Source organism: Lissotriton helveticus, chromosome 7 (assembly GCF_964261635.1).
Source record: "Lissotriton helveticus chromosome 7, aLisHel1.1, whole genome shotgun sequence".
NCBI classification, from domain to species: Eukaryota; Metazoa; Chordata; class Amphibia; order Caudata; family Salamandridae; genus Lissotriton; species Lissotriton helveticus.
In genome coordinates, this window is record NC_136068.1 from 1954618323 (window position 1) to 1954889289 (window position 270967).

The following is a 270967-nucleotide window of genomic DNA, read 5'->3' on the forward strand; positions in this document are numbered from 1 at the left end:
CTTGTTTACGGTCCAGGGAAGACATGGCTTGGCAGTTCGGGCTGGACTGTTCCCATAAGGCACAGGGTCAGACTGATTTGCATATAGCCATGTCTGAACTGGGGTGGCTGAGTGAACTAAAGAAGGTGATGGATTAAACCCAGATCAGTTGACTGGGGGTGAGTGTTTGATTTATACAAACGCTCCGTCCATCATCCCCTTTTGTATCGCTTTGTTCGCCCTAAGTGTGGCAGGGTATGCTCAGACGTGAGTCCCTTGTTCACTTGGCCACTGGATTCAAGATAGCCTGGCTGATGAGGATTATGAATCCGAAACCGGTCCCAGGATGCTTGTTTCCGGTCCAGGGAAGACATGGCTTGGCAGTTCGGGCTGGACTGTTCCCATAAGGCACAGGGTCAGACTGATTTGCATATAGCCATGTCTGAACTGGGGTGGCTGAGTGAACTAAAGAATGGTGATGGATTAAACCCAGATCAGTTGACTGGGGGTGAGTGTTTGATTTATACAAACGCTCCGTCCATCATCCCCTTTTGTATCGCTTTACGCCCCCTGATGGCCTGCGGGCATGGTCGAGTTTTCTAGAGCGGCGTACGGGTGTTGCGCCTTCTCCCTCAGCAGAGTCTCCACGCGGAGTGCTCGGTTGGCCCGTTCGGGCGCAGCTTCAGTCCCTGCTGGCCGCGGAATGCCGCACGACGTCATGGCTCACCCAAACAACAGGCAGGCGCGCGTCGCCTTGATTATCTCATTCTGGGACTGAGGGCACGGCGGTGCATCCGCTACGCGGGGGGCCTTATCAGGCTTACTTATACTCCCGCTGACCTTCAAATGCCGTGCTGCCCTCGATAGCCTCGCTTCCCATTGCCAGGGTCTTCAGGCCTCATCTGCTTCATGATTATTGGTTTTACACGTGGCCTCGGGCAGGGCTGTTGCCTCTTATCCCGTGGCGCAGGGTTCGATCCCAGGTTCTCCGGGCCATGTTTTTTTCCGATTATCAAATGGTGATTAATATTTAAGTTTAATATTTCTCCTGGTGTACGTTTTATTATTTCTATTGGAATGCATTAGTGCGCTTGGTGGCGTTTTGGTTTCACCCACCGATACAACTTGCAGATCGCTCCTGCGGGAGTGGTGAGGTGGCTCTACTTATGCCAGCGACATTAATCCTCATGAGAGGCCTAGGCTCGGCCGCAAACTGAATCAAACGCTCCCTCTGGAGCTGAAATGCGGAGCTAGCGTTGCGCCATGATGAAATGGGTAACTGTGGTTTGTATCTAGAATTTTTGCTCCTAGATTAGGTTCCACCAATGCTGTTTCCACATTGCACAAGATTTTCCTGTCATTTTCATAGGGTTGTTTTAATTATTGTGCGATCTCGCGCTTTCTTCGCCACAGGCTTTCCCTAGTAGCCAAGTGCGGTTATGGAGTCATAACTCTCCGGTGTGCGTAACCCACTTGGGCTTAATTTTGGGCGCTTTGGCCTACGCACGTCGCACGCGTCCCCTGTTTTGTTTCGAGGTCCCAGTGCCTCCTGCTTTACATGTGTAAACAGAAACAATTCCCAACAGGTATCATGTAAAGGCAATTTAAGTAATGTATGCAATCTGCATTACAAAATTAACAAACAAGGAGTCACTGAAGTTTTTTTGAAAAAAGGCAGTATTATTCACCAATAGGCACAGGGAAAGGTCTTTCACATGGTAATACAGTTTAAACAGCACTGTACAGAACAGGTCATGTGACAACCCAGTGGCACTTGGTGCGTGGTGCTATATACAATTAGTGATTGTGAAGGTGCAAGTGCTAAAGTGAACAGCGTGATCGGCGCATAAAACCAAGTTTGTACATCAATAATGGCCCTGTGAAAAACAAGTTGTAATCACTTAAAACATGTTTGCATAAATTTGAACAGGAGCACAACGAGTGATATGCGTCATATAATTTATGCTGTGGAGTCGACGGCGTTTCGATCCCCGTTAGTCGGGATCGTCATCAGGACAGGGTTGTCGATGGAATCAGTGAGTGACACCCAATTGGGAAGGCGTGGGTGGCTGAGGCCCAAACGGTCGTTCAAGACTCGGGGGCTGATCGTGGAAAGAATCAGATCAGCAGACGGGACGTGCGGCACCTGTATGAATCAGGGCGGCAAAAGGCAATTGGGCTCCTGCATTCATTGCTAGCAGCCCGCATCCAGAAGAGCCCCAGAGTCCTGATGACGATCCCGACTAACGGGGATCGAAACGCCGTCGACTCCACAGCATAAATTATATGACGCATATCACAGATTTGACAGGCTGCAAATCAAGGTCGTAGTCAGCCACGATCGGCGATAGGCGTCGGTATGACATACATTCGTGGCTCTTAGTTTAGGTTCGAGGTTTATCTCAATCCTACGCGAATCAGTTGTTGTACGACCCAATCTACAATGCGAGGATGACTTTCTGATTGTATCAGTGCAAGAGTTTCCCTTCGTGTGAATGCCACAGTGGCGGTGCGTTGTGCACCGTCATTCAAACAGTTTTTCGGATCATTCAGTTATTTGGGCTCCTTATCGTGCACGCCTCTGGAGGCTTACTGTTCAGCATGCGCAATATCTCGACTGCGGGATCGATCAGCGGGTATGGGCAAGTAGGTCATCTTCTTAGTGGACTTGTTCCAGGACTCAGGCCATTCTGCCGGAACTTTCATATTTAGGTTGTTGCCGTATACCTCCTTAGCGTACATGACAGTAAAGGATTGTTCCATCCGGTTTCCTTGTATTTCCGGCGACTGGGTCGCGACTTTCGTGCAGGGTGGACTCCATTTTTGAAAATTCCAATGCTCCTTGGGTCGGCGAGGCCGGCTCGGTTTCCTGCCCTACCTTACAATTTTCCCTTTTCTCATGAAATAGCACTCATGTAGATCAAGGCGGATGCCTTTATGGTTCACCAGGGAGCGACGGCACGCAGATTCATCGTTGCCATTTAGTAAGCACGGGTCTGGGTTTGACACATGGTAAAGTTAGGGTATCTACAATACTTTCCAGGTTTTCGAACGCGCTGAGGGCGTTTTTGGTGGCGTAAATATCCAGAACCGGACTAATTCTCGTGATTTCCTTTTTATTAATAGACATATAATAGTATGTCGACTGGACATTAAATATTGTCAGGCTGTGTTACGAAGCATTCCACCTTCAGGTGTTCCTATGGCGAGGCAAGCCCGCGTTTTACAGGTACAGTATATACTCTAGGAAGTTGCTCTGTAAGCGTGGTCTGAACTGCATGTGATCAGGGCCTGGTCACGAATTTGAGATAATGCACTCTATGGGTGTTTCTTCACATGCCTCATGGCTTACAACGATGATTCTCGGATTTACTATCTGAGGTTTTCGCGTATATGTTCATATGATTGTTGATGATTATTGACATTTTATATGTGCGTACGAGGCTATTACAGCCGATGGTTGAGGGCCTTTTGCCAGAATGGGTGTTAGAACCAATTGTGAGACGCAGTTTGTTCTTGATGATTCCCATTGTTGAGCAAGTTTTTATTCTTGTGATTGAGTTTCTCAGACTCTATTTAAACAGCGTATTATGTACCGGTGGGAGATTTAAGACTGTAGTTGTGTTGATAAGCGTTAAACTAGCATAATCTGAAGCCTCCGGTCCTGTAATAGAATCAAAAATTAGCTAGCATTTGCGCCAAGAATTTTCAATTCTATTAAGGACATGGAGGCGAGGATTATCCCACCCGGTTTATTACAGTATTGGTAATAATTACCCACCCGCATGTACTTGATATTCTGTATCAGCAGAAGTTATGGGTTTTTCCTGTCTCATTCCTTTCAGTTTCGAGTAAAGAAGAAGGAGCAGGTGTTCTTCTGGCTTAGAAGACGTAATCTTTCCAGTTTGACGATGGTTCTTCCATGTGAAGGATGTTTATTGGAACTTATATTCCGTGGATTGGATTGGATTTATTAATGTGTGGACTATATATGTTTGAGCAAAGAAAGAGGAGGAGACACAGGATGGAGCAGCTATTATGGGGCTATACAGGATGTGATGTATGTACAAGCATCATGGGAAATGTAGTTTTATTTGCATACAAAACGTTTTTCATTGGCTGCTGTGAGTAGCAAATATAAGAAAGAGAAGCATAATCCTCGCCTCCGTGTCCTTAATAGAATTGAAAATTCTTGGCGCGAATGCTAATTTTTGATCCTACATTGCTTTTCTATTTATGGCGCCCGAAGCCAGAATGGAGCCTTTGGTGCTTCTCAGAGCGGTCGGGTCTTCACTTTTCAAGGTAGGATTGCGATCATTTGCTATTAACATTTGTTCATGTCCACATAAAGCCATTTGTACTCCCCTTTTAACATAACTTTTCAGTTTTTTTGAATATTTTATGTATCAGTCAGGTATCATTACACGAAGCTCTAAAGCACGTTTACCTGCTGTTTGTAGTATTATTCCTTTACTTGTACTTTGTTTTCTTTTGTAACCTGCACACACGTCACTGCTCCTCCTGTTTTGCGCCGTTTGATCCTCGTGTATTTTGTTTGCTCACAGTGGTCACTTTTGCCTCATGTAACTTAACGTTTCCTTTTGTAATTTCTCCTCTTGTTTCAGTTCTGTTCCTGCTGTGAAGCCTCTGACACCTTCGGGTAAAGTCCGCGCGAGAGAAAAACGCACAAAAAAATAAAGAAATAAATAATGTAGGAGGAACCAACCCGAAGTCTCCGGCCATGATAGGACGGGGATCGGTTAGAAAGTTGGACCCCGCTCCCCATGATAGGACGGGGATTGGTTGGAAATGTTAACCCCCCCCCCCCCATGATAGGCCGGCAATTCATTGGGATGTGGGGCCCGTCCATGATAGGACGGGATTGGTTTTATTGTTTGACTCCCCCTCCCCCCCCTCTGATAAGGCGGGGATTGGTTGGAATGTTGGACCTTCCCCCGTGATAGGGTGGGGATTCATTAGGAATCTGGCACCAGCCATGATCTGAAGGGGATTGGTCAGAATGTTGCGTAACCCCACCGCACGGCACAGGTAGTTGAGGATTGGATGGAATATTTGACCCCGCCCGCATGACTAGCCGGGATTGTTCCGAACGTTGGCTTTTTCACAGGTACCTGCGGATTGGATGGAATAATGGGCGCCGGCTGGGAATGATTGGTCAGAAGGGTTTTGTGTGGATCACGTGGCACGGAGTCCACTTCCGTAAAGAAACAGGTGTGAAAGTGAAAGTGAAAGCGCCGGCGTCATGGCGGCGGGGGGCCCCGTGCGCGGCCTGGAGCTGGAGGTGACGTGCTCCATCTGCCTGCAGTACTTCGAGGACCCGGTGCTGACCGACTGCGGCCACAACTTCTGCCGGCCCTGCATCACCTTACACTGGGAGGATGGCGGGGGCGCCCAGACCCTCTGCCCCGACTGCAGGGAGCTCTGCGCGCCCCAGAGCCTGCGGCCCAACCAGCGGCTGCGCAGCATCGTGGAGCTGGTGAGGGAGCTGCGCCTGCAGCCGCTGCGGGTGCGGGGCCTGTGCGAGGAGCACGACGAGCCGCTCAAGCTCTTCTGCCGCGGCGAGGAGGGGCTCATCTGCACCATCTGCAGCATGGGCGCCCCGCACCGGGCCCACGAGGTGCTGCCGCTGGGCGAGGCCTACGAGGAGTACATGGTGAGGGGCTAGGGTCTGTGAGAGGGGGGGTCTGTGAGAGGGGGGGTCTGTGAGAGGGGGGCCCTGGGGTCTGTGAGAGGGGGGGTCTGTGAGAGGGGGGCCCTGGGGTCTGTCAGAGGGGGGGTCTGTGAGAGGGGGGGGTCTGTGAGAGGGGGGCCCTGGGGTCTGTGAGAGGGGGGGTCTGTGAGAGGGGGGGGTCTGGGGTCTGTGAGAGGGGGGGTCTGTGAGAGGGGTGCCCTGGGGTCTGTGAGAGGGGGGGGTCTGTGAGAGGGGGGCCCTGGGGTCTGTGAGAGGGGGGGGTCTGTGAGAGGGGGGCCCTGGGGGGGTCTGTGAGAGGGGGGCCCTGGGGTCTGTGAGAGGGGGGGTCTGTGAGAGGGGGGGGTCTGTGAGAGGGGGGGGTCTGTGAGAGGGGGGCCCTGGGGTCTGTGAGAGGGGGGGTCTGTGAGAGGGGGGGGGGTCTGTGAGAGGGGGGCCATGGGGTCTGTGAGAGGGGGGGTCTGTGAGAGGGGGGCCCTGGGGTCTGTGAGAGGGGGGGGTCTGTGAGAGGGGGGCCCTGGGGTCTGTGAGAGGGGGGGGTCTGTGAGAGGGGGGCCCTGGGGTCTGTGAGAGGGGGGTCTGTGAGAGGGGGGGTCTGTGAGAGGGGGGCCCTGGGGTCTGTGAGAGGGGGGGGTCTGTGAGGGGGGGGGTCTGGGGTCTGTGAGAGGGGGGGTCTGTGAGAGGGGGGCCCTGGGGTCTGTGAGAGGGGGGGTCTGTGAGAGGGGGGCCCTGGGGTCTGTGAGAGGGGGGGTCTGTGAGAGGGGGGCCCTGGGGTCTGTGAGAGGGGGGGTCTGTGAGAGGGGGGGTCTGTGAGAGGGGGGCCCTGGGGTCTGTGAGAGGGGGGGTCTGTGAGAGGGGGGCCCTGGGGTCTGTGAGAGGGGGGGTCTGTGAGAGGGGGGTCTGTTAGAGGGGGGCCCTGGGGTCTGTGAGAGGGGGGGGTCTAGGGTCTGTGAGAGGGGGGGGTCTGTGAGAGGGGGGCCCTGGGGTCTGTGAGAGGGGGGGTCTGTGAGAGGGGGGCCCTGGGGTCTGTGAGAGGGGGGGTCTGTGAGAGGGGGGCCCTGGGGTCTGTGAGAGGGGGGGGTCTGTGAGAGGGGGGGTCTGTGAGAGGGGGGCCCTGGGGTCTGTGAGAGGGGGGGGTCTGTGAGAGGGGGGGTCTGGGGTCTGTGAGAGGGGGGGTCTGTGAGAGGGGGGCCCTGGGGTCTGTGAGAGGGGGGTCTGTGAGAGGGGGGCCCTGGGGTCTGTGAGAGGGGGGGGTCTGTGAGAGGGGGCCCTGGGGTCTGTGAGAGGGGGGTCTGTGAGAGGGGGGCCCTGGGGTCTGTGAGAGGGGGGGTCTGTGAGAGGGGGGTCTGTGAGAGGGGGGCCCTGGGGTCTGTGAGAGGGGGGGTCTGTGAGAGGGGGGGTCTGTGAGAGGGGGGCCCTGGGGTCTGTGAGAGGGGGGCCCTGGGGTCTGTGAGAGGGGGGGTCTGTGAGAGGGGGGCCCTGGGGTCTGTGAGAGGGGGGGTCTGAGAGGGGATCCCTGGGGTCTGTGAGAGGGGGGGTCTGTGAGAGGGGGGCCTGGGGTCTGTGAGAGGGGGGGTCTGTGAGAGGGGGGGTCTGTGAGAGGGGGGCCTGGGGTCTGTGAGAGGGAGGGTCTGTGAGAGGGGGGCCCTGGGGTCTGTGAGAGGGGGGGTCTGTGAGAGGGGGGCCCTGGGGTCTGTGAGAGGGGGGGTCTGTGAGAGGGGGGTCTGTGAGAGGGGGGGTCTGAGAGGGGATCCCTGGGGTCTGTGAGAGGGGGGGTCTGTGAGAGGGGGGCCTGGGGTCTGTGAGAGGGGGGGTCTGTGAGAGGGGGGGTCTGTGCGAGGGGGGCCCTGGGGTCTGTGAGAGGGGGGGGGTCTGTGAGAGGGGGGTCTGTGAGAGGGGGGCCCTGGGGTCTGTGAGAGGGGGGGTCTGTGAGAGGGGTCGACTGGAAGTCTTGGCTCCTGTTCTGGCCTCCCCCGCCGCCACGCTGGCGGGGGTGCCCCCGGCCGTTCTGTCCTGCTTCTCCTATCGGGGTGCGGGGTACCCGGGTGCTCACCCAGCGATGGGCCTCGATGGCGAGTTTCCGTGGCTCGGTCAGTTTACTGTCGAGGAGATGCTCCCTGAGCTCGACAAAGCAGTTGTTGGAGAGGTGCTCCCAAACGATGAGGTCGAACAGTTGCTCATAGGTGGACACTTTGCTGCCCTTTATCCATCCTTCCAGGGCCCTGCTATAAAAGTTCACGTACTCGACCCACGTGGTGCCGGGGATTTTCTTGCAGTCTCTGAATCTCTGCCGGTACATCTCGGGGGTGAGGCCATATCGGATGAGCAGGGCGTCCTTCATGTGGTCATAGGAGGACATCACCTCCTCGGCCAGATCTAGCAGGGTGTCTCTGCCTTCGCTGACAAACCTCCCCCATAAGCCGGCACCCCAGTCTTTTCGCGGGATGCGGTGCGCGGTCATGGCCACTTCATACGCCTTGAACCATTGCTGGATATCGTCATTCTTGTAGTATTCTTTGACGATATCCTTCGGGATGTGGACCTTCGGGTCGGCAGGAGGTGGAGCGTTCCGAGTGGCGGCAGCCTCTTCGATTTTGGCCTTGATCTCCAGTTCTTTGAGGCCCTGCTCGTGTTCATACGCAAGTTTTTTTCCTTCTAGTTCTCTTTGCCTTCGTCTTTCTTCCAGATCACCCTCTAAACGCCGTTGTTCCAGGGCCATCTTCTTTTCTGCTAATTGGAGTTCCCCGTCCAGCCGGAGTCGGGCGAGCTCTAGTTCATGTAGCCGACTCCTCTCTCGCTCCCGGGCGTCTTCATGGGAGAGGCCCGGTTCTCTCTAGACGGTGCTTTCTTCCACTGGAGTTGCGACTGTACTCACAGGTACCTCTATGACACTGTCCTCGTTTGTTTGGGGTGGGGTCGCTCCCGTCTCCACCCATGTTTGCAATGCTTCCTTAAAATCATCTTTTGTGTTCAGACCGGTGGTAGCGATACCCAAGGCTTTGCAGAATTGTTAGTTCCTTATGGGTGTATTCCTCTAGTCGCTCCTTCTGGAATTCTGTGGTCGCTCCGGCATCTTTAGTAGTCATCGTGGTTGTGGGTCTCTGTTAGCAGTGACGTGTTACTCGCTGTACGATTTGCGCGGGCTCGGATCCCGTCGCTTGCCACCAATGTTGGAAAGGCGACCCCAGGGGAGACAGAAGGTGTCTGACTGCCCGCCCCGGGACCCACCTCTCGCTATGGGATAGGCCGCGCGCCGTAGGGAGGCCTCCTCGGCGAGGCTCCTCTCCTACAATCGTACCAGCAGAGCAACCACGCTACTTGCAGATGGACACCACACAAGAGGAAAGTTCACACGATTCTTTATATAAGTAATTCAAGCAAGTTCTTGGCGGGCTTGGTAGATAAGGATCGAGGGATCCGTAAAGTCTTGGCTCAGGAAGAGGGGGGTAGCGGGATAGTCTTGGCACCAACGGGTGCGAGGATAGTTCTCCGTTGAGCAGGCCGCGACAGCGTCGGCAGGGCCGCTAGGGTGGTTCAGCTTGGCCAGGCCGCGACAGCGTCCGCAGGGCCTAGAAGATAGTTCAGCTTGGTCAGGCCGCGACAGCGTCAGCAGGGCCTCAAAGATGGTTCAGCTTGGTCAGGCCGCAACAGCGTCAGCAGGGCCTCGAAGATGGTTCAGCTTGGTCAGGCCGCGACAGCGTCAGCAGGGCCTCGAAGATGGTTCCAGGTACAAGAGTTCGGATCAGGATCAGCCGCGACGAGGTCAGCAGGGCTTCGACTCCCAGATACAACTCCCGTCCTGATCCAGGGCTGGCCCAGATATAGGACTGGAGTCCTTTGATGTCCGGACCCTCGCGCCTGGGGGTCAGAGGGGCCGGGATGAAGGTGTCCAGACACCCAGCAGGGGGGTGGAGCCAGCGCCCAGGGAGGCTGGAGGGCGATCGATACCAGGCGTCCGGGGACGGCTGGAGGGCCATCGAAACTTCCCGCCTCTCGGATCTGTCAAGTGGCCACTCGACCACCTGGGAGGATCTTGGTGCCCCGATGTCGGGGCTTCGCTGGGGCCGGGGCCAGGGTGGCTGCGGCCACGTGCTCGGGACGTGATGGGCCCAAGATGGAGTCGGGCCAGAGATGGGGGCCAGGCATGGTTGCCGGACCGGCGGCATTGGCGAGCAGGGCCCGCCGGGGTGCCAGGAAGGGGGAGAGCCGTAGGTTGCCAGGGGGCGGCTCTCCTTGCGGGTTCGGGAATGTTCGTGTCAGGGGGGTCGACAGCGGCCCGATGTCGTCCGGGGCCCGCCATGCGGGAGGGGTAGGCCCACGCCACGAGGCCGTGTCCAACAGGGGGGCCCCGGGGTCTGTGAGAGGGGGGCCCCGGGGTCTGTGAGGGGGGCCCCGGGGTCTGTGAGGGGGCGGCCCTGGGGTCTGTGAGGGGGCGGCCCTGGGGTCTGTGAGAGGGCGGCCCTGGGGTCTGTGAGAGGGGGTGAGGAAAATTGAATTTTGCCCTGTCATGTGTCCCTACGTGTTCCCCATTATATGTTATATGTGCATGATCGATATGCATATTTACCCCCTTGCCCGAATAAAGACGCAATTATAGTTGTGTCCAACGTTAGCATGTCAGTTATCCAGTCCCCCGTGAAAGCAACGAGTATTAGGCCTATGTTGCCAACATTTTACATTGTGCACGTTAAATCATTGAGTTGTCCCCGTTTCCAGGCCTCACAGGGCCCGGACACCAGATTCGAGTCTCAAGTCTCCTGAAACCACTCCGAGGAGCGATGCAGCCCCTCCCGCATCCCTGACCCTTCACTTACTTTCTGCCAAGCAGCGCGGTGCCCGGCCTGGCCTGCCTGCTTGTCTGCCAAGAATATGTTATGCCTCTAGTTATCAGTTCAGCTCCCCGGCTTCACATTCCTAGCTAACGAACCGCATAAACATCTTCATCTATAGTCTAGTCTTCCTGTCTCCATGCAAGAGAATTACTGAATTAATGTCCATAGAAGATTCATAGCACACGCAATACATTAGGAAATATATGCATGCACCAGCCTTAGTGACAAGTAGCCTTTGCCCTGATGACTTTTAGATTCTATCAACATGTTCTCCAAACACGAGATATCAGATATGCTATAGGTACATGTCGTCCTGACATCCCAGACTTTAGTCTCCTCTTCTAGTGCTAGAAGTCAGAGCCCCAGCTCTCCCCAGTTACACGTCATGGCTCGTTTGCGCGCACCAGTAGGTTAAAGGTTCCAGCTGCCCAGGTAGCCCCCTCCATGTATCCACCCATTTATGACACTTCTGTGACGTTCACATCACATGTCTCCGTGCACGCCTTCTTTTCACGCCCATATGTTCTTATCTTTCGTTTGTCACTTGTTACGCCTACTGTATTCAATACAATTGTACTGTTTTACTATATATACTGTATGATGTTAATAAGATATTAGACTGTCATTCCTGTCCCTTCCTGAACCTTTGCAGGTGATGGAACCCGATGGTCCATTGGCTCGAGCCATCTAATTAAAGCCAATATGACTCAGATACCCCGGATCCTGCCTCTTATTTATTGAGCTATCTGTTTCAGTTAATGCATAGAAAAATAGTACCGGTAATTAATTATTTATTTACCACATAATGGCGCCCGAATAGGGACGAGCCCCTTCCCCACGCGCCGGCGATGTAACGCAGGCCCCCTGACCCTTCTACAGCCGTGACGGACCCCTACCGTGCACGTGCAGATATTTCTGCTTCAAGTCTCCTTCAGGCCCATGGAGGAGACGGAGACTGCGGTCCGGCATCCAGACGAGGCGGTGAGGAAGGCGGATCGTCCCGACCAGAGCCCAAGCCAAGAGAGCAAGGTCCGAGGTATCCGGAGGCCCACCTGTTCCCGAAGCCCGAAGCCCGAGGCGCATGCGTAATGCGTAGCAGTAACCAGACGTCGTAACAGTCCAGTCCAGTCCGTGGCCTTCAGTTTTGCTTCCCGGTGAGTACCGTTGCTGGGAACGTATCTAGACGGGTTCATTAATTTGTGCCCGGTCCGACGGGTTTGGGTACACAGATCCGGTCCGACGTGTTCACCTAGGTGGATACGGTATGACGTGTCTCTTTAGGAGACCGGTATGTTCTGTACTGTTTTAGCAGTGCATCCAGTAATTCTAGTAAGTCTGTTCTCGAGAAATTCAAGTATTATGTTTTCAATGTATTAGGTAGTAACTGTTCGAACTGTTATTAATGTGTTTTTTTTATGTCGTGGTATGAGTGATTGTTGTGCTATTCATTACTGTGTTCATTGTGTATTGTGTTCAAGTTCAAGTACGGTTCAAATATGCCGCTGTTTTCTAAGTTACGTCAGATAAAAACCAGAAAAGGGTTACTCGAAGAATCAGTTCCTGTCCCTCCCAGGGACAGTCCTGGACATTTCATGTATCATAAACATGGCTTAGATGCCATACTGTATCTAGATTTATGGGTGGACTACACCAAAGATCTCGAAGAGAAATATAGATGGCCTGTTTCAGGAACATGGGATGCCGAGTGCATCATGAGAGTAGAAGAAGCATTATGGAAAAAGAAAGCCAGACAATCCCAGAAAGATGCCATAGAGTTATGGTGTAAAGAATCGCATAAAAGAACAGAAAAGGAATTCAGAAAAGCAGAACTAAGTAGGGAATCCTCCGAAAAAGCCCAAGAGAGGGAATTACTAGAAGAAGGTGAACGAGTTAGAGCAGAACAGTCAGACCGACAAAGAAATGCCCTTATTAAAGGTATGTATCCCCTTCTCGCCGAGGGTTTGCCGAAGGCGACCCCGGAAGCACCCTGTAATTTACCGCCACCATTGGTCCCGACTAAGCTACGTCATAAACCGACTGCAGCTGAAATTTTCCTTTCTTCCTATTTAGACGACACTGTCCCAGAATATGCTAATACGAATCCTACTCCGCCTGTTCAACTTCCACCTCCTGTTAATAACGTAATTACTGTGCCTCCAGCCGTGGGTCCCGGGAATCCGGTCCATATGCCAGTACCCCAGGACCAACCCACATTACGTACACCTACTTTACCAGTCACGTTACCAGCGGCCGCACATTCAGTATTAATTGACGATTCTAGTTCAGGAGGAGCAGGGGGGAGGTATTCCTATCACCCCGCCTCAAACAAAGCGCCTGACACTGAGAGACGCAGCATTACAGCGTACGCCAAAAGTGGCCACGTACGAAGCACTCAAAAAGTACCTTACTGATTGTAGATATGACCCAGTGCCAGGCGAAGATCACATGATATTATATTCCGTACGTTTACGACGAGTTGCAAACTTCTTGATCACCATATCAGATATGAAAGAACATTTAGACAGAATATATCATTTTATCCGAACAGGGGAGAAACCAGAAAGTATTCACGAAGCCATGGCACATAGGAAAGTCGAGACTCAAGGCATGATTTTGCAATTTCTAATAAATTGTTTAATAAGAGAACAGGATCGTCCTGATAAAGACAAAGAAGAGATGAAAGTCCTGACAAGATGGAGTGACAATATAGCAGACGGAAAACACAAGACACAGAATAGTATAGAAACCATGTACAGAAAGATTCGTAAAGAAATTATAGGCATACACGAGAGGGAGAAAGCAAGAATAGTAGCAGAGAAAGAGAATGACTCTTCAGACGAAGATGTAGACAATGAGAATCCTACCAGAATAGCGTATGTAGGTAGGACAAGACCTTCTGATAGACACACACGCCTAGACTACAAGAAAGTTTTTCTTCCTCCCGTACCAGAACAGTGTTCTCTTGAACAATTATTCCAGGCTACCGATAGAGTTCTGAAATTACGAATAGGTTACAGTGAGCTTAGTACCATGCATGAACAGGAACTAGCCCGATCAGCAGTCCGATGGACTAGTGATTCTACCACGTATTCAGACGAAGTGGTGGCTCAAATGTTTCTGAAACTGCCCCCAGCCGAGCAGCGACTGGTGGGTATGTACATGATCCAGCATCTCATTACACTGTACGAGAGTCAGCATTCTGATCCAGGTCCGTTATATAATGTATTGAACGAGTTACTACTAAACCGATGGAAAGGTTTAGGTACCGATTTAATTAGTGTCATTTTAGAACAACGCCACAAATACAGAACGTTCCTAACTCCGCATTTTGTTTCTGTTTCACCCCCATTCTACATAGACAGACAGAATCCGTTGCGAGAAGTGCATCCTGTTAAGGGAACGGGGGGTGAGCTCGAACGAGTATTTGTTTACACCCCTATAACGAAAATAGAACTACTAGAAATGAAAAAGTTAGTGCCCGGTCACGATAAAGATCCAGCAGGGTTCCACCGTGAATTAAAAGACATGCTCCGTATGTGAGAATACACTTATCCTGATATCATCAAAATGTTAAAGGTCCTGTTGCCTGCGGGCATATATGAAAAACTCAAAGAGAAAGAATGGGAGGTGGGAGAGAAAAAGATTGATTGGACCGCGTTAGAGAACGAAGATAACACACGAGTCCCAGGTACTGGTCTTGGGGATAAAGCCAAAGAATTGCCCGAGTTGTTAATACAAGTCTTGCCAAGATTATTAGCCACGAAAAAGGAAGACTGGGATGCCATCTCAGCCTGCAAACAGAAACAAGACGAAGACATTAGTGATTTTTATTCCAGATTTGAGAAATGTTTCATTATTAATAGCGGTTTGAAAACAAGTAGTGAGTCGTATCCACATCTTTTTGTTACCAAACTAGTTGAGAATTCTTTACCGCAAGTTAAAAATCGAGTATTAAAGGTCGAGAGTACATGGCAAGCTAATACCCCGTCCCAAATGCTACAGATGTTACAGTATCACCAGAACCGAATCAGGGAAGAGCAAGAACAGGAAAGGAGACGTATGAAAGACACGAAAATGAAAGTACTAGTTGCACAGTCTGTTCCAGCGGATAGTCAGAAGAGGGGTACGAATCAAACTACTCATTCTGCAGCTCCTGTTAAAGGGACATGCAATTACTGTAAACAGCCAGGTCATTACATAAACGAATGTGCAGTTCTGAAACACAACAAAGCTATAGGTAAGACGAAAGAGAGACCGCGTCCTCCTAGACAGGAACATGTTCCGCAAAATTCGCAACCACTGCAGAACGCACAACAGACAGTTACAGTACCGCAGCCTATAGCTGCCACACAACACGTTACACAGCAGATGTACCAGTACGCACAGTCAGATTATCCAGAATATCAGCAGTATTCATGAAACAGCCTAGAGAGGGAGGTTGGCTTGCCTCTCATCGAGGTTCCTGTAGATCAAGAGGGTCCCTATGTACACAGTCAAGTATTAGGGAAAGACAGAAAGTTTCTGATTGATACAGGGGCAAGTAGGACTACCATCAGTCATGACGAGGTTCCAGGGGCTCCACTCTCAGGCTCAAGAAATGTTTCCCTGGGATTTTCAGGAAAGCCGATTGTTAATGAAATATCGAAACCAGTTTCCCTAGAAGTTGGTCCATTGTCCCGAACTACAGACTTGTTACTTACGAAATCATGTCCTGAAAATTTACTTGGTATTAAAACATTGAAAGAATTAGGTGCAGTGATATGCTGTTTCCCGGAAGGAGTGAGATTGTTTTTACGTGATTTTAAAGGTCATTATGTGTTACGTGATTTTGATCCAAGATTACTGAATGTACCACAGCATTTATGGGCGCAAGGTCCAACTGATGTAGGTTGTATGCACATTACACCATATCGTGTCACTCTGAAACAAGGTGTTGTATTACCACGAATCCGACAGTACAAATTGCCACCTGAGGCTGTAGCAGCCTTATCGAAAATCATTGACGAGCTCATTGCTCAAGGAGTAGTTGTAGAAACTGACTCCAATGTATGTAATTCTCCTATCATTCCGATTCTTAAACGTACTGATCCAAATGCACCTCCAGTTTATCGATTAGTGATTGACCTTCGGGAACTCAATAAATGTATCATACCCCAGTACCCAGTGGTTCCAGATATCTCTTCCCTATTGACTGCCATTGATTCTGAAGCTACATTCTTTACTGTTATTGATCTCAAGAACGCATTCTTTAGTGTCCCCATTCATCCAGACAGCCAGTTCCTTTTCGGATTCTGTTTAAATGGAAGAAGCTATAAATTTACACGTGCTCCTCAAGGTTTCACAGAAAGTCCTAGTATTTACAGTCAAGCACTTAAGAGACAACTAGACAGTATTCGCATGCCAACTGACACTGCCCTGCTCCAGTATGTCGATGATCTATTGATCACAGCCCGTTCAGAACGTGACTGCGAACGTGCGTCACTGACAGTCTTGTATTTTCTGGCAGAGATGGGACACAAGGTGTCCCCTTCGAAACTGCAATTCTGTGTCCAGCAAGTGGTATACCTTGGACACTTGCTGTCCAAGAGGGGTAGACAGTTGACACCAGACCGTATCCAGTTAATAGCACATCTTCCACAGCCCCAGACACAGAAGGAGGTACGAGCTTTTATCGGCCTCACTTCTTACTGCAGACAATGGATTCCTCAGTATGCATATCTAGCCAAACCACTGATACAATTGACAACACAGGAGGCAGCCACATCGACTGTTCTCCCTTGGACCCAGGAACATACACTTGTTTTCAATGAGTTAAAGAAAGCTTTATGTAATGCACCTGTGTTAGCGACACCGAACTACAGTAAGCCTTTTACACTTTTTGTTACTGAACGTGATGGTACAGCATTATCTGTTCTCACACAAGATCAAGCAGGACAACACAAGCCTTGTGCTTATTTTTCTAGCACATTAGATCCAGTAGCCCAGGCTCTGCCTGCGTGCCTCAAGTCAGTTGCAGCCACAGCTCTAGCTATCAGACAAAGTGATTCCATAGTGTTAGGACATTCCCTGACAGTACAAGTTCCACACTCCGTGGAAGTTCTTTTAAACCGAACACAGACTCAGCATTTGACAATTGCACGTTTAACAGGATATGAACTGACACTGTTTCAGCCACACATAGAAATCAGACGCTGCAACATTTTAAATCCTGCTACACTGTTACCCTCGATTACATCAAATCCTGCCACACATGACTGTGTGGAAGTTATTAACACCATGACAAAGCCAAGACAAGACTTGACGGATATTGCATTACCTGACCCAGACCTGACACTTTACGTGGATGGTTCATGTATGAGAACTAGTACAGGAGAGTTAGTAGCAGCGTATGCAGTGACTACTGAAACTGAAGTTATAGAAACACATCGTATTGACACCTTGTCTGCTCAAGCAGCAGAGCTCATCGCTCTGACCCAAGCCTGCATACGAGCTGAGAACCTGAAAGTAAACATATATACAGATTCACGTTATGCATTCGGAGTCGTACACGACTTTGGAGTACTATGGCAAGAAAGAGGTTTCATGACCTCTCATGGAGCCAAGATTCAGCATGGCCCCCTCATTCAAACTCTGTTAGAAGCAATACATTTACCGAAAGCCATTGCCATTATGAAGTGCAAAGCACATTCGAAAGCCACTGACGCCATTTCCCAAGGTAACGATTTAGCAGATCGAACAGCCAAGCTTACAGCTCAGACTCCAGACATTCCAGTTAACACGACAAAGACAGACGTTCCAGTCCAGACTACTTGTATGACAGTTAAGGACCCTACACAAGATGTCATAGACCTACAGTTACATGCTACTCCCGATGAAATCAAGAAATGGTCCGAACAAGGAGGGGTCCAGACAGATCAGGGATGGTTGACGAAGGGAAAAGCCACATGGTTTCTCCCCGACTCTATGGTTCAAGTCATTATTAACACAGCACATAGTCCAGCACATTTAGGAGAAAAAGCCATGTTAGACAGCATCCAGAACCTCTGGTTTAACAAGCATTTACGAGCAGCAGCAAAGCAGAAAGTGCGTACCTGCATGATCTGTTGTCAATTCAATCCAGGTAAAGGTGTTCCGGTGGAACAAGGTGGATTCCATCCTCCTGACCACCCTTTTGAAGTCCTCCAGATGGATTATATTCAGATGGATCGATGTCGAGGTTTCAAGTATGTCCTCGTAGTTGTATGCGCTTTGTCCAGATGGACAGAAGCATATCCAGTCCCAGATTACACTGCTGCGACCACTGCCAGGCAGTTGGTTCGTGAGTATTTCCCACGCTATGGTTTGCCCAGGGTCGTGTATTCAGACAACGGCCAGCCATTCTCATCCGAACTCATGAAACAAGTATCTCTTCTGTTAGGGTACCAGTGGAAGTTCCACTGTGTACGACACCCCGAGGCAGCTGGCCTCGTCGAGAGACATAATCAGACTCTGAAAATCCGTATTGCGAAAGTCTGTGCCGAGAAAGGTGTAGATTGGATGGTAGCACTGCCAGTCGCCCTTTTTTATATGAGAATGGTCGCTCACTCCCGATCAGGTCTGTCACCGTATGAAGTTGTTTTCGGTCGTCCCCCAAACATGTGGGGTACACCTATGCCACGTAAAATTACTGATGTTGACAGTAATATGCTGACAGATTACCTAGCTTCCTTGATGTCTGCACTACTCTCTTGTCGTTCACAGGTTGCGGCTGCCTTTCCACCCAAGTGAAACCGCACGAGGTCATTCCAGGCGACCTCGTTCTAGTGAGGAATTTTGATCGTTCAAGTCCGCTGGAGCCCCGCTGGAAGGAGCCGAAACTTGTTCTGATGACCACAAGGACCGCTGTGAAGCTGGAGGGACGCAAGGGCTGGCTTCACTCCAGCCACATCAAGCGTTTTCATGGACTCCGTCCAAAGACTTTTTTCAAGGACTGCCCCGATACTGACTCTAAACTTCCCCTGTTAGAGAAAACTCCGCAGCAGGAGTATAAAATGAAATTGAGGTCTAGCAAGTCAGACAGTTTAATTGTTTAAGTCCCTCTCGGGTGAAGCGGTTAGACAGGTTCCTGACATGTATGAGATAGACCCCCATAGTGAGAGAGTTAGACAAAACTCCAAGAAAATACGTTATTTTAAGAATCTGCGCAGCAGATGTGTGATTACTTTATTGTTTGTGTTATTTCTGAGTCTTACGATCACATGTATAAGTTATGTTTTACATGTATTTTTCCCTCCTCTTGATTCGCATGTACATCTTTCCTCTAATGATACAGTAGAGCACACTTTTAGTGAACTACCTCCTCACGAGTTATCCTACCGACTTGCAATGCGCAACAATACTTTTATCCGTATGTTACACTATTCACACCAGACCAGCAATGCCACTAATTGTTGGGTGTGTGGTCGACTCCCCCCTTACCAGACACCGAAGGGAGTTCTGCCACTTTTTCCCTATCTGTTTTCACATAATGGTTCGTGTGGAGCATGGTTTATGTTAACATCATCCTCAGACGATAAGTCCCTTCTTAATAGAACATGTTTCCCAGACAAGGAAGGTCTTTCCCATAGGACAGGGCTAGATCTAGAAAATGAAGTATATGATCTAGGTAATTTCTCCTCCAATTTCATGGTTTTAAATGTTCAGTCCGAGACTACTCCAGATTTGCCTGCTATAACAGTTCTACCAGTGAAAGGCGAGTTATGTGTTAGAAAGAATGGTTCAGTACATATAGGACACAGTGATTGTACTACTGTGGTCGAGTATAGTGACAGTGGGAAATCTTCTTTCAAAGCCTCACGTCATTCATATTTTGTGTGTGGTCAGACCGCATATGTACGTCTGCCCCTAGATTGGGATGGAATATGTTACATTGCCTTCCTACTGCCACCAGTTTTCCTAGCCCCATCCGATTATCACAGAAATACACATCTAGTACACGTTAGACATAGGAGGGAGGTCGAGTCCCCAATTGTCGATCAGACTGAAACTGCATTAGAACAGTATACAGACTTCAATAAAGGTTTCTTTTTCTTCATAGGACCTATCCAGAATAGTAAGTTAATACGCAGGTTAACCAGAACCCTTGAAGCAGTAGTGAATGAGACTACTTCCGCCCTAGGTAACTTAACAGAAGAGCAATCTGCTATGAGATTTGTCGTTCTTCAAAACCGCCTTGTTCTTGACGTCATACTGGCCGATAGGGGCGGAGCTTGTAGAGTCATCGGATCTAGTTGTTGCATTTTCATTCCTAATAACGCACCGTCTGTATATTCAGCTATAACTAGACTTCATAAAATAGCCCATCAGCTACACCAGAATCCAGGCACCTGGACATGGTCCGGTTGGCTCTGGAGTATAATATCTGCCTGGGGATGGAAGGCAATGTCATTTCTAGGAATAGGAGTAATGATCATATTCAGTTGTTGTCTCTGTTTACAATGTGGCCCTGCGATTTGCGGCTTGTGCGCTACCTCTTGTATTCCAAGTCCAAAGTCCCATTCCCAGAAAATAAGAGACGAGCAAATGATGCTGTATGAACAGATAGATGGTATCATGAATATTGATGTTTCCTGAAGGAAACGTAGGGAACAAGGAGGGAATGAGGAAAATTGAATTTTGCCCTGTCATGTGTCCCTACGTGTTCCCCATTATATGTTATATGTGCATGATCGATATGCATATTTACCCCCTTGCCCGAATAAAGACGCAATTATAGTTGTGTCCAACGTTAGCATGTCAGTTATCCAGTCCCCCGTGAAAGCAACGAGTATTAGGCCTATGTTGCCAACATTTTACATTGTGCACGTTAAATCATCGAGTTGTCCCCGTTTCTAGGCCTCACAGGGCCCGGACACCAGATTCGAGTCTCAAGTCTCCTGAAACCACTCCGAGGAGCGATGCAGCCCCTCCCGCATCCCTGACCCTTCACTTACTTTCTGCCAAGCAGCGCGGTGCCCGGCCTGGCCTGCCTGCTTGTCTGCCAAGAATATGTTATGCCTCTAGTTATCAGTTCAGCTCCCCGGCTTCACATTCCTAGCTAACGAACCGCATAAACATCTTCATCTATAGTCTAGTCTTCCTGTCTCCATGCAAGAGAATTACTGAATTAATGTCCATAGAAGATTCATAGCACACGCAATACATTAGGAAATATATGCATGCACTAGCCTTAGTGACAAGTAGCCTTTGCCCTGATGACTTTTAGATTCTATCAACATGTTCTCCAAACACGAGATATCAGATATGCTATAGGTACATGTCGTCCTGACATCCCAGACTTTAGTCTCCTCTTCTAGTGCTAGAAGTCAGAGCCCCAGCTCTCCCCAGTTACACGTCATGGCTCGTTTGCGCGCACCAGTAGGTTAAAGGTTCCAGCTGCCCAGGTAGCCCCCTCCATGTATCCACCCATTTATGACACTTCTGTGACGTTCACATCACATGTCTCCGTGCACGCCCTGTGCACGCCTTCTTTTCACGCCCATATGTTCTTATCTTTCGTTTGTCACTTGTTACGCCTACTGTATTCAATACAATTGTACGGTTTTACTATATATACTGTATGATGTTAATAAGATATTAGACTGTCATTCCTGTCCCTTCCTGAACCTTTGCAGGTGATGGAACCCGATGGTCCATTGGCTCGAGCCATCTAATTAAAGCCAATATGACTCAGATACCCCGGATCCTGCCTCTTATTTATTGAGCTATCTGTTTCAGTTAATGCATAGAAAAATAGTACCGGTAATTAATTATTTATTTACCACAGGGGGCCCCGGGGTCTGTGAGAGGGGGGCCCCGGGGTCTGTGAGAGGGGGTCCTTGGGGTCTGTGAGAGGGGGGGGGGTCCCTGGGGTCTGTGAGAGGGGGGGGTCCCTGGGGTCTGTGAGAGGGGGGGTCCCTGGGGTCTGAGAGGGGGGGGTCCCTGGGGTCTGTGAGAGGGGGAGGTCCCTGAGGTCTGTGAGAGGGGGAGGTCCCTGGGGTCTGTGAGAGGGGGCGGTCCCTGGGGTCTGTGAGAGGGGGGGTCCCTGGGGTCTGTGAGAGGGGGGGTCTCTGGGGTCTGTGAGAGGGGGGGGTCCCTGGGGTCTGTGAGAGGGGGGGTCCCTGGGGTCTGTGAGAGGGGGGGTCCCTGGGGTCTGTGAGAGGGGGAGGTCCCTGGGGTCTGTGAGAGGGGGAGGTCCCTGGGGTCTGTGAGAGGGGGCGGTCCCTGGGGTCTATGAGAGGGGGGGTCCCTGGGGTCTGTGAGAGGGGGGGTCTCTGGGGTCTGTGAGAGGGGGGGTCTCTGGGGTCTGTGAGAGGGGGGGGTCCCTGGGGTCTGTGAGAGGGGGTCCCTGGGGTCTGTGAGAGGGGGCTCCCTGGGGTCTGTGAGAGGGGGGGGTCCCTGGGGTCTGTGAGAGGGGGGGGTCCCTGGGGTCTGTGAGAGGGGGGGTCCCTGGGGTCTGTGAGAGGGGGGCCCCGGGGTCTGTGAGAGGGGGTCCCTGGGGTCTGTGAGAGGGGGTCCCTGGGGTCTGTGAGAGGGGGGGGTCCCTGGAGTCTGTGAGAGGGGGGGTCTCTGGGGTCTGTGAGAGGGGGGGGTCCCTGGGGTCTTTGAGAGGGGGGGGTCCCTGGGGTCTGTGAGAGGGGGGGTCCCTGGGGTCTGTGAGAGGGGGGGGGCTCCCTGGGGTCTGTGAGAGGGGGGGTCCCTGGGGTCTGTGAGAGGGGGGGTCCCTGGGGTCTGTGAGAGGGGGGGGTCTCTGGGGTCTGTGAGAGGGGGGGGGTCCCTGGGGTCTGTGAGAGGGGGTCCCTGGGGTCTGTGAGAGGGGGCGGTCTCTGGGGTCTGTGAGAGGGGGGGGTCCCTGGGGTCTGTGAGAGGGGGTCCCTGGGGTCTGTGAGAGGGGGCTCCCTGGGGTCTGTGAGAGGGGGGGTCTCTGGGGTCTGTGAGAGGGGGGGTCCCTGGGGTCTGAGAGGGGGGGGGTCTCTGGGGTCTGTGAGAGGGGGGGGTCCCTGGGGTCTGTGAGAGGGGGGGGTCCCTGGGGTCTGTGAGAGGGGGCGGTCCCTGGGGTCTGTGAGAGGGGGGGGTCCCTGGGGTCTGTGAGAGGGGGGGGTCCCTGGGGTCTGTGAGAGGGGGGGTCCCTGGGGTCTGTGAGAGGGGGGGTCCCTGGGGTCTGTGAGAGGGGGAGGTCCCTGGGGTCTGTGAGAGGGGGGAGGTCCCTGGGGTCTGTGAGAGGGGGGTTCCCTGGGGTCTGTGAGAGGGGGGGGTCTGTGAGAGGGGGGGTCTCTGGGGTCTGTGAGAGGGGGGGGTCCCTGGGGTCTGTGAGAGGGGGAGGTCCCTGGGGTCTGTGAGAGGGGGGGGTCCCTGGGGTCTGTGAGAGGGGGGGTCTGTGAGAGGGGGGGGTCTCTGGGGTCTGTGAGAGGGGGGGGTCCCTGGGGTCTGTGAGAGGGGGCGGTCCCTGGGGTCTGTGAGAGGGGGGGTCCCTGCCTGGGGTCTGTGAGAGGGGGCGGTCCCTGGGGTCTGTGAGAGGGGGGGTCCCTGGGGTCTGTGAGAGGGGGAGGTCCCTGGGGTCTGTGAGAGGGGGCGGTCCCTGGGGTCTGTGAGAGGGGGTGGTCCCTGGGGTCTGTGAGAGGGGGGGGTCTCTGGGGTCTGTGAGAGGGGGGGTCCCTGGGGTCTGTGAGAGGGGGGGTCTCTGGGGTCTGTGAGAGGGGGGGGTCCCTGGGGTCTGTGAGAGGGGGGGTCCCTGGGGTCTGTGAGAGGGGGGGGTCCCTGGGGTCTGTGAGAGGGGGAGGTCCCTGGGGTCTGTGAGAGGGGGTCCCTGGGGTCTGTGAGAGGGGGCTCCCTGGGGTCTGTGAGAGGGGGGGGTCTTTGGGGTCTGTGAGAGGGGGGGGTCCCTGGGGTCTGTGAGAGGGGGGGTCCCTGGGGTCTGTGAGAGGGGGTCCCTGGGGTCTGTGAGAGGGGGGGTCCCTGGGGTCTGTGAGAGGGGGGGGTCCCTGGGGTCTGTGAGAGGGGGTCCCTGGGGTCTGTGAGAGGGGGTCCCTGGGGTCTGTGAGAGGGGGCTCCCTGGGGTCTGTGGGAGGGGGGGGTCCCTGGGGTCTGTGAGAGGGGGTCTCTGGGGTCTGTGAGAGGGGGGGTCCCTGGGGTCTGTGAGAGGGGGTCCCTGGGGTCTGTGAGAGGGGGCGGTCCCTGGGGTCTGTGAGAGGGGGGGGTCCCTGGGGTCTGTGAGAGGGGGGGTCCCTGGGGTCTGTGAGAGGGGGGGGTCTCTGGGGTCTGTGAGAGGGGGGGTCCCTGGGGTCTGTGAGAGGGGGGGGTCCCTGGGGTCTGTGAGAGGGGGCGGTCCCTGGGGTCTGTGAGAGGGGGGGGGTCCCTGGGGTCTGTGAGAGGGGGGGTCCCTGGGGTCTGTGAGAGGGGTGGGGTCCCTGGGGTCTGTGAGAGGGGGGGTCCCTGGGGTCTGTGAGAGGGGGGTCCCTGGGGTCTGTGAGAGGGGGGGGTCCCTGGGGTCTGTGAGAGGGGGGTCCCTGGGGTCTGTGAGAGGGGGGGGTCTCTGGGGTCTGTGAGAGGGGGCGGTCCCTGGGGTCTGTGAGAGGGGGGGGTCCCTGGGGTCTGTGAGAGGGGGTCCCTGGGGTCTGTGAGAGGGGGGGGTCCCTGGGGTCTGTGAGAGGGGGGGTCCCTGGGGTCTGTGAGAGGGGGTCCCTGGGGTCTGTGAGAGGGGGGGTCTCTGGGGTCTGTGAGAGGGGGGGGTCCCTGGGGTCTGTGAGAGGGGGGGTCCCTGGGGTCTGTGAGAGGGGGGGGGTCCCTGGGGTCTGTGAGAGGGGGGGGTCCCTGGGGTCTGTGAGAGAAGGTCCCTGGGGTCTGTGAGAGGGGGCTCCTGGGGTCTGTGAGAGGGGGCTCCCTTGGGTCTGTGAGAGGGGGGGGTCCCTGGGGTCTGTGAGAGGGGGTCTCTGGGGTCTGTGAGAGGGGGGGTCCCTGGGGTCTGTGAGAGGGGGTCCCTGGGGTCTGTGAGAGGGGGCGGTCCCTGGGGTCTGTGAGAGGGGGGGTCCCTGGGGTCTGTGAGAGGGGGGGGGTCTCTGGGGTCTGTGAGAGGGGGGGTCCCTGGGGTCTGTGAGAGGGGGTCCCTGGGGTCTGTGAGAGGGGGGGGTCCCTGGGGTCTGTGAGAGGGGGCGGTCCCTGGGGTCTGTGAGAGGGGGGGGTCCCTGGGGTCTGTGAGAGGGGGCGGTCCCTGGGGTCTGTGAGAGGGGGGGGTCCCTGGGGTCTGTGAGAGGGGGGGTCTCTGGGGTCTGTGAGAGGGGGGGGTCCCTGGGGTCTGTGAGAGGGGGGGTCTCTGGGGCTGTGAGAGGGGGCGGTCCCTGGGGTCTGTGAGAGGGGGGGGTCCCTGGGGTCTGTGAGAGGGGGGGTCTCTGGGGTCTGTGAGAGGGGGGGGTCCCTGGGGTCTGTGAGAGGGGGGGTCCCCGGGGTCTGTGAGAGGGGGTCCCTGGGGTCTGTGAGGGGGGGGGTCCCTGGGGTCTGTGAGAGGGGGGGTCTCTGGGGTCTGTGAGAGGGGGGGTCCCTGGGGTCTGTGAGAGGGGGGGTCCCTGGGGTCTGTGAGAGGGGGCTCCCTGGGGTCTGTGAGAGGGGGGGGTCCCTGGGGTCTGTGAGAGGGGGGGTCTCTGGGGTCTGTGAGAGGGGGGGTCCCTGGGGTCTGTGAGAGGGGGAGGTCCCTGGGGTCTGTGAGAGGGGGGTTCCCTGGGGTCTGTGAGAGGGGGGTTCCCTGGGGTCTGTGAGAGGGGGGGGTCCCTGGGGTCTGTGAGAGGGGGGGTCTCTGGGGTCTGTGAGAGGGGGGGGTCCCTGGGGTCTGTGAGAGGGGGAGGTCCCTGGGGTCTGTGAGAGGGGGGTTCCCTGGGGTCTGTGAGAGGGGGGGTCCCTGGGGTCTGTGAGAGGGGGGGTCTGTGAGAGGGGGGGGTCCCTGGGGTCTGTGAGAGGGGGGGTCCCTGGGGTCTGTGAGAGGGGGGGGTCCCTGGGGTCTGTGAGAGGGGGGGGTCTCTGGGGTCTGTGAGAGGGGGGGTCCCTGGGGTCTGTGAGAGGGGGGGGTCTCTGGGGTCTGTGAGAGGGGGGGTCTCTGGGGTCTGTGAGAGGGGGGGTCCCTGGGGTCTGTGAGAGGGGGGGGTCCCTGGGGTCTGTGAGAGGGGGGGGTCCCTGGGGTCTGTGAGAGGGGGCGGTCCCTGGGGTCTGTGAGAGGGGGCGGTCCCTGGGGTCTGTGAGAGGGGGGGTCTCTGGGGTCTGTGAGAGGGGGGGGTCCCTGGGGTCTGTGAGAGGGGGGGGTCTCTGGGGTCTGTGAGAGGGGGCGGTCCCTGGGGTCTGTGAGAGGGGGGGTCTCTGGGGTCTGTGAGGGGGGGGTCCCTGGGGTCTGTGAGAGGGGGGGTCTGTGAGAGGGGGGGTCTCTGGGGTCTGTGAGAGGGGGGGTCCCTGGGGTCTGTGAGAGGGGGCGGTCCCTGGGGTCTGTGAGAGGGGGGTCCCTGGGGTCTGTGAGAGGGGGAGGTCCCTGGGGTCTGTGAGAGGGGGCGGTCCCTGGGGTCTGTGAGAGGGGGGGTCTCTGGGGTCTGTGAGAGGGGGGGGTCCCTGGGGTCTGTGAGAGGGGGGGTCCCTGGGGTCTGTGAGAGGGGGGGTCCCTGGGGTCTGTGAGAGGGGGGGTGCCTGGGGTCTGTGAGAGGGGGGGGTCCCTGGGGTCTGTGAGAGGGGGGTTCCCTGGGGTCTGTGAGAGGGGGAGGTCCCTGGGGTCTGTGAGAGGGGGCGGTCCCTGGGGTCTGTGAGAGGGGGGGTCTCTGGGGTCTGTGAGAGGGGGGGGTCCCTGGGGTCTGTGAGAGGGGGGGGTCCCTGGGGTCTGTGAGAGGGGGGGTCCCTGGGGTCTGTGAGAGGGGGGGTGCCTGGGGTCTGTGAGAGGGGGGGTCCCTGGGGTCTGTGAGAGGGGGGGTCCCTGGGGTCTGTGAGAGGGGGGGTCCCTGGGGTCTGTGAGAGGGGGGGTCCCTGGGGTCTGTGAGAGGGGGGGGTCCCTGGGGTCTGTGAGAGGGGGGGGTCCCTGGGGTCTGTGAGAGGGGGGGCTCCCTGGGGTCTGTGAGGGGGGCCCCAGGGTGTGTGGGAGGGGCCCCAGGGTCTGGGTGAAGGGGTCCCACAACATGCTCCTGTGTGAGGTGTGCAGCCCCTAGGTCCCAGTATCGAAAGCAAACAAAAGTGAGAGGTAGCAAACCGTGTGTTACAAGAGAAAAGTGACGTGTGCAAGTTACAAAAGAGAACCAAACACAGGTAGAAGGATAATACTGCAATAAATGGCAGACACTCAAACACACATCAAACGAATCACCGGAAATCTTCTGAATAGTTGGTTCTTTATTTAAACCCCCAGCACTGGAGAATTAGGTGTACAGCAGTGAGGAGTTCTCTTCATGTAATTGCTACCAAAGGAATATTACACAAGTGCACACTTCTAGAACATAACTGTACTTAGACTTGTATCTTAAAGTGACATACTACACAACCCCCTTCTTAAAGCAAAACAAAATAAATAATAATTAATATAAACTATGAGTTTTTCTTTTTTAACTAAGTACAATCAAACATTTAGTTTTTTTTTAACAATTCTTCCACTTGAAGTCTTAACAATGCATTCATCAGGAACAACCTTAGCTGTACTAGGTAAAGCTTGCAAATTTTCTTTTACTTGCAAAGTACATTCAGGTGGAGAAATAATATCTGAAATTACTGAATCTTCATTCACACTCCTAGGATTCGAATCATGAGAAACATCAGGTGTATTATCACTGGAGAGTGAAGCTGTGGTGGCGCCGAGTGATGCCTTTTATGACCCTGAGTAATGCTGTGGTGACCCTGAGTGGTGCAGTTTTTGACCCTGAGTGATGCTGTGGTGGCCCTGATTAAGGCTGTGGTTGCCCTGATTAATGCTGAGATTAAGGAGAGTGCTATTGTTGTAGAAAGCTTTGAATCCAAAGTGGGAGCACACTGCTAATATTACCTTGGACTTTTATCTGAAAACAAGCAAACAAAACCAGGTTGCGTGTGGAGTGCGCTTGGAAATATTACCTTTTCTATTCACTCATGCAGGTCTATGTTTGGAATTTGTCTTAGTTACAAGCATTTGTCTTTGTCCTGTGCATCAACAAATACAAAAACTGACCCAATAGCGCTACATTTATAGTTAATTAGGCCGTAAAGAGCAATATAACACAAATAGCAATAAAAGGTGAAAAAAAAACGAGGCAATAATACGAACAATCCAAGACCACCAGAGAGAGCACAAGGTAATAATAAAAAAGCGATGTTAAAACAGTCACAGTAAAACCAAAACACAAATGAAATCATATCCGTGTGCATGTTACCCCAAAAAAAATCCCCTTACAATTTTTGTTAGATTTTGAATGCCTCCATTTTTGAGTTGTCCATTTAGCAGGCGTTCACCCATATGCCAAAATTACAGGACTTCAACAACACAGTGGTAAAGAGGATGGCTCTATCTGCCTTCTGCCACAATGGCGCCTCGTCTGTTTCCTTCTAACACTTCTTAGGGTGAACAACCGTTACAATGAAACTTTTACAACGCGGTCATTACAACGCAAACCATTACAACGCATTGCGCTGGGGGCCGCTCTAGGAAAGGGAATATATTTAATTTACTATCCAACACCTTCCCTACTATTTACGGGGACTGGAGTTGGAATAGTAAATTAAATAAATCACTATCCAGCGCCTAAAAGCAATATGCGTTGTAATGGTATGCGATGTAAAAACCGCGTTGTAAAGGCAGGCGTTGTAATAGCTTGCGTTGTAACATCATACATCCCTTCTTAGGGTAGCATTTGAATGTAAATGCTACCAAGCCGGGGTGTCTGCATTTTTTGAACTATAAACACTAAAGGGTTTCCGACCTTGCTGCAAGAACACAGGGTGGTAATGGGACAGTCTATAATTGTAAAACAAGCGCCTGCGGGGTGTATGCTGATGCGGCAGGGCTCTGAGCTTAGGTGGTAATGGGACAGTCTATAATTGTAAAAAAAGCCAGAGTTTGTAGCGCCCTCATGGCACTCTACGGAGCAGTGCTTGCTGAGGCAGATAAAGATCTGGACATGTCCCTGCATCATAGCAGCAGCTTCCATTAACTAGCGTTGCGAAGCCAGGGACTGTGGTCAGAGAGTGATACGTTTAAGCGGGGGGGGGCTGATGGCGCAAGCGCCTGTGGGGTGTATGCTGAGATGGCAGGGTTCTGAGCTTAGTTGGTAATGGGACAGTCTATAATTGTAACGAGTGAGGGCCATTTGAAGGGCTAGGGGCCCCAATGCGCTGTAGGGGACTGTATTACGCCACTTGTGTCTGGTCTGCAGAAGTACAAACTAAGAATTTGAAATGTACCACAGTGATTGGGCTTGACTATACTAATAATAATGTATTTGTACCCAAACAAACCCTTTTTAACCACAGTAGGATAAGGAAGCTCTGGGGGAAAATGACATAATGTTCTAACTTCTACCAAGCAGTTTGTATGCAGTGGTTTGATAACAGTTCATAGCTCACTGAACTATATTAGCATTGTAACTGCAAGTAACAAAGGGATCTCTGGGGCGGGGGAGCGGATCCCATTGAAGCATGGCCTCGCGGCTGTGAAAGAAGTGTGAACAGCAGGGATGTAATTAGGAGGGGGAGGAGAAGTGAGGCCGAGCACCCTGGGGGAAGCAACAGGTGGCTTTGATGTGGACGCGCGAGGCAGGTGGATGGAAAGTGCGTGCAGTAGGGGCAGAGCGGAGCGGAGCGGAGCGGATCGAAGTGAAGCTGCTGGTGGCAATGATGCGAGGCAGGCTGATGGAAGCTCTTGCACGGACACATGCACTCGTCGAAATCCGCCGCCTGGTTTAGCTTTCATGATCCAACCCTATAATTCTCCCCTATCCATTCCTTGCGGAATGGGATAGGCGGGAGCTAAAAAAAAAACGGTTTATATGGAAAATTAGAAACACAGTAATAGAGAAGTTTTGAAACGTAAAAGAATCAAGGAACTATTCTAATTTGTTTTTTATTACCTACTGGCGGTTGCCAGTAGGTAGTTATAGAGTTAGGACAGAGTTTCCATAGGAAGAACATTTTTTGTATTGCTTATAACTTTGGCGTTGTTTGATGAATCTTCAAATCCCAATTATTTGCTCATATCAGCTCCTATGTCGAAAGTTTAGGGGTGATTTGTCAAGGGGGGCTGAGATAAAAGGGGGTCTCGAAACGTGTTTTCTCCATGTTCATTTCCATAGGAAACTTTAGACAAGGCTACAGGTCGAACGGGTGAACGGAATTACCGCATATTTGGCAGGGAGAAGGGTTTTGGTCTAGAAAGCACACTTTTTTAAATTTATTTGGTGTAAATCCGTTCAGTAGTCTTTGAGAAATATCGAAATAAAGAGGGCAACTCCTCGTCGTAATGTTCATGTAGTATATTTATTCTTGTGATTAGATGGTCAAGTGCTGCATTCAAGTAGAAATGTAATCTGGTAAGAAACCCCACCGGGAGCAGATAACCTCCTGCTCAGCCTCCAGGTAACTGATAAATCCCTTTAACAGCAACCGGCATAATCATGGATGACATCAGAGACATGACATAGATAAGCAGACACTAACACTAAGTAGGGACAAAGAGGGAGGAAGAGCAGGATGTAACACACCTCCCCCAACTGAAAAGATGAAGATAAAACAGAAGATGGCAGAAGCAGAAAGGCAGAAGAAAGAACTGTTGTGAAGAAAGTAGACACTCTTCAATAAAAGGTTCCAGTTGTAGATTTATTTCCTGAGGATAGAAAGACAGCTTAACCACATAGGTCTGCCAGCTTCCCCAGTCAGCCTCCAACTGACTCCACAAAGAACACAGAATCATAGAACACACACAGAAAATTCTACAGCCTACATTTAACCATAATAAGGATACCACAAGAACATAAACGCACATGAAATAAACGCCCTCTTCATCATGGTGGAAAGAAGAGGTAACATCAAAGGGCGCAGGTACAAGGGTTGTAAATTGATGGGCTCTGGGCGCTGTAGGATACTAGCCGCTGTAGTATAAGTGTGTAAGTAGTGTTAGTATGCGTTTATAGTATATAGGTAGTGGGAAGCGAACTACTCACCCCTACTAGTGTGAAGTCTCTGTGATTAAACCGTGAGCCTAAATTGTGAGCTCATTGCTGTAAAGTGATGTGCTCTGGGCGCTGTAGCATAGCTGTGGAAGTAGTGTTTGCGTTTATACAATACAAGGAGCGGGAAGCAAACTACTCACCCCTACCGGTGTCAAGACTCGTGGATGAAACCATGAGCTCATTGCTGTAAAGTCATGTGCTCTGTAGTATTCCAATGTAAGTCATATTAGAATGTTAGTAGGTAATTCTACTAGAATCTAAGTATGTAATGTTAGAATGTAGGACGGTCATGAGGGGAAACTTGCGGAGTTTGTACACGGTGCTGGAGAAGACGGTTGCCGTGCTGTCTGCTCCTGTTGGTGGCTGTTTCAGGTGTCTTGTTTTCCTGTAATAAATCTACTTATTGGATCCACTGCTGTCTGCCTCTTCACTACTTAAATTTGGCGACGAGCGGGAGAAGGTAAAAAGAAGGCAGCACTCGCCAATATTTCATAATTGCTTGTGTTGTGCTGAAGACCTGTTTTCTTCGTGTAGATGTTTCTACTCATGCCAGGGTCGTCAGCTCATTGAACTATGTCATCCAACTTCTGGTAGGATTTATATTTTTAGATTTTGCGCTTCCTCTCCTTCTTCACTACATTCTGGTAGCTGTACTACACGTGTGTAAGTAGTGTTAGTATGCGTTTATACTAACAAATGCAGTCCCTGAAGCCTTGGTGGTCCTAGGCAGTGCCTTATTGGTTCTGTAATCGCACGGGCAGTACTCATGGTGTTATAAAGTGATACACTCATAGACCTCTTGCAGTTGTAGAATTACCCAGGCTTCATTTGTGTAATAGTCAGTTAGATTGTAATATTACAAAGGTTTGCCCTCATAATCTCCTATAAACAGATGATTTTCACAATAAACTATAGACCAGTGTTGTCAGAAAATAAAGACCTATACACAGTTATTTATTTCAAAAAAAGTAACCTTTATTAAAACACAAATAGAAACGAAAGTTTAATAGAACAAACAGTATAATATAAACAAGCATTTACAATACAATGGTCTCGGCATTATTAAAGGTAGAGCTATTGGCATAGCTCCTATATATATATTTTTTTAAATCTTAAATACATGGCATTGTCATTTACATTGCCAATAGCTTAATCGTTAAATAAATGGCATTGTCATTTACAATGCCAATATGTTAATCGCTCGCAAATGCATGCCCTATTGCATTTACACCCAAGAGCCACACACAAAGCCACCCACACAGAGCCCCACACACACACAGAGCCCCACACACACACAGAGCCCCACACACACACAGAGCCCCCCCCACACAGAGCCCCCCCCACACAGAGCCCCCCACACACACAGAGCCCCCCACACACAGAGCCCCCCACACACACAGAGCCCCCCACACACACAGAGCCCCCCACACACACAGAGCCCCCCACACACACAGAGCCCCCCCACACACAGAGCCCCCCACACACACAGAGCCCCCCACACACAGAGCCCCCCACACACACACAGAGCCCGACACACAGAGCCTGACACACAGAGCCCGACACACACACAGAGCCCCCCCCACACACAGAGCCCCCCACACACACACAGAGCCCGACACACAGAGCCTGACACACAGAGCCCGACACACACACAGAGCCCCCCACACACACAGAGCCCCCCACACACAGAGCCCCCCACACACACACACAGCCCGACACACAGAGCCCGACACACAGAGCCTGACACACACAGAGCCCCCCCACACACACAGAGCCCCCCCCACACACACAGAGCCCCCCCACACACACAGAGCCCCCCACACACAGAGCCCCCCCCACACACAGAGCCCCCCCACACACAGAGCCCCCCCACACACAGAGCCCCCCCACACACAGAGCCCCCCCACACACACAGAGCCCCCCACACACACAGAGCCCCCCCCCCACACACAGAGCCCCCCCACACACAGAGCCCCCCACACACACAGAGCCCCCCCACACACACAGAGCCCCCCCCACACACACAGAGCCCCCCCCACACACAGAGCCCCCCCCACACACAGAGCCCCCCCCACACACAGAGCCCCCCCCACACACAGAGCCCCCCCCACACACAGAGCCCACCCCCACACACAGAGCCCCCCCCACACACAGAGCCCCCCCCACACACAGAGCCCCCCACACACAGAGCCCCCCCCCACACACAGAGCCCCCCCCCACACACAGAGCCCCCCCCCACACACACAGAGCCCCCCCCACACACACAGAGCCCCCCCGCACACAGAGAGCCACACGCACACAGAGAGCCACACGTACCCAGAGCCCCCCACACGCGTGCAGAGAGCCACACACACACACAGGGCCACACACGCGGGCAGAGGGCCACACACACACACTGAGGCTCAGGGAAGCCAGCTCGGACCACAGGGTGTGCTCAGCCCCGCAGCCCCTCCATGCACCGGTACTCGCCTGCTGTGCCTACGATGTGTGCGTGTTTTACCTCAGCGCTGAGTGGCAATGGCTAGCATGAGGCAGGGGTGGAGTGGGTCCCTGGCATTTGCGAGGGGAGGCACGGACAGTGGGCGGGAGGGAGGGAGAAGGCACGGACAACGGGAGGGAGGGCGGGGGATAAACAAGGCACAACAACGGGAAGGGGAGGATAGAGAACATGGACAACAGGGAGGAGGCGGGAACAAATGGATCGCTGACAATGGGAGGAGGGCGGGAGGATGGAAAACGCAGACAATGAGGGGTGTAACTCACCTGCAATGGCAGCGGGGCTGTTATAGAAAACAACCCAAAAAACTAGACGATCCTCACCGGCAGACGCAGAGACTCTGGAGAGGCAGCAGGATCCACTCGTGCCAGCGTTCACCGAAAAAAAAAAATGGCGGCTGCAAAGCGCTGCAAATTTCGGATTCGGGGGCGTGTTCGGCGTTCTAAAAAGGGGCGTGGCTAAAAAGTGAAAAGAACAGCACGAACACGCCCCCGAATCCGAAAGAGACGGAGCTTCTTTCGAGGGACGCCTCTCTCCTCCAATGGCTGGCCTCCGTTTAGGAAGCCAGCCAATGTAGGAGATACGAGGAGAGAGGCGGGTTTAAGCACCCTACTGAAAGACATTAAATCTCCGACTTCGGTCCTCGACCTAAAAACGTGGGTTGGACTCCAGTGGAAGCAGCGTAGAAAACCTGCAAGAAAAAAGTGAAACTGAAGTATGTGTTATGTGGAAGAGGCAAAGAAAGGTAGTCCGAATGAAAGGACGATAGTGAGAATGGGAGGGAGGGGGAGTGGGTGGAAGGGAGAAGGGGAGGAGGAGACAGAGCGTCGGCCTACTGCTCCCCGCCCTCAGTGTTTACTGTCCCGTTAGTCTAGGACGCTGGGGTCCATGAGAGAGTGTGGTCCAGCAAGCCCTTAAAATGAAACATATGAAGCCAGAGATTAGGGGCCATATTATCAAGGAAATGCGATACCATTATCGCCGCTTTAGCGTCCGGAAACTGCCGCTAAAGCGGCAATAAGGGGCTTGATAGTATGCCCTTGTGAATTAAGCCGAGGTTCTGGTGTGAACCTGGGCTTCAATGGAAATTCACAAGGGCATATTATCAACCCCTTATCACCGATTTAGCGGCAGTTTGCTGCCGCTAAAGTGGCGATAATGTTATCGCCGTTCTTTGATAATATGGCCCTGCATTATTAGCTATGGGAAAATCGCTTGCATGTACCTGTGCACCCAGGGTGCTGCACCCCAACCCCTTCTTGAGCACTGTGCTCAATTGTAGCTCCTGCACACCGAGGTTTCACTGCTCACCTGTCACCACCGATGTGTCCCACGACGTATCGGTGCAAGCTCAGAGTACGGGGTACGTTTGTACAGTCTGGGACGGTGTCTTGATACCACGATGGAAAGCGTCCGAATGCCCAGGGCATCATCGCGAGGTGTGCTCCCGCTCCGCCCAGCTTGAGCCAATCAATTCAGTGTCTGAAAACCTACGCAGCCAGACTGATGCTTCCTACCCCCACCGCTGCACCATACTCAATTGGAGGCCCTGTGCACCCAGGCCGCTCTGCTCACCTGTTGTCCTTGTTGTGTGAACAAACACTACGGACAGCAGTGCTCACAATTCAGCTGTAGTGATGATTTCAGGATGGTGTACACCTCATGGATCCCTTTCGAAGACGACAGGCAGTAGGGTTCACAATTTAGAGCAGTCACTTATACTTGTAGTTACTCATCAATACAGGACTATAATATGCACTCATATATCTATACATCCAGTCACACTCTGCCACTCATCCATAGTTACTCACACCTAGTCAGTAACGCAAAGAATCCATCAAATACCCATTTAATCATGTATAGTTATTCACACACTAACTTCCTTATTTTTAGACATACCACATCACTTATTTATACAGATACGAACACATACTTACTGTCTTATACAATCACTGATAGAAGCAGACACTTATTTAAACACCCACTCTTCAAATAACTTAGTCTCACGCATACTCATTTATATACTCAAACATTGACATATAGTGGCCTGAAACATATGTATTTAGTCAGATATACCACTGAGACATTTATTCACTTCCCAACACACCCACAGACACACTAACTCACCCATACAGCCCTTCCCAGATGCACTTTTTAATCCATCCAACCAGTGAATCACCCACTCAGACATCTATGCAGAGACTCATACAACACACGCAGGGACCCATACAGATACTCAAGCAACAAATCAATAACCCATATAGACACTCATGTACCAATTCAGCAACTCATGCAGTTGCTCACACACCAATGGAGAGACTAATACAGACGCTCACACAGTTTAGTCACTAACCGATGCATTCAGTAAGATATGTTCAATCACTCACTTATACAGTCAGTCACGCACCTACGAAATAATTCCTTTAGGCACTTGTAAATGTATTCAGTCTTCAATACACCTTGAATATATATATATATATATATTAAACTTTACAGAAACGCACATTCACTGGATGATGTCATTCAGTGATGTCACTGACCATGTCATGAGTGATGTAATATGTGACCTCACCAGTGCATTGCTGGGGCGCGAATTATAGTTAGCTAAACTAACTATAACAGGCACATTTTTCTGGTTTTATGAGTTGTGCAACTAACTATAATGTCCCTGAAACCTGTGTTTTTTTAGTGAATATATATCTATATCCGTAGGAGGGCATAATCTGGAACTTGATAGCTCCAATGCAAGATGTCATTGACGGTGGGCAGGTTTCGACAGGGTTGCTCTTGTTTGGAGTGTGTAGTAATGTACACAATTGTAGGGCTATGTTTATCTTTCAGGTTTCTTCCATGTATATTTACCAGTGGCTGTTTTTCGACTCCTTCTATCCCCACAATTCCTTCTCCATTAAACTTCCTTGATTGTACAAAACCTCCTTTTGAAGATGCAGTCAAGACTCCACTAGTATGGAAATTCCAGCTCCTCCATTGACTATTACAACACCTCGAGGTGTGTCAAAGAACCTTGCCTTCAGATTTATGGCACAGTTGATATTCCTTGTGTGAAGCATGAATTTGGCGATACGTGAAACGGGTTCTTGTGCACGTCTAATTCACGGACTTCTCTCCAAGCAGGCTGACCTCCAGGAGTGGCTGCAGCTTATGAGAACAGAGGTACAAGACCTCCAGGAACCCAAACAGAAAGAAGAGGCTACATTTAGAAGCTTACGGGTGAGTGGGGGACTGCTCCCTGGCGGATGTTGGGGTGTGCTTTATTTGTCCTAATCTAGTGTATAAAGAGGCTCTGAATCGTGAGATCAAAACAGAGGGGAGTCTTCTCCAGGTGGTCGTGACTGCAACTCTGTGCTCTTTTGGCACATTTGAGGGAGATGCACAAGATCAATTTAACAAAATGAATATCACTGTACCTCGATGCACGTCCTGAGATGCTGAATGCTAAGTATCAGTGCACATTAATGCAACATGTTGTGCTAGTGGAGGAACAATTTTTTGTAGGGGGATTACATTGTTGAAGATGTTGAAAAGAGTACAGGCAATAGTTTTTTGTCAAGTACACTTGAAAGAACTTGGACAACAAGAAGAAAGAAAGATGGAGCACTATTCTTCCAGCAATTTCGAGAATGATTGTTGAGACTGCATTTACCCATGGGTGCCTTTGATGCTTTTTAGGTCTCTGCCTTCGCAAGACTGCGCACATGCGCAGTCGAGCTGGCGAGATTTAATGGGGTAGGGCAGTGGTTCCCAAACTTTTAACTCCTGAGGACCCCCACTGAATCACTACTGGAAGCCGGGGACACCCAAGCAATTTGTAAAATTTAAATTTCTTTTTAAAAACACCTTTTGAAGCAGAGGTAATTTCAAGAGGGAGACAGCCTGAATCGGGTCTATTGGCATGGACATGTATGCATACAGTAGTGCATTATTTAGTGGTACAAGTCTCCTGCTCTCAGCCATAGCAGCACCTCTACATTCTCATTCCAGAGCCTTGGAGTGGTGGCCCTTCCTTACAGCAACAGGTTGAATGTTTGTAAATTAGTAGCACTTTTACCTATTCACAGTTTAAGGTCTAAAATATTATACAATTATGAAGCATTTTATAATAGACGTGCCCCAAGGAGCGACGAATATTGTGAAAATTCTAACAAGATAGTGCACAAAGCCATGATTCCAGTGTACAGAGCAAATTCAAGGTCTATATTAGGAGTTCATCATGGAAGTGCAAGAGATGGCAGGAAGGTATCTGCACAGAAGGCATATTGTTTCAGCGAGATCATGGAACAATGCTATGCCAATTACCATAAACCCCTGTTAGACATAATCTTTAGTCACAGACCGCAGAACAGCATTTTACCACCAAGGGGTGAGCAGTGCAGTTAAGGCATATTTCAGAGAGGCCTCGCGTGGCACCTGACATGACCCTCTCTGGTTAGGATGCCCACTGCCCCGTCCCTTACCAACAACAAACTGCAAAGGCTACACAGAATAAGAGCTTGATATGCCTGAATATGAAAGCTTGACAGCGCACACAATTCACCCAGGGGCTTGTGGAAAGTGAGCAATTAGACAGCAGCACGAAAATCCTACTGCTGATCCTGACTGCATCTATTTTTACCTGCCTGCCAAGTAACGGTAACCTATACACATGTACCTTTCAACGCTTTATTGCTTTTATTGTATTGCCTGTATTTTCATTGTTTTGTTTGTGACTACTGTTGTCTGTCTTCCCCCGCTACCTGTATGTGGTCCGGTCCCCTTATTTTTCCCCTCTGTTCCCCTCGCAGTCCCCTTGCTCTCTCTGCCCGGTCTTTCCTTCTGTACCCCTGGCTGCCCCGTGTCTCTGCCTGGTTTTCCCTTTTGTTCCCCTCGCTGCCCCTGTGCCTCTCTGCCCGGTCTGCCTTCTGTTCTTAGCTGCCCCTGTATTCTGTATTTTGCCTCTGTGCCACTTGTTTTTTGTGCCTGTCTGCCCTCTGTGCCAATCGTTTTTCCCTCGTTTTTGTGCCTTTCTGCCCTCTGTTCCACTCGCTTTTCCCTGGTTTTTGTGCCCTTCTGCCCTCTGTTCCACTTTTTTGTGCCCTTTTGCCCTCTGTTCCACTCGTTTTTTGTGCCCTTTTGCCCTCTGTTCCACTTGTTTTTCCCTGGGTTTTGTGCCCATCTGCCCTCTCCCACGCGTTTTTTGTCCCATTCAATGTTCCCTCGTTTTTTGTGCCTTTCTGCCCTCTGTTCCACTCGTTTTTCCCTCGTTTTTGTGCCCTTCTGCCCTCTGTTCCACTCCTTTTTTGTGCATTTCTGGCCTCTGCCCACTAGTTTTTCCCTCGTTTTTGTGCCCTTCTGCCCTCTGTCCCACGTGATTTTTGTGCCTTTCTGCCTTCTGTGCCACTCGTTTCCCCAGCCGCTGTGCCCCCCTGCAGCCCCGCCCCCCTGACTGCCCACTCGCTGCCCCTGCCTCCCGATTGTATTGTTGTGGGCTTGCCGAACCTGCATCAACATTCACAGCTCTTGTGTGCTGTAAGGACGCATGGGCGTTTCATTTTTCACTACGATGACAGGCACTCGAGTCGTGCGGACCCCCTGGAAATGTCTCACGGACCCCTGGTGGTCCGCGGACCACAGTTTGGGAAACGCCGAGGGAGGGTATTTTCTACTAGCGAGGTTAAGCCCCTCCCCTCTTCTCCATTGGCTGGTGTCACCGTTCATGCAAAACGGTGGCCAGCCATTGGAGTAATGGTCCTAGTGATCTTTCTTTGTAGGCCCCGTTCTTTTCAGACGGGGTTCCTTGACTTACTGCTGGCGTAAAAGGTTTCTTATCTTTTTTTATGGGTCCAGATGGCCCCATAAAGAAGATGAGGAATCTTTTATGCCAGCAGAAAGTCATGCGCTGCTTGTGACTTCAGAGGCATGACATCAACTAGCGTGGACGCCGGGCGGAGTATAAGCAGTGAGCCTCGGTGAAGGGTTTGGTGACTGCGCCTTCGAAAAACAGTTAATGTTTTGTGATAAAGTACACATGTAAAATGAGTGTGCTGCCAAATAATCACTTGAACTTGTTTCGCCACGCTTTCGAATGTACTGCTTGCTTTTGGGGTATGTAAAAAAACAAAAACAGTGTATTTAGGAAATCATTTGCATTGATGTCCGTGTGCTTGCTTCGGAGCCTGCACGGTTAAAAAAAAAAACATCTGGCACCCGTCGGCTCTTCGCAACCTCTTTATATGCTAGGAGTTTTGCTGGTAGTGTTTTGAGAAAATCCACCATTGGCCGACATGCAACTATAAATTATATCGTGTGTGTTTCTATGTGTGTGTCTGTCTGTGTCTATGTATGTGTGTGTGTGTCTGTGTGTGTGTGTCTGTGTGTGTGTGTCTCTGTGTGTCTGTCTGTGTGTCTGTCTGTGTGTCTGTGTGTGTGTCTGTCTGTGTGTCTGTGTGTGTGTGTGTCTGTGTATGTGTCTGTGTCTGTGTGTCTGTGTCTGTGTGTGTCTATGTGTGTGTCTATGTCTGTGTGTGTGTGTGTGTCTGTGTGTGTGGCTGGCTGTGGCTCGCGTGTGTGACTCGCGCACGTGGCTGCGTGTGGCTCGCATGCGCCTGTGGGGGGCGGCTCGCATGCGCCTGTGGGGGGGCGTGTGCGGGGCGCGCGTGTGCAAATGCAATAGGTCTCGCATTTGCGAGAGAGTAAGCTACTGCCATTGTAAATGACTGCCATTTATTTTTGTTTTCAAAACCAACACATAAATACAAATTGTCATTTACAGTGCCAATAGCTCCAACTTTTGCAAAGGCGAGACCATTGCATTGTAAATGCTTGTTTGTTATGTAATGTGCAGAGTATGCTGTGTAGAGTCTTCTTAAAATGCTACTGAAATAATGCATTTAACAACCAGCATTCATTATGCACTTATTCCCTTTTGAGTCTCAGGAATGCTGTGTGTTCTGTGTTCATGCGATATCCTTTGACAAACAGAGCAAATCTAAGACTTTGTGACTATTCCCTAGGTGCTAGACTAGATCGTAAACGTTAAAGCAGTACTCTTCCCACACGAGACCTCCTCTGAAACCAATTCATGCCGCATACTGCAAAAAAAGATTTCGCCCCCGCGAAGACCCTTCGTTCTCACAAGCTTACAACATTTATATCAAAAGAAAACTGAGTGGGGGCTGCGAAAGAGGGAGTGTGCTGGGTCTGACCCCAGACGGGAATATTTACAGTCGCGGCTCGCCGGGGGTGGGGGGGGGAAGGGTTGGTGTTTGCGCGGGGGTGGGTGGCAGCCTGAAGGGAGTTAAATATAATATATACAAAGGACAAAACTTACCTCAGCCGGTTCACGCCACCTCTGCTGCTCCCCTTGGCGCCTTGTTCACGAACGGGCCTGGAGTGGAGTAGCAGCCTCTCCCAGCTAATCCTGGCGCTGCCAGCAGCGCCAGGCATGCAAAGGGCACGGCTAATTTTCGCCCGCAGCACGCCCATTAGGAGACCGACGGGCTCCTAATGGGCATGCGCAAACAAGGAAAAACACAAGTGTGCATGAGTGGGCACGGTGCGAAAATTCGCCCTCCGTCCCCACTCATGACGCCAGACCGCCCACCCCCTTCAGTCTCTGAAGGGGGTGGGCGGTCTGACGTCATGCTGACTGACATGATTGATTGTCAGACAGTTCTCCCTTGGCGTCGTCTTTCAGTTTACTTAAGTTCAAAAGACCAGGGAGCTGCGGGCGGGGGGGCTACGCCCCCACGCCCGAATGGATGCACCGCGGCTGGTCTACAACACACTCAAAATATCATAAACCTTCTCCATCAATTGGGATTTACAGTCAATGCACAAAAGTCCCATCTTCAACCCTCACAACTGCAACCATATCTGGGAATAACGTAAAACACTCGCACAGATCTAGCCTCTCCCAGTACAGCCACAATTCAAAATTTCTAACTTTATTACTACAGTTTCAAAACAACCAATACCCAACGGTGAAGAATTTCATGCAACAATTAGGAATGATGGCATCTTGCAGTGCAATAGTGCCTCACGCAAGATTACACATGCATCCTCCATAGGAATGCTTAGCACGTCAGTGGAATCAGTCACTGGGTCAATTAACAGATCTAGTGTTGGTAGATGGTCGCTCTCTGCAATGGTGGAACACACAAAACAAAAGGGCAGCCCTTCATCGACCTTATTCCACAAGTCGTAATAACAGCAGATGCATCTCTCACAGGTTGGGGTGCCCATCTCCAGCCTCTAACAATTCACGGTTTATGGGATAGCAAGCAAAAGAGTCTCCACATCAACGGGGAGACACACTCTGCAGTTGGACCGCAGCTCTCAGACCATTTAGCATTGGGCTAAATTCATCTTCTGGCAGAATATCTTCTAGGCATGCACAACCAATTTGCTGACCTCAGCAGGATACGACACGTACACAAAGGGGAACTTAACCTTCAGGTTCTCCTTCCATACTTCCAAAAATGGGGGTTTCCACAGATTGACCTCTTCGCCACAGCAGAGAACTCAAAATGTCCAATCTTCGCCTCCAGATTCCCACACCATCTATCCAAAAGCAATGCCCTATGGATGAGCTGGTCAGGGATATTTGCTTACGCTTTTCCACCTCCCCCTCTCCTGTCCTTTCTGATTCGGAAACTCAGACAGACCTCACTCTTCTGATTCTAGTGGCTCACACATGGGCTCGTCAAACATGGTTCACCACACTACTAGAACTGTCAGTGGTTCCACACCAAAAGCTGCACCTCACTTCCAACCTTCTCACACAGAGCCATGGAAAAATTGGACATCCAAACCCCAAGGAGCTCAACCTAGCGATCTGGTTCCTGAAGTCAGAGTTCAGATACCTATATCTACCACCAGATTATCTGACCATTCTTAAAGAAGCAAGAACACCTACCACTAGAGCATGTTATTCAGCAAAGTGGAAAAGGTTTGTTATATAATGTAATAGCAACACAATTGATGCGCTAGCTGCAGCTGTACAAAATATTATGTTCGAGGCATGTGAGCTGTATATCACATGCTGTGCATAGCTCACCGTCAAATGTTGGGTCCGGATGTTTGCCCTTTGTTTTTGTTCGAAGAAGTCTTTTCCAGTCACGAGGTAGGTGACTCCTCCTTTCGGTGATAGTGCGCCTGGGCATCGACTCCATTGTTTTTTTGTTTTTTTTGTTTTTTTTCGCCATCTGGTTTGGATGTGAATTGCTGCACTCTGGTTCGGCACTGTTTCTCTGGTTCCCTTCGTGCAATCCACTACCCTCAACGGTATTGTTTCCCTATTGCATTTCCTATTCTCCTCGTATCATTTCAAACCAAGAATTTTCGATTGGAAAACTCGTAGAGGGCTGTTGGGCCTACCTGTGCCAGGCTCGCTAGCAGTTGATGGAACGAGCTTTATTTAAGCTCTGTCCCTGGTGTCACACCAACTTTCTGCGCAGCGACCTGCACAAAGTGTGCAATCTGTTTGTCCCAGGAACACGAAGAGAAAGCCTGCGACACGTGCCAATTGTTTCGACCAAAGGAGATGTACCTTGTCGGTCGGGCTCAGGGTCACGAAATGCAACAGAGAAGATTCCGACCAAGAACACGCTCTAGGAGCCGAGGAAGAAGAGCATGTCTCCGTGTCTGAAGCCGACTCCGACATGGAAGAAGAGGAGCAAGTAATACCGGGTCAACGTGCCGTGAGTACAGAAACTCCCTTGCCCCAACAACCAAAACCTAAAAAGGCTTTGGTCCTTCCCCTGCCTGTAGGCCAAGGTAGGCACAGAGAGTTTTGAGCACCCCACCCACAGGCCTGGTGCCAAAACACAAAATAAATCTTCCGGTTCGGGATTGAGTCGGCACCCAAACGGCACTGAATCGAAATCCTTGGTGCTGAAAACCAAGCATGTCCATCCTCCATCTTTGTCCAAGCCTAAATCTTCGGTGGCGAAGAGTTCTGGGCTAAAACTTTCGACGCCAAAAATTACAACTAAAGAGAGAGACTCCAACAAAAGTTTTTCGATCCAATGTTCCACCTCCTGATCCGAAACAAAAAAAAATGGTTCTTTCACCCAGATATTGGACATACTTATGCCAAATTACCTGAAAAAAGGAAATTGGCAGATCAGGATGAGCATCATACCACCAAAGAAAAGGAATATGGGTACAAACCCATCACCACCGTATATTCCACCTCCTTCACCTACTCATTACCCCCACTAATTCAACACCACCACTACCCTCTGACTCACCGGATGAGAGGGATGGGGATGACAACAGGCCACAAGATGCTGATCCATGGGAGTATTGTTGGAAATGGGATCCCCGGCTGGCCAGGGCTTTCGCCAAAGTCAGTCAGAGACCACCACTCCCAAGTCAGGGCAAGGGAGTTACACGCCAAGATAACCCCTACTCACCCTCTAGGTAACGTGGCGCGAGCAGCAAGGCTAAACTTGGAGGCGATGTAGGTTAAGTATTTGCGCACGCACCCCAGCAACAACAACCAAAGGCCCACCACAAAGGAAACTCCACACAAGGTTATGTAAAAATAGCCTTTGTATTATAATAAATATACATCAGATAAAACACACATCTTGTTACACTGTGCCAACAGGCACGGGCGGAATTTACAAGGGATATTGCACAGGACAGGGCCACTTGGACCACTGTCAGGGGTATCAGCACTTTTAGAACTTAGCACTTGTAGAAAGAAAAATCAGTGTAGCACACAATATAAAAATAGAGCACACAACCAGTAATCACTGGTAACAGGACCTCACTAGCACCACCTGTACTAGGGAGAAAACAACCACCTACATATCATAATACCTGTAGGGGTGTAAGAACAAAACACATGATACATTAACATTCAGCGGTGTAGGGAAATAAAACACATGATGCATCAACAATACATTCAGAGGTGTAAGGCACATGACGCATAAAAACACATTCAGAGGTGCAGAACAATAACAATGGCGCCAACTCACAAGTCACCACCTGTGACTGTCTCTGTGTCCAAATGTCAGGGCCTAAACGTGGCAGCTGCCCACAAAGTGCTGGGCAGCTGAATCATCAATAATGGGCCAACGCTGGAGCCTCGCAGGCTCTGCCCAACTGACTGTCTCTCAAGAGCCTCACTGGGCTCTGAACATCAATTATGCCCCTGAGCCTCTCAGGGCTCGTGAAACAACATCTGGGCGGGGGAGCCTCTCAGGGCTCAAGAGCAACGGTGGGGCCAATGTGGGAGCCTCGCTGGGCTCTAGAGAAATTACTGTGGCACCCCAGAGCCTCTCTGGCTCTCAAAACGAATATGCCCCTTCGTTGGAGCCCCCCTCCTGGGGACTCGAAATACGCAGATTGCCCCAAGGAGCCTCTCTGGGCTCTTAACAAATGACTGGCCCCTTTGAGCCTCCTGGCTCGGAAAGAAGATGCCTCCTCTGAGCCTCTCAGGGCTCAACACCAAAATGCGCCGTCTCCAGAGCCTCTCCGGGCTCAACAACACCGGTGCCCCCGGGGCCCCCGTGGGCCTCGTACCACAACTAGGGCGCCTCGAGCCTCTCGTGGGCTCAGACAACAATGGGGGCGCTCTCGAGCCTCTCGTGGGCTCAGACAACAATCTTGGGCGGGGAGCCTCGCAAGGCTCAACAAATCTGCCCCCCAGGAGCCTCGGGCTCCAAAACACGCAATGCCCCTCTCGTCGGGGCGGCCCCCTAGCAACCGGGGCCGCTCTGGGGAGAAGGCACCACTGCTCCCGCACTCACCGGCTGTCTGGCGGCGGCTCTGGTGCCGCGGGCGGGCTCCTCTCCCTCTCCGGGGCTTCTTCCGATGCGGGGCTCTCTTCTCCTCACGGGAGCCCCGCGAGCAGCGCCACCCTTTCTCCCCTTCTCACAGTGCGGCGCCGGGGGCGGGACTTCCGGTCCTTCTCCCGGTCAGGCCGCGTAGGGATTGGCCGGCCGGCCCTTCACTTCCGGGTCACCGCGGGCAGCGCGGCGGCCCGATTCAGGCAGGCAGGCGGGGTGTAAGCAGACGATGATTCAACCAAGGGGTTGGCTCCCTCGAGTTGATCCACAACGGGGCGATCAATGCCGGGTGGGCACCGGCCGAAGCAATCAAGGCGGCGCCAGGCAAACCTAAAGCGCTCCAAGCGCTATATGTGGAAAATAAAGCGCTCCCTCGCTAGGACACCATTAAAGCGCTCACAGGCGCTTGCGGGGGCAAAATACAGCGCTCCCAGCGCTGGGACAAAATCAAGCGCTCCCAAGCGCTAGAGGACCAAAATAGAGCGCTCCCAGGCGCTATAAGTAAAATAAAGGTCCAGCAGAGTCCTTCAGCAAGGCAGGGGGCAAGGCTGGGCCCAGAGCCAGCACACTGGGTCTCCAGGCAGGGAGACACCCCAAGTGGCGGTCCTCTGGCCCAGCGGCAGCAACAGCCCCCTCAGGATCCTGGAAGAGAACAACTTCAGTGGGGACACAGCCCCATTTTTATACAGTATTTCCCTTTGTCTGAGATGCAGGGTGGGGGGAAAACCAGTTTCAGCTGGCTTTGGAGCACTCTTGATGGCCCAACCACCCATTTCTTTCACTGGGGAGGCTAGGGTCGTTAGACACACCACAGGGGGGCGGAGCCAGCATTGTGTGGGGAAAACCCAGCCCATCCAGGACACAGGTACACTCCTCCCACACATCACTCATGCTAATCTCCCACTCACCACCGGGCAAACCCATCCAGACTTCCTGGAGCCTGGCATGCCAGCCAGCTCCAGCCAATCACGCTCCATCACCCTCACAGCACATGCACACATATCTCAATGTCCAGAAGTAACACTTCCCTTCTAGACACATACATGCCGCAGACACCATCTCGCAGCATTCACTCTCACGAGTTTACACATACTAAACTCGAGCCTGCACTCCCCACGCATCAGGAACTACCAGGGACACACACATTCCCCATGCATTCCTATGGGAGGGCAGGCCAGCCATACTACACGCACGCACTTTCACTCTGGGACCCAGGGGAAAGTGCGCAGAGACCCAAAAATCACTGACACAGGGTCACACATAAGGCAAAAAGTTTAGGGGCGAACCTGCCCTGCGGGCCAAGTCCAACACAACCCCCTTCCAGCCAAAACGCAGGGGAGAACAATCACCACCGTGATGGACTTCCCTGCTTGGGGCGATAGAACACGGACGCAGGCCCGCCACTGCCGGGACACCCTCCTGTTCTATGCCACGGTGAACCCCTAGGGTTCCTTCTAAAGCTACCGTAAGGACCAGCTGGGCTACCCCACTGGTACTCCTCAGCTGTTTGCGGCCAGGACCAGGCCCTAGGCCACCCAGGTGCCACTGGTTCCTGCCTACTCACGAAGTGGGGGGTAGTAACCCCTGGCACATAGTAGCCATTCTCCACTCCTCCTGTCTGCAAGACAGGGCTAGACTGCCACTGGTTCTACAGCCTAGGGTCTACAACCTCAGGTGGACCAGGAGTCTCAGGGAAGGCTCTCCTCCCCTTACCTCTTCTTTTAGGGTTCCTCCTCCCCGTGCGAGGGGGACACCTAGAACGCCATTCCAACCCAGGGTTTAACCCCTCAGGTTGCACCGGGGTCAGAGGTGGGCTCTCCCACCCTCTGCACCCCCTTCCAGAGGTCTGCCCTCTCCCAACTGGAGAAGTTCCTCTGGAAGAAGAACCGGTCAGGACACTGATTACAGTCGTCCTACCCTTCAGATCAGGCTGATCCTGAACCTGGCCATCCAACCTCCGGTCTAAAACCTTTGGTGGAACAATTGCCTGGCACTCCAGGACTTCTGGGGATTCACACGCAATCCCCCTGAGGTTAACAACTGACACATCTGTTGTGTGACTGTCTGTCTGGCGCAGATCTCCCGCCCTCTGTCCACCTGACAGTGCGGGACGATCCCCCAGACCAGAAGTGGTGCCACCCGGGTCCCTCCAAGAAGATCTAGCCCAACTGGCTAGTCTCTGGTCCACTGGTGCATCCACTGGGAAACTCATCCCCCAATCACTCCTCACGCTGGACTCCTGTACCCTCCCTACCGGAGCGGTACTGCCAGCCTCTAGAACCACAGGAGCTCTGGTTACAGACGCTCCAGGTCCTCTACTCACTAGGAGATCCTCCTCAAATGGGCTAACAGGACAGCCTAGGTCCCCAACCTGGTGTTCCCTCAAGAAACCACCCAGGCTCTGAGACAGGGCTTCGGGCCTCTGGGGGCTCTCAGCCACCCACTGACTCCTGCTCCACTGAGCCAGGCAGTCAGCCCCTACACCCTTCTCACTATACTGGGACCTAGCTGGGCTACACTGAGCCCCTTCCACCACGCTGGGCTGGAAGATCCCTGACCCACTACTTTCGGAGTCACTCACCAATGACTCTACAGAACCTCTGGCCCTTTCCCAGCGCTCTGCTTCCTCAGCAAGCGTGTCTGGATCAGTCAACCCATAGTCCAACAGGTGTTGTCGCAACCCTGGCAAACAACTACTGAGCACCTGCTCTCTGAGAACCAGATCAAACAGTTTTACAAAATCACCTTCTGTGTGAACCGATGACCAATCAGACAGTGCATCTTGACATTCATCCACAAACTCTCCCCAAGACTGGTGAGACAGTTTCATACTGCCCCTGAATCTCAACCTATACTCCTCCTCTGGGGAAACAGGTACCAGACTGGGGGAGCTGGGACTGGGATTTCCTATACTGGAATCTAAATAGCTGCCACCACTGGACTCAACCCTCCCTGGGGGATCCAGAACATTATGACTGCGGTCAGGGGATAATCTACCCTCCCGAGCTACTCTCTCTCTGGCAAAGGCCCTCTCAGCCTCTGCAATCCGCTCATTCACACCCAACTGCGCCATCTCTCTGGCATGCTCTAACCTGAGCTTTTCCATGGCCAGCTGGTGCTCCCTCTCTTCTCTCCTATCCAACCACACCTCTGGGGACAGGGAAAGGGATGGGGTGCTACATCTGACACTGGACCCAGCAAGGGACTCCCTATCTAGGGGATACTCGCTCTCTGCTGGCGCCCACCCACTGTCAAACTCACTCTCCACATCAGACTCTTCAGGGCTCCCCTCAGGCCCACCACCCTCCTGGTGTGCGGCCCGGGCCCTCTCTCTCTCTCTGTGCTCACGCTCCCAGTCACTCTTCTGCCACAGGATCATGTTATCCCTAAGCTTGGACTGGGTGTCTGACTCACTCACTGGGATGTCTCTCTCCTTACATAACCGTACCAACTCATGCACACTGTACTTAAACAGGCCACAAAGGTTAAAAGGCGATTCCATCTTGACAGGATGCTCACAGACACGTGCAACACAAGGGACCTTGCAATCTGAAGTAGGAGTACACAATTCCAAAACTTCCACACTCTCCTTAAAAAAGAACTCACTCATGCGTCCAGGAAAACACACCATTCATCCACACACACCCTCCCCTCGGATCGGTAAGGCAGTTTCTACCACCCCTGACTTCTCAACCTGACCAAAAGCGACACAGGTACCAAACTCTGGAAGCAGGGCGGGGGACAAATGTACAGGACACAATTATCAAATGACACTCTTCAAGAGAAGAAACAATGGAATTTTACCAACAACAATAATCCCCAAAATGTGGTTATCTAAAATGCAGAGTTTTGTGGTGCAGCCAGCCGCTACTAAGGTACAAGGCAAACACAAATCCTTATCCCACCGCTTGCCGCCAATGTTGGAAATGGGATCCCCGGCTGGCCAGGGCTTTCGCCAAAGTCAGTCAGAGACCACCACTCCCAAGTCAGGGCAAGGGAGTTACACGCCAAGATAACCCCTACTCACCCTCTAGGTAACGTGGCGCGAGCAGCAAGGCTAAACTTGGAGGCGATGTAGGTTAAGTATTTGCGCACGCACCCCAGCAACAACAACCAAAGGCCCACCACAAAGGAAACTCCACACAAGGTTATGTAAAAATAGCCTTTGTATTATAATAAATATACATCAGATAAAACACACATCTTGTTACACTGTGCCAACAGGCACGGGCGGAATTTACAAGGGATATTGCACAGGACAGGGCCACTTGGACCACTGTCAGGGGTATCAGCACTTTTAGAACTTAGCACTTGTAGAAAGAAAAATCAGTGTAGCACACAATATAAAAATAGAGCACACAACCAGTAATCACTGGTAACAGGACCTCACTAGCACCACCTGTACTAGGGAGAAAACAACCACCTACATATCATAATACCTGTAGGGGTGTAAGAACAAAACACATGATACATTAACATTCAGCGGTGTAGGGAAATAAAACACATGATGCATCAACAATACATTCAGAGGTGTAAGGCACATGACGCATAAAAACACATTCAGAGGTGCAGAACAATAACAATGGCGCCAACTCACAAGTCACCACCTGTGACTGTCTCTGTGTCCAAATGTCAGGGCCTAAACGTGGCAGCTGCCCACAAAGTGCTGGGCAGCTGAATCATCAATAATGGGCCAACGCTGGAGCCTCGCAGGCTCTGCCCAACTGACTGTCTCTCAAGAGCCTCACTGGGCTCTGAACATCAATTATGCCCCTGAGCCTCTCAGGGCTCGTGAAACAACATCTGGGCGGGGGAGCCTCTCAGGGCTCAAGAGCAACGGTGGGGCCAATGTGGGAGCCTTGCTGGGCTCTAGAGAAATTACTGTGGCACCCCAGAGCCTCTCTGGCTCTCAAAACGAATATGCCCCTTCGTTGGAGCCCCCCTCCTGGGGACTCGAAATACGCAGATTGCCCCAAGGAGCCTCTCTGGGCTCTTAACAAATGACTGGCCCCTTTGAGCCTCCTGGCTCGGAAAGAAGATGCCTCCTCTGAGCCTCTCAGGGCTCAACACCAAAATGCGCCGTCTCCAGAGCCTCTCCGGGCTCAACAACACCGGTGCCCCCGGGGCCCCCGTGGGCCTCGTACCACAACTAGGGCGCCTCGAGCCTCTCGTGGGCTCAGACAACAATGGGGGCGCTCTCGAGCCTCTCGTGGGCTCAGACAACAATCTTGGGCGGGGAGCCTCGCAAGGCTCAACAAATCTGCCCCCCAGGAGCCTCGGGCTCCAAAACACGCAATGCCCCTCTCGTCGGGGTGGCCCCCTAGCAACCGGGGCCGCTCTGGGGAGAAGGCACCACTGCTCCCGCACTCACCGGCTGTCTGGCGGCGGCTCTGGTGCCGCGGGCGGGCTCCTCTCCCTCTCCGGGGCTTCTTCCGATGCGGGGCTCTCTTCTCCTCACGGGAGCCCCGCGAGCAGCGCCACCCTTTCTCCCCTTCTCACAGTGCGGCGCCGGGGGCGGGACTTCCGGTCCTTCTCCCGGTCAGGCCGCGTAGGGATTGGCCGGCCGGCCCTTCACTTCCGGGTCACCGCGGGCAGCGCGGCGGCCCGATTCAGGCAGGCAGGCGGGGTGTAAGCAGACGATGATTCAACCAAGGGGTTGGCTCCCTCGAGTTGATCCACAACGGGGCGATCAATGCCGGGTGGGCACCGGCCGAAGCAATCAAGGCGGCGCCAGGCAAACCTAAAGCGCTCCAAGCGCTATATGTGGAAAATAAAGCGCTCCCTCGCTAGGACACCATTAAAGCGCTCACAGGCGCTTGCGGGGGCAAAATACAGCGCTCCCAGCGCTGGGACAAAATCAAGCGCTCCCAAGCGCTAGAGGACCAAAATAGAGCGCTCCCAGGCGCTATAAGTAAAATAAAGGTCCAGCAGAGTCCTTCAGCAAGGCAGGGGGCAAGGCTGGGCCCAGAGCCAGCACACTGGGTCTCCAGGCAGGGAGACACCCCAAGTGGCGGTCCTCTGGCCCAGCGGCAGCAACAGCCCCCTCAGGATCCTGGAAGAGAACAACTTCAGTGGGGACACAGCCCCATTTTTATACAGTATTTCCCTTTGTCTGAGATGCAGGGTGGGGGGAAAACCAGTTTCAGCTGGCTTTGGAGCACTCTTGATGGCCCAACCACCCATTTCTTTCACTGGGGAGGCTAGGGTCGTTAGACACACCACAGGGGGGCGGAGCCAGCATTGTGTGGGGAAAACCCAGCCCATCCAGGACACAGGTACACTCCTCCCACACATCACTCATGCTAATCTCCCACTCACCACCGGGCAGACCCATCCAGACTTCCTGGAGCCTGGCATGCCAGCCAGCTCCAGCCAATCACGCTCCATCACCCTCACAGCACATGCACACATATCTCAATGTCCAGAAGTAACACTTCCCTTCTAGACACATACATGCCGCAGACACCATCTCGCAGCATTCACTCTCACGAGTTCACACATACTAAACCCGAGCCTGCACTCCCCACGCATCAGGAACTACCAGGGACACACACATTCCCCATGCATTCCTATGGGAGGGCAGGCCAGCCATACTACACGCACGCACTTTCACTCTGGGACCCAGGGGAAAGTGCGCAGAGACCCAAAAATCACTGACACAGGGTCACACATAAGGCAAAAAGTTTAGGGGCGAACCTGCCCTGCGGGCCAAGTCCAACAAGTATTATAATCCTGATCTACATACAGGCACTGACCCTGATTTGTATCCATCGAGGCCATCACCTCCCGATGACAATATAGGTTATATTGAGCTTAATAGGGCTGATCACTATCATGGGTTGGAATACATAAAGACTTTAGAGGAGGACTTCTTATTCGAGACCTTAAGCTCCACTCAAAAAACAACACACACTTTACCAATGCTTAAGGGGATGCTTAAGCATGCAGGTGAGGTTTTCAAAGACCCTGTCAGGGCAAGAATCATCAGGCCCAGGGTTGAGGCAAAAATGTAAACCGACACCTACTGACCCCCCTTACATCAAGGGTCAGCTGCCCTTAGACTCTTTGGTGGTCTCTAAAGCTCGTAAAGGGGAAATTCACAAACAGGCGAGGATCCTCCTCCTGATAAGAGTCCAAGTTATTTGATGCGTCTGGTCAAAGGATAGTTTCTCAGGCAGCTAATCACTGGCACATTGCCAATGCTCAGGCTTTGCTAGCCAGATATGATAGAGCTCATTACGATGAGTTGGAAAAACGTATCCATTACCTGCCTGATGAGCATAAATCTAAGGCAAATGATCTCCTACAAGAAAGAAAACTCATTACCAATACCTCCATCAAATGTGCATTAGAGTCAGCAGACACAGCAGCGCGCGCAGTAAACACCAGTGTGTTGCTACGCAGACACGCATGGTTAAGAATATCAGGTTTCAGACCTGCGGTACAGGCCTCCATTCTTAATCAACCTTTTGACAAGGAACTTCTCTTTGGTCCAGCAGTTGACCACTCACTGGAGAAAATGAAAGAGGACAGTGAGGTAGCAAAGTCCATGAGAGCTTTACAATTATCTGCTACTAGAGGTTCCTTTTGCCGCTCCTTTTACAGGGGTGGTTCCAAAACTGTTACCACAGAAAATCCCTCCTCTTACAAGGGCAACAACCGATCGCTCTCATCAAGAGTATTTTTAGAGGAGGTTTTAGAGGAAACAACAGTAAGGGAAGAGACAGAGGCAACTTCCCCCACTAATAACAAACAGTGACTTGCTTCCACTACACTCTGATCAATCCACTCCTGTCGGGGACCATCTCTCTCAATTTCTCCGTCTGGAACACCATCACCTCAGACAAATGGGTTCTACAAAATATCCAATAAGGTTACTGCCTAGAACTTATATATGTGAAATAACAATCCCAGGCATATATTAGAGCAACAACCAATAGATTAAACAAAACAAACTAGTACAGTTTTAGGACATATACATTTTTAATTTGATTAAAAAGGATTCAATAAAAAACTGTGCATTGATCAAAATTGATAAAAGATTCTATAATGATACATGTGTATTCACAAGAAAATTTAATTAAAAAGGAGGTCAGGTGGCATCCGGTCGACGCGTTTCGGCATAAACTATGCCTTCATCGGGACTTAAACCATCCAATTTCTGTAAAAAAGATTATAACAATAGTTTACTTATTACACCTTCTATCATTAAGTGATATAACTGAACTAGTTCTAGTTTGTTACAACATTCTATTGGTATAAACATTCGCAATAATGATATACCGCCTTATATACAAATATTTTACACCTATGCATATACAGATTTCCATACCCAAGCCACACTTTAATATGTACGGGCAAACACGGAGATGTGATACTCAGAGTTCAATTATTTGGCAAAATACAAAAGTTTACACATTTTGTCAAAGACATTCTTGTATATCATTCCTTTATCAAGCAATGCTGCCAGGTTAATCAGATCTAATGGTTCAATTGGTGGTTGTCATCCAATTGCCTAGTCCCTCTAAGCAGTTCAATAGCTTTGTGTTTGCTTAAGGCTTTTACTGAAACACGGTTCCTTATTATTTCTTAAGTACAAGGAGAATTATAAAATAGAGAAAATAGGAGAAAAAGATAGGAGAGGTTGGAAAATAGAGAAATTCCATATTTGTTACACTATTTCAGTTAGGATCCCTATTCTAGAAAATTGGTGTCTTAAATATAAGCACCAATTTACTATGATTTTATGGAGGCAACTATTCCTACGATTCAAATACATACGTATAAATTTCTTACCTAAACTTGTACTGGAGTACAAGAACAGTACTGTTCTCTAATTATTTAAGCTGCAGAGCGGCTGTATAGATGTTGTATCCTCGGATTCAAGGCTGGGTGATTTATTTACAGTTTTCTAAAAGGACCAAGATGACATGCGGGTGAGCCATGGGTCAATAACTTTTTTTCAGTTCCCTTGTTTAGAGCCTTTATTGTTACGCTAACAAGATTACACATAACTGCTCACCTTTTGTTTCTATTTAGTGTTCTTTAGGAGCTTCCATAGCCTGAGTTTTTTGTTAAAATACGAACAGATCACAGTATCCTATTAGTCAAAAAAACAATTACTTTAGTATGTACCCACAGTAGTGCTTATTTATTATTCAACAGAAACATATTACTGGTTCTCTTACCCTTAGAGGATTATTTTATGTCCTTCTACTGGGGTCTTTTTAGACGGTTATTGGTGACATGACGAGGCCTGCGGTGTGTTGAATGAGGTCCTAACAATATAACACACCAGCAAAGTAAGCCGGGATTCTGTAGTACTAATTTATAAAAAAATATACGGGTGATCAGTGTATAATTACCACTTACCTAAATATCTTTAAGTGATATTACTGTGTGGTGCCAATTCGTTCGCGTAGGTTGCGTTAAAACTTGTATAAGGCAAGGACGTCCTGTGTTCTTTTATATTCTGCTGATATAACTGATGTTGGCTCCTAATTAGAGAAAGGGCGAGCAGCCTGTTAATATGTCTCTTTAAACAATCACTATTTGCCGGTTCACTTATAAGGTCTCAGGCGTTTACCTCATCCTGATACAACACCGCAAACAAACAGACTACCGATTGCTCGCACCATTTAAAGTAGCACACATTTTTACATTCTAATGCTACCGCTTACCTAATTTTAAAGGGCCGCTAATTCATACATAGTGCGCTACCACACTCGTGATTCTGTTCTGAGTGTACGGCGGAGACGTCGTGATATTCCGCCTTGTTGGATCTCAAAATGCACGTAACTCCTAGTAAAAAAGGTGCAAGGTTTTAATTTTACCCGGATTAATGCAAGAGGCTAAATTCATGTCGGTTACACGCTGCATGGCATACGCGGTTTCCTACCTTGAGTTTACACGGGGGTGCCGACAAATCCGGATACACTGCCGATGGGTCAGGTTTTTCAAAGAGAACAGCCCCGATTTGCAATTTGGGAGTTCTTTTATAAGGACGGGTGTCATTGGTTAGTATAGAGCCTAGGTTCTTAAAGGGGAAGGCCCTATTTACACGCAGTATATATTTAGAGGGTTATTCTCGTATTATATATTTATAGCCATTTTCATAGAATTGCATTATGCCAAGGCAGCTCCTGATTAAGGCCATGACTAAAGGTCTTGAGAGAAAAAATCCAAAAGACTTCTCGTCTTTTTCTTATTTTCTCTCCTCCCTTAGTATTCGGTATTTGTACCTTTTCTAAAATGCGCCACCGTATTTCTGATGGGGCATGGTTAAAATCAGAGAAATGTGCAGCAAGTGGGGCAGCCAGTTTCTTGGTTTTGATTGCTGACCTATGTTCGGTTAGCCTAACTTTAATTGTTCTTGCAGTCTCGCCCACATATCCTAAGTTGCAAGGACACATGAGCAAATAAATAACATTGCTGGTGTTGCATGTCCACAATTCATTTGCTACAATGTTATATCCATTTAGTTGGAAAGTCTGCCCTGGTATGATACCATCACAAGAGTGGCAGGAGCCACATCTCGAAGTACCCTTTACTGGGTTTGCTCCCTGTATAGATTTTTGTACAAATGGGATTTTTTCAGAGGTACCAGCATGTCTTGATCTGACTACAAAGTCCTTTAAATTCTTATTCCTCCGATGTGCATACATCGGTTTTTGGAGTTTTGGGGCAGACGGTTCTAGATTCAATAGGTGCCAATTAGCATTAACTATCTGCCTGATCGTCTGCCTAGAACTTAGACACTCCCCACACATACTTCCAAGATCACATGCAATGACAGTGACCTCTCACCTTTTCAAAAAGAGGTTCAACCTCTGTTAGAACAAGCAATGACATAGCCAATAGGTCTTGCCTTTTGGACATTATAAGTGTCTAGCCATACAGTTGATGTTGCAACAAGTATATTGTGCTGCATAATTAAATACTTATAAGGTCCTAAAGGCGAGACCTATTGGCTATGCCAATTATTGTTTAGTATTTGTTTGGCATTTCACTAACTAGTTACAGCTTATTACGGTATTTATTAAATAAACCAATGGATACACGTTTACTTAAGGTTTAATATAAGCTATTGATATTAATATACATTCACAAAGTGGGATATGTTTCTAATCATAGAATGTCCCAAATATGCTTAAAAGTTGAAGCACAAGCCATTTGTCTCTGAGCCATGCAGTTTCTGTCATTAGCAGTTCTCCTGTTTTCCACAAGCAGTTCAAACATGAATTGCAAAATGTCCTAGTTTGCAAATATTTTCCACATTATAATGGCTTTTCTATATTAGACATATACATATAACACATTATCGCTGCATAATCTGAGGATTTAAACAAAAAAATTATTTGTTTCTTCAAAGGATTAAAAGTTTTTAAAAAATTGACTTGTGTTACTACTGCAAAGTGATGTGCAGTATGGTTTTAAAAAGAGCACATCCCTGAACACAGAGGTGCAGGAAACATTTATTTTTTATAAACCAGAAAAAGGAAAACCGCTAATAAGGATCACATGAAATCTTTTCCACTCCACACATCAGCCAAGTGCACTTGCTCTACCAGGGAGTTGGCTGCTGGTCATGTTGGCTAAAATGTAAAACATGCCCAAAACCGGATGAATGCAAAAACAATGTGAGCAAACCACTTGTGAGGTCTGTTGTTTTTAGAAATTATAGTCTTTCATCGAGCTGACAAAACAATAATGGCGGTGCAAACTGCAACACACAGAACACTTATATGAACAGCTCAGTTCAACAATTCAAATACCATTTTTTTCAAACGCCTTTATAACTTTCATGCTCAGAATCAAAAAATTGAGCTTGATTCGAAAGCGTCTCAATGTCACCGGTTCCTTCCAGCCTTCACTTTTAGTCTCTTTTTATTAGATCTGGCTGCAGTTACAATACCCTTTAAGCACCATAACTCAATTTTCCAATTGCAGGACACCCTCCGTATGCTAGCTAGCTACACGCTTGCTTAAAGGACTATAATTCCTGCAATAATTTAGTGCATCTCAGGTGTGTGACGTCAAAATAATGTGCGAAAAAAAGATTTCTAAATGAACTGAGTAAAAACAATTAAACACTCTAAGGCCTGTCTGCAAGAGGCGAACACCCAAGGAATCCAAGCAGCGAAGACCTGGCAGGACTGTAGGACAGGGTGAAGGGGTACCCGAACAGAGTTGCAGGTCTGGGATCGAAGGAACTACTGCCCCGGTCTAAGTCAAGGGACATCAGGAGAGCGAAGGCATCAGCCGGGCAGGAGCTGCAGCCCTGGACAGAGTAACCGAGCATCCGGGCAGAACTGTAGGACAGAGTAAAGGAGCTCCCGAACAGTTCTGCAGGTCTGGGATCGATGGAACTACTGCCCGGGACTAAGTCAAGGGACTCCAGGAGAACGAGGGAGGCAGACGGCCAGGACTGCAGGGCAGAGCTGCCTCCCTGGACAGGGTGACATAGCAGCTGGGCAGCGAGGGCTGGGCAGGACTATAGGACGGAGTGAAGGAGCACCCAGAGAGAGAGCTGCAGGTCAAGGACCGAAGGAACTACTGCCCCGGACTAAGTCAAGGGACATCAGGAGAGCGAAGGCATCGGCCAGGCAGGAGCGCATGGCAGGAGCTGCAGCCCTTGGTAGAGTGATGCAGCATCCAGGCAGCGAGGGCTGGGCAGGACTGTAGGACAGAGTAAAGGGGCACCCGGACAGAGAGCTGCAGGTCAAGTCAAGGGACTCCAGCAGAAAAATTGCACCAGTCGGGCAGGGCAGGAGATGCAGCCCTGGACAGAGAGAAGGGGCACCCAAGCAGAGATCTCTCCGAGAGCAGGACTGTGAACCAAGCAACTGCTGGCCGGGACAGAGTGAAGGGCCAAAGAGGAGCAAGGGCAGTGCTCCAGGGCTGAACTGCAGGTTTGGGGCTGCTGCCCCAGATGGCCGGGCAGAGAGGGCAGCCCCGGGCAGGACTGCGGGCTTGAGGCTGCTGCCACAGATAGCCATCACCACCTTTGGTTTTTCTTTGTTCGCCCTAAGTGTGGCAGGGTATGCTCAGACGTGAGTCCCTTGCTCACTTTGCCACTGGAGTCAAGCAAGCCGGGCTGAAGACGGCTGTAATGCCAGAAACCAGTCCTCGGAAGCTTGTTTCCGGTCCAGGGAAGACCTGGCTTGACAGTTCGGGCTGGACTGTTCCCATGAAGCACAGGGTCAGACTGATTTGCATATAGCCATGTCTGAACTGGGGTGGCAGAGTGGGCTAAAGAACGGTGATGGATTAAACCCAGATCTTTTGACTGGGTGTGAGTGTTTGATTGATTCAGATGCTCCGTCCATCACCACCCCCTTTTGTACCGCTTTTGGCCGCCCTAAGTGTGGCAGGTTATGCTCAGACGTTAGTCCCTTGCTCACTTTGCCACTGGAGTCAAGCAAGCCGGGCTGAAGACGGCTGTAATGCCAGAAACCAGTCCTCGGAAGCTTGTTTCCGGTCCAGGGAAGACCTGGCTTGACAGTTCGGGCTGGACTGTTCCCATGAAGCACAGGGTCAGACTGATTTGCATATAGCCATGTCTCAACTGGGGTGGCAGAGTGGGCTAAAGAACGGTGATGGATTAAACCCAGATCTTTTGACTGGGTGTGAGTGTTTGATTGATTCAGATGCTCCGTCCATCACCACCCCCTTTTGTACCGCTTTTGACCGCCATAAGTGTGGCAGGGTATGCTCAGATGTGAGTCCCTTGCTCACTTTGCTACTGGATTCAAGCAAGCCGGGCTGAAGACGGCTGGAATGCCAGAAACCGGTCCTCGGAAGCTTGTTTCCGGTCCAGGGAAGGCATGGCTTGACAGTTCTGGCTGGACTGTTCCCATGAGGCACAGGGTCAGACTGATTTGCATATGGCCATGTCTGAACTGGGGTGGCAGAGTGGGCTAAAGAACGGTGATGGATTAAACCCAGATCTTTTGACTGGGTGTGAGTGTTTGATTCAGATGCTCCGTCAATCACCACCCCCTTTTGTACCGCCACAGATAGCCGGGCAGGGACGGCAGTGCTACCGGACAGGAGTACCGGACTGAGGCTGCTTCCTCAGACGGCCAACCAGCGCCTCCCGCGGAGACAGATGGGCCGGGTGAGTCCGGGCTCCCCCGCTCTGTCCCGCACATGGTACTCACTTCTGCTGCTGTTCTTCGTACCCCCTGGGACCGTGACAACCCCGGGACGAGGTAAGAACCAACTCTATCCTGGGCTGGGGGCACTACCAGGCTAGGGCTGGGGTTGTCTCCTTTAGGGGGCACATACTCCCACAGGGGGCAGTCCTGCTACAATGAATATGAGGGATTCATTCCATGTGTGGATACATTATTTTTTGTATAGCGCTGCTTAGCGCACACTCCAAACTGAACCAGGCGCTACATGTGTTTGAGAGAGAAGGAAAGTGGGATTCGGGCGGTATCGTGGTATTGTCAAGGTCACACAGTGATGGCACATAGAGAAGCCAGGATTTCAGTGCCATGTTTGCGGTTTTCGAACATTGATTTAGTTGTAAACCAACAAGCACTGCGAGACCGCTCCTGCGCTAGAAGTGTGCTATACACATGCCGTCTCATACATGAGTTACTAGCTGCTGTTCCAAACGTGGCATCCGCGCACTGAAAGGGGTAGTGGGAAACTGCCCACATTGACTAAATAAGTAACTGGGCAGGACCCTGGATAGGGCAGAGCGGCAGAACCTCTCAGGGTGTCAGGACAGGAGAGTCAGGTGAAAGCCACCGCCCTTGGTACCTTCCCCAGGTAGATGCACACTCACTCCAATGGCAAGTATTTCATGTAGCGCTCTGGGTTGACTTTTCTACTAGCCCTTCCTCTAAGCGCTACTGGTGGCAGAGATGAAACTTCGGCATAGACAAAAGAAGCAGTTTGCCTGATTGAATTGCACTAAAACACAGCACATCGCATCAGCCCACAAAAGCGCACGCGGTAATAGTCTTCAGATGAAGGAACAAAAGAACCCAGTGCAGCCAATATTAATCACAAGCAGGCGTGCCTCGCGAGGAAGCCGGGGGAGAGAGGAGGGGGCCTGCGCGATTCCCTTGCGGGAGCGAGCTGCAAGGCGCAATAATTGATAACATATGGCTCCAGCTGCTCGCTCCCGCAGGTGAATCGCCAGACGTGCACGCGTTGCCATTGGAAGCTATGCAACGCGTGCACGTTTTTGCTGGGAAAGCTGTGCTGATTACTAAAGGTCTCTTTCCTATGCGCGCTGCGTAGGCGAGACCTAAAAAATGAGCAATATAACCAGTCCCATTAAAACATCAAGGAACCAGAGTATACTCTCTATACTTCTTAATTTCCAAGAACGACTGAATCCTCAGGCCTATACTGGACCTTTGAGAACTCAATCTATATATTCAGTCAGACCATATTCACCTGGTCACTCTACAACACGTACTTCCACTCCTTAAGCAAGGCGACTTTCTGTCCACTCTGGACTTGAAGGACGCCTATTTCCATATCCCAATACATCCTGCTCATTGCAAATACCTAAGGTTTGTAGTGGCAGGACAACATTATCAGTTCAAGGTGCACCTATTTAGATTAACAAATGCACCCCGAGTTTATCAAGTGCTTAGCTGTAGTTGCAGCTTCCCGTCGAAGACCACACATTCACGTCTTCCCATATTTGGACGATTTGCTCATAAAAGCCAACTCGCAAAAAAGCTCTGTCACACTCACAAAACAGTGCAGTTGCTCCACGGTTTTGTATTCACAGTGAACCTGTCCATATCCCATCTACAACCACACAGGTGTATCTGAGAGCCACAATAGACACACTAAAGGCTTTCGCCTTCCCTAATCAGCCCAGAATCCTCAACATTCAGACTCTAATCTTTCAGTTTCAGCCTCCTCACTCATTGCCAGCTTAAGTGTTCATGCAGTTACTAGGAATGATGGTGTTTTGCATACTAATAGTCTCTTACGCAAGACTCCAGATGCGTCCTGGTAAAAATATGGTTGCCAATTCTACGGGGGCTAGCATGGAGCAGAGCGGGCAGGCCAAACTCCTAAGGCCATGTGTGAAGGATCCACGCAGTACCCACAGACGACACACCAGGCACACCACAAAACAGACACAACACCACTTTGGATGAAAAGGAATAACTAGTATTGTTCTAAAGATGCGAACGTAAAACCCTGTAATCACAATGGGGCGCCCACGGGCGCTAGGACGATGTATACCAGGGGGATTATTTACAGTGAAAATGGGAAAAGCAAGAAAAGGTAAGTAAGTCCATTAGTTTTCAGGGCTGAAATAAAAACAAAGCGCTATCAAATGACGTGGAACAGCACTATCAATGTGAGGGAAAGAAACACTAGGCATCAGCCTTTGGGCAGATCAGGATGAGATAAAACATTAGGCAGGAAAGCACATCATGTCTGAACTCATTAGGCCGGTAACACTGTGCACATAGAAGTGGCATCAACAGCTTTAGCAACAGGAGGTACACCTAAAATATACCAGGCCTGAATCACATTTAACGGGGTCTCAACTTAACGTCTGGCAGGGGCCACAACCTCTTGAGCAGGCTTTATCTACAACATTAACATGTGGACACCACACTATAGGCAGACCCCAGAAGCATCATACCCCGACAGCCTTGCTGCACAAACCCATTAGCCCTGGGCATCAGCCATGGTAAGCCATTGCTGGTGGACGGGGTTCATCAAGGCAGCTCAACAGGGCCTCAATAACGACATTGGGTAGGACCACTAGCATTAGGCCTAGAGCCTCCTCCTGGGCTCAACATGACAAATGCCCACTGTTCAGCGGGGCGGCAGTGTCCGGTGGGGTCCCTCTCAGGTCTCTAGTTATGACACCGCCCCAGATGTGGCCAAAACTGTTGCAGCGGTCCGCACGGCGGCGGCGGCGCTGTGCCCGGGGGTGAGTGCAGGTCCTCCTGGGATGTTGGAGGCCTCAAGCACCGACAGTGTGCCTTGGCCGGCCCCTCCCACATGCATCCCCACTCACCGGCTGAGGCGGGTAGCTCTCTACGTCCATGCGGGCAGGGAAGGCACCGACAATGTGCCTCAGCAGTGCCTCTGTCCTTCCCTCTGCAATCTGGCGGCAGGAGCGGGGCTTCCCCTTCCCACACGGGAGCCCCGCTAGCGGCCACACCTTCCTGGCGGCTTCTTTCGACGGCGGGGACATGGGCCGGCGCGGTGGCCTCCCACTCCGGCTTCCCAGCTCTCCCGGGGCTCCCTCGTCACTACGGGAGCCCCGCAGCGTCGCTCCTGGCTTTCGGCTCCACCGTGGGTCTCAGGAGCAATCCGGCCCGGTCCTCTCGGGGCGCAACCGCCAATCATGGCGCGGCTTGCCGGGGCGTGGCGGCCGCAACCAATGGCTGCGCGGCGGGTGGAGGCGCGGCTGGTGACGTGGCCGGTGCCTCGGCCACGTGATGCTGCCATTCTCAGCCTCTCTAGGCCCAACGCGGGCCTCCCCAAGGTCATCGCGGTGCTCCCAGGTGCGGCGCTCCTTCAGACGGCCCTGGGGGCTGCGGCAGTGAGTGTTGCTTCGGCACCAGTGCGGGGTAGGCACCTGAAACGTTTAATTAGGCGAAAGTGCGGCTTCAGGGCCTAGCGCGGCCCACTCTTCACTCCGGCAGCCCTCTCCTGGATCCGGGGGTCGCTGCAACAATGCACTTCACAGCGGGGACCTCTCCAATCAAGCACCAGGCCGCGGCGGTGACAGCGGCAACCTAGTGACTTGGCTGCAGCGATGAAGCAGGTATGCGGCGCTTCAGGGGATATAGCGCCCAGGGTCCACAACAGCGCTCACAGCGCTCAGGCCAGCAACAGTTCCCAGGGCACAGTTCTAGGCTTGATAGCGCCTAGAGATCACGGCGCTTTGCAGGCAAGGCCCAGCCAATTCTTCAGTCCTTGTCAAAGTAGCGCTTGGAGCACAGCTTTAAGGGGCACAGCACTTCCAGGAGGACAGCGCAAGGGGGGGCGGACAGTCCCAGCAGCAGGCCCCAGGGTAACGCTTCTCACCTCCTGGGGGGCCAGTCCAAGGTGCTCCCTCCTTTCCAGGTGCTTTTAAGCGCAGCGCTTGTGTGGTGCCAGGTCCCAGTGGCCTCAGGGACCGAGGCTTGCCCTCATTACTTCTCCAGGGGCCAGGGAACAGAGCAGCAGGCACTACTGGGCCAGGTCAGCAGTTAGTGGGGACTCATCAAAAGAAGGCGGTAGGCTTTCACCATCCTCCACTGTAGCGTGGCCCTCCTCCTACACAGCAGCCTGAACTCCTGAAGTGGGGCTTCCACTAGCCCTGGGGACAGTAGAGGGGTTCTAGATAGGTGCAGGGTCCAGTGCACAGGCCCATGTGGCGGTATCCCCTGGCAGCAGGTCCCCTCATGTTCCTGTCCCTGCGCTGTCTCAGCACATGGTGGCACATCCCCCCTTATTTATATGCCCCTCACCTCACCTTCCAGGCAGTGCCAGAGCCTTCTAGAATTCTCAGGTGAACTAGTTCTAACTGGCTCAGGGGGGGGGGGGGAGTAGAGCACCCTGGGTGCCAGGCTTTCCCTCCAAATGCTTGGGTGGCTGAGTACCTAACATCTAGACCGCTAACCTACTGCAGTCAGGTGGCACAACGCACAGCCATGGCATCCATTTTGAATACAGCATTCCATCAGGGTACATTTCTATAATGGGGGGTTAATAACTGCACACCGTTGCATTGTCACATTAAACAGGGCATCTCAATACCACACATGGCCTATACAACTTTATCTACCATGGGGGAGACATTCTAAAATAGGGGGGTGAAGGTTAAAAATTTCGGGGGAAAAGGTGAAGTCCAACACGTCCCCTTCAGGAGTGCTTGGACACGTCAGTGGAACCAGGCTCAGGTTGAGTTATCAGATCTGGTGTTGGTGGACGACCGCACCCATCGGTCTCTGCAGTGGTAGAATACACAAAACCTTTCAAAAGGGCGGCCCTTCATCGACCTGGTTCCACAGATAGTGCTAACAGCGGATGCATTGCTCATCGGCTGGGTAGCTCATCACCAGACGCATATAATTGAGGACCTATGGAGCCTGCAGCAAAAGCCGCTCCACGTGAACCATCTAGAGCTGCTCGCAATTTTTCTAGAGCTCAAAGCATTTCAAGTTAATCTAGAGGGCAAAGCTGTCCTGATCCGTACAGACAACATGACAACTATGTACTACATACAGACACTAGGGGGACACTCTCCAGCTATGACAATTAGCACAGGCCATCTGGAGATGGGCCATACAGGACAGAATGTTTCTCCTGGCCGAACTCCTTCCATGAGTAAACAATCAGATTGCAGGTCTGCTCAGTCGTCAAAGACAACAGCTCCACGAATGGGACCTTCACCCTCAAGTTCTCCTCTCATTCTTTCAAATGTGAGGCCACCCAGAAATAGATTTGTTCGCCACACACCAAAACGCAAAATGCCTAAGCTTCACGTCCAGGTATTTACACCCATTGACCAGAGGCAATGCGCTATGGATCAACTGGTGAGGGATATTTGCCTATGCTTTCCCCCTCTCCCACTTATTCAATTAGTGGTTCGGAAGCTCAGAAAGGCGTCCCTGACATTAATCCTAGTTGCCCCCACATGAGCTCGACAACCCTGGTTCACAACCCTTTTGGAGCTCTCAGTTCCTCTCCAAAACTACTCTTCACTCCCAATATGCTCACTCAGAGCCTTGGAGAGATAAGACATCCAGATCCCAGCCATCTCAACCTTGCGATCTGGCACCTGAAATCTTAGTTTGGCTACCTTAATCTTTCGCCAGACGGTATAAATATTATCAAAGAGGCTAGACGCCCTACCACAAGAGCATGCTTCGCAGCAAAGTGGAAGCGATTTCTGATATACTGTAATAACAATCAAATCGATCCACCGAACCCTTCAGTTCAAAACATAATTTGCTCTTTACTGCATCTACAGCATTCCAATTTAGCGTACTCTTCCATATGCTTACATCTTGCTGCAATAGCTGCATACCTACAAAACAGACATCTGTCTCTTTTTAGAGTGCCTGTCATCAAAGCATTTATGGAGGGACTTAAGAGAATCATTCCTCCAATACTTCCACCTGCTCCAGTGTGGAATCTTAGCATTGTCCTCACCAGGGTAATGGGGCAAACCTTTGAGCCATTGCAAAGATGTGAAATACCATTTCTTACATGGAAGGTAGCTTTCCTCATTGCTATCACATCTCTGAGGAGAGTGGGTGAGCTTCAGGCACTAACCATAGAAGAACCATTTTTACAAATACACCAAAACAAAGTGGTTCTTCGGACCAACCCTAAATTTCTACCAAAGGTCATTTCTGCCTTTCATATCAACCAATCTGTAGAGTTGCCTGTGTTATTCCCTCAACCAGATTCTGTGGCAGAACGTGCTTTACACACTTAAGATGTGAAAAGAGCAATTCTTTGCTATATAGAAATGACAAAACCTTTCCGCAAAACAACTAATTGTCGCTTTTGCTCCACCACATGGTATTGCAAGGTGGATAGTCTAATGCATTCAGACATTCTATGCAAAAGCAAAAAGAACTTTAACAATCCCCCCACTATAGCACACTCCACTCTCAAACTGGGGGCTTCTATGGCATTTCTAGGAAACATACCCATAGATGATATCTGCAAAGCTGCAACATGGTCTGAACCTCACACATTCACAAAACTCTATTGTGTAGATGTGTTTGCAAGACAGCAAGCTAGTGTGGGCCAGGTAGTTTTATGTACATTATTTTGTACCACTGCAACAGCTACAGGTTAGCCACCGCTTTGGGAGATAACTGCTTTTTAGTGTGCACAGCATGTGAGCTACAGCTCACATGCCTCCAACGGAAAATGCTACTTACCACAGTATGCATCTGTTCTTGGCATGTAGAGCTGTAGAGCCATATGCGTCCACCCGCCTCCCCGGGTACCTTTAGCTGTTGCAGCTATATCTTACTTAGATGCATGCATTCATGGACCTCTCTTTTTACTACTCTTACTAACTCCAGTATCACCCTCTGCGAGAAACAATCTAACAATGCAGTCGATGGCCGTGCGCACTCACTGGTTAGTCACCGCTTTGGGAGAATACTGCTGTATAGTGTATGCAAAGCATGTGTCTACCGCACACATCCCTCACATAGATTGTTACTTACCCTGTAAGCATCTGTTCTTGGCATGTAGAGCTATAGATTCACATGTGCCCACCCTCCTCCACGGACACCTATGGTTGTTGCATTTCTTATTTACATTACATACGCATGGACATCTCTGTACAAAATATATTTACTCCATTTTCAACCTCTTGCGGGAAAACAATCTAACAATGGAGATGATGCACATGTGCACTATCACAGAAAGGAGGAGCCACCCCTTACCCTGTGACTGGGAAGACTTCTTGAAGAAAAACAACTTGCAAACATCCAGACCCACCACTAGATGGCAGGGGTATGCAAAGCATGTGAATTTACAGCGCTACTTGCCAAGAACAGGTGCTTACAGGGTAAGTAACATAATCCATCTGATTGATAAGAGACAGTTTTTTATTTTAATAACTGCACAAAGGGCTATATCCTAATAGCTTCGGACCTCCCCCGGATAATGCTAGTAAATGGAGGCGGCAGGAGATGAATGTAAGGTGCAGCAACTGCTTGATGCTGGGTTGTAAATGACCACATCTTTTTGTCTCCGCTGTAGACAAGAATCCAGATGTTGTAAATTCAGTAGAAGAATTGCAGACAATAGACTCGTTTAGAAATGTTTCTTTCAGTGAAAGAAGAGGTCTAGGGGGCACCTGCCTTTCACTTCATAGAAAAAAAAGAACATTCTATTCTTATCACCATGCAAGTTAGTAACCACAGGTGACCACTCCACTATTGCCTTCTTTAAAAGTCTCCTGTGCTGCTGAAAACCATGAAGGTTTCTCTGGGGGTTGAATCTGTTACTCAGCCGGCACAAACAATTCCGACTCAAGCAAAAGGTGATGTATTCTATGAACAGCTTCCCTTTTGCCATACTTCGTCTCTCACAATGAGGATGGTAAAAAGGTTGTCAGAAATGACCACATGTATCTATTTGAGACTAAATTTGCAATCTTGAGCGTTCCTGTGCACGTCTCCTATGAACAGTCAGTTGTCCCAAGTAAAAGAGAACTCTGAGGTTCTTGTGCCTGTCCCCCAAATTACACAGTGAATTTCAATGCTTGACCTAAAGCAGCTTGACCAGTGGCAGGAACTTCGAACCTCCAATCCATACAGCCAGCTTTACAACACAAGCATCCCATTCGAGATGCAACTAGTGTAGTGTTTGTTGCAAAAAATATATATATTTGAGTACATCATAGCAATGATCACATCATCTCGAGCTGGGCTCTAAGGAATTATTCAGTCTAAGACCTAGCTAATTCTTCCAGTTACAAGCTCTAGCTCAGTTGCCCCTCCCTCAACAAGAAAACAATCTTCCTGCCATGAAGACCGGTCATGAAGAAAGACCAATGTTGCAGCGAAGCGGGGCACCCACCCAACTCCAGGCCATCCTCTGCTAGTGCCCCTCAGATACTCCCATTCACGCACCAGGCCATTGGATCCGTGCCCACGCTTTGCGCCTGTGAGCAGCACACCACTGGCGAAACCGGCCATTTGACCAGCTCACTGCGCCATGTGTTCACATTGGGACCTCAGCTGGCTTTCCAATGCCACGTCATTTCCCACTTTGCGAGAACCGTAGCCAAATCAGGTAATCTATTAATGGCCTTACTTTTGGCCAGGCGTGAGAATCACTCCAGTAAACTTACTCGGGGAGCAGGTAACATTACGTGCGATGGGTAATGTCTTTGACGCATTCCGTCACACCGTCCCAGAACCCTAAAGGGTAGGACCGGCCCAGACCATGTGATAAATCTCAGCCCCAAGCTTGCCAGCTCTAGGGCATGCTACACCATAGTCCTTTAATATCTCAATCCTGCCAGGCATAAAATAAGCCCTGTGGAGAAAATTCAAGTTAATTAATGTGAGCCTGACGTTTCAAACCTTCTTCTTTGGAACGTGCTCCTGATTTTTTTGACCAGTCTGCCTCTGGAATCGGGGGCCCCTTAATTCACCATTATGTCCTGAAGCTCCTTGGGGGCAGGAGTAACAGTTTCTGCTCTAAGAGCCCTATGGATGTATGTAACCGCTCTGAGGCCCTGTGGAGGGGCAGATAAGGTGACCACTCTGATGCATCATGGTTTCAGCCACCCTGGCCCCGTGGCTTTTGACTGTCACTAGTACAGCCCTACGCAAGTAACATTTGCACCCTCTGACATCCAAACTCCAGCTGTAGGTCCTCCATTAGGAGCAGTCTGCCTGCCCGAAAGAGGCCACCCCCAGGTAATACCAGCGGCTGCCCACTGGAAGGCCCACGCCATTCACCGCCACGCTGCCCCAATCCCAGCCATTGTGAAGGTAAGTCAGGAGAGTGGGAATTGTGCACAAGCACTGCATCCAACCACGTCAAATAACAGTCCACTCCGAGGGCCTTCCTGGGGAGGACGCCGGGGATTCAAAAGCTGTAGAAATGACTCCTGTGAAGCAGGGTTCAAATGGCCCACTTCTCTCTTAGGAGTCTGCTGACCACATACCCACTGGGTGAACCCCCGCATCTGCTCCGCCAAATAATGAGGTCCAAAATCTAGTGCCGCAAGACGACCCGCCGCCTGCCAGACCCCCTACACCAGCTTAATCCGCAGCGATCCAGGGCCCTGGAATATTTGAGCTAGTTAAGTCATTCCGGAGTCGGATCCAAAACAAAATGGCCGTGTACCTTTTGATCCTTCACAAAAATTGTGCAGTCTGTAGTGTCTCATTTACTAGAAGTTGGAACATAGAGTGAAATGCATCAAACAGGCCGAGTCACAGTACATACTGCAGAAGCATGCAACATGTGGGGCAAACAGAAGTGATACCAATTGTAAAGTTTAGCTGTATTTATTGGTACATTGCGATATAAAACAATAGAACGCGTAGTATAGCAAGTATTTGCAATGCAATAGGTCTCGCATTTGTTAAAGTTAGAGCTGTTGGCATTGAAAATAACTGTTTTTACTTTTGTTGAGGAGGAGAACTGACTGTTGGTCTGTATTCCTTTTCGAGGTGCAGGACAGAAGTGCTGTTGCTGGAGCATTGTCGAGGGAGGAATCTCCCTTGTCCGCTGTCATGTAGAAAAAAACGAAACAACATGGTGTGCTTCCACTGCGCCCTCGCAATCTTTCAACTCAGAAAAGGAAAACTTAGGGCAGCTAGAAAAACATAAAAGGGGGTTGCAGCGCAGTGTGCTGCAGCTATGTCGATAAGTCATCTCTTCATGACATACAGAACGTTTGTTTGTCACAAAGAGATGCTGCAGAAAGGCTTCTACCCTATGCTGTTGGGAGGATCAAGTTAACATTAGTCACACATTAGCAGTGTTCAGAACTTTGCAACTTTGTAGGAAACGCTAATATTCTGTTTATATATGCATGCATGTATATGTCTGTGTATAATTTTTTTTCTTCTTAACAGGGCGAATTGGAAACTGAAAGGTTGAGAATTGTGGCAGAGTTTGTAAGACTTCACCAGCACCTGCACAATGCAGAAAAGAGTCTGCTCGATAAACTAAAGGAGCTGGATGAGAAACTTATGCAGGAAGAAAACACGAAGATAACAAAATTAACAAACCAAATGTCTTCTCTAAATGACCTGATCGCTGATCTTGAGATGAAGTGTCGGCTGCCGGCAGAGGAGCTCCTGAAGGTGATGTAAAATAGAAGACAGAGCTGCATAGTGTTCGGTGTCTGCTTCCTCGTGCATGGTTCTGTGTGCAGTGGTAACCACCCTCCCTGGACCAGAGTACCCCTTGCTTGTTCAGACGCCTTCTTAATGTATTAGCATGCACGTTTGCATGAATCCATACCCAAATACAAACCAGGGAATGCTTCTTGAGTGGACGCACCTACAGTATTGTAGATGGGACCTCCAGGCACTGTACAACTGCTGCAGTGTTGTTAGTGTGGGGCAACATCTTGTCGTTTGTTCCCCGGTCCTTCGGCTGCCCTCTTCCGCAGTGTTGAGGGTTGCTGGTTAGTCAGTCATGTATGACACTTGCTTCCTGTTCCTTCAGATGCCCCTTTAGACATAAGGGGGAAAGAGATGGAGAATTTTTATGTAGGGGATAATGTTTTGCTCCCTAATTAAATGAGACCTACCCTACTATTCCCTCGATCTAGACTCCTAAACCGAGCATCGCTTGTATCCTAAGGAGAGTGTAGAGTAACCTGCGGCTACATGTTGTGTATGATGCACGAGTGGGGTATTTCTATAGCTAGCGCAATCCGAGCCAAAAGGCAGCACAGATTAAACGAGTGAGAGGAGATGTGTCTGGTTTCTGCTCTGCTAATGCAGTGGTATGTAGCGTTCGTTAAAGAAGCGCGTCTTCAATTCTTTCCTAAACTGCGGCAGCATCCTGGTACCGGGGTGTTGTTCCAGATCTGGGGCGCATCAGTCCGATGGTATCCTGGCCGTGAGTGTGCAGAGAGCTACCAGAGGTGGTTAGCTTGTCTGCAACATGAGTGGGGTGCTAGTCGTGATGGCTTTTTAAATGGTGTGGGGCCAATGGAGTTCCATCCTGATGGGGGTGCCTGATGTAGTTTCTTGAGAGCTGACGCATGTAGGGTGCCTTCAAGGAGTGCTGGTGTGGAGTCTGGAAGGCCATGAAGTAGGGCATTACCAGCATCCAGATACAAAAGTAGAAAGACTTGAACGGCAGTTCTGAAGTCACTTTCTGGATAGAACTTTAACTTCCTAGAAGGGAGAGCTGGTACAAGGCCGTCTTTGTGGTTTTTAACAATGAGTTCCTTGAGCCCACATCGAATGGGGAACTTTGGTGATCTGGAGGTGCGACTAACTGGTGTCCTTTGGAAAGGTAGAATGAGATTCAGCTGTATCTTGATTTGAAGGCAATAGGTGTCGTATTTATAAGAGCATCTGTCCATCGCCCGCACAGTCTGGCATGCTTCAACCATGTGGAAGCTCCCCTTGTGGGACACAACAACTTTAGAGAGTGATCTCCTATGAGCTAGGAATTGCATGAGTTTCCGTTTGGTCTGTAGACTCCGTTCCTCCTGCTCCCAATGGTCTGTCCTTATTTCCCATATAGGTGCAACTAACTGTCCAGTGCTTTAATTCCGCTCTCGCCTACTAAAACTAATGTCCAAGGGCGAGTCTGTCACCCGTCACCCCATCGCAGCTTTGAAAATATATGGAGGGGGCATGTGGAGATGAGGCAGAATAGACTATGAAAGGATATACTCTGTCTCACAGGGGTTTCGGCTACTACTGCTCATGTCAGGGGGTTAATGAGAGAAATCTCTCTCGTATGGGTTACAGTAGCCATTTCTCTTAATACACTGCCCTCGCCTCTGCAGTGGTAAGCTGTCCTCTCTTCGGCTAGGAGAATTTATAGTATATACAGTGGTATCTGCATTTGTTAAAAATTGTATTTCTATTTTTTTTTTTACCGTCTGAGTGGAAACATATCTACCTCCAAACACACAAAAGTACAGTATTGCTCTGATTCTCACTTCTGTACAACATGTGGTACTTTTATTCGCAACATCCTTTAGGAACACCATCAATTCCACCGTCTCTTCTAGGTTTAGACTTCCTCCTCCTCATTCTTCCTTTCTGGAGTTTAGCCTTGTCTGAAGTCACTGGCGGCGCTCTGTGGCGTCACTGGCGGCGCTCTGTGGCGTCACTGGCGGCGCTCTGTGGCGTCACTGGCGGCGCTCTGTGGCGTCACTGGCGGCGCTCTGTGGCGTCACTGGCGGCGCTCTGTGGCAGCACTGGCGGCGCTCTGTGGCGTCACTGGCGGCTCTCTGTGGCGTCACTGGCGGCTCTCTGTGGCGTAACTGGTTGGTGCGTTGCTTGTAACCCAATCCGCGTTGCCTGTAACCCAATCCGGGTTGGCGCGTTGCCTGTAACCCAATCCGGGTTGGCGCGTTGCCTGTACCCCATTCCGGGTTGGCGCGTTGCCTGTACCCCATTCCGTGTTTGCGCTTTGCCAGTAACCCTCTCGGGGTTAGCGCTTTGCCAGTAACCCTCTTGGTGTTAGCGCGTTGCCAGTAACCCTCTCGGGGTTAGCGCTTTGCCAGTAACCCTCTTGGTGTTAGCGCGTTGCCAGTAACCCTCTTGGTGTTAGCGCGTTGCCAGTAACCCTCTTGGTGTTAGCGCGTTGCCAGTAACCCTCTTGGTGTTAGCGCGTTGCCAGTAACCCTCTTGGTGTTAGCGCGTTGCCAGTAACCCTCTTGGTGTTAGCGCGTTGCCAGTAACCCTCTTGGTGTTAGCGCGTTGCCAGTAACCCTCTTGGTGTTAGCGCGTTGCCAGTAACCCTCTTGGTGTTAGCGCGTTGCCAGTAACCCTCTTGGTGTTAGCGCGTTGCCAGTAACCCTCTTGGTGTTAGCGCGTTGCCAGTAACCCTCTTGGTGTTAGCGCGTTGCCAGTAACCCTCTTGGTGTTAGCGCGTTGCCAGTAACCCTCTTGGTGTTAGCGTGTTGCCAGTAACCCTCTTGGTGTTAGCGCGTTGCCAGTAACCCTCTTGGTGTTAGCGCGTTGGCAGTAACTCTCTTGGTGTTAGCGCGTTGCCAGTAACCCTCTTGGTGTTAGCGCGTTGCCAGTAACCCTCTTGGTGTTAGCGCGTTGCCAGTAACTCTCTTGGTGTTAGCGCGTTGCCAGTAACCCTCTTGGTGTTAGCGCGTTGCCAGTAACCCTCTTGGTGTTAGCGCGTTGCCAGTAACCCTCTTGGTGTTGGCGCGTTGCCAGTAACCCTCTTGGTGTTAGCGCGTTGCCAGTAACCCTCTTGGTGTTGGCGCGTTGCCAGTAACCCTCTTGGTGTTGGCGCGTTGCCAGTAACCCTCTTGGTTTTGGCGCGTTGCCAGTAACCCTCTTGGTGTTAGCGCGTTGCCAGTAACCCTCTTGGTGTTAGCGCGTTGCCAGTAACCCTCTTGGTGTTAGCGCGTTGCCAGTAACCCTCTTGGTGTTAGCGCGTTGCCAGTAACCCTCTTGGTGTTAGCGCGTTGCCAGTAACCCTCTTGGTGTTAGCGCGTTGCCAGTAACCCTCTTGGTGTTAGCGCGTTGCCAGTAACCCTCTTGGTGTTAGCGCGTTGCCAGTAACCCTCTTGGTGTTAGCGCGTTGCCAGTAACCCTCTTGGTGTTAGCGCGTTGCCAGTAACCCTCTTGGTGTTAGCGCGTTGCCAGTAACCCTCTTGGTGTTAGCGCGTTGCCAGTAACTCTCTTGGTGTTAGCGCGTTGGCAGTAACTCTCTTGGTGTTAGCGCGTTGCCAGTAACCCTCTTGGTGTTAGCGCGTTGCCAGTAACCCTCTTGGTGTTAGCGCGTTGCCAGTAACCCTCTTGGTGTTAGCGCGTTGCCAGTAACCCTCTTGGTGTTAGCGCGTTGCCAGTAACTCTCTTGGTGTTAGCGCGTTGCCAGTAACTCTCTTGGTGTTAGCGCGTTGCCAGTAACCCTCTTGGGGTTAGCGCGTTGCCAGTAACCCTCTCGGGGTTAGTGCGTTGCCAGTAATCTCCTCATGGTGTTAGCGCGTTGCCAGTAACCCTCTTGGTGTTAGCGCGTTGCCAGTAACCCTCTTGGTGTTAGCGCGTTGCCAGTAACCCTCTTGGTGTTAGCGCGTTGCCAGTAACCCTCTTGGTGTTAGCGCGTTGCCAGTAACTTTCTTGGTGTTAGCGCGTTGCCAGTAACCCTCTTGGTGTTAGCGCGTTGCCAGTAACCCTCTTGGTGTTAGCGCATTGCCAGTAACTCTCTCGGGGTTAGTGCGTTGCCAGTAACCCTCTTGGTGTTAGCGCGTTGCCAGTAACCCTCTTGGTGTTAGCGCGTTGCCAGTAACCCTCTTGGTGTTAGCGCGTTGCCAGTAACCCTCTTGGTGTTAGCGCGTTGCCAGTAACCCTCTTGGTGTTAGCGCGTTGCCAGTAACCCTCTTGGTGTTAGCGCGTTGCCAGTAACTCTCTTGGTGTTAGCGCGTTGCCAGTAACTCTCTTGGTGTTAGCGCGTTGCCAGTAACCCTCTTGGGGTTAGCGCGTTGCCAGTAACCCTCTCGGGGTTAGTGCGTTGCCAGTAATCTCCTCATGGTGTTAGCGCGTTGCCAGTAACCCTCTTGGTGTTAGCGCGTTGCCAGTAACCCTCTTGGTGTTAGCGCGTTGCCAGTAACCCTCTTGGTGTTAGCGCGTTGCCAGTAACCCTCTTGGTGTTAGCGCGTTGCCAGTAACTTTCTTGGTGTTAGCGCGTTGCCAGTAACCCTCTTGGTGTTAGCGCGTTGCCAGTAACCCTCTTGGTGTTAGCGCATTGCCAGTAACTCTCTCGGGGTTAGTGCGTTGCCAGTAACCCTCTTGGTGTTAGTGCGTTGCCAGTAACTCTCTTGGTGTTAGCGCGTTGCCAGTAACCCTCTCGGGGTTAGTGCGTTGCCAGTAACCCTCTCGGGGTTAGTGCGTTGCCAGTAACCCTCTCGGGGTTAGCGCGTTGCCAGTAACCCTCTCGGGGTTAGCGCGTTGCCAGTAACCCTCTCGGGGTTAGCGCGTTGCCAGTAACCCTCTCGGGGTTAGCGCGTTGCCAGTAACCCTCTTGGTGTTAGCGCGTTGCCAGTAACCCTCTTGGTGTTAGCGCGTTGCCAGTAACTCTCTCGGGGTTAGCGCGTTGCCAGTAACCCTCTTGGTGTTAGCGCGTTGCCAGTAACTCTCTTGGTGTTAGCGCGTTGCCAGTAACCCTCTCGGGGTTAGTGCGTTGCCAGTAACCCTCTTGGTGTTAGCGCGTTGCCAGTAACCCTCTTGGTGTTAGCGCGTTGCCAGTAACCCTCTTGGTGTTAGCGCGTTGCCAGTAACCCTCTCGGGGTTGGTGCGTTGCCAGTAATCTCCTCATGGCTAGGTTAGCACGTTTCCAGGGTTGGCATGTTGCAGTAACCCCCTCCATCCCTCAGGGTTCTCATGTCTGTGTAACTCCCCAACCCCTCAGGGTTGTCTCGCTCCTGTAAACCCCCACTCCCTCCACCCAGGGTTATCTCGTTCCTGTAACCACCCCTTTCCCCTCAATCCAGGCCCTCTCGTTCCCATCGGGGTAATCACGTTCCAGTAACCCCCCACAAAGCATCCGCGCACATGGCACTAAAAATCCCACTGGTGCAGGATTTCTTTGAGCCCTGAACAGCCGCTGGGGAGGGGCTTTCCCAGCTCCCATGTCTGTTCTGCAGGTTTGTGGAAAAAGACTATCAGTGTGCATGTTGCGCGGATGTCATTTCCCTAAAACTGAAATGCTGGGCTCATTTTTGTTTCACTTTCTACAGGCCCGTGAGGCTACACCAGCCCCCGAGCATGTAGCAAGACATGAGATGTATCATTGGAAAGTGGAGAATCTCCCCTTTTCAATCGTACCCTTCCCAGTGGGATCCACCACTAGACACCAGGGAGGGGAAAGCAGCCACTTGAGGAAGGGCCTTTGCTCCCCCAAATGTTTTTGGAGCAATTCAGTCTTTCGGCCCTCCGATGGGGTGGGGGGAGAAAGCCCGCCCCCTTCCAGAGCGGGTCGAGCAGCAATCTGCCAGGGCTGGTTGTTGTTCCCAGTCCAGCCCTTCTTGGCTGGCAGTGCGCGGGGATGATGCTTGGCTGGCAGAGTGCGTGGGTGGCATTTGGCTGGCGGTGTGCGTGGATGGCGCTTGGCTGGAGGTGTGTGGGGTGGCTTGCATGGATCCCCCAGCGTTTTCTTACCCAGAATGCTTGCAAACCTCTAATTTACAAAATCACATCTTCCACACATGTCTGTGTGGGTAGGTTGTAGGATCACCGTGCAGGCACAAACGTCCTCCTACCCAGCATTCCCCTTGGTCTCCCAAGAAAAACGATACCTCACTTGTACGAGTGCCCAAAGTAGCGTCAGCCCAAAATGTATTCAAAAACTGCCCTTTTTGACCTGCTTTGGGCCCCCCTCAATCTTTACACGTTTTTGTCCCTTGCATGTCATAGGCACTTGGCCCATCCACACAAGTAAGATATTATTTTTATTGGTAGACTGAGGGGAACGCTGAGTGATAGGAAATTAATGCAGTACAGTGAATCTACAACTTTCCCACTCCGATATTGGAGGAAAATGTGACTTTTTATCTAAATATGAAGTTTTTAGAGAATTCGTGGAAGGAAAATGTTGGGGATCAACGCAAGCCGCACCTCCCTGGACTCCCACGGGTGACTAGTTTTCAGAAATGTCTGTTCTTTAGGTTCCCCTAAATGTCTGCAAACCTGGGACCAAAAACGCAGGCGCCCACCTATCTTATCACAAAACTACCTAGTTTTTCAAGGTGGCACCTGCGTTTTTGGTCCCGGGCCCAGCGGGCATCTAGGGAAACCTACCAAACCCTCACATTTCTGTAAACTAGACACCCAGGGGAGTCTAGTGAGGTATGGCTTGTGTGGGTCCCCCAACGCTTTCTTACCCAGAATCCCCTGCAAAACTCAAATGTAGCTGACAAAATCACATTTTCTCACGTTTCTGTGTGGGATCACAATGCCATTACAAATGTACTACCACCCAGAATTCCCCTTGGTCTCCCGAGTAAATGATACCTCACTTTTGTGGGTGTTCAAGGCAGAGTAGGCTAAAAAAAAATTGTTTTTAAATGTACTACTTTAAATTTGCTGTGCTATACGTGTCGAGCAGTATAGCAGTATGTGCTATATGTGTTTTTGGCCCTTCCCTGTAACAGGCCTTTGCCCCACCCACACAAGCGAGGTTCGAGTTGAGCAGTCACAAAGTTTGAATGTTAGAAATTTGACTTTACTCGATAGTTCCCTTTCACCCAAGCTTTGTTTTTAGCATTATGTTTCACTCGCTCGAACGCCGTTGCTCCATTTCTGTAAAGAGGGATGAAAATCTTGTTGTTAATCTGGCCACAAATGTGGCAGCTGTGTCTCTATTCCCAGTGGTAATTCCTCATTCTTAGTCCTCTAGATAGTGCTGCGGCTGCTTCTGTGGACCCAGTGGTAATTCCTCATTCTAAGTCCTCTAGACAGTGCTACTAGCTGCTTCTCTGGTCCCGTCGATAATTCCTACATTCTAAATCCTCTAGACAGTTCTGCTAGCTGCGTCTCTAGTCCCAGTGGTAATTCCTCATTCTAAGTCCTCAAGGCCGTGCTGCAGCTGCGGCATCTGTTCCCGTCTGTAATTCCTCATCCTCAGTCCTCAAGGCAGAGCTGCAGCTGCGGCATCTCTGTTCCCGTCTGTAATTCCTCATTCTCAGTCCTCAAGGCACTAAGGTCTGTAAACTGAGCCCCTAGGGTTCTCTTTTCTCCCAAATGTTTATTGGTGTTGGGGTAAACAGGAGCCCCTGAATTGTTGGGGGCCCTCTGCCCCACAGGGCCCTGTGTTCTGCTCCTTCTTTAGGACACCGGTGTGAATGACCTGCCTCAACAGTGAAATGGGTCAAATGTTTGTTTCATTAGTGATTACTCTGCCTGCCTTCAACACCCGAGCATGACTCAATTACCTAAGAAATTGTATGCAACGGGTGATGTAATCACTAATAACGGGGCGTGGTGAGGGCGAACCAGCTACAATTGTGGGAAACAAAAGCTTTTTAAATGTATACATTTATCACCTATCCCTGTACAGACGTGTGTGTAGGGAAAGCCAAAAATAGTTTATTCTGCTAAGCGTTTGAGTCAATCACACCACATGCTTATTCTGTTTCTTAACTAGAAGAAAAGATGAGCTTCACTGCATTGGATGTTGTTCTACTCTGCCCTTATAGAGACAATACGGAACCTGGGCTGCTTTGGGAATTCACAAGGGTATATTATCAATCCCTTTATCACTGTTTTAGCGGCAGTTTCCTGTGGCTAAAGCGGCCTTAATTTTAACTCCGTTCTTGATAATATACCCCTGTGTTCTTTGAGACTATAACCCTGCAAATGGCAGAATACTAGCCTGGGAAGTGACGTGCAAGGAGCCCCTATCATTTGAACAAAGAGGAAGTGCAAGGCTGCAGAAGAGATGGGGATTGCTGGTTTGTAAAGATGGAAAGGAAAATGGAACTCTCCATGACCGCGCTCGCCCAAGTGATTTCATTTTAGGGTACTAGAATGAAGGCAAAATGTCCTTGCAGCTGCACTATCGGCTGTCTGTTAATTAAAATTTCGGGTTGCTTTTCAGATTCTGTGCTTTGAATAAGGATAGCTACCCCGTGTGAGAAGTTGGCCTGATATATAATGCTCACTAGTTCTAGTGATCACCTTGTACCATGCCAAGCAACCCTTATGATGATGGTTGTAAGTCAACCTTATAGACAAGCTATCCTAGGGGTAGCATGGACTAAGCAGTCTTAGGCTAAACTCTGTAAAGGCATGTGAAGCAAGCTGTTTTACCATACACAATCCCCTTGAATACCAAATGAAAGGACACCACACAGATATATATTGAAAATATATATAGATTTATTTCTACAAATATCCCCTATACTCTTTATGAGCACAGAAGCAAATGCGTTAAAACAAAACACAGTTTAAATATACAAAAGTTGCACAATATGGATGAGCCCTAGGGGCCACCTAAACCATATACTAAAATAGTGGTATAAGAACCACTATGGGGAAAGTGAAGAGGCCTAGGGCCTGGGGAATCGCTGGAGCTGTTCGAGACTAGCAGTGATGAAGTCGGGAAAGGCCCGCAGGACTCTGGTGCAGCGCTTAAAGTGCACGCATGCACCAATGTTAAGTCAATGGTGCGTAAAAGTTACAAAGTTAGTGTTTTAGGAACCTTCCGATGGACCTACAAGGATAAAACTTTAGACACAGGCACTAGAGGTGTGTACCAGTGTGGGAACACCGGCGTTGCTGAGTTACCTCACCCACAGGAAGCGGGTGCACAGGTGCGAAGTAGTGTCGGGTTTCGTCACGCAGGTCGATGGTGCTTGGAGCTGAAGATGCTGCAGGCGGGTCGTCGAGGAGAGTTCCGGTGGATCCAAGGGTGGATCTGAAGAGGTGAAGACCTGAAAGCAGAGGGGACAATGTTCAAAGTCACTAGCCAGTGACTACCGTGGAACCAGGATGGAACCAGGCAATGTCGGGTGCAAACAGGTGATGAAGTGAAGATTGTCTCTGCAGCCACGTGGACACGAAGAGGTCCAGGACGTCCAGGAGTCGATCACGAGCTGTCCCACGTAGGCTCTCGCTGATGGCGGTGTCGGCAACTTGATTGGAGCAAACAGGCCTTGGCTAAAGCAAGCCACGCAGGAATCTATGCAAGCTTCTTACTCGGACCAGCAAGGTAAGAGCGGGTGCTCCTTTTCAGGGGAGCAAGGGCCAGTCAGGTGCAACCAGACCAGCGGTGTAAGTTGTAGTTTTCGTCGCCAAGATGGCCGCTAGCCACGTGGCAAGTGGCCGGGATGGCGCGTCGAGTGGCAAAGTGCAAAAGGGCCCCACGCAGATCGTGGAGATGCTGGGGGGCTGATCTTCGGTGCAAATGCTGCTCGGTGTCGGGGCTTCTCAAACCCCAAAGCACAGCGTTGAGGGTGCCTCGGGTGCTGCGCATTCAGCTCTTCGGGGGTCTTCCAAGATGTCCGGTCCCACGTCTCTCGGTGCCTCCACGGGTCTCTTCTTTTCAGGGACTGTGGATCGGGCTCTGAGATGTCTGGGAGTCTGGGTCTTGTCAGGCTCTGGGCTCGGGCTGCGGCGGCAAAGCAGACGTCGAGTTGCTGGTTGGTGCCTGTATTCACAGGGTGGTCACTCTTTGGCCACAAGGGAGATTCTCTTCAGTCTTCTGTGCAGCAGAATGTCGAAGTCCAGTTTTCTTCTTATTTTCAAGTCGAGTTCAGGATGATCTGAAGTCTTGGGACACAGCTCCTACTCTTATTCGAATTCTAGGGGCCGGATTACCTGCTAGGTCCCTCCTCTGGGTGGGACCAGGAAGGGGGGTGGTTACACCCCCTTTCCTTTGTCCAGTTTCGCGCCAGGACTGGGGCTGGAGAGCGCCAGGACTGGGGCTGGAGAGCCCCAGGGCCAGTTTGAACTGGCCTATGCACAGGGACACCTTGTGTGCCCCAGGCATGTCTGATTCTATTCAGCCCTGTCCTATCCAATACACAAAACCCTGTCTGGGGTGGTGCTAGCACCTCCCAAGGCAGGAAACCCTTTGTCCAAGCCTCCCTCGCTGGAAGGACTCCCAGCAGCAGGAGGTCAGACTTGTGTCTGTGGTGGCACCATCCATCTTGTGAAGCTGAGGCTCTGTTTAACTTTAACCAGGGTTCAGGTTAGGTACATGTCGTATCCCTCTAGAAGGGTGGAATGCTACCCCCGTCGCCAGAACTGGCGAGGGGGTAGTATTCCAAATCGTATGACACCTTACTCGACCTGTTTTGATAAAGCCAAACCAAAGATAGCATTTAACCGCGAGGTTCATAATGCATTTAAGAGTATATGGTATGGCAGTATCATGAAACGGCTAAAGGACACAAGTCTGAAAGCTGCAGACAGGCTCAGCTCATGCCAGAGCACCATCTCACATATTTCCAAGCACTCTGCCTCCAGGATTGATGAGGCCTTCCATAGGAGTGGCTGATAGGAACATATGTGTCCATTTTGGGTTGGGTATAGGCATACTACACCTAAGTAAGGGGTGGTTACACCGACTTACCCCAGCTGAGTGATCAGCCAGTTGTGTCAAATATGGAGGCCAGGCCAGGGGTGGCACAATACGTGCTGCAGCCCCTGGTAGGCCTTGGAACCACCTATGCACTGGGTACCTAGGGTACACTGTTACAGGGGCAAATAAGGTGAACCCGTTCCAATTGGTAATGTACCTAAGGTACATGGAGTCCATTTTAAGGAGAGAGCAATCAGCCTGGGGCCCTGAATAGCAGGATCCCAGGCCAACTAAGTCAAGAACCAGCTAAACACTAGGCAAAAAGTTTGGGGGTAACCATAGTCGGATATCCACCTTTCTACACCCCGCTCTTCCCCGCACACTTCCTACAGCGCAGGACCAAACAATATAAAAGGAGGAGGGCTGCGGCTGGCCGGTCTGTGGAAGTGCTCGCAGCTGCAGAGAGCAGACATAGGCAACATGAAGGCCAGAGCCGGCTGGTGCCCGCTGGCAAAGCTGCCCGCTCCTCCCTCATGCCTCCAATGCCTGCTGTCCAAGGCATGAGACCATTAAAAATGCAATAGGTCTTGCCTTTGATTAAGTTAAAGCCATTTGCTTTGCTATACAATACCATTAGCAAAGCAAATAGCTTTAACTTAATCAAAGGCGAGACCTATTGCATCTTCAATGCACTTTTTAACACTAAATAATAAGGAATCAGCACCCATCCAAGAAGTGTTTTCTTAGTAATTTCAAATGTCCACAGTACATATAAGAGTACAAGGTCTTGTGACAAATAAGTCCGGACTTTGGTAAGATTTTCTATTCAAGATTCTTTATTGTGGTGATGCAAGACAGGAAAAAATCCAAGAGCACATATGGATTTCCTTCTTAGCCGACGCGTTTCGTCTCAAACATTGAGACTTCTTCAGGGCTCAAATATTGAATAATAGTCAATAGTCAGTACATCTCGGTAAGGTTTCTTGAAAGCAGCAAAATAAACTAATTTCTCTTTATCTTGATGAAATGAGTTCTACAGAAATGTAACTCGTGCAGGTTCAGGAGTCCCTGTCTATAGCCTGCTTGTGCTGCTGTTCTTGCCGTGCTCAATCTTGTTATGCAGGAAGAGGCATGGTAGCCAGCAAAAGTAACACATCACAGGTAGGGCAGCATCTCCAGCCACAGGTGAAAGCAGGTGCATTATTTCTTTGCCTCAACCCTTGCCTTTTTGTGTAATTCACTTTTTAACACTGTCTGGGTACAGATTTCACCTCATTTGTAGCAGTTTAATGCTGAAACACAGAAAAGGGGAGAGGTGACCAGTCAACCATGCGAATGGCTTTTCACTGCCCAGCAACATGTGTCTTATGTTATGTTAAGTTAAGATACTCTTGTATAGCGCTCGAATCATCCTGGGGCATCTCGGCGCTGTCTAGAGTTGCACCTAGCAGGCATGTCCGCTGAGTTGTCAAATTAGTACAGAAAGGCTTTTAGATGCTTCCTAAATGAAGTGTACAGTGGGATTTCCCTGAGGAATTTGTGGAGACTGTTCCAATATTTAGGGACAAGGTAGGAAAAGGCCATACCGCCCGTACGTTTAAGACAGATACTTGGGATCTGTAACAGTCTCGCCGTGCCTGATCTCAGCAGGCGACCTGGGATATATCTTTTTAATTTATTTTGTAGGTATTTTGGGCCTCGGCCGTTTAGAGCGTTAAAAGACAAACTGCAGATTTTAAAAATGGAGCCTTTTTTTTCCGGCAGCAAGTGCAAAGATTTTAACAGGGGCAGTGATGGTGAGCCAGCCGGCATGTTTAGGATCATTCTTACCGCGGTGTTTTGGATAACCTGTAGCTTATTTAGAAGTGTGGGCCCAACCTCAGCTAGGAGGGTATTTCCATAATCCAAACGGCTGATAACCATTGCTTGGATTAGTGTTCTGCGGTGGTCATTAGGGATATATGGGAACATTTTCCGAAGTAGGCGGAGGCTGTGATGGCAGGAGCCCACAGTGGCTGCTACATGATCCCTCATAGTCAGTGAGTGGTCTAATTTCATCCCCAGGTTCTTTACATGCTGTTTTGGTACAGGGGGGGCACCCAGTTGTGGCGGCCACCATTCGTTATTCCAGATGTTTACGGCCTTACCCAGTAGCATCACCTCAGTTTTTCCCGGATTCAACTGGAGAAAGTTGTCGGTCATCCAGTTTGATATAGCAAGCATGCCTTTGGTAAAACGGAGCCTGTCTGCCTCTGGGTTCGAGCCGATGGTGAATAACAGCTGGGTAACATCAGCGTAGGAGACCGTTTTGAAGCCCAGTGCTTCTACTTCTTTAGCCAAGGGAGCCGAATAAATGTTAAAAAGGGTAGGACTAAGGCAGGAGCCCTGTGGAACACCCTTGTCCAATGTGGTTTTATCTGAGTGGAATGGACCCAGAGTGACTATCTGGGCTCGGTCCGTTAGGAAGTTTTTTTAGCCATTTTAGGGCTTGGCCATGTATGCCATAAGACATTAACCTCTCCGCAAGCCGAGCATGGGAAACGGTATCAAAAGCCGCGGAGAGGTCAAGGAGGATCAAAATAGCCGATCCCCCAGCATCCACGGTTAACCTCAGTGAGTCGGTGACGGCTAACAGGGCGGTTTCTGTACTAAAACCTGGGCGAAACCCTGATTGCGGGGGGTCCAGAATGTCATTGGCCTCCATATAACTGCTTAGTTGTCTATTTATAATACTTTCAAGTATTTTCACCAACAGAGGGAGCAGTGAGATGGGGCGTTAATTACTGAGCTCCTGCGGGTTTGCCAGGGTTTTTTTAGAATGGGTCTAACAAACGCCTCCTTCCAGGAGGTAGGGATTGACCCTGATTAATTGGAACAGTTAAAAAAAAAATTGAATAGTAGGTGCACAGCACTGGGATAGAAGAGACATTATTTTTGGGGGACATGGGTCAGCCAGTTGGCCTGATGGTAGGGCTTTTTGGGCCAGGAAGGTTTAAAGGGGTAGGTTTTTCAGGTGGAGAAAAATTGAAATAGATCGTCGCGATCTTTTCCTGAAAATAAGTGGATAAGGAATTACAAAGTTCCTGAGATTCTACAGGTGATTGTTTACAGACTTCAGGCGAGGTAAAATCTCTGACAATGCCAAAAAGGGCTTTCGAGGAGTTGCTGGCATTCTCAATTTGGTTCAGGATGTATAGGCGTCTGGCCGTCTTTAAATTTCGGTGATAGTCGGTTAAGGCTAGTTTAAACTTGTGCCTGCTTTGAGGACACTTTGAGACTCGCCATTGTGTCTCTAAGTGTTTGCAGGATGATTTTTGCTGTCGTAGCTCTAGGGAATACCATTGAGCTGAACTTCGAATAGGGATAGATCTGAGATGTTTACTTATCAGAATGGTATTGTCGAAAGAATTTTCAAGGGCTTTGTTAAAAGATGACTGCATGTCTGATACCTCTAGGTTGTGAGATTGTATTTGTTGCTCGGCCTGAAAAGTGATGTTAAAAGCCGAGGTCGTAAGTTTATGCCAGGGTCTATAGAGTACTGATTTTCTAGCCACCAATTGGTTAGAGATGCAGGGCAGTGTTTGTCATTACAAACTTGATCATGTAATGGTCGGTCCACGTGAGAGGCCACGGTGGGTCGCATTTAAGCAGATCAGTATTTGAGAAAATTAGGTCCAAGTGTGGCCTGCCTGATGTGTGGGGCCTACTACTCTTTGTGTGAGTCCGAACTGTTCAAGATCAATGAGAAAATTACTAGTTTCTTGAGTTGAAGTAGCCTCACAATGGAGATTAAAATCTCCCAACATCAGAAATTTGTTTGATGCAAGGACATGGATGGCTATGTAGTCTATTAAGGTGTCTACAAAGTTTGTTTTTGGACCCGGTGGACGATAGACTAACGATCCCATCCAACTTTCCGTGGGGGATTTGGAGACCTTAAAAATGCCAATTTCTAGGTTCTCATTTGTCATGGTGGAGACCCAGGATATGTTAAGATGGTATTTGAAAGCAATGGCAATTCCGCCGCCTACTTTCCCTGTGTGATCTAAATGTATACATTTATAGTTCTCTGGGATGGCAATATTTATAGTAGGGTAATTTGCAGAATTCAACCAGGTTTCTGTGAAAAAACAAACCTCTGGTGAATGCGAGGTAATCATATCCCAGATTTCATAAGGGTGTTTGGCTAGAGAACGTACGTTACATAGAATAAAAGAGGTGCCCTCGGGCGAAAAGTATCTTTGAAGTCTGGCTAATGGAACGGGGTGTAGGTATAAGTTTCTCTGGAAGGAGCAGTATCTGCAGGCAACTGGACGTTCCAGTATAGCGGGAAAGGTATTAGTGCAGCTAGCATTGGGGCGGTGAGTAAGGGTTTGTGAGACTCTAATGGTATGTAAAAACTCAGACGAATATGAGACCCTAGGTGGGGAGAGTAATGTTACCTGTTTTTGGGCTTCTGGGCTAGTGTGGGCGCAGACGGGCTTTCCTTTGGCGCTCCTTCGGTGCGCCGTGGGCGCGCCCGCTGCTCGCATCCGCTGCGCGAAGGCATGCCCGTCTGCTTTTAAGCTGACGCAGAGCGCGTCAGAACAACTATACCGCCACCCAGCGTACCTGCCCCAAGATGGCCGCTGTATTAGTCCGGCAGCCTCCGGGTGCGTGTGCCAAGCTCAGCGCCTAATCGGCTGAGGGGTGATTGCGGCGAGAATTGTTTAAAAGGTCAGCAAATTGCTAAATAAAAATATATTTAAAAGTACACAGTATAATTTCGGCGAACACAGCTCCCGGCTTTCCGCCTCAGGAGTAGCTCTAAGACTGCGCTTTTAGTAACATTTGACCCAAAAACAAAGTTTTTTTTTTGGTTACAATCTGCATATTATGCAGTTGATGGATTACGTGACCGTTTCGCAGAACCATAATTATTCGAAAAATGCCTCAGCCGTACAACCGCATAATTCCAGTAGCTGTCAGTATAAACTTACTAATGAGCAGGGCCATTTTCAGTTCCTGGCTCGTCCAAACACAGGCCGTAAAACCCAAGAAAGTGAACGCTTCTGCAGTGCGTTGTCATTGCCCTCCCCTCCACTAAGCCTCCACTTCCCTCAAGGCTCGTAACCCAAGCCTGCTGGATAAATCCGGACTTCAATCGGTGTGAGAGTGCCATCTTTCTTGCATGGTATGCCCCCACGTTTTGTTGAATTGCTGATGTGCTTTGACTGAGTGTGCCCTGGGCTCCTGCCAAGCAGATGCCCAGGGCCTGTGTTCCGTCCCTAAAACTGCAATGAAACCAAAACCCAACTGGCATCTCTGATCACCTTCCAGTCCCTGGTAAATGGTACCCAGGGCATGGTGACCAGAGAAGACTCCCTAAGGGCTTCAGCACTTATTGTGCCAGCCTTAGAGGCCCTGTGCCCTCACACCCACACACTGCCTTTGCAGGCTGAGTGTCTAGGTGCAGAATTAACCAGAGTCAACATGGCACACATCACTGTGTGCCATGCCGACCAGCTCACTGCCCCGGCATCCAACAGTCACCCCTCTAGCTGGGTGCCCCATGCCAGTGGTGTGGGCACAGGCGCATGAACCCTGTGCCCCTACAGTACCCAGGACCATTCCTGAGCACTGTAAGTGCAGTGCTGCCATTAAGAGTATATGGTGCTGGGAGTTTGTCATTACGAACTCCACAGCACCATAATGGCTTCACTGAAGACTGACAAGTTTGGTATCAAACTTCTCAGCACATTAAACCCACACTGATGCCAGTGTGGGATTTAATGCACGACAGAGGGCAACTTGGAGCTGCCCCCTGAACATAACCTACAATCCACGTCTTGTCTGAGGGGCTGCCTATGCTGCCACACAGCAGACATGTTGCTGGACCCATGGGTAGAGAGCCATCTGCTCTCATGGGCCTGCAACAATGCACATCCTGGGCGAGGTGCTAGGTCTCTGCCCCCAGGAGGGGCAGGGGTAGCTTCAAAGACATGCCGCCTTTGTGAGCTTCTCCAGGCCACTTGCTTTACTCAGCAACTGGCCCCCACCAGTTCTGACCCCCACTCTGGTGGGAAGACTGGCGGGAAACCCTACGTGAGGAAAGGGGTTGTGCCAGCCTGTGCCAACTCCACCCCTCAGGTGGGAGAGGCGAGGTGAAGCACAACTCCGGGCTCCGGCCATCTTGGAGATGGGGAGCCCTGCCCAATGAGAGAGAGGCTCCTGCCCCCCTCCCACAGGAGGAGCAGGATAGGGGTTTGTAATGAAGTATGCAGCAGTCTAGTGGTTGGGGGGTGGAGCTGTAGGAGGAAGAGTAACCGGAGGAGTCGAGGGAAGCTAAATAAGGGCAGAATAGAGTAGGCATAGAGGAGGAAGGGTCGCATTAAGTAAAGCTCCTCAAATGAAGAACCGGCGTCTCTCATCATTGTGGGGACGACGTGACGACTGGCGACGAGGAATGGGATGGATTGCGCTGTGCCATTGCGCTAATCCCTGAAGCTGTGCGACCCTGTACCCGTGTGGCGCGTGTCTGGAGTCGCCGTCGCGACAAACGTGCCCCCTCGAGTGAGTGCCGCGACGGGGGCCTGAGCCAACGGCATCGCATCACCTGAACCGAAGCTCCGTGGCCTGGAAGCCGCGTGGAGCGTATTTTCATGAGCGCGATAGTGCGCTGAAGACTGGGTGCCCACCCCAGATGCGTGTGGTGTATGCGCCAAGGTAGTGACGTCGGGAGCCCACTCCGGTCCTACCTGCTGTTTGGAGTCCCCTGCCGAGCAGAGACTGGAAGCCATGTGGAAGTCTCGGCATCCAGAGTGGTGCTCACATGCCCGGTGAGTGCCTGACTGCCTGCAATACAACTGGAGAATGTGAAAGAGAGCCAAATCTCAAGAAGGAGATCTCGCGGACGGCGGCCATTTTGGAGTCAGGCGTCCTCGGCCAATCCCCTGTCAGGGATTATCGGTGGCCATTTTTGGGTCAGGCAGAGAGCCCGGAAGCATACAAGCATTGGTAAATGCAAGGAGACAAAGAAACAAGCACTGGTGAGTGCAAGGAAACAAACAAGCATTGGCAGATACAATGTGACCAGTAAACAAGCATTGGCGAGCACAAAGGGAAAAGCATACAAGCATTGGTAAATGCAAGGAGACAAAGAAACAAGCACTGGCGAGTACAAGAAAAACAAACAACAAACTTTGGCGGATGCCATGTGACAAGTAAACAAGCATTGGCAAATTAAAAAAATATGTAGTCCAACAATATAAACAAATACCGGTGGAGTTTGCAATCGAGGGACATTGGAACATATACTGTAAGACAAAATTATGTATATAAGTAGTGGCAAGTCCAACCAAGGGAATCAACAGGAGAGTCGTCAGTGCGTGACTGACAACAACTATATGCAAGATCTCTACCGGAGAGGGCCAACAAATAATACCCAAAATATAGTGAGCAGTCCTGTGGCATTATCATACTAGCACATTCCACCATCATGTCGGTGAAAAAAGAAACACAAAAATCTAACCCCTGCATTGGAGTGCCACCCCCAGTGACACCGACCGGCACCCAGAGTTTCGGTCCCAAATGGAACCGGTGGTTGGAGTCACTAGATGAATTTCTTGCAACAACCGGTGAGCGAAGAGATGGAAAACGTCTGCTACTACTTCAGCTGGTGGGTCATGAAGGCCGACGCCTAATCAGAACATTCTCAACAAAGGACACAGACATATGAAAAACTAAAAGAAACATTACGTGCCCACTTCAACATGAAAGACGTGGATCGTGAACGCATCATTTTCAACGCAGCGCGGCAGGATCCAGGTGAATCATTAACCAATTTCATTACAAGGGTACAAAGTCTGGTACAATACTGCCACTTCAATACCTTCACAAATGAGGAAGCAATTCGACTCCGGATAATTGAGGGCTGTTCAATCCCAGACACGAAGCGCAAGATCCTTCAAAAGCAGCTCTCGCTAAAGGAAATCATCAGGAGGGCCGAAGCTGGAGAGCGGGCCGAAGCAAGAGAATTGCACCTCAATGCAAGAAAGGAAGACGAGAAATAAGATGGTTCTCATATCAGTGAGTAAAGCACAAGAAACTAAACAAAACAGAAAGAGTGAGGGCAAAGACAGACGAGAGACAAGATATCATGGGAGACAAAGTGACATGAAATACTCAGATTCATTGATACCAAAGGCAGTGGAGGATGGCAAACAAAAGACCAGGACAATCTGGGATTGTGACAGCCAAACTGATATAACCTCAAGGAGTCATTCAACAAATTTTCCAGAGTATTCTGAAGAAGCATCAAGCAGTGGGACAGTTCACACAAATGGAACAGATGACCGCATGCCCAATGAGCGTGAAGAAAAAACAAACGACAGAAGATTGGGCAATTCACACCAACTCTGGAAACCGGTATACAAACACACCAGAGCAATCCACTGTTCATCAAACTTCTTAGACTTCTCTGAAGAAGCATCAAGCAGTGCGATATATCACACCCATGGCACAGACGTCAGTGGTTTTTTACTCTACCAAGGACCCCATATAAATAAAAGTACCCCAGACTGGATGCCCTTAGGTATTTTTAATTCACTAGCACGCACTTCTTCACTTATAAAGAAACCCTCCCATCTACAATGCCCCCACACCTGCATACACTATACGGCTTTTTCTCTTTAAAAGATCTCCGCCAAAGACACCCTTCGGGGGCCCCTCAGACATTGCAGCGCCGGTCTGACGAGGAGCACAAAAAAGCCCGATGATGAAGCATGAGATCCTTCGGGGTGTGTGAGGGCGAAAGAGAGGCAAGACTTGATTTTCCCCTTCGGGAGTGTATCCTTGAAATCGGGGAATAGCATCTACCTCTTTTCACCCTTATTTCCTCCTCTGCTCTACCATCTACCTCTTCTCTTCCTGGATCTGTCCTGTGGGCGACATACACGCGCCCACTTGTCACAGAACTTTGTCCTCTTTTGGTACAACAGACGTCAGTGCGCCCAACAAGCGAGCAGAAGAAACAAACCACATAGGACTGGGCAATGCACTCAGACACCGGAAATGGGTATGCAAATGCACTCAAGACACCCATGACGATAAGGAAAAAATTGAGAGGAGACAAGTAACATCACATGAGAGGAGCAGAGACAAAATGCCCTGGGGCCAAACAAAAGAAATAAACACTTGGCTATCAAATATTCCCTCCATTGCAAGAGCACATAAGACACGTCGAGAGATGTACCCAAGGAAACGTCCTAAAGATAGCTCCGACTCAAGGAGCAGTTCATCACAGTCCACCAGCTCAAGAGATTCGCCAGTCAAAACACCCAAAGGAACGTACTCAAAGGAAATCAGTAGAAGATTCATCCGATTCAGAAAGCATGTCAGCACAATCACTCGGGTCAACAGAATCGATATCAAGAAAACGCACACGGCGTCAATCACCCGAGTGCACAATGGAATCAGAGAATGCTCTCCCCATCCAGAGCGAAATATCACATGACAATGACTCGGAACATTCACTTTTGCAGCGTGAATCTTTCTGGATTCACTATGCTGTGCATATTCCGCAATCTGGTGGTTGGGTCCGGAATCGTAGTCTTTTTTTCTCTTTTTTTTTTTTTTTTTGTCGTAGCCCAGGTGGGCGTCGACGTCCCACCATTTGGTGTCCTTTCGGTGACGTCGGCGTGCTTCCGGCGGAAGCTACCACCCTTGGGCGCCATCTTCAGATTCTTTTTTCCGCCGTTGGGTCTGGATCGTCGCGTGAAGCTCCAGAAGTTTTGGAGGAGGAAAGAAGAAAATACAGCAAAAACTCACAGGGGAAGACCTGAGAACATCGACAGAAGAGTACCTTTAGCGAGGAGACGACGAAGAAAGGAGAGAACTTCGAAATCTTCGACGCCCTTGAAGGAATGCGCACACAGGGGGCCCCTGAGCGCAGGGATGTACAAGACGCCGTTTAAATTCTGCAAGAACTGCCACCACAAGTTCGCACAGAAGGACCAGCACCCAGTCTGCAACCTCTGCCTGCCAATCGACCACGAGAGCAGAGACTGCAACGCCTGCTCCGTCTTCAAGCTGAAGACACTCCGAATTCGAGAAGAACAGAGGACGGCTCACCACACGATGCAGGGCAAAGGCCAAGCCCCGACGCTTTATGAACTTGGCCTCTCCACCGACGATGAGGACAACCTCGCCGAAGGACCAGATGACTTCACGGTCGTTGAGACCGATAAGAATACGCCTGATAAGGTAGGAGAGTCTACGACCCCGAAAACTCCCACAGGGCCTCGAAAGCCTGAGGCAGACTCTCGAAAGTCAGAGCACAGAGCCTCGGAAGGAGCACCGGCGCCGAGCAAATCGACGACCGAAGCTGCATCCTCCGAAAAAGAGCCCAGCGGATCCTCCGAGAAGGACTCCCGGAGGCAGAAGACCAGCGAAAAGCAAAGGTCATCGAAGCAAGCCCCCGAAAAAGGGCCTTCGGCTTCGACGCCGCCGCCGAAAAGGGCGGCCGAAACGCTCGACGACCAACAGGCCGCAGAAATGCAGAGAAAAAAGAGAAGGCTCGAGGCCGAAATGGAGAACATCCTTCAGAGAAGGAAGGACTTCGACGAAAAAATGAAAAGTTACAAGATTCCCCCGAAACCGGCAGTGACCGTCGCTGAGGTACAGGCGATCGAAGAGTTCGACATCGAAGGGCCGCGGAAAACTCCGGAACCTTCGGAGCACGAAGAGGAGGAGGACCTCTACTACACAGAGGGGGATTACAGGGAACAGCAGTCGAGCTACGGTTCAGGTTCCTCGACGGCCCAAGACCAGGAATGGCAGGACATCGAGGCCGAAAACCCAGAGGAGGCGGTAGAAACATACCCCTCGAGGCCTTCGCCACCGGATGACATTGGGGCATACAATGAGGTGGTAAGAAAGGCGGCAACAGCTTATGGAATTAAGCTGGAAGAGGAGAAGCCAGAAGCAGACTTCCTACTCGAGACACTGCTCCCCATACAGACAAGGAGCCAGTTCCTGCCCATGCTCAAGTGTATCACGGCCCAGGGAAAGGAGGCCTTCAAGGACCCGGCTACATGCAGATCTGTAACGCCGAGGACCGAGAAGAAGTACAAATTCTCCTCCGAAGACCCAGCTTACATCAAGGGTTCCGTCACAGCGGATTCTATCATCGCTGCAACGGCCAGGAAAAGGGCAAACGTCCCAACAACGTCCGGACCCCCACCTGACAAAGAAAGCAGGAGGATGGACCTAACGGGCAGGAAGATTGAGAGGAACGCTGCGACGCACTGGCGGATGGCGAATTCCAACGCCCTCCTGAATAGGCATCAATACCAGCACTGGGAGGAGATGGGACAGTTGCTCAAACACCTCCCGGAACAATACCGTGACAGAGGTGCACACCTGGTAGAGGAAGGGAAGAGCATCGCCACCTCATGCCTGAAGACAGCCTTGGACGGGGCAGAAACATCCAGCAGACTGATGGCTATAGGCATCACTGAAAGAAGGCAAGCATGGCACAGGATCTCCGGATTCAAGGCTGAAGTCCAGAACAACATCCTTAACACACCCTTCAGCGGTGAAACATTGTTCGGAGCCCCAGTTGATGATAAGCTCACCCAACTGAAGGACAACGAGACGGCAAGGTCCATGGGAGCCCTGCAGTTCAGAGGGATGAGAAGGGGCACTCCGTCGCGGAGGCCGAACGGCAGAGGTGGAAGCCAGCGAGGAGATTCTCACCAGAGTTTCCACCAGGGGCAATAGAGTGACAGCCAAGGCCACCAGGGGCAGCAGAGGCAAAACTGGAACTACCAAGGCAGGGGCCAGTCCTTTCGATCGAGAGGAAATGGACGGGGCCAGAGAAGAGGCGGCGAACAGCCCCCCCTCTAAGTGACTTCACACGAGAGAAGGTGCTCTACCTCCCACACTCTCCGGGGGAGGAGCACGGGAAAACAAAGAGGAGAGGGCTACACGGACAAGACACAAAGGAACATGCAACTCCGGTAGGAGGAAGATTGAGATTTTTTCTCCAGGAGTGGAGAAAAATAAGACAAGTGGATACTCAATATTATGCAGTTCGGGTACTGCATAGAGTTGGAAAAAAGGCCACCAAACAGAAAACCAAGGAAAAGACATCACTCAGGAAGAGAGCTGCAACTACTGCAAGAGGAAGCCCAAGAACTCCTCCTCAAAGCGGCCATAGAACGGGTCCCCTTCAAAGAACGGAACATGGGAGTGTACTCAAACTACTTCCTAGTACCAAAGGTGGAAGAAAGCCTAAGACCCATACTGGACCTACGGTTCCTGAACAAATACGTCAAAACTCAAAAATTCAAAATGACGTCCCTACAAGAGGTCATTCCTCAGATAAAAGCAGGGGACTTCTTGTCTACCATAGACCTCAAAGATGCATACCTGCACATCCCCATGAACAAGCAGCACAAGCACATGCTAAGGTTCACTGTAAACAAGGATCACTACCAATTCACGACCCTAGCTTTCGGCCTAAAGTCCGCACCAAGGGTGTTCACCAAATGCCTTGCGGCAGTGGCCGCACACCTAAGGAGAAGGGGGATACACGTGTACCCCTACCTCGACGACTGGCTGGTGAAGGCAAACTGCTACAGGACATGCAAAGAGCATGCAGAACAGGTGACAAGAACGCTAGCAAACCTGGGTTTCTCCATACACTGGGGCAAAAGCTCAATGGAACCAGAGCAGGTGAAGATCTTCCTGGGAGCCCAGATCGACACCGTCCAATGCAGAGTCTTACCGAGCGAAAAGAGAACGCTCAGCCTACTGAGGGTGAAACGTCACTACCAGAAGGGGCGATCTCTGACAGCGAGGACTGTGAGCAAGATCTTGGGGATGATGGCATCATGCATCCACCTGGTCCCCAATGTACGCCTACAAATGAGACCACTCCAAGAGTGGCTGCAACAACAATGGTCACAAGCTACAGGAAGTTGGGAGGATCTAGTGGTTGTAACGCACAGGGTGCAGGAAGAGATAAGGTGGTGGACCAAGGAGAGAATAACAGAAGGTAAACCTCTAACACCACCGGACCCAACAGTGACCATCACCACAGACGCATCCCAGAAGGGGTGGGGCGCACACATGAACAGGCTCAGAGTGAGGGGTCTGTGGAGCCCTACAGATGCAGTCAGGCACATCAACTACCTGGAACTGAAAACTGTGTTGCTAGCCCTCAAGGCTTTTCAGAAACACCTACACAACCGGAAGGTGCTGATACAAACCGACAACACCACAACGATGTTTTACATAAACAAACAGGCGGGGAACTCGATCGTTTCCGCTTTCAAACTTGGCACAAGAGATCTGGAAATGGGCCATACCACTAAAAATAGACCTGCTAGCCATACACCTGCCAGGGAAGGACAATGTGGAAGCGGATTGGCTCAGCAGGCAGACTTCAGCATCCCACGAGTGGGAACTCAACAGTCAGGAAACAGAGAGTCTATTCAGGAAGTGGGGCACCCCAACAATAGACCTATTTGCAACACACCGGAATGCAAAATGCCAATACTTTGCATCCAGGCAACCAGAGGCACGGTCCCAGGGGAATGCCCTATGGATAAGCTGGTCAAAAACATTTGCCTACGCTTTTCCCCCGATACCACTGATCCCCAGGGTGCTCAACAAATGCATGAAGAGCAACATGACGCTCATCCTGGTGGCACCACAATGGGCCAGACAGACGTGGTATTCTCAGATAATGGAGATGGCGCAGGGGCCTCCCCACAAGTTCTCAAAAAGAAGAGACCTACTCTCCATGGAAAACGGAGGAATCCTACACCCAGAGCCAGAGAGCCTCAACCTCTCAGCCTGGCTCCTGAGGACTTAGAATTTGCACACCTGAAACTACCAGAGAGCACCCTGCGGGTGCTGCGAGAGGCAAGAAGGCCCAGCACACGCAAGTGCTATGGGGAAAAGTGGAAAAGATTCACTCAATGGTGTTGCAAAAAACAACTCCAAAGGAGACTGACCAAGGAGTCCACGGTGCTAAGGTACCTCACACACCTAATCAAGGCAAAGCTAAGCTCATCCTCACTGAGAGTGCACCTAGCAGCGATTGTGGCATACACAAGAGGAGAAACAGGGAGAAGCTTCTTCACATCTCAAGTCGTGAAAAGATTCCTGGAAGGGGCTAAAAGAATAGCGCCGCCAAAGAGAATGCAGCCACCGGCCTGGAACTTAAACGTGGTACTGACGGAGCTCATGAAAGCACCCTTCGAACCCATCCACAAAGCATCACTGCAAACGTTGACAATGAAGACGGCCTTCCTGGTGGCGATCACCTCACTACGAAGGGTGAGCGAACTGCAGGCACTCACACTGCAGGAACCCTACATCCAGATACACAGTGACAGGGTCGTGATGAGAACTGACCCACACTTCATGCCAAAGGTGGTGTCAAGGTTCCACATGAATCAGAGTATTCAGATCCCTAGCTTCTTCCAAAACCCCACTACAAGCGCTGAGAGGTCGCTCCACACCCTAGACGCAAGAAGGGCTGTGATGCACTACATTGAAAGAACGAAGGACCACAGGAAGACGAAACAGTTCTTTGTGTCCTTCGCTAACAGTTACATGGGCAAACCAGTTACGAAAAACACCATAGCCCGATGGATCGCACAGACAATTCAGTTCTGCCACAAGCAAGCTGGCCAGGAGCTAACGGGAGGGGCACGAGCCCCTCCACCAGGAAGAAAGGAGCAACAATTGCCTTCCTGGCCAACACACCGATTCAGGATATATGCCTGGCGGCAACATGGGCTTCAGTACACACTTTCACGAAGCACTACTGCGTGGATGTACAGATGAACAAGGAAGCACAAGTAGGACAAAAAGTGCTTCAACATATTTTTAGCAACCAACGCTCATCTTCCACCCAACCGCCACAAAAGTAACGAAAACCGCTACAAAATCTATGCACAGCATAGTGAATCCAGAAAGATTCACGCTGCAAAACGAATAGTTTTGCAGCGTGAATCTTTCTGGATTCACTATGCTGTGCATTATTCCGCGGTCTTGTGGTTGGGTCCGGATTCGTAGTCTTTTTTTTTTTTTTTTTCTCTTAGCCCAGGTGGGCGTCGGCGTCACACCCCCATGGGTGTATTTCCGGTGACGTCGGCATGCTTCCTGCGGAAGCTCCCACTCTTGGGCGCCATCTTCAGATTCTTTTTTTCCGCGGTCGGGTCTGGATCGTTCCCGTTTGGGCTCCAGACATTTTTGGAGAAAGAAGACAGAAAATACAGAAAAGACGAGGAGAAGTCATCTGAAGACTCCAGGGGACTTCACGGACGAAAAACAAGCAAGGATAAGGCGTTTTCCATCGAGATCTTCGACGACCGTCGACGAACACGCGACCAGAGAGGCCCTGGACGCTCGAGGATGGACAACACGCCGTTCAAGTTCTGCCGTAACTGCCACCACAAGTACGCGCAGAAGGACCAGCACCCGGTATGCAACCTTTGCCTACCGGTGGACCACGAAAGCGGAGACTGCAACGCCTGTTCCGCCTTCACCCCGAAGACCCTTCGTGTGAGAGAGAGAGGCAGAGGGTAGCACACGCCGCCCTGCAGGGGAAGGCCCCGACTCCGTCACTCTACGAGCTGGGGATGTCCTCCGAGGAAGAAGACAACGCTGCCGCCGAAGACGACAGCTACACGGTCGTAGAGACCGATTACACGAAGACTTCTGACAAGGTAGGAGACTCTTCGGCCCCCAAGAACCCAAGAGACTCTGAGTCTAGAAAAATCGAGGGCAAGACCCCGAAAGCGCCGACGCCAAAAAAGGCGGCGTCCGCGACTACTCCCAGGCCCAGCGGATCCTCCGAGAAGGAGTCCCCGGCGCCGAGAGCTGCTGATCAGCAGAAAACGTCGAAAATCGTCCCCGAAAAGGATCGATCGACGAGGGAGAAAGACCCGAAACTGACGACGACGACCAGAGACCCGAAATCCGGTTCGACGTCGAAAACTTCGACTCCGAGAGGCACGGCGACGAGCCATCCGTCGAAGAGAGCGGCCGACCCATCCGACGCGGAACACGCGGCCGAGATGGAAAAGAAAAGAAGGCGCCTCGAGGCAGAAATGGAGAACATCATGCAGCGGAAGAAAGATTTCGACGCAAAGAGGAAAGCCTTCACGATCCCTCACTAGACCAAGCCACCAGTGATGGAGGCGGTCGAGGAGGAAGAAGAGGTCGCCGAAGTCACCGAGCAAGACCAGGACGTCGAGGTGATCGACGACCAGGAGGAGTACGAGAATCCCTACGAAAGTTACAGCTATGGGGAGGAAGATGAGGGCAGGACAGACACAGAGTCGGCACCCTCTGACCTTCAGGAGGTAGATTACATCGATGTCGACACCGACAGCCCGGAGGAGGTGGTCGACACCTACCCCTCGAGGCCCTCGCCGCCGGACGACATCGGGGCCTACAACTCGGTGATACAATCTGCCGCAGCAGCTTTCAAGCTCAAGCTCGACGAAGAGAAGCAGAAAGCAGACTTCCTTCTAGAAACATTACTCCCAACACAAACGAGGAGCCAGTTCCTTCCAATGCTCGAGAGCGTCTTGGCTCAGGGGAAGGAAGCTTTCAGGGAGCCCGCAACATGCAAGGCAGTAACTCCCAGAACTGAGAAGAAGTACAAGCATGCCACAAAGGACCCGGCCTACATTCAGGGCACGGTCTCCGCAGACTCCATTATCATGGCCACAGCAAGGAGGAGGGCTAACGTACCCACTACCTCGGGCCCACCACCGGATAAGGAGAGCAAAAGGATGGATCTGGTGGGCAGAAGGATCGAACGGAATGCCGCGACCCACTGGCGCATGGCTAATTCCAACGCCCTGATAAACAGGCACATGTACCAAATCATGGAGGGCCTGGGGCAGTTGGTGAAGGACTTGCCCCAGGATGCCAGGCAGAAAGCCGAAAAGCTGATTGAAGAGGGGAAGAATGCGGCAAATTCTTGCCTTAAGACGGCCCTGGATGGGGCAGACACCGCCAGCAGGCTCATGATGATGGGCGTCACGGAAAGGAGGCACGCCTGGCTCAGGATATCCGGTTTCAAACCGGAGGTGCAACACAGCATCCTGAACACACCGTTCAACGGCAGCACGCTTTTCGGACCAACAGTTGATGAACAACTCAGCCAACTGAAGAAAGATAACGAAACAGCAAGATCCATGGGGGCATTGCAGTTCAGAGGGAACAAGAGGGGCACCCCGTCACGGAGGCCCGGCGGGAGAGGCGGAAACCAGCCAGGTACATCACACCAGGCTTTCCAGCAAACGCACCAGGCAGACTCGCAGACTCAGCAGGGTCATCAGAAGCAGCCCTGGCAGTACCAACAAAGAGGCCAGTCCTTTCGAGGGAGAAATGGACGGGGGCAAAATAGAAGAGGGGGCCAGCAGCCCACCTCCAAGTGACTTCAAAAAACTCCGTGTGCCCGCCCGCAAAAAAGAACCCAGGGGGCAGCACGTACAGATGGGTCAAGACAAACTAGACACCTACGACCACAGGACACCAGTGGGAGGAAGATTAAGATACCACCTCCAGGAGTGGAGAGAAATCACATCAGACAAATGGATCCTCAACATTATCCAATTCGGATACTGCATAGAGTTGGAGGGGAGGCCAACAAGCAGAAAACCAAAAAGAAAGCCACTAGCAGGCAAGCAGCTACAGTGCCTTCAGGAAGAAGCAAAAGAACTCCTGCAGAAGCAGGCCATAGAACGGGTACCCTTCAAGGAAAGAAACACAGGAGTATACTCAACGTACTTCCTGGTACCAAAAGTAGACGAGACAATGAGACCCATTCTGGACTTAAGGTTCATGAACAAATTCATAAGAACGCAAAAATTCAAAATGACCTCCCTGCAAGAGGTGCTCCCACAATTGCAGATCGGGGACTTCATGGTCACTATAGACCTCAAAGATGCATACCTGCACATCCCAATGAACAGAAAGCACAAACACATGCTCAGGTTCACCGTCGGAGAAAGCCACTACCAGTTCACGACACTGGCCTTCGGTCTGAAATCGGCACCAAGAGTTTTCACAAAGTGCCTCGCAGCAGTCGCAGCGCACCTAAGAAGGCAAGGGATACACGTATACCCTTACCTGGACGACTGGCTGGTGAAAGCAAACTCATACCAGAAATGCAAGCTGCACGCACATAGTGACCAGCACGCTCATAAACCTGGGGTTCTCCATCCATTGGAAGAAATCATCAATGGAGCCAGAACAAGTGAAGATCTTCCTGGGAGCACAGATCAACACCTTACAGGGCAAGGTGTTCCCCAGCGAGAAGAGGGCGAGGGCGCTGGTGAAGGAAACTCGCCTCTACCGGAAGGGACAAGCTCGGACAGTGAGGACTGCGAGCAAGATCATGGGGATGATGGCATCATGCATCCACCTGGTACCGAATGTACGACTCCACATGAGACCCATTCAAGAATGGCTACAGGAGCAATGGTCACATGCTACAGGCAGTTGGGAGGATCTAGTGGTTGTAACGCACGCAGTGCAGAAGGAGATGACATGGTGGACCATGGAGAACATAGCAAGGGGAAAGACTCTAACGCCCCCAACGCCAACAGTGACCATCACCACAGACGCATCCCTGAAGGGATGGGGCGCTCACATGGAGGAGCTCAAGGTGAGAGGACTGTGGACACCGACGGATGCCACAAAACACATCAATTACTTAGAATTGAAGACAATCTTCCTTGCACTGAAAGCCTTCCAGACAAGACTGTACAATCACAAGGTGTTGATACAAACAGACAATACCACTGCGATGTTCTACATCAACAAGCAGGGGGGCACCCAGTCAGCCCCGCTTTCAACGCTAGCACAGGAGATATGGAGGTGGGCAATCCCTCTCAAGATAGACCTGCTGGCCATACACCTGCCAGGGAAGGACAACATACAAGCAGATTGGCTCAGCAGGCAGACTTCAGCATCCCACGAGTGGGAGCTCAATGCTCAGGAGACAAGGCACCTATTCGACAGATGGGGAACTCCATCGGTGGACCTGTTTGCCACACGCCAGAATGCAAAACGCCGAAACTTCGCATCCAGGCAGCCCGAGGAGGGGTCACTGGGGAATGCCCTATGGATAGATTGGTCAGGGACATTTGCCTACGCCTTTCCCCCGATACCACTGATGCACAGAGTACTGAGCAAGTGCAGAGCGAGCAACATGACACTGATACTGGTCGCACCACAGTGGGCGAGGCAGACATGGTACTCGCAGATCATGGAGATGACACAGTGTGCACCCCACAGATTCAGCAGGAGGAAAGACTTACTCTCCATGCAGAACGGAGAGGTGCTGCACCCAGAGCCAGAGAGCATGAGCCTAGTAGCGTGGCTCCTGAGGACATAGAGTTCGCACATTTAAGATTGCCAGAAAGTACACTGAAGGTCCTGCGGGAGGCAAGAAGGCCTAGCACTCGGAAGTGCTATGTTGCGAAATGGAAGAGGTTCACAATATGGTGTAGACAAGAAAGACTTCACAATAAGATGAAGAGGGACTCCACAGTGCTAAAGTACCTGACGCACTTGCTGGAGAAGAACCTTAGCTCATCCTCCTTGAGGGTTCACTTAGCAGCAATAGTCGCCTACACAAGGGGTGAAACGTGCAGGAGTTTCTTCACATCACAGGTGGTGAAGAGATTCCTAGAAGGGGCGAAAAGGATCGCACCGCCCAAGCGGGTGCCGCCACCTGCATGGAACTTGAACATAGTCCTAACGGAACTCATGAAAGAGCCCTTTGAACCGCTCCACAAGGCGTCCTTAAAGATGCTGACTATGAAAACAGCTTTTCTGGTTGCAATAACGTCCCTACGCAGAGTAAGCGAGCTTCAGGCTCTGACGCTACAAGAACCCTACATACAAATACACAATGACAGGGTTGTGATGAGGACTGACCCAAACTTCATGCCGAAGGTGGTATCTAAATTCCACATGAACCAGTCTATACAGATACCGAGTTTTTTCCAAAAACCAACAACTGCCGCTGAGCGAGCTCTGCACACCCTGGACGCCAGAAGGGCAGTCATGCACTACATCGAAAGGACGAAGGGACACAGGAAAACAAAACAGTTCTTTGTGTCATTTGCCAACAGTTACATGGGAAAAGCAGTAACCAAAAGACAATTGCACGATGGATCGCACAGACAATCCAACTCTGCCACAAGCGTGCAGGACAAGAGCTAGCAGAGGGGACACGTGCCCACTCCACTAGGAAAAAGGGCGCTACAATAGCCTTCCTGGCTAACACACCCATACAAGACATATGCCTTGCGGCAACATGGGCTTCGGTGCACACGTTCACGAAGCACTACTGTGTGGACATACAGATGAACAAGGAAGCTCAAGTTGGTCAGAAGGTGCTACAGCACATATTCAATACCCAACGCTCATCTTCCACCCAACCGCCACAGAAATGAGAAACCGCTACGAAATCTATGCACAGCATAGTGAATCCAGAAAGATTCACGCTGCAAAACGAATAGTTTTCTTACCTGTCGGTGTAGTTTTGCAGCTTGAAGATCTTTCTGGATTCACTAGCGAACCCACCCACCTCCGCCAGAAAGATGAGGCTGGAGAGAGAAGAGGTGGTTAACAAAAGAAAGGTTTTTAAAAAAGTACAAAGCGGTAAAATACCAACTAAATAGAACATTGCCATTACTTCGGAAACGAAAAGAAACACGGAAAAAAAGAACCCGAAGATGGCGCCCAAGAGTGGGAGCTTCCGCAGGAAGCATGCCGACGTCACCGGAAATACACCCATGGGGGTGTGACGCTGACGCCCACCTGGGCTAAGAGAAAAAAAAAAAAAAACAAAGAAAAGACTACGAATCCGGACCCAACCACAAGACCGCGGAATAATGCACAGCATAGTGAATCCAGAAAGATCTTCAAGCTGCAAAACTACACCGACAGGTAAGAAAACTATTCGTTTCTTACCTGTCGGTGTAGTTTTGCAGCTTGAAGATCTTTCTGGATTCACTAGCGAACCCACCCGCCTCCGCCAGAAAGATGAGGCTGGAAAAGAGGGTGGAACAACATGAGAAAAAAAAAAAGCAAGTTGGAACAATTACAAAATACGTGGAAACACTAACGTTGAAAAAACAATTAACATACATAGCCATGGATTCACTACAAAGACAAACCAGGAAAAGAGACAGAAAAAAGAATCCGAAGATGGCGCCCAAGGGTGGTAGCTTCCGCCGGAAGCACGCCGACGTCACCGAAAGGACACCAAATGGTGGGACGTCGACTCCCACCTGGGCTACGACAAAAAAAGAGAAAAGAGAAAAAAGACTACGATTCCGGACCCAACCACCAGATTGCGGAATATGCACAGCATAGTGAATCCAGAAAGCTCTTCAAGCTGCAAAACTACACCGACCGGTAAGAAACTATTCGTTACCCCACCACGCAACATGTCATGTCAATTATATTACCCTCAAGATATGAATAATATACCTTCACCTCTGAAGTGGTCAGCTAGGCTGAGTCAAAGAACGTGCAGAATGAGAACGAATGTATGGGACATTACAGACAAATGTTGGGAAAAGGCTGTCTCATCACTCTGTAAGAAAGGCAAAAATGTGTTGACAGAGACATGCCATTCTCAAGGAAAGGGGGATGAGAAAGGAGCATGCACATGCCCGGATGGTCAAAGGCTTCAACATCCCCAAACGCAAGTGGGAGTGGGTGAGGCAAACGGAGCAAGTAAATGGGTCCCAGAGCCGACAGCTGTTCTCGGGAAGCTTCGAAACAACAAAACCCCCTCTCAACAGAAACCCCATTCTACATCCACAGAACTAACAAACCAATCAAGGATGCTCACCTCAACAACGAACACTCCCAGCAATAGACTTCACCCGCAATATCTGCAGAACCACTCTGATGTCATGTCTCCTCTGGACAGGTTAAAGAAGGAAAAGATGAAAGGAGATGCGGACAAACGCCAGAAAGCCTCTCACGTTGAAATTCGTGAAGGAGACTGGGTGCTGGTACGGCAAGAGCAGCAGAGAAAGACTGAGTGCAAGTATCGGGAGACCCCACTGAAGGTTCTGAAACAGAAAGGAACCATGATCACAGCGGAAACGGATGGAAGAAGAGTCACCAGGAATGTGACACAATTTAAGAAGTGCAGCCCTAGCATAAAAGAACTATTGACTGAACCAACCTCGGAGGACAATGATTCTGAGGCACCGGGCCGCAGCAGTCGGATATTGATACAGACTCCTGATGAACCTGAGAGAGGGACGTATGACGTTACAACGCATACTTTTACAACGCCTACCTTTACATCGCAAGTTTTACAACGCATACCATTACAACGCATAATGCTTTTGGGCGCTCGATAGTGAATAGTTTAATTTACTATTCCAACTCCAGTCCCCGTGGATAGTAGGGAAGGTGTTGGATAGTACATTAAACCTATTCCCTATCCTAGAGCGCCCCCAAGCGCTATGCGTTGTAATGGTTTGCGTTGTAAAAGTTGCGTTGTAATGGTAGTTCGTTGTAAAAGTTTCGTTGTAAAGGCTGTCTACCCTGAGAGAGGTACTCCTGATCCTCAGTTGCGCCCCGATGGACCATCCGCAGACCTGTGCGGTTGATTGAGGAACTGCAAGCATTTATAATTCAATTCTGTTTTATTAAGAAAGGGGGAGATGTAATGAAGTATGCAGCAGTCTAGTGGTTGGGGGGTGGAGCCGTAGGAGGAAGAGGAACAGGAACAGGAGGAGTCGAGGGAAGCTGAATAAGGGCAGAATAGAGTAGGGATAGAGGAGGAAGGGTTGCATTAAATAAAGCTCCTCAAATGAAGAACCGGCGTCTGTCTCATCATTGTGGTGACGACGTGGCAGGGGTGTACTCACCCCAGGACAGGGACCTATTGGTCCCTGCCCTCGCCCTACCTGTAATGCCCCTAAAGTTAGTATTCAGGGGCATCCTGAACCTTCCCTACTCCGATCCAGATTCCAAAACAAGAAAGAAGACCCAGGACCAAGAACACCTGCCCAGCAGCTGCTAAAAAGAGGAAGACACCAACTGATTTGGCACCGGCCCTACCGGCCTGTTGACCCTCGAATCTGCCCCTGCTAAACCCCGCTGTCTCCAGCCACCTCAAAAACCCCGGAGGACCCGACTGCCTTGTGACTCGGACTACCTGGGTCTCCCACGAGCAGTGGTACTGCTCAAAGCAAGTAACATGCCCCGGCATCAGCCCGGAATTGCGAACCCTGCAGACTCTGCACCCACCAAACCTGGCCTGTGCTGGAGTGAATCAAGACCACGAGGATGTCCCCCCGGCGACTGGGACCCGAAGTCCAGTGCCCAAAGACCCTCCTTGATGAACCAGATGACGCCTGCAGCCTCAGAACCAGGGACCCCTCCAACCGCGACCAGCTGAGGGTAAGATTTCCCGATTAAAAAAAAAAAAAAAATTAAAAAAAAGACACCCTTGCACCAGGCGCTCCACGGCCCCCTGTGCTCAACTCCTGGGTGCCTACCTAACCTCCAAGATCTCAACTTACCCCTTGAAGTGTTGGTCGCTCCTGAAGATCCTCCGTCCGCGAGCCTGCAGCCTTTGTTCACTTTTAACAATCTCCATTGTATAACATTGAGCGCCCGACGGCTCAAAAGCACCCTGCACCCAGCTGCCCGAGTGCCTCTGGCAGTGCAACCTTTGTCCTATCCTACTTCCCATTTGCCCTGAGCAAGTGACCAGGAGCCCAGCTCCCGCAGCTGTGTGGCCTGCTAGCCAGCAGCCACCAACCGAAGGCCCCCTGCCTCGCATTGGATATTATTGGGCCTAACTACCTCTGCACCTGGCTGCCCCTGTGCTGCTGAGGGTGAACCAACTGTACCTACCCGACCCTGGGAGATCCCTGAGTCTATGCCCAGAACCTTAACTCTGCCAGTCGAGTACTTACCTAAAAGCTGATAACTCACTTGTCTTCCATAGGCTAGCATTGACTGGTTTCACTTGGAAATTCTTCTAAGTGTGGAGTTTTGGACCTTTATAATATTCCTCTAAAATCAGCCGAACTACAAGTTCCGATTTACTCGCCTGTTATCAGGGGAGACCTCAGTGGTGTATCTTGCAGCCCAGTACTGACCCTGAAAAGTAAGTTTAACTGTACTTACCAGTAACCTGAATTTTCTTCCTTGGGAACCATTGACTGTTTTTCTGTGAAATTTCTTCCAAGTGTCGATTATTGCAAAATGCAAATATTCTTTAAAAATCGTACCAACTACCACACCGCGGTCTACCATAAAGGTGCCTGGAAATACTCAAGGAGGCTAGGAAGGAAGTAACATTTAAATGCTTAGAACCAAGTGGAAGAGGTTCATCCGCTGGTGTAAGAATAACACAAACGTGCTGACTGGGGATCTTACTATTGTCAAATACCGAACACTCCTGCTAGAGGTAGGTCTTGTATACACATCATCAAAGCTATACCTGGCAGCTGTAGTGGCTTTCACCTGGGGCACTGTAAGAAAACGTTACAGGAACGTTTTAATAGATATGTTGTAAAGGAAGTGGGACAGTGGGTCGCACCATCAAAGACCACTCCCACCTTCAATGTGGAATCTTAATCTAGTGCTAACGCATTTAATGGCAGCACCTTTGGACCCTGTACACAAGACAGTTCTCTGATTTCTAACCCTGAAGACAGCTTTCCTGATTTCCATCACTTCACTGCGAAGAGTTGCAAGCTCCCAGTGCAGGAACCATGCCTACAAACACAAACTGGGTAGTTACAAAGGCAAACTCACACTGCTTATCCAAGGTCCTAACACATTTCCACATGCACCAAGTAGTAGATCTACCATCTTTCTTCCAATGGCCAAGCGCATAGGCTGAACGACCCGTGTACACACTATGTAAGAAGGGCACTCCTGTGTTGCTTACAGGGTACAAGAAAATGATGCAGGAAGCAGAAACAATTCTTTGTGTGCTATGTGACTACCAGCCCTTTGTTGCCAGGTGCAAAGACACAATTTTCAGGGTGGATAGCCCAGGTAATGGGGAGAAGAGTTGGCCTAATGGCTAGGGCGGTTGACCTTGAATCTGGGAAACCGGGTTCGAGTCTCTGCAATGACGCTGAACATCCTGTGATTCTGGGCAAATCACTTAATCTCCCTGTTCCTAAAAAAAATGAATGCGTTCTCATGTAAAGCGCTCTGAAACCAGATACCTTCTGGTCGAGTTGGTGCTATATCGAGCTCTGTAAAAAAAAAAAAATTTTAAATCTGCTGCTCAAAATCGTGGGATTAATTGGAGAAAAACCTAGGACCTGAAAAAAGGGAGCCGCAAGTAGCGTTCATAGCCAATGTGTCCTTGAATGACAGCAGCATGGGGGCAACTTGATCACGCTTGCACATCTTTGCAAAACACCTCCACATTGAATTAGAGGCTAAAAAGAAGCCTGGGTAGGACAGAAGGTACTGAAACACTTCTGCATTGATACAGAGGCTAGTAAAGAAGCACGGGTAGGACAGAAGGTACTGAAACACTTCTGCATTGATAGAGAGATCAGCAAAGAAGCATGGGTGGTACAGAAGGTACTGAAACACTTCTGCATTGATACAGAGGCTAGTAAAGAAGCACGGGTGGTACAGAAGGTACTGAAACACTTCTGCATTGATACAGAGGCTAGTAAAGAAGCACGGGTGGTACAGAAGGTACTGAAACACTTCTGCATTGATACAGAGGCTAGTAAAGAAGCACGGGTGGTACAGAAGGTACTGAAACACTTCTGCATTGATACAGAGGCTAGTAAAGAAGCACGGGTGGTACAAAAGGTACTGAAACACTTCTGCATTGATACAGAGGCTAGTAAAGAAGCACGGGTGGTACAGAAGGTACTGACACACTTCTGCATTGATACAGAGGCTAGTAAAGAAGCACGGGTGGTACAGAAGGTACTGAAACACTTCTGCATTGATACAGAGGCTAGTAAAGAAGCACGGGTGGTACAGAAGGTACTGAAACACTTCTGCATTGATACAGAGGCTAGTAAAGAAGCCTGGGTAGGACAGAAGGTACTGAAACACTTCTGCATTGATACAGAGGCTAGTAAAGAAGCACGGGTAGGACAGAAGGTACTGAAACACTTCTGCATTGATAGAGAGATCAGCAAAGAAGCATGGGTGGTACAGAAGGTACTGAAACACTTCTGCATTGATACAGAGGCTAGTAAAGAAGCACGGGTGGTACAGAAGGTACTGAAACACTTCTGCATTGATACAGAGGCTAGTAAAGAAGCACGGGTGGTACAGAAGGTACTGAAACACTTCTGCATTGATACAGAGGCTAGTAAAGAAGCACGGGTGGTACAGAAGGTACTGAAACACTTCTGCATTGATACAGAGGCTAGTAAAGAAGCACGGGTAGGACAGAAGGTACTGAAACACTTCTGCATTGATACAGAGGCTAGTAAAGAAGCACGGGTGGTACAGAAGGTACTGACACACTTCTGCATTGATACAGAGGCTAGTAAAGAAGCACGGGTGGTACAGAAGGTACTGAAACACTTCTGCATTGATACAGAGGCTAGTAAAGAAGCACGGGTGGTACAGAAGGTACTGAAACACTTCTGCATTGATACAGAGGCTAGTAAAGAAGCCTGGGTAGGACAGAAGGTACTGAAACACTTCTGCATTGATACAGAGGCTAGTAAAGAAGCACGGGTGGTACAAAAGGTACTGAAACACTTCTGCATTGATACAGAGGCTAGTAAAGAAGCACGGGTGGTACAGAAGGTACTGACACACTTCTGCATTGATACAGAGGCTAGTAAAGAAGCACGGGTAGGACAGAAGGTACTGAAACACTTCTGCATTGATACAGAGGCTAGTAAAGAAGCACGGGTGGTACAGAAGGTACTGAAACACTTTTGCATTGATACAGAGGCTAGTAAAGAAGCACGGGTGGTACAGAAGGTACTGAAACACTTCTGCATTGATACAGAGGCTAGTAAAGAAGCACGGGTGGTACAGAAGGTACTGAAACACTTCTGCATTGATACAGAGGCTAGTAAAGAAGCACGGGTGGTACAAAAGGTACTGAAACACTTCTGCATTGATACAGAGGCTAGTAAAGAAGCACGGGTGGTACAGAAGGTACTGAAACACTTCTGCATTGATACAGAGGCTAGTAAAGAAGCACGGGTGGTACAAAAGGTACTGAAACACTTCTGCATTGATACAGGGGCTAGTAAAGAAGCACGGGTGGTACAAAAGGTACTGAAACACTTCTGCATTGATACAGAGGCTAGTAAAGAGGCACGGGTGGTACAGAAGGTACTGAAACACTTCTGCATTGATACAGAGGCTAGTAAAGAAGCACGGGTGGTACAGAAGGTACTGAAACACTTCTGCATTGATACATAGGCTAGTAAAGAAGCACAGGTGGTACAGAAGGTACTGAAACACTTCTGCATTGATACAGAGGCTAGTAAAGAAGCACGGGTGGTACAAAAGGTACTGAAACACTTCTGCATTGATACAGAGGCTAGTAAAGAAGCACGGGTGGTACAGAAGGTACTGAAACACTTCTGCATTGATACAGAGGCTAGTAAAGAAGCACGGGTGGTACAAAAGGTACTGAAACACTTCTGCATTGATACAGAGGCTAGTAAAGAAGCACGGGTGGTACAGAAGGTACTGAAACACTTCTGCATTAATACAGAGGCTAGTAAAGAAGCACGGGTGGTACAGAAGGTACTGAAACACTTCTGCATTGATACAGAGGCTAGTAAAGAAGCCTGGGTAGGACAGAAGGTACTGAAACACTTCTGCATTGATACAGAGGCTAGTAAAGAAGCACGGGTAGGACAGAAGGTACTGAAACACTTCTGCATTGATAGAGAGATCAGCAAAGAAGCACGGGTGGTACAGAAGGTACTGAAACACTTCTGCATTGATACAGAGGCTAGTAAAGAAGCACGGGTGGTACAGAAGGTACTGAAACACTTCTGCATTGATACAGAGGCTAGTAAAGAAGCACGGGTGGTACAGAAGGTACTGAAACACTTCTGCATTGATACAGAGGCTAGTAAAGAAGCATGGGTGGTACAGAAGGTACTGAAACACTTCTGCATTGATACAGAGGCTAGTAAAGAAGCACGGGTGGTACAAAAGGTACTGAAACACTTCTGCATTGATACAGAGGCTAGTAAAGAAGCACGGGTGGTACAAAAGGTACTGAAACACTTCTGCATTGATACAGAGGCTAGTAAAGAAGCACGGGTGGTACAGAAGGTACTGACACACTTCTGCATTGATACAGAGGCTAGTAAAGAAGCACGGGTGGTACAGAAGGTACTGAAACACTTCTGCATTGATACAGAGGCTAGTAAAGAAGCACGGGTGGTACAGAAGGTACTGACACACTTCTGCATTGATACAGAGGCTAGTAAAGAAGCACGGGTGGTACAGAAGGTACTGAAACACTTCTGCATTGATACAGAGGCTAGTAAAGAAGTCTGGGTAGGACAGAAGGTACTGAAACACTTCTGCATTGATACAGAGGCTAGTAAAGAAGCACGGGTGGTACAGAAGGTACTGAAACACTTCTGCATTGATACAGAGGCTAGTAAAGAAGCACGGGTGGTACAGAAGGTACTGAAACACTTCTGCATTGATACAGAGGCTAGTAAAGAAGCACGGGTGGTACAAAAGGTACTGAAACACTTCTGCATTGATACAGAGGCTAGTAAAGAAGCACGGGTGGTACAGAAGGTACTGACACACTTCTGCATTGATACAGAGGCTAGTAAAGAAGCACGGGTGGTACAGAAGGTACTGAAACACTTCTGCATTGATACAGAGGCTAGTAAAGAAGCACGGGTGGTACAGAAGGTACTGACACACTTCTGCATTGATACAGAGGCTAGTAAAGAAGCACGGGTGGTACAGAAGGTACTGAAACACTTCTGCATTGATACAGAGGCTAGTAAAGAAGCCTGGGTAGGACAGAAGGTACTGAAACACTTCTGCATTGATACAGAGGCTAGTAAAGAAGCACGGGTGGTACAGAAGGTACTGAAACACTTCTGCATTGATACAGAGGCTAGTAAAGAAGCCTGGGTAGGACAGAAGGTACTGAAACACTTCTGCATTGATACAGAGGCTAGTAAAGAAGCACGGGTGGTACAAAAGGTACTGAAACACTTCTGCATTGATACAGAGGCTAGTAAAGAAGCACGGGTGGTACAGAAGGTACTGACACACTTCTGCATTGATACAGAGGCTAGTAAAGAAGCACGGGTAGGACAGAAGGTACTGAAACACTTCTGCATTGATACAGAGGCTAGTAAAGAAGCACGGGTAGGACAGAAGGTACTGAAACACTTCTGCATTGATACAGAGGCTAGTAAAGAAGCACGGGTGGTACAGAAGGTACTGACACACTTCTGCATTGATACAGAGGCTAGTAAAGAAGCACGGGTGGTACAGAAGGTACTGAAACACTTCTGCATTGATACAGAGGCTAGTAAAGAAGCACGGGTGGTACAGAAGGTACTGACACACTTCTGCATTGATACAGAGGCTAGTAAAGAAGCACGGGTGGTACAGAAGGTACTGAAACACTTCTGCATTGATACAGAGGCTAGTAAAGAAGCCTGGGTAGGACAGAAGGTACTGAAACACTTCTGCATTGATACAGAGGCTAGTAAAGAAGCACGGGTGGTACAGAAGGTACTGAAACACTTCTGCATTGATACAGAGGCTAGTAAAGAAGCCTGGGTAGGACAGAAGGTACTGAAACACTTCTGCATTGATACAGAGGCTAGTAAAGAAGCACGGGTGGTACAAAAGGTACTGAAACACTTCTGCATTGATACAGAGGCTAGTAAAGAAGCACGGGTGGTACAGAAGGTACTGAAACACTTCTGCATTGATACAGAGGCTAGTAAAGAAGCACGGGTGGTACAGAAGGTACTGAAACACTTCTGCATTGATACAGAGGCTAGTAAAGAAGCACGGGTGGTACAGAAGGTACTGAAACACTTCTGCATTGATACAGAGGCTAGTAAAGAAGCACGGGTGGTACAGAAGGTACTGAAACACTTCTGCATTGATACAGAGGCTAGTAAAGAAGCACGGGTGGTACAAAAGGTACTGAAACACTTCTGCATTGATACAGAGGCTAGTAAAGAAGCACGGGTGGTACAGAAGGTACTGAAACACTTCTGCATTGATACAGAGGCTAGTAAAGAGGCACGGGTGGTACAGAAGGTACTGAAACACTTCTGCATTGATACAGAGGCTAGTAAAGAAGCACGGGTGGTACAGAAGGTACTGAAACACTTCTGCATTGATACATAGGCTAGTAAAGAAGCACGGGTGGTACAGAAGGTACTGAAACACTTCTGCATTGATACAGAGGCTAGTAAAGAAGCACGGGTGGTACAAAAGGTACTGAAACACTTCTGCATTGATACAGAGGCTAGTAAAGAAGCACGGGTGGTACAGAAGGTACTGAAACACTTCTGCATTGATACAGAGGCTAGTAAAGAAGCACGGGTGGTACAGAAGGTACTGAAACACTTCTGCATTGATACAGAGGCTAGTAAAGAAGCACGGGTGGTACAGAAGGTACTGAAACACTTCTGCATTGATACAGAGGCTAGTAAAGAAGCACGGGTGGTACAGAAGGTACTGAAACACTTCTGCATTGATACAGAGGCTAGTAAAGAAGCACGGGTGGTACAGAAGGTACTGAAACACTTCTGCATTGATACAGAGGCTAGTAAAGAAGCACGGGTGGTACAGAAGGTACTGAAACACTTCTGCATTGATACAGAGGCTAGTAAAGAAGCACGGGTAGGACAGAAGGTACTGAAACACTTCTGCATTGATAGAGAGATCAGCAAAGAAGCATGGGTGGTACAGAAGGTACTGAAACACTTCTGCATTGATACAGAGGCTAGTAAAGAAGCACGGGTGGTACAGAAGGTACTGAAACACTTCTGCATTGATACAGAGGCTAGTAAAGAAGCACGGGTGGTACAGAAGGTACTGAAACACTTCTGCATTGATACAGAGGCTAGTAAAGAAGCACGGGTGGTACAGAAGGTACTGAAACACTTCTGCATTGATACAGAGGCTAGTAAAGAAGCACGGGTGGTACAGAAGGTACTGAAACACTTCTGCATTGATACAGAGGCTAGTAAAGAAGCACGGGTGGTACAGAAGGTACTGACACACTTCTGCATTGATACAGAGGCTAGTAAAGAAGCACGGGTGGTACAGAAGGTACTGAAACACTTCTGCATTGATACAGAGGCTAGTAAAGAAGCACGGGTGGTACAGAAGGTACTGACACACTTCTGCATTGATACAGAGGCTAGTAAAGAAGCACGGGTGGTACAGAAGGTACTGAAACACTTCTGCATTGATACAGAGGCTAGTAAAGAAGCCTGGGTAGGACAGAAGGTACTGAAACACTTCTGCATTGATACAGAGGCTAGTAAAGAAGCACGGGTGGTACAGAAGGTACTGAAACACTTCTGCATTGATACAGAGGCTAGTAAAGAAGCACGGGTGGTACAGAAGGTACTGAAACACTTCTGCATTGATACAGAGGCTAGTAAAGAAGCACGGGTGGTACAAAAGGTACTGAAACACTTCTGCATTGATACAGAGGCTAGTAAAGAAGCACGGGTGGTACAGAAGGTACTGACACACTTCTGCATTGATACAGAGGCTAGTAAAGAAGCACGGGTGGTACAGAAGGTACTGAAACACTTCTGCATTGATACAGAGGCTAGTAAAGAAGCACGGGTGGTACAGAAGGTACTGACACACTTCTGCATTGATACAGAGGCTAGTAAAGAAGCACGGGTGGTACAGAAGGTACTGAAACACTTCTGCATTGATACAGAGGCTAGTAAAGAAGCCTGGGTAGGACAGAAGGTACTGAAACACTTCTGCATTGATACAGAGGCTAGTAAAGAAGCACGGGTGGTACAGAAGGTACTGAAACACTTCTGCATTGATACAGAGGCTAGTAAAGAAGCCTGGGTAGGACAGAAGGTACTGAAACACTTCTGCATTGATACAGAGGCTAGTAAAGAAGCACGGGTGGTACAAAAGGTACTGAAACACTTCTGCATTGATACAGAGGCTAGTAAAGAAGCACGGGTGGTACAGAAGGTACTGACACACTTCTGCATTGATACAGAGGCTAGTAAAGAAGCACGGGTAGGACAGAAGGTACTGAAACACTTCTGCATTGATACAGAGGCTAGTAAAGAAGCACGGGTGGTACAGAAGGTACTGAAACACTTCTGCATTGATACAGAGGCTAGTAAAGAAGCACGGGTGGTACAGAAGGTACTGACACACTTCTGCATTGATACAGAGGCTAGTAAAGAAGCACGGGTGGTACAGAAGGTACTGAAACACTTCTGCATTGATACAGAGGCTAGTAAAGAAGCACGGGTGGTACAGAAGGTACTGACACACTTCTGCATTGATACAGAGGCTAGTAAAGAAGCACGGGTGGTACAGAAGGTACTGAAACACTTCTGCATTGATACAGAGGCTAGTAAAGAAGCCTGGGTAGGACAGAAGGTACTGAAACACTTCTGCATTGATACAGAGGCTAGTAAAGAAGCACGGGTGGTACAGAAGGTACTGAAACACTTCTGCATTGATACAGAGGCTAGTAAAGAAGCCTGGGTAGGACAGAAGGTACTGAAACACTTCTGCATTGATACAGAGGCTAGTAAAGAAGCACGGGTGGTACAAAAGGTACTGAAACACTTCTGCATTGATACAGAGGCTAGTAAAGAAGCACAGGTGGTACAGAAGGTACTGACACACTTCTGCATTGATACAGAGGCTAGTAAAGAAGCACGGGTAGGACAGAAGGTACTGAAACACTTCTGCATTGATACAGAGGCTAGTAAAGAAGCACGGGTGGTACAGAAGGTACTGAAACACTTCTGCATTGATACAGAGGCTAGTAAAGAAGCACGGGTGGTACAGAAGGTACTGAAACACTTCTGCATTGATACAGAGGCTAGTAAAGAAGCACGGGTGGTACAGAAGGTACTGAAACACTTCTGCATTGATACAGAGGCTAGTAAAGAAGCACGGGTGGTACAAAAGGTACTGAAACACTTCTGCATCGATACAGAGGCTAGTAAAGAAGCACGGGTGGTACAGAAGGTACTGAAACACTTCTGCATCGATACAGAGGCTAGTAAAGAAGCACGGGTGGTACAAAAGGTACTGAAACACTTCTGCATTGATACAGAGGCTAGTAAAGAAGCACGGGTGGTACAAAAGGTACTGAAACACTTCTGCATTGATACAGAGGCTAGTAAAGAGGCACGGGTGGTACAGAAGGTACTGAAACACTTCTGCATTGATACAGAGGCTAGTAAAGAAGCACGGGTGGTACAGAAGGTACTGAAACACTTCTGCATTGATACATAGGCTAGTAAAGAAGCACAGGTGGTACAGAAGGTACTGAAACACTTCTGCATTGATACAGAGGCTAGTAAAGAAGCACGGGTGGTACAGAAGGTACTGACACACTTCTGCATTGATACAGAGGCTAGTAAAGAAGCACGGGTGGTACAGAAGGTACTGAAACACTTCTGCATTGATACAGAGGCTAGTAAAGAAGCACGGGTGGTACAGAAGGTACTGACACACTTCTGCATTGATACAGAGGCTAGTAAAGAAGCACGGGTGGTACAGAAGGTACTGAAACACTTCTGCATTGATACAGAGGCTAGTAAAGAAGCCTGGGTAGGACAGAAGGTACTGAAACACTTCTGCATTGATACAGAGGCTAGTAAAGAAGCACGGGTGGTACAGAAGGTACTGAAACACTTCTGCATTGATACAGAGGCTAGTAAAGAAGCCTGGGTAGGACAGAAGGTACTGAAACACTTCTGCATTGATACAGAGGCTAGTAAAGAAGCACGGGTGGTACAAAAGGTACTGAAACACTTCTGCATTGATACAGAGGCTAGTAAAGAAGCACGGGTGGTACAGAAGGTACTGAAACACTTCTGCATTGATACAGAGGCTAGTAAAGAAGCACGGGTGGTACAGAAGGTACTGAAACACTTCTGCATTGATACAGAGGCTAGTAAAGAAGCACGGGTGGTACAGAAGGTACTGAAACACTTCTGCATTGATACAGAGGCTAGTAAAGAAGCACGGGTGGTACAGAAGGTACTGAAACACTTCTGCATTGATACAGAGGCTAGTAAAGAAGCACGGGTGGTACAAAAGGTACTGAAACACTTCTGCATTGATACAGAGGCTAGTAAAGAAGCACGGGTGGTACAAAAGGTACTGAAACACTTCTGCATTGATACAGAGGCTAGTAAAGAAGCACGGGTGGTACAGAAGGTACTGAAACACTTCTGCATTGATACAGAGGCTAGTAAAGAAGCACGGGTGGTACAGAAGGTACTGAAACACTTCTGCATTGATACAGAGGCTAGTAAAGAAGCACGGGTGGTACAAAAGGTACTGAAACACTTCTGCATTGATACAGAGGCTAGTAAAGAAGCACGGGTGGTACAGAAGGTACTGAAACACTTCTGCATTGATACAGAGGCTAGTAAAGAAGCACGGGTGGTACAGAAGGTACTGAAACACTTCTGCATTGATACAGAGGCTAGTAAAGAAGCACGGGTGGTACAGAAGGTACTGAAACACTTCTGCATTGATACAGAGGCTAGTAAAGAAGCACGGGTGGTACAAAAGGTACTGAAACACTTCTGCATTGATACAGAGACTAGTAAAGAAGCACGGGTGGTACAGAAGGTACTGACACACTTCTGCATTGAAACAGAGGCTAGTAAAGAAGCACGGGTGGTACAGAAGGTACTGAAACACTTCTGCATTGATACAGAGGCTAGTAAAGAAGCACGGGTGGTACAGAAGGTACTGAAACACTTCTGCATTGATACAGAGGCTAGTAAAGAAGCACGGGTGGTACAAAAGGTACTGAAACACTTCTGCATTGATACAGAGGCTAGTAAAGAAGCACGGGTGGTACAGAAGGTACTGAAACACTTCTGCATTGATACAGAGGCTAGTAAAGAAGCACGGGTGGTACAAAAGGTACTGAAACACTTCTGCATTGATACAGAGGCTAGTAAAGAAGCACGGGTGGAACAGAAGGTACTGAAACACTTCTGCATTGATACAGAGGCTAGTAAAGAAGCACGGGTGGTACAAAAGGTACTGAAACACTTCTGCATTGATACAGAGGCTAGTAAAGAAGCACGGGTGGTACAGAAGGTACTGACACTTCTGCATTGATACAGAGGCTAGTAAAGAAGCACGGGTGGTACAGAAGGTACTGAAACACTTCTGCATTGATACAGAGGCTAGTAAAGAAGCACGGGTGGTACAGAAGGTACTGACACACTTCTGCATTGATACAGAGGCTAGTAAAGAAGCACGGGTGGTACAGAAGGTACTGAAACACTTCTGCATTGATACAGAGGCTAGTAAAGAAGCACGGGTGGTACAAAAGGTACTGAAACACTTCTGCATTGATACAGAGGCTAGTAAAGAAGCACGGGTGGTACAGAAGGTACTGACACACTTCTGCATTGATACAGAGGCTAGTAAAGAAGCACGGGTGGTACAGAAGGTACTGAAACACTTCTGCATTGATACAGAGGCTAGTAAAGAAGCCTGGGTAGGACAGAAGGTACTGAAACACTTCTGCATTGATACAGAGGCTAGTAAAGAAGCACGGGTGGTACAAAAGGTACTGAAACACTTCTGCATTGATACAGAGGCTAGTAAAGAAGCACGGGTGGTACAGAAGGTACTGACACACTTCTGCATTGATACAGAGGCTAGTAAAGAAGCACGGGTGGTACAGAAGGTACTGAAACACTTCTGCATTGATACAGAGGCTAGTAAAGAAGCACGGGTGGTACAAAAGGTACTGACACACTTCTGCATTGATACAGAGGCTAGTAAAGAAGCACGGGTGGTACAAAAGGTACTGAAACACTTCTGCATTGATACAGAGGCTAGTAAAGAAGCACGGGTGGTACAGAAGGTACTGACACACTTCTGCATTGATACAGAGGCTAGTAAAGAAGCACGGGTGGTACAGAAGGTACTGAAACACTTCTGCATTGATACAGAGGCTAGTAAAGAAGCACGGGTGGTACAGAAGGTACTGACACACTTCTGCATTGATACAGAGGCTAGTAAAGCAGCACGGGTGGTACAAAAGGTACTGAAACACTTCTGCATTGATACAGAGGCTAGTAAAGAAGCACGGGTGGTACAGAAGGTACTGAAACACTTCTGCATTGATACAGAGGCTAGTAAAGAAGCACGGGTGGTACAGAAGGTACTAAAACACTTCTGCATTGATACAGAGGCTATTAAAGAAGCACGGGAGGTACAAAAGGTACTGAAACACTTCTGCATTGATACAGAGGCTAGTAAAGAAGCACGGGTGGTACAGAAGGTACTGAAACACTTCTGCATTGATACAGAGGCTAGTAAAGAGGCACGGGTGGTACAGAAGGTACTGAAACACTTCTGCATTGATACAGAGGCTAGTAAAGAAGCACGGGTGGTACAGAAGGTACTGACACACTTCTGCATTGATACAGAGGCTAGTAAAGAAGCACGGGTGGTACAGAAGGTACTGACACACTTCTGCATTGATACAGAGGCTAGTAAAGAAGCACGGGTGGTACAGAAGGTACTGACACACTTCTGCATTGATACAGAGGCTAGTAAAGAAGCACGGGTGGTACAGAAGGTACTGAAACACTTCTGCATTGATACAGAGGCTAGTAAAGAAGCACGGGTGGTACAGAAGGTACTGAAACACTTCTGCATTGATACAGAGGCTAGTAAAGAGGCACGGGTGGTACAGAAGGTACTGAAACACTTCTGCATTGATACAGAGGCTAGTAAAGAGGCACGGGTGGTACAGAAGGTACTGAAACACTTCTGCATTGATACAGAGGCTAGTAAAGAGGCACGGGTGGTACAGAAGGTACTGAAACACTTCTGCATTGATACAGAGGCTAGTAAAGAAGCACGGGTGGTACAGAAGGTACTGAAACACTTCTGCATTGATACAGAGGCTAGTAAAGAAGCACGGGTGGTACAGAAGGTACTGAAACACTTCTGCATTGATACAGAGGCTAGTAAAGAAGCACGGGTGGTACAGAAGGTACTGAAACACTTCTGCATTGATACAGAGGCTATTAAAGAAGCACGGGTGGTACAGAAGGTACTGAAACACTTCTGCATTGATACAGAGGCTAGTAAAGAAGCACGGGTGGTACAGAAGGTACTGAAACACTTCTGCATTGATACAGAGGCTATTAAAGAAGCACGGGTGGTACAGAAGGTACTGAAACACTTCTGCATTGATACTGAGGCTAGTAAAGAAGCACGGGTGGTACAGAACGTACTGAAACACTGCTGCATTGATACTGAGGCTATTAACCCCTTTACCTTGGCTAAAAGTATGCTGCGCTTTTGAAGAGTGGGCGAGGCCGCGGCGGCCAACGGATGTGCACAGCAATACGAAGGTTGTGCTTGCGACGGCCGACAGAAGCAGCAAACACATTAAAGAAGCACAGGTGCTACAGAAGGTACGGAAACACTTCTGCTTTGATAGAGAGGCTAGTAAAAGAAGCACAGGTGGTACAGAGGTACTAAAACACTTCTGCACTGATACAGAGGCTATTAAAGAAGCACGGGTGGTACAAAAGGTACTGAAACACTTCTGCATTGATAGAGAGATCAGCAAAGAAGCACGGGTGGTACAGATGGTACTGAAACACTTCTGCATTGATACAGTGGTTAGTGAAGAAGCACGGGTGCAAGAGTCATTCAAGACTTCACCCCGGGACAGGCGTTTTATAGGCTTCTTCGCATTGACTGATCCAAGGGTCGCTGCTCCAGGAGCTGTGGAGGTCCTAAACCCCCTCAGTGCGCATGTGCCTGTGTGTTTTAAAGGCGTGCACCAATGTTGGGGGTTATATGTATGTAATTGTAAAGGTGTACCTTTGTTTACCAATGTTCAGTTTACTATGATCAAGGGAAGTGTATGACCATGCAGCATTCAGCCTGTAGGTTCCATCCATGGTAAACTCTCCTTGTACCCTTCTCTGTGTGAAGGTGCAGCGGGGTTACCTGAATGTTCTCCTGTGTGCACCTCTCTTGCAAGGTTCAGGATTGCAGCTCATTTATTGCAGATCTGCTGTGCTACACTCCTGAGGAGAATGTAATTCCTTTTCTTTTCTCTTCTCTCTTGTAGGATGTCAAAAACACTGTGGCCAGGTAAGTCTGGGATCTTTTGTTGGTAGCCCTGGTGAAGAGAAGGGTGCGAAAACAGACTGTGTGTGAAAGATCACAATGAGCTGTAGATCTTTGAAGATGAATTATTCAACAGCAGAGAGAATGGACTCTTTTACTTCAGCCTCTTACCTCGTGGACTGTGCAGTCAAAAGCCTCTCTTTACTCCTGCTACAGACCTTTTCTACCTCTGCCAGTGGTGTGCAGTGTGTGTCTGTGTTCCAGGGGGTTGTCTATTTGCCTCTGTTGTAACCGGTCCAACTTGATCCAGGGTTGTTCATTGTCAGGCACCTTGATTCAGTTGTTACACTGCCCGTTGTTTAAAGTAGTTACTGAAGTTGTCCAACTTGTCCTCCGACACTTTCTTCCAATGTTGGCCATGTGCTGCCAAATGAGGCTCTAGAATGTAGCATCTCATTGCTTGAAAAGCCTGGACTGTCAGAAGTATTTTAGTAAATGTCATTGATGTGCTTGTGTTGTGATTGTGGACTGCTCTGTCGACTGCTGGACCTATTTTATAAGTTTATGGTAATCGCTGTTGTTTTTCAGATGCGGAAATGTGTCCCGTCTGTTACCGGAACGGTTAGGCAAGAAGTATAAAGGTAAAATTTATGCTTTGCGACTTATTTAATTTTTATGAGGAATAAGTATATTACTCTTAGTGTAGCAGTATGCAGTTTTTGTTTTCGGCATTTGGTTATTCAGGAAATCTGAACTTGCATGCCTTTCACACTGTTAGATTCTCTCTGTATACAACTGTTGTGCTGCACTACTTGGACTTTCCCCATCTGTTTACTTACTCCAGTCTCTTCCTGTCAGGGTGCTTGACTGACAGGCCTTGTGCTATGGCCTTAGGTGGACTGGGGTAAGCTCACGGCTACCATGACCTGCACACCATGCTTATGAGGGACTGGTAACCCACACTCCACCAATTAACCTGTTGCTTTTCTTCTCAGTCCTAGGGATTAGAGGCAAGGCAGTAATGTGGGAGTAGAACAAGGCTACTTTGAAGATAGACTGCTGGTGTTTACACATGATGTGGTACTATTCAGGGTGAATATGCAGACACTGTCTGCCCCCAACCCACCTACAAACACAAAACACAGCCAGTCGGAGCAGACAAGAGTCACTAAGAGATCCAGTGTGACTCTGTAACCACAGGGAAAAGAACTACTAAGATGAATGCAGTGATCTGGCCTCTGTATCTGTGGTGGTGGGCGTCAGCAAGGCCCACCGGTTCTAGGGGTTCGCCCTTCTCTGCACAAGTCCTTAGACCAATAGGATAGAAGTTGGCACGGAAACTGTAATATAAAATACAAAAATTATTAACCTCATGAGGTGGAACTACATTCACAAAACACCCTTCGGTAGTGTATGAAGTAGCACCCTAAACAGAAGGAGCATGGTCCTTTTATACCCACACAGGGGCTCAAAAGAAGGCAGTACAAGAAGAAGGTTTTAGGTACATATAAGGTCATACAGAAAATGTACAGTGAACAAGTGGGAGGAGCGAACAGTTGCTTATTCTAGTAAACACATCCTGACAGTTACAAACTAAAGGCAGCTGCATGGACAGCTGCAAGCTCAACTGAGCATGTGCGAAGGTGGAAGATGCTAAATATAGTTTGTTCCTAGGCAGAATACAAGAGCAAACCACAGTAAGGAAGGACAGAGCACATGGTGAGCACATGGCAGCACATGGCAGACAAGATAGGTGCCAAAATACATTGATGTTCATTTCAGTGACCTCTTTATTTAACAAATGTTGTGCTTTCATTTCTGCAACATTTCTTTTAGCAGGTGTACAAGCAGTGATGCAAATGGAGCAAAGCATGGGGCCACATTGAATACATACACAGCATGTAAATATTATCACCAATAGTATACATAGGATAGTCCGTAGCTTCCAGCCCCAAGTGACAGTGTTCACATTCAGCTTGAAAAAGTCCATGTACCAGTCCCTGGGTGAATCTCTGCAGCAATCTTATGCAGTTTAAAGATTGCATTAAACACTGAAGGTGAGTGATCCGGGATGTAAACCCAACAGCTGCTGCCGATGATGCGACAAGCACCACAGCGTTCAGCCAATATCACATCAAGAACCATACAATTTTGGAGTGCTACAATCATCACTACTTGCAGCTCTTCTGTAATGTTCCCAAGTGCCATAGCTGTCTGATTGGTAACAGCTTCTACAACACGAGTCAATCGTCTTATCTTTCTGCTGTTAAATGCAGCACCCACAAAGAAAAACAAGCCGAAATTGAAATCAACATATTGTTGCAAAGCGTTGTCAGTCTGGTCAACCTCATCAATACTTATTGTCCTCTTATTTCTGTTGTTGGAAATATCGTTATACAACTGGAAGTCTCTGATACGATGCAGGTGTCCGAAACACAGGGGGCAACAGAAAGGACATATAACATACTCCTGACTATCCAACAGGTAGTTGGTAATATCCCTTGTTACCGCAGACAAAATAGGTTTATGTGAGGATGTGAAACTGCTGTTATTGGCACCTTCAATAGTCAAAACCACAGTACACTCACTTCTCCCCTCTGGAATTCTCCCAATGCTACTTATACACAAGTCTGCTTTAGCTCGGGTAACAGAAATCACAAAAGGTCCATTTTTCTTTATAGTTCTCGTATTTGTGAAAACATGGTGCAGAAATATTGTCAGGTTGGTACTCCTCCCATTCCCATTTAATCCCTTTAGCTTGAGGATAACCATTTTCATCGGGATAACACACTTTATTGAGGTGATAATTAATCCGTCCTACTGTCATCCTTGTGAAATTAGCCCTTTCAGAAGCAAACAAAAGCGCAAACCAGTGTTGGCAAGAACCATTATGCGAGAAAGGAAGAGGAATAAAAGGTGTTCCTCCATTCTTCTGGTGTGCAGGTATCATCCCACACTCCCAACAGTCGGTAGTATTTGTGGCATTGAGTGTGATGCAGCATCTGAATGAACGTGTTGTTCAGGTAGGATTGTCGATGCTTCTGCTCATGGTAGGGAAGCGTAAAGTAATGATGCTCAACTGGTACTGGAGTAGTGGCGATCAAAAGCTGTCGAGCAGGAGCCACTTTCTCAACAAACCAGGTTATTACTGCTCTAGCCACCATAGCAACAACCAATCCTACAGCACAAATGGTCTTATTGCAGCTCTTAGCAACAGTTGATCTCTCTGCAGACATGATCACTTCGTCGTTAAAACAATCGTTGGAGCTCTTTGCCCTGGGCAGCAGATTTCTTCACCGAGGGTCAAGACAGGTGTCACTAAGCAAGACTGATCCCCCCTCTTGCCACATCGGCACTCCATTTCACCAACCCAGGACGGTAGCTCAACCAGTCTTTTTCAACAAAGCAGACTCTTTCCTCGGTCTCAGTTGGTATCGGGATGTTCCAGCGATCGTGTTGTCCGGAAAGACTCCCTCAGATTCGTCAGGTGAGATAGCGTGGCCTTTCTCCGTTTCCAGAATCTCTTGATGGTCGGTCAGCACAGCAGGTTCCACCAAGGTAGAGGACACTTGCATACAGTTAGTGCTATGGACCCAGTTCTTCCTGTTAGTCACTCGAACCTCTGTCCTTGTCGCTAGGAGCGCTTGCTCCGGTCCTCGCCTCCAAACTGTTCGACCTCTCAAATATTTTTACCATCACATGGTCACCGGGCCAGAGTTTGTGGGCCTCACCAGTAGATCTGTCAGGAAGAGCTTCTCGAACCTGTTGATGGATAGAGCTCAAACTGTCGGTGAACTGTGCCAAATAATCATTCATCAGAACACATGGTACATCATGTATGGGGCATGGTTTAGGAACTCCCCAAATGTTCATCGGTCTACCAAATACCACTTCATATGGTGTAAGCCCAGATCGTGAATGTGGCACCGATCTTATGGACCACAATACCAAAGGTGTCCTAAGCTGTCTAAAAATGCAGACCTGCACAGACACTTAAGAGAGAATTTAAAGACATATAATGCAGCCTATATCCACAGGCTACACTGTCTAGTACTTCAACCAGACATTCCACCAAAACCACAAACAGCACAGCTTGACAAGTTTTCCTCATAGATAAAAACTTCCCCTTTTACTAACAAAAGCCTCTGGAATGATAGAGAGGAAGGGGGGGGGGGACAGACAAGCCCCATAGGCTGCCATTATGTGGCTCAAAAAGGGATACCGTGCCTTTAAGAAAACTTTCTCAGTATCCCAGAATGCCCAGCAGGTCCCATTTACTTCCAGTTCTTTTTTCCGGCTCCTGCTAGCAGGACCCTGGAGCATTGAGCTCTCCCTTTTTTGGGTTTATTGTAAGAATTTTGCACTTTTAAAGTGTGTGTTTACACTCGACGTGTTTTGGTGCCCTCTTCCTTTTCTAGTGTTCTGAGCACTTCCTTTTTTGTCAAAAATGCCAGCATTGTTTGATAAATGCCCGGAATGCTTCCCGGAAGAAGGCCAAGTCGGACCCACACCCTGTGTGTATCCTGTGCATCCCTTCTACTCATTTACCTGAGAAGTGTGAGATTTGCCAGACCATCATCTCCAGGACCCTGAGAGACTGAAAGAAGATCAGGCTGCAAGGACTGGAGGAAAGAAGGCTGCAAGGTGGGTCTGGGCATGCTGGATCTACTTCCTCTCCCCGTGCTGAGGCCTCTGGGGGGCTCCCCAGCGCCAGGAAGGCCAAAAAGCGTCGCCGTTCTCCGTCGACGGCATCGACTACGGCATCGAGAGGCATGACGGCGATCTGCTCCCCGTCTCCCCAGGGCTCTGGGTCGAGTCGACCTTCGGCGTCGAGGGGACTGTCGACGTCGACACTTCGTCGTGAGGATTCCAGACGGCGTCGGCGCTCGCCGTCTAGGCGAAACCGCCGCTCAACGTCGACTCGGCGATCGGAGTCGAAGGACACATTCGACGTCAAGGCGCAGGTCTTCAGCGTTGAGGCGGCGAAGCCTGCCGTCGAGACATAGGTCGTCGACATCGAGACAACGTTTGTCGATGTCGAGGAGGCGTTCTTCGACGCCAAAGAGGCGCTCGGCGCCTAAGAGGAAGTGATCGGCCTCCAGGAGGCGTTCTGGAGCCAGGAGTCCTTCCAGATCCTCCAGGGCGCGACGTCGGTCACCGACAGAGGGCGCTGCCTCTCAATCGCCTACGCCGAGCAAGAAGATGACTGAGTCACCGGGCTCGGTGTACTCGCCACCCAAGCCGAAGTTACCTACTCCTCCTCCTCCACTGCCGAAGGAGCCGCCGCCGCTCACTCCTTCGCCACCACCTCCTCCTGTTCCTCCACATGGTCCGCCACGGGCTCCGAGGTCGGTCTCGCTGACGCACCTCCCTACGCCGCCTAAGGGGGCACCTCGGCCGAGGTCCCCGGTCAGGCCGCAGGCTCCGCCGCAGGCACCCGCAAGACCGCAGGCACCCTATCCCCCCTTCTTTTCAATATTTATATTGAACCATTCGCACAATCTCTTAGGGAGGACCCAAGAATTGCCTCATTTGAATATGGAGGTTGGAAAAAAAGGGTTGAGCTCTATGCTGATGACATAGTAATCTATACTAGTGACCCAGCAACTGCCTTTCCCATAGTGGTAGAAATGGCCAAAGAATTTGGACATATATCGGGCTATGACATTAACGCTGAGAAGACAGAGCTTATGACATGGAATATTATCAATCCAAGCGTTGTGGTGATACCCTCAATTCGTTACCTTGGGGTTAAAATCACGCAAGATATAGACACCTTGGCTAAGGCTAATCTAGAACTGGTCTTCCAAGATTGTAGGGCCTTATTGAAATCCTGGGCGGGTCTTCGACTGTCAATTTTTGGGAAAGTTAATATCGTGAAAATGTCTATCCTCCCGAAACTGACTTTTATTTTTAATTCCATTCCTCTGGCATTCGATTCCAAGCAACTCCACAAATGTCAGCAGGAAATCAATTCCTTCATCTGGGGCAATAAGGCTGCAAGGCTGGCCTGGAAAAAATTAAGGAGGAGGAGGGAAAAAGGAGGGCTTGCTCTGCCAGACCTACAGTACTACGTGTGGGCATTCCAACTGTCCCACACAAGAATGCTTCTGAAGTCACCAGATACATCTTCAAATGGGAGATTGTTCAAGGCAATGCTGGTGGGGGCAGGCCTTCCGTTAGACGGGTTTCTATTTAAGTTCGGTGATCGAAAGTTTTTTAAAAAGGTGAGGCTTAAGACTCTTTTAACAATATTGAAGTCCTGGGTGCAAATTAAACTTAAGAGTGGGGCTGGCATATTTCTCTAACTATGCTCAGATATGGGACTGTCCTGGGCTCCCGCTGTGTTTACAAGATTGCTTGGCAGCCACCCTTATCGATGCTGGGCTCTCAAGATGGGGTGAACTGATATTCGGAGGCCTCCTGATAGAGTGGGAGGAGCTTAAGGAGAAAGTAGGGCCAACCTTGTCAAGATTTAAGTACATCCAAATCAGCAGTTGGGCCAGAGAACTAATTAGGAAAAATTCAAATATTGGGAGACCTAGCCCCTTAGAACAGCACTTAGTCGAGAAACAAACAGGAGGCAAGGAAGTTGCTTTTTGGTATTGGTCCATCTTGGAGGAAATAGATGGAGACTTCAATTTGCCAATGGAGCTATGGGGAAGTGAAATTGTGTTACTGGATGAGGATTTGTGGATAAAATATTTTTCTCTTTTGTATAGACTGGTTAAACCCGCCTTGTTGAGACTAAACCATTTGTTCACTCTACACCGAGCATACCTCTCCCCTTTACGTCTATCTAAATATCAGGAAGGGAAATGCTGTAATAAAGGCCAACTCCCAGCAGCTTCAGATATCCACATGTTTTGGGAATGCCCCCACATCAATGCTTACTGGAAAGAGGTTAAAGTTACCCTGGACTCAATTCTTAAGACCAACATTCCTCTTACGCTACCATTAGTCATATTCGGTTTTGATCAGAACATCACCGGGGTTGCGCGGTCTCTCCTATTCTATGCTATCCTTCTGGCAAGACGGATGATATGCATACACTGGGTAGATACCACCCCTCCCGCTCACTCCGCCTGGCTAACGTCTCTCTATGAAACATCCAAGACAGATTTGGCTAGATCCTGCAGTACCCGGTGCCTCACCTTTTGGAAACTCTTGATAGACTGGAAGTGAATCCTTTATTTTTTTTTTCTCGGTTCGATTGGGTTTTGTTTTGTTTTTTTTTCCCCCAAAGGTCCGATGATTATGCCCACCTACTCCATGGCTCAGTCTAGTGGTCTGCCCCGACTCCGATATTTGTTTACTGGCCTAACAGGCAGGAAGTTGCCTAGAGGAGTATCAACAAGGTGCACACATCTCCCGCCAATCCGCAATACGTTCTGCCTAGCTCGCGAAGTGGCTCAATTATCAGGGCCTTGCTCCCGAAGGCAGAGAGGTGGTTGGTGTGTTTCCGTCTTCTTTGCATCTTGGAACTTGTGTCGGGCAGATGAGGATTAAAAAAAATAAATAAATAAAAAGACTGCAGGCACCGCCGCTAGCACCCGCGGAACGCCCAAGGCCTAGAAGACCTAGATCTCGCTCCGGACGGAGAGGGAGATCCAGGAGTCGCCATCGCTCATCGACGAGATCCAGACGACACCGTAGGAGGGGGTCGGTCTAGGTACAGCACGGATTCGTCCAGAGCAAGGGACTATTCCCCAACTCTATCGGATTCCCCTCGGACGAGGGTATCCCCTGTGGACGACGTGGTCTCCTTTCAGGAAGTCTTGTTGAGGGGTGCGAGCAAGCTGGGCATCCAACTGACTGTGCCCACGCCTACGACCTCTGTAATATGTGAGACTCTCCACAAGAAACACCTATCTAGGTCTCTGTTGCCCTTGGTGCCTGGATTGGTGGAACCTGCCATGGAGCTCTTCCTCACTCCGGCGGTGGCGAAAGCAGCCCCCTCCAGGCTGCAAAAGAAATACAAGGCTCCTGATGCGGACCCTGCTTTCCTACGCTTGGATCCAGCGCCGGATTCCGTGATTGTGACGGCGGCGAGGAAGCAACACGCCACCACCCCGTCCTCGAATATACCGCCGGACAAGGAGAGTCGCTGGTTGGACTCCGCAGGCAGGAAGGTGTGCGGGATGGCCGCTACATCCATGAAGGCGGCTAGTGCATTTGCGCTGTTGGGGCGCTATGGGAGTCCCTCCAACAGTTCGCCGACCTCCTCCCGCGGGAGGAGGATTTTATGGAGATCCTGAATGAGGGATTACTGGTGTCGAACCAGCTGATAAGCCCTCCTGCTGACTCGTCGCTCCTGGCAGCCCACGGGTACTGCCATGGAATTAATCAGAGGTGCCACGCTTGGCTCAGATTGACGTCCCTGAAGCCCAGCAGAGGGTGGCCAACCTGCCCTTCTCAGGTGAGACCCTATTCGGGAAACACGCCGATGATGAGATGGCCCGCATGAAGGCGGAGGCTGAGACTCTGACGGCTGTGGGCTTGGAGAAGCCCAAGAACCAGAAGAAGACCTACCGCCTGTTCCAGAGACGGTACGGGGTACAGGGCAGGGGACGAGGTCAACAGTCTGGACAGCCTCAGTAGCCGCAGTTCCAGAGGAAGCCCTTCTAGAAACGTCAGAGGGGCAGGGGTGGTCAGCAGTCTGCCACCGCGGCCAAAAGCCCGGCCGGGTCTAGGCCCTGAGCGTTTACTTCCCCGTCATCCGTTACCCACTCCGGTGGGGGGAAGCGTTCAATATTTTCTGGCAGAGTGGAGAAAAATTACTCAGGACAAGTGGGTGCTAAATATTGTTTGCAATGGATACAGTCTTCGGTTCACTAGCCCGCCTCCAGCAATTCCACCGGTCTGCTTGCAGTTTCAGCTGCGCGAGCTCCAGGCGGAGGCCGATACCCTGTTAAGGAAAAGGGCGATAGAAGACGTATCTCTGTCTCAAAGGGGAAGAAGTCTGTACTCCCGGTTCTTTCTAGTCCGCAAAAAGGACAAGAATGAGTTCAGGCCTATTCTGGATTTACGGCAAGCAAATAAGTGGATTCGCAGAGAAAAGTTTTGCATGCTGTCTTTGCACCAGATTTACCCTCAACTGCAAAGGGGAGACTGGTTGTGCGCAATAGACCTACAGGATGCGTACTTCCATGTGCCCATTGCACAGAAACACTGGAAGTTCCTGCGATTCCAAGTCGGCGCCAATCACTATCAATACACAGTGTTGCCGTTCGGGCTGAAGTCTGCCCCCAGGACTTTTTCCAAATGCATGGCAGTGGTAGCCGCGCACCTGAGAAAAAACAAGGTGTTTGTCTACCCGTACCTGGACGATTGGTTGATCAAGGCATCCTTCTCAGAAGCTCAAGCGCACTTCCAGAAGACGTCCGTTCTTTTGAACAAGCTGGGGTTGCACATCAACATGTCTAAGTCTGTCCCGACTCCGGTCCAGTGCCTACAGTACTTGGGAGCCTCCATCAATACGCTGTCAGCAAGCGTGTCTCCTTCGGAGGAAAGACGTTTATCACTCCTTCGGAAGGCTCGGGCTTTTATGACCGCTCCATCTACGACAGTGAGGACGGTGTCTTCTCTACTGGGGTCGATGGCCTCTTGTATCTTCCTCACGTCACATGCACGTCTACACATGAGACTGCTGCATGAGTGTCTGGAGGATCAGTGGGACCAGAGGAGAGGAAACTTGGACGACAAGATATGACTGTCACAGCATGCTCTGCAGTCTCTGAAGTGGTGGTGTTCAGTGGAGAATCTCCTCAAGGGGGTTCCATTCCACAAGGACATTCCTACTCACACTATCGTGATGGATGCCTCTCTCCACGGCTGGGGAGCGCATTCCGGGGAGTTGCAGATCCAGGGAACGTGGTCTCAGACGGAGTCCACGTATCACATCAATTTTCTGGAACTCAGAGCTGTTCACTTGGCACTGAAGGCCTTTCATCCGTCCTTCCAGACCAACTCTCTGCTTGTACAGACGGACAATACGACCACGATGTATTACCTCAACAAGCAGGGGGGCTAGAGATCACGCACACTGTCACAGGAGATCTGGCACTGGCTTCTTGCCAGAGGACTGACGACAACGGCTAAAGATGTATGAGATGTATGAGATAGATGAGATGTAAAGCACAAACAAGTTTGTGCTTTACATCTCATCTATCACCCGCCTGGTGACAACCTCATATTCACCCAACAACTCATGGACATGATCACATCCAATGCCGGTCGGCAGACCACCCAAGTCTACCTGGGTGACTTCAATCTCCACTGGAACGATCAGATAGACACAGTGGTGAATAGTCTCAAAACTTTCCTTAATGCGCTTGACCTCACCCAAATATGCGATAGACCAACACACGACAAAGGCTCGATACTCGACCTCATCATCGCCAAAGAGAACTCTACCCAACTGGAGGCAATCCAACCCTGCGATTGGTCAGATCACCACATTATCACCTTCTTTGTCAACGAAAAAGTTAAACCTAACCCGGCTCAACCAACCAAATCCAAAACATGGAAAAGGGACTTGAAGAATCTCAACCCCTCTACCCTGCCTCCCCACATCGGCAATCTCCTCCTTTCCCCCTTCAGGTGCCTCGGATGTTCAATCACTGACCGACCACTACCTTGACTCTATGAATACAATAGTCAATGAAGTCGCCCCATTGCAACTGAAGAGTCTCCACCAAAATTTCGAACCCCTGGTATGACGATAGACTCAATGACGACAGGCTTTCTATGCGAATGGCAGAGCGCACCTGGAGATCTGACCCTTCATCACTGCATCTCAAAAGGCTTAAGAACAAGAGAAATGCCTACTTCAGGAAGATAAAGCGCACAAAGTCAGACTTCTTTAGCCGCCAGTTGGACCAAGCAAAAAACAGGCCAAGAAAGCTGTTCGAACTAATAAAGACTCAAACAAAGACACAACCCTTACAATCAAACAGCACAACAAGCGACACCCCACCCTGTGAAGCCTTCTCTGCTTTCTTTAAGCTAAAGACCGACAACATAAGAAATGACCTCATCATGGATGTAAGCCGATTCCCCAACCACACCAGAATGTCTAACACTCAACCTAAAAACAAGGCATCATGGCTGCACTTCGATACCTACTCGGAAGAAGCAATACACAAACTGCTCCGCACCTTGAAGCCCTCTAATCACCTCACAGACCCTCTACCTGCTAATGCGGTAAAAGACTTCATCCCCTTGCTCCTCCCTCTTTGGACCAAAATCATCAACAGCTCTTTGCAACAAGGCCACATTCCAGACTCCCTTAAGGTGGGGCAAGTCACGCCTATACTCAAGAAACCTACAGCTGATCCGTCTGACCTGAACAACTACCGGCCTATCACCAATATCCCCACCCTGGCCAAACTGCTGGAGAAATGTGTCCAACTCCAACTAACAAAACACATTGACCAATTTGACCTCCTCAAGCGAAACATAGCACGGAAACAGCTATGACACACATAATTGATGACGCCCTCCAAATCCTTGATCGCAATGAGTCTTGCCTCCTCATCCTTCTTGACCTCTCTTCAGCATTTGACACGGTCAAACATGAGAACTTGCTGGAGCTGCTAAGCACTAGAATGGGTCTATCGGGAACTGTTCTCAAATGGTTTTCGTCCGTCCTTCATCACCGGTCTCAGAAGTTCAAGATCGACAATGTGCTATCTACACCTGTGCCTGCAGATCTAGGTGTTCCACAAGGATCCTCCCTCTCCCCCACACTGTTCAACCTCGTCATGGAACCGCTCGCCACCTTGCTCCAAGCATCCAATGTTCAATTCCATATGTACGCCGACGACACACAACTTTACCTAAAGCTACAATCCCCGGAAGATATCAAACATCTGAATTCCACACTTATTAACACTCAATCTTGGCTGGCCGATAATCACCTCAAACTAAATGCTCTGAAAACTGAGTTCCTACTCATCTCACCCCCGGCGAAAATTTCCACCACCCAAACCTGGCTCAATAACCTAACAGCATTCAATGTCCAACCTACCATCGTGGATTCGACGAAATCCCTTGGCATCACACTCGACGCCAAGCTCAACATGCAGCAGCACGTTAGCAAAGCCACAAAAGGAGCTAATTTCCAAATCAATACACTGAGGAAACTTAAACCCTTCCTCCCTGCCAAAGACTTCCAAACTGCTGTACAAGCTTTAGTCATCCCTCGAATAGACTACGGAATTGTGGCCCTCAGCGGACTCCCGCTATCCACAACAGCACCCCTAAGAGCCTCCTTGAACGCTGCCGCGAGACTCATTACTGGCTCAAGAAAACATTTGCATATATCCCCAGACTTAAAGTCTCTAAAATGGCTGCCTTTTGAAGCCAGAATACAGCTAAAAATTGCAGTTATGCCACACGCGGCCGTGCACCACAATGCACCCAACTACCTCGCTCAAAAGTTGTCTATATCAGGAGGTTCGATATCCAATAGAAGTACAAAAAATCTACTCCTGAAACCCCGTAGATTCCGGAAAGAGAAAACATACAAGCGCTCCTTCTCAGGAATGGCACCCAGGATCTGGAATGCGCTCCCTCCTGAAACCAGGCTTATCTCCTCCACTGCACTCTTCAAGAAAGAGGTGAAAACCATCCTTCTGGCCAAGATCTCCTGAACTTTATAGGTGCTGGATCAGAGACTCTGCATCGCTTTGTAACACTGTTCACCTGTCCTTTGGCACTATACTCCTACTTGATGGTGACACTACTACGCTACTCTCTTACTACCGACCAATATATGATACACTTTGGTTGATTGAATCACCCTCCCGATGCCCCCACCCAGTGTTCTCTCTATCCTAAGAAATTGGTATAAGCCATCCACACATCCAAGGTTTACCTGAACCCTTCTGTAGTGGGAAATGACTTGTGCCGTCTTATATTACTTGTTTACCTGATTGTATATTGATATGTTTTCTGTACGGTATTATTATCCTACTATGTTAGTGACTATTATACTGCTCCCATTATCTCTGTTCATTCCTGCTGCCCCTACCCCTGTCTCTGTGAAGCGCTCTGATATCTGTAAGGATCTTGTTCGCGCTATATAAAACTTTGAATAAATAAATATAAATCATCTGCCAGGTGTGCAGAATGTTCAGGCAGACGCACTGAGCAGACTGATTCAGGAAAACCACGAATGGGTCATAAACGACGAAGTGCTCGGAGACGTCTTCGACCGGTGGGGCACTCCAGATGTGGATCTGTTCGCCACCGCCGAAAACAGCAAATGCCGAAACTTCGCATCCAGTTACTACCAGCAGGGAACGCTGGGGAATGCGTTATGGATCAACTGGTCGAACAGCTTTCTGTACGCTTTTCCACCCATTCCCCTGATTCCGGCGGTACTCATCAAGCTGGCCCAGTCCATGGCGCGGATGATTGATTGCCCCGGAATGGCCCAGGCAGTGGTGGTTCACGGACCTGCTTCACCGGTCTCTCCTTCCTCACATTCGGCTGCCGTGCCGGCAGGACCTTCTCACGAAGTTCGGGGGGCAGATGGTGCACCCCAATCTCTCGTTTTTGAGTTTGGCGGCATGGCTCCTGAGATAGTGCAATATGGCCATTTGAATCTCCCTGCAGATTGTATGGACATACTGAAGGAAGCCAAAAGACCTTCCACTAGGACTTCTTATGTGTACAAGTGGAAGAGATTTTGCATCTGGTGCAAGTCCAAGAACTATGATCCAACGACATGTAAGGAAGATGTCATCCTTCCGTACCTTTTACATTTGGCGCAGTCTGGCCTCAATATGCATTCAATTAAGGTTCATCTAGCTGCGCTGACTGCCTACAGGAAATGCCCTTCACAGACCTCCTTCTTCCAGATCCCTGTGATCAAAGATTTTTTGGAAGGTTTGAAGAAAGTGTTCCCTCCTGTCAGGCTTCCTTCGCCTTCATGGGAACTGAATGTGGTGCTGTCCAGGTTGATGAAGGAACCTTTTGAACCTATTCATAAGGCTTCGTTGCAGCACCTGTCCTGGAAGGCGGCGTTCCTCGTGGCCATTACATCGGCCCGCAGGGTGAGTGAAATTCAGCCGTTGTGTTGCCAAGAACCTTGTACTGTATTTCATGCTGCTAAGGTTGTTATGCGTACTCACCCTAAATTTCTTCCTAAGGTTATTTCTGATTTCCATGTTAACCAGACCATAACTTTACCTACGTTTTTTCAGAATTCTTCCTCTCCAGCTGAAAGGTCCCTGCATTCCCTGGATGTTAGGAGGGTGTTGAAATTTTATCTGGATAAAACCAAGGATATTCGTAGGTCAGACCAATTCTTTATCAGTTATGCGTCAGTCAGGACAGGTCTTGCTACCTCAAAACAGTCCATCTCTAGGTAGATTGTGTCCTGCATACAATTGTGTTATCCAAAGGCTAATAAGACCTTAGGGGGTAAACCTAAGGCTCATTCCACCAGGGCAAAGCTGCCACGACTTCTTTGTTACGTAATGTTCCCATTGCAGAAATCTGCAGGGCGGCCACTTGGAAGTCGGTCCATACCTTTGCTAAGCACTACTGTCTGGACACTGATTGCAGGGCAGACGCTCAGGTTGGGCAGGCTTTGCTGCGAAATCTGTTCGCACAGTAGTGGTGTAGAACTTGTTTTCTCTCCACCGCCGCTTTGGTGTTGGGGGATGGGCTTGCCAATCTATTCACTAGATTATGACTATACACAGAGATCCCCTACTACAGAAGGAGTAGTTTATGTCCTGTAACTCCAGTTCTGTAGTAGGGGTGTCTCTGTTATAGTCATAAGCGCCCGCCCTCCTCCCCGGTGGAGACAGATGTTTATGTTCGGAATGCATACAAAAACAATGGAGAGAGCAAGGGTTATGTTCACCAGAGTGAACAGGGAGTACTCCTGTACCCCTGGATACAATAGTAGAAAAAACAAAATGGAGGAGTACCACCAGTGAGAATTCACAAGTCGCTGTATCGGTGGACGGTTTTCACAAAGTAGAGGAAAACTCTTTTTCTTAAAAACCCCTCACTCATCACCTAGTGATGACATGCTTCATCATCGGGGTCCACCCTAATGACCTAGCGTCATCAGGGTGTGCTTCAACACCTGATTACAGTGGAGCAGGTTGTGAGTGGTGGTGCGTGAAAAATGACAAAAATCAGTGTGTTAAAAATTGTCCTGGTTTGAACTTGTAAAATAAAGATTTTTTATTGGCAAGCAACTGTCCGTATTTTCTTTTACAGGTGTTTTGATTTTTTTAGCTCACCCAGTGTGGAGCGAGCTAATACCACGGGCACATTTTCGCCATCCAGTGGTCCCATGTGGTAGGATTGGGTGCGTCTTTTAGGGGACGCAGACCGTCCACCTACTTGGTTTTGAGGTCCTGACGAAAACCTGGTTAACTATAACCGCTAAGGTTGAAACATGTAGACCTAACACATAGACCCTATTATTCACAGAGATACACGGGCTCATCGTTGCCCTATTTTATCTCGCCACGATTTTAATATTGTCCAGTTGCTTGCCAATAAAAAATCTTTATTTTACAAGTTCAAACCAGGACAATTTTTAACACACTGATTTTTTTCATTTTTCACGCACCACCACTCACAACCTGCTCCACTGTAATCAGGTGTTGAAGCACACCCTGATGACACTAGGTCATTAGGGTGGACCCCGATGATGAAGCATGTCATCACTAGGTGATGAGTGAGGGGTTTTTAAGAAAAAGAGTTTTCCTCTACTTTGTGAAAACCGTCCACCGATACAGCGACTTGTGAATTCTCACTGGTGGTACTCCTCCATTTTGTTTTTTCTATGTTCGGAATGCTACAGGTCTAGCGTTATACGCCTTCAAAAAGAACTGAAAGTAAGAGGGACCTGCGGTGCATTCTGGGATACTGAGAAAGTTCTAGAAAGTTTTCTTAAAGGCACGGTATCCCTTTTTGACCCACATAATGGCAGCCTATGGGGCTTGTCTGTCCCCCCCCCCCCTCCCCCCCTTCCTCTCTATCATTCCTGAGGCTTTTGTTGGTAAAAGGGGAAGTTTTTCCTCTATGAGGAAAACTTGGCAAGCTGTGTTTGTGGTTTTGGTGGAATGTCTGGTTGAAGTACTGGACAGTGTAGCCTGTGGATACAGGCTGCATTATATGTCTTTAAATTCTCTCTTGAGTGTCTGTGCAGGTCTGCATTTTTAGACAGCTTAAGAGATTATTTTTGATTGCTCCGGGGTCCACGCTCATGAGCGGGACTATTCACTAGATTATGACTATAACAGAGATACCCCTACTACAGAACTGGAGTTACAGGACAGAAACTACTCCTTCCATTGTCACTCCACAAAAGTTTGCAAACACCATATCTAGGGAAAAACTCCTTCAGAAGCACCTTTGCTGTAGTAAGAGCTGTATTATCCTTTGTAGGGTACGCCTCTATCCATTTACTGAAGGCACATACCACCACTAGAACATACTTTAAGTTGTTACATCGTTCAAGTTGGATATAATCCTTTTGCAAAACTTCAAAAGGTGCAGTTGGTGTAGCAAACCCTCCTGTAGGAGTCGGTGTCCCTTTTCCAGGATTGTACTGCCAACAGATCAAACAGGACTGTACTACTCTTAGCTGTGCTGGCAATTTCTGGATGCTCCCAAACTTGCGTAAGCGCTTATCGCTAGAGCTCCAACATGTGCCAGCCCATGTGCCATTTGAACCATAGGCTGTAAATAGGCTATATGCAGTTTCCACTTATCCAGCTCTTTGTTTCGCCAACAGCCCTCATCGTCCAGCATTCCCGCTTTAGACCATTGCTCAAGCTCTTTCACAGAGGCAGATCTCTGTATATCTAATACATCTTGTCTAGCATCATGCCAACGCTCAGCTTGTGACTTCACTACGTACATAGATGTAGTGCTTTGTTGCAGTGCAGTCTCACGAGCTACTCGACCTGCAAAGGCATTGCCTGGTCCTGCCTTATCAGTCACTTTCTTGTGTGCGCTACACTTCACAATAGCTATTGTCTTTGGATAGGTCAGTGCAGTCAAAAGGTTATGCACTAATTCTCTGTGCGTTATCTGTATCCCGTGGGACGTAAGAAAGCCTCTTTCCTTCCAAAGTAGGCCAAAATCATGGGCCACTCCAAAAGCATAGCGGCTATCTGTATAGATGTTCACACATAAGTAAGTGCTAAGTTCACATGCTCATGTTAAAGCTATTCGCTCTGCTGCTTGAGCCGACTTCTGTGGTATACGAGCTGTCTCCACTACTGTCTCAAGTGTCGTGATTGCATATGCAGCTGAAGTCGTGCCATCTGGTAACTTCAAACAGGACCCATCAACCCAGAGTTCCCCATCTACATCTGAAAGGGGCGTATCTTGCAAATCGACGCAACCCTTTGTCTGTTCATCAGTAAGGAATATACAATTGTGACACTCCTGTGACTGAGGCTGAGTCGCTGGATATGGCAACAAAGTAGCTGGGTTTAGAGTCGCACATCTTTTCAAGGTAATGTGAGGGGCTAACAGTGACTATTCGTATCCTGTCAAACGAGCACTAGTTAAGTGTTGCGTTTTCGTCTAATTCAAAAGGGCATCGACCGCATGGGGTACTAGCACCAACAGTTTGTGACAAAACTATCCCTTCACTCTGACATATGGACACAGCTGTTGCTGCAACTGAACAGAAGCACCCAGGCAATGCAGGAGCAACAGGATCAAGAACCGCTGAAAAATATGCACAGGGGGCGCTGCTTGTCACCGTGTTTCTGTACTAAAACTGACAATGCACACCCATCTTTCTCGTGTACATGGAGTGTAAAAGCCTTCGTGTAATCTGGAGTGCCTAACACTGGTGCAGAACAAAGAGCTTGTCTTAACTGACGAAAAGCATCCTGGCATTCAGTCGTCCAAGGAAAGGCATGGGAGTATCTTTAGTCAAAAGTACTAGCAGGGGTTTAACAATGTGTGATAAACCTAATATTCATTGCCTACAAAACGAAGTCAGACCAATGAATGCACAGACATCTTTCGGACTAAAAGGTACTGGTGTGTCTAAAATTGCTTGAATGCGATATGGTGTAAGTGCACGTCCCTCCTTGGACAGAAGGTGACCTAAGTAGGTAACCTTCGGTCTACAATATTGCAATTTCTTTCGTGACACTTTATGGTGGTGTGTAGCAAGAAAGAAAAGCAAAGACAAAGTACATTTTTCACACTGTTCAGGCGTATCGGCTGCCAACAAGATATCACCGACATATTGTATGAGAGCCACTCCTTTAGGCAAAGTGAAAGAATCAAATTGTCTTTTCAATGCTTGACTGTAAATGCTAGGACTCCGTGTTCCCTTGAGGAATTCTACAAAATCTGCACGATCGATTATTCAAAGTGAAACCGAACAAATATCGACTATCAGGATGAATAGGATTCGAAAAGAAGGCATTCTTCAGGTTGATCACAGAAAAGGTAGTTGCTGTCGGAGGAACTAAGGTAAGAAGTGTTATGTCAGAAACCAAAGGGTATTGCGGTACTACAATCTTGTTAACTACTTGCAAATCAATGATAAATCTGTAAATCCTAGTGTCAATTTCTTTTTCCCAAAATAGGAAGAATAGGACTGTTGCAAACATAAGGAACTACTTCCACAACTCCCACTTTAATCAAATCATGGACAATGCGTATAAGTTCTTCTTCGCCTTCTTGAGAAATTTTATATTGAGGCAAGCGTGGCAATAAAGCACCCTCCTTGACACTAATATGCACTGGTGGGATAACCATCTGCCTTACATCAGTGTCTGAAGTAGCCCACAAAGTTCTAGGGAGTGAAGCTAATGCAGTGTCCTATTTAACAAGACATAATCTCTCAATCACTGGGTAGTTGTCACTTAATATAACACGTACTCCTTCCGGAGAACATCTTACCGTAGCTCTGAAATGTTTGAGCATGTCAAGACCCACAATATTGTCTGGTGTGTTTGGAGAAAGCAAAAATGGACATGGAGCAGTACATTTATCAACATGGTACAGGGGAAGATCCACGCCACTCGAGTTTAATGCATATCTTTATGAACATTGCTGCTTTGCTTGTGGTGTAAATTAACTAATCTCTAGTGTGCAGGAGACTGGTCCAGGTCTGTGCAGTGCATTGAGGTACAGACTGTGCCACACTGTGTGCGATTCGTTGCTAGAACCAATATCTAAATATGTGGATTGCTTTCTGAAACAGTTTTTACCTGAAGTCAAATCATATCTCCAGGACACAACTGATTTTATTACTAAAATCAAGGAAGTCTAATTTACAAGAGATAAAGACCTATTGGTAACATTAGACGTCCCCTCGTTGTACACGCAGATCCCCCAAGATGAGGCCCTTGCTGTACTAACATATTTTCTTGACAGTTGAGAAAAACCATGTAGAGTACCAACTAGATTTATTGTGAATTTAGCGGCTTTTGCCCTAAAAAAGAATTACTTCTCTTTTGCCAACAATTTCTTTTTTTCAAACAAAGGGTGTGGCAATGGGGTGTCCCTTTGCCCCAGAATTGGCCGTCCTCTTCATGTCTATGTACGAAGAGACATTTGTTCATAATAACAATCCCTATTCAGAGGACATCGCAACCTGGCTAAGGTTTATAGATTACATTTTTCTGCTTTGGACCGGAGGTGAAGAAAAACTACAAGCTTTTTTCAATTGGCTGAATCAAAGGACACCTGATATACAATTTAGTATATCCCAATCGAACTGCAGGATCCCCTTTTTGGATGTAGAAGTATACAGTGAGAATGGAGGACTTTGTACAACACTATACAAGAAACCCACAGACAGAAATAAATCTTTGCTTTTCACTAGTAACCACCCGAGGAGTCTACGCGAGAATTTACCTTATGGGCAGTTTTTAAGAATACGCCGTAACTGCACACATAAAGAAGAATATTTTAAACATGCCGCTAATCTAGCTGAGAAATTGAAAGAACGAGGATATCCAAGAAAAATGAATATAGGGGCTATGGAGCGGGCATGGTGGACCCCGAGGGAGACTTTGCTGGAAAGAAAAATGAAGAAAACTTTGTCTAGACAAGTCTGTGTAACAACATTCTGCCCAGACTCTTGTGGTAAATAAATAAATAATACCCTATTTTTGACTAGGCATATATCATAACAGATAGCTCAATAAATAAGAGTCAAGATTCGAGGTAGTAGGAGTTTTGCAGGTTTATTACAGCATAAAGGACAGGGGCAGGACAACCTGCATAGGAACAGAATGACAGGGCTAGCGTGGCCCGGCAGCTGCCGGGGCTGGGTCTGGGATGAGCGCGCTAACTTTTAATAACAATACATGAACTTATATACATAACGCAAACACATAGCATTACATTGCAGTAGGCGTAGCAGTAGGCGTGACGCGTAGCAGTCGCGAAAGATAACAGTAAAAGTAGGTGTAACTGGGCGTATACATAGACATGTGGTGCAAACGTAACAGAATATGTCATGAATGGGGCGGAAACCATGGAGGGGGCTACCTAAGGAGCCGGGACCTCTAACCTAATGGTGCGCGTAAACTGGCAATGACGTATTACTAGGAGAAGCTGGGGGCTATGAACTCTGTGCTAGGAGCAGAGACTAAAGTCTGGAGGGTCGGAGCGACATGTACCTAAACCCTATCTAGTATCTGATGTTTAGGGAACATGTTGATATAAACTAAAAGTCATGAGGGGAAAAGCTAACTTGATTCCAAGACTGGACCATGCATTATTCTACATGTAGTGCGTGATGAAGAACATTAAATGACCATTAAATACAGTATTTCTCTTAACATGGAGACGCATAGGCTAGACAATGACGGACCTCTATTGATGCAGTTCAGTAGCTTAGGAATGCAGAGAAGGAGGACTGAACTGATAACTGGAACTATAACATACTTTTGGCAGACTCAGAGGCAGAGCCAAGCTGCACCGGGCACTGCGAGGCAGGAAGTGAGTGAAAGGTCGAGGATACAGGTGGGGGCTGTATCGCTCCTCAGCGAGGCTTCAGGAGACAGGAGCTGAATCTGATGTCCAGGCCCTGTTGAGGCCTAGAAACGGGGACTTTTCAATGAAATAACGTGCACACTGGGAAACGTGGCAATGTAGCTTTACATAGGCCTGATATTCGTAGTATTCACGAGGACTGGAAACTGGCATACTAGAGGTGGACACAACTGTAATTGCGTCATAAATCGGACATGGGGAGTACATATGCATATTGGTCATGCACACATAACATATGATGGATGAGGCGTAGGGACACAGAACATGGCAAAATTTACTTTTCCACATTCCCTCCTTGTCACTACGTTTCCATCAGGAAACATCAATTTTCATGATACCATCTATCATTTCATACAGTATCATTTGCTCGTCTCGAATTGTCTTGGAACGGGATTTAGAACGGGGCTTGGGATTAGAAATACAAGAGGTAGCACAAATGCCGCACATCGCAGGGCCACATTGTATACAGAGGCAGCAGCTAAATATGATCGCTACTGCTATACCTAGAAAGGACAGGACTTTCCATCCCCAGGCAGAAATTATATTCCAGAACCAACCGGACCATGTCCAGGTGCCTGGATCTTGGTGTAACAGATGGGCAATTTTATGGAGTCTGGTTATAGCTGAATAAACGCGTTATTTGGAATGAAAATGCAGCAACTAGATCCGAGGACTCTACAGGCCCCGCCCCTATCGGCCAGTATGACGTCAAGGACGAGACGATTCTGTAAAACGACAATTCTCATAAAGGATTGCTCTTCAGTTAAGTTACCTAGAGCGGAGGCAGTCTCATCTACTACTGCTTCAAGGGTTCTTGTTAACCTACGAATTAGCTTACTATTTACAACTGTACCTAAATAAGGGAAAACACCTTTATCAATATCAATGAATTGTTCTGCAGCGGTTTCAGTATAATCAACAATCGGGAGGTTTCTCTTGTGTCTAGTATGTACTAGGAAGGAATTCCTATGGTAGTCAGGTGGGGCTAGGAAAACAGGTGGCAGTAGGAAGGCAATGTAACAGGTTCCCTCCCAATCGAGGGGCAGACGAACATATGCGGTTTGACCACAGACAAAATATGAATGACGTGAAGCTTTAAAAATAGATTTCCCACTGTCACTATACTTGACAATAGTAGTACAATCACTATGTCCTACGTGTACAGAACCATAACTACGGACACATAATTCGCCTTTGACTGGTAGTACTGAAATAGCAGGTGAGTCTGGAGTAGTATCAGACTGAACATTCAGGACCATGAAATTCGACGAATAATTACCTAAATTATACACTTCGTTTTCTAGATCTAAACCTGTTCTGTGGGGGAAACCTTGCTTGTCTGGGAAACATGTACTGTTAAGAAAAGACATATCTGTTGAGGATGACGTTAACGTGGACCATGCTCCACACGAACCATTATGTGAAAATGGATAAGGAAAGAGTGGCAGAACTCCCTTCGGTGTCTGGAAAGGGGGGAGTCGACCACACACCCAACAATTAGTGGCATTGCTGGTCTGGTGTGAATAATGTAACATACGGATAAATGAATTGTTACGCATAGCGAGGCGGTATGAATATTCGTGAGGGGGCAGATCACTAAACGTGTGCTCTACTGTAGCATTAGCAGACTTATTTACATGAGAAACTGGAAAATACAGGTAAAATGCATAACTGGTGCAGGAAATCATAATGCTGATGAATAATATGAAACTTAGAAAAACGATACATTGGTTTGAGTTTTGACTGACTCTCTCACTATGGGGGTCTATTTTATACATGTCAGAAACAGTCTAACCGTTTCACCTAGGGGAGGACTTATACAATCAAACTGACTGACTTATTTTACTAGACCGGAGTTTTTGCTTATACTCCTGCTGCGGAGTTTTCTCTAACAGGGAAGGGGTTGTAACAATGTCTTTTGCGGGACAGTCCTTAGGAACAATGTTTTGGCAGTCCTTAAAATCCTGGGAATCCTTGGAAATGTTTTTAGGTTTTAGTCCGTGAAATGTTTTAACATGAGACAGGTGGACCCACCCCTTCCTGCCTTCCAGCTTGACGGCAGTACGGGTGGCCAAGAGGACGAGCTTCGGCTCCTTCCAACGAGGCTCCAGCGGACTTGATCTGTCAAAGTTTCGGACCATCACCATGGAACCTGGAACGATTTCATGCGGTGCCACCTCGGTATTGTCTGGAAATGCGGCGGCAACCTGTGAACGACATGAGTTGAGGGCAGACATCAAGGAAGCTAGGTAATCTGTCAGCATATTACATGAAACATCAGTAATACTTCGGGGTCTAGGAGTTCCCCACATATTTGGGGGGCGGCCGAATACGACCTCATACGGGGACAGACCTGATCTGGAATGTGCGACCATGCGCATATAAAACAAAGCAACTGGCAGAGCTACTAGCCAGTCCACACCTTTGTCTTTGCATACTTTGGAAATGCGGATTTTCAGAGTCTGATTATGTCTCTCGACTAGACCGGCTGCTTCAGGATGGCGTACACAATGAAACTTCCACTGGTACCCTAACAACAGGGAAACATGCTTCATGAGTTCAGATGAGAATGGCTGACCGTTATCAGAATATATGACTCTAGGAAGTCCATATCGAGGGAAAAACTCACGAACCAACTGCTTGGCAGTGGTCGCGGCTGTGTAATCTGGGACTGGATATGCTTCTGTCCATCTGGACAAAGCGCATACAACTACAAGGACATACTTGAAACCTCGACATCGCTCCATCTGAATATAATCCATCTGGAGGACCTCAAAAGGGTGGTCAGGAGGCTGGAAACCACCTTGTTCCACCGGGACACTTTTACCTGGATTAAACTGACAACATATCATACAGGTACGGACTTTCTGCTTGGCTGCAGCTCGTAAATGCTTGTTAAACCAAATGTTCTGGATACTGTCTAACATTGCTTTTTCTCCTAAATGTGCTGGACTATGTGCGGTATTAATAATGACTTGAACCATAGAGTCGGGGAGAAACCATGTGGCTCTACCCTTCGTTAACCATCCTTGATCTGTCTGGACCCCTCCTTGTTCAGACCATTTCTTGATTTCATCGGGAGTAGCATGTAACTGGATATCTATGACATCTTGAGTAGGGTCCTTAACTATCATACATGTAATCAGATCTGGAGTGTGTGTCAAGTTAACTGGACTGTCTAGAGTTTGTGCTGTAAGCTTGGCTGTGCGATCTGCTAGATCATTACCTTGAGAAATAATGTCAGTAACTTTCGTATGTGCTTTGCACTTCATGATAGCAATAGATGTCGGTAAATGTATGGCATCTAGCAGAGCTTGAATAAGGAGACCATGCTGAATCTTGGTTCCATGAGAAGTCATGAAACCTCTCTCCTGCCAGAGCACTCCGAAGTCGTGTACAACTCCGAATGCATAACGTGAATCTGTGTAAACATTAACTTTCTGGTTCTTGGCGTGTATACAGGCTTGTGTCAGAGCAACTAGCTCTGCTGCTTGAGCGGACAGGGTATCAATACGGTGTGTCTTAATAACTTCAATGTCAGTAGTCACTGCATACGCGGCGACTAGGTCTCCTGTACTAGTTCTCATACATGAACCATCCACATAAAGTGTCAGGTCAGGATCTGGTAACGGAATGTCTGTCAGATCTTGTCTTGGCTTTGTCGTAATGTTAACTACTTCCACACAGTCATGTGGGTCTGGATTTGAATTAACTGATGGTAACAGTGTAGCAGGATTCAGGACGTTGCAGCGTCCGATTTCTATGTGTGGCTGGAACAGTGTCAATTCATAACCTGTTAAACGTGCAATTGTCAAGTGCTGAGTTTGTGTTCGGTTTAAAAGAACTTCTACGGAGTGTGGAACTTGTACTGTCAGGGAGTGTCCTAAAACTATGGAATCACTTTGTCTGATAGCTAGTGCTGTGGCTGCAACTGACTTGAGGCACGCAGGCAACGCCTGGGCGACTGGATCTAATGTGCTAGAAAAATAAGCACAGGGCTTGTATTGTCCTGCTTGATCTTGTGTGAGAACAGATAATGCTGTACCTTCACGTTCTGTAACGAAAAGTGTAAAAGGCTTACTGTAGTTCGGTGTAGCTAGAACTGGAGCGTGACATAAAGCTTTCTTTAACTCGTTGAAACTAAGTGTATGTTCAGATGTCCAAGGGAGGACAGTCGATGCGGCTGCCTCCTGTGTCGTTAACTGTATCAGTGGCTTGGCTAGAAATGCATACTGGGGAATCCATTGTCTGCAATAAGAAGTAAGGCCAATGAAGGCACGTACCTCCTTCTGGGTTCTGGGCTGGGGAAGACTCGCTATTAACTGGATACGGTCTGGTGTCAACTGCCTACCCCTCTTGGACAGTAAGTGTCCTAAGTAGATCACTTGCTGGACACAGAATTGAAGCTTCGAAGGGGACACCTTGTGCCCCATCTCGGCTAGGAAATACAGAACCGTCAGTGACGCTCGCTCGCAGTCACGTTCAGAACGGGCTGTGATCAGTAGATCATCGACATACTGGAGCAGGGCAGTGTCAGTTGGCATATGAATGTTGTCTAGTTGTCTCTTAAGTGCTTGACTGTAAATACTAGGACTTTCTGTGAAACCTTGAGGAGCGCGTGTAAACATATAGCTCCTTCCATTTAAACAAAATCCGAAAAGAAACTGGCTGTCTGGATGAATAGGAACACTAAAAAATGCGTTCTTGAGGTCTATGACAGTGAAGAACGTGGCTTCGGAATCAATGGCTGTCAATAGGGAAGAGATATCTGGGACAACTGGGTACTGCGGAATAATACATTTGTTAAGTTCTCGTAAATCAATAACTAATCGATATACTGGAGGTGCATTTGGATCAGTACGTTTCATGACTGGAATGATCGGAGAATTACATACATTGGAGTCGGTTTCTACAACTACTCCTTGAGCCATGAGCTCGTCAATAATTTTGGATAAGGCTGCTACAGCCTCAGGTGGCAATCTGTACTGTCTGATTCGTGGTAACACTACACCTGGCTTGAGAGTCACACGATAGGGTGTGATTTGCATATAACCTACATCAGTTGGACCTTGCGCCCATAGATGCTGCGGAACTTTAGACAGTCTTGGATCAAAATCTCGTAATACATAGTGACCCTTAAAGTCACGTAGGAACAGACGTATTCCCTCTGGGGAACAGCAAATAACTGCACCTAATTCTTTCAGTGTCTTAATGCCTAATAGATTTTCTGGACATGACTTGGTAAGTAACAGATCAGTAGTGCGGGACAATGGACCTACTTCTAGAGTAACTGGCTTTGAAATTTCATTTATAATGGGTTTTCCTGAAAATCCAAGGGAAACATTTCTTGAGCCTGAGAGCGGAGCCCCTGGAACTTCGGCATGACTAATTGTGGTCCTACTTGCCCCTGTATCAATCAAAAACTTTCTGTCTTTCCCTAATACTTGACTGTGAACATAGGGACCTTCTTGATCTACAGGTATCTCGATGAGAGGCAAGCCTACCTCCCTCTCTAGGCTGTTTCATGAATATGGCTGGTATTCTGGATACTCGGACTGTGCATACTGGTACATCTGCGATGTAACGTGCTGTGTTGCAGCAAGAGGCTGCGGTACTGTAACTGTCTGTTGTGCATTCTGTGGCTGAGGAGTCTGTGAAACTTGTTCTTGTCTAGGCGGACGTGGTCTTTCTTTAGTCTTACCAGTAGCTATGTTGTGTTTCAGAACTGCACACTCATTTATAAAATGACCTGGCTGTTTACAATAATTGCAGTTCCCTTTAACGGGAGCTGCAGGATGACTGGCTTGATTCGGACCCCTCTTCTGACTGTCTTGAGGAACAGATTGTGCAACTAGCACTTTCATTTTCGTGTCTTTCATACGTTTTCTTTCGTGTTCTTGCTCTTCCCTGATTCTATTCTGGTGATACTGGAGCATCTGGAGCATCTGGGACGGAGTATTTGCTTGCCAGGTGCTTTCGACTTTCAGAACTCGATTTTTAATTGGTGGACTTGAATTCTCGACTAATTTGGTAACAAACAGGTGAGGGTATGACTCACTACTTGTCTTGAGACCACTGTTGATACTGAAACATTTTTCAAATCTAGAATAAAAATCACTAATATCTTCGTCTTGTTTCTGTTTACAGGCTGAGATTGCATCCCAGTCTTCTTTTCTCGTTGTCAATAATCTGGGTAAAACTTGAATTAATAATTCTGGTAATTCTCTACATTTATCTCCAAGACCGGTACCTGGTACACGTACCTTGTCTTCTGCTTCTAGAACTGCCCAATCTATCTTTTTCTCTCCCACCTCCCATTCCTTTTCCTTTAGCTTTTCATACACCCCTGCGGGCAACAGGACCTTTAACATTTTAATGATATCTGGGTAAGTGTATTCTCCCATACGGAGCATGTCTTTTAATTCTCTATGGAACCCTGCTGGATCTTTGTCATGACAGGGAATTAATTTCTTCATCTCGAGTAGTTCCATCTTTGTGATTGGAGTGTATACAAACACTCGTTGCATTTCGCCACCCGTTCCTTTAACTGGGTGGACTTCTCGTAACGGGTTCTGTCTGTCTATGTAGAATGGTTTACTTTCTGGGGGTGAGACATGAACAAAATGCGGGTTCAGAAACGTTCTATATTTGTGACGCTGTTCTAGAATGACACTAATTAAATCGGTACCTAGACCTCTCCATTTATACTGGAGTAACTCGTTCAGGACATCATGTAACGGACCTGGATCAGAATGTTGACCCTCATACAGAGTAATGAGGTGCTGGATCATATACATACCCACCAGTCGTTGCTCGGCTGGGGGCAATTTCAGAAACATTTGTGCCACTATTTCGTCTGGAAAAGTGGTAGAATCAGTAATCCATCGGACTGCTGATCGGGCTAGTTCTTGTTCATGCATAGTACTCAACTCACTATAACCGATTCGTGATTTCAGAATATGATCGGTAGCTTGGAATACTTGTTCTAGAGAACCTTGTTCTGGTGCTGGATGATGGAAAGTAGACTTGGGTTCTAGACGTAAATGGCGATCTGGAAATCTAGATTTTCCTACATACGCTATTCTGGCGGGATTCTCGTTCTCTTCCTCTTCAGGATCAGAGATACTTTCTTTCTCGCTTACTTGTACTGCCTTACGCTGTTCGTGTATCTTTATTATTTCTTTACGGACTTTCTTGTACATACTCTCCATAGCACCGACGGTCTTGTGCTTACCCTCGGCTATATTATCACTCCACCTTGTCAGGATTTTCATTTCGGCGGGATCTTTAGACGGGTAATCTTGTTCTCTTATTAGACAATTTATCAGAAACTTTAATATCATGAGCTGGATCTCGACTTTCCTTTGAGACATGGCCTCGCTAATACTTTCTGGATCATCCCCTGTACGGATGAAACGATATATTCTGTCTAGATCTTCTTTCATATTCGGTAAGGTGACTAGATACTCGGCCACCTTACGCGGAATGAATATAAAACCATATTATCCTCGCCTGGAACTGAATCATAGCAACATTCGGCAAGGGATTTTCTTATTTCTGCTACAGACTGATATCTGGGCGTACGCTGTAACGCTTGTGCATGTAATTCGGCTAACGTTAAACGCTTGTGTGGCGGCGGGGTTTGAGGAGGACCTCCTCCTGCGGCCCCTAGACTGGAGTCGTCTACTGACATTCTTCGTGGCGGAGCGGGAAGGTGAAATGCTGGCTGGACCGGGGGTACCGTAGCAGGTACTCCATGGGGTGCCCCGGTGTCTGGAGGAGCGGGAAGTGCCTGATTTACAGGGACTGGCGGAGCAGGAACAGGATTTGCATATTCGGGGACTGTGTCGTCCAAATAGGACGAAATAAAAATATCAGCTGCGGTCGGTTTGTGACGTAGCTTGGTCGGAACTAATGGTGGCGGGAAATTACTGGATGCCTCTGGGGTCGCTTTTGGCAAGCCCTCGGCAAGAAGAGGATACATACCCTTAATAAGGGCATGCCTCTGTCTGTCTGACTGTTCGGCTTTGACTCGTTCACCTATCTCGATTAATTCTCTTTCTTGGGCTCGTTCTTGGGATTCTCTACTTACTTCTGACTTTCTGATTTCTTTTTCGGTTCTTTTATGAGCTTCTTTGCGCCATAACTCGATGGCATCTTTCTGTGACTGTCTGGCTTTCTTTTTCCATAATGCCTCTTCTACTCGCATGATACATTCGGCATCCCATGTACCTGATACGGGCCATCTATACTTTTCTTCTAACTGTTTGGTATAATCTACCCATAAATCTAGATATAATATGGCGCTTATGCCATGCTTCTGATACATAAAATGACCTGGACTGTCCCTAGGCGGGACAGGAACTGCTTCTTCTAATAAACCCTTTCTAGTTTTTAACTGACGTAATCTCGAAAAGAGAGACATTGTAAACTTGAATCGGAACACAATACAATACACGATAAACAATAACAATTGGGAAAACAATTCAGGCATACCACGACATTGGAAATACATTGAACAACATCATAACATAACAGTTCGGACGGAATATTACCTGGAATACTGAGAACAGAAAACACAAGAATTTCTCGAGAACGGAACAGACTAGAGTTACTGGATGCACTGCTGTAACAGTACGGAACATACCGGTCCCATAAAGAGACGCATCAAGACCCGTATCCACCTAGGTGAACACTTCGTTTGTGAGTCTGGGTACCACCAACCCACGGACCAGGAGTCAATTTAGACTGACCCTGTCTAGATACTACCCCAGTAATGGTACTCACCGGGCAGCAAGAACGGGAGGCCTCGGACTGGACTGGACTGCTACGACGATGACGACGAACTTCGGACTTCAGTTACGGGTGGGCCTCCGGATACCTCGGACCTTGGACTCTCGGCTTGGGCTCTGGTCGGGACTCGCCGCGTTCCTCCACCGTCTCGTTCGGATGCTGGACCGCCTCCTCCGTCTCCTCCGTGGGCCTGAGGGATACTTGAGCAGAAATATCTGCCACTGCGCAGAAGAGTTCCGTCACGACTGCAGAGGGTCAGGGGGTCGGCGTGGCTTCACCGACGCGTGGGGAAAGGGCAAGTCCCTATTCGGGCGCCATTATGTGGTAAATAAATAAATAATACCCTATTTTTGACTAGGCATATATCATAACAGATAGCTCAATAAATAAGAGTCAAGATTCGAGGTAGTAGGAGTTTTGCAGGTTTATTACAGCATAAAGGACAGGGGCAGGACAACCTGCATAGGAACAGAATGACAGGGCTAGCGTGGCCCGGCAGCTGCCGGGGCTGGGTCTGGGATGAGCGCGCTAACTTTTAATAACAATACATGAACTTATATACATAACGCAAACACATAGCATTACATTGCAGTAGGCGTAGCAGTAGGCGTGACGCGTAGCAGTCGCGAAAGATAACAGTAAAAGTAGGTGTAACTGGGCGTATACATAGACATGTGGTGCAAACGTAACAGAATATGTCATGAATGGGGCGGAAACCATGGAGGGGGCTACCTAAGGAGCCGGGACCTCTAACCTAATGGTGCGCGTAAACTGGCAATGACGTATTACTAGGAGAAGCTGGGGGCTATGAACTCTGTGCTAGGAGCAGAGACTAAAGTCTGGAGGGTCGGAGCGACATGTACCTAAACCCTATCTAGTATCTGATGTTTAGGGAACATGTTGATATAAACTAAAAGTCATGAGGGGAAAAGCTAACTTGATTCCAAGACTGGACCATGCATTATTCTACATGTAGTGCGTGATGAAGAACATTAAATGACCATTAAATACAGTATTTCTCTTAACATGGAGACGCATAGGCTAGACAATGACGGACCTCTATTGATGCAGTTCAGTAGCTTAGGAATGCAGAGAAGGAGGACTGAACTGATAACTGGAACTATAACATACTTTTGGCAGACTCAGAGGCAGAGCCAAGCTGCACCGGGCACTGCGAGGCAGGAAGTGAGTGAAAGGTCGAGGATACAGGTGGGGGCTGTATCGCTCCTCAGCGAGGCTTCAGGAGACAGGAGCTGAATCTGATGTCCAGGCCCTGTTGAGGCCTAGAAACGGGGACTTTTCAATGAAATAACGTGCACACTGGGAAACGTGGCAATGTAGCTTTACATAGGCCTGATATTCGTAGTATTCACGAGGACTGGAAACTGGCATACTAGAGGTGGACACAACTGTAATTGCGTCATAAATCGGACATGGGGAGTACATATGCATATTGGTCATGCACACATAACATATGATGGATGAGGCGTAGGGACACAGAACATGGCAAAATTTACTTTTCCACACTCTAACATGTTGAAAAAAACGATTGCCCAAAATTGGCATCTTGTTAAACCCCTTGATGAAAGCTTCAAAACAGTACCGCTGTTTGCATTTAAGGAGAACAGCATCTCCAACTACATAGTGAGGGCGGTTGTGAAAGTAGAACCCAAGGCCACATTGCGACAAATGATGGGGTTGCCCCCCATCCTAGGCCACCATAAATGTGGAACATGCACGTGCTGTGAAAGTACGATGGAAGGTGCCCTCTTCACCCACAATGGAATACACTGGAAACATAATATCTTTTCCAACTGTAAAACCAAGTTTGTTGTCTATGGTATCACTTGCCCTTGTGGAATGCTCTACATAGGTAAAACCAGCTAGGAGATACGACAAAGAATAACACAACATAAGTCACGAATTCGGAAAAAAGTAGACACTGCTCCGTTAGTGAATCACTGGACCAGAAAACTGCACAAAGAAAGTGATTTAAAATGGACTGTAATCGCAAACATAGAGATGGACCCACGGGGAGGAGATAGGGAACAAAAATTGTCTAAAAAGGAAGCATTCCTTATAGTCAAATTCGACTCGGCAATTTCTGGTCTTAACGAGATCTCGAAATTATACAAACTGTGAGATTCCAACAGGTCAAGGGAGATGCATTGGCAGTACGAATTCTATGCAGAACGATCTGACATAGAAGAATGCAGCCTTTATCATTGTTAATAAAGCTCGTCCAATTCAATTAGGAGGGACCACACATCCCATCAGTCAAAGCGGCGACAGTCGTCGCTCTCACATCGTGTGACTACACGAGTGCGGCGAAACAAGCTAGCCCTGGAACTACATATCCCATCAGTCTAAGCGGCGACAGCCGTCGCCCTCAACAATCATGTGACCACACTAGCGTGGTGAAATAATCTAGCCCCGGACCCCGCTCCATCACGCTCATCTATTGGTCATTTGGAATTTGGATGTGAGACGGATTCTGCACACAACTCTACAGGTAGGCGCAACAACAGATTTTGCCCCCTTAACTTTGTAGCATTCGATTTCAAATCACATGGATCCTCAACCCTGTCTGTGTTCCTTCCTCTTTCACCTTTCAGAAATCAACAGAGCTTGAGACGGCGTTCACCACGAACAAAGGTAACCGCGCCGTGTTATCTCTCCTGAAACTAACGTCAATGTCTGTTAAACGCTGCTTATTTACACTGGCACATTCTTCATTTTTTAGAAATCATCGACCGAACGATTTAACCGGTCCTGGGTGCCTTCATTGTGTGTCCTGTAAGTTTCCGACCCCGGCCCTTCAGCCCATTTCACCTCCCCTCCAACTCAAGAGGTGTCACTCGAATTACACAATGATACTATTCCCCCCCCTTCCTTTTCTCTCTCCTTTCAGAACTATAAACTCCACACTGTTTGCAAGTTGTCGTTAAGAACCTCATGGAGGTAAGCAGGAGATGGCATCGGTCTTGGTGTAGCTTTAGATATTTACATAGTTTTCTTTCTTTTCTCTTCAGTGAGGCTTTGGTCCTGACGAGAACCCCCGTACTGGGTGGGGTTCAAAATGCGTAGACCTTCAGATAAAACCAAACTGACATTTTTCATGCACAAAATGACAATTGCTTAAGTTCTATGATCCATGCAAATTGATAAAGTTGATTTGAATGTTTATAAATTTGTATATATTTGCATTTGATGTAGGAAAGTCCTCCTTGTTGATGAATTATATGTTTGGTTTACTGTATGTGTTGTAATATAGTAGTATATGTATGAATGCAGTTTGTTTGACCAGAATGCCTGATGTGTGTGTGTCGGAATGTCTAGTATTTTGTACAGATAAATGTGGGCGTTTTATGATATTTTGTGTACATATGTAAAAACAGATACAATGCTTGTTTTCTAAAAAATTGAAATATTTCTGCATAATAAAAAGCAATTTATGAGCTTCATGGTATAGTGATAATACATTCTTATACCAGACAGGACATAGTAGTGAAATTAGTAGCAGTATTGGCAAATTGTTTTTGGTTGCAGTAGACACTGTGACCGTAGCACTGATGTGGTGCAGATGCACAGTTTTACCTCTGAGCAGAGACTTCAGAAGATTCTAGAGACCTTCGACAATGGCACTCGAAAATCAAACTCCAGGGGTCTGGTGAGTGGAGGGAAGGTCTTGGTGGCTTTCCTGTTGTGAGGTCAAACCGGTCAGTCTGCTACATCCAAGCAGCAATGTAGACTGGCTCAGCCTTGTGGTCGAAGTTTATCCATCACTTGGTTATAAAGACCTTTCTCCTATGATTCATCAGCAGCAAGATGGTGACGGTCACTTTCATCCTGGTGTTTTCTAGAGTTTGATTCCCTGAAGAGCAAACAACGGTTGCAATACACGCTTGACAACAGTGTGATAGTGGGCTGTATAAACCTATGTATTCGATCAATTGAATAATCTCTTGGTTTTTTTTTCCCCCACTGGCTTCAATGGTGTGTACGTTAATAAAAGTATTTTAATCTCTAATCGCAGCGATATTTACTTATATTTTTTTCATTCAACACCGGTTCTTGAGTCAAGTGATACACCGTGTGACTGTCTGACGCCATTTATGGGGCTTCTACGGTCCCTCGGCTGTAGATGTTGAGCTAATTTGTTCTGATGTCCCCGGTATGCCCTACTTGGCCTCTGCATAACTGGGTCAAACACTTCAACTCTTGGCTCTCAATAGTAGCATTGGCGAGCAGTCATGGGCTTCCTAGGGAGAGTTTGGGGGTGTTTGATTTCAGTGCTCAACGTGCACATTAGTGTGATCAATGACTGTTCCAGTCCTTTACTTTTAAGAAGAAATTTATGTTCGAGGCATATGAGCTGCAGAGTGTGCACTTAGCATTAGATCGCCACCTGGTGTTGGGCTCGGATGATTGCAGGTTGTTGTCTTCTTGGAAGAAGTCTTTGTAGTCACGAGATAGGTGACTCCTCCCTTGGACAATACCGCGCATGGTCATCGACTCCATCCTCATATTTTTTTCCGCCACTGGGTTCGGATGAAAGTTCTCCGCTCCGGCTAGAAAAACTTTTCCAGCAACTTCGAAGCGTAAAACTTTATACAACCAATATCGACATCGAATAGACTACTTTCGACACCATCAGCTACGTTCCGGTGCGTCGACGCGGGCCGTTGGGCCTATCGGCGCCGTGCGGCCTACGCCTCATGGACAGAACTCCATTCAAGAGATGCCCGGTATGTCGAGCAAAATTCCTTCATAGCAATCATCACGAGGTCTGCAACCTCTGTCTATCGCCGGAACACGACAAGTCGACCTGCACACCTTGTGCATCCTTCCGATCGAAGAAGACCATTCGGGATCAGTTGCCCGTCGACACAAGATGAGAACGACCCCAGCACCGGAGGCCATCTTCGAGGAGGAGATCTTTGAGGAGGGCATCTCCGAGGACGAGGTTCCACTCGCCACCGAAGAAGATTCGCCTGATCTCCAGATCGTGTCAGAGGTAGAGGACTCGGATGACTCGATTTCATCTCGTCAACCCGTGAGTACTCTTGCCCCTGCATCACAGACACGGCCCAAGCCAAAGGCAACGGTCAGCACTCCGCCCATGGGGCCCAGTCGAGACCGAAATATTCCCTCAGACGCCCCGCCTTTGGGCTCGGCTCCGAGAAAAACGACTACGCCTTCCGGTGCCTCGGCACCGACCAAGCCACACGTGCCAGTTCCACCTCTTCCATCGGCACCAAAGCACACACATCCTTCGACACAGAAGGATTCTTCGACACTGAAGCCAAAACACCCTTCGGTGCCAAAAGACAAAGATCCTTCAGCACCCAAACCTAAAGATGCACCTGTGACGAAGCCAAAAACTGTACCGGATCCGCAAAATGCTCCGGCTCCGAAACCTTCCGCTTCCAAAAATAAAGATGGAAAGCCAGCGTCCGACGCCTCATAGCCGACAAGACCTACTTCCACTCCAAAGACTCCACCCTCGGTACCGAAGACTGCAAGGCCTGTTTCAGAGGCCTAACAAGCCTACCAAGCCAAAACCACCTTCGGCACCGAAAAATTTGCCACGGGACTCTGTAACGCCTCCTACAGCAAAAGACACAAGAAGACCCCTATCGGCACCGAAAAAATCGATGCGGAAGAAGGTTGTAGAGGAAGAACTGTTTAGACCAGATCCTAAACAAAAGAAGGTCTATATCAACCCAAAAACTGGACATGTGGAAGCTATTCCTCACAAGAAGAGACCAGCAGACAGACCACTTCTACCTGTGGTTCCTGACAAAAAGGACTGTGCAACTTCTCCAATACACCCTTCCTCTCCTTTACCTTCTTCCTCTCCTATCCCTCCTTACTTTTCACCTAGAGTTTCTCCTGTTCAATCTCCTGCATCATCACACCACACTGATGATGAGTATGACATAGGTGGGGGAATGACACACCATACCCACAGACATACCCTGTAGATGAAGGTATCAACCCAGATACATATCCTACAGATGAAGATATATACGAGTACCCACCAAATAATGTGCCTGACATTCCTGATCCTCTGTCCTACCCAAGGAAACCGTCCCCTCCAGAAGATAGCATTGGGTTTAATCACCTCTTAAATAGAGCTGCCCTTTACCACGGGGTTACAATGCACTCTGATGCCATTGAGGAGAATTTTTTACTGGACACATTTGAGCAGTCACAAAGGTCTACACAAATACTACCCATGATCAAAGGAGTCATTAAACATGCTCCAGAAATGTTTAAAGACCCTGTACGCTGTAGAGTGTTAAATCCAAGAATAGAAAAGACATATAGACCAGTACCATCTGATCCAGTCTATATTAAGGGACATCTGCCACTAGACTCTCTAGTAGTGTCCAGTGCACGGAAAAGAGCTAATTCCCAGACTTCTGGTGACACACCCCCACCTGACAAAGAATCCAAGGTTATTGATGCGTCAGGTAAATGTATTGCTGCGCAAGCTACAAATATATGGCGCATAGCAAATACACAAGCCCTGCTCTCACGCTATGACAGGGCCCACTACGATCAATTAGGAGAAACTGCTAGAGGACCTCCCAGATCAATACAAAGATCAGGCAATAGAACTCATACAAGAAGGCAAATTAATATCTAATACCTCAATAAAATGTGCACTAGATGTAGCTGACACAGCATCCAGAGCAGTCAATACTAGTGTCGTACTCAGATGAAATGCGTGGTTACACATTTCCGGGTTTAAGACGGAGGTGCATACTACCATCTTGAACCAGCCCTTCAATCAAAACCAATTGTTTGGCCCGGAAGTAGACACTACACTAGAACAAATGAAAAAGGACACAGACACAGCTAAGTCTATGGGTGCATTACAATCCGCACAGACTAGAAGTTCTTTTCGCCGCTCCTTTTATAGAGGAGGCTCTAAGCAAACCGGTGCAGATACAACATCATCTTTCAAGACTCACACACAGACCTCCTCAAACAAAGGCTACTTTAGAGGAGGATACAGAGGCAATATTAATAAGGGAAGAGGTAGAGGTAAAAACAACAACCGCTTCTCTGCCACTCCCAAACAGTGACTTCCCTCTGCTTCCCCTACAGCATTCCACTCCTGTGGGGGGCAGATTATCACAGTTCCTACCTGCATGGAATTCCATCACTACAGACAGGTGGGTAAAACAGATTATCCAACATGGCTACTGCCTAGAACTCACAGCAACACCCCCCCACCCCCAAACATACCACCCAGGCAGCATCCGATGTCTACAGACCATATGACTCTGCTTCAACAGGAAGTTCTAGCGCTTCTACAAAAGGATGCTATTCAAGTAGTCCCATTAGAAGAACAAGGAACAGGAGTTTACTCCCTGTACTTTCTAATCCCCAAGGACGGTACACTACGGCCAATTCTCGACCTCAGGCCCCTCAACCATTACATACAATCAGATCATTTTCACATGATCATTCTGCAACAAGTACTCCCGCTACTACAACAAGGCGATTTTCTTTCAACACTAGACCTCAAGGACGCCTATTTTCACATTCCTATACATCCTGCTCACAGGAAGTATTTAAGGTTTGTCATACAGGGACAGCACTATCAGTTCAAAGTCCTTCCATTCGGGGGTCACAACAGCACCACAAGTGTTCACAAAGTGCTTAGCAGTAGTAGCGGCACATCTCAGAAGATGACAGATACATGTCTTCCCTTACCTCGACGATTGGCTCATAAAAGCAAAATCATTCAGTCAATGTGTCCATCACACAAAGCAAACAATTCAGACACTGCACAACTTGGGGTTCACAATAAACTACACCAAGTCGCACCTCCAGCCTTTGCATGTGCATCAGTACCTAGGAGCCTCCATAAACACATCTACAGCTCTAGCGTATCCCACTCCAGCCAGGATACAGAGCATTCAGGCCTTAGTCTCCACTTTCCAACACCAACAGTCTCTCCAAGCCAGAGTGTTTGAGACTAATAGGTATGATGGCATCTTGCATCTTCATAGTTCCACATGCAAGACTGCAAATGCGTCCATTACAAGAATGTCTGGCACAACAGTGGAATCAGGCTCAGGGTCAGCTCACAGACCTGGTGTTGGTGGACAGCCGTACATATCGCTCTCTGCAATGGTGGAACACCAAAAACTTGACAAGAGGACGGCCGTTCCTTGAGCCTGTTCCACAGATAGTGCTCACGACAGACGCATCCCTCACAGGATGGGGAGCCCATCTCTTACATTATACCACACAAGGCCAATGGCACAATCAACAAAAACTGTTCCATATCAACCATCTAGAACTGCTAGCAATGTTCCTAGCATTCAAAACATTTCAATTGCAAGTACAAAACAAAGCTGTCTTAATCCAGACGGACAATATGACAGCCATGTACTATATACAAAAACAGGGGGGGACACACTCTCTGCAACTGTCCCAGCTTGCACAGAACATTTGGAGATGGGCCATTCCTCAAAACATACATCTGACAGTAGAACACCTTCCAGGAATTCACAATCGGATAGCAGATCTATTGAGTCGGCAGTCACAACAGATTCACAAATGGGAAATACATCCACAAGTTCTTCAGCCATTCTTCCAAATGTGGGGGCATCCACAGATAGATCTGTTTGCCACCCACGAAAATGCAAAATGCCCAACCTTCGCCGCCAGGTTTCCACACCCACGGTCCGAAGGGAATGCGATATGGATGAACTGGTCAGGCAGATTTGCGTACGCTTTTCCGCCTCTCCCACTCATTCCACTAGTAGTACGCAAGCTCAAACAACAATCCCTCAAGCTCATACTGGTAGCTCCCACATGGACACGCCAACCGTGGTTCACCACACTACTAGATCTCTCGCTGGTTCTGCATCAAAGGTTACAGCTCACACCATTCCTGTTAACACAGAACCATGGAGAAATAGGACACCCAGAACCAAGCCAACTGAATTTGGCGATCTGGCTCCTTAAGTCTTAGAGTTTGGTTACTTAAACCTACCACCAGACTGTATGAACATTATTAAAGAAGCTAGAAAACCCACTACCAGAGCGTGTTATGCTGCTAAGTGGAAATGATTTGCAATATATTGTAACAATAATGACATTGATCTACTGGATGATTCCATCCAAAATATCATTTGTTACCTTTTTACATCTACAAAGGTCCAATTTGGCTTATTCTTCCATACGACTGCATCTTACAGCAATTGCAGCCTATTTACAGAATAGGCAACATCTATCTCTCTTCAGAGTACCTGCAATCAAAGCATTCATGGAAGGATTAAAACGAATAATCCCACCTAGGTTACCACCTGCTCCTGTATGGAACCTGAACATTGTCCTTACAAGACTTATGGGACCCCCTTTTGAGCCTTTACACAAATGTGAATTGCAATTTCTAACATGGAAAACTGTTTTTCTTGTTGCCATCACCTCTCTCAGAAGAGTTAGTGAAATACAAGCATTCACAATACAAATAAACAGGATTGTCACGCTGTTGCTGCTGTTCTAGAACCTCTGCTGCCTGCTAACAGTTTTAGGAGCATTTTGCTCGTTTTTTAAAAAAAATTCGTTTTTAACATTAATTGTGTTTTTGTGACATATTGTATGCTGGGATAACCTACAATTGTGCCCCTCGCTCCCCCTATGCTTGTACTGCTCAGAAATTGATAAGACCTGACAGGACTCACTATTTAGGGTAAACTCGGCGCCGCCTCACTCCCGACCGCCATTTTGGGTGTGGGCTCAGAAGTGCTTCAGGGGCTAGCGCTCTAGTGTTTGCAAGTGCCTTTTTGGCAAACACTATTTAGGGGACCAGTCAGCCTCGCGCGGACAAATAAACAGGATTGTCACGCTGTTGCTGCTGTTCTAGAACCTCTGCTGCCTGCTAACAGTTTTAGGAGCATTTTGCTCGTTTTTTAAAAAAAAATTCGTTTTTAACATTAATTGTGTTTTTGTGACATATTGTATGCTGGGATAACCTACAATTGTGCCCCTCGCTCCCCCTATGCTTGTACTGCTCAGAAATTGATAAGACCTGACAGGACTCACTATTTAGGGTAAACTCGGCGCCGCCTCACTCCCGACCGCCATTTTGGGTGTGGGCTCAGAAGTGCTTCAGGGGCTAGCGCTCTAGTGTTTGCAAGTACCTTTCTGCCACACACTATTTAAAGATCAGTATGCTAACGCGCAGCGCTCGCGCGCAGCGTTGCGCCGGAGGAGCGCCAGAGGAAAGCCCGTCTGTGCCCGTCCGTGTCAAGGACGGGCGTAGGGCTAAGTCCGCTGTTGGTTGTAGGTACTCCAAGGACGAGCTATTGGCCATAGGTAAGAGGATAGAGGAGACATCTCAAAATGCCCTAACACAGCCCCCTGTACTGTTGGATTGTGGGCTGATCAATAGCAGATCCCTGGTGAAACATCACCAGGAAGTATTTGAGCTGCTAAATGATATGGACCTAGATGCCCTATTCATCACGGAGACGTGGACCAGTGTGGACACCTCTGTAGAGATGGGTTTTTCGTGCCCGGAAGGGTATAAGCTATTCCACAAACCTAGGCCAGTAGGAAGAGGTGGGGGGCTTGGAGTGATTCATAAAGACAAATGGGACTTTTCCACCCTGCAGATCGATGAGGTGGCAGGGGTGGAACTACTGGGGTTCTCTTTGCAAGAACCTAAAGGTAGGATCCTGACTGGATTGATATGTTATAGACCACCCAGTGCGGACACACAATACCAGGCACTGTTTGACACCATTGCTGCACTTGCCCTGACCCACTCCAGACTGCTGATTCTGGGAGATTTTAACCTATGGGACAATGGGTCCCTGGGGAGTCATCTGAGGGATCTGAAGGACATATGTGGAAACTGGGGTTTGGATCAGCTGGTACAGAAACCAACTCACTCAGGGGGACACATTCTTGATATGGTCTTCGCCAAACAGACTGAGACTAAGATGATTGAAATCTTACCTCAGTGCTGGACTGACCACTCCTTAATCCACTTTCAGATCTTCCTACCCATGGAGGGCAATGGAAGTGAGTGCCCGGTGACTTATAGGAAGGGACGGATTTGGTCTAAATTACCAAAGGATAAAACAAAGCCTACTTTTACTGGCAACATTTCCTATGATCCAGTGGAATCTGTTGACGTGAACTATCACAAGTATTGTAATCACATCACAAACACCCTGGATAGATTTGCCCCTTTGACAAATATAAAGAATAAAAGGAAACCATCAGCCCCCTGGTTTAATGAGGAGCTGAAATCCCTACGTAATGCACGCCGGGAGGCAGAAAGGAAATGGCGTAGAGGCTATTTAGAGCCGGATAAAATATCACTTAAAGTGGAACAGGCAAAATATAAAGGAGCCATTGCCAAAGCTAAGGCACTCTTCTATGCCACTACTATTCTTCAGTCCCCTAACAGCACTAAAACCCTTTTTAATATCATAAGGGATCTCTCGCATCCCACCTGTATGGGTAATAAGGTGGTTGCAACTCAAGAACTATGCGATGAGATTGCGATCTATTTTGAGGAAAAGATTGCCAAAATTGTGGGGGGGCTGAAGGAGGAAAGGACCAGCTGTAAAGATGTAGTGGCGCAGACAGAAGAAGAGGAATCGTTACCAATATCGTCATCATTGGAAGATTTCACCCCTCTTACAGAGGAGCTCTTTTATAGTCTGGCCCACAATGTGGCTTCAGGGTCGCCTCTAGACCCCCTCCCGCACAGGATCTGGAAGGATTATGGGCCAGAGTTGTTTCCTTGGATGTATCGGATCTGTCGCCAATCACTTGAGGAAGGCATAGTGCCAGAAGCATGGAAGCAGGCAGTGGTTACCCCCCTGCTTAAAAAGCCTTCGTTGGACCCTACTATTCCGGCGCACTTTAGGCCTATATCCCTCCTGCCCTACCCAATAAAAATAGTGGAAAAGGTGGTCAGTAAGTCCCTGTCAGGATATCTGGAAGACAATGGCTTATTGGACAGGGACCAATTCGGCTTCCGCCCAGGCCACGGAACAGAAACTGCATTGGCAACCATGCTGGATACCCTTCGAATGCGAGCCGACAATGGCAATTCCTCAGTCCTGGTGCTGTTGGATATGTCGGCCGCATTCGATACGGTTAGCCATGCGGTTCTGTTAAGTAGATTGGAAAAACTGGGCGTGAAGGGCAAGGCCCTGAGGTGGATACAATCTTACCTAACAGACAGACAACAGGTGGTGACCTTAGCACCCTTCTCATCTCCCAAGTCCAAGGTCTGTAATGGAGTTCCTCAGGGCTCCTCGATCAGCCCTATTCTTTTTAATCTTTATTTGCAGCCTCTGATCCCCATGATCAAATCCTATGGAATTGATTTAATAAACTACGCCGATGACACCCAATTGGTGTTCTCCCTAGAAGGAAAACAGGCGGTGACCATGGAGACCTTTCAGGACTGCATGAGTAGGGTCTCCAGGTGGCTGAAAATAAACTCCCTCCAATTTAACGAAGGGAAGACGGAGGTGGTTTATTGTTCGTCAGCCAAACTGAGTCACCAACCTTCTTGCGAGATCAGGCTTGCGCCGGGAGCTGATCCTTGCATCCCAGTGAAGACTGTGCGTAACTTAGGGGTACTGTTTGATGCAGATCTCCAAATGACCTCCCAGACCAATAAAACCATCAGTGTCTGTTTTGGATTGTTGAAAGCACTCAGACAGATTCTGCCCCTTTTGCCTGATGAGTCTAGACCGCTAGTGGTCAGGAGTGTGATCCTGGCCAGACTGGACTATTGTAACTCTCTATATCTAGGGGCCCCCTTATACATCTTACAGGGGCTCCAGAGGGTCCAGTCTATAGCGGCTAAGCTGGCTCTCAAAAGACCTCGTAGCTCTTCCACTACGTTGGCGCTTAGAGATTTACATTGGCTGCCAATCGGGAGCAGAATCGCATTTAAGTCCCTATGTATTGTGTATAGAGCCCTGCACAACATGGGACCTATTCCCTTACAGGAAAGGCTCACCTGGTATAAGCCTACAAGGTCCCTGCGCTCCTCCAGCTTGGGTCTGGCAGCAACTACCAGGATTAGGAGATCAAGGATGGGAGGCAGAGCTTTCTGCACTTCTGCATCTAGGCTGTGGAATGAGCTCCCCCAGAATATCAGGCAAATGGACACCTTGCTGGGGTTCAGAAAGAGCCTGAAAACATGGCTGTTCGTCAAAGTTTGATTTTTTCCTGAGCCTATCTAACAGTCCAGGCGGTTTGTTTTTGTAGGACATGACAGCCAGTGTATTGTTTGTTTCCATCTGACTACTTCCTGTTGGCGCCAGGATACCCGTAGGGTGACAGTTGCGCGTTACAAATAATAAATACAATACAATACAATACAAGAACCATTTTTTCAAATACATCCCAATAAAGTGGTTCTTAGGTCTAATCCTAAATTTCTTCCAAAGGTTATCACTCCTTTTCATCTTAACCAATCTTTAGAGCTACCTATGTTTTTCCAAAACCCAGACTCTGTTGCAGAAAGTGCCTTACACACCTTAGATGTTAAAAGAGCTCTGTTATACTATACAGATAGGACTAAATCCTTTAGAAAGACAAAACAATTATTTGTATCATTCTCTCCTACATTGTTTCAAACTACTGCAACGGATACAAGCGACCACCGCTAGGGGAGACACTGCTGCAAAATCGATGCTAAGTGTACACTCTGCAGCTCATATGCCTCGAACGGAAAATGCTACTTACCAGTATGCATCTGTTCTTGGCATGTAGAGCTGCAGTCGTACGCGCCCTCCCGCCTCCCCGGGACTTGTATCCATTCCGCATGGACATCCTTTCTCTTTACTTTTACTAACTCCATCATTTCCCATCATATCGAAAAACAATCGGAGGATGGAGTCGATGCCCATGCGCAGTATTGTCCAAGGGAGGAGTCACCTATCTCGTGACTACAAGGACTTCTTCCAAGAAGACAACAACCTGCAATCATCTGAGCCCAACACCAGGTGGCGATCTAATGCTAAGTGTACGACTCTGCAGCTCTACATGCCAAGAACAGATGCATACTGGTAAGTAGCATTTTCCTTTTGTGCCTACTAGAACAAATTGCCACTCATGTGAATTGCACCAGATGGAATTTAGTGTCTTGGGCATTCGAGAGAGTCTGCCCAAGTCTCCCACTATTAGCCCTGGGCCGCTCTCCCTCCACCCCCTCCTTTATGTTGGAGTCCTGGCTGTCCCCTCTCTGGGTCAGTGCCGGGTGGAATGGACTCTGGAGCAGATTACCCCCAGTGGTCATGTAATGCGCTCAGGCTTTGAGGCATGTCGTCAGTGATATAGGGCACGTCAGCGGTTGGGGAAGAGGGGAACATTGGATACCAACTCTTTCTCCTCTCTGCAGTGATGGGGTCTGTAATTTGGAAAGGGATTTGCCAGAGATCACACCATGATTTACTGTCTTGCCACTGTTGTGCTGGTAGCTGTGAGTTGTAGAATGACGTACGGTCTCAGAGTGTCATTAAATCTCTTTTTCTCTCTGTATTGCAAGTCTTTGTTGGACGATGATTTGCCTGAGGTCACACAGTGTCATGAACTCTCTCTGGTCCTCTCTCTGCAGTGCCAGTCACTCTGGATCCAGAAACTGCTCACCGCCACCTGACCATCTCGGAGAACGAGAGACGCGTGAAGTGGACACTGAGTAAGCAGACCCTCCTGGAGAGTCCGAAGAGATTCACTCTGGCTCGCTGTGTGCTTGGGAAAGAAGGGTTCACCTCAGGGAGATATTACTGGGAGGTGGAGCTCCTGCAGACCGGCCTAGACTGGTCTGTGGGGGTCGCAGCGGAGTGTGTGAGCAGGACGGATGACGTCACGCAGACCTCTCAGAGGGGGGTCTGGGCTGCTGCGCGACGGGTCAGTGATGACCACTCCAGACAAGCTCCCTGTCTCCCCACCCACCAGCGTCCCCTGAAACTGGGGGTGTACCTGGACTACGAGGGGGGGCGGGTGTCAATTTACAATGCCGACACCTGGGAGCAGCTCAACACCTTCAGTGACACCTTCATTGGGGGGCTCCACCCTTACTTCTGGGTAGGGGGAGACCTGCGTCTGGTGTAAAAGCTGTATTAAAAATAAAAACTTGTACTTCCCATAGTTAGCCCCTGATCCCCTACCATGGCCTTTAACCCTGACACCGCATAGTCAGTGTGCTGAAACCTAAAATGTGTCACTCATTCTTTCGTGTCGGTATATCAGGCCAGATTTATTCGCTCCTTTTGTCCTTGAATCAGATTTAATCTCCAGACTGATCGAGCTATCGATCAAAACACTGGGCGTGGGCAGTTCGAATCCATCCTTCATGGGACTTGAGCCCTTCCGACAAATTATGCTTATTAGTCATATTAATTCTGTAAATTTATATATACATACACTTAATCTACTGCAAAATGCAATTTCTGTTGGTGTGTATTTTTACATGCTCACAAGGTCTCTTAATTGTCCTGATGATGACACAGGAACACCCCGCCGCGAGGGTTGAAACACTTTTTCAAGTGGACCAGTGAGCAACTGATAACTAAGGGAGCTTCTGACAGAAATTAGAGAATGGCTTCCTGGCTTGTAGATTTCTTTTTCTTTCTGCTTTAAATTCATTGTATCTTCTTGCACGAGCACTGTGCTGCCTTTTCAAAACTCCTGCAGAGTTTGTATGAATAAAAGCAACACAGACGTTCTTACCCGAGACCGGCTCAAGCGTCTTGATTTATCAATTGTAACAGATTTGTTGGAATAGTTAACTGTACATGTAGTAATATAGACGCAGAGTCTTTCAGTGTGCACATAGGCCTTTCATATTGTTTTTTTAGGACATTTTTTCTAGGGGGAACAGTTGTTTATTTAAACTGGTGCGCCTAGCTTCACCTCTGGTTAAAAGAGAGACCCTGGAAGGTCCCTGCACTTCTACCCACTGGTTCATTACTAATAATGGGAGAGTCCCAGCACTTCCCAGTGCATTTAAAAGTCCTAACCCTCATCCAAAGCCAACAGGATGCTGTGGGCACTGGCCACTACAAGGATGGTGCCATGGTCTTTCACAGCAAACCCTTCAAGTAACCTACTGACTACTGGCAGAAGTGAGATGAGGTGGTAAGGACCGGCCACCAGAGGGGGCAGCGGTGAGGGAGTTTACCAATAGCTGTGACAGGCTGCTTTAGTATTTGGTGCGCACTATTGTAAGTGAAGCACCTTGCACTAATCCAGACAACCCTTATGGTGATGATTTTAGAAGTCTTAGACAACCTTAGCTCTCCAAGTGGTAGCTGTGGAGAGCAGCCTTCAGCCTTGGTCCAGAAGGAGTGTAAATCAGCTTGTTTTACCAATACTTAATCCTATGGTATAGGTTAGGTGAAAAAGAAGAGTTCGAGGCATGTGGGCTGCTAAATTCATATCTTTTGCATAGATCGCCGCCTAGTGTTGGGTCCGGATGATCGCACATTGTTGTCCTGGAAGAGTCTTCGAAGTATCCTGAGATAGGTGGCTCCTCCCCTGGACTACAGTGCGCATGGGCATCGGCTCCATCCCCAGATTGTTTTTTTCCGCCATTGGGTTCGGATGCGGTCTCGACGTCTCTCTGTCGGAACCGAGAAAAAACCTTCTACTTTAAGGCCAAAAGGCCTTCGTTACGTCGGTATTGTTTTGCGTACGGTCTTGAGTTTCTCCCGTCTCTTTGAGTCGGAATCTGCGGAGTCGATTTTACTCTTCGGACATCGAGGCCTTCTCATCGCAGCAAGACCACGACTTTTCAACATGGACCGGAGCCCGTTTAAATACTGTCCCGTCTGTGGGTCCAAATACCCACATATCGACGTGCACCCGGTCTGTAATAAATGCCTCTCGCCCGACCACAACGAGGAGAACTGCATGGCCTGCTCCAAGTTCAGGTCGAAGAAGACGCTCAAGCTTCGGCGCGCGGTGCGCCTTGAGGCCCAGCGAGCGGCCCCAGCCCCCGACAACATCTTCAACGACCAGGAAGAGGAGAGCCTACGCCATCCTCTTCAAATCTCACCACCCGCGTCGGAGGTCGGAGCAGATCCCGAAGAGGGCGACGGGGTATTGGACCAAGACCTTGAATACGTCGAGGAGGTAGGGGACGACGAAGAAGTTTATGGGGCCGCGGAAGATAGCTCAGGGGATGAGCTATGCCCCGAGAGTTACACGGATCAGGCTCAGGTCACGGGATCGCCACTCGGCCTTACCCAAGACCCTGCACCGCAAGCCACGGCCCCGCCTTCAGGCCCGGCCACGGACATATCTGCGGCGGCTACGAAGCCCGTATCGAAACCGAAACTGAAACCTTCGGTATCCACGGCACCTAAAATGGCCGACGCCAAATCGAAACCAAAACTACCGGATTCGAGTGCACCTAAGATGGCGGACGTTCCATCCAAAGCGCAGAAGCCTACTACATCATCGGCTCCGTTGACCTCCGGGCAACAGAAGTCAAAGAAGACTGTCGACTCGACAGTGCCGAAGTCATCGGCGGGGGACGCGACCTCTAAGAAGGTCATCCGTCAGGGGTCGACCGGGTCGGCACCAGCGAAGTCCACTAAAGTCGTCGACAAACATCCGGTGCCGACAGGGGCACCGTCAGAGGGACGCATGGTCGAGGCGGAGTCTACAAAGTCCCTCGCATCCAAGAGCGGAGGTTCTACTCATAAGTCCAAGGACTCCGTGTCTAAGACGGCATCGACGTCTAAGCCTCCTAAGGAACCACAGAACGTCGGAGGCCAAGAACCATTGGCGGCCTCCTCGTCGGCGCCAGGTGCCTTAGTGAGTGGCGCATCTCACATCGCAGGTTCACTGCAGAGAATTCGTGAGAAGGCCATGGCGCCGTCGACTCCCGCGCCGGCGCCCAAGAAGCCGATGGACATACCTGCAAAGCCTGCTGCCAAGCTTCTATACATTCTGCCACCAAAGGAGGCACCCAAAGCCTTCGCACCAAGGACGGCGCCGAAGACATCGGAATCTTCAACGTCGGGTGTAATATTAGGTCGACAACACGACTCAGGGGACGAATCTGAGCGTTACATCGACGCGGACACGGGCAAGTTGACCCTTTATAAGCGGAAAATCACTTCCCAACCAGTGGATTCCTATATTATTCCGCTTAAGAAGAAAAGGCTTGCACAGGACATTCCTGCCCTAGTTGAACCTCTCCTGCCTCCGCCTAGGAGGAGTCCAACACCTTCCCCTGACCAGTCTGGGGGAGAGGAGGGGGAACAAGATGACCAGTACAATTTCCCCATCAATGACCCTGATGCACAACAGGATTCATATGATGACACAAGTGACCAGGGAGACCAGCAAGTGGGGCAAGACCCACAGCTTTTCAGTGCACGTGCATCCCCAACAGAGGATGCTGCAGGATTTCATGCACTAATTGAACGGGCAGCTGCTAATCATAACGTGGACATGCATTCTGACCCAGTGGAGGAAGATTTTCTATTTGACACTTTTTCTGTCTCTGAAAGAACAGTCAAAACACTTCCTATGCTCAAGGGTGTCCTTAAACATGCTGCGGAAATCTTTAAGGAGCCAACTAGAGCGAGAGTGGTCAACCCACGCATCGAGAAGAAATACAGACCGGCACCTGCAGACCCAGCATACATTCGGGGACAGTTGCCTCTTGACTCTCTTGTTGTCGCAAATACCCGCAAGCGAGCGAACTCACAGACGACGGGTGAAGCTCCTCCCCCAGACAAGGAGTCTAAAGTGCTTGAGGCAGGGGGCAAGAGAGTAGCTGCGCAAGCTGCCAATTTCTGGCGTATAGTAAACACACAGGCGCTATTGGCACGTTATGACAGGGCGCATTACGACACCCTAGAGCAACTTGTTCAACACCTGCCTACGCAGTTTCAAGAGGGTACCAAACTGCTCATAGAAGAGGGAAAACTCATCTCCAACGCAGCAATAAAGTGTGCACTTGATGCCGCAGACACGGCAGCTAGGGCAGTTAACACTAGTGTTATGCTAAGGCGACAAGCGTGGCTACGCATATCAGGGTTTAAACCAGACATTCAAACGACCATACTCAACCAGCCCGTCAATCCTGATAGATTGTTTGGTCCTGATGTTGACACCACCCTCAAAGATTAAAAAAGACAACGAAACAGCAAAGTCTATGGGGGCCCTTCAGTCACAACAGTTCCGGGGGAACACTTTTCGTCGCTCAGGTGCAGTTGGTGTTACCCGAGGACAGATGGGTCAACAATCACAGTTCACTAAAAGTGGAGCACAGTCCTCGTACCCCAAGCAGAATAAAGGGGGTTATCGAGGAAACAGCACCAGGGGACGTGGCAGAGGAAACAACAACTCCCGTTCCTCTGCTCCAAACAAACAGTGACTCTCTGTCACTGCCCCCCGACCATTTAACACCTGTCGGGGGGAGACTCCAGCAGTTCCTGCCAGTCTGGACAAACATCACCACAGACAGGTGGGTGCGACAACTTATCCAGTATGGTTATTGTCTAGAGTTAACGTCCACTCCACCCAACATTCCACCAAGGCAACGTCCTATGTCCGCAGAGCACTTGCACTTATTGCAGCAAGAAGTAGTGGTGATGCTGCAAAAAGGCGCAATCGAGCTCGTGCCTGTGGAGGAGGAAGGCACAGGAGTCTATTCCCTGTACTTCCTTATTCCAAAGAAGGACGGATCCCTCAGACCCATTCTGGATCTGCGCCCCCTCAACCTGTATATTCTGTCAGAACATTTCCATATGCTTACACTGCAACAGATTCTTCCCTTGCTGAACCGAGGGGACTTCCTAGCAACCTTAGACCTCAAGGATGCTTATTTCCACATACCACTACACCCGTCACACAGAAAGTATCTCAGGTTCACCATCCAAGGCAGGCATTATCAGTTCAAAGTCCTACCCTTCGGAGTAACCACCGCCCCCAGAGTGTTTACCAAGTGTCTGGCGACGCACCTCAGGAGGCAGAACATACATGTCTACCCCTACCTGGACGACTGGCTCGTTCAAGCGAAGTCGGAACAACAGTGCGCCGCGGACATGTCGACCACCATTCACCTCCTTCACAGTCTGGGCTTCTCGTTGAACTACCCAAAATCGCACCTTCAACCAGCACATGTGCGGCAGTTTCTAGGTGCGACAATCAATACCCTGACTGCTATGGCTCAGCCAAACAAGGTCAGGATAGACAGCATCCAGTCTCTGATCCAAAAGTTCAGACCGCAACACTCCCTTCCAGCGAGAGTGTTCATGCAGTTGATAGGCATGATGGCCTCCTGCATCTTCATAGTCCCTCACGCAAGGTTGCACATGCGTCCGCTCCAAGAATGTTTAGCAAATCAGTGGACACAGGCTCGAGGACAACTGACAGACCTAGTGTTGGTTACCGGTCGGGCATACAACTCTCTGCATTGGTGGAATCCACACAACCTTTGCAAGGGCCGACCGTTCCAGGAGCCAGTGCCACAGATTATCTTGACAACGGACGCATCTCTCCACGGATGGGGAGCTCAGGTGCTCAATTACACAGTGCAGGGACTATGGACGACGCAGCAACAGAAGATGCACATCAACTATCTAGAACTGATGGCAATCTTCATGGCGCTCAAGTCCTTCAATGTACATCTGTGCAACAAGGTAGTGTTAGTCCGGACGGACAACATGACAGCGATGTACTACATTCAAAAGCAGGGAGGCACCCACTCGCCGCAGCTGTCTCATCTGGCTCAGAGCATGTGGAAGTGGGCCATTCAAAGGAACATCTTCCTCATGGCAGAACACCTCCCGGGCAAGGACAATCAGATGGCGGATCTGCTCAGCAGATACAGCCATCAAATGCACGAGTGGGAGTTACATCCATCAGTACTCCGCCCGTACTTCCAGCAGTGGGGGCATCCAGAGATAGACCTGTTTGCCACAAGGGAAAACGCAAAATGCCAACACTTTGCCGCCAGGTTCCCTCACCCACAGTCGCAGGGGAATGCGATATGGATGAACTGGTCAGGCAAATTTGCGTACGCTTTTCCCCCAGCACCGCTCATCCCGCTGGTGGCAAGAAAGCTAAGGCAGCACTCGATGACACTCATCCTAGTTGCTCCAACGTGGGCACGCCAACCATGGTACACCACGTTTCTGGAACTCTCAGTGGTGCCGCATCAAAGGCTGCGATTAACACCCAGGCTCTTGACGCAGAACCATGGCGACATTCAGCATCCAGATCCGCAACAGCTCAACCTGGCGATCTGGCTCCTGAGGTCCTAGAGTTTGGCTACCTTCACTTACCTCCAGAATGCATGGACATCATCAAAGAGGCAAGAAAGCCCACTACCAGAGCATGCTATGCCGCAAAATGGAAGCGTTTCGTCATTCACTGTACAGCCAATAACATAAACCCGCTAGATGCATCTATCCCTAACATCATTTGCTATCTGTTACATCTTTACAAGTGCAATCTAGCGTACACTTCCATTCGGATACATCTATCCGCCATAGCGGCTTATCTTCAGAACAGGCAGCATCTCTCTGTCTTCAGGGTGCCTGCCATTAAAGCCTTCCTAGAGGGTCTGAAACGAGTCATTCCCCCAAGAACACCACCAGCTCCGGTGTGGAACCTCAATGTGGTCCTCACCAGGCTGATGGGCCCACCTTTTGAGCCACTGCACTCGTGTGAACTACAGTTCCTCACATGGAAAGTGGCTTTTCTTATTGCTATTACATCACTGAGACGTGTCAGTGAGCTGCAAGCGCTCACAATCCAAGAGCCATTCATACAGATTCATCCAAATAGGGTAGTACTACGCACTAACCCCAAATTCCTTCCGAAGGTGGTGTCACAGTTTCATCTCAACCAAACTATTGACCTGCCCGCATTCTTTCAAAACCCACAAACAGTGGCGGAAAGAATGCTCCATACATTGGATGTTAGGAGAGCGTTGATGTACTATATTGACAGAACACAACACTTTAGGAAAACAAAACAACTTTTTGTTGCCTTCTCACCACAGCACAAAGGCAACCCTATTTCAAAAGCAGGAATAGCCAGGTGGATTGTTAGATGCATTCAAATCTGTTATCAAAAAGTTAAGCGTACTTTAACAATACCCCCAAGAGCGCACTCCACACGCAAATTGGGGGCATCCATGGCTTTCCTGGGGAACATTCCTTTAGAAGACATTTGCAGAGCAGCCACGTGGGTTACACCACATACCTTTACAAAACACTACTGTGTTGATGTGCATTCCAAGCAGCAAGCTGCTGTAGGACAGGCTGTTCTCAAGACACTCTTTCAGGTTTCTGCAGCTGGCACGGGCAACCGCCGCTAATGGAGGGACTGCTATGTATTCTATGCAAAAGATATGAATTTAGCAGCCCACATGCCTCGAACTGAATATGCTACTTACCAGTATGCATCTGTTCTTGGCATGTAGGGCTGCTAACATTCATATCGCCCACCCTCCTCCCCGGTGCCTGTCGCAGCTGCAGATATAATCTTGTATTCAATCATTAGCATGGACATCCTTTACACTTTTCACTCCATCTGCCACAATGGCTAAAAACAATCTGGGGATGGAGCCGATGCCCATGCGCACTGTAGTCCAGGGGAGGAGCCACCTATCTCAGGATACTTCGAAGACTCTTCCAGGACAACAATGTGCGATCATCCGGACCCAACACTAGGCGGCGATCTATGCAAAAGATATGAATGTTAGCAGCCCTACATGCCAAGAACAGATGCATACTGGTAAGTAGCATATTCAATCTCACAATGTAGTTATAAAATATGTATGTTCGAGGCATATGAGCTGTAGATCATATGCTTGTGAATAAATTGCCATCTAGTGTTGGATCCGGATGTTTGCACTTTGTTTTTCTTCGAAGAAGTCTTTGCAGGTGACTCGTACTCGTGCAAATCCTTGCCACCAGAGGTGTACTCATGCCAATCCTTGCCACCAGAGGTGTACCTGTGCCACTCCTTGCCACCAGAGGTGTACTTGTGCCAATCCTTGCCATCAGAGGTGTACTCGTGCCAAAGGTGTACTCGTGCCAATCCTTGCCACCAGAGGTGTACTCGTGCCAATCCTTGTCACCAGAGGTGTACTCGTGCCAATCCTTGCCACCAGAGGTGTACTCATGCCAATCCTTGCCACCAGAGATGTCCTCGTGCCATTCCTTGCCACCAAGGGTGTACTCGTGCCAATACTTGCCACCAAAGGTGTACCCGTGCCACTCCTTGCCACCAGAGGTGTACTTGTGTCAATCCTTGCCATCAGAGGTGTACTCGTGCCAATCCTTGTCACCAAAGGTGTACTCGTGCCAATCCTTGCCACCAGAGATGTACTCGTGCCAATCCTTGCCAGAGGTGTACTCGTGCCAATCCTTGTCACCAAAGGTGTACTCGTGCCAATCCTTGCCACCAGAGATGTACTCGTGCCAATCCTTGCCAGAGGTGTACTCATGCCAATCCTTGTCACCAGAGGTGTACCTGTGCCAATCCTTGCCACCAGAGGTGTACCCGTGCCACTCCTTGCCACCAGAGGTGTACTTGTGTCAATCCTTGCCATCAGAGGTGTACTCGTGCCAATCCTTGTCACCAAAGGTGTACTCGTGCCAATCCTTGCCACCAGAGATGTACTCGTGCCAATCCTTGCCAGAGGTGTACTCATGCCAATCCTTGTCACCAGAGGTGTACCTGTGCCAATCCTTGTCACCAGAGGTGTACCCGTGCCAATCCTTGTCACCAGAGGTGTACCCGTGCCAATAATTGCCACCAGAGGTGTACTCGTGCCAATCCTTGTCACCAGAGGTGTACTCATGCCAATCCTTGTCACCAGAGGTGTACTCATGCCAATCCTTGTCACCAGAGGTGTACTCGTGCCAATCCTTGTCACCAGAGGTGTACTCATGCCAATCCTTGCCACCAGAGGTGTACCCGTGCCACTCCTTGCCACCAGAGGTGTACTCATGCCAATCCTTGCCACCAGAGGTGTACCTGTGCCACTCCTTGCCACCAGAGGTGTACTTGTGCCAATCCTTGCCATCAGAGGTGTACTCGTGCCAAAGGTGTACTCGTGCCAATCCTTGCCACCAGAGGTGTACTCGTGCCAATCCTTGTCACCAGAGGTGTACTCGTGCCAATCCTTGCCACCAGAGGTGTACTCATGCCAATCCTTGCCACCAGAGATGTCCTCGTGCCATTCCTTGCCACCAAGGGTGTACTCGTGCCAATACTTGCCACCAAAGGTGTACCCGTGCCACTCCTTGCCACCAGAGGTGTACTTGTGTCAATCCTTGCCATCAGAGGTGTACTCGTGCCAATCCTTGTCACCAAAGGTGTACTCGTGCCAATCCTTGCCACCAGAGATGTACTCGTGCCAATCCTTGCCAGAGGTGTACTCGTGCCAATCCTTGTCACCAAAGGTGTACTCGTGCCAATCCTTGCCACCAGAGATGTACTCGTGCCAATCCTTGCCAGAGGTGTACTCATGCCAATCCTTGTCACCAGAGGTGTACCTGTGCCAATCCTTGCCACCAGAGGTGTACCCGTGCCACTCCTTGCCACCAGAGGTGTACTTGTGTCAATCCTTGCCATCAGAGGTGTACTCGTGCCAATCCTTGTCACCAAAGGTGTACTCGTGCCAATCCTTGCCACCAGAGATGTACTCATGCCAATCCTTGCCAGAGGTGTACTCATGCCAATCCTTGTCACCAGAGGTGTACCTGTGCCAATCCTTGTCACCAGAGGTGTACCCGTGCCAATCCTTGTCACCAGAGGTGTACCCGTGCCAATAATTGCCACCAGAGGTGTACTCGTGCCAATCCTTGTCACCAGAGGTGTACTCATGCCAATCCTTGTCACCAGAGGTGTACTCATGCCAATCCTTGTCACCAGAGGTGTACTCGTGCCAATCCTTGTCACCAGAGGTGTACTCATGCCAATCCTTGCCACCAGAGGTGTACCCGTGCCACTCCTTGCCACCAGAGGTGTACCCATGCCAATCCTTGCCATCAGAGGTTTACCCGTGCCAAGCCTTGCCACCAGAGGTGTACTCCTGCTAATCCTTGCCACCAGAGATGTCCTCGTGCCATTCCTTGCCACCAAGGGTGTACTCGTGCCAATACTTGCCACCAGAGGTGTCCTCTTGCCAATCCTTGCCACCGGAGGTGTCCTCGTGCCAATCCTCCTCAACAGAGGTGTCCTCGTGCCAATTCTCCTCACCAGAGGTGTACTCAGGCAATCCTTGTCGCCAGTGGGGTACTCATGCCAATCCCGGTCACCAGAGGTGTACTCGTGCCAATTCTTGTCACCAAAGGTTAGCTTCTACCAATCTCTAACCCATGTGCATGTATAGGACCCAACATCAGTCAACATTTGATATGCAGTTTAGCCCTCTCAATGACTCTTCTGTCCTTCCGTAGCAGGTATGCTGGTAGTTTGTCTTTTCCAAGACAACACCCAATATTTCCACTCATAATAATTTTAAAAACTGCACAAAATAAGTAACCAAATAAGAACCAATTCTAGCATGGCAAAGCCAAATGTGAACGCATCACAGAGCAACTGACAACAAGTAACCAATAGCAGCACAACTCTGTGATTACGTCTCAGCAATCCCAGCGTGACTCTTCGGCTGACTAACCAATAACAGCCCTTCTCCAGTATTGGGGTGTCTTTCATAGATTCACATGCCTGAATCATTCCCCGTCGTTGGAGTGGGAGTCCCACGGTACATAAAAAAAGAAATAATTATGCACATAATAACCATAGCATAGGTATCATAAAACCAGGACGTAAAGTAGCCAGAAAGTAAAAGGAAAAAACTTCCACATTTGACTTGTCCAAGTCATTATATACAGTCCAAACTGCAGCCAATCAGGCGACAGCACCCTCCAGAATGTTCTCCTCAGAGGTTTAGGCTCTCAGATTTTCTACCGCACGTTGTGTGAAGGGAGTCTCCCTGAGCTCTCCTCAGTACTTTTCTATTTCTTCAGGAATTCTTCATTTCATGATGTCTTCATCTAAGAAATCTCTTGCCTGAGTCTTGTGGCAAGCTCTGGCTGTTTTCTGAGGACCCCCACAAGAAGTGCATTTATTGCCTGTATCCGGATCACCAGGTGAGAGACTGCAAGTTCTGTAGGACCTTCCCTCAAAAAACACTCAGAGACAGAGGAGGACTTCTACTTCTGTGGCTACAGAATATTAAAGATTAAGACAACCCCTCATCTGATGTGGGGAGTGTTGCGCCTGGCACAACTATGTCCTCTAGGAAGAGGATTGCTGAGGAGGATTTCTCTTCTCCTGGGGCTAAGGTGTTGAAAAAACAGCACACCTCTAAGGGTGCTGAATTGCCTTCCACCTCAAAAAAGGCTCCTTCACCTTCTAAAAGTAAGCCTCTGCCTACTACGCCCCCGAGAAAAACTGCGAAGTGTCTGGCTTCAAAATGAGTTTCTGAGAAGGATTTACCTCAGAAAGGGGTTCCGACATAAACAACGTCGACTGACACCTTCTCGTTGCTGAGACCACAGATGATCATGTCGGCATCATCGCAGTCGCGCTGGTATTCGCCTCCATGAAGCCAATCTTGTCGACGAAGGAAATTAAATCTACCGTTGACGTCCCGTCGATGACGAAGATTAGAGAGGTCTCGTCGACGGCCGCCTCATCGTCTAAGACCACCTCGTCGTCGAAGACCGCTCGTCAACTATTACCTCATTGACACCAGCTTCATTGACGACTCCGTCGACAGCTCCCTCGTCAACGCTACGATTGTCTACATGCACAGCATTGCAGGTTTGGTCAGCATCTACGGCCACGGCATCCTCTGCACCGTCTACGACGTCTGCACACTTGCCTTCATTGACAACAGCATCTTCCTTGCTGCACAGGCGTGGATCTTCATTGGAGGCCCTCTCTCCACTGCATATTTTCCCGACTAAGGTACCTCTATGTTATGTTATGTTATGTTATGTTATGTTAAGCTGTTTTATAGCGCGCACAATTACTACCGGAGTATCCTGGCGCGGAAGAAGGAAAACAAGGGAAGTATAGCAGCCGAGCCCTGAAGTAACATAACAATTTACACAGTTAATCTAAACAAATGGGTTTTTAGTGCTTTCTTAAAAACCGTGAAATCCACCGTGCTGCGCAAAGAGACTGGGAGCACATTCCATGCTCGCGCAGCTCTCACTGTCACCGAGTGCCCACCCAGCCGGGTGCGCCGGAAGCGCGGTACTTGCAAGAGGTGTTGAGATGCTGAGCGCAGATCTCGATTGGGAGTGTACCGCAGGAATCGTTTCATCAGATAGGCGGGGCCACGCCCATTGATGGCTTTATGGGCCAAAGTCAAGATTTTGAAGGTAATTCGATGCTGCACCGGAAGCCAATGCAAGCTCTCCAGGTAACTCCTAACGCTGATCCGCTTGGAGATATTCCCCAACAATCTAGCGGTGGCGTTCTGAATAACCTGGAGCCGCCCTATCAAGTAAGCCGGAGAGCCACTAAACAGAGCATTCGCGTAGTCCAGGCGCGAGAGAATTAAAGCTCTCGCGACTGACTCGCGGGCAGAGGCCGGCAGAAGCGGAAAAAACCTTCTAAGAGACTTCAGGGTCCCAAAGCAGCTTCCAGTGAGCCTCTTAATGTGCCCCTCGAAACGGAGGTCCTCCCCGAACCAGACCCCGAGGTTCTTGGCCAAGGTGTTTGAGGCACCTGGAATGGGGAAGCCATCTGGCCACAATAGTGACCTAAAGTCAGGGGGAAACTGGCCATAGAGCAAGATTTCCGTCTTGTCCTCATTACACTTCAATTGTGATGACGCTAGCCAATTGAAGACTGAGGACAGACAATTTTGGATCTGCTTTGTATCCAGTGCCTCGCCTGGCCAAGTGAACAACAACTGCGTGTCGTCCGCGTATGCAATAATTTTGGCTCCCCAATGTTCGGCTAGTTCAATCAGGGGGGTCAGATATATATTAAAGAGCAAGGGGCTCAATGTCGAGCCCTGCGGGACCCCTGTGCGGAGTGGTCTAGCCGAAGATGAAAACGGAGGGAGCCAAACCTGTTGAGATCTAGCCAACAGAAATGAACTCAGCCAGTCCAAGGCAAGATCACAAATACCGATGTCGGCAAGCCTGGACAGGAGGCGTTGGTGGGGAACAGTGTCAAACGCGGCAGAGAGGTCCAATAAAATTAGAGCCGCTCTGCCGCCCCCATCCAAACATTCCCTGACCGCCTCAGAGACTTCCACCAGGGCCGACTCCGTACTGTGGGCAGTGCGGAACCCGGATTGAGCCTCGTGCAGAGCTCCAGATCCTTCCACAAACTCATTAAGCTGTTGGAAGGCCAACCTCTCACCGATTTTAGCCAAGGCAGGAAGCAGCGATATAGGCCGATAATTGGTCAGTACCGCCGGATCAGCGCCGGCCTTTTTCAGCAGAGGTAGGAGCTTAGCTTGTTTCCACTCTGCAGGCAGTCTAGAGTTACCTGAACCGTTGCTGGATTATGGGGAGGATGAAGAGGAATCCGAAGAGGGTGAAAGATTTCGCACTGCCAGGAGCCCTTCATAATTATTCATCAAATGTCACGAGGAGGCATGGAGATTCCTGCCGCAGTGGTGGAATAAGAATTGCTGGAGCTCTTTACGTTGTGTGCATCACCGTGAGTAACGCCTGGCAAAAAGTCTTTTTTTTTTTTTTTTTTTTTTTGGGCGTAACAGAAAGAATCATTCAAGGAGGGCTAACATTTGCCCACTCTGCAGCCAATAATGGGCAAGCTTCAAAAGGAGGGAGAGGAGTTTATAAAGTCCAGTAAAGTCGAGTCGGCTGCCCGCCAGAAAGCGAGATCTCGCTTAGCCTTAGCCAGAAAGGCCTCACGAAAAGCAGCCAAGGAAAATGACAAAAATAAAGATAAAACTGGGGCAGAGAGCTCGGCTGGGGATACGTTGCCCGAGTACTCAGATGATGAATTACCTCTTCCTCCTACTCTTTTGCAAGTCAAGGAGCCAAAGAAGGCTGCTATGGGTTGTCAAGACATCTTTAATACAACAATACAATCCGAACCAGAACTAGAAGCAGAGGTGCCAGCTGGCACCTTGGAACCAGTCTTAGAAACACCGCCTCAAGCAGGAGAGGGCAAAAATAAAAGTGACAATGGAGGAAAAGAGTTAAAGGAGTATCCACTCTTTGCAAAGAAAACCACTCCAAAGACTCTGTATAATCCCCAACAACCTCAACTCTGGCCGCCTCACCAGCTTTACCAGCCCCACTAGCTAATATTGTACGACCTGACGTCCCTGGCCCGACAAAAACATCTAAGTCTCATTGCCACGAAAAGACACCTGAACCTCTTCTTTTACATACTTCACAATCTCCCAGAAACTCCACAGAAGAGGTGATGGACGAAGGGGGTTGTGCCCAAGACTGTTCCCCATCTCCGGATATACAAAGCGAAGTATTGGGAGCTGCATGTCGAGAGGGTGATGAGGTACTGCCGTGCCTCAATAAGAGTAATTCGGGTTCCAACATAAATCTTTTGGCAGGAAAAGATAACTTTCCGGGATCAGAGGAGAGATCAGAGGTGAGATATCAGCTAGACATCCGCGAAATGTTGAACTTAATCCTTGACGAGATCCGAGAAATAAAACATAACCAGCAAGTGTTATCTCGAACATGCCGGCTCTGCATTCTCTGCCCTGAATCCTATAAAGTTATCTGCTTGCAAATTATCTTCGCGGCATGGCGGTCCTTTCACTCTTCTCACTCTCCATTACCTAAAATGGCGGGGGCCATATACCGGAGCCATAAATCGCCTCCACTGCCCACCAGATGACCATGAGGCTACATACCAACGTGGTCACAGGTCATCAAAACAGAGATACGTCTCTCTCCTCGCCTCCAAGCAGCATAGAATCTAATCTCTCTCCTCCCCACCAAACAACACAGAAGATGGACTAACTCGACCTGCCCCAGAGCAGAAAGGGAAACTCTCTCTAAGGCACATCAACAACAGAGAAAGGACTACTACTCTTGTCTCCCTATATGCTATCCTGGTGGCCATCTTTGACTAGTCCTCCACTGGGGTGACCATCTTAGACTAGTCATCCTCACCAACTGCCCATACCTAAGACTACTTAGGCTTACAGCCCTGCAACCTCACACACTCGCCCACGTACACCCACCCCTCTTCTACCTACGCCTCTTCCACCATGGAACGCACGGGCGAGCACACATACAAAATCAACTACCCACCCGAGCTCTAAAAAAAAAAACGCCAAACGCTACAAACACAACTTCCTGAAGGCACACCCTGAAACCCTGTTTGTGGACACCTACTTTTCACTGATCAATGGAGCCATGAGCACCGATATCATCTTCTACACTCTGCGTAGAGCACAATGGAGGAAAGCGCTCCTCTCCATTCTCACTATCTCCACCACCAGTAAATCCGCTCATGGCCTAACGCTTTCTATCACACCATCCCAAGTTTTCCCAGGCAGAGCCACCATCACCATCTACAACAACGGGACCATACTATTCCAAGCCACTGATAGGAACCTCGACCGACTCGACAACCTGTTCCCTACCTTCTTAGAACACATCGCCAAACGGCGGACCTCCACTCCGAACACATCAAGCTGCACAACACCCTCCAACTCCAATCCTCAATCTAACCTGCTGTACCCGTCGCAACAGCGGAATGACACACCTCTCCCATCCCCCCAGCGCTATAGTTAGTCACACACCCGACGTAACCCCTCCTCACCCCTCATTCACTAGCGAAGATCATTCCCCCTCATACATCACTCATACCCCCACCCTCCCTTCCCCCCACCTCACACCTCCTACGAGTCTCGCTGAACCCACCGGAGCATATCTCTCTCGCCCCCCCCCCGCGGCAGATCCTTCTCCCACCCTATCTCCCTCCCCACTTCCCCACCCTCCCAACTAGACCCTCAGAACACACCACCTCCCGTACCTTAACATCCCCCCTCTATCCCCCCCATACTCAGCCCCCACTACCTTCCTGCCACCCCTATTGTCTTCAGCCTTCACTCATCCCTCAACTCACCGGCGCCGCCTCCCACCGACGTCCCCACCTATACCTCCCACCCTCCCCCTACCTCACCCACACCCCTCGCCCACAAATTCTCTCACCCATCGAATGCCACCCCACTCACTATTACCGCAGAGCCCTCCACTAACGCTAGCATATCCCCCCCCTCCGTCCCCAGTTCGCTTTCCAGCGCCCTACTCAACCACTCGCCCACGGCCCTCATCACCAACACCATCCCCAATCCACCTCTGGACTTGATTTTATCCACCCTCCTACAAGTCAAAGACGAGCTCCACACCATCAAAGAACTTCTTTACACACACCCCAGACAACTCCGACCTACCACCACCACTTCCTTATCCAACAAACCCCCCACCCTCCCCACAGGCCCTCGCATTCAACTCTCCCCGCGTTGGCCCACTATCCCCGCTCGCAATAACATCCACCGCCCCCGTCGCGCCCTCAACTCCCTGTCGGACCATGACTAATGCACCCTCCTTCGCTCTTTTGGCCCAGGTCCTGTAAAACACAACCATCACACACCTCCCCATACCCACAATTCTCACAAATCCCCTTAGGCACCCAACTCTAAGCAACAGAAGCTCCGTCCCCAACAATCTCAGAAAAGTCCCCCTCTCTCTAGAACACTCGACCACCCTTCTCATCCCCAGACTCAAATGCATCCTACTCAACTGCAGATCGGCCCAGAGACACTCCCCCGACATCGCAGATCTCGTCACAACAATGGATCTTGACCTAGCCATTCTGACTGAAACGTGGCTAACTGAAGCTTCTACACCTATTATGGACATACTAGTCCCCCCCCAATTACCACATCATTAGACTCGACAGGCCCGGCAAGACGGGCGGGGGAATCGCATGCATTTTTAGGAGCAACCTCTCCGTTACTAAAGTCACCTCCCCCTCCCTCACTTCCTGTGAACTCTTCTGCCTCGATATCTCCAGCGAGGGCAAACCAGTATGTGCTTTACATCTCATCTATCACCCGCCTGGGGACAACCTCACCTTCACCCAACAACTCATGGACACGATCACATCCAACGCCGGTCGGCAGATCACTCAAATCTACCTGGGTGACTTTAATCTCCACTGGAACGATCAGAAAGACGCAGTGGTGAATAGTCTCAAAACTTTCCTTAATGCGCTTGACCTCACCCAAATATGCAACAGCCCAACACACGACAAAGGCTCGATACTTGATCTCCTCATCGCCAAAGAGGACTCTACCCAACTGGGGGCAATCCAACCCTGTGCCTGGTCAGACCACCACATTATCACCTTCTTTATCAACGAAAAAGTTAAACCTACCCCGGCTTAACCCACCAAATCCAAGATCTGGAAAAGGGACATGAAGAATCTTAACCCCAACTCCCTGCCTCCCCACACCTGCAGTCTCCTCCTTCCCCCTTCGGGCGCCTCTGATGTTCAATCACTGACCGACCTCTACCTCGACTCTATGGACTCAATAATCAACGAAGCCGCCCCACTGCAACTAAAGAGAGTCTCCACCAAGAACTCGAACCCTTGGTATGACGGCAGACTCAATGAAGACAGGCGTGCTATGCGAATGGCAGACCGCACTTGGAGATCTGACCCCTCATCACTGCATCGCAAAACGCTTAAGAACAAGAGAAATGCCTACTTTAGGAAAATCAAGCGTGCGAAATCTGACTTCTTTAGCCTCCAGCTCGCCCAAGCAAAAAAACGACCAAGAAAACTGTTCGAACTAGTCAAGACGCAACCCTTACAATCAAACAGCACAACAAGCGATATCCCACACTGTGAAGTCTTTTCTGCTTTCTTTAAGCTAAAGACCGACAACATAAGAAGTGACCTCCTCAATGATGTAAGCCGATACCTCAGCCACATCAGAATGTCTAACACTCAACCTAAAAATAACGCATCATGGACGTCCTTCGACACCTACTCGGAAGAAGCCATACACAAACTGCTCGGCACCTTGAAGCCCTCTAATCACCTCACAGACCCCCTACCTGCTAATGCTGTAAAAGACTTCACCCCCTTGCTCCTCCCACTCTGGACTAAAATCATTAACAGCTCCCTTCAACAAGGTCTCATCCCAGACTCCCTCAAGGTGGGGCAAGTCACGCCTATACTCAAGAAACCTACAGCTGACCCGTCTGACCTAAACAATTACTGCCCTATCACAAATATCCCCACCTTGGCCAAACTGCTGGAAAAATGTGTACAACTCCAACTAACAAAACACATGGACCAGTTTGACCTCCTCAACCCTCATCAATCAGGCTTCCGAGCGAAACATAGCACGGAAACGGCTATGACGCACATAATTGATGACGCCCTCCAAATCCTTGATCGCAATGATTCCTGCCTCCTCATCCTTCTTGACCTCTCCTCAGCATTTGACACGGTCAAACATGAGAACCTACTGAAGCTGCTAAACACTAGAATGGGTTTATCCGGGACTGTTCTCAAATGGTTCACTTCCTTCCTACATAACCGGTCTCAGAAGTTCAAGATCAACAATGTGCTGTCCTCACCTGTGCCAGTAGATTTAGGCGTCCCACAAGGATCTTCCCTTTCCCCCACACTGTTCAACCTCGTCATGGAACCACTCGCCACCTTGCTCCAAGCATCCAATGTACACTTCCATATGTACGCCGATGACACTCAACTTTACCTAAAGGTACAATCCCCGGAAGATATCAAACTTCTGAACTCCACACTTAGAAACACCCAATCGTGGTTGGCCGATAATCACCTCAAACTAAATGCTCTGAAAACTGAGTTCCTTCTGATCTCACCTCCTGCGAAAAATACCACCACCCAAATCTGGCTCAATCACCTAACAGCACTCAATGTCCGACCCACCATCGTGGATTCTGCTAAATCCTTAGGCATCACACTTGACGCCAAGCTCAACATGCAACAGCACATTAGCAAAGCAACGAAAGGAGCTAATTTCCAAATCAACACATTGAGGAAACTTAAACCCTTCTTCCCAGCCAAGGACTTCCAAACTGCTGTACAAGCCCTAGTCATCCCCCGCATAGACTATGGAATTGTGGCCCTCAGCGGACTCCCTCTATCAACAACCGCACCCCTAAGAGCCTCCTTGAACGCTGCCGCGAGACTCATTACTGGCTCAAGAAAACACTCACATATATCCCCTGACTTGAAATCCCTGAAATGGCTGCCCTTTGAAGCCAGAATACAGCTGAAAATTGCCGTTATGACACACTCGGCCGTACACCACAAGGCACCCAACTACCTCACTCAAATGTTGACTATATCAGGAGGTTCGAGATCCCATAGAAGTACAAAAAGTCTACTCCTGAAACCTCGCAGATTCCGGAAGGAAAAAACTTACAAACGCTCCTTCTCAGGAATGGCACCCAGGATCTGGAATGCACTCCCTCCTGAAACCAGGCTTATCTCCTCCACTGCATTCTTCAAGAAAGAGGTGAAAGCCATCCTTATGGCCAAGTTCACCTGAACTTTATTGTTGTTGGATCAGAGACTTTGCACCGCTTTTGTATCATTGGTTACCTGATTGTCTAATGGTATTATATTCTTACATGATTGCGATCCTATTATGCTACTCACTTACTACCTACTACTATGTACACATTAGTTTGTTGAATCACCCTCTTGATGTCCCTACCCCTTGTTCTCTGTAATTCTAAGAAAGTGGTATAAGCCATCCCTATAGCCTAAGCTCTCCTGAACTCTATTGTAGCTGGATCAAAGACTTTGTACCGTCTTATATTACTGTTTACCTGATTGTTTATTGGTATTTTATCAGTACATGACTGCTATCCTATTATGCTATTGACTATTATACTGTACCCAATAGTATGTACCCTCCTGTTGCCCCCACCCCCTGTTTCTGTGAAGCGCTCTGATATCTGCAAAGATCTTGTTCGCGCTATATAAAACTTTGAATAAAAGTGGAGATAGCTGCCTTACATTCAAGAATGGCTAAATTTGAGGAATCAATGCTGGTGATCCCGAATAGACTTCAGGAGGCAGAGGCTAGGATTACTACCCTCGAAGATCAAATGAACCTGGTTTCGGGGGAAGCAAGGGAGGCAATCAAGAAGAAAAGCTTTCTTGAAACAAGCTTGAGGAGCTTGAAAATCACTCCAGAAGGTCAAATCTAAGGATTGTAGGGGTTCCGGAGGGAATAGAAGGTTCCGATACCATCCAGTGGGCCAATTCTTTTATTCAGCGCACAGTTCTACCTGCATTTGAGGGGGACTTGACAATAACAAGGGCTCATCGGGTCCCGGCCCAGCGCTTTCCAAATTCAACATTTCCAAGAACTATCCTTTTGAACTTTGCTGATTACAGGATTAAGGAGAGGATTCTTTCTAGAGCTTTCCTACAACGTCAGTTTTCAGTATCAGAAACAGTAAAATGTAGGATCTTTTCGGATATGTCTGCAGTAGCTGCAAAAAAGAGGAAAAGAATTTGTAAAAATTCTACATTTATTTAAAGCAAATGGTGCTCTGTTTGGGGCAGATTTAAAGCATCAGCACGCGCCCAGATCATCGCGTACACCAGCGCTAAGGCGAATGAAAGGAAGCTAAAGATATCCAAGCTTCAGTCAGCCGTAGAGAGGGAATATGCTTTGCAGCTCCAACAACATTCGAGCGGGCTAAAACTCTTCTACAAGATTTTTTTATTGCGGAAGAGATTAATAGCTCAAAAGCCTTCCAACAAAAAGTCTACGAAGACAGCCAGTTGGTGGGAAAATTATTGGCTAACTCTACAAGAAAGAGGCAGGAGTCATCACTGATAGTGAAAATCCGTGATCCTCAGAGTGGGCTGGAGGAGGAGGATAGAGACAAGATCTCTAGGATTTTCCCGGATCATTTTGAAAAAATCTACTCTACGGAATACCAGGTAGAGGAAGCAATGATCCAGGACTACTTCGCAAATCTAGAAATCCCCAAAATCTCTGAAAATCGGGTCAATCAAATCAGTCTTGAAATAAGTTCCTCAGAAATACAAGATTGTATAAAGGCAACCTCAGGGGGAAAGGCTTCCGGCCAGGATGGATTCCTAATTGAGTTTTAGAAGTTTTTTTTTTTAAAGAATTAGTAACTCCCTTGAAAAAGTTATATAATTTTGTTAGGTTAGGTGGGCACGTCCCCGTTGAGTTTAAGAAATCTACAATTATATGTTTTATTAACAAAGACAAAAATCAAAATTACGTCAACTCATATAGGCCAATTAGCCTATTAAATTTGGATTATAAAATCCTCATGAAAATATGGGCTGAAAGATTTGTGTTCGCAGCCCAGGAGGTTATCCACCAAGATCAGTCTGGGTTTATCGCAGGACGTTATATGGCAGCAAACACCGAGTTCTTAATCCAGGCATTGGACTATTTTAATATAAATCTGACTCCAGCCTGTATTTTAATGATGGACGCAGAAAAAGCGTTTGACTTGGTTAACTGGACAGCATTGTTCTACTCTCTCGGACAATTTGAATTCCCGGCCTCAATTAATAAGATGCTTCATAACATCTACAAGGGAGCTACGCCCAAGTAATAATCAATGCAAAACAGGCTGGTAAGATCAGGGTAAATCGGGGTACAAGGCAGGGCTGCCCGTGGTCCCCGCTGCTCTTTACTTTTTTTTATCGAGCCTCTAGTAGTAAAGATCAGGGACAATGTGGCCATTCAGCCCCCTATCATCGGTATGTCTAAATTAAAGTTGTTTGCCGATGACATATTTTATTTAATACCTAAAAATGAAAATATTGAAAACTTAATGAGAGAGTTCAAGAACTATGAAAAGATAGGGGGACATAAAGTAAATCCCCAAAAAACTGAGATTCTTGCTTTAAACACTGATCTTCTTTTTCTCCCTGTTGATTTGCAGGCCCAAGCTGCAAGGAGTGACCCAATTAGATACCTGGGCATTTTTGTGACCACCGAATATGATATGCTTTTTTCTACGAATTACATTAGAATGAAGAATAAAATCCAGAACCTTTTAGATCAATGGCTCCTTCTCCCATTATCAGTTATAGGCAGGGTATCATTGATTAAAATGTCGGTGCTACCCTTGCTCATATTTCTGTTCAGTAACGTTGCCATTAAAATTAATTTAGGTTTCTTTAAAGAGCTTGAAACAATGCTGAGAGGTTTTATATGGGGCAATAAAGCTTCGAGAGTTAAACTTCCAGTGCTACAACTTTCAGTTGATCAAGGAGGTTTGGCCCTACCCCATTTAAGGACCTATTACGAAGCTGCTCTTTTTTGATATATTGACAGGATTATTAAGGATTAATCGGAGAAGAGATCATTTTTTTCTTACAAAGATGCTACAAGAGGTGGGTTCCCAAATTCCAGGTTTTTTTAAATTGCAAAGCTCCCAAAGAGGTCAAGATATAAGACGCTAAGAGAATATGGAGAAGTGTGGCTCAATGGTTAGAAGCAGCAGACCTTGATGCGACGCTCTGGCCCAGGACCAGGGTTCGATTCCCGCCTCGGCGGGTCTTGGGCTCAAAAACTCCTTGGACCTGATATTCTCGCCTCAGTGCCTATTCTAATCATGGGTCCCTCGCTGCGACTCTGGGCAATAGCTTGCTTAATCTCCACGTCGGCCCCAGCAGCGCAGGGGATGCCTGGCTTCACCTTGGGGGTGCCCAGGAGTGGACACTTCACATGGAAAGCCAGGAAGGGTTCCTCTGCGGTATGAATACAGCGCTACGAGGCCTGAGGGTAGAAGTGCGCTATATAAATACAATTCATTTAATTCATTTCATTTCATTTCATATGCCTCAAGACTGTCGCTCCTTTTCAAAAAACATGGTACCGATGGCTCTCATTATTTAAGTTTAATTGAATGTGCTCAAATAGGCCTACCAGTAAGTTTGAATCATATTAAAAACTGGGAACTTCGCGGGTTCCGCGAGTTGAGACATCTGGTAATCCAAAATAGCGTAATTAGTTGGCAGGAGGTAGTTGCTAGAACTAATGGTCCCTTGCGACCGACCTTGTTTGAATATATGCAGATCTTCTATTTCATCAGAAATGAGATAAGTGGCCTGCTTAAGGCTCCTAATGCTATACTAACAGCCCTCTATGGTGGAAAGAGCAAAGGTATCGGATATTGGTACAAGATGCTTCATTGCTCAGGTCAAAATGTATTAGTAGATAGACATCTTGAGAAAATAAGTCTCTCAACTCAATGCAACTTTTCCACAAAGGATTGGGAGGTCCTATGCCAGTTGGGAAATAAATCTTTACGTGCTGCCAATTATAAAAGGATGTCCTTTCTATCTCGCTGGTTAGCATATTATACACCGGAGGCTTTGGAAAAGATGTATCCTGAAGTTGAGAATAAATGCTTCAGATGTATGGCTAGTAGCCAGGGAGGATGGCATCATATTTTCTTCACTTGCCCGCAGTTAGAAACTTTCTGGAAGGGGATATTTGCCGATATCGAACAGGCTATTGGGAAATCTTTTCTGCCAGCAGCAGAAGTAGCCCTGTTCGGTATATGCAAGGATAGGAGCAGGCTTAATAAAGCTGAAGAAGTATTTATATTTATATCTTGTGCAGTTGCTCGTTCTTTAATACTTCAAAGCTGGAAATCCAGGGAGCTCCCATCACATATAAAATGGTTTAATAAAATGAGGAGAACCTGTTTTTTTTTTTTAAAAGGCTTATGCTGGCAGAGTGGGTGCCACTGGGAGATTTGAAAGGAACTGGAAATATTTTGGGAATCTAGAACAAATGAAGGGAGGTTGATTCGGGAAGAAAATCGAGAGTAGATGAATATTACTAACAGCCTTTTCATCTATGAATGTAATAGTTCTGTTTTTTTCTAGGACATTTGCACTTTATTAGCACTTTCTTCCTACATTAGATTGCACTAAGCACTTTTTAAGATTGTACTTTTCTGTACTTTGCACTTTGGAGTAGCACTTTTTTGCAGTTTTGCACATTTTTGCAGATGCACTTTATAAATTGCATATTTTGTACATAATGTCCTGAAAATTTTAATGATGTCTTAGGCTGTTTTTTCTATCTCGATGAATCTCCCTTTTATCTTTTTATCTATTGTCTGATATTTTAGAAATTTATTGGAAATGTATTGATATCGAAATTTAAAGTGTAACATGTTTTGTACCTTGGTTATCTATTGCTCTATTCAATAAAAAAAAAGAGAAAAAAAAATGTCACAAGGAGGATCAGGATGATAATCCTTCTCCAGAGTGTTGCTCCGGATCCAGATGCGATCCCTACGGCAGAAATGCCTTTGGCTCTGTTAAATAATCTACAATTCATGTTGGATGATTATTATCGCCATTTCCCTCCATCTGAATCGGCTTAGTCTATTCCACCGACACCTGTTCCTCAAACTTCCTCTTCTGCATGGAGGTCGCCCAGACCACCTTCTCCAGTGCCTTCTCATCATTTCCATGATGCTCACACCTCTGACAACGATAGGGAGGAAGGAAAATTGGACGACAGATCGCTTCTTACGGAGTGGGACGATTACCAGATACAAACTCCGTCTCCTACAACTCCGGCTCCCATCGATTCTCCTCTATTTGACATCAGAGGTTTTCATCTTATGGAAATGGCAACACAAAGGTTCCTCCTGCCTATGGAAGCAAAGAAGGATGAGTGTTTCCTATACGACTTTAAAGATCAGCTGAGGAGGCAGGTACGGACTATTCCAATCATTGACTTCATTTGGCAAGAGGGATTAAAGGTCCTAAAAGGTCCTGCTTCTGTTCCTGCGGTCCTGCCTCGCCTCGACAAAAAATATAAGGCACCAGATAATTTGCCTGCATTCCTCATAGTTCTACCAAAAGCGGACTCTGTTATTGCCCAAGCAGCACAACGACGAGCAAGAAACCCCACCTCTTCGGTTACAGCTTCTCAGGATCGGGATGGCAGACGATTGGACGCTGTTGGAAGAAAGGTTTCCACCATGGCAGCGACTACCGTCCGTGCTGCTAATTCACTGTCCATTTTAGGCCGGTACGACAGACCGATGTGGCCGGACATCTCTCCCTACATCGACATGTTGCTTGAGCCATCTAAATCGGAAGCATTAAAGATCCTGCAAGAAGAACGTATCTCTGCTGAAATCATAGATTCGGCAGTGGATGTTGCATCTACAGGCTTTAGACAACTAGCAGGTGCCGCAGTACTACGGCGGCAAGGCTGGCTAAAATCTACCTCTTTTCGCCAGGAGGTTCAGACAAAGATAATTGATATGCCGTTTGATGGCAAATCTGTTTGGCCAACATGTGGATGAGAAAGATACCGAGACAGCAAGATCTCTCTGTACTCTCCAGTTTCAGAAGCCTCCCTTTTGTGGCGCTAAGGGCCGTGTATACTTTTCTGCTTGAGGAGGTTATAACCAACAAAGGTCACACCAGCCCTTTCAAAGTAATCAACGATACCAGTCTCAACGCCATACCTCCTATTTACAGAATAAGAGAAAGCCCTCCTATCGCGGACGGAATATTTATTCTATTTTTATTTATTTTAAAAGTTTTATACAGCGCTGGCTAGACCCGGAGGTATCAGAGCGCTTTACATGAGCATCAGATCATAGTTACAGGTTACATTGTTACAAAAGTTACATAGTTCTTAGAGCATGGCAACATAGTTACTAGTAAGGTCGATATAAACAATAAGCACAAATACATAAGGGGAAAAGAAGGCAAGGTGAGAGATTCAGGGGGGTTGGAGTAGGGGAGATAGACAGATAATGAAGGTGGGAAGGAGGAGGGGAGGGTGAGAGTCACAGCATGGGGAGAAGAGGGGAAGGGTGACGGGGACACAAACCGGTAGACGAGTCAAGGCAACGTCCTAAGTCCAGTAAGCTGTGATCCCAGGGGAAGTGGTATCCCTTTCCTATCTCTATTGCGAGAGACTCCCTTTATGCAGTGGACTCTCTCAGAGGTCTCTGAGATTCCAAGGCCTACATACTGGATCCTTCCCCAGAAAGGGGAGAGGGAGTGCTTTGGCAAGGGGTGCCATACCATACCTCAAGTGTGAGTGGCTCCCTTGGCGCAGTGGACTCACTCAGCGGGTTCGCTGAGATTCCAGAGTATAAATATTGGATCTTTCCCCAGCAAGGGGAGAAGGAGTGCTTAGTCAAAGGGCACAAAGGACAGGAGGTAGGCAGAGTAGCAGGCAAGGGGAGATATTCAGGGGAGAGAGGATAGGACCTAGGGAAGAGACAATAAGGAGAGATGAAAAAGAAGTCTGCCTAAAGACCGACTGGGTAGGTGACAACCAAGGAGGGAGTCCAAGGCCTATCTCCCCTATAGCTAAACCAAGTAGCTCCATCGGGCATCAGACTAAATAGTTCAGTCTCAAAACATTGAGAGAGGAGGGAGGGAGGGAGAGACATAAATAGAGGGAGGGTGCGGTAGGAGACAATAGGAGAGACGACAGGAAGTGCAACTTTTCCTAATAAACAGACCAGACTTAAGGCATCTAACATAACCTGTAACACAATGTGATGGTAAGTCAGTGTTAAAGGCTCACTGGTGTTAAATTATTTTCAGGTTGATTTAGATTCTCATGCAAATTAGTTCAGGCTGGATGTGGACCAATACTTTTTAAAGATTATACGATGTATGGGGTACATCTCTGGTGAGAAGACTTTAATTTTATAATGGATTGGATGGTCTGTAGTTTTGCATGTTCATATTCCTTTTGTGAGTTTTTGATTTGGTATTACATGGCTGTGGGAAAACTGATCACCAAAGATCAAGTTAGTGAAGTCTGTTATGTGGCAAGTTGAGGTAGTGCATTCATATAGAATAAAGAGTTTCATTGAGAAAGATGCAAGTCCTGGATATGGAATATGTCTAAAAAACGGTGCACCTGCCACCTATTCTACCGCCTACCCCTTTAAAAGTTGGAGGGAGAATCTCTCAGTTTTACTCCAATTGGCCCACTATAACATCAGACAAGTGGGTCCTGGACATTGTGGCCAGAGGACATGTTCTAGAATTCATAAAGATTCCTCCAAACTCTCCTCCCAAAGTCCCACCTCCAGCTCATCTCAAGGAGGTTTTTTCCCAAATAAATTTGATGCTACGAAAAGGAGCGATCAAAATGGTTCCTCAATTGCAAAGAGGAACCAGGTTTTATTCAAGATTTTTCCTGATAAAGAAAAAAAATCGGTAAAATGGTGCCCCATACTAGATCTTCTCTCCCTCAACAAATACTTTAAAAGGTTATCCTTCCGGATGTTGACGCTTCAAGAAATCCTTCAACTCCTCTCTGCGGGGGGATCACAAGGCCACCCTCGACCTCCAAGACACTTATTTCCATATACCAATTCTGCCCAGACACAGAAAATTCCTGCGGTTCAGAGTGGCTGACAGGGACTTCCAGTTCAAAGTCCTTCCTTTCGGACTACGTTCTGCACCCCGTGTGTTTACCAAGGTTCTAGCACCGGGCAGCACACCTTCGTCTAGAGGGGATCCTAATTTTTCCGTATCTAGACGACTGCCTTATCAAGGCAAATTCTTACACAGTCGCAAGCACCCATATTCAGAGATGTTTGTCCCTCTTGCAATCTCTAAGGCCTCTCCATCAATTTTGACAAGTCTCATCACGTCCCATCGCAAAAAAAGACGTTCTTAGGAGCCACGTTAGACACTCAACTGACACAAGCATTTGTCTCAAACTAAAGGCACCCAAAAATGTGCAGACTTGCCCACCTATTGCGATCAAAAAGGTGCGTTTCAGTCTAGCAGTTCGTCATTTCTAGGAATGCTTTCTTCCTGCATTCCTTTAGTGCCCAACTGCCATCTCAGAATGAGACCCCTGCAAGAAGAGCTCAACGACAAATGGATACAGGTTTTGGGGTCCTTCGACGATCTCATTCACATCACTCCCCGGATGCGAGAAGGCGTACATTGGTGGATTCGCAAAAATAACGTTGGAACAGGCTGTGCATTCCTAGTGGAAGCTCCAAGTTTCGTCATCACCACGGACGCATCCCTCAAAGGGTGGGGAGCACACCTTCAAGGACTGACTGTCACCGGCAAGTGGAACGTCCAGCAACGGATGTGGCATATCAATCTTCTAGAATTGCTAGCCATCTTCCTCACCCTAAAGTCTTTTCGCACTTTCATTCTGGGGTCTTCAGTATTAATCCAGACGGACAACACGTATGCACTACTTGAACAAACAATGAGGAACAAGGTCCACCCTGCTCTCTCAACAAGTCCAACAAATTTGGGATTGGGCGATACAACATCGGATCAGCATATCAGCGGTCCATGTTCCAGGAGTGTGAGAAAGTGGCTCTATATATACTGGACTAGAAGGTAGTACAGCGTGTATTGAGTCCACCAACCCCAGAGGTATAACAGAGTGTGAGAAGTTGGCCTGATGTGCAGTGCTCACTATTCTAGTGATCACTATATATCAGTCCAAACAACCCTTATTGATGATTGGTTGTAAGTCAACCTTTTAGACCAGCTATCCTAGTAGCATGGATACGAGCAGTCTAAGGCTAAGACTCTAGAGGGCGTGTTAAGCCAGCTGTTTTACCATCACATTACCCCTTGAACACCCAGTGAAAGGACACCACACAAGTTGTTATGAAAATAAACAGTGTATTTATTTATAACAAGACTACCCTGAACTCTTTATGAGTCAGGGAGCTAAGCACACAACAAAACTCTTACGAAAATACTTAAGTTAGCACAGTATATACAAATGCCCGAGGGGCACGGAAAACCATATACTCTGAAAGTGGAATGCGAAATTACTAGCAGGTAAGTACAGTACTAATAGGCTTTGGAATCGCTAGGACTTGACTATAGAATCGTTAGATTACTTCTAGGAGGCCCAGGGGACTCGGGTGCAGAGTGTGCACTCTCACGCGGGATGCGGGACAAAGTCTATGATAGCTAGTAAAGTTAAAGTTAGTGTTCACGGGCGAACCCGACCTGGTAGGGAGAAAACGAAAGTGGATCCTGACCCTTGGATAGTGAGGCTATGCTGGGGCACCAAAATGCCGAAGTTACCTAGCCCAGGGGCTGCAGCTGCATATGTCTCAAAAGACGTCGGGAATCCTCGTTGACGAACCAGGAGCCTGGAAGAAAGATGCTGGCAGGCGACCAGTGAAGAGAGTTCGAAGTGATCCAAGCCTGGATCTGGAAGATGGATGACACCTGAAAGCAGAGGGGACCAAGTTCGTGACTACTAGCCAGTAGTCAGGTGGCACCAGGAGGGCACCGGATGGTAGTCACCTCGACTAGGTGAGTGGGCGACGCTGTGCTCTGCAGATCTCACGGACCAGGAGGCGTTGTCGGCGACCAGGATGGAGGGGCGAGCTGTCCCACGATGGATGAAGCTGTCGGCGTCGAAGGACCCAGGATTGGGCAACAAAGCCTTGGCTAATTCAAGCCCACGCGGTGGACTCAAAATGGCGTCTTGAGTGGACCAGGAGGGTCCGGGGTGCTCCTCTTCTGGAAGGGAGCAAGAGCCAGTCTGGAGCAACCAGACCAGCAGCAGTGATGTCGTCGGGCGTCGTTCAGAAGGCCACAAGCCAGCGGGCTAGTAGCCAAACAACACGGTGAGCAGCAAAAAGCAGAAGGGCCCCACGCCGATCGTGGAGATGCTGGGGGGCTGCTCTTCGGTGCTGGAGCTGCTCAGGGTCGGGGCTTCTCGGACCCCAAAGCACTCGCCAGTAGATTACTCGGCGGGCTTGCTGTGAAGAAGTCGTGCAGTCTTGGCAATAGTCGGTCCCTTGAGGTCTCGTCGCACTCACGGTTCTCAGCTTGGCTGTAGAGGTGAGTAGAGGTCGGAGGTGCCAGGGAAGCCGGGTCTTGTCGAGCTGGGCAGTCGGATTCCGGAGGAAGGACGTGCAGCAGACCGCAGTGTTCTTAAGATGGTGCCTGCGGATGCAGGGTGACTACTCCTTAGCCACAAGGGAGAATCTTGAAGAAGAAATCTTGAAGTCCTTTCGCAGAAAGTCGTGTCTTGATTCCAAAGATGATCTAATTTGGAAGGGGGCCTGCTCCTACCTTTATCTGGAAAAAGGGGGCTGGCACGCGACTAAGTCCTGCCCTATGGGTGGGACCAGGAGGGGGGTGGTTACACCCCTCTCCTTTGGCGGGCTTTCCCCAGGCCAGGGGCTGGAGTGCCCCTGGAACTGGTTTCAGCCGGCCTATGCACAGTGAGCACCGGGGTGCCACTTGCAGTCACCTTCCTCTGAAGCCCTGCCTACCTAGGATACACAAAATCCTGTCTGGGACGGTGCTGGCACCGCCCCTGGCAGGAAACCCTTTGTCCTTATCTCCTGCTCTGGGAGGACTCCCAGCAGCAGGAGGGCAGACTTGTGTCTCGGTGGCAGCATCCATTTTGTGGAGCTGAGGCTCTGTTTGACTTTAACCGGGGTTATAGGTTACATACATGTCGTGTCCCTCTAGAAGGGTGGAATGCTAACCCCGTCGCCAGAATTGGCGAGGGGTTAGTATTCCAATTCGTATGACACCTTACTCGACATGTTTTGATAAAGCGATACCAGAGTTGGCATATAACCGCGAGGATTATAATGCACTTAAGAGTATATGGTATGCGATATCATGGAAACGGCTAAGGGATGGATCCCGAAAGCCGCAGACAGGCTCAGCTCATGCCAGAGCACCATCTCACACGATTCCAAGCACTCTGCCTTCAGGATTGTTAAGGCCTGCCATAGGAGTGACTGATAGGAGATCTGTGTGTCCATTTTGGGGTTAGATATAGGTATACTATATCTAAAGCAAAGGGTGAGTACACCACCTTGCCCCAGCTGTCGTGCAGCCAGTTGTGTCAGTTTAGTTAGTCAGTCCAGGGGTGGCACAATACATGCTTCAGCCCCTGGGAGACTTCTGGGTGCACCTCAGCCCTGGGTACAGGGACTTGGAGAGGGCCCAGTGCCAATTCAGTACCTGAGTACAATTTGGATAGAGAGAACAGCTAGGCTGTGGGTCTGATTAGCCGGCCCACAGCCAGGGAAAGTCGTAAACCAGTGCAGCAAAAAGCAAAAATCTGGGTGATCATAGGATTGCAGACCCTACTCTCCTACATGACCCCCCCCAAACTTTGGGACAATAAACTAACCTTGACAAGGTGAGTCTTCTTGCTCTAAGTGGAAATACCTGGAGAGCCCATCAGCATTGCTGTGATCAGTACCAGGTCTATGCTCCACTGTAAAATCCATCCCCTGTAGGGAAATGGACCACCTAAGCAGTTTGGGGTTTTCACCCTTCATCTGATTTAGCCACAAGAGGGGCTTATGGTCGGTCTGAATGGTGAAGTGAGTGCCAAACAAGTAGGCCCTCAGCTTCTTCAGGGCCCAAACCACAGCAAAGGCCTCCCTCTCAATAGCTGACCAATTTTTCTCTCTGGGGGTCAGCCTCCTACTAATGAAAGCAATAGGCTGATCATTACCATCAAAATTCAGCTGAGACAGAACAGCTCCCACACCCAACTCAGAAGCCTCTGTTTGGACAATGAATGGCTTGGAGTAATCTGGACTCTTTAGGATAGGTGCTGTGCACATGGCCTGCTTTAGGTCATTGAATGCTTTCTGACAGCTTGCTGTCCACTGAACTTTCTTTGGCATCTTTTTGCTTGTCAGGTCATTAAGAGGGGTCACTATGGACCCATAATTTCTGACAAACTTCCTATAGTACCCAGTCAGGCCCAAGAAAGCTCGAACCTGAGTCTGGGTGATTGGAGGAGTCCAGTCCTTGATGGCCTGTATCTTACTCTCCAGTGGCTGAACCTGGCCTCCACCTACAAGGTGGCCCAGGTATACAACCTGTGTCTGCCCTATCTGGCACTTAGTGGCCTTGATAGTGAGGCCTGCCTTTTGCAGAGCCTCTAACACTTTCCTCAGGGGGACCAGGTGATCCTCCCAGGTGGAGCTAAAGACAGCAATATCGTCAAGATATGCTGCACAGAAGTCATCCAGCCCAGTGAGGACTTGATTCACCAACCTTTGGAAGGTGGCAGGTGCATTTTTCAGACCAAAGGGCATTACCACAAACTGATAATGCCCACCAGGGGTAGAAAATGCTGTCTTGGGTTTGGCCTCCTCAGCTAACCTGATTTGCCAATACCCAGCTGTCAAATCAAATGTACTTAAGAAGTTGGCAGAAGCCAATTTATCTATAAGTTCATCTGCTCTTGGTATTGGGTGGGCATCAGTCTTAGTGACTGCATTGAGGCCTCTGTAGTCTACGCAAAACCTCATCTCTTTCTTACCACCCTGGGTGTGAGGCTTTGGCACTAGAACTACTGGGCTAGCCCAAGGGCTATCTGAGGGCTCAATGACTCCCAGCTCCAACATTTTCTGCACTTCTGTTTTGATGCAGTCTCTAACATGATCAGGCTGTCTGTAGATTTTACTCTTGACAGGCAGACTGTCTCCAGTGTCAACATCATGGGTACACCAATCAGTTTGGCTGGGTGTCAGAGAGAACATATGTCTGAAGGATTGCAGAACTTGCCTGCAATCCTGTTGCTGATGTTCAGTGAGGCTGCCACAAAAGACAACACCATCTACTGATCCATCATCAGGATTCTGAGTGAGCAGGTCTGGGAGAGGGTCACTCTCTTCCTCCTGTCCCTCATCTGTGGCCATGAGCAAGGCAAGCTCATGTCCTTCCTGTCAACATATGCCTTGAGCCTGTTTACATGGAGCACTCTGAGAGGGCTCCTGGGAGTTCCAAGGTCCACCAAGTAGGTAACCTCTCCCTTTTGCTCAATGATGGTGTGGGGCCCAGACCATTTGTCTTTCAGAGCTGCTGGGGCCACTGGCTCCAGCACCCACACCTTCTGTCCTGGCTGGTACACAGTCAGAACAGCCTTTTGGTCATGCCAAGCTTTTTGAAGTTCTTGGCTGGCCTCCAGGTTTTTAGATGCCTTTTCCATATACTCAGCCATCCTGGAGCGGAGACCAAGTACATAGTCCACTATGTTGGTTGCAGGCTTTTTGGGAGGTCTCTCCCATCCTTCCTTCACCAAACACAGGGGTCCTCTTACAGGATGCCCATACAGAAGCTCAAAAGGGCTGTAGCCAACCCCCTTCTGTGGGACCTCTCTGTAAGCAAACAAGAGGCAGGGGATCAGGACATCCCATCTTCTCCTAAGAGTTTCAGGTAGCCCATGAATCATCCCTTTGAGGGTCCTGTTGAATCTCTCAACAAGCCCATTGCATTGTGGGTGATAGGGTGTGGTGAACTTGTAGTTTACACCACACTCCTTCCACATTGCAGTCAGATATCCTGACATGAAGTTCGTACCCCTGTCAGAAACAACCTCCTTAGGGAAGCCCACTCTGGAGAACACTCCAACTAGGGCCCTTGCCACTACAGGTGCTGTAGTGGTCCTAAGTGGAATAGCTTCAGGATACCTGGTGGCATGATCCACCACCACCAGTATAAACTTGTGCCCTGATGCTGTCTGGGGTTCCATTGGACCAACAATGTCAATCCCCACTCTTTCAAAGGGGACCCCCACCACAGGTAGTGGTATGAGGGGGGCCTTTGTTGTGCCACCTGACTTACCACTGGCTTGGCAAGTGACACAGGAGCGACAAAACTCCTTGGTATTCTCATTCATATGGGGCCAGTGAAAGTGTGAGCCAAGCCTGTCCCAAGTCTTTGTCTGACCTAAATGACCTGCAAGGGGAATCTCATGGGCCAAGGTGAGAAGGAAACCTCTCAGAGACAAGGGGATGACCAGCCTCCTGGTTGCACCAGGCTTGGGGTCTCTTGACTCAGAGTACAGGAGTCCATCTTCCCAGTATACCCTGTGGGCACCTGTGGCATTCCCTGCAGCCTCAGCAGCAGCCTGCTGTCTGAGGGGTTCAAGGGAAGGGCAGTCTAACTGTGCCTTCCCCAGGTCTGCTCTGGAGGGTCCCCCTGAGCCCAGAAACTCAACTTGATCAAGTTCAAGCTCTTTAGGCTCAGTTTCCCTCAGTTCTCTCAGATCAGCCTCCTCAGAGACTTGATCCTCAACCTGGGGCAAGGGGGAAGGCAAAGCCTTAACCCTACTGCTCTTCTTCTTGGAAGGTGTCTGGTCCATCATTTCAGGATCCAGCACCTGTTCAGTGGGGCATCTTCTGGCCTGTGACCTAGTCACAGCAAGCACATGTGCTGGCAAGCCTAACATTTCCATGTGAGTCCTTTGCTCCACTTCTGACCATAGTGATGACTCCAAATCATTGCCCAACAAACAATCAACTGGGAGGTCTGAACTGACTACAACTTTCTTTTGACCCTTCACTCCACCCCAGGAGAAAGCTACAATCGCCATACTATGACTGGTAGTGACGTTGCTGGCATTGGTCACCAGGAAATCTGTACCTGGCATGATCTGTCCAGGGTCCACAAAGTTAGGTGTCACCATGGTGACACTGGCACAAGTGTCCCTATAGGCCTGAGCCATCTTGCCATTAATAAAAGGTGTCTGCCTGTATTTGCCCAAAGTATTGGGACTTATATCAGGGGATAGATCTATATCCCCTGTACAGACAAGGACAGCCTGAGTGAGTGTGCCAACTAAGTTGTCAGACCCCTCAGTTCCCAAGGTTAACCCAACTAATGCCTTGGGAGGTACACTACCACTACTGACTGTACTAGGGGGTGCAGTTGCCTTAGGGGCTGTAGTGGCAGGAGTTTGTCCTCCTCTTTTGGTGCACTCACTAAACCAGTGAGACTTACTTTTACAGTACTGGCACCACCTCTTTGACTGGCCTTCTTGAGTCTTCTTCTTCTGGGAAGCCTGACCCCCACCCTCTTTGGTTTGTTGGGGACCTGGTGAAGACTTTTGGTCATTTTGTTCACTCTTAACATTACCCTTCTGGTCTGCTTTCTTCTGACCACCCTGGTTCTGGTTCTGGTTCTGCTTGATCCTTGTCCTGACCCATTTGTCTGCCTTCTTTCCCAATTCTTGGGGAGAGGTCAGATCTGAATCAACAAGGTGCTGGTGCAACAACTGGTTCTGACAATTGTTTAAAATGTGTTCTCTCATCATAAGATTATACAATCCTGTGTAATCTGTAACCTTGCTACCCAGCAACCAGCCCTCCAAAGCCTTAGTGGCACAATCCACAAAGTCAGACCAGTCCTGAGACTGAGTTTTCTGGGTGTCTCTGAACAGCAACCTGTACTGCTCAGTGGTTAAACCAAACCCATCAACCAGTGTATTCTTCAGGACCTGGTAATCATTAGCATCCTCCACTCTTGTAGTGAGGAGCTTATCTCTACCTTTACCATCAAAGGAGAGCCACAGTATAGCTGCCCACTGACTTCGGGGAATGCACTGCACAGTGCAGGCCCTCTCCAAAGCAGCCATCCATTTCTGGATATCATCCCCTTGTTTAAAGGGGGGCACTATCTTAGTCAGGTGTTTAGTATCTAAACCCTTCTCTCTATCTCTTGGGAGATTGCTGCCACCAGTGGGAGCTATCCCACTCATCTGCTGCTCTCTAGCAAAGGCAAGCTTTTCTTTGGCCAGGGCAAGTTCTTCCCTTTCAATCCTCAGAGCAGCCTGTCTCATTCTAGCTTCATGCTCTATTCTCTGAGGGGAAGTCACTCTCCTCTGTGGAGAGTTCCTCCTCCTCTGGGAAGAGGCATTAGAGTGCAGAGATCTATTGGAGTCCCTAGAAAGAGATCTATCTCTCCTAACTCCAAGGTTAGGCCCACTTCGGGTTAGTACTGGGGGTCCCCAAGATCCTAGCCCAAGTAAGTCTAAGTTGGCCCTAGTTAGCCTTCTGACTACCTCAAGACCTTTGTCTACCTCATCCCCAGAGAGTTCCTCTTGATCCTCCTCCTCAACTGCATTGGCAGTGTTGGGGAGGTCTGGATCCCCAGAGGTTCCCTCTAAGGCTGGCATATTCTCATGTAACTGAGAAATCTTTCTGGCATCATATGTCTCTAAGAGACCTATCAGAAAGGGAATGGTGGGGTTAGACCCCTGCTTCAGTTTCCTGGAGGTACAGACTTGTCTCATCTCCTGGAAACTGAGAGCTGCATATCTTGAAGTGACCTGTGGAGGGTCAACGCTCACCAGGGGAGCCTCAGTGGACTCTCCATGGTTAGACATGCTTTTCTAGTGAGGTGTAAGTGGTGCACTTACCTACACTATATGTTTGCCTACTGATCCCTTGCTAGAGTTGTAGTTTAGGGTGTGCTAGGCCCTAGGAGCTACAGCAGCTGGTTCAGTAGAACTCAGAGTATTCTAAGCTAAGTTATATGTACCTTTAGTACTTATGTGATCTTTCACAAGATATTCTTAGGATATGTGTGGTAAAACAACAGCAAGCTCAAATCCCAACCGCTGCTCACCAATGTGAGAAGTTGGCCTGATGTGCAGTGCTCACTATTCTAGTGATCACTATATATCAGTCCAAACAACCCTTATTGATGATTGGTTGTAAGTCAACCTTATAGACCAGCTATCCTAGTAGCATGGATACGAGCAGTCTAAGGCTAAGACTCTAGAGGGCGTGTTAAGCCAGCTGTTTTACCATCACATTACCCCTTGAACACCCAGTGAAAGGACACCACACAAGTTGTTATGAAAATAAACAGTGTATTTATTTATAACAAGACTACCCTGAACTCTTTATGAGTCAGGGAGCTAAGCACACAACAAAACTCTTACGAAAATACTTAAGTTAGCACAGTATATACAAATGCCCGAGGGGCACGGAAAACCATATACTCTGAAAGTGGAATGCGAAATTACTAGCAGGTAAGTACAGTACTAATAGGCTTTGGAATCGCTAGGACTTGACTATAGAATCGTTAGATTACTTCTAGGAGGCCCAGGGGACTCGGGTGCAGAGTGTGCACTCTCACGCGGGATGCGGGACAAAGTCTATGATAGCTAGTAAAGTTAAAGTTAGTGTTCACGGGCGAACCCGACCTGGTAGGGAGAAAACGAAAGTGGATCCTGACCCTTGGATAGTGAGGCTATGCTGGGGCACCAAAATGCCGAAGTTACCTAGCCCAGGGGCTGCAGCTGCATATGTCTCAAAAGACGTCGGGAATCCTCGTTGACGAACCAGGAGCCTGGAAGAAAGATGCTGGCAGGCGACCAGTGAAGAGAGTTCGAAGTGATCCAAGCCTGGATCTGGAAGATGGATGACACCTGAAAGCAGAGGGGACCAAGTTCGTGACTACTAGCCAGTAGTCAGGTGGCACCAGGAGGGCACCGGATGGTAGTCACCTCGACTAGGTGAGTGGGCGACGCTGTGCTCTGCAGATCTCACGGACCAGCAGGCGTTGTCGGCGACCAGGATGGAGGGGCGAGCTGTCCCACGATGGATGAAGCTGTCGGCGTCGAAGGACCCAGGATTGGGCAACAAAGCCTTGGCTAATTCAAGCCCACGCGGTGGACTCAAAATGGCGTCTTGAGTGGACCAGGAGGGTCCGGGGTGCTCCTCTTCTGGAAGGGAGCAAGAGCCAGTCTGGAGCAACCAGACCAGCAGCAGTGATGTCGTCGGGCGTCGTTCAGAAGGCCACAAGCCAGCGGGCTAGTAGCCAAGCAACGCGGTGAGCAGCAAAAAGCAGAAGGGCCCCACGCCGATCGTGGAGATGCTGGGGGGCTGCTCTTAAGTGCTGGAGCTGCTCAGGGTCGGGGCTTCTCGGACCCCAAAGCACTCGCCAGTAGATTACTCGGCGGGCTTGCTGTGAAGAAGTCGTGCAGTCCTGGCAATAGTCGGTCCCTTGAGGTCTCGTCGCACTCACGGTTCTCAGCTTGGCTGTAGAGGTCGGAGGTGCCAGGGAAGCCGGGTCTTGTCGAGCTGGGCAGTCGGATTCCGGAGGAAGGACGTGCAGCAGACCGCAGTGTTCTTAAGATGGTGCCTGCGGATGCAGGGTGACTACTCCTTAGCCACAAGGGAGAATCTTGAAGAAGAAATCTTGAAGTTCTTTCGCAGAAAGTCGTGTCTTGATTCCAAAGATGATCTAATTTGGAAGGGGGCCTGCTCCTAACTTTATCTGGAAAAAGGGGGCTGGCACGCGACTAAGTCCTGCCCTATGGGTGGGACCAGGAGGGGGGTGGTTACACCCCTCTCCTTTGGCGGGCTTTCCCCAGGCCAGGGGCTGGAGTGCCCCTGGAACTGGTTTCAGCCGGCCTATGCACAGTGAGCACCGGGGTGCCACTTGCAGTCACCTTCCTCTGAAGCCCTGCCTACCTAGGATACACAAAATCCTGTCTGGGACGGTGCTGGCACCGCCCCTGGCAGGAAACCCTTTGTCCTTATCTCCTGCTCTGGGAGGACTCCCAGCAGCAGGAGGGCAGACTTGTGTCTCGGTGGCAGCATCCATTTTGTGGAGCTGAGGCTCTGTTTGACTTTAACCGGGGTTATAGGTTACATACATGTCGTGTCCCTCTAGAAGGGTGGAATGCTAACCCCGTCGCCAGAATTGGCGAGGGGTTAGTATTCCAATTCGTATGACACCTTACTCGACATGTTTTGATAAAGCGATACCAGAGTTGGCATATAACCGCGAGGATTATAATGCACTTGAGAGTATATGGTATGCGATATCATGGAAACGGCTAAGGGATGGATCCCGAAAGCCGCAGACAGGCTCAGCTCATGCCAGAGCACCATCTTACACGATTCCAAGCACTCTGCCTTCAGGATTGTTAAGGCCTGCCATAGGAGTGACTGATAGGCGATCTGTGTGTCCATTTTGGGGTTAGATATAGGTATACTATATCTAAAGCAAAGGGTGAGTAGTACACCACCTTGCCCCAGCTGTCGTGCAGCCAGTTGTGTCAGTTTAGTTAGTCAGTCCAGATGTGGCACAATACATGCTTCAGCCCCTGGGAGACTTCTGGGTGCACCTCAGCCCTGGGTACAGGGACTTGGAGAGGGCCCAGTGCCAATTCAGTACCTGAGTACAATTTGGATAGAGAGAACAGCTAGGCTGTGGGTCTGATTAGCCGGCCCACAGCCAGGGAAAGTCGTAAACCAGTGCAGCAAAAAGCAAAAATCTGGGTGATCATAGGATTGCAGACCCTACTCTCCTACACAGAGGTTAAAGTCAGAACTGACCTTACTCTCCAAAGTGTTAGCTTGGTCAAGCAGTAAGGCAGTACCAGAGGACAGTGTAAAGCATTTGATGTACCCACTCAGTCAGCAAAAGGTTTCACACACTCGAGGACTGAACTCCAGGCCAATTGGTTGTATATCCAAAGATATGCTTCTTTTATTTTTAGAACCAACAGTTATAAAAATATACTTTTCACAATACGAGTACTCTCATGTAAATACTTTGCAGAGGAGCAACAAGTTTGTACACACAATACTCAGGTTAGCTAATAGCAATACAGTTCTGAAACACACTCTAGCATTGAGCTCAAGTTGTTTTCATAGGAACGTACAGTTGATTACTTTATGGATTACTTTGGTAGTTCCAGGACTAGATCTTGGATTCAGTCCTGGGGGCTAAGCTGAAACCAGATTAGCAAAAACATTTTAGTTACAGTGATGATTTTTCCTGAATATAAAGCTGTTTTAAAAGTTCACACTTAGAAACTTTTCGAGGTGATTCTCACAATGTTATTAAAATGGAGGAAATTCAGGTTACAGGTGAAGTACGATCGCGTTACTTTGGTAAACATCCTTTGTAGGAGAGTAGGGTCTGCAATCCTATGATCACCCCAGATTTTTGCTTTTTGCTTCACTGGTTTACGACTTTCCCTGGCTGTGGGCCTGCTAATCAGACCCACAGCCTAGCTGTTCTCTCTATTCCAAATTGTACCCAGGTACTGAATTGGCACTGGGCCCTCTCTTGTGTCCCTGTAACCAGGGCAGAGGTGTACCCAGAGGTCTCCCAGGGGCTGCTGCATGTATTATGCCACCCCTGGGCTGACTAACTAAAACAGACACAACTGGCTGCTTGACAGCTGGGGCAAGGTGGTGTACACACCCTTTGCTTTAGATATAGTATTCCTATGTCTAACCCTAAAATGGACACATATATTCCTATCAGTCACTCCTATGGCAGGCCTTATCAATCCTGAAGGCAGAGTGCTTGGAATAATGTGAAATGGTGCTCTGGCATGAGCTGAGCCCATCTGCAGCTTGCGGAACCAAGTCCTAATAGCTGTTCCATGATAACGCTATACCATATACTCTTAAGTGCATTATGTACCTCGCGGTCAAATGCTAACTTTGGTATAACATTATCAAAACATGTCGAGTAAGGTGTCATACGAATTGGAATACTAACCCCTCGCCAATTGTGGCGACGGGGTTAGCATTCCACCCTTCTAGAGGGACACGACATGTATGTAACTGTGAACCCCGGTTAAAGTTAACTCAAGCCTCAGCTCCACAAAATGGATGCTGCCACAGAGACACAAGTTGAGGTTCCGTAAAAATCGTTACGACGTTTTGGGCATGAATGAATATGGGCAAGTAAGGTATCTATGAACCGTAAATGACGTGTTCAGCAAGTGTACGCGTTTTCGCTACACTACCTGGCATGGTTCGCCTTATTTACGTGTTTCTACATCTGAACCCTTGGGTTCCATTTTAGATACGGCATCCATTTTGTTTCTTGCCCTCACGTAGTCAGCGAACAGGCAACTGTCCGCATCGTGACCTTTTAGTTCCCAAGCTTCACGGAAGAAGCATATGCGTCTTTTATGAGTAGGGGGAGGACACTGCTAAAGCAGTTGCCTCCGCTCGGAGGTGATCCTGCCGTGCCCGTCTATTGTTTCAGCCTCGCACGTGCTGGGATCAAGTCCTTTTAAGCTACGATTACGCATCCAATATTATCCTCACACTCCCTCTTCACCCGTTGTCTGACTTCCTTGCAGCTGTTCTTGTCTCTTTCTTCTGTTTTTATTTACAACTCAAGTGGAATGTACCTAATGGTGGGAAGATGTGCTTTTACAGTTGGAACTGGTGATGTTAATGTAATTATGTTCCGGTGCTCTGAATACATGAAAGCGATCCTTTGAATTTTACTGTGGGAAATGAGTTGTAACCTTTTGCTTACATATTGTGCAATGACAAAATCCTGTATAAAAGAGAGCGACCCACATATGCAAGTTGAAGCAGACTCTCAGAACCTACACTCAGTTGTACTTCTTGTGACTTTTGCCTCCCTGCAGTAATAAACGCTGATCTTTGACGCCGAAGGAAGTCTCCCATGTCTCTGTCTTTAGTGCGTCAGAACAGGTATCCCACAAAGGTTTTAGGTGTTGTTCCCTGGCACCACTGGGCCTTAAATAGCCCAGTCCTTCAGTTGGCGCCCAACGTGGGGCGACATCGGCGGTACCGGTCCAAAGCCTGACGATTGTGAGGAACTTCGTGTGAAATCTCCGAGGAAAAGGTGCACCCCGCTTCATCGATCCTGTTGTCGAAATAAGTGGTCCGAAGATTTTTCCCGCAAAGATTCCCGCCTCCTGACGGCTGCGACGGACCGATGCCCTGACTGTCGACCTGTTTTTGACGCCTGGCGTAGACCTTTCGTACAAGCGAGACGATAGACGGGCCTTCCGGGTGACGCCATTATATTTTCAGTTAAGTATTTGTGGGTCGCTCCCAGTCCTTAGTGGTTGTTGCAGCTTATTGAAGCTTTGTTGTATTGCATGGTTCCATTGCATTTGTGGTTCTTAGTTGTTGGTCCTTAGTTGTTATTTGACAGTTGCAATTGCCAAAAACCGAGGGTTTTGTCTTTCATGAAGAATTAGTGCTTCGGTAACCCTTGAAGTTTGATACTAGGTTAGTGTGCACGATGCCTAGCCATAGTGGTTTTCTTGGTTTCCTTAAATGTTGCAACAAGGATTCCCGGTTGGAGGACTCGTGTCCGATACCTCCAGTTGGAACTCCGATATATGAGCTCTATAGTCGACATGGTGTGGGTCCTATTATATATAATAAATATTGGGTCCGTTACACGAAAAAAGATGGTGTCCTTAGGTGGCCACCACATGGAAGTTTTGAACTTACGATTTTAGATAATCTAGAAGCTAAATTATTTAAAAAGAAAGCTAGGCCAGCTATGTTTGATTCTTTTCGGTTGTGGCGTAAAGAGGCCAAGCAGAAAGAAATAAAACAGCTTAAAAAGGATCGAAGAGAAGGTATCGTTCCGATAATGCAAGTTGTACAACAATGTCAGCGAGATAAAGAAGAAAAAGAAATAGAAGTTTCTACAAGATTACATCACATGAGGATAGACAAATGTTATCCGGTTTTACCAACTAGTCCTGATAAGAAAGAGGAGGATCCGAAGGAGGATCCCCTGTTAACGTATTTCATGAACTCGCCACCTCCTTATGCACAGGGTGCTACAGCCCCTGTAGTTCCTCCTGTGGTACCGCCTGTAATTCCTCCTGTTGTCCCTCCTGTTACTCCAGCGGCTGCGGGTCAGCCCGTTGTTGGTCCTACGTTTGTCCCACCACCTGTCTCTATTCCTACTGCTCCTGTGCCTGTACCTCCTCAGCCTCTTATCCCTGCTACCCCGACTACCTTGCCTGCTTCTACTACGCCTACCTTCACTTCTAATGTTGTTGCTCCTGTTCTTCTTTCTTCTTCTCCTTCTGTTCGTAATCGTATCCCTAATGCTGTTGCTACCCTTTATTCACCGCTTACTGGTCAGTTATTTCCACTTGATCTTTCTGAAACTCCCCAGAGACGGAGTCAGATCCCTAGTGGAAGGGAAAAAGAGACGTTAGTAACAATGGCACGTAGGTGGATAAGACACCCTGCCAACTACCCTCCACGCATGGTTTTCGAGACGTTTTCTCAGTTTAATGAGCCTACGCAGAGATCCGTGTTTGAAGAAATGTGTAACTTTTTGAGGGAAGAATGGTATAATGATGATTTAGATAATGTACCGCCCGATGTGACTGAACTTCAGAGTCAATTCTCGAACGGTATGGTTGTGGGTGGAGATGTACGGCGTGCACTAGAGCGACTGTTAGCCTATAGATCTTCAGTGCCTTCTCGTGTATTATTTAATGATGACACCGACAAAACGAAAACGAACGCTGGTCAGTATCCTATGCGAGAGGTTCCGCCACTTTGGGTGCCAGGTGATCCACAAGCTCACCCTCCGGTTTTACCGCATTTCCGAAGAGTTTGGATACACCTCCCATGGAAACGATCCGAAGTTTTGCAAGTGAAGCAATCTTTGCCTGATCCGCGTAAGAATCCGGCTGGTTACTATAAGGAGTTATCCCAATTGGTGGACGCTTCTGTTATGAACCTTGCCGACATCGACATGCAGTTTGGTAATGTCGTACCGCAACCGGTTTGGGCGAAAATTCGCCAAGCAAATCATGCAAACGAGTTAGGTGGTGATTGGGCTGCACTATTAGCGGCTGATGGATTACAAGTTGGTGGGGCTAAGCCTGATCAGTTAATTTTAGATTTACCTCAGAAAATCATTACACTTATGAAAACTCTCATGCCGGCGATGAAGGTGAACTGGGATAAATTATCAGCCTGTAAGCAAAAGAAAGACGAGAGTGTCTCGGATTTCTTTACAAGGTTTGAGGAAGCGTTTGTCGACCACAGTGGTCAGGACATGGGCTCCGAGGGAGGTTAGCGGTTATTTGTCGATAAGTTTGTGTTGAATTTGTTGCCTGAACTATGCAACAAATTGAAGAATTCAGAAAGTGCATGGGCTGTTTCAACCACAGCACAGATATTAGCGACGGCTCAATACTATGAGAATAGGGAAAAGGAAGAAAGTGATCGTGCAGATAAGAAAACGAAGGAGCTCAAAACGAAGGTTTTGTTGCAGCAAGCGTATCCTCCACGATCAAATCAAAATGATTCACAACAGCAGTATCGACCACGAGCACAGCCCAATAGGATGCAGCCGCGCTCTGACAACTTTGACTATAGATCTTCACTTGGGTATAATCAGTGCGCATATTGTAGGCGAGAGGGTCATATCAAGTATGATTGTCCTGCTCTACGTGACCGCCTTAATGGTGTGTCGACTAGAGGGGGTCATGGTGGCCCCCAACAGTCATCTCGAGGTAGAGGCCGTGGTATCGCTCAAAGTCAGATCGAGCGCCCTAATACGTCCTCGGACCCGAATAATTGTTTTGACCAGCGAAATGTAAGATCCGATAAATCAGCGCAGTATTACGCGGACGACTATTACGTTGAACATGAGACTGTTGTAAACGACCGATACTAGGACAGCCACCGACAGAGAGAGGGAGTAGTATCAGTTCCGGTTGATCAGAGTGGGCCTTACGTCGCAGTTGCTACATCTGGCGTAGTTGAGCCTTTTCTGTTAGACACTGGTGCGACGAAAAGTTCCATCATGCATTCGAAACTCCCTGGCGCACCTTTGTCTGGCTTAACAAATGTTTCCATTGGATTCTCTGGCGCCCCGGTTAGCAATCCTGTCTCTAGCCCTTTGCCCCTTACTATTGGCCCTCGTGAGCTGGAGGCTCCATTGATTCTATCTACTGGTTGTGGTGAGAATCTTTTGGGTCTGGATTTGCTAAAACGGTTATATGCGACTTTGTATTGCTCTCCTGAAGGAGTGGAGCTTACATTTGGTCGGAGAGTAATCTCTCCTATGTACTTGTCGATCGATAAATTCCCACCGGAATTGAGCTCCCTTCCTGTGTCTCTATGGGCCACAGGTCCCAATGACGTGGGTCTCTTGGACATCCCACCTTATGTAATCAAGCTGAAGCCAAATGTGCGATTGCCACGTATACCACAGTATCGTATCTCCATTGAGGGAGAGCGGGCGCTATTAGCGATTGTATACGACCTGATCAAAAAGGATGTCGTTGAAGAAACTCGAGGAAATGTGTGTAATAGTCCTGTACTACCAATTTTAAAACGCACTGATCCATCTAAACCTCCTGTGTATCGTTTCATAATTGATTTGAGAGAAGTGAAAAAAATCGTGATCCCACAGTTTCCCGTGGTCCCTGATAGAACGGCTTTGTTGACCCTGATTCCAGCTTCTGCCTCCTGGTTCACGGTGATCGATCTAAAGAATGCTTTCTTTAGTATCCCGATTGCTGAGGAAAGCAGAGATCTATTCGGATTCTCATTAGGTGGTCGCAGTTTTAGACTGAAACGCGCACCACAGGGCTATTGTGAGAGTCCGTCGATCTACAGTCAAGCCCTTAAAACTCAACTTGATTCATTTATATTACCGGCAGGCGCAGCCTTGATTCAGTACGTTGATGACCTGTTGGTCGCCGCTGATACCGAAGATATTTGTAGAACTGCTACAGTATCATTGTTGCGGCATTTATGTGACTTACATCACAAGGTGTCACCTTCCAAGCTGCAATATTGTTGCCAAGAAGTAACCTACTTAGGTCACTTATTATCAAAAGAAGGGAGAAGGTTGACCCCAGAGAGAATTGCAGCGATTACTCGAATGACTGTGCCAAAAACTCAGAGAGATGTACGTGCCTTTCTAGGTATCACGTCATACTGCAGACAATGGATCCCAAATTTTTCTCTATTGGCGAAACCATTGTTAGCTCTCACGTGCAAGGATGTTCCGACTCCTCTGCCATGGACTGAAGAGTATCAGAAAAGTTTCTCTGAATTACGTGATGCGTTGTGTTCAGCTCCTGTGTTAGGTACTCCTGATTACAGTAAGCCGTTTACACTGTACGTTCACGAGAGGGATGGTTGTGCGTTGAGTGTTCTGGCACAACAATTCGGCGACAAACAGCGTCCATGCGCATATTTTTCTTCGACCTTAGACCCAGTAGCTAGAGCTTTGCCGAGTTGTTTAAGAGCAACAGCGGCAGCTGCGGCGTCCATTCGACAGTCCGCAGGTCTGGTCATGGATAATATGCTTACGGTGATGGTTCCGCATGCAGTTGACACTCTCTTGAACCGAACTCCAGCGCATCCAAAACGCGTCAGCTAGACTCATACTAGACATCCCGCGCCAGGATCACATCACCGGACATCTAAAAGACCTCCACTGGCTTCCCGTCAGCAAAATAATTACATTCCGCCTTCTCACCCACGCACACAAGGCCCTCTACAATCTAGGTCCCGAATGCCTCAACACTCGACTGTCCTTCTACAAACCCACCCGTCATCTAAGATCGTCCAATCAAGCCCTTGCCGTAGTCCCGCGCATCCGGAAATCCACCATGGGCGGCAGATCCTTCTCCTTCTTGGCTGCCAAGACCTGGAACTCACTCCCCACCCACCTCCGCCTTACTCAGAACCACATCTCCTTCAGAAAGGAGCTCAAGACCTGGCTATTCGACAAATAATGTACTCCCCCCCCCCCCCCCCCCCTAGCGCCTTGAGACCCTCTGGGTGAGTAGTGCGCTATACAAATGACCGAACTTGAACTTGAACTTCTATCTCAGCTGAATTTTGATGGTAACGACCAGCCCATTGCTTTTATTAGCAGAAGGCTGACCCCCAGAGAGAAAAATTGGTCAGCTATGGAGAGGGAGGCCTTTGCTGTGGTCTGGGCCCTGAAGAAATTGAGGTCATACTTGTTTGGCACTCACTTCAAGGTTCAGACCGACCATAAGCCCCTCTTGTGGCTAAATCAGATGAAGGGTGAAAACCCCAAACTACTTAGGTGGTCCATTTCCCTACAGGGGATGGATTTTACAGTGGAGCACAGACCTGGCACTGATCATGGCAATGCAGATGGGCTCTCCAGGTATTTCCACTTAGAGCAAGAAGACTCACCTGTTCAAGGTTAGTTTATTGTCCCAAAGTTTGGGGGGGGGGGGGTCATGTAGGAGAGTAGGGTCTGCAATCCTATGATCACCCCAGATTTTTGCTTTTTGCTTCACTGGTTTACGACTTTCCCTGGCTGTGGGCCTGCTAATCAGACCCACAGCCTAGCTGTTCTCTCTATTCCAAATTGTACCCAGGTACTGAATTGGACTGAATATACTTTTAAACTGATTGTTTTAACAAGATGTACTTTTGTATCCTGTCTGATCAGTATATTGTGGATATAGCGGTATTAATCTATGTGCTTGTTGTATTATATTATTAGTTCTGGGGAATTACCAGTGAACTTTTTATTGTGAATGGTTTGTATGTTGTCTTTTATGAATCTTTTATTCGAAATAAAGACCAAATGAACTGAATTGGCACTGGGCCCTCTCGTGTGTCCCTGTAACCAGAGCAGAGGTGTACCCAGAAGTCTCCCAGGGGCTGCAGCATGTATTATGCCACCCCTGGGTTGACTAACTAAAACAGACACAACTGGCTGCTTGACAGCTGGGGCAAGGTGGTGTACACACCCTTTGCTTTAGATATAGTATTCCTATGTCTAACCCTAAAATGGACACATATATTCCTATCAGTCACTCCTATGGCAGGCCTTATCAATCCTGAAGGCAGAGTGCTTGGAATAATGTGAAATGGTGCTCTGGCATGAGCTGAGCCCGTTTGCAGCTTGCGGAACCAAGTCCTAATAGCTGTTCCATGATAACGCTATACCATATACTCTTAAGTGCATTATGTACCTCGCGGTCATATGCTAACTTTGGTATAACATTATCAAAACATGTCGAGTAAGGTGTCATACGAATTGGAATACTAACCCCTCGCCAATTCTGGCGACGGGGTTAGCATTCCACCCTTCTAGAGGGACACGACATGTATGTAACTGTGAACCCCGGTTAAAGTTAACTCAAGCCTCAGCTCCACAAAATGGATGCTGCCACCGAGACACAAGTCTGCCCTCCTGCTGCTGGGAGTCCTTCCAGCAACGGAGGCCTGGACAAAGGGTTTCCTGTCAGGGGCGGTGCCAGCACCATCCCAGACAGGATTTTGTGTATCCCAGGTAGGCAGGGCTTTAGAGGAAGGTGACTGCAAGTGGCACCCCGGTGCTCACTGTGCATAGGCCGGCTCAAACCAGTTCTGGGGGCACACCAGCCCCTGAGCTGGGGAGAGACCGGACAAAGGAGAGGGGTGTAACTACCCCCCTCCTAGTCCCACCCATAGGGCAGGACTTAGTCGCTTGCCAGCCCCTTTTCTCAGGATAAAGGTAGGAGCAGGCCCCCTTCCAAATTAGATGATCTTTGAATCCTGAAACTACTTTCTACGAAAGGAACTCAAGACTTCTTCCTAAGATTTCTCCCTTGTGACTAAGGAGTAGTCACCCTGCACCCGCAGGCACCATCCAAGCATCGCGGTTTGCTGTAAGTCTCTCCTCCGGATCAAGACTGCCCAGCTCGACGAGAACCGGCTTCCCTGGCACCTCTGACCTCTACCTGCATCATCAGCCCAGCTGAGATTCGTGGGTGTGACGAGACCTCGAGGGACCGGCCATCTTCAGGACTGCACGACGCTTGCCCAGCACGACCGCCAAGGGATCCTCGAGTGAGTGCTTTAGGGGTTGAGAAGCCCCGACCCTGAGCAGCACCAGCACCGAAGTCCAGCCCCCCAGCATCCACGAGATCTGCGTGGGGCCCTTCTGCTCTTTGCTGCTCACCGCGTTGTCTGGCTACTTGCCTGCTGGCTTGTGGCCCTCTTGACGACGCACCACGACGACAACACCGCTGGTCTGGTTGCTCCAGACTGGCCCTTGCTCCCCTCCAACAGAGGAGCACCCCGGACCCTCCACGCCCACTCCACACGCCATTTTGAGTCCACCGCGTGGGCTTGCATTTGCCAAGAGTTGTTGCCCCAATCCTGGGTCCAGCGACGTCGACAGCAGATACCTTCGTGGGACAGCTCGCACCTCCATCCTGGTCGCCGACAACGGCTCCTGGTCCGAGAGACTGCAGAGCCCAGCGTCGCCCACTCACCTGGTCGAGGTGACTTCCCCCGGTGCCATCCTGGTGCCCACCTTATCACTGGCTAGTGATTAAGAACTCGGTCTCCTCTGCTTACAGGTATCCTTCTTCACCGATCCAGGCTTGGATCCCTCCGAATCTCTTCACTGGTCGCCTGCCAGAAACTTCTTCTTTCAGGCTCCATAGACTGCAACGAGGATTCCCGACGTCTTTTCAGACCTATGCAGCCGCAGCCCCTGGGCTAGGTAACCTGAGCATTTCGGTGCTCCAGCATAGCTTAACTATCTAAGTGTCCAGATCCTTTTTCGTTTCAGCTCTATCTAGTCGGATTCGTCCGATAACACTAACTTTACGAAATCTAGCATCCATAGACTTCGTTCCGCATCCCGCGTGAGAGTGCACACTCTGCACCCGATCCCCCTAGGCCTCCTGCTAGTAATCTGAAGGTTCAGTAGTACAGTCCTAGCGATCCCAAAGCCTCTGAGATTAGTTACTTACCTGCTAGTATTTCGCATTCCACTTGTGTAGTATATGGTTTTTCGTGCCCCTCGGGCATTTGCGTAAATTGTGCAACTTAAAGTATTTTCGTAAGAGTTTTGTTGTGTGCTTAGCACCCTGTCCTCATAAAGAGTCCGTTGTTTTTTGTGTTATAAATAAATATCCTTTTATTTTCATAACAACTTGTGTGGTGTCCTTTCACTTGGTGTTCAAGGGGTAAATGTGATGGTAAAACAGCTGGCTTAACACGCCCTCTAGAATTTAGCCTAAAGACTGCTCTTGTCCATGCTACTAGGATAGCTGGTCTATCAGGTTGACTTACAACCAATCATCAATAAGGGTCGTTTGGTATGATACATAGTGATCACTAGAATAGTGAGCATTGCATATCAGGCCAACTTCTCACATTGGTGAGCAGCGGTTGGGATTTGAGCTTGCTGTTGTTTTACCACACGTATCCTAAGAATATCATTTGAAAGATCACATAAGTACCCAGGTACATATAACTTAACTTCGAATACTCTGAGTTCTACTGAACCAGCTGTTGTAGTTCATTAGGGCTTAGCACACCCTAAACTACAACTCTAGCAAGGGATCAGTAGGTAAACCCATAGTGTAGGTAGGTGCATCACTTACACCTCACTAGAAGCAGGTCTACCCATGGAGAGTCCACTGAGACTCCCCTGGTCAGTGTTGACCCTCCACAGGTCATCTCAAGATATGCAGCTCTCAGTTTCCAGGAGATGAGACAAGTGTGTACCTCCAGGAAACTGAAACAGGGGTCTAACCCCACCATTCCCTTTCTGATAGGTCTCTTAGAGACATATGATGCTAGGAAAGCTTCTCATGCAGATGGGAATATGCCAGCCTTAGAGGGTACCGTGGTGATCCAGACCTCCTTGACACTGAAAATGCAGTTGAGGAGGAGGAAGAAGAGGAACTCTCTGTGGATGAGGCAGACAATAGGCCTGAGCTAGTCAGCAGACTTACTAGGGCCAACTTAGACCTACTTAGGGAAGGATCTGGGGGACCCCCAGTACTGGCCCTAATGAGGCCTAACCTTGGAGTTAGACGAGATAGATCTCCTTCTAGGGACTCCAATAGATCTCTGCACTCTAATGCCTCCTCTCAGAGGATAAGGATTTCTCCCCAGAGGAGATTGACTTCCCCTCAGAGAAGAGAACATGAAGCAAGGATGAAACAGGCTAATCTAAGGATTGAAAGGGAAGAACTTGCCCTGGCCAAAGAGAAGCTTGCCTTTGCTAGAGAGCAGCAGATGAGTGGGACAGTTCCCACTGGTGGCAGCAATCTCCCTAGAGATAAAGAAAGGAGTTTAGACACTAAACACCTGAGTAAGATAGTGCCCCCCTTTAAACAAGGGGATGACATCCACAAATGGATGGCTGCTTTGGAGAGGGCCTGCACTGTCCAGTGCATCCCCCAAAGTCAGTGGGCAGCTATACTGTGGCTCTCCTTTGAAGGCAACGGTAGAGATAAGCTCCTCACTACTAGAGTAGAGGATGCTAACAATTACCAAGTCCTGAAGAATACACTGGTTGATGGGTTTGGCTTAACCACTGAGCAGTACAGGTTGCTGTTCAGGGATACCCAGAAAATTCAGTCTAAGGATTGGTCTGACTTTGTGGATTGTGCCACTAAGGCTTTGGAAGGCTGGTTGCTGGGCAGTAAGGTTACTGATTATACAGGGTTGTACAATCTGATCATGAGAGAGCAGATTTTAAATAACTGTCAGAACCAGTTGTTGCATCAGCACCTTGTTGACTCAGATCTGACCTCTCCCCAATAATTGGGAAAGAAGGCAGACAGATGGGTCAGAACAAGGGTCAAGCAGAACCAGACTCAGAACCAGGGTGGTCAGAAGAAAGCAGACCAAAAGGGTAGTAACAAGAGTGAACAAAATGACCAGAAGTCTTCAACAGGTCCCCAACAAACCAAAGAGGGTGGGGGTCAGGCCTCACAGCAGAAAAAGAAGACTCAAGAAGGCCAGTCAAAAAGGTGGTGCCAGTACTGTAAAAGTAAGTCTCACTGGTTTAGTGAGTGCACCAAGAGAGGAGGGCAAACTCCTACCACTACAGCCCCTAAGGCAACTGCACCCCCTAGTACAGCCAGTAGTGGTAGTGCACCTCCCAAGGGAATAGTTGGGTTAACCTTGGGAACTGAGGGGTCTGACAACTTAGTTGGCACACTCACTCAGGCTGTCCTTGTCTGTACAGGGGATGTGGATATATCCTCTGATGCCCGTCCCAATACTTTGGGCAAATACAGGCAGACACCTTTAATAAATGGCAAAATGGCTCAGGCCTACAGGGACACTTGTGCCAGTGTCACAATGGTGACACCTAACTTTGTGTTCCCTGGACAGATCATGCCAGGTGCAGATTACCTGGTGACCAATGCCAGCAACGTCACTACCAGTCATAGTATGGCGATTATTGCTTTCTCCTGGGGAGGGGTAAGTGGCCCAAAGAAGGTTGTGGTTAGTTCAGACCTCCCAGTAGAATGTCTGTTGGGCAATGATTTGGAAACATCCCTATGGTCAGAAGTGGAGCAGAGGACTCACATGGAAATGTTAGGCTTGCCAGCACATGTCCTTGCTGTGACTAGGTCACAGGCCAAAAGATGCCCCACTGAACAGGTGCTGGATCCTGGGACAATGGACCAGACACCTCCCAAGAAGAGGAGCAGTAGGGTTAAGGCATTGCCTTCCCCCAGGTTGTGGATCAAGTCTCTGAGGAGGCTGATCTCACAGAACTGAGGGAAACTGAGCCTAAAGAGCTTGAACCTGATCAGGTTGAGTTTCTGGGCTCAGGGGGACCCTCTGAAGGACTGGGCTATTTAAGGCCCAGCGGTGCCAGGGACAACACCTGAAACCTTCGTGGGTTACCTGTTCTGGCGTACGAAATGACAGAGACCATGTCAATTCCTTCGGCGTCAAAGATCAGCGTTTATTACTGCAGGGATACAGAAATCGCTAGAAGTACAACAAAGTGTAGGTTCTGAGAGTCTGCTTCAAATTGCATATGTGAATCGCTCCTTTTATACACATTTTCTTCATTGCACAACGTAACGAACAAAAGTTTACAACTCCGTTCCCACAGTAAACTTCAAAAGGATTTCATTCATGGTTTCAGAAGCCCGGAACATGATTACAGTAACATTGCCGGTTCCCAACTGTGAAAGCACATCATCTCTCCGCTAGACACATTCCACTCTAGTTGTAAACAGGCAAAAGAAAGAGACAGGAACAGGTGCAAGGAAGACAGACAGCAATAGCAAAAGAGTGGGGGGGTAATATCGGAAGCGTAATCACAGGATCAAAGGATTCGAGCCTAACGCATGCAAGGCTGAAACAACAGGCCGGCACGGCAAGATTACCCTCGAGCGGAGCCATCTGCCTTTGCAGTGTCATCCCCCTCGCCATAAAAGACGCACAAAAGGGATATGCATCTTCCGTAAGGCTTGGGAACTCAGGGTCATGAAGCGGACATTTGCCTGTTCGCTGACTACGTGAGGGCAGAAAAACAAAATGGATGCCGTATCTAAAATGGAACCCAAGGGTTCAGATGGAAAAACCCGTAAATGAGACGAACCCTTCCAAGTCGTGTAGCGAAAACGAGAACACCTACTAATCTCGTCATTTACGGTTCATAGATACCAAACTTATCCATATCAGGACATACCCAAAACATTGTTTCGATTCTCACGGAACCTCAGACGCTCCTTTTGCCCTCATGTAGGCAAGAACTAGTCGAAATCAGAATCAATTTCGATATTCATCAGATCATTCAGGTGTTGCTGGAACATCATCCTATCCATCAATGTCTCTTTGGTAACAGATGGCCTTCTTATACACGTTGTAGCGCAAAGGCCACATAAGACAGGACCACACTGCACGCAAAGACAACACGTGAACAGAAACATCACAACAACCCCTATAATCATCAGAAGCTTCCAACCCCAAGTAGACATCAGACCCCAAAACCATCCTAGAAGCGTCCAATCTCCCTCGTCCACGTGTATGGACTCTGAGATTTTATGCAACTTTGAGATGGCTTGATAAACAGTTGGAGCATTATCAGGTATGAAAATGCAGCAGCTCGAATGGATCACCTTACACACACCACCTCTATCTGCAAGTACAACATCTAGAACCATACGGTTCTGCAGCGTCATAAGTCTATCCACTTGAAGCTCTGCTGTCAGGTTACCAAGGGCGCTTGCAGTGATATTAGCAGTCGATTCCACCACACGAGTCAACTGTCTCAAGTTCCTACTATTAACCATAGGACCCCAAAACGGTAGGAAACCCTTAAAGAAGTCTCCTGCCTCTTGACTGGCAGTATCCTCTTTACTAATAACTCCTCTCACAACTCTGGTCTTGTGATAGTCTGAGGCAACCGTGAAAGTTGGTGGTAAAAGATTTGCGATATAGCAGGTGCCCGAAAAGTCACGAGGCAACCACGTATAAGCACGATCGTAACACACAAAATAAGTACCCTTGGCAGTCAGGAAAACAGGGGAAGAGAGCATCGGTAAAACATACGTCTCAGTACAAGCACTCTTCCCAAGTTGAGCTCTCGGATTTCGACCAAGACCTTGCAGACAGAAATGACCGAGATGAGGTACGATCCAGATCGGAGACGAGCTCTTAAGCTGTCTATCACTTAATGACATACTATACTCAACCTCACTCAGATCCTTGTAAGCTCGCACCTCTTCTTCTGGAATGATTGTTGCATCAAAAATATCTTTATCTAAATCAGCAATAGCCATCGCCAGAGGCTTGTGGTACGGGCCAAGACCAAGGTCTGTGGAGCGAGGCTCTCGATGGGGGTAGAAATCTAGTGCACTATGGAACATAATTTGGAATGCTCGAGCTGACCCCTGGGAGCTGTAAGGAAGAACCAAATACGGAATACCCTTATCCATGGTATGTGGCATTAACCCACACACCCAACAATTGGTAGTATTCATTACCAACTGATGCTGACGCAGGAGTTGGACAAAGGAATTGTTCATAAATTCCGCACGTCTGACCTGCTCATGTTGGGGCAAAAGATGAAAGGAATGTGGCGAAATAGTGGAGACAGAATTCAGATCAAAGGAAGGAGGAGTAGGTGAAGTGGAAGGCAATAATGACTGAATCCCAAAGTACACCCCACCCACCAGTAGCATAGAAACAGTTAGGAACAACATAAAAACCTGAAACAAAAAACATTTTGTTCGAATCATCTTATGCAATTTGGATCTTTGCACCGTCATTTTCTCTATTTCCGACAGCTTAGAAAACTCCATCCTCTAAAAACCGTCCGTGGCGTTCTTGACGCACTTCGTTCTGAGTAGCGATTATCAATTCCCAGGAGTTCCCAGAAATCGACAAAAGGTAATCGACCTAGTGTCAGAAACCTGCTAAACAGAAGGAGGTACCCGCACGGCCCTACGGCCAACCCAGATGGTAGGTTTTAATCAATTGAGCATTCTGTTTAATATAAGTCTCCTAGCTATACGGAAAAAAAAGGTACACACACAATATAAAAAGGTCCACAACATTTATGGCAACAGTAAGAGGTAATGTGAAGTCAAAAATAAAAATAAAAATGTATTAGTCTTTATCGCGCGGTCGAAGAAAATATCGACATTTTCCAGGTCGAGTCTGCTCTTCAAACAACGGTTCAGATGGCAAAACAGTGTTCGATTGTTCAGGTAACAGTTCAGAACTTGAATTTTCAAATGCTGATGACGAAGGTATGTTTTCAGATGATTCAACAGGGATGTCTGATTGAACTGAATCGTTCCCTACAGGCTGAGCATCACTAAATGGCACATAGCGCAAAGGGGTATCGGTCTCAGTCGAGGCGACTCCTTTCTTTATCCACGTATGTACTGGCAAAGGAAGCGGAACCTTCTTGGTGTGGGTGGCATGCACCCAATGCTTTCTGCCTTCCAGCCGAACTGCAGTCCTCGTTGCCAGCAAAACTTGATAGGGTCCCACGAATCTTGGCTCAAGGTTGCGTTTTCGTCCAAAATTTCGGGTTACGACCCAATCTCCAGGTTGGAGCCAATGACCAGGACCTTCTGTTTGTGCCGGTAGAGCCTCGTAAACCTGTTGATGAATCAAACTCAATTTAGCAGTCAGATCATGAAGATAGTCAATCAACATTGGATATTCAAGTCTGTTAAACTCCTTAGGCCTCGGAACTCCCCAAATGTTCGCAGGACGGCCGAACACAATCTCATATGGGCTAAGCCCTACTCGAGAGTGCACAGTCGCCCTGGTCGATAAGAGAGCTAGAGGCAAAGCATCAGGCCATGATAAACCAGTCGTTGCCTGGATTTTGGCAAGTTTCAGTTTCAGGGTACCATTGTATGCTTCCACTAAACCCGCCGACTGAGGATGGTTGGCACTATGGAATTTTTGACATATACCCAAACCACTACACACACTCTTCATTACACTTCCCACAAACTCACTTGCGTTATCCGACCATACAATCCGTGGCATGCCATACCTAGGGAAATATTCCTTGAGCAGAACTTTTGCTGTGGACAGGGCAATATTATCCTTAAGAGGGTAAGCCTCAATCCATCTAGAGAACGCACAAACTACAACCAAGACATACTTCAAGTTATTGCATCTCTCCATATGGATGAAGTCTAACTGAATAGTTTCAAAGGGACATGTAGGAGGAGCAAAGTGACCAGGTGGAGTGGGGGTGCCCTTACCAGGATTATACATCAAACATACCATGCAGTTCTTAACCACTCTCTCCGCACACTTAGTAATCCCATCATTCTTCCATACGGGAGACAACAACTTACATATACCTTTCGCGCTAATATGTGATGTGCCGTGAGCCATAGTAACAACGGCAAGCACATATGCATCCGGTAACATCCATCTCTGTTTTCCTGACAAATCAACCCAACATCCATTCCCGTCTAACTTCCCCGTGCTTTCTTTCCACTGAGTCTTTTCCATCTCGGTAGCCTCATTCTGTATCTCCTTCACACTCTCAACTGTGTCCTCACACATACCAGTCTCCGCTGGCCATCTTACTGAACTCGTAACATACATCCGATTTGTCAGATCTCTGGCTGTCTCCTTAGCAATCTCATCCGCAAATGCATTACCGCGGCCAACATCATCTGTCACTTTCCGATGCGCGCTGCATTTAATTATTGCCACCTGCTTAGGCAATGTAAGTGCATCCAAAAGGTCATTCACGAGCTGTCCATGTTGGATCTTCGTGCCATGCGACGTAAAAAACCCTCTTTCTCTCCACAATCGACCAAAACTATGCGCTACTGTGGAAAAGTAAATTTTGCCATGTTCTGTGTCCCTACGAGTCCTCCATCATATGTTATCTGTGCATGATTAATATGCATATGTATTCCCTATGTTTGATTAAAGACGCAATTACAGTTGTGTCCACCTCTAGTATGTCAGTTTCCAGTTCTCGTGAATACTACGAATATCAGGCCTATGTAAAGCTACGTTGCCACGTTTCTCAGTGTGCACGTTATTCCATTGTAAAGTCCCCGTTTCTAGGCCTCAAAAGGGCCCGGACACCAGATTCAGCTCCTGTCTCCTGAAGCCTCGCTGAGGAGCGATACAGCCCCCACCTGTATCCTCGACCCTTCACTTACTTCCTGCCTCGCAGTGCCCGGTTCAGCCTGGCTCTGCCTCTGAGTCTGCCAAGAGTATGTTATGATTCCAGTTATCAGTTCAGTCCTCCTTCTCTGCATTCCTAAAGCTACTGAACTGCATCAATAGTTTCCGTCATTGTCTAGCCTTTACGTCTCCGCGTAAGAGAAATACTGCATTTAATGGTCATTTAATATTCTTCATCACGCACTACATGTAGAATAATGCATGCTCCAGTCTTAGAGTCCGTTAGCCTCTCCCCTCCTGACTCTTAGTTCATATCAACATGTTCTCTAAACATCAGATACTAGATACTGCTTAGGTACATGTCGCCCTGACTCTCCAGACTTCAGTCTCTGCTCCTAGCACAGAGTTCGAAGCCCCCAGCTTCTCCTAGTAACACGTCATTGCCAGTTTGCGCGCACCATTAGGTCAGAGGTCCCGGCTCCTTAGGTAGCCCCCTCCATGTCTCCGCCCCATTCATGACATATTCTGTTACGTTTGCATCACATGTCTATGTATACGCCTCTGTTACACCTACTTTCACCCTTATCTTTCGCGACTGCTATTGGCCACACCCACTGCTCCGCCTATCATATGTATTGTAATGCAACTGTTTTAGTATATATGATCATGTCTTGTTATTTAATGTTACGCCGATCCTGATTCTGCCCCAGGCAGCGCTGCCATCCTATTCCTGTGCAGGTTGTCCTGTTCCTGTCCTTTATGCTGTAATAAACCTGCAAACTCCTACTACCTCGAATCTTGACTCTTATTTTATTGAGCTATCTGTTATTGCTAAGTCCAGACAAACCTAGATCCGGTATTATTTATTTATATACCACATAATGGCGCCCGAACAGGGACTTGCCCTTTCCCCACGCGTCGGTGAAGCCACGCCGACCCCCTGACCCTCTGCAGTCGTGACGGAACTCTTCTGCGCACCGGCAGATATTTCTGCTTCAAGTATCCCTCAGGCCCACGGAGGAGACGGAGGAGGCGGTCCAGCATCCAGACGAGACGGTGGAGGAACGCGGCGAGTCCCGACCAGAGCCCAAGCCGAGAGTCCAAGGTCCGAGGTATCCGGAGGCCCACCCGTAACAGAAGTCCGAAGTTCGTCCGTCCGGCGTCGAAACAGTCCAGTCCAGTCCGAGGCCTTCCGTTCTTACTGCCCGGTGAGTACCATTACTGGGGTAGTATCTAGACAGGGTCAATCTAATTGACTCTGGTCCGTGGGTTGGTGGTACACAGACCCACAAACGAAGTGTCCACTTCGGTGGATGCGGGTCCTGACGTGTCTCTGTATGAGACCGGTAAGTTTCGTACTGTTTCAGCAGTGCATCTAGTTTCTGTTCCAGTCAGTTCTGTTCTCGAGAAAATTCATGTATTCTGTTTTCCGTATTCCAGGTAGTATTCTGTTCGAACTGTTATTCTGAATGTTATTCATGTATTTTAATGTCGTGGTATGAGTGCGAAGTGATTATCGTGTTTATTGTGTATTGTATTGTGTCCAGATTATAGTTCAGTCATGCCACTCTTCTCAAAACTGCGTCAGTTAAAAACCAGAAAAGGTCTGTTAGAAGCAGCAGTTCCTGTCCCGCCTAGGGACAGTCCAGGTCATTTTATGTATCAGAAGCATGGCATAAGCGCCATATTGTATCTAGATTTATGGGTAGAGTACACCAAACAGTTAGAAGAAAAGTATAGATGGCCTGTATCAGGCACATGGGATGCCGAATGCATCATGCGAGTAGAAGAAGCATTATGGAAAAAGAAAGCCAGACAGTCACAGAAAGATGCCATTGAGTTATGGCGCAAAGAATCTCATAAAAGAACCGAAAAAGAAATCAGAAAGTCAGAATTAAGTAGAGAATCCTTGGAACGAGCCCAAGAAAGGGAATTAATCGAGATAGGTGAACGAGTCAAAACCGAACAGTCAGACAGACAGAGGCATGCCCTTATTAAGGGTATGTATCCTCTTCTTGCCGAGGGCTTGCCAAAAGCGACCCCGGAGGCATCCAGTAATTTCCCGCCACCATTAGTTCCGACCAAGCTACGTCACAAACCGACCGCAGCTGATATTTTCATTTCGTCCTATTTGGACGACACAGTCCCAGAATATGCAAATCCTGTTCCTACTCCGCCAGTCCCTGTAAATCAGGCACTTCCCGCTCCTCCAGACACCGGAGTACCTGTTACGGTACCCCCGGTCCAGCCCGCCATACAAGTCCAGCCTACATTTCCATTTCCCACTCTGCCAGGACGAAGAGCATCAGTAGACGACTCTAGTTTAGGGGCCGCAGGGGGAGGTACTCCTCAAACCCCGCCGCCACACAAGCGTTTAACGTTAGCCGAATTACATGCACAAGCGTCACAGCGTACGCCCAGGTATCAGTCTGTTGCAGAAATAAGAAAAGCCCTTACCGAATGTGGCTATGATCCAGTCCCAGGCGAGGATAGTATGGTTTTATATTCATTACGTGTAAGAAAGGTGACCGAGTATCTAGTCACCCTACCAGATATGAAAGAAGATCTAGACAGAATATATCGTTTCATCCGTACCGGGAATGATCCAGAAAGTATTAGTGATGTCATGTGCCAAAGAAAAGCTGAAGTCCAGCTCATGCTATTAAAGTTTCTGATTAATTGTCTAATACGAGAACAAGATTATCCGACCAAAGATCAAGCCGAAATGAGAACCCTGACAAGGTGGAGTGATAATATAGCCGAGGGTAAGCACAGAACCATCAGTAGTATAGAGAGTATGTACAAGAAAATCCGTAAAGAAATAATAAGGGTACACGAACAACGCAAAGCAGCACAAGTAAGCGAGAAAGAAAGTAACTCTGATACTGAAGAGGTAGAGGACGAGAATCCCGACAGAATAGCGTATGTAGGAAAATCTAGATTTCCAGATCGCCATTTGCGCCTAGAACACAAGCCAGTTTTTCACCATCCAGCACCAGAACAAGGTTCTCTAGAACAAGTATTCCAAGCTACCGATCACATTCTGAAATTACGAATCGGTTATAGCGAGTTAAGTACTATGCATGAACAAGAACTAGTCCGATCAGCAGTCCGATGGATTACTGATTCTACCACTTTTCCAGACGAAATAGTGGCACAAATGTTTCTGAAAATGCCCCCAGCCGAGCAACGACTGGCGGGTATGTATATGATCCAGCACCTCATTACATTGTATGAGGGTCAACATTCTGATCCAGGTCCGTTACACGATGTCCTGAATGAGTTACTCCAGTATAAATGGAAAGGTTTAGGTACCGATTTAATTAGTGTCATTCTAGAACAGCGCCACAAATATAGAACGTTTTTGAACCCGCATTTTGTTCATGTCTCACCCCCAGAAAGTAAACCCTTTTACATAGACAGACAGAATCCGTTAAGAGAAGTACATCCAGTTAAGACAGACGGTGGTGAAATGCAACGAGTGTTTGTTTACACCCCTATCACAAAGATGGAACTCTTAGAGATGAAAAAGTTAATTCCCTGTCATGATAAAGATCCAGCAGGGTTCCACCGAGAATTAAAAGACATGCTCCGTATGGGAGAATACACGTATCCAGATATCATTAAAATGTTAAAAGTCCTGTTGCCCGCAGGGGTATATGAGAAACTCAAAGAAAAAGAATGGGAGGTGGGAGAGAAAAAGATCGATTGGGCAGTTCTAGAAGCTGAAGACAAGGCACGAGTACCAGGTACCGGTCTTGGAGATAAATGCAAAGAATTACCAGAACTGTTAATACAAGTTTTACCCAGATTATTGACAACTAGAAAGGAAGACTGGGATGCAATCTCAGCCTGTAAACAGAAACAAGACGAAGATATTAGTGATTATTATTCCAGATTTGAGAAATGTTTTAGCATCAACAGTGGCCTCAAGACAAGTAGTGAGTCATACCCTCATCTTTTTGTTACTAAATTAGTCGAGAATTCAAGCCCACAAATTAAAAACCGAGTTTTGAAAGTCGAAAGTACCTGGCAAGCTAATACCCCGTCCCAGATGTTACAGATGCTCCAATATCACCAGAATAGAATCAGAGAAGAACAAGAACATGAAAGGAAACGTATGAAAGACACGAAAATGAAAGTACTAGTTGCACAATCTGTTCCTCAAGACAGTCAGAAGAGGGGTCCGAATCAAGCCAGTCATCCTGCAGCTCCCGTTAAAGGGAACTGCAATTATTGTAAACAGCCAGGTCATTTTATAAACGAGTGTGCAGTTCTGAAACACAACATAGCTACCGGTAAAACTAAAGAAAGACCACGTCCGCCGAGACAAGAACAAGTTACACAGACTCTTCAGTCACAGAATGCACCACAGACAGTTACAGCACCGCAGCCTATCGCTGCAACGCAGCATGTTACACAGCAGATGTACCAGTATGCACAGTCCGAGTATCCAGAGTATCAGCCATATTCATGAAACAGCCTAGAGAGGGAGGTAGGCTTGCCTCTCATCGAGATACCTGTAGATCAAGAAGGTCCCTATGTTCATAGTCAAGTATTAGGGAAAGACAGAAAGTTTTTGATTGATACAGGGGCAAGTAGGACCACTATAAGTCACGCCGAAGTTCCAGGGGCTCCGCTCTCAGGCTCTAGAAATGTTTCCCTTGGATTTTCAGGAAAACCTATTGTAAATGAAATATCAAAGCCAGTTACTCTAGAAGTAGGTCCATTGTCCCGCACTACTGATCTGTTACTTACTAAGTCATGTCCAGAAAATCTGTTAGGCATTAAAACACTGAAAGAATTAGGTGCAGTTATATGCTGTTCCCCAGAGGGAATACGATTGTTCCTACGTGACTTCAAGAGTCACTATGTATTATGAGATTTTGATCCGAGATTGTCTAATGTTCCGCAGCATCTATGGGCGCAAGGTCCAACTGATGTTGGCTTTATGCAAATCACACCCCATCGTGTGACTCTCAAGCCAGGTGTAGTCCTGCCACGAATCAGACAGTACAGATTGCCACCTGAGGCTGTAGCAGCCTTATCCAAAATTATTGACGAGCTCATGGCTCAAGGAGTAGTTGTAGAAACTGACTCCAATGTATGTAATTCTCCGATCATTCCTGTCATGAAACGTACTGATCCGAATGCACCTCCAGTATATCGTTTAGTGATTGATCTCCGAGAACTTAATAAATGTATTATTCCCCAGTACCCAGTTGTCCCAGATATCTCTTCCCTGTTGACAGCCATTGATTCCGAAGCCTCATTTTTTACAGTCATAGACCTCAAGAACGCGTTTTTTAGTGTCCCCATTCATCCAGACAGCCAGTTTCTTTTCGGATTCTGTTTAAATGGAAGGAGCTATATGTTTACACGAGCTCCTCAAGGTTTCACAGAAAGTCCTAGTATTTATAGTCAAGCGCTCAAGAGACAACTAGACAACATTCACATGCCAACTGACACTGCCCTGCTCCAGTATGTCGATGATCTCCTGATCACAGCCCGTTCTGAACGTGCTTGCGAGCGAGCATCCCTTACAGTCTTATTTCCTAGCCGAGATGGGACACAAGGTGTCCCCTTCGAAGCTTCAATTCTGTGTCCAGCAAGTGGTCTACTTAGGACACTTACTGTCCAAGAGGGGTAGGCAGTTGACACCAGACCGTATCCAGTTAATAGCGAGTCTTCCTCAGCCCAAGACCCAGAAGGAGGTACGTGCTTTTATCGGCCTTACTTCTTATTGCAGACAATGGATTCCTCAGTATGCATTTCTGGCCAAGCCACTGATACAGTTAACGACACAGGAGGCAGCCGTATCGACTGTCCTCCCTTGGACATCTGGACATACACTTAGTTTCAATGAGTTAAAGAAAGCCCTATGCCAAGCTCCAGTTCTAGCTACACCGAACTACAGTAAGTCTTTTACACTTTTCGTCACTGAACGTGAAGGTACAGCATTATCTGTTCTCACACAAGATCAAGCAGGACAATACAAGCCCTGTGCTTATTTTTCGAGCACATTAGATCCTGTAGCCCAGGCTCTGCCTGCGTGCCTCAAGTCAGTTGCAGCCACAGCACTAGCTATCAGACAAAGTGATTCCATAGTATTAGGACATTCCCTGACAGTACAAGTTCCACACTCCGTGGAAGTTCTTTTAAACCGAACACAAACTCAGCACCTGACAATTGCACGTTTAACAGGTTATGAATTGACACTGTTCCAGCCACACATAGAAATCAGACGCTGCAACGTTTTAAATCCTGCTACATTGTTACCATCAGTTACTTCGAATTCTGCCACACACGACTGTGTGGAAGTAGTTAACATCATGACAAAGCCAAGACAAGATCTGACAGATATTCCATTACCAGATCCAGACCTGACACTTTATGTGGATGGTTCATGTATGAGAACAAGTACAGGAGAACTAGTCGCCGCGTATGCAGTGACTACCGACACCGACGTTATAGAGACACACCGTATTGACACCCTGTCTGCTCAAGCAGCAGAGCTAGTTGCTCTGACTCAAGCCTGCATTCACGCCAAGAACCTGAAAGTTAATGTTTACACAGATTCACGTTACGCATTTGGAGTTGTACACGACTTCGGAGTGCTCTGGCAAGAGAGAGGTTTCATGACTTCTCATGGAACCAAGATTCAGCATGGTCTCCTTATTCAAGCTCTGTTAGATGCAATACATTTACCGACATCTATCGCTATCATGAAGTGCAAAGCACATACGAAAGTTACTGACATTATTTCCCAGGGTAATGATCTAGCAGATCGCACAGCCAAGCTTACAGCTCAGACACCAGACATTCCAGTAAACAAGACACCGACACACACTCCAGATCCGACTACATGTATGACAGTTAAGGACCCTACTCAAGATGTCATAGATATCCAGTTATATGCTACTCCCGATGAAATCAAGAGATGGTCTGAACAAGGAGGGGTCCAGACAGATCAGGGATGGGTAACAAAGGGTAGAACCACATGGTTTCTCCCCGACTCTATGGTTCAAGTCATTATTAATACCGCACATAGTCCAGCACATTTAGGAGAAAAAGCCATGTTAGACAGTATCCAGAACATTTGGTTCAACAAGCATTTACGAGCTGCAGCCAAGCAGAAAGTCCGTACCTGTATGATATGTTGTCAGTTCAATCCAGGTAAAAGTGTCCCGGTGGAACAAGGTGGATTCCAGCCCCCTGACCACCCTTTTGAAGTCCTCCAGATGGATTACATTCAGATGGAGCGATGTCGAGGTTTCAAGTATGTCCTTGTAGTTGTATGCGCTTTGTCCAGGTGGACGGAGGCATATCCAGTTCCAGATTACACAGCCGCGACCACTGCCAAGCAGTTGGTTCGTGAGTTCTTCCCCCGTTATGGACTCCCTAGAGTCGTATATTCTGATAACGGCCAGCCATTCTCATCTGAACTCATGAAACATGTGTCCCTTTTGTTAGGGTACCAGTGGAAGTTCCATTGTGTACGCCATCCTGAAGCAGCCGGTCTCGTAGAGAGACATAACCAGACTTTGAAAATCCGTATCGCAAAAGTTTGTCAAGAGAAAGGTGTAGACTGGCTAGTAGCTCTGCCAGTTGCTCTGTTCTATATGCGCATGGTCGCACATTCCAGATCAGGTCTGTCCCCGTATGAGGTCGTATTCGGCCGCCCCCCTAACATGTGGGGTACACCTAGACCCCGAAGTATTACCGATGTTTCAAGTAATATGCTGACAGATTACCTAGCTTCCTTGATGTCTGCCCTCAACTCTTGTCGTTCACAGGTTGCTGCCGCATTTCCAGACAATACCGAGGTGGCACCGCATGAAATCGTTCCTGGATCCATGGTTCTTGTCCGGAATTTCGACCGCTCAAGTCCGCTGGAGCCTCGCTGGAAGGAGTCCCGACAGGTCCTCCTGGCCACCCGTACAGCCGTAAAGTTGGAGGGACGCAAAGGCTGGGTGCATCTTTCGCATATAAAGAAATTTTATGGATTGAAGCCAGTCTCAAAGAACATTTCCCAGGATTCAAAGGACTGCCAAAGTACTATTCTTAAGAACTGTCCCGCAAAAGACATTGCTACGAACCCTTCCCTGTTAGAGAAAACTCCGCAACAGGAGTATAAACTCAAGTTAAGGTCTAGTAAAATAAGTCAGCCAGTTTGATTGTCTAAGTCCTCCCCTAGGTGAAACGGTTAGACCGGTTTCTGACATGTATAAAATAGACCCCCATAGTGAGAGAGTTAGTCAAAACTCAATCCGATGTATCGTTTTTCTATGTTTCATATTATTTCTCAGTATTATGATTTCCTGCACCAGTTATGCATTCTACTTGTATTTTCCAGTTTCTCATGTAAATAAGTCTTCCAATGCTACGGTAGAGCACACGTTTAGTGATCTACCTCCTCATGAACTCTCTTACCGCCTCGCTATGCGTAATAATTCTTTCATCCGCATGTTACATTATTCACACCAGACCAGCAATGCCACTAATTGTTGGGTGTGTGGTCGACTCCCCCCTTTCCAGACCCCGAAGGGAGTTCTGCCACTCTTTCCTTATCCATTTTCACATAATGGTTCGTGTGGAGCATGGTCCACGTTAACGTCATCCTCAACAGATATGTCTTTTCTTAACAGTACATGTTTCCCAGACAAGCAAGGTCTTCCCCACAGAACAGGGTTAGATCTAGAAAATGAAGTTTACAATTTAGGTAATTATTCTTCGAATTTCATGGTCCTGAATGTTCAGTCTGATTCCACTCCAGACTTACCTGCTATTTCAGTGCTACCAGTCAAAGGCGAATTATGTGTTAGAAATAATGGTTCCGTACATGTAGGACATAGTGATTGTACTACTATTATCAAGTATAGTGACAGTGGGAAATCTATTTTCAAAGCTTCACGTCATTCTTATTTTATTTGTGGTCAGACCGCATATGTTCGTCTGCCCCTCGATTGGGAGGGAACCTGTTACATTGCCTTCCTACTGCCACCTGTTTTCCTAGCCCCATCTGATTATCATAGAAACACACATCTAGTACACCTTAGACATAGAAGGGAGTCCCCCATTGTCGATTATACTGAAACTGCTCTAGAACAGTATACAGATTTCAATAGAGGTTTCTTTTTCTTTATAGGACCTATCCAGAATAGTAAGCTAATCCGTAGGTTAACCAGAACCCTTGAAGTAGTAGTCAATGAGACTGCCTCTGCTCTAGGTAACTTAACCGAAGAGCAATCTGCTATGAGATTTGTCGTTTTACAGAATCGTCTCGTCCTTGACGTCATATTGGCCGATAGGGGCGGGGCCTGTAGAGTCATCGGATCTAGTTGCTGCATTTTCATTCCAAATAACGCGCCGTCTGTTTATTCAGCTATAACCAGACTCCATAAAATTGCCCATCTGCTACACCAAGATCCAGGCACCTGGACGTGGTCCGGTTGGTTCTGGAACATAGTTTCCGCTTGGGGATGGAAAGTCTTGTCCTTTCTAGGTATTGCAGTAGCGATCATATTCAGCTGCTGCCTCTGTATACAATGTGGCCCTGCGATTTGCGGCATTTGTGCTACCTCTTGTATTCCTAGTCCCAAGCCCCGTTCTAAATCCCGTTCCAGGATAATTCGAGACGAGCAAATGATACTGTATGAAGTGATAGATGGTATCATGAATATTGATGTTTCCTGATGGAAACGTAGTGACAAGGAGGGAATGTGGAAAAGTAAATTTTGCCATGTTCTGTGTCCCTACGCGTCCTCCATCATATGTTATCTGTGCATGATTAATATGCATATGTATTCCCTATGTTCGATTAAAGACGCAATTACAGTTGTGTCCACCTCTAGTATGTCAGTTTCCAGTTCTCGTGAATACTACGAATATCAGGCCTATGTAAAGCTACGTTGCCACGTTTCTCAGTGTGCACGTTATTCCATTGTAAAGTCCCCGTTTCTAGGCCTCAAAAGGGCCCGGACACCAGATTCAGCTCCTGTCTCCTGAAGCCTCGCTGAGGAGCGATACAGCCCCCACCTGTATCCTCGACCCTTCACTTACTTCCTGCCTCGCAGTGCCCAGTTCAGCCTGGCTCTGCCTCTGAGTCTGCCAAGAGTATGTTATGATTCCAGTTATCAGTTCAGTCCTCCTTCTCTGCATTCCTAAAGCTACTGAACTGCATCAATAGTTTCCGTCATTGTCTAGCCTTTACGTCTCCGCGTAAGAGAAATACTGCATTTAATGGTCATTTAATATTCTTCATCACGCACTACATGTAGAATAATGCATGCTCCAGTCTTAGAGTCCGTTAGCCTCTCCCCTCCTGACTCTTAGTTCATATCAACATGTTCTCTAAACATCAGATACTAGATACTGCTTAGGTACATGTCGCCCTGACTCTCCAGACTTCAGTCTCTGCTCCTAGCACAGAGTTCGAAGCCCCCAGCTTCTCCTAGTAACACGTCATTGCCAGTTTGCGCGCACCATTAGGTCAGAGGTCCCGGCTCCTTAGGTAGCCCCCTCCATGTCTCCGCCCCATTCATGACATATTCGGTTACGTTTGCATCACATGTCTATGTATACGCCTCTGTTACACCTACTTTCACCCTTATCTTTCGCGACTGCTATTGGCCACACCCACTGCTCCGCCTATCATATGTATTGTAATGCAACTGTTTTAGTATATATGATCATGTCTTGTTATTTAATGTTACGCCGATCCTGATTCTGCCCCAGGCAGCGCTGCCATCCTATTCCTGTGCAGGTTGTCCTGTTCCTGTCCTTTATGCTGTAATAAACCTGCAAACTCCTACTACCTCGAATCTTGACTCTTATTTTATTGAGCTATCTGTTATTGCTAAGTCCAGACAAACCTAGATCCGGTATTATTTATTTATATACCACACTACGCCAAATGCATACTGACTATCGGTAAACACATTTACCCGCTTTCCTCTAGACAACACACACGCTCTCGTCAACGCAATTAACTCAGCCGCTTGGGCCGAATTCTGACTCAATCTCGCAGTTTCCATAACCGTACTCAACGTCACTACAGCATACGCAGTCGTCACATCACCATTCGGCAACTTGAAACATGAACCATCAACATACAAAGTACCATCGGGATCTACCAATGGAGTCTTTTTCAGGTCAATACGACCCTTCGTCTCTTCTTCAGTTCTTAAGTAACAATCATGTGGTGCTACATCACCTGATTCCATGCTGATCGGCAACAATGTTGCTGGGTTCAACACATTACAACGTTTTATCCGTATATGACTTGCCAAAAGTGTCAACTCATAACCAGACAACCTTGCGCTCGTCAGGTGTTGAGTTTTTGTTCGGTTCAAAAGAATGTCAACTGCATGCGGGACCATCACCGTAAGCATATTATCCATGACCAAACCTGCGGACTGTCGAATGGACACCGCAGCTGCCGCTGTTGCTTTTAAACAATTCGGCAATGCTCTAGCCACTGGATCTAAGGTCGAAGAAAAATATGCACATGGACGTTGCTTGTCGCCAAATTGCTGCGTCAAGACACTCAACGCACAACCATCCCTCTCGTGAACGTACAATGTGAACGGCTTACTGTAATCGGGAGTGCCTAACACAGGAGCCGAACACAACGCATCGCGTAATTCAGAAAAACTTTTCTGACATTCTTCAGTCCAGGGCAAAGGAGTCTGAACATCCTTGCACGTGAGAGCTAACAATGGCTTCGCCAATAATAAAAAATTTGGGATCCATTGTCTACAGTATGACGTAATACCTAGAAAGGCACGCACATCTCTCTGAGTTTTTGGCACAGTCATTCGAGCAATCGCTGCGATTCTTTCTGGGGTCAACCTTCTCCCTTCTTTTGACAATAAGTGACCTAAGTATGTTACTTCTTGACAACAATACTGTAGCTTAAAAGGTGACACCTTGTAATGTAAGTCACATAAATGTTGCAACAACGACACTGTAGTAGTTCTGCAAATAACCTCGGTATCAGCAGCCACCAATAGGTCGTCAACGTACTGAATCAAAGTCGCACCAGACGGCAACACAAATGTATCAAGTCGACTTTTAAGTGCTTGACTATAAATCCATGGACTCTCACAGTAGCCCTGTGGTGTGCATTTAAATCTAAAACTGCGACCACCTAATGAGAATCCGAATATATCTCTGCTTTCCTCAGCCATCGGAATACTAAAGAAAGCATTCTTTAGGTCGATCACCGTGAACCAGGAGGCAGAAGCTGGAATCAAGGTTAATAAGGCCGTGATGTCAGGCACCACAGGAAACTGTGGGATCAATATTTTGTTCACTTCTCTCAAATCAATCACAAAACGGTACACAGGAGGTTTAGATGGATCGGTTCGTTTCAAAATGGGTAACACAGGACTATTACACACATTTCCCCGAGTTTCTTCAATGACATCCTTTTTGATTAGGTCATAAATGATCGCTAATAGCGCTCGCTCACCATCAAGAGAGATACGATACTGAGGTATACGTGGTAATCGCACATTTGATTTCAAGTGGACCACATAAGGTGGAATATCTAACAGGCCCACATCATTGGGGCCCGTGGCCCATAACGACGCAGGAAGGGAACTCAATTCCGGTGGGAACTTATCAATTGACAAGTACATAGGAGAGATTACTCTCTGACCTAATGTAAGCTCCACTCCCGCGGGAGAGCAGTACAAAGTCGCATATAACCGTTTTAACAAATCCAAACCCAAAAGATTCTCACCACAACCAGTAGATAGAATCAATGGAGCCTCTAGCTCACGAGGACCAATCGTAAGGGACAAAGGGCTAGAGACAGGATTGCTAACAGGGGCGCCAGAGAATCCAATGGAAACATTCGTTAAGCCAGACAAAGGTGCGCCAGGGAGTTTTGAATGCATGATGGAACTTTTTGCTGCACCAGTGTCCAACAGAAAAGGCTCAACTACGCCAGATGTAGCAACTGCGACGTAAGGCCCTCTCTGATCAACCGGAGCTGACACTACTCCCTCTCTTTGTCGGTGGCTGTCCTAGTAACGGTTGCCTGCATCAATCTCATGTTCAACGTAATAGTCGTCCACATGATACTGTGCTGACCCATCGGACCTCACATTTCGCCGGTCAAAACAATTATTCGCGTCCGACGAAATAATAGAGCGCTTATTCTGATTTTGAGAGGTGCCACGACCTCTACCTCGAGGTGCCTGTTGGGGACCACCACGACCCCCTCAAGCCAAAACATTATTATAGCGGTCACGTAAAGCGGGACAATTATATTTCAAATGGCCCTCACCCCTACAATATGCACACTGATTATACCCAAGCATAGATCTATATGCAGAGGAGTCAGAACGTGACTGCATCCTAGAAGACTGTGCCTGTGGTCGATAGTGCTGTTGTGAATCATTTTGATTCGAACATGGAGGATACGCTTGCTGCAACAAAACCTTCGTTTTAAGCTCCTTCGTTTTCTTATCTGAACGATCACTTTCTTCTTTTTCCCTATTCTCGTAGTATTGAGCCGTCGCTAATATTTGAGCAGTGGTTAAACGGCCCATGCACTTTCTGAATTTTTCAATTTGTTGCATAGCTAAGGCAACAAATTTAACACAAACTTATCAACAAATAACCGCTGGCCTCCCTCAGTGCTCATATCCTGACCACTATGATCGACGAATGCCTCCTCAAATCTAGTAAAGAAATCCGAGACACTCTCGTCTTTCTTTTGCTTACAAGCCGACAATTTGTCCCAATTCACCCTCATCGCTGGCATAAGTGTTTTCATGAGCGTAATGATTCTTTGAGGCAGATCCGTAATTAACTGCTCGGGCTTAGCCCCACCAATTTGTCGTCCATCAGCCGCTATCAGTGTAGCCCAATCACCACCCAACTCAGCTAAATGATTCTCTTGGCGGATTTTCGCCCAAATCGGTTGCGGTACGACATTACCAAACAGCATGTCGATGTCAGCAAGGTTCATAATAGAAGCATCCACTAATTGGGATAACTCCTTATAATAACCTGCCGGATTCTTGCGTGGATCAGGCAAGGATTGCTTCACCTGCAAGACTTCTGATCGCTTCCATGGAAGGTGTATCCAAACTCTTTGGAAATATGGTGGAACCGCAGGATTAGCAGCAGGATCACCTGGCATCCATACCGGCGGAACCTCTCTCATAGGATACTGACCGGAGTTCGCTTTCGGAGTATCGGAATCGTCATCAAACGACACTCGAGAAGGCACTGTGGCCCTAAAGGCTAATAATCGCTCTAATGCACGTCGTACATCTCCACCTACAATCATACCGTTCGAAAATTGACTCTGAAGTTCAGTCATATCGGGCGGTACATTATCTAACTCATCATTATCCCACTCTTCTGTCAAGGAGTTGCACATTTCTTCAAACACGAATCTCTGTGTGGGCTCATTAAACTGGGAAAATGTGTCGAAAACTATGCGCGAAGGGTATCTAGCAGGGTGTCTAATCCATCTACGCGCCATAGTTTCTAACGTCGCTCTCTCTCTTCCACCAGGGATTTGGCTTCGTCTCTGAGAAGTTTCAGAGACATCGGATTGAAATAACGATCCGGAAAGTGGGGAATAGAGGTTAGCAACAGTATTAGGGATACGATTACGAACGGAAGGAGAAGAGGAAAATAGAACAGGAGCAACAATATTAGAAGCGATCGTAGGAACAGTGGAGGTAGCCGAGATAGTTGGGGTAGCAGGAACAATAGACTGAGGAGGTACAGGCATAGGAGCAAGAGGAAGAGGAGCAGGTAGAGGGACAAGAACAGGACCAACAACAGGCTGACCAGCAGCCGCCAAAACAACAGGAGGGGGAACAGGAGGAACTACAGGGGCTGTAGCACCCTGTGCATAAGGAGGTGGTGATTTCAACAGATACGCTAACAAAGGATCCTCTTTTGAGTCTTCTTCCTTTTTATCAAGATTTGACGATAACACCGGATAACATTTATCCACCCACATGTGATGCAGTCTAGCTGAAACTTCCGTTTCTTTATCTGCTTTATCTTGATGGTGGTGTTCTGCATCTCGCATTATCGTAATGATACTACTTTCTTTCTTATTTTTCTTAAGCTGTTTGATTTCTTTCTGCCTGGCCTCTTTGCGCCATAACCGAAAGGAATCGAACATAGCCGGCCTAGATTTCTTTTTAAACAATTTCGCTTCGAGATTATCTAAAATTTTAATGTCGAAACTTCCATGTGGTGGCCAACTAAAGTCACCATCATTTTTCGTATAACGAATCCAACATTCATTATATATAATAGGGCCCACACCATGTCGACTATAGAGCTCATATATCGGAGTTCCAACTGGAGGTATGGGACACGAGTCCTCCAACCGGGAATCCATTTTGCAACATTTAAGGAAACCAAGGAAACCACTATGGCCAAGCATCATGCACGCTAACCAAGTATCAAACTTCAAGGGTTATCGAAGTACGAAATCTTCGTAAAATACAAAACCCTCGGTTTTGGGCAATTGCAACTGTCAAATAACAACTAAGAACCAACAACTAAGAACCACAAATGCAATGGAACCATGCAAACAACTAAGCTTCAACAACAACCAAGGATACTGGGAGCGACCCACAAATACTTAACTGAGAGCACAGTGGCGTCACCAGGAAGGCCCGTCTATCGTCTCGCCGTACAAAGGACTACGCCAGGCGCCAAAAACAGGTCGACAGTCAGGGCATCGGTCCGTCGCAGCCGTCAGGAGGCGGGAATCTTCGCAGGAAAAATCTTCGGACCACTTATTTCGACAACAGGATCGATGAAGCGGGGTGCACCTTCCCTCACAATCGTCAGGCTTTGGACCGGTACCGCTGATGTCGCCCCACGTTGGGCGCCAACTGAAGGACTGGGCTATTTAAGGCCCAGCGGTGCCAGGGACAACACCTGAAACCTTCGTGGGTTACCTGTTCTGGCGTACGAAATGACAGAGACACGGGTCAATTCCTTCGGCGTCAAAGATCAGCATTTATTACTGCAGGGATACAGAAATCGCTAGAAGTACAACAAAGTGTAGGTTCTGAGAGTCTGCTTCAAATTGCATATGTGAATCGCTCCTTTTATACACATTTTCGTCATTGCACAACGTAACGAACAAAAGGTTACAACTCAGTTCCCACAGTAAACTTCAAAAGGATTTCATTCATGGTTTCAGAAGCCCGGAACATGATTACAGTAACATTGCCGGTTCCCAACTGTGAAAGCACATCATCTCTCCGCTAGACACATTCCACTCTAGTTGTAAACAGGCAAAAGAAAGAGACAGGAACAGGTGCAAGGAAGACAGACAGCAATAGCAAAAGAGTGTGGGGGTAATATCGGAAGCGTAATCACAGGATCAAAGGATTCGAGCCTAACGCATGCAAGGCTGAAACAACAGGCCGGCACGGCAAGATTACCCTCGAGCGGAGCCATCTGCCTTTGCAGTGTCATCCCCCTCGCCATAAAAGACGCACAAAAGGGATATGCATCTTTCGTAAGGCTTGGGAACTCAGGGTCATGAAGCGGACATTTGCCTGTTCGCTGACTACGTGAGGGCAGAAAAACAAAATGGATGCCGTATCTAAAATGGAACCCAAGGGTTCAGATGGAAAAACCCGTAAATGAGACGAACCCTTCCAAGTCGTGTAGCGAAAACGAGTACACCTACTAATCTCGTCATTTACGGTTCATAGATACCAAACTTATCCATATCAGGACATACCCAAAACATCGTTTCGATTCTCACGGAACCTCACCTCCAGGGAAGACCTGGGGAAGGCACAGTTAGACTGCCCCTCCCTTGAACCCCTCAGACAGCAAGCTGCTGCTGAGGCTGCAGGGAATGCCACAGGTACCCACAAGGTATACTGGGATGATGGACTCCTGTACTCTGAGTCAAGAGACCCCAAGCCTGGTGCAACCAGGAGGCTGGTCATCCCCTTGTCTCAGAGAGGTTTCCTTCTTACCTTGGCCCATGAGATTCCCCTTGCAGGTCACTTAGGCCAGAACAAGACGTGGGACAGGCTTGTCACACACTTTCACTGGCCTCACATGAGTGAAGATACCAAGGAGTTTTGTCGCTCCCGTGTCACTTGCCAAGCCAGTGGTAAGTCAGGTGGCACAACAAAGGCCCCCCTCATACCACTACCTGTGGTGGGGGTACCCTTTGAGAGAGTGGGGATTGACATTGTTGGTCCAATTGAACCCCAGACAGCATCAGGGCACAAGTTTACACTGGTGGTAGTGGATCATGCCACCAGGTATCCTGAAGCTATACCCCTTAGGACCACTACAGCACCTGTTGTGGCAAGAGCCCTAATTGGAGTGTTCTCCAGAGTGGGCTTCCCTAAGGAGGTCGTCTCTGACAGAGGTGCAAACTTCATGTCAGGATATCTGACTGCAATGTGGAAGGAATGTGGTGTCAACTACAAGTTCACCACACCCTATCACCCACAGTGCCATGGGCTTCTTGAGAGATTCAACAGGACCCTCAAAGGGATGATTCATGGACTACCAGAACCACTCAGGCAGAGATGGGATGTCCTGATACCCTGCCTCTTGTTTGCTTACAGAGAGGTCCCACAGAAGTCTCACAGAAGGGGGTTGGCTACAGCCCTTTTGAACTTCTGTTTGGGCATCCTGTAAGAGGACCCCTTTGTTTTGGTAAAGGAAGGATGGGAGAGACCTCTCAAAAAGCCTGGAACAAACATTGTGGACTATGCAAAAGGCTGTCCTGACTGTGTACAAGCCTGGACAGAAGGTGTGGGTGCTGGAGCCAGTGGCCCCAGCAGCACTCAAAGACAAATAGTCTGGGCCCCACACAATCATTGAGCAAAAGGGAGAGGTCACCTACCTGGTGGACCTTGGAACTCCCAGGAGCCCCCTCAGGGTGCTCCATGTAAACAGGCTCAAGGCATATGTCAACAGGAAGGACATGGGCTTGCTCATGGCCACAGATGAGGAACAGGAGGAAGAGAGTGACCCTCTCCCAGACCTGCTCACTCAGAATCCTGATGATGGATCAGTAGATGGTGTTGTCTTTTGTGGCAGCCTCTCTGAACATCAGCAACAGGATTGTAGACAGGTTCTGCAATCCTTTAGACATATGTTCTCTCTGACACCCAGTCAAACTAATTGGTGTATCCATGAGGTTGACACTGGAGACAGTCTGCCTGTCAAGAGTAAAATCTACAGACAGCCTGATCATGTCAGAGACTGCATCAAGACAGAGGTGCAGAAAATGTTGGAGCTGGGAGTCATTGAGCCCTCAGATAGCCCTTGGGCTAGCCCAGTAGTTCTAGTGCCAAAGCCTCACACCCAGGGTGGTAAGAAAGAGATGAGGTTTTGCGTAGACTACAGAGGCCTCAATGCAGACACTAAGACTGATGCCCACCCAATACCAAGAGCAGATGAACTTATAGATAGATTGGCTTCTGCCAACTACTTAAGTACATTTGACCTGACAGCTGGGTATTGGCAAATCAGGTTAGCTGAGGAGGCCAAACCCAAGACAGCATTTTCTACCCCTGGTGGGCATTATCAGTTTGTGGTAATGCCCTTTGGTTTGAAAAATGCACCTGCCACCTTCCAAAGGCTGGTGAATCAAGTTCTCACTGGGTTGGATGACTTCTGTGCAGCCTATCTTGATGATATAGCTGTCTTTAGCTCCACCTGGGAGGATCACCTGGTCCACCTGAGGAAAGTGTTAGAGGCACTGCAAAAGGCAGGTCTCACTATCAAGGCCACCAAGTGCCAGATAGGGCAGACACAGGTTGTATACCTGGGCCACCTTGTAGGTGGAGGCCAGGTTCAGCCATTGGAGAGCAAGATACAGGCCATCCAGGACTGGGCTCCTCCAACTACCCAGACTCAGGTTCGCGCTTTCTTGGGCCTGACTGGTTACTATAGAAAATTTGTCAAGAATTATGGGTCCATTGTGACTCCACTTAATGACCTGACAAGTAAAAAGATGCTAAAGAAAGTTGAGTGGACAGCAAGCTGTCAGAAAGCATTCAATGACCTAAAGCAGGCCATGTGCACATCACCTATCCTAAATAGTCCAGACTACTCCAAAACATTCATTGTCCAAACAGATGCTTCTGAGTTGGGTGTGGGAGCTGTTCTGCCATAGCACCCTTATACAACGCCTCAGCAACATCGGCATACAAGGAAAAGCCTTGGACTGTATCATCTCTTTCCTCGCCGGGAGAACTCAAAGAGTCCGACTTCCCCCATTCTACTCAGAGGCCACCGAAGTCATCTGCGGCGTACCTCAAGGATCCTCACTCAGCCCCACCCTCTTCAACGTCTACATGAGTCCTCTCGCCTCCATCGCGCGTCTTCACAACCTAAACATCATCTCCTACGCCGATGACACCCAACTAATCCTTTCCCTCACCAGAGACCCCAACACCGCCAAAACCAATCTTCACGAAGGAATGAAAGAAGTAGCCAAATGGATAAAACAGAGCCGCCTAAAACTCAACTCAGACAAAACGGAGGTGCTCATCCTAGGATCCTCCCCCTCAGCTTGGGACGACTCTTGGTGGCCTTCCGCTCTGGGCACAGCACCCACACCCACAGACCATGCACGCAACCTTTGTTTCATCCTAGACTCCTCCCTCTCGATGTCCAGACAAGTCAACGCCGTCTCATCCTCCTGTTTCAACATACTTCGCATTCTCAAAAAGATCTTCCGCTGGATTCCCCTCGAAACAAGAAAGACTGTCACTCACGCTCTGGTCACGAGTCGACTGGATTACGGTAATACACTTTACGTCGGAATCACAACAAAATTACAGAAAAAACCCCAGCGCATCCAAAACGCGTCAGCTAGACTCATACTAGACATCCCACGCCAGGATCACATCACCGGACATCTAAAAGACCTCCACTGGCTTCCCGTCAGCAAAAGAATTACATTCCGCCTTCTCACCCACGCACACAAGGCCCTCTACAATCTAGGTCCCGAATGCCTCAACACTCGACTGTCCTTCTACAAACCCACCCGTCATCTAAGATCGTCCAATCAAGCCCTTGCCGTAGTCCCGCGCATCCGGAAATCCACCATGGGCGGCAGATCCTTCTCCTTCTTGGCTGCCAAGACCTGGAACTCACTCCCCACCCACCTCCGCCTTACTCAGAACCACATCTCCTTCAGAAAGGAGCTCAAGACCTGGCTATTCGACAAATAATGTACCCCCCCCCCTAGCGCCTTGAGACCCTCTGGGTGAGTAGTGCGCTATACAAATGACCGAACTTGAACTTGAACTTCTATCTCAGCTGAATTTTGATGGTAACGACCAGCCCATTGCTTTTATTAGCAGAAGGCTGACCCCCAGAGAGAAAAATTGGTCAGCTATGGAGAGGGAGGCCTTTGCTGTGGTTTGGGCCCTGAAGAAGTTGAGGTCATACTTGTTTGGCACTCACTTCAAGATTCAGACCGACCATAAGCCCCTCTTGTGGCTAAATCAGATGAAGGGTGAAAACCCCAAACTACTTAGGTGGTCCATTTCCCTACAGGGGATGGATTTTACAGTGGAGCATAGACCTGGCACTGATCATGGCAATGCAGATGGGCTCTCCAGGTATTTCCACTTAGAGCAAGAAGACTCACCTGGTCAAGGTTAGTTTATTGTCCCAAAGTTTTGGGGGGGGTCATGTAGGAGAGTAGGGTCTGCAATCCTATGATCACCCCAGATTTTTGCTTTTTGCTTCACTGGTTTACGACTTTCCCTGGCTGTGGGCCTGCTAATCAGACCCACAGCCTAGCTGTTCTCTCTATTCCAAATTGTACCCAGGTACTGAATTGGCACTGGGCCCTCTCTTGTGTCCCTGTAACCAGAGCAGAGGTGTACCCAGAAGTCTCCCAGGGGCTGCAGCATGTATTATGCCACCCCTGGGTTGACTAACTAAAACAGACACAACTGGCTGCTTGACAGCTGGGGCAAGGTGGTGTACACACCCTTTGCTTTAGATATAGTATTCCTATGTCTAACCCTAAAATGGACACATATATTCCTATCAGTCACTCCTATGGCAGGCCTTATCAATCCTGAAGGCAGAGTGCTTGGAATAATGTGAAATGGTGCTCTGGCATGAGCTGAGCCCGTTTGCAGCTTCCGGAACCAAGTCCTAATAGCTGTTCCATGATAACGCTATACCATATACTCTTAAGTGCATTATGTACCTCGCGGTCAAATGCTAACTTTGGTATAACATTATCAAAACATGTCGAGTAAGGTGTCACACGAATTGGAATACTAACCCCTCGCCAATTCTGGCGACGGGGTTAGCATTCCACCCTTCTAGAGGGACACAACATGTATGTAACTGTGAACCCCGGTTAAAGTTAACTCAAGCCTCAGCTCCACAAAATGGATGCTGCCACCGAGACACAAGTCTGCCCTCCTGCTGCTGGGAGTCCTTCCAGCAACGGAGGCCTGGACAAAGGGTTTCCTGTCAGGGGCGGTGCCAGCACCATCCCAGACAGGATTTTGTGTATCCCAGGTAGGCAGGGCTTTAGAGGAAGGTGACTGCAAGTGGCACCCCGGTGCTCACTGTGCATAGGCCGGCTCAAACCAGTTCTGGGGGCACACCAGCCCCTGAGCTGGGGAGAGACCGGACAAAGGAGAGGGGTTTAACCACCCCCCCTCCTAGTCCCACCCATAGGGCAGGACTTAGTCGCGTGCCAGCCCCTTTTCTCAGGATAAAGGTAGGAGCAGGCCCCCTTCCAAATTAGATCATCTTTGAATCCTGAAACTACTTTCTACGAAAGGAACTCAAGACTTCTTCCTAAGATTTCTCCCTTGTGACTAAGGAGTAGTCACCCTGCACCCGCAGGCACCATCCAAGCATCGCGGTTTGCTGTAAGTCCTTCCTCCGGATCAAGACTGCCCAGCTCGACGAGAACCGGCTTCCCTGGCACCTCTGACCTCTACCTGCATCATCAGCCCAGCTGAGATTCGTGGGTGTGACGAGACCTCGAGGGACCGGCCATCTTCAGGACTGCACGACGCTTGCCCAGCACGACCGCCGAGGGATCCGCGAGTAAGTGCTTTAGGGGTTGAGAAGCCCTAACCCTGAGCAGCTCCAGCACCGAAGTCCAGCCCCCCAGCATCCACGAGATTTGCGTGGGGCCCTTCTGCTCTTTGCTGCTCACCGCGTTGTCCGGCTACTTGCCTGCTGGCTTGTGGCCCTCTTGACGACGCACCACGACGACAACACCGCTGGTCTGGTTGCTCCAGACTGGTCCTTGCTCCCCTCCAACAGAGGAGCACCCCGGACCCTCCTGGTCCACTCCAGACGCCATTTTGAGTCCACCGCGTGGGCTTGCATTTGCCAAGAGTTGTTGCCCCAATCCTGGGTCCAGCGACGTCGACAGCAGATACCTTCGTGGGACAGCTCGCACCTCCATCCTGGTCGCCGACAACGCCTCCTGGTCCGAGAGACTGCAGAGCCCAGCGTCGCCCACTCACCTGGTCAAGGTGACTTCCCCCGGTGCCATCCTGGTGCCCACCTTATCACTGGCTAGTGATTAAGAACTCGGTCCCCTCTGCTTACAGGTATCCTTCTTCACCGATCCAGGCTTGGATCCCTCCGAATCTCTTCACTGGTCGCCTGCCAGCAACTTCTTCTTTCAGGCTCCATAGACTGCAACGAGGATTCCCGACGTCTTTTCAGACCTATGCAGCCGCAGCCCCTGGGCTAGGTAACCTGAGCATTTCGGTGCTCCAGCATAGCTTAACTATCTAAGTGTCCAGATCCTTTTTCGTTTCAGCTCTAGCTAGTCGGATTCGTCCGATAACACTAACTTTACGAAATCTAGCATCCATAGACTTTGTTCCGCATCCCGCGTGAGAGTGCACACTCTGCACCCGATCCCCCTAGGCCTCCTGCTAGTAATCTGAAGGTTCAGTAGTACAGTCCTAGCGATCCCAAAGCCTCTGAGATTAGTTACTTACCTGCTAGTATTTCGCATTCCACTTGTGTAGTATATGGTTTTTCGTGCCCCTCGGGCATTTGCGTAAATTGTGCAACTTAAAGTATTTTCGTAAGAGTTTTGTTGTGTGCTTAGCACCCTGTCCTCATAAAGAGTCCAGGGTTGTTGTGTTATAAATAAATATCCTTTTATTTTCATAACAACTTGTGTGGTGTCCTTTCACTTGGTGTTCAAGGGGTAAATGTGATGGTAAAACAGCTGGCTTAACACGCCCTCTAGAGTTTAGCCTAAAGACTGCTCTTGTCCATGCTACTAGGATAGCTGGTCTATCAGGTTGACTTACAACCAATCATCAATAAGGGTCGTTTGGTATGATACATAGTGATCACTAGAATAGTGAGCACTGCATATCAGGCCAACTTCTCACATCCTTTACAACGCAACTTTTACCACGCAGTGCCTTTACGACGCAACTTTTACAATGCAAACTATTACAACGCATTGCACTGGGGGCGCTCTAGGATAGGGAATATGTTTAATGTACTATTCAACACCTTCCCTACTATCCACGGGGACTGGAGTTGGAATAGTAAATTAAACTATTCACTAACCAGCGCCCAAAAGCACTATGCGTTGTAACGGTATGTGTTGTAAAACTTGCGATGTAAAGGCAGGCGTTGTAAATGTATGCGTTGTAACATAATACATCCCGTTACTTTTGTAACCCAGCACTAGTCTCCTAGGGCCAGCACTGGGGGCTTAACTCAAAACAGGTAGGTAATTGCGTTTCAATATTTCTTCTTCTTTTTTTTTTTTCTATTTTTTGCAAGCAAGACAGATTACATACATTTTTTGATAATTTCATGATGAGAAAAGGCTGCGTACAATTAAAAAAAAATTGTTTTTAAAGCAACCAAGAGCAAAAGAAAAAGTGAACACAAAGATTCATCATAGATATAGACACGGATTCAATAAACAACAGAAAAAAGAGAATTAACAACATCGACAGAAATAACAGTCGGCACAAGACTACCCTAGTTCCCCCTGAATCCACTGCTGGACCGGCGCCCATATTTTCCCTCCTAAGGCTCTTTTTTTCCGCCCCTTCTATAGATGGCATGTTCTAGATTATGCATAGCTAGCAGGCGGGCCCTCCAAGTACAAAAGGAAGGAGGTTCTGGATTAATCCATTCTTGAGTAATACATCCCCGCAGAATTGCCATCGAAATAAATACCAAGTTCCTCTTTTCTTCTATCGATGTAGCAGAAGACACCCCCATCAGTACTATCTCCTCTGTCAATTTTACTGGAGATCCAAGTAATAAAGAAAGAAAAGATTGAATTGCAGACAGTAATGGGGTTAATTGTGGACACAGAAAAAACATATGAGCCGCATGAGCAGCGAACAGTCCACATCTGCTGCATGATGTACCCTCTGTCGTTCCCCATTTTGAGATTTTTGCGGGGGTGTAATATAGATCAAAAAGAGCCATGTAGTGCTGTGTGCGCATTCTGCCTGTCAAAAGAATGGAGTTAGCCAAGGAGATCTCTATCATGATATTATCAGAGGCCCCCTTCTCAGCCCATCTTTCTTGGACAATCGCTATGTCATCTGGGCATAACGATAATAATAGATTATAAAAAAAAGCCGATCCTTTTTTTGCTGTACATACTTTCTATCAGGGGAATCTTCTGCAGAGCAGAACGTTCCAACGACGTTAAAGTATTAAGAAAGCTATGCAACTGTAGATATTTGAAATAATCACTATTTGTAAGATTAAACTTCAGTATCTCTAAAGATAGGAGGAAAAATATGTGGTGACAGCAAAGGGGTATATCTCAGAATTTTTCAGATCCCTACCTGGCGCCTGATTAACTTCCATGCCCTAGACGCTGCTTTCAAAATCTTAAATTTGTTTTTTTTATAGTAACTAGGTTCTACATTTCTTAACAGGCACCCACGGGCCTCAACCCCTAAAGAGAATTCGTAAATGGATGGGGCATGAGAAACTAACATTTGCGCCTTAGCACCTATTATTAAAGGAGTAATAAACTGTACGCAAAATAATAAAACATGAAATGTGGAATGCCCCACCCACCCCACCCACCCCTTGCCTTCGGAAGAATCATCTTATACGCCCCTACGCTGGCGTTTATAGCCCCACAGAAATCTCGCAGCCATCCTCTCCACTTGTTTAAAAAAGCTAAGAGGAAATTCAAGAGGGACCGTTCTGAATAAGTATAGCAGTTTCAGAAGTATTAACATTTTTAGCATGTTATTCCTCCCATATAAGGACAGATGCAAGTGATCAATACGCTCCAATGTAGTGTTAGCCTTTTTAATAACTGGATTAAAATGGAGTTCTGGAATAGCGGATACTGGGGTTGTAATCTTGATGCCCAGGTATGTTGCAACAGGTACAATGTTAAGATGTGCAGGGGGATTCTGGCCCACAAATACTGTTTGGGTTTTAGACAAGTTCAGTTTATAACCCGAAAAAGCACCAAACTCTTCGATCTTTGGCATTGCCTTTGCAATGTCTGTGGTGATCACCACCACATCGTCCGCGTAGACGAGTGCTCTATACCTGGTATTTGCAACCTCGACAGGGACTATGTCCTCCGCATGATTCAATTTGTTAAGAAAGGTATCAATATAGATGGCAAAAAGGAGCGGTGACACGGGCACCCTTGCCTTGTACCTCGATAAATAGGAAATAAACCAGATTTGTTTACCCCAAATTTGATACAGGAGATTGAACAAACAAAGAGCAGAAGAGTCTTCTCCTAAAATTATACAATTCGAAGAACTTTTTCCTAGTGATTCATCCCCACTCAACAGAAGAAGGATAGTACATTTACTACGCCATATTAAGCCTCTACAATCATTGAGTAGTTATGAACTTGATCTAGTAACTTTTCCTATAAAAGACAACAATAAACTAGCAAGGGTAACATTTTGGTCATCTGTTATCCCAGAAATTATTCTGAACGAGAAGGAGATACTATACAAACAAGGCTATGATGTTGTGGAAAGAAAAGAATCAACGGTCAGTACAGTTCCAATTGGGTACGACGCCCAAATCAGTGCACTCTCCAATCCATACAGGAAACAATTTCCAAGAGATAATGAAGTGTTGGAAGACCAAGCAATCATGCACTCAGATACCTATTCTGTAGGACAAGAAAAACTAAAAATCCTGGTGAACAAAGGTCAACGGGCCGTTTGGTATCAAGCTCCTAAAATACCTGTGAATGATAATAGCACAAAGTCTTGGGCTTGGGTATCAGAGACTCTAAATAGCATTAAACCCAAGAGATCTCAACAACAACCTGTTTAGCACTGGCATAAAAATAACCTCGTGGAACATCGCAGGTGGAATAAAGAACAAATTGTTCATGGCCACTAGAAATCGGCCGGACATCTTAATTTTACAAGAAACATGGGCAACCAAACCGACAACTGTTCAAAATTATTATGTTTATGAAATTCCGGCAATAAACACACATCGAGGTCATGCTAAAGGCGGTTTAGCTATTCTATTAAGTGAAGAATATCTGTGGGCCCAGGAACTATTGGATACCAACTCAGATAACCTCCAGTGTATCAAAATCTCCGTTAAAACTTACAGTACAGCTCATCCTAAAACAATTCTCATCTTTAATGTATACGCTCCTCCAGGTAAAAAGCATGATATAACACTCTTAAATATCATGGAAAGGATCGAGAGCATAACAGAAAACCATCTTTACTCATCCTTTTTAATTGTCGGCGACTTCAATAGTAAAATCTCTAATTTTGAAATTAATAATTGGGCAAAACAACACTCAGAAGAAGGTCTGGATATCATATCTCCACAATTCCCAGAGGGGATACAGACCGACAAAAGAGGGAAACTGTTATTATCAACTCTGACAAACATCAATGGAGTAATATTGAATGGCAGCATGGAAGGGGATATTCCTGCAAATTATACCAGACGGGGAAACGGGACTTCATCTATAATTGATTATATAATCACAAGTAATGATTTGCTAGAAACAGTTTCATATCTGCTCAACCAGTTCTGTCAAGAAAGCGATCACACCCAAATGCACTTGACAACAGACTGGTTACCTAAATCCTCTGCACCCTGTCATATAACATATCTAAAAAGTAATGTAGTGGTGAACAATGAAAAGAGACGCATATTCTGGAACTCTCAGACCATCGACAAAATTACGTCTCTGATTGATCATTCAAATCTTTTAACGAGAATGTTCTCAGAAAATCCCATCGAAAATTTTGAATCCATTATAACAGTGTACAGATCTCTTATCCTTAAGATGACAGCAAAGGATTCAGCTGGCAACAGTAAGAATAAAGATAAAAATAAACGCACCTTTAAGAACTCTGAAGTAAAGAAAAAATTAAATAAATACATACGCGCCCAATATATGAATCCCACTCCAGAAATAAAAAAGGAAATAAATAAAACCAAAAATCAATTAAGACGTGAGAATCTGAGACTAAAAAAAACCGTACAAGATCGTAACTGGGTAGATATCCAGATAGCGGCAAACAAGAACGACCAGCGCAAATATTGGTACCTAATAGGAAAACTTACTGGATCCAAAAAGAAACTACAATCAATACCGGTTCCCCCGGATGCTTGGGAAAGTTTTCTAACAGACCTTTATAGACCAAATTCAATAGTGTTATCAGAAAGCAGTGGGGTCTACAATAAAGAAAAAGTTAAACTTCCACTAAATAAAATCACCGCAACATCTGTCGAAATAAACATACGTAAGGCAAGATCAACAGGAGCGTCTGGCCCAGATCAGATTCCGATCAAAGCACTTAAAATCGCCCCAAAGGAATGGAGTCAGCTGTTGCATCCCCTTTTCAATTATATCTTAGATACTGGCAAAGTTCCAAAATCATGGCAGGGAAGTATAATCATCCCGATCCATAAAAAGGGAAGCAAAACCCGGGCATACAATTTTCGACAAATAGCACTTATGGACTCCGTGGGCAAGGTATTTGCAGCAGAAATCTTACATCATCTAAAAGAATGGGCCTTCACGACTGGCCAGATACCGATGTTTCAAGCAGGCTTCAGGCCTAAACATTCGGTAACTGACAACATCGCAGTTATTCAAACCATCATCGACAAATATATAACACAAAAAAAATCAGGTTGTATACGCTGCCTTTATAGATTATTCTACAGCATTTGACCGGGTAGACCGACCAACATTGTGGGAAAAATTGAGGAAACTTGGCATAAATGAACAACTATTACAGTCTATAATTAGCTTACACACCAACACTTGGTGTCAAGTTCAAATGGGGGGAGAAAGAGGGTACACGGAAAGAATTAAAACTGAAAACGGACTAAAGCAAGGGTGCCTTCTAGCTCCAATATTATTCTCCCTCTACCTAAGCGACCTGTGCCATTACCTGCAATTGGGCTCTAACCTACCTCCAAAAATTGCTGATCAAAAAATAGTTGCTTTATTGTATGCTGACGACATAGTGTTGTTGGATCTTACCCCCTTTGGACTACAAACGTCACTAGACATTCTACACAAATACTCTAAAGAAAATTATCTCGTTCCAAACATACAAAAAACAAAAGTGCTGGCCTTCTCGGGGAGGAAACAAAGCGCGAAATATACCTGGAGATTAGGAGGGGAAAAGTTAGAAGAAGTTATGATCTATCCCTACCTCGGCAGGATCCTTTCAAAAAACTTATCTAACACCGCCCAACTGAAAAATCTGTCAAGGAAATCAGACATACATGTCGCGGCCCTCCTGAGACTCTATAGCGCAACAGGGAACAGACATTTTTCATCTCTGATAAACCTCTATAAAGTAAAAATATCTCCTGTACTTTCTTACGCGACGGAGTACATCCCCATAAAACAATGGGCTTTTATGGATCGGAAAGAGGGGAAGATTTTAAGAAAAATTATGAAACTGTCAGATGCAATTCCTGTCCAAGCACTGAGACTGGAACTATCAGTGACCAGTTCCTATGCAGTAGCGATCGCAAATGTAATAAGGTGGGCCTACAACTTATTGCACGCAAAAGAGAACACACTAAGGTCACTGTTGAAAAAACAAACCTTTGCGTCAGATGCTAAAAAGCAAGTCTTTAGAGGGAACATGGCTGAAGCATTTCGTGTAGCAAATATTACCGTTGATATGCTGGAAAATTGGTCACCAACACAACTAAAACTGTTCTTAAAATGCTTCACCCCAAAGCTCAGTTACGAAGTTGACTCCCGACATTGCACCAAATTACCTACTTATAAACTATTTGCTGATTCCATAGAATTTAAACAAAGTCGGCCTTAAATTGGGCTAACCTTAACACATGGTGCTAGGAGAACAATCACTATGCTTCGACTGGGCATTCTTCCCTTACTTTCATTTACTTCAAGATGGTCCCTGGGGGAATCTGCATTATGTACATTGTGCGCTGGGGGTGATCAGACTCTAGAACACGTTCTATTTGTATGTCCGAACCAGATTGTAATTTCTGCGCGCACTAGATTTTTAGCACCAATATATTGCTCATGTAGAATCACGACAGTGAGAGAACTTATTGCTCTTTGCAAGCAACCTCCGAATGAATTTGTTTGTTTTAACTTGTATAAATTTCTAAAATCGTTTTTATCCCTGTATTGATAATATTGAATCTCATTTTATATGTAATCTGTATAATATATTTTGTGGTCCTCTGTTGAGTACCAGTACAAATAAACTTTTTGACTTTGACTTTGATACAGGAGATTGGTGATTCATACAGAGCTTTCAATGCCACAATCATTCGTGGACCAAACCCTTTCAAAGAAAGCAGATCCCAGAGGTAAGGCCAGGCTACCCTGTCGAATGCCTTCTCGGCATCCAACAGGGTGATCCCTATGGCCGTGTTAGTCCCCTGCGCCCAGTCCATTAGGGCAATAACCCTCCGGACATTATCCGCCGTGTCCCTGTTGGGGATAAACCCATGTTCCCAACGTGACACTATACAAGAGATTACGCCTGAGATTCGAGAAGCTAAAAAATTTTTTTAAACCTTGCTGTCAGCATTGATTAGCGAAATCGGCCGGATTAAGGGGAGATTTATCTTTTTTAAGAAACGCCATTATAGTCGATTGTCTCCAGGAAACCGGGGCCGCCCCTTTCTGTGCTTCCAAAAAGGTAACCAGTAAGTCTTGTTTTAATACATGCCTAAATAACCTAAAAAACTCCAGAGGGATACCATCCGGTCCCATGGCTTTGCCGACAGCAAGAGAGAGCAAGGCCCTCTCAATTTCCTCCCATGTAATATCAGCATCCAAAGACTGTGCCTGGGCAGTAGTTAATTTCGAGATGTTGTCAAGAGTGGTAAAATTCAAAATAGAGTCACTAGAATACTAGAATACACTAAGGTCTCCTGCTCATACAACTTAGAATAGAACTGCCGGAAAACCTCAAGAATTTCCTCAGGGTTATTATGAGTCTGGCCTGCCTCATCCTGTATAGCATTAATAGAGTTAAGTACCTCTTTTTGTCTTATCTTTTCGCCAAAATCCTACCCGAGTTTTCCCCCATTTCATATATATGTGATCTAAAAATTGCCACCTGCTCCGCCAGTTTGGTCGCAAATATCTCATACAGTCTTGCTTTGTGTATGGCTAGTGTAGTTTTAATATTCTCTACATCTTGTGCTAGACTAATGGCAGTGAATAAGTTTTCTTCCCATTCCTGTACCGCCTTATAATATATATCAAGTTTATTCCAGATAATTTTTTGCTTATTAATCGAGTAAGCTAGTGTCTCCCCGCGTACCCACGCTTTAAAAGCGTCCCACACACTTTGAACTTAACTCAAACCAGGTAGATAATTGCGTTTCAGTATTTCGTACGATTTTTAAAGAATATTTGCAGTTTTCAAAAGTAGACACTTAGAAGAAATTCCATAGAAAAGCAGACAATGGGTTCCTATAGAGAAAATACAGGTTACTAGTAAACCCACTAGGGATTACTTTTGTGGTTCAGTACTGGGCTGAAAGGTACAGTACTGGCTTCTCTCCTGATCACAGGTGAGTATTTTCGAATTCGGACTTTGGCTGATTTTATAAGAATATTTTCAGTTTTCAAAACTTGACAGAAAATTTTCGAGTCAAAAATGGGTCAATGTTATCCAATGGCAGGTAAGTGAATTACCGGTTTCCAGGTGAGTACTTGGTTGGTGAAGTTAGGGTTCTGGGCATAGACTCAGGGGTCCCCCAGGGTCAGGTGAGTACAGTTAGTTCAGTCCCAGCGGCGCAAGGGCGGCTGGGTGCAGAGGTAGGTAGGCCCAATGTTAGCCAATGAGGGGACGGGGGCCTTCGGCTGGTGGCTGCTGGCTAGCAGGCCACGCGGCTCTGGGAGCTGGGCTCCTGTTCACTTGCTCTGGGCAAGGGGGGAAGTAGGATAGGGCAAAGAGGTCACAGCCAGCGTCACTCAGGTGGCTGGGTGCAGGGTGCTTTTGAGCTATCGGGCGCTCAATGTTAACCAATGAGGATCTTGAAAAAGGAACAAAGGCTGCAGGCTGAGGGACGGTGACTCTCCAGGGGCGACCAGCACTCCGAGAGGTAAGTTGAGATGTTGGAGCACAGGTAGGTACCCCAAAGGGAGGCACAGGGGGCTGTAGGGCGCCGGGTGCAGGGCGGTTGCAGGGCTGTCTTTAGGTGTTGGAAAAGCTTACCCTCGGCTGGTCGCGGTTGGGGTGGCCCCTGGTTCCGAGTCTGCAGGCGTCGGCTGGTTTGTCGAGGAGGGTCTTTGGGCATTGGACTTCGGGTCCCAGTCACCGGAGGGACGTCCTTGTGGTCTTGGTTCGGGTTGGCCCGGCCCCGGCTCGGCTGGTGCTGAGTGGGCTGGTCCGGAGCTTCCTGGTGGGCACCAGGTGGGTTGTTGCAGCAGAGCCTCTGCTGATGGGAGTCCCAATCGTCGAGAGGGTCAAGGCAGGCAGGTCCTCTGGGTGTCCCCAGGTTGCTGTCCACTGAGGTCGCCGGGTTTAGGCAGGAGCAGGTTCCAGGATCAACAGGCCGGTAGGGCTGGGGCCAAGTCAGTTGTTGTCCTGTTGGCAGCTGCACGGTGGGTCTTCTTCTTCTTGATCTTCTTTCTTCTTTTTGATATCGGGATCTGAGGAAGGAAGGTTCAGGGAGCCCCTAAATACTACATTTAGGGGCGTTACAGGTAGGGCAAGGGCAGGGACCAATGGGTCCCTGTCCTGGGGTGAGTACACCCCCTAGCCTGCTCCTCTCCTGTGGGAGGGGGCAGGAGCCTAGCTGGGATTGGGCAGGACTCCCCATCTACAAGATCCCCATCTTCAAGAAGGCCGGAGCCCAGGGTCGTGCTTCACCTCGCCTCCTCCACCTGAGGGGTGGAGTTGGCACAGGTTGGCACCCCCCCTCCCTGACAGTTTTTCCCGCCAGAGTGGGGGTAGGACTGGTGGGCGGCTGATAGCTGGGTACAGCAAATGGTCTGGAGAAGCTCTCAGAGGCGGCATTTGAAGCTTCTCCCTGTCTGTTGGACTTGGCCCTTCTGGCAGGTTCACCCCTGAACTTTTTGCCTTTTAATGTTACATCATTATAGTGATATCTGGTCTTTGCGCACTTTGACACTGTGGCGCAGTGTAAAGTGCGTGCGCTCCCTGAGTGCGTGTGTGAGATTGGCCTGCCCTCCCCTAGGAATGCATGGGGAATGTATGTGTCCATGGTAATTCCTGATGCGTGGGGAGTGCGAGGTCGAGTTTGGTATGTGCGGACTCCTGAGATTGAATGCTTCGCGATGATGTGTGCGGCGTTCATGTGTCTAGTGTGGAAGTGCCACTTCTAGAAGTTGGCCTGTCTGTGCAGTGACTGTCTGGCTTGTGATTGGCTGGAGCTGGCTGGTGTGCCTGGCTCCAGAAGTCAGGATGGGTCTGCCCCAGTGGTGAATGGGGAGATCTGCATGTTGATGGCAGGGAGGGGCTGCACCTGGGACCTGAATAGGGCTGGGCTTTCCCTCCACAATGCTGGCTCCGCCCCCTGTGGTGCGACTGATGTCCCTGGCCTGTCCTGTCCTGTGAATGGGAAGAGGGCTGAGCACAAACAGACTGCTCCAGAACCAGCTGCGTCTGGTTTTCCCCCCACCCTGCACCCTAGAGACAAAGGGATTTGGTGTATAAAAAGAGGCTGTGACCTCATGTTAAATGTTCTTGTTTCCTGACTCTAATCTACCAGGGGCGTGCTGCTGCTGGGGCCCAGGGGAAGGCTTGCCTCCCTGGGCCCTACCCAGCCCTTGGATGCTAGAAGACTTCTTGGGGACCCCTCTGCCTGGTCTGGAATGACTAGGGGATTTTTCCTTGCCCCACGATCCTTTCTTTAGGGACCTTTTGCTTGCCCTCTTCACCTCGGCGGGCTGTGTTCCTGGGACCCTCCTTGCTGGAGGTGTTATTACTGGGGCCTGTGGTGCTTTCTGTGCTTCTCTGGGCAGAGCGCTGGCATTTTCCCCGTGGGAAGCGCTCTTGCCCTTTTGCACCCCTCGCAGGTGCCCATCCTGCATCGTGCCTGCTGATTTACGATGTCCCCCATGCGCAGGTGCCCACCCTGCGTCTTCGTTTTGGAATTGATACATCCTGAGGGTGCCTACCCCGCTCATTTAATTACTTTAACCTCGGGTGCCCACCCCGATTATGCCCGCTCTTTATTTTTATCCTAGAGGGAGCCTACCCCTCGTTGTGTGCCGAGAATCACCGCCGCGGCCCGAGCAGCGTTAAAAGATGGCCGACGCGTCCGCGGCCCGCCTGATTGTGGGCGGGGCCGCCGGACGGAATTCCCGAGTATGCCCGGAAGCGGTTTCAGAGAGAGATGAGGTCGGGAACCCACCCTGCCTCCTCAAGCCCCCGCAAGAAGAGGGGACGTGCTGGCGTGGCCCGGGGCTCTTGTGAAGTGGGGAGAGCCCCGGAGCCGCCAGCAGAAAGGAGCCCCAGTTTTGTGGGGCTCCCGTGTACTGGAGGGAGCCCCCGGCAGAAGAGTCCAGCGGCTGCAACCAAAAAGGAGAAGTCCCCGGAGCCTGGTGAGTTAGGGCTGGGCAGGGGACCGTGCCACATTCCCCCGCCCCCACCCCCCCGCTCCTCGAGGGAGCAGGGTTTGTTTTCGGCGCCCATGTAGGGCACAGAGACAGGGCAGCCCCGTTTGCCCAGTGGGCCGTTCCAACGTGCAAGGGCATTTCTTTGCAAGTGAGAAGCCCCGTGGCTCCAAAGTCGGGTCATACCGGTCTACTTGGGCCCAGAGGGGCCAATGCTTGTTATTTAGGGAGCCCGAGTGCTCCAGGGGGCCATGTGTGTTATTAGTGACATGCTGAGCCCCGTGGCTCCAACAAAGTCCCCCCACCAGTTATCCCAGAGCCTAGAGGGCTCCAATCCTGGGGACACCTTACTGTTAGAGACAGATGGCTCCGTTTTGCGCAGTCTTTGTGTTTAAAGAGCCAGAGGGCACAGGTATTCGCCTAGAGGGCTCCAACGTTGGCGCAACTATTCTAGAGTCAGGTGGTTCCAGCATTTGGGTGCAGTCTTTGTCCCTGAGGGCTAGCGAGAGCCCCTGTTGCAGTTTTGTCCTCAGCTGCCCAGCAAGTAGTGGGCAGCTGCTCCGTTTAGGTTTTCTTTCTAGGGGACCTGTGTTTGTGAACTTAGGAGTGAGTCGCACTCCTTCATCCCTACCTTGGCCTTCCCCAGCTGCGCAGCACTTAGTGCCAACTGCAGCGTTTAGGCCCTGTTCTTGACCTCAGCTGCCCAGCAAGTAGTGGGCAGCTGCTACGTTTAGGTTTTGGCGCAGTGGCGCAACCTGGACCCTAATGTGATTCATCTGCTGTTATGATTCATGCGCTATTGCTTTTTGGGTGTTAGGAAATGTACTGTGTGTAGTATGTTTTGCGCACCCTGTCTTGATACCTCTAAATGTATGTTTATGCTTAGGAGGTTGGGTTTCCTAGTATAGGGATGCTAGTGAGTTCATGGTTCCCTGCGTGATATTTGCATAAGGTGTTTAGGATTGCGTAGGTGGTACTTACCTTTTACCAGTGGTTACTGGTTGTGTGCTACATTTTCTATTTTATGCTACAATTGTTCTATGTTCTAAGTGATAGTTCTAACAAGTGCTTATTCCTGACAGTGGTCCTGTCCTGTACATATAATCCACTGTAAATCCTGCCCGTGCCTGTTGGCACTGTGTAAATTGTGTGTTTATTATCTAATGTGTTTGGTATAATACAAAGGCTATTTTTATATATATAACCTTATGTGGAGTTCCTTTTGTGGGGGGCCTTGGATGTTGTTGCTGGGGGTGCGTGCGCAAATACTTAACCTACATTGCCTCCGGGATTAGCCTTACTGCTCGTGCACGTTACCTCGAGGGTGAGCAGGGGTTATCTTTGGCGTGTAACTCCCTTGCCCTGACTAGAGTGGTGGTTTCTGCCTGGCTTAGGTGCAAGCCTTAGCCAACTGGAAATTTCCATTTCTAACACTGTCCATCCTGGGGGAGGAGACATAGCACCTCGCCCAGGATGTGAATTGTTGCAGGTCCAGGAGAGCGGGGGGCTCTCCGCCCAGGGGTCCAACAACATGTCTGCTGGGTGGCAGCCTCTGCAGCCACTCAGCCCAGATGTGGATTGTAGGTTCGGGTTTTTGGAGGGCATCTCTAGGATGCCCTCCCGTGCATTTTACATTAAATCTCACACTGGCATCAGTGCGGGTTTAATGTGTTGAGAAGTTTGGTACCAAACTTGTCAGTCTTCAGTGTAGCCATCATGGTGCTGTGGAGTTCGTGAATAACAACCTCCCAGCACCATATACTCTTAAATGGCATCACTGCACTTACAGTGCCCAGGAATGGCCCTGGGTAGTGTAGGGGCACAGGGCTCATGCACCTGGGCCCTCACCTCTGGCATAGGGCACCCCGCTAGAGGGGTGAGTTAAGTATGCCAGGGCAGTGTGTTCTGTGGGCATGGTAAGCAAGAGTCGACATGGCACACATCCCTATGTGTGCCATGTCGACTCTTGCTTTAGTTCTGTACTTAGGCATTCAGCCTGCAAAGGCAGTGTGTGAGAGCCAGGGTACAGGGCCCCTGAGGGTGGCACAATGGTGCTGCAGCCCTCAGGGGTCTTCTCTGGTCACCATGCCCTGGGTACCTAGGGGACCATTTACTAGGGGCTGACAGGGGCCAGAGATGCCAATTGGGTATTTTGTTTCAGCTTAGCTTTTCTTTGTAGGGAAGGAACACAGGCCCTGGGTACCTGGTTGGCAGGGACCCAGGGAACACTCAGTCAAAGTACATCAGCAGTTCAGAAAAAAGTGGGGGCATACCAAGGCAAGAAAGATGGCACTTTCTCACAAGGAGTTTCCTATGTCCGGTCAGATTCCCTAAGCAGATCAACAGTATCCAATCACGAGTGGGAGCTACATCAACCAACGCTGGATTTTATTTTTTAGGAGTGGGGTCATCCCGATCTACACCTGTTTGCGACCAGTTAGAACTGCAAATGCCCACTTTTCGCAAGTTGGCTTCCCCACAAGGGGTCATGCGGGAATGCATTTTCGATGAATTGGTCACAGATCTATGCTTAAGACTTTCCTCCGATACTGTTGGTCCCCAGAGTTCTCTGGAAAATGAAGAGAGAACCTTGTCGCCTAATACTCATTGCTCCCAGGTGGCCTCGCCAGGTCTGGTTTACCGAGCTCCTCCCTCTCTCCGAATGTTATCCCATTCAGTTTCAACCAATACTGACCCTTCTGTCCATCCAGAACGGACAGATCTGCGATCCGGACCCTGCATCTCTGAGATTAGTGGCCTGGCGCCTGAACACCTTGAATTCGCTCATTTAAACATTCCTGCGGACTCTAAGGTAGTCTTAGCCAATGCTTGAGCAGCTTCCACTATTAAAACTTATAGGCTTAAATGGAAAAGATTTTGCCTGTGGTGTCAAACTGCCAATATTCATCCAATCCATGCAAAGCCAGAGCAGATTCTACCATTCTTTTTGCACTTGGCAAGATCGGGCCTTTCCCATTCTACTCTGCAAGAGCTTTTAGCGGCTATTTCAAGATTTCGACAAGATGGTTCCAACTATCTTTTTTCTGCTAGAATCATTCAACAGTTCTTCAAGGGGTTGTTTAGAATGTTTCCTCCCATCCGCCGCCCACCTACATCCTGGCATCTTAACGTGGTGCTTGCACAACTTATGCAACACCCCTTTGAACCTATTCATAAAGTGGATTTGAAATGTTTATCTTGGAAAGTGTCTCTGCTATTAGCTTTAACATCAGCTAGAAGGGTATGTGACATTCAAGCCTTCACTATGAATCCACCTTTCCTTCAGTTCACTTCAAAGTCAATAGTGCTACGCACTAACTCCAGTTTTATGCCTAAAGTACCTTCGGACTTCCATTGAAACACACCAATAAATTAAAAAACTTTCTTTCCTTATCCTCAATCTCCTGAGGAAAGGACTTTGCATACCCTATAAGAGATGTCTAAAATTCTATTTTTAACGGACTTCTTCAATCCCTAAATCTGACCAGCTATTTGTGGCCTATGGAAGGATACGCCAGGGACACCCAATATCCAAACAGACCATCGCTCGTTGGATTTCTGCTGCAATTTGTTTCTGTCATCAGCAAGCAGGTAAGGCCATTATAAACCACTCTAATAGCACATTCTACTAGAGCAATCTCTTCCTCTACTGCTCTTTTTGCTGGCGTGCCTCTTCATCAAATCTGCAGAGCTGCAACGTGGTGCAGCAGGCAACCCTTTACTCAGCACTACTGTCTGGAGGCTGCCAGCAATGCTGACATGTCTGTGGGACAAGCGGTTCTCCGTAATCTTTTTAAATAATGTGAGCCTCTGTTCTTCCCTCCTCCTCTTTACTGTTTTCTCAGACACATGTTAGGTATGCTTGTTTATTTTTCTAAACATTGATATATATATATATACACACATATTATAGCTCTTCTTTGTGTGTTATTGCATAATGTCTCTAGTACATATGCTTCTGTTAAAATTAGGATCTTACGAGCATTATTGTGGATGTACCGCTTTCTACTCTGCAGCTCATGCAACCCACCCACCTCCCCTCAGAGGCTCGTTTATGCTCTTTTTACTTGAATCACTCTTGTGCGAAAAAATCTGAGAGCCCGAGCTTCTGAGGAGAACATTCTGGAGGGGCTGTTGCCTGATTGGCTGCCGTTTGGGTTGTATATAATGACTTGGACAAGTCATAAATGTGGACGTTTTTCCTTTTACTTTCTGGCTACTTTACTTCCTGGTTTCATGTTACCTATGCTATGGTTATTATGTGCATAATTATTTCTTTTTTTATGTACCATGGGACTCCCTCTCCGACGACGGGGAATGATTCAGGCATGTGAATCTATGAAAGACACCAATACTGGAGAACCACAGATTACAGGTAAGTTACTTTTGTTCATCTTTTTTCTGTGAGCGGAAAACAAAACGTCCTGACAGAAATGGCTTAAAAACTCAAACAAATCCAATCTTGTCTGCAATTCTTTTGTTTTAAGTTATTGATTATTTTCTTGTCAAGGATGAGCATAGTCAATAGGAACAAGACTCGTACCTTTGCAGCACGTCAAACAAAATTCACCCCAAAGTACACTCCCGACCCGCGGTAATCCACCCAAGATTCATGTGCCTACTCCGTGCATCGTAGAGCAAATTTCACCAATGTAATTAGAGCCCTAAAAAGAAAACTTGATACTTGAGAAAAATTCCTTTCTCTGTGTATGTGGCCCATCACAAATCAGTACTAAAATTGCAGACAAGTTCGGGAATAATATCTTGAGATATGGTATTACGATGAACCTGATGACCTAATCAACCAGTAACAAAACCCAAACTTCTTAAATGCAAATCACAAATATGACAAGTACATCAAAATCACAATAATCAAACCACCAATTGAACCAAGAATCAACTCCACATACAGCATAACAATCCCTCACTCAACACCAACCGCACACTCAACTGTGCAATCCACAATGTATCGCTAATAGACCAAAACCTCTCACTCATCAGGCCACCCTATTAATACTTACAATCCTTTTTATTTAAGAACAGCCACTACAGTGTCAGGAACTCCCCAAATAATCCAAAAGGAAAATCCACTATCAAATCCACTGTGGATTCAGGAAAACCAGTCTAAAGATGAGGCAAAAATGAATCTCTAAAGCACCTCTCTTGAACCACCCTCTGCTACCAGCCTCAGTTTCATGAGGCGAGGGGTCCCAAGAGAAGTTGCAAATCAGCAGATCAAAAACACAATCAATTACGCAAGGACAAACTCAATTCAATTCATTAAAGTTTTGGAACTCTAATGAGGTCCACTTAAAAATTACACACCAATTAATACATAAAGTGCAATAAAACCATGTGGTAATAATGCGGAAACAAGATAATGAAAAATTACAACATATAACAGTTTCAAGGGATAAAAGTTTGGGATTTAGCAGCCAGCAATGAGGAAACAGGGCGTATCCAGAGTTGTGCAAATAGCAATTAGAAAGCAACCGAGACACCGTAAAGTTTGGAATTAGCAGTGAGCAAAGAGAGAACAGAGCATTTCCAGAACTGTGCAAATAACTAATAAAAGCAGCCTAATCAGGTGCAAGTTTACAATTTGGGATACAAAAAATTAAATGAGCAACAGCTTATAAAATAGGGACCAAATAGTGCAAAAAACATTCGTAAACAGGAGAGGATAAAATGACTAAAAAAAAGATCAGCTGTTCAGAAAATAAATCCCAATTAGAAAATATACAGTTAAAATATGTACATAAATTCCTTAAAGAAATTAAACAATTTTGCACACACTCAATAATTGAGTTCCAGGTTGGAATTAGGAACCTGGGGGATATTAGCAAGGGCCATATCGCCCCTTTAGCAGCACTTTTTGTTGCTAAAGCGGCGATATTTTTATCGCCCTATGAGCAAGCAGTCGCTAACAGCAGATAGCGACAGCTTTTAGGCGATAGCGACCGGTTTGGGCCCCACTTTGCATGTCCGTGATATTTATCGCTAATGACATGCAAAGTGGGCGTACCCAACCAGTTGGCGACTGAAAGCAGTCGCTAATACAACTATCGCCAGGTAGCAAGGCAGGCGAAGCAATAAAAAAAATCTTGCTAAGTGCGATTATCGCTATAATCTAATGCCTGCTAAAAACAAGAGTTACCGGTTTATGGGTTAAGTCCCCATTGGTGTTAATGCCTGAATATCGCTGGATATTCACGCATTTCGCCGCGATCGCTGGATATTTTAGCACAATTGAGAAAAGCGTTGCTAATAGCAGGTTTTCTCCGCTAACATATCCAGCGATAGGCAGCGATAAAAAATGTGCTAAGTGCATTTAGCGATAAATATCGCTATTTCTTGCCAATACGCCCCCTAGATCTATATATTGCATACATTCAGAAGGATCAAAGGTAGGGCAGGGATTCCGGTCACAGGAGTTAAAATATATGAAGTCCTACAACCTAAATATGTTGGTTGACATGAAGTCCAAACCATCAAAATATTCTGAAATCGCAGACTGGGCGATTCATGGTTTAAGTAAAGCTGCATTACCGAGAACCTTAGGAGGGTGCGGATGTCGGGCAAAACCCTAGAGCAATGAATACAGCACCCATTAGCTGCAAGTGAGGTCACTGCGATAACAGAAAGACATGAAAATACAAGTCATGCAGCACTAATTAATTCAGACTTCACCAGCTTCTACACGGACCTAAGCACTTCCAGAACCAATGCCACATCCTCAGAACTCTGGCTCACTTTGATAACATCGCCATGGTCTGGCTTCATGAGGTCTTAGGACTGCCCATCACTCTTGAAGAGATGGAATGAGCTTTGAGAGTGCCAGGTATCCGCGCCCGCGCAGCGAGAGCTCGCCCAGCGATTCAGGCATCTCCTGGTCATGTATGAGGAAGCTCCATGGAGCTCCCCCTTCCTGTGAGGGACTTGAATCGTTACCCTGCTGGAACTCTGGAAAGTTTATACAGGCCTTCAGCTCTCATTTGAATGTAAAATCCGTATTTGTAAAGCGCGGACTAGAGTTCTGGTCAAAAGATTGTTCTCAAAGCTCCCAAACATGGTATTGCCCGACCAATCAGGGTTCATCCTAGCTGGATCTCAGATTATGCTTTTTATTTTCTTATATTCATTAGTTTCACTCACCGCTACATGTATGTATGTATGTGTCTTGTAAAGCGCACTGCTGCCCTGAGGCGTCGTGGCGCTGTAGACCGCTGGGGAACCTGTCCTGGCTATCCCTGTGAGATGGTCCCTACTGGGTATCTCCAAGGTAAAACCAGGCATCCCCGGCGAATGTGGGGGGCCGTTGTAGAGATGAGGCAAGTTAATGCCCAGAGTTGCCGAGTGTGATCCCTGGTTAGAGTAGGCACCGAGGCGAGAATTATCGAGTCCGTTGACCCAGGTCCACGACCCTGCCGCATCGGGAATTGAACCCTGGTCCCGGGCCGTTCTCTGCTTCCGGGTCTGCCGCCACTAACCAGTGAGCCACACCACTCCACTGCGGCGGCCATTATTTGGGACACACCTAAAGTGTTTGATTACCTCAAATGAGGATTCCTGCTTGCAATCTTTGAACGAATTGGATTGTACAACAGATCTAGTAAGTTGAATAAACTTCCCTATACCCACTCTGCGCAGGGTCCATCCTCATACTCAACACTTATCAAAATAGTGCAGGCACCAGACGGGGGTTGTCTTTTTTGCCCAATTCCATTCAGCATTACATGTCAACCACCTACTTGTATCCTTTGTAAACACCACTTAAGCAAAAGCATAACTTTAGGGCACACCAGTTACTCATTTCACTGTATGCAGATGATATCCTGTTATTCGTTAGAGAACCAGGCTCCAACCTTACCTTTCAGCATTCAGGATTTTATTTTTACCTGGCCAATTGTCTGCCTGTCAATCAACTGGGGCAAGTGGCAGACTAACCCCTCCCCCCCCCACCAAATATCCTGACATAGGACCTGGATTTTCCTTCGGAACTGAATGCGTTGTCTACTAAATATCTGGGTCTCTGAATTGGTGAAGAGGCTGACCCTATCCCTGGTAAATAATAATAATAATAAAGGGGCTTGTAAAGCGCACTGGTGACGCCATCCCGGCGTGTCCCCGCGCTGTGGAGAGAGAGACAGAGCAGACCGAACCGATACTACTGAGTGCAACAAATTACATCTCTCCCATGAACAAATAATTACTGGATTCACCTCCCACTAAAAATGGCAGGACGCATTATCTTATTGGAGATGGCAATCCTTCCCACGCTTTTACCCTTAAACATCCCCTCGTACTGCCCAGACACAACTGCCTTCTCCCCAGATCCCGGATGGTGAAGCTAGCATGGGCCGTAAACAGCCCAGACCAAAGTGGGACACCCTCAGGCTGGCGTGTGATCAAGGGGCTTCACCGCTCCAGACTTTGGGCTTCATTACCTGTGCACCCAGGCTCACTATTCCACTATTCATACTGTTGGTACCACATCTCACCTCCCAGTTGCTACTCCAACTTGATGCAAAGGGCAACAGTGGAGAAGTGTGGCTCAATGGTTAGAGCGGCAGACCCTGATGCAGAGGTCTAGCCCGGGACCAGGGTTCAATTCCCCGCCTCGGCGGGTCTTGGGCTCAAAATTCCAAATTCCACGGACCTGATAATTCTCGCCTCGGTGCCTATTCCAATCATGGAGTCCCACTCTGCAACTCTAGGCAATAGCTTGCTTAATCTCCACAACGGCCCCCACAACGCTAAGGATGCCTGGCCTCCACCTTGGGGGTGCCCAGGAGTGGACACCTCACAGGGAAAGCCAGGATGGGTTCCACAGCGGTATTCGTACAAGCGCCTTGAGACCCGTGTGGATGAGTAGTGCGCTATACAAGTATCAATTTACATTCTCTTAAAATTTGTAATATGCCAACCAGCCATTCAACCCACATAAGAAATTACCATTGTGGTGTATACAGAATGTGCTTGTGCTAGACTGTGGTTTAGAGCTGGACTGAAGCCATTCTACTCTCAGAATCTCCCTCTTGCGCACTACCTGGCATACCACCTGCATAAGAAAACAAGCATTTACGATGCAATAGGTTTCACATTACTGATAGTTTGAGGTATTGGTGTTGCAAATAATAGTGCAACCCCAATAGCTCATACTTTCAGTAATGCAAGACCTAGTGCATTGCAAATGATTGTATAGTGAGCCAGGAACCAGCATTGTATGTCTCATTGCAATACCGCAAGCTGCTCCTAGAGGTCCCTAGTGTGCAAGGCACCAGCACTGCTGGTCTAGGTGCAGTACCGCAAGCTGCTCCTAGAGGTCCCAAGTGAGTATCATAAACTTTGAAGATATGTAAGTTCACCCTACCCATAATGCATTGCATGCAAGACCATACCACGGTACATTCTATATACAATTAGTAGCTTTGAAATGTGGCAAAATAATTATTATATTAATTGCAGATTAGGTTGTACTCTGTGGAGCTGATGAGTGGATATTTATGGAAGGTCTAATATAAATGTGAGATGTGCTAGCAAGTAAAGTAACCGCAGCCACCCTTGTTTAGCACCAAGTGAGTGTCCTGTCTGAAGGTCTTTAAGAAAACAGTGCCTTGAGGCTGTAATTAAAACCTAGGGCATAACAACACAAGTAATGTGGGTGTCCTCGTGGGAGGTTACAAAAAGAGAAGGCCATACTAAGGAGGGACTACAAAGCCTAATGACCAATGGAAAGCTACCATTTACACAGGACAGGGACAGGAGCCAATTAAAAAGCTATGCAAGAAGTAGACATAATACACGGGGGCGCTAGAGGGCGCACACGCAGAATGGCCGCACTGTAGTGAGGCTCCTGCTGCCTGACTGCATGATCCTCTAATAATCCTTTACCACCAGCACCAAAACCCATGCAAATGCGGTGAAATTGTGAGTCGTGCTGACATACAGACTCGGTGAAAGTTTGGAAGCGATCGAGAAATCCGTCTTGAAGTTATAGTCGCGGGAAAGCCGGACCGAGAGCTGGGCTGGAGCTTACCTGGTTGCGCTGCCCGGGACCCGTGATCACGATAGACCGGGGCGGACCACGAGGCGTGTAGGCCTCACCAGACAACATGCTGCACTGACCCCCGCGTTGCTTCACCGTCGGACCCGGGAAACCTGGATAGACACCGGTACAGCACTGTGCCCTACTACCGCCATCGGAAGCAGCCGACGAGCCCCCTGAACGGCGAGGTGAGAGATTTCCTTGCGTGCTGTGTTGAATCTACATCTCGCGGAGCGGCATATACAGGAGGGCGGAGCGGACAAAAAGTGACCTGAAGGGTAGCATCCAATGTTTGGGAGTCCGCTGGCTGGCGGCGGGTGGGGAGCACGGCAGGACTATACAACCCCCCCCCCCCCATTACAGCGCTACTCCAGTGAAGATCGTACCTGGTTGCTCTGCTTGACCTGAGGGCGGCGCGGATCACCTTCTCCTGGCCCGCTTCGTCGTGGCTACCCGTGGTCTTCCGCCTGTTGTCGGAGACCGCTGGTGGGGGTAGCGGAGGATTGGAAGCCCGGCCCACACTGGCACGTGTGGCAGGAGGTGCATCGGCTGCAAGCCAGAGGACCCGAATGAGGGCAGTAAGAAGGAGTGACTGAGCGCGCGCCTTCTTCGCTACCGGCGCAGGGGGAATGGTGGACCTGCCGCGTCACTGACGGAGCCCACAGCCTTACCCATCGGAGAGTGACAGGCTTGACAGGGCCCACACAGCGCTCATATACTACTCTTTGAGGCTCTACACACAAGAAACTGCGGCCGAGGTGGGACACGCTGTCTAGAACATTGTCTATCCATTACTGCTGGACGCATGAATTTCTCCTTGGGCCCCTTAACGGTACGGGTGGCTACACGGCGGGCTGCTACGGACGGACAGCGTCTGCCGTACTTGATTGCCACACTTGGCCTGGAGCTACGTGGATGATACGCCGCGTTTGACCCCGTGTGATCTTGTAGGGTGCATGCTGGACATTAGGCACCAGAGGCGGTAGGGACCAGTAGCTGGCATTGAGAAGAAGTGCTGCCTGCTGAGGGCTCACGATTGTCCTCTTGGCCTGCCGGAATTAACCCACGTGCCTCCCACGCTCGTTTGCATTGTGCACAGCTGCTGCGGGTGCCAGACTATCCCGACCCTAACGGCCTCCCTGAGCCTGGAACTGCCCTGCTAGGGGCTTCATTGCCCACTGAGTCCTTGCGGCACAGATCGTTTGCTGTCCTTCTGTTTTCCTCCAACCACTGGCATTGCTGTACACCACACTTGGCTGTGAAGGACTAAGCTCCCTGGACTGTACGTGAACTGCTGTACCTCCTTCATCGCCTACGCACCACAACAGCTGTTACTGGTGGTGTAGCTCACTGGTTAGAGGCGGCGGACCCGGAAGCAGAAGTCGGCCCGGGACCAGGGTTCGATTCCCGACGCGGCAGGGTTGTGGACCAGGGTCAGCGGACTCGATAATTCTCGCCTCGGTGCCTACTCTAACCAAGGGTCGCACTCTGCAACTCTGGGCATTAGCTTGCCTAATCTCCACAATGGCCACCTCAACGCCGGGGATGCCTGGCTCCACCTTGGGGATTCCCAGCGGGGACCATCCCACAGGGAAAGCCAGGACGGGTTCCCCAGCGGTATACAGCGCCAGGACGCCGGCTGGCAACAGTGCGCTTTACAAGTATACACATTTACATTATGTAATGTAATGTAAATATTGGTATAGCGTCATACGCCGCGTGGAGCTTCTCGCATCACGGAGAGTCCCGCGCGACGTATGACGGTAAGGTTAGATCTCGTGCACACAACATGTTATGTTATAAATGTATGACCTCCCGTGCATGGACGTTGGTTGATCTTCGGTTAGCATTGTACCGTTGGCTTACCGCTGATCAGACGCTCCGCTGCCGGGTGGAGTTTGACTTAAGGAATAAATCCTGTTTCTTCTTACTTCATCGTCTCTGTATCCTGATTACCACACATTACATTACTGGCTTGGACCCCTCGGCGCATCACTTGTAGGGGCGTCCTGTTGCTCTGCGCTGTGCTAACACACACCTACCTTTCGCCGCTCCGGGAGGAGCCTGAGCTGAGAACTTAGTTACCCCTTGCGTGCACCTGCCGCAGTCCACCATGGGGAAACCCGATAACAGACAATCTAAGCTTTCCTTCGACTCCACAGCCTCCAAAAAAGGACTGCGAAATGCACTGGACACGGGGGAATCCCACAGCCCTGCGACTTCTGGAGCTGGCTCCGGCTCCTCTCCAGCGGATATGCAGCAATTGATGCAGGAGATGCGGCAAGGGTTTGCCACGATAGTAGATAAGGTCGACCGGATCCCATCAAGGATGGACGCCATAGCGCAGAAGATGGACGTCCATGAGGAACGCATCACGGAAGTGGAGAGACGAATCTCGATTAATGACGACACCACAGCCTCTCACACTGCGCAACTCTCCAGGATGGACAATGTCCTCAGAGTTATTGCCGCCAAGAACGAGGAATTGGAAGCTCGAAGCCGTCGAAACAACATTCGCATGATAGGCTTGCCAGAATCCACCAACACAGGGCGCATGGAGGAGTACGTGGAGAGAATACTTCTTGCGGCCATCGGCCCTGATGCACTCTCCAAGCAATTTATCGTAGAAAGGGCGCATCGATCACTTGGCCCTCAGCCCAAGCCTGGAGCCCCATCATTGCGCGGCTTCTAAACTACCGTGACCGAGACGCTGCGCTGAGAGCGGCACGCACCAACCGAAATCTGTCTTATGAAGGTGTTGATTTCTCTAGTTACCCCGACTTCACACCTGTGGTGCAAGAACAACGTCGTAAATTCCTTGATGTCAAGCGAAAACTGCGAGCACTGCAAATTGATTATGCATTGTTATACCCGTCCAAGTTGAGAGTGACCCACCAAGCCAAACAACATTTTTTTACAAATCCACAACAAGTGAACGATTTCTTGAAAACTCTGCGCCATGCACGCTCCAGACGAAGAGGGGATGAAGATATGGCACAAGATGATGCACACTCGCTGAATGGAGATGGCTAAATGGCGGGGCAGGTTGGTGAGACACTTTGCTGTTCCGCTGTTGCTGCCCTGAGACCAATGGACTGCCTTCGATCGAGAATCAACATTGCTGTTGACCGAGTACACCATGGACGGGTGTTGTACTGCTGGTGGTAATGTATTTCAGGCACCACCCTTTTCCCTTGACTGTGCCCGCCTCCGGCCGTACAGGACGAAGGGCAAGGTATAGGGGGTGGCTATGTGTCTCCCTAGATGACCCCCATAGGGTGTACCCCTTTGGATATGTTTGCTGCATTGCAGCTTTTGGGATGGTTACTCGTTGTTTGGGGTGGAGGGTGGGAAGGAATTTCTGGCAAGTTTGGGCTGCTTCAGTGGGAGGTGGGTGGGGTAGGGACCAATATGCTTAAGATGAAGCTTTCTTACCTCGGAAGTGTTTCTGCTGTAGCACAGTCGGGAATACGTGATTGCAGCTGCTCCCTGACGGAGCCATGTTACCTGTTAGCATATGCAAGAGCGAGGCTACATTTTCGGGCCTCATTTGTTATGTTCCTTTCCGACAGCATTGATGCATCTTCTGTACCGTGTTGTGTAGAGCCTTTCGCAGGCTCAATTGATAAGACACTTGGACTGTTTTTCTTTAGCATGTTGGGGTTATTCCCGGGGCGGGGCAAGTTGGAAGGGCTGTTTACGAGTTGTAGTAAGATGTTAACTGCGAAAACTATCAAAGAGTTCCTACGTCTGGATCCGACAGGATTTTGTGTTGATCTTTTGCAGGAATACATTCTCGCAAGGCATTTTGTACACACGAGCATTACCCCACAAGTTTATATTGGCATGTATGTTCCTTCAGGACCCGGAATGATGGCCCATTGGCCTATAATACATCGCTTGCTAAATGTTGAGACGTTGCCTTCCTATGGGAGAAACTGATTTAAATGTATTAACGTGGAATGTAAGGGGCTTGGGTGATCCCAGGAAGCGGCGTCAAATCCTATCATACTTAGATCGCCACTCGGTGCATGTAGCACTTCTCCAGGAAACTCACTTCAAGGCACATACTTCCCACACATTTGCCGCCAGATGGGCAGTTCACACTGTGTTCTCGTCCTTCTCTAACTATGCTCGGGGTACAGCGATACTTGTAAAAAGAGGTACGCCCTTTGCTATGGCTGGTACCAAAGTAGACAGCCAGGGTAGATACTGTATAATGTGGGGTAGATTAGGACACATTGCTGTGACATTGGTGTGCTGCTACGGCCCCAACATTGATGATCCGCAGTTCTTCACGGAGCTGTGGGCCGCGGTTGTGGGAACCGGTCCTCAACACCTTATTTGGGGGGGTGACTTCAACACTACTCTTGACCCTACCATGGACAGATCACAGCCATCTCCGCACCATTACAGTAAGGCAAGGACGGCACTACGTTCGGTGCTCACTGAGTACAGTCTAGTAGATACTTGGAGACATTTGCACGCTGATTCGAGGGAAGGTACACACTTCACGGCACAAGCACGCTCCTGGGCGCGGCTAGACTACATCTTTTTGACTCCACAACTTTCTACTTCACTTGCTAAGTCACAGCATCTCCCCAGAACGTATTCTGACCACTCCCCCGTGAAAATCACATTACGATCAGTGGACTTAGGCCCCCCCACAACTGCATGGCGGATGCAACCTACGATGTTACTGGACGCTGTCTTCCAAGAAGAATTACGCTGTGAATGCTTAGATTTTTTTCAGAGGAATAAAAATTCTGTCAATGACGTTGAAACAATTTGGGATGCATTTAAAGTGACCTTGAGAGGGTTTTGCATTGCCAAGGGCTCCGGGGTTTTAAGGAGCATCATGACGCGTTTGAAGGCGCTTGAGGCCGACCTTACACGCCTTGAGGCATCACTAGCTGTGGGCACAGATGATGCCACCCTCTCGACTATACGCGAGAAAGTCTCTGAATACACTGAGGAGGCTGCTAGAGAGGCGAGGTTTAGGGGCAAATACTGGATTGCTAGGCGCTATGGCGAAGGCGAGAGACCTGGGAAGGCCTTGGCTGCGACGATTAAACTGGCAAAAACACTTAATGTTATCCTAGACCTAAATAACCCGTTAGGAGAAGTGATTACAGATACAGCACAAATCCTCAATGCGTTTGTGGAGCACTACAGCTCATTGTACACCTCCACTAGATCTGGGGACCTCCGCCTACAAGACTATCTGGCTGATGTTTCCCTTGGTTGGCTTAGTGATGCACAGAGAGCGTTCTTAAGTGCCCCTTTCGAGGTGGACGAGGTGCGTGATGCAATTATGAGCATGCAATCGAGGAAAGCTACGGGACTAGACAGGATCCCAATTGAATTTTACAAGACTTACATAGATTTTATGGCCCCTTACTGAGGGAGGTCTACGAGGATGCCCTTGAGGTGGGTCACTTGCCGCCCTCTATGCGAGTGGCACTTATTACATCGCTACTTAAGCCCGGGAAACCGGCGAACAAATGTGACTCTTACCGGCCCCTATCCTTGCTGAACTGCGATGTAAAAATACTTGCCAAACTGATTGCCACTCGCATAAGCCTCTTGCTCCCTGCCCTGATCCTACCCGACCAGTCCGGTTTTGTACCTGGCAGAGCAACGTCGCATAATTTACGCACCTTTTTTTCTGTCCTAGACTCGGTGCATGAAGACCTACCGATGGCTGCCATATTTCTTGATGCCACTAAAGCTTTTGACTCCCTGGAGTGGGACTACGTGTTCCGGGTCTGTGAGAGAATGGGGTTTCCAGCGATATTCATCTCATGGATTCAGCTCCTGTATGAACGTCCTGTAGCTAGAGTACTTATAAGTGGCAAACTTTCCTCAGAATTCCCCGTTACTAGGGGAACTAGACAAGGGTGCCCCATGTCGCTGCTTCTCTTTGCCATAGCGACAGAGCCCCTGGTTGCGAAACTGCGACAACATCACAAAGACAACGGCCTGCATTGTTTTCAGCGTCAACTACTGATATCGATGTATGCGGATGACATCACTTTATATGTGCGCGACCCGTGCGAAC

The 270967-nt window shown here is 48.5% G+C and overlaps 1 protein-coding gene across 1 annotated transcript; it reads left to right on the plus strand.

Moving 5' to 3' along the window:
- The first annotated feature begins 5193 nt into the window (after nucleotides 1-5193).
- Nucleotides 5194-164556, plus strand: LOC144770977 (E3 ubiquitin-protein ligase TRIM39-like). The gene is made up of 6 exons (XM_078655843.1): nucleotides 5194-5653; nucleotides 36316-36411; nucleotides 69545-69775; nucleotides 118999-119021; nucleotides 119586-119638; nucleotides 163438-164556. The coding sequence occupies exons 1-6, from the start codon at nucleotides 5243-5245 to the stop codon at nucleotides 163932-163934; spliced, it is 1311 nt and encodes a 436-aa protein (XP_078511969.1). The 5' UTR covers nucleotides 5194-5242; the 3' UTR covers nucleotides 163935-164556.
- Nucleotides 164557-270967: the final 106411 nt, after the last annotated feature.

Bases quoted from the DNA above. Each gene is read 5' to 3' on its own strand.
- LOC144770977 (XM_078655843.1), top strand. From the start codon at position 5,243: ATGGCGGCGGGGGGCCCCGTGCGCGGCCTGGAGCTGGAGGTGACGTGC. The intron at 36,412-69,544 runs GTGAGTGGGGGA...TCTTCTTAACAG, and splicing joins CTACATTTAGAAGCTTACGG to GGCGAATTGGAAACTGAAAG. The intron at 69,776-118,998 runs GTGATGTAAAAT...TCTCTCTTGTAG, and splicing joins CGGCAGAGGAGCTCCTGAAG to GATGTCAAAAACACTGTGGC.